General features: G+C 41.6%; 4 protein-coding genes and 1 long non-coding RNA gene across 15 annotated transcripts in view; 4 read left to right on the forward strand and 1 right to left on the reverse strand.

Annotated features, from left to right (window-relative positions):
- Positions 1-16,833: 16,833 nt before the first annotated feature.
- Positions 16,834-38,017, reverse strand: PSMD12 (proteasome 26S subunit, non-ATPase 12). The gene is made up of 11 exons (XM_077834429.1): positions 37,840-38,017; positions 34,738-34,797; positions 34,294-34,422; positions 28,203-28,310; positions 23,269-23,373; positions 21,998-22,147; positions 21,708-21,842; positions 20,931-21,043; positions 19,760-19,934; positions 19,001-19,078; positions 16,834-17,288 (listed from the first exon to the last, which is right to left on the reverse strand). Exons 1-11 carry the CDS (start codon positions 37,945-37,947, stop codon positions 17,079-17,081), a joined length of 1,371 nt encoding a protein of 456 aa, XP_077690555.1. The 5' UTR covers positions 37,948-38,017; the 3' UTR covers positions 16,834-17,078.
- PITPNC1 (phosphatidylinositol transfer protein cytoplasmic 1) lies at positions 37,910-235,647 on the forward strand. Its single transcript, XM_077834431.1, is given in 13 exon segments — positions 37,910-37,948; positions 37,951-38,125; positions 42,490-42,582; positions 45,959-46,056; positions 131,007-131,155; positions 139,756-139,844; positions 140,320-140,327; positions 166,004-166,075; positions 192,939-193,034; positions 216,999-217,154; positions 218,929-218,992; positions 231,771-231,889; positions 235,509-235,647. Coding segments are annotated over 13 exon segments (1,164 nt in total). The 3' UTR covers positions 235,515-235,647.
- On the forward strand, positions 168,027-169,734 carry LOC144275249 (uncharacterized). The gene is made up of 2 exons (XR_013348002.1): positions 168,027-168,420; positions 169,079-169,734. It is a non-coding gene; the product is annotated as an uncharacterized LOC144275249 (long non-coding RNA).
- A 10,037-nt stretch (positions 235,648-245,684) lies between the features above and the next one.
- NOL11 (nucleolar protein 11) lies at positions 245,685-266,539 on the forward strand. The gene is made up of 18 exons (XM_077833419.1): positions 245,685-245,841; positions 251,104-251,217; positions 252,266-252,322; positions 253,129-253,274; positions 253,687-253,744; positions 255,124-255,262; positions 255,665-255,856; positions 257,750-257,826; positions 258,356-258,479; positions 259,495-259,604; positions 260,567-260,644; positions 262,058-262,242; positions 262,740-262,865; positions 264,310-264,534; positions 265,135-265,213; positions 265,560-265,652; positions 265,949-266,056; positions 266,387-266,539. Exons 1-18 carry the CDS (start codon positions 245,692-245,694, stop codon positions 266,498-266,500), a joined length of 2,175 nt encoding a protein of 724 aa, XP_077689545.1. The 5' UTR covers positions 245,685-245,691; the 3' UTR covers positions 266,501-266,539.
- Positions 266,540-283,977: 17,438 nt separating this feature from the next.
- The window catches only part of BPTF (bromodomain PHD finger transcription factor), a 90,167-nt gene continuing 85,786 nt past the window's right edge, over positions 283,978-288,358 (forward strand). For all 11 annotated transcript variants that reach the window (XM_077832958.1, XM_077832954.1, XM_077832961.1 and 8 more), the window contains exon 1: positions 283,978-284,818. In XM_077832958.1, the coding sequence (XP_077689084.1) occupies positions 284,176-284,818 (643 nt within the window). In that variant the 5' untranslated portion in view covers positions 283,978-284,175. The remainder of the gene's footprint in view (positions 284,819-288,358) is intronic.

Raw genomic sequence — 288,358 nt, forward strand, 5'->3', positions numbered from 1 at the left:
AGTTTACACTGAAGATCATCTGAATTCCTTGAGGACTAACCACTAACACATTGAGCCTTTGCCACTGCAAGCACAAAGACTTGTGCCCATGAATAGGAGTTTCAATACTCCTATAACACACTCTTGATTATTGCGAAGAAGACCCTTTGCAGAAGTATAAATACATAAGGAAATAAATTGCAATGTGAAAACTTTTGCTGCCCGGATGTTAAATCAATGCACTTCTCTTCCTTATTCAACTTTAAAGACATGTTTGCCAGCATGATTAACTGTTTCAGTGCCATGGTGGAGGCCCTGTCAGGGGCTGCTGAGGAGGAGTGTGGTATTTCCACTCTGAGGGAGGGAGGACGCCATTTCAAATGACAAAAATATTCTTGTGCAGCCTGCTCTGGGCCATCACTGCTGACTGGGGAGGGGCTGCCTGCCTGCATGCCACAAGCACCCATCCCCCAAAGTAAACATGCTGCAAATGGGAATCAGTCACAAAAAGCTTCCACCAGCCCAAACGACCTTTCCTTTCTGTCATAAAATGGTGCACTGTGACTTTAAATGTCTTTAACTGCGTCTGTGGAAACCCTTGCAGCCACACTGAGCGAGGCCCCCTGAAGGACTTGTCCTCCTAGGTAACTTAGATTTGGAGGATATTAACAAGACCCCTAGGTGGGACAAGTCAACTGTCAGCTTATAGCCATATATCTTTTAAAAACACCAGACTCACAGGAAATAGTTAAAGGATATAATAGTTAAAGAATGGTTCACATCTAATTAACTTTTTACTATTGTTTTCTGTTCTATCCTTTTCATTTCATTCAGCCAGGACATTTGAAATAGACTAGAAATGTTACCTTTTGTTCCTTGTCAATTTCACTTTCGACTTTTCATACACTTTCACAATGTTGCAATGTTTGTGTTGAAAACTGCTGAGGAGTTTTGCCTTTTTTTTTTTTTAATCAAGTGGAAATTAGAAAGGAAGGGATTTAGAAAAATAACATGTCCACTGGAACTGGGGGGGGAAATGAAAACTTCTCTATTTGGCTTAGGTTTTACAAAAGCTTCTCTTTGCCAGTATTTGATCTTACTGTGTCTTTACACACTGTACAATGCTAAGAATTATTTTCTGTAGATAGTGATTAAACAAAGAGAAAAGGATGTGACACAATATGTCAGGATGTGAGTGCATTTTGCTATTCAGTCTATATTATATTATTTCACATTTACCAGGAGCTTTTCAAACTACAGCCCTGAAATGCAGTGACCTCTGGGAAATGATAGCAGCCAACAGCACACAACACTATCCAAAGATGAGGGTGGGGAAATTCTGGCCATGGTATTGACAGAAGCCTCCACTATTATGAGAAATGCCATGTGTAACATATAATACTGACATGTTTCAGAGTAGCAGCCATGTTAGTCTGTATTAGCAAAAAGAAAAGGAGTACTTGTTAGTCTCTAAGGTGCCACAAGTACTCCTTTTCTTTTTGCGAATACAATAGTGAGAATCTACACACATATTTCATCTGAAGATCTTGCTGCTTAAATTAAACCCCTCAACATCCATGTGAAGTAGCAAGAATTGTTGCATTTTGCAGAGTGGTTAATTGTGACACGGGAAGGTAAATGGATGTGCCCAAGGCTACAAATGGAATCAGCAGCAGAGAGATGGGATTCGCTTCTAAATCCCAGTTTTTTGCTCCTCTGTTCAAAACATTACTCTATAGATTCTGATCCTGCAAAATGTGAATGGTCAGAGATTTTTCTATATAATTCCCCTCTCCAACCTCCTTCACAATCCATATTTATTTGAGGGGAAGGTACAAACTGTAAAATTGGGCCAGAACAAAACCCTGGATCCAGACACCCTCAAAGTCTGGAACTATATTTAACTGATGAAAATGAACACCCTTAACTGCCATAATGCAAAAATAGGAAGGGCTTCCAAAGTGCAGATATCTATTTCTTCCTCCTCTATGGGCCTTATATGACAGCCACCATTTTGTCTGATACATTAGCTATTGAACCCAGCACCTCTAGAACTAAACATCTTGAGTAGCTACAGCTTGAGCGAAAGAGACAGACTTGCTGCCTTTGTGGATTGGGCACAGAAAGAGATATGTAACACACTGACCAGTGGATTGCATCTTCACAACCCCTTACCCAAAGTTTAAATTTTCCACTGCAGATTTTGGAATAACTGAATGAATGTCAACATTGAATCTGGCTAAATGTGATCCAGGAAGGGGGCATCGATTACTATATTTTCTGTCTGCTTTCCAGGTGTGGAGCTGGGCAGGGGCATCATGTCCTAAGCAGAGAGGATAGAAAAGACGGAATTTCTCTGGCCTCGTCTCTGATCTTCTCACACACATTGATCCCTGTTTTTTTCACCTTTCCTTTTGGCCTAATCCCTTTTGTCCTCTCGCTGTCCAATTATAACCCCTTTTCTTTCTACCTTCAAAATTGTAATGCTTTTATAATTCTCTTGCACTACCTTTCTCTCTCTTTTTGCTGAGCTAGCTTGGTTGGAGGCTGCATTTCACCTCCACAAGTGACAGGTGGTGGCCAGTCCTGAGTCAGCAGGTCAGGAAAACAGCAACATTGCAAATGACAGCATTAACAAATGAGCGTAGGACCAAGCCGGTGGACTCTGGCACTTTACACTGGAATTAGGTGCTCGTGCCTGGCTTGTATCAGACTGGTTCATATATGCCTTCTCACGACCATTCAACCTACATTTGACTGATCTTTAAAAGATTTTAAATTCTGTAGAGGAAATAGAATCTAATGATTCAAGCATGGGACTAGGAGGCAGGATTCCTGGGTTCTGCTGCCAACTTGCTATCTAAATTTGGTCAAATTATTTGCTTTACCTGTCTGTAAAATTCCATATAATATTTACCTATTTGGCAACAGCATTGTGAAACTTGTTTACAAAGCCCTAGGAAAAAAATCACTTCTGTAAGTGCAAAGTATTGTATGCCATGAAGTTAAATCTTACCTTGGCTAAAGATAAGGAACCTTTATATTGGCCTGTTTGTAAAATGGGAGACAGTAGCTATTAAATAAATTAATTACAGTAGTTAATCTCTCTCTTTATACAGCCCCCATCACTGTAATGTCTTAGTACCCCACAATCTTTCAATGTATTTATCCTCACCACCCCTTATCCCCATTTTAGAGATGGAGAACTGAGGTACACAGAGGCTAAGTGACTTGCCCAACGTCACAAAGGAAATCTGTGGTGGAGCAGGATATTGAACGTGGGTTTCCCACGTTGTGGGCTGGTGCCCTAACCCCTGGACCATCCTTCCTTTAAAATGGGGAATGTATTAATGCAAACTCATTAATAATAGTGTTAATTATTGCATGAAGTTTTTAACCAAGCTTTGCTTTAGTCAGGGATGAATCCCACCAATATTATCTACAACAATACTTTTTCTCAGGCTCCCTCCCATTTCTGGGTACCTGTTACATCAGCAAGTGTAAAAATCTGTATTTTTAACTCATCTCTCATCCACTTGATTTTGAATAGTGACTAGAACCTAATCTCCTTGGCATTTGTATTTCTAGAGAATAACTGCAATATTCAGGGCAAGTAAAGTTGCTACTGATAAACTGCTCTGAAAGATTCTATGCACCAGATTCTGCAGAGAATTTGCCACTGACTTAAACAGAAGCCAAACTCCTATAACAATGCAAAAGCGAAACAGGAGGGGGACTGTCAAACTGCATTTCATGGCTTTCATGCTGGCTGAAAACAACTTCCAGACATTAAAATCAAGGTTATCCTTGTTCAGCATGGACATTATTAGTGATAGTAGCATCACAGTAAGGCCTAGAAGCCAGCACCCCATTGTGTTAGACACTGTACAAACACAGTCAAAAGATAGTCCCAATCTAAATGAGCATACAATCTAAGTTAAAGACCCCATGCCAGTTTCTGTAAGAGTAAAAGTTTGCCCCAAGATCCTTTGTTAAAATCTCCCCTTCCTACTGGTGACTCTATGGATCTCAGCACAATAACACCATATGTGTGCGAGACACTGAAATCTGCTTCACTCAGACCTCCCTACCCCCAACCTCCCTGGCTGTAGTAACTGAGTAAGACAACGTGGGTAGCTGGCTTCCAGGAAAATGTTGCCAGGCCACTCTATAGCTCCATTATTGGTAGATATTCCCACTCACTGCCATGCAATGTGTTTTCCATTGTTTGTATCACCATAGAACCTTTCTCTCTCTGCGCCACACATCTATACACAATTCTGTACAGCAGTTGGTACAGAACTTCAGGATCCACAGCACTGTTTAAATACAAAAAAAAGCAGAATGTTAATAATTCATCCATTCCATGCCACTGAGAAGTTTGGTTTTCAAACAGCAATTAAATAGAATTTTAACTTAAACAGTAACAAAAAAACAAGTAACAAGACAATAAAACCGGCAGAGTCATGAACATCTTTTAATAAAATAAAAATGTTTAATTCAAACAGATTACATTTGATTAGCAACCTAAAAATAAATCTCAGTGGTTTTCCAGTACGCTTTTCTTTATTAGTGGCTTAAATTATGACAGGTGCCAACCTAAAGATAAGATCTTTTTAGAAATCATTTAAGTTAACTTAAGAGTCCTTCATATTAGCATTCTACCTCTACCTGTAAACATCTAGTAACAGAAAACAATTAAAAGTCTAAATTTAAAAATAATCACAAATTCCTGTATGGTATTGTTTGTACACCAAGGTGCAGATTTTTGCTAATAGCAAGTCACTTTCACTACTGGTCTGATCATCTCAAGCATGTGGCCAGCTGTATAAATTGAGCCAACAGCTTCCTGAGATAGGCCAGGATTTCCTGGCCACCCTGAGACTGTTTCAGAAGGTGTATTACCTACATGGACATTCAAATCAATAAACATCATCAGCTTAGTCAACTCCTGCCTCCTCATTGAGAAAGATCCAGTGGGGCTTGTCAGTGCAGTGGGTACAACTGAACCAGCCCCAGCTTGAGTCGTGCCCAGAACTTGCACACACATTATAGACAATCCTCCTCCGTGGTTCCAGCTGCTAAACTGCATTAAAAGAAGCTCTAAAACTACATTAGTATTTTCTTAATGTTACTTCTTCCCTATAAGCAACTGCTGTACTTTCTGCAGAGATGTTACATGGCTGAGTGGGGAACAGAGTTGGTCTATTCAATCACGTGATTGGAGGGAGTTGTTCCCAAGACAGTCTCTGGTAGATAAACTATGTTTAGTTCAGCTCCGGACAGAATATGCAAGGAAGAGGTTTAATGATTCATCGCTTCATACGGAGACCACAGCTGCCTACGTGCATCAGCAAAACAGACCTCATGACTTCCAGCTCCTGAAAGATAAGCCTCTAACAGGGAACTTATAGGAGCAACTCCACTGTGGTCAGGCACAGAAACTGGCTCTTGAGCAGGTCTGATATATTCCATCCAGCGCTGAGTAGCTGCCTGGGGGAGGAGCAGCAGGCCCAGCACCTCAGATCACATTTTGTGAATTCTTTCCCTGCTGAGAAATGGGGTGGGGGAAATCAGGCATCTCTCTTCCCTTCTCTCCATCAGTGGAACCTCCAAGCTGATTGTCTCTCCTGCAAGTTGGAGAGGTCTGGGCTGCCCTATGTCCTTTAGAATCTCTCTCACTACTCTTTCTGTATCCCAGCAGTGAACCTTTCAACGCTCCCTATCCACCTCTCAGTGTCAGCCTGTGTTCCTCCACCCCAAAAAATCTACCTGTGCCCCCTCCAAAAATTAATCTCCCCTTCTTCCCCCTGCCCCCCAAAAAACCCCAATCCCCTCTCTCTTTTCTCCCCCACTCACAATGTATTTGGTGCAGTAACTGGCCAGTTCCAGACAGGAATCCTGAGATGCAACACTCTCCCAGCAGCATGACAGGACTATGCCATTCCTGACCTTCTGCTGCTTGCACAGGAAGCCCACGGAGGGAATCAAACTCATGCTTTTATCCCAGATTTCTGGGGTGGTTTGTTAAAACACAAGTTGCCCCTGGCCAAACTGGGATAGGAAGGAACCAGGGGAAAGTGACAGACATTAGGCTCAGATCCATAAAGGATTTGATTTCAATGGAAGGTAAGAGCCTCAATATGTATCCAGGCCTGACTGACTTACCCAAGGCCATACAACCAGTCAGCGGCATAGGTAAGGTTAGAACCAATCAGTAGTACTTAGTCCTATTAAGCAATAAAGCAAACTGTTTCCAGACAGCCATTTATGGGCTGACTGCTACTCTTAAGAGTAATAACTATTTGACATTCCCCAGATAGTTCCTGTGATGTTCCATAAGGAGCAAAAGAGCATCTACCTCTCCTTAAAAAAAAAAAAATGAAAAAAACAAACAAAAAACAAGCCATGGGTCAAATTCCATGGACCTAGATATTTTGAAGGTGTGCAGTTTGTGGTGTAGGTGATTTTCAAACTGATCCACAGAATGAAATATTTTGAGAGCCAAGCAGTGTTGTGGGGAAGATGCAGGGGGGGGAGGTTGAGGTAACGGGAGAGGGTATAGGTCCATGAGAGGATTTCTTCCCCTTACAGGGCAGTCCTCAGAATGACAAGATTGGAGAATCCAATTCAGAGATCCAGTCCAGACTGCTTTCTTAGACAAACACATTCCTTTTCATTTTAATGAGGTCCTTACCTTATCTGGAGATATGCACTCTAGCCTGTAGGCCAGCGCTCTGCCCCACAACAGCATAACGCTCAGATAGCACCATGAGGACATTGTTCAGATTACAGATCTCAGATCTCTTTGCATCCATGCACACCCACGCAGGCCACAAGCCAGCACATCTTCATGTTGACCATAAACTGTTAATGAGGCAATCAGATGGGACACATGTCCTACCCTCTTTCAATGTAAAAGTTTGCAGACCCTCTGTCTAAAGTAATTTAGAAATGTAACAAGCGTAATTTGAGATTGCTAGGAAGAGCTGCCATCTGGTGGCATTACCATCTTCTGATTTTCTCCAGTTCAGAACTGTTTTCAAATAAGCATGCCCACAATTTCAGTAGTTCTATCAGTGATAGAATAGTTACCTGCCAGCAAAGAACTTGCTCATGGTTCTTCTCCACAGCTAAAGAACTGCCTGGTTTCTATTCTGCATAGATTACTGCACTGCCTGATCGCTCTGACTGTGCCAGTTTGGGATTCCACCCTTATCTTTGTTGAGTTTCATGGTCTATGATGTAGGTATTTGCACACTTCAGTCCCACATATTGACAATAACTTGCCCCACCCCCAAAGTAGCTCTTTTCTTGGATCTTCCAGCACTGAGTCATTTCTAAGAAAGATTTTTCTTGAGTAATTTCAATAATAAGTGATAAAAACTCATTTCTAGAGCAGGTTGTTTTACAGACATAGGCCCAGATTGGGCAATTGGATCTGATAACACAGCAGCCCTTTGGAGCCCCATTGCCCCAGCTGCAGGATCAGTTCCATGTGTGAGTCCTGTTCCCTGCTTACAGCCCCCAGAAAAAACATACTAGCAACCCACTTCTCTTTACTCCTTAGAGGCGCATTGAATCCTGTCATTTGTTCAGGAGCTGTGCTTTAAAAACTTCTGGATAACCATCCCACTGTGCTTCTGTCTTGAACACAGAGAGTTGACTGATGCACTCAGACTTTCAGTTCTTATTTAACTTGCTCCACCCACCACTGTTTTGAGTGCAAGTTAAAAACATCAGCTGAAGACAAAGGGTATGCAGTTAAAAAGGCAGGTTCACGCACCCAAACCTTCCTGATCTGCAAGCAGGTGCAGAGTAAACAGTCATTCAGGCCACCCAGACCTGGTTCTGTTTTCCTCACCTTTCCAGATAAAAATCAAGAAAACAGCAACAGCTTTTCATCTTCAAGAGGTTGCAAAATTAATGTCAGCTTGCAGCTTTCCAGGTAAACACAGCAAACCCACTGCACCATAAGCCTGAGCCCAGAGGAGACCCACTGAAGGGAAGTAGTCCCTGGCTTGCAGAATCAAGGCCTATATAGTCAACGCTGAATCCACGGCAAGAATTGCCACTACGTGTGCGGTGAATTGCAGGAACAGCAATGCCATAAAAGAGGAGAGGAAGTGAAGAATGACTTATCAGCTAAGAGCGCAAATTTAACAATACTGAATCACCTAATAATCTCTGCTAAGTAGTTTTAGGATATGTCTACGCTGCTGTGGCTGGCCGATGTCAGCTGACTTGGGATCGCAGAGCTATAAAATTGCAGTGTAGATGTTTGGGCTCAGCCCTGGGGTCCCAAAGCCCGGTCTCGAGCGTCAGCCCGAATGTCTACATGGCAATTTTATAGCCCAGCAACCTGAGCCCAAGTCAACTGACACAGGTCAGCCAGGGGTGTTTTATCGCAGTGCGGACATACCCTGAGAATGTACATTATGTAGAATAACTGACCCTAGGGTCACATCCACAAGGGGAAGAAAACGGGCTGTGTGGCAGTCAGTGTTCAAATTCCTGCTATGGCATAGACTTCCTATGTGACTTTGGGCAAGTACTTTAATCTCTGTGCCGCAGTTTCCCACCTGCAAAATGCTGCCTTTCTCTGTGTCGTCTAATGACACTGTAAGCTCTTGGGGGCAGAAGCTGTTTCTTACTATGTGTTTGTACAGCACCATGCACAATGGGCCCTGGTCACATTTAAGGCCTCTAGACACCACTATAATACAAATCATAACAATGCTATAAATTACCAATGTTTTTCATGCACAGGGATCTGACACTCTGGAACCCTTCCTGTGAAAATAGACGAATTTCACTTTTGTTTCTAGTCAATTTCACTTTAAGGTTTAGATGAACTAGCACCATGTTTGAGCTATAACCATTGTATTGGGAGGGTTTGAATTCAACTAATTTTTTCATTTCAAGTCTTTTTTAACACTTGTAAGTGTTGTTAAGGGATTTACAAGTGCTTTTTCATAAACTCGAATTTGGGCCTAAGCTACCTGACATTGTCCCTTTAACATGCTACCAAACAGCTATTAAAAGATCTACATACTGGGTATTACTATCAGTGACATCTGTGCTCTGATGTTTAGTTTTGTATGTAAAATTCAGTTTGTTATGGATATGATTCACTTTCATTAGCCAGCAAAATCTTTCTACTGTATTTCTAGTAGTCCCCTTTCCCAATGAAATTAAGACAAACAGCAATCTTACTGAATACTGCATATAGTATAGAAAAACCCGATCACTATCAAATGTTCGGAAAAGGTTGGAGAAATGTATAGCCTCTGAAGAGCATGTGGGACATGCTAAAATGTTGTAGAGAAAGTGTTTTTTATTTAAATGAGGCCAAGCAAGTTAGAGGAGAGTACTCTTAATTTCACATGGTGGACAAATAGCAAATGAGTTCTGTAAACACTGCTTTTCACAGATTTCCCATCAAGTGGTTACCAGAAAATGTATGCTCCCTTTTCATTCTACGATTCTATGATTCATTGATTCTCAATTCTGGTGCCAGTCCAGCACCTGTAGATTCGGATTGAGGTAATGGAAAATGAAGTAGTGCACACATCTTCTCCATTATCAGAGATCTAATACATTTGTTGCATTAACAACACTAAAGCTAAAAAAGCATATATTGGTTGAGTTGGAAAAGTGGAATGTTACAACAAGAAACCTATCGAACTTGGGCATTTTGCTTTAAAGGTGGGTGACATGTTGTGCATTTCCTACCCGCACTACATAGCTCTCTCCTCTGGAAAGAGAAATGGATGGTATTCTAGGTAAAGCCTACGCCATAGCTCTATCATTGGTCAGAACCCATGAGCTATTCAATCCACCCTTTTAGTAACAGACAGCAGAAGGAGCTGCATTCACTGTCTTTCAGTGCAATTTACAGTTTTGTTGCTGCTCTCCAACAAGCTGCTGTGAACTAAGCTCTTTCTCACTTCTGTTTCTCAAAGACAACCAGTATGGACTTACTTTCCGGTTTTGTTTTCAAATCTGTACATACCTATAGGTAAGAAAAACAAAGCTTTGCATATTAAAATTAATCTTTCCCCGGTTTTCAGATGATGACCATCATCAATGACCTTTACAGAGCAGGAACCACTCAACTTTGTATATGAAAAAGGTGGTAATCCCTTGTCCATTACTGCTTCAGTTAGCGAGCTTGATCCTGATGCATAATCTTCCACAGTAAAATTGTAGCACCTTTTCTCCCCACTAGTATTTAATTCATATGATTACTGCATCTTTTCAGTGGGACCCTTGACTGGCTGACTAATTTGTTCTTTGGATATAGAGTAGAATTAACATTAAGAATGAACTGTTTTATATAAAGCCTGTGCCTTTAAAAGCAGACTCCGGCTTGCTCTACATGAGAAACTTACGTCAGTATAACTACTGATGCAGTTATACTGACTTAACTCCTGGAGTAGACAGTGCTATCTCAACAGGAGGGCTTCCGCCTCTCAGGGAGGTGGAGTACCTACACCAACAGGAGAAGGAATGCTGCAGCCTTTTAAGCACAGCAGGCCCTGAGCTTGAGTGACTTAGAACACCTCTCAGAGTAGCAGCCGTGTTAAGCTGTAGCTCACAAAAGCTTATGCTCAAATAAATTTGTTAGTCTCTAAGGTGCCACACATCCTCCTTTTCTTTTTAGAACACCTCTGTTCAAGATAATTAACATGTGAAAGTGCAGTAGTTGAAAGACAGTAGGCAGCCATTGGGGTGGGGAAATGTGTATTTGAGGAAAGGAACAGAGGAAACGAAATGATTCAAAGCAATGAATTAAATGGATTTGCATTTTGGGGTGAGGACAATGGGCATAGCATGAGCAATACTGAGGAAGAGGAAGTGTTCTACGGGGTGGGGCGGTCAGACTAGGTGATCACAGAGGCCCCTTCTGGCCGTGGGATCTATGAATCTAAGACCACTTTAGGAGAGGGGAGAGCATGTCTTGCACCAATCAAGGGGTGGTAAGACACCTTTTTTAATGTGCCTGTGCCACGGTTCTCTATGCTGTCCTCTGAGAGGATCTCTCCACTGACTTGCCACGCTCAGGGAATGGGAGTGGATGGTGCAACTTTTGCAAGTAATGCCACTCTGTTGGCTCTTTCTGGAGCTCCGACCCTTAAGCTTGCACACTTAACTGTTCATCACGAACTTCTTTTTCAGCGCAAGTTCCGTACTCAAGGGGAGTGAAACCTCAAGACTGAGAGGGACGGATTTAAATAAAGACCAAACACCACAGGTGCCTTTATAAGCCTTTCAGATTCGGCTCCTCCCCTAATATTCTCTTTCTAGTCAGGGCTGGGCCCCTCAAACACCTCCTCCCCTTTGATCTAATTGCAAGATCTGGCAACCTGTGCTTTCTAGTTCAAATCCTTGTACTCACCTCAGTGCGTTCCCCTTTCAGGCTGCTAGAACTCACTCCCTCAGGCTAGAGTAGGAGGCCAGCCATGCTACTAGGGATGGGTTGGGATGACCCAGGAAATTACCTCAATGTTGGGCTTCTGTGAGAACTAATAATTACACACCCATGCCCGCCTCATCCTACCACTAATCTCTCTGCCAGCAGATGTGTACGGGATAAATAAAAGAGGGAGCAAAGGCTACAGGTCATGTCAAGCCCTTGCCTCTCTGCAATGAGAGGCCATGGCAAATCTTTATTGAATCTTGAGGTGAAAAGAAAATCCATGTACAAGTGCCTTTATTTCAGAATTTTTTGAAAATAGGATTTCTAAACTGGGGAAGAAGAAATTTTAAATCCAGGTGCAGATACAGCAAATCATCTCCATTCTAGAAAAAAGAATGGGCACTTCGAGGACCACAAACATTCTCTGACAGCGATACATTTTCTACCTCTTCTCGGTGGAATTGGTCCGGTCAGAATGTAGGCTACAATGGAAGGGTTATTTTTAAACCTCGTGTCGTGCACTTGTTACATTTTTTTGTGCCTGGGAGCACATTCCTTGCAAAACATACTCTGTTCTCGAATCACAGAACGGTGCCCACACACAAGTGCTAATGCAGCGACAGAATGGACACACAGCAGCACTTCAAGGACAAATGTGACCCAGGCTGACTTGCTAAAGAATACATTTGGCATACAAAACATTTTCACCTTCGCTATTAACTGGAAATCTTTACTGGCCAAATCTCTCCAACGGTCCCTGCACACCGCAACAATGAACCTGGAAATTAACTGGTTTTGGGATCAAGGTGAAGACCTCGCTGTACCTATAGCTGAGCAGGAAACTACAGGATGTGCAGGAATATGAGCATTCAAAAGGGTGAGGAGTGGTACCAACTTTCAGTAGCCTACAAGGAATCAAGAAGAGATCCACCTTTCTGTGCGGAACAGGTAGCTATTATGAATGTTAGGGTTGGAGGGTTCTTTTACTTTGCTAATACAAGACAAGCTGTTGTCAAAGCATAATCTACACAAACACCTGAGCCACAAGTTAATTTAGAAGGTGATACCATATTACTGCTGTTTCACCCACTTGATCTCTTATTAAGTATGCACGGGAGATGATTTGATGGCTCTGGGGACTGGTACAGTAACTCCTCACTTAAAGTCGCCCCGGTTAACATTGTTTCGTTCTTACGTTGCTGATCAATTAGAGAACATGCTCGTTTAAAGTTGCACAATGCTCCCTTATAACGTTGTTTGGCAGCCACCTTTGTCCACTGCTTGCAGGAAGAGCAGTCCGTAGGAGATAGCTGGTGGGGGCTTGGAAGCAGGGTGGGCTGGCAGCCCCCCTATCAGCTCCCTTAAGTTCCCTGTATGGCAGCTGCCCAGCAGGCTATCAATTGCTGGGCAGTTCAGGTGTCCCTCCCCCAACTGCCATGTGCTGTTCCTGCCCTCTGCCTTGGAGCCTCCTGCTTACAGTGCAGGGGCGGTGGGGAGAGAAAAGAAGAGGGATGCTAATGTCAGGGTGTCCCCCTGCTCCTTGCTTACCCTATCTCCACAGAGCGGGTGGGAGGGGGACAATAGGGCTCAGGACAGAGGGAGCTTGCTGGCACCAGCTGCTGTCTCAACTTGCTGATCTACTTAAAAGGGCAATGTACTTAGAATGGGCTAAGCATAATTAAAGGGGCAATGCACATCTCTCTCTCACACACAGGATGCGTGTCTGTCTGCTATAATGACAGGTTTCAGAGTAACAGCCGTGTTAGTCTGTATTCGCAAAAAGAAAAGGAGTACTTGTGGCACCTTAGAGACTAACCAATTTATTTGAGCATAAGCTTTCGTGAGCTACAGCTCACTTCATCGGATGCATACTGTGGAAACTGCAGAAGACATTATATACACAGAGACCATGAAACAATACCTCCTCCCACCCCACTCTCCTGCTGGTAATAGCAAGGTGATTTTCATTCACATTGTAAGGAGAGTGGTCACTTTGGATAAGCTATTACCAGCAGGAGAGTGAGTTTGTGTGTGTGGTTTTTGGAAAGGGGGTGTGTGAGAAAACCTGGATTTGCACTGGAAATGGCCCACCTTGATTATCACACACACTGTAAAGAGAGTGGTCACTTTGGATGGGCTATTACCAGCAGGAGAGTGAGTTTGGGGGGGTGGCGGAGGTGAGAAAACCTGGATTTGTGCTGGAAATGGCCCAACTTGATTATCATACACATTGTAAGGAGAGTGATCACTTTAGATAAGCTATTACCAGCAGGAGAGTGGGGTGGGAGGAGGCATTGTTTCATGGTCTCTGTGTATATAATGTCCTCTGCAGTTTCCACAGTATGCATCCGATGAAGTGAGCTGTAGCTGACGAAAGCTTATGCTCAAATAAATTGGTTAGTCTCTAAGGTGCCACAAGTCCTCCTTTTCTTTCTGTCTGCTATGTTGTCTCCCCTCCCTCCATTTGTGCTGCCTTGTAGGTGTGAGGCTACATTAACAACGTGTTAACCCTTGAGGGCTCAGCCGACTGCTAGTTCATCATTTAGCAGTAAGGCAATCCCTGGGAAATATCCCACCTTCTTACTTCACCATCTCAACCAAGCTTCACAATCATTGCTGTATACAGTATTAAATTGTTTAAAACTTATATATATTTTTTTATCTGGTGAAAAACATTTCCCTGGAACCTAACCCCTGCACTATTTACATTAATTCTTATAGGGAAATTGGATTCGCTAAACATGGTTTTGCTTAAAATTGCATTTTTCAGGAACATAACTACAACATTAAGCAAGGAGTTACTGTAATTGAGATTTGCACCTTTTACCTTCAGGTCACTTATTTAACTCTAGCACTTATCACAAGTTAGCCAAGGCTTTTACTATACCAAAATTGTGTGGTAGCCTATGAACAAAAGAGTTGGGAGGCCTTATGTGAAGTCATGCTGGACAAATATTCACCTTTCAGTTAGCAGCCTTGTTGGAAGTGTAAGGACAGAACAAGGCTTGAAGGGTCATGGCGTCTAAATTACATGAAATTTAATCTTTTGAGGTTATTCCCTATGGTCAATCTTCTGGCATATTAGTTGAATAGGGGTGTGCATATGTGCTTGCATTGCAGCACTGTTCACGCTACATGACTTGGTCTGTGATTTAAGCAGAGGACATCCACTGGCAGTCTGGTGCCTTTCACAAAGGCTCATATTTACTTTAAACAAAGATGTCTGAAATTGGACATATTTCTTAATCTTTCTTCCAAGTTGTGTAGGCAAATGGAGGGCACCTTAGCCAAACATCCATGCTGTCCTTGGTGGGAAAATAGCCAGATGCCTTTTTTGCTTCTTGTTGGCTCTCCATTGTTTATTTTAGAATCATGGTTGCCTACTTACCCAATTCATTTTTTTTTGCAGAAGCAAAATATTATCAGGAAATTATAAAAACAAAGTTCCTATTCACAAAGACACCAAAACTTGTAGGAATTGTTTCCATTCCTCTAAATTATCACTTTGAAAGATATCATACTTAATACTTCTCAGTCACTCCTCTCTTCAGTCTTCCTTTTAATTACCCTATCCTGCAGCATCTGCTAAGCACTGAATATTGGAAACTACAGCGACCAAAATCACTTGATTGGGTAGCTGAGTTTTTAAGAAGCTTCACATATCCTGTAATGCTGTATGTGAGAAAAAATGAAGTTCTATTTTGGCATAGCTAGCTCAGTTATCATCCAAACAGATCTACAGTTAACATTTACAGGGTAACGAGAAGAGAGACAACTTATGTAAAAGCCAGCTTTTTTTTTTTATATATATATAAAATGTGTGTATATATGCACAGACACACACAGACAGACAGACACACACACCTAAAATTCCAACATAGACACGAGAAGTTATATCTTTAGAAAATTTAAACCATCTTCTTTCTGGATAAATACCTTGATTAATTGTAGTGCAGCACAAAGTCTCTTACCAGCCACGTATATACACTAAAATATACGATGAAGAATGTGTGTGCACATTACAGAAAAAGATAAAGACCCGTGTAACCTATTTCACTTTTTTCCACTTAATACTAAAATATGGTATTAATGGAGTCTTTAAAAGAGCAATAAAAATAAATGCTGCTCCCTGTACACTTCGTATCTTGACATTGTGTTTTCCTTCATCCCAGGCGCTCTTTATTCCACCTCTCTAGCAATTCAACTTCGTGTGTGGCAGTTTACATACTTAGTTGGTTCAGAAATGATTTTCAGTTTTACTCATGATTTTCAAAAGCCTCCAACTCCCATTGATTTAAAGGCACTTTCACACACATGAATTTTAGTACTGAATTGGGCCTCAACTCAGGACAGCCATCTAGTTCAGGACAGCATTCAAATACATGCTTAACTTTAGGCATGTGCTTAAATCCCACTGACTTTCATTGTCCCAGCTGAATTAAATACAAAAGTAACAGCGTAAATGATGAAAAGGGAACTCAAATTTTAAGTAGTCAGTTTTAGCATCTATGATACTGTAACATTTATATTATTTAGAAAGCGTTTTTTAACCTGATAGTGTCCCTTTTAGCCTCTTCATTGCCATTAACTGTGAAATATCAAACATATCATGAGAAGTCCAGTACCAAGAAGTAGTTTCCAGTTCAAATTTTGCCCATCTTCATTTTATAATAGTAATACATACCTCCCAAGGGATAAAAATTGATTTAAAAAACAAAAAAACTACCTATTATGCGTAGTGTGTGACTCTCCAAATACCCTGTGTGGCCAATCTTGGAGTTGTTGCACAGACTTCTAGAAACCGACACTTAAATATCATCTTTGCTTTTTCAGATTACCAGAGGCTTCTCTTGGCATCTGGAAAGCCACTCCACCCCTCCTTGTCTCTCTTATGACCAGTTCAAGCAAGCAAGAAGTCTCTCTTGTCTGGAATATAATTAAGGCAAAATGAACAGAACAAGAGGGTGGATTTGAAGCATCAACCAAGTTAATTATGTGCTACTGGTGCCGTTACAAATTAAAATCCACAACACAGTTAAATTAAGGAGCTGGCCCATACCCATAAAAGCCAGGAAATTCAGAGCTGCGTCTGAGAAATCCAAGCTGCCTTTATAAGATGAAGTGCTGGGTCTAAAACCTCTGCAATACTGAAGCACAAAGAAAAATGAAGCATCAGTCTTAAACCTGAATTTCCTGGCCTTTATACAAGTTAGACCTTTGACATATTAAATATTTATCCTTGGACATTACTTTGGTGCATTTTATTTGTAAAATACTTGCCAAAAATGTCACAGCATACCCCACACATCTTCAAAAACAAAAGTAACCATGTAAAGTAGTAAGTGCAGACTTATTTCTTACGTGGATCAAGACAAACATCTACAAATTTAAAAAAAAAAAAGAACCACTACTGGGATAAATCACAAGACTAATTTTGATAACACAGGCAATACATTTTATTATGTTGTCACCAACTGTAGCAAAAAAATGTTTAACAATTAACTGAATAATCAAGGGAACTTAACTGTCAACAAGAATTCAAGAGTTTTTATTCATGTTCTAAGTTTTGGCCAAGGAGGGTTTGGTAGGGAGAAAATAAACCAAATATACACTGGGATAATAGTCTATTACCAAGTTTTAATGCCTTCTTCAAAAGCATTAAGTATACTGAAGCATCTTATTGCAGGTTATGTATCATCTCCTCTTTGGCAATAAGATGTGTGGTTTTGTTAACTAGGGCCATCAGTGAGTTGAGCTTGTGAGACCAGTCATTGAGTAGGTTATTTGGGTCCTTGGGCCTCTGGAAATTGATAATTCCTGCCAACCTGTCTACTTTTGCAAAGATGGTCTTATTTACTACTAGGTTGGACAGGAACTCCTCTGATTCCTGCAAAGGAGACAAACGGCATTGAATAAGGAGAACAGCATTTGTAATTAACAAAATACCCAATATTGTTTTCAAATTTCCAGTTAACACGACAGCAGTGTGACTGAGGTGTTACCAATACTAACAGTAATACAGTCTCTTAGAATTACGGCACTTATAGTGGCCATAATATTTAATATTAACGCCTCTGGCATTGGAATTATGTTGTAGATACTAAACTACTTAAGGTCAGCAAGTTCTTATGTTAGCCACACTAAACAGTTAACATCTATTTTCAGTTCAAGATACATCTAACAAACTGCACAAGTCAAATATATTACATCTGAAAGCCTCTTAACATACACTGGGAGCACTTGGCTAAACAGCTTCCAGAACATGATTTCTACTGCTAAATTCCACACCAATTACACTGTACAAACACTGGTCAGGTAAATGATGCTTCTGTGAGGTGGTGCTGTGCAGAGCAGGAGGTGCAATTAAAACATCTTAAAGCAAAATACTCTGAACTAAACAAGCTGTGAATTTGCCCTCCCAATGCCAATGGGGTGCAGGAGGGGGTGCGGAGTGCGGGAGGTGGCTCAGGTCACGGGGTTGGGGTGCCAGAGGGGTGTGGCAGGGAGCTCAAGGCAGGGGGCTAGGGGGCTCAGGGCAAGGGGTTGGGGGTGCTGGAGGAGTTTGGTGTGTGGGCTCCGGCGAGCTGCAGCTTACCTCAAGCGGCTCCGGCATGGCAGCGGCGTGCAGCGGGGATAAGGCAGGCTCCCTGCATGCCCTAGCCCCGCGCCTCTCCCGGAAGTGGCCAGCATGTTCAGCAGTGGCTCCTGGGGGGTGGGGTGGGGCAGGCATCTCAGCCACACGCTGCCCTCGCCTTCAGGTACCACCCCTGAAGCTCCCATTGGCTGCAGTTCCCCGTTCCCGGCCAATGGGAGCTGCGGGGGGCAGTGCCTGCAGGTGAGGGCAGCACCCGGAGCCCTCTGCCTCCCCTCCCCCAGGGGCTGCAAGGATGTTGCGCTGGCCGCTTCCGGGAGCAGTGCATAATCAGGACAGACAGGGAGCCTGCCTTAGCCCGCTGCGCCACGGGGCTGGCAATCCTGCGGGCTGGACTGAAAGCCCTGATGGGCCAGATCTGGCCCACGGGCCATAGTTTGCCCACCCCTGCTATAAACTCATTATCAGAGGCAAAACTGAAAAATATTCTATTTAACATCTGTATTATTGCTCCTGAGAGATTTTAAACAGTTTCTGAATTATAATAATTGAACCAAAATTCAATTAATGTTACCTGTATCTCTCTGAAAGTTAATATTGTTTTTTCCATTTAGTTTCTGATGGTAACAGCTGGAAAGCATTGGTTACACAAGGATGGGCATCAGAGACTAAAAGCAATATCATCAGGGCTGTTTTGAGGCTAGATACATTAATGATTGTGAGGCGCTCATATACTATAGTGATAAGCATAAGTATGAGAGAGGGCAAATTTTCTTCCTCCAGGTTCTTTACTAAGAGTGATATATTTCTACCTCCTCTTTCTGCACTGGATGCATGGCTGTTCCAAACACTATTTGTGATAGACTTGTAATATATTTTTCATCTTAAAAAACACCAAATGCAAATAAATGCAAATTAAGTCAAAAAGCTATTTTCTTGAATACTAAGTTCTCTACCATATGGACAAGTCTAAGAAGAATGCTGAGGATATCCTGAGCAACACTTACATCAACAGATAGATCCAGGAGCTGTGCCATCCTCTTCATTGTAATTCTGGTATAATATTTTGCCATTATTCTAATATTCTGGAATAAAAGTATTCACAGTAGAGGGTTATTTGCAAGAAATAACTGACAGGCTCCAAAAATATAAAAGTCAATGTTAAAAACTGATTAGGACTTGTGTTGCTATAATGGCTTATCCAGAGAAAGGTATGTAAACGAATAAGGGGTCTTTTCTTGGATACATACAATTCTCCTGCATATACAAAGGCAAGATACTAACTACAGATTTAATATTAAACTGCACTCTTTTCAAGTTTCTACCCTAAGCAGAATTTCACAGGGCCGAGTCTTATAACTCATGTAAGCCCTATTTAAATATTAAGTATTTGTTTGCACTTGTGCTGTTTTGTTTATAATTCCATTGTTTGCACAAACTGCTATATTCCAATTTGCTAAAGTGAATGCAAAAATTAGTTTATGATTTCTGAGCCCAAGTGGTGGAATGTGCATCACTCTCAGAGTGCTTGATCTACTTTTTTGACACAGCATCAGCGGCTAGCAGAGACACATACCTACAAAATTAACATTTCAGGAATGCAAAAGAAGTAGAACATTATGAAAAGAAGAAAAGACAACTTATCAGCTTCTCTCATATCTTCTCTCCTGTCCCTCTCTTTGTAAATAAAATAAGCAAAAAGCATTTTTAGCAATTCCATGCTTAATTTATATTGTAAGAATGGTTAAAAAACAGGCTGTACTTACGTGCTCCACAACTCTGTTCTTCAAGTCTTTCCATCTCTTTTCACCTTCCTCTGTATAACCAAAGACATCTGTGGCAGGACTGTCAAGACTTCCTTCTCTTAATTCCTTTCCATATTCCTCGACTAGGACGGTCCAGCGCATCAACTCCATAGTGGTAAATAGTTTTAAAAGATCTCTGTAAATGGTTTAATGAAATCAGTTCACAATTCTATACCAATAAAACTTGTATTTTGTATTAAAAATCCGGCCATAGCAAACAGCTTGATTTTATCACTACTAATTATAACTTTTAATTCTACTCAGCACTTTAAAATTTATAATTCACAAATGGGAAGTTTTTACATTAACACTTCCTATTGACTGACTGATTCTCTCTCTCTCACACACACTCTACGGCCTCAATTTCCACTTCTTTGTACCATATGTTATCTTAGTCACCTGTGCAAATTTGTGCCAAATTCTACCAAACCAAACCATTTCACACCCACTTTGCACAGCTGTACTTGACTATACAAGCTGCACAGTATAGTTTTGGGAGAGACAGATACTCGGAGCTAAATTTAAAAGGGGGTGTCATCAACCCAGTCTCTCCTGTCCATCTGCAATTCTCGTATGTACATCCATGGGTGCAAACAACAACATTTAAAGTAATTTATGCTTGATTTGTACTCCGTGTGCTTATGCAAAAAGGGTTTGCACATGTAAATTCTATCATATGCATGTAACGATTGTATATGGACCATATTTTGAAAATTAGACTCTCAGTATTATTTAGTGAAGTATTATGGAATAACAGCTGTTCAGACTATGTCCAGAATACAGAACTCTCCAACACAGACACACATTTATGTTACTATTTATAATTCTAATTTGCACACACACAAAAACATCTTTATAGATTTTTTTTTCACACCACATTAAATTGTATAGGAAATATTTACAGTAAACCAATGGTTCTCAACCTGGGGCCCAATCAGCACAGAGCTGCGGCCCATGTGACATTCTCAGGGCCATACAGGTAGCATTGGATCCGGCCCACCATGGTAAATAGGTTGAGAACCACTGCAGTAGACTAACAGTAGCTGAATCCCTTCTGCCTTCAAAACACTCCTTAAAGGGCTGTTTTTTTGTTTGGTTTTTTGTCAGAGTGGACTATTCAAAAGATACTTACTTATACTTAGGGATTTCTTCTAGCTTTTTGTCACTGCTTATTCTGTGTACCAAATCAGACTGTTCATTGTCGTAAGGTGAAAGGATAACATACAGAACAACATTCTTCAGTTCCTGTTCAAAGGAAAAAAATGATGTTTTTTTATTACAGAAAAACAGAACAAAACAATACTGATGTCAAAACAAAAGCAGTTCTCAAAGTATAAATAAAATGTATGTGGGGCTAATCTACTGTACATATAACAATATACATTCTGTAAGGCTCAATTTTTTTAAGAAACTAAGGTAATAAAACAAAATAAAAATAAATTTAATAATTAAATTTGTCATAACAAAACTTTTACATCTTGATCACAAGGCAAGATGATTCAGGTCAAGTTATTTGTAATAATAGCATTTAAGAGAAAAACAATCTTGAGTTTGCAGCATTTGCATTGTGTATGCTGTTTCAGAGCTAGCTCCATAAATTCAGAAAAATATTGTTCAGAATTTAATTTCACAAGTTGTTCTAGGCTTTCACTCATGAAATGGAGAAGTTAAGTCATCCTCAGAATTTAAGACAACATACACTATATGTCATTGATACAAATACTAATTACATAAGAACACGCATAATTGCTTTTATTATATTCCTCCTTATGTAGACAGTTTGTTAATGTTCATATACACGTAGATGGACTAAAGGATCCATGTTCATCTCTAACAAATACAGTAAATATACAGTAAAATGGGTATCTGCCACTATGAACTGCTGCAGTTCCATTTGCCACGTTTTTACCTGCTGCCATTTTTCACTTTCAGCCTGGATACAAGGAGTATCATAAATGGCTCTGTAGTGCTTACAGATTGAGAGGTAGGAACCTTCATGTTGATCCAGCTGAATCATTAAGTTGTAGTATTTCAGCTTTGATTTCTGAAACAATTTCAAACAAATGTCAAAATCTGAAACAGATCCACTAATCTCACAAATTACAGCCAACTGAATTCCAAGACTGACTATACAAAAACTCCTGTGCATAAAGAGAACTGACAGACTGACAGAAAAAAAAATCCCTCCATCAACTTTACCTCTGTGTTTTCTTCCTGGAAAAACTTGGTGTTAATTTTTTTGCTGATAATTTGGGTCCGAACATAGTCTTTTACAGCCAAACAGAGTCTCATCTGCTCCAAGATGAATTCCACCCGCTCTTTCTTTTCCATTGAACCATAGGTTTCCACCTAAAAAGGAAACTGAAGTGTTTAACTCCATGGATCTTTATTTAATAATGTTAAGGAGAGATGCATGCCCTTCTAGCAAAAGATTTTCATCATACTTCTTTCATGTGCTTATTATAAAATATTTAGCTTTCAACCAAAGCTGCTATATGTATAATTCTACTACATGGACTTACTGAGCATCATATATATGTTATAACAGAGGACAAATTCATACGGTCTGACCGCGTGCATTTAAATCACCCAAAGAGTACGCACATAAGCCAAAATCCCCCCCCAAAACTTGCCTTATGCACTTGTTTATGCATGCATAGTCCAACATACACAAACCCCCACTGACACGCTTCATTTATGCACACACACATTTAAACATTTGCCTCTTGTTTTCTGGAAAAGTTTCTTAAGAAAGGCATTGTAACCAAGAAGCTAATTTTACTCAGAAATCTCTACCTTTGAACAAAGCATCCACACACTAGATGACTAAACAACAACGTTCATTAGCTTTGAAGGAAGTGTATCCACCCCTTTCAGCAGAAAAAACGGTGGCTGTTATGTGGCAAACAGATGGGAATTCTCAAGCTCTGAAGAAATAGAAATGTGAAAAAAGTGTAGGGTTCTCTTTGGTTATACCCTCACATCCTTAACTCAGCCCAAAGGACCCACACACTACTCTTTTAGCAGAATAAAACATGGGAGGGAATTCCTTCCAGACACATCAAGAGCCAGTTCCCTGTGCCAAATTCATGTAAAAAAACCCAAACAAACAAAAAAACAACAAAGAACAAGTGGATCCAAGAACACTTCATTTTGAATGCTGGCGTGAGAGAGTTTGAGTTCTCTGTTCCAGAAGTCAAAAGATTAATTAGGACTAAATCTTCTGTACCAGCTAATGCATGGGAACCTCCTTTCCCAAAAGGAAAATATGCTGAGTAATTTTCAGCATCAGTCAAATTAGCAGAGCTAGAGCATCTTAAATCTAATTACACTTCCACTGAATACAGTTAATTGGTTCCTGGATAGCTATGCTTAATTAAGCCTCAGCTCTCTCTACAATCTTACTGTTAGTTGTTGAGAAAATATTGATTTTTGTAGGTGAAACACTTATGAACCATATGATGCATTACCTGTAGTTCTTGCAAAATTGAAGCAGCTTCTTTCACGTCACCATTCTGTTCTTTTATTGTTGCAAGTGTCTTTGTAAGACGAGCACGCTCAATTTCCACGTAGATCTGGAATTAAAATAAAATCCAACATTGAAACTTATTTTACTAAGTTAAAGCGTGTTACATCTAAGGCTGCAATACACACATCTGCGTAACTTTACACTCATGAATAGTCTCATTGAAATCTTTCTACTGTTCTTTAAATGAAGTGAACATAATGTGATGACTTTGTGAGTAGAGCATTAATTTATGTTACACCTGCTTTAAGAAATGTTTCCATAGAAGTTTTCTCTGTGCTACAATAAGAGTTTAATATTTGGAAACTCAAATTAAGTTTAAGGAGAGTGTATAGTCTGTATTTAAAAACCATTACAATAGGAAACACTTCTTTTTAATATTTCGTTAATCTATTGTTCACGACCAGTGCTGTAGCCCTGGCAATATTCAGATAAGAGATACAGCAGAGGCAGCAACACTGCAAAGCTCCCTTTGTTACTGAGTCTCAACCCTGATCTGGAAGGTCAGCATCTAGGAATAAGATAATTCATTCATCTCTCTACCAAGACTCTCAGTGAAGCAAACAATGATGGCTCATTTTGTGATGGGAACTGTTGTCTACCACAAACTCGGATGGAAACTATCTCCTTTTACAAGCACTTCTGACCAGCCATTAGTTAACAACTTTTGGTTACCAGCTACCTAGGCTTGATTTGAACTGGTAAAAGGTGTAAGAGTAAATAAACACAGACTTCTATGATACATTTCCTATTTTGTTAATTTTCTATCATACCTAATAAGACTAAGAGTAACACATGTGTAACAGGTTTCAGAGTAGCAGCCGTGTTAGTCTGTATTCGCAAAAAGAAAAGGAGTAATTGTGGCACCTTAGAGACTAACCAATTTATTTGAGCATAAGCTTTCGTGAGCTACAGCTCACTTCATCGGATGCATCCTTACTCCTTTACTTTTTACATGTGTAACATAACTTCATAAATATACAATTTGTAACATTAATCCTCAGCTGCTGAAAACTGGTGTGTTTTGTCATTGTAACTGCATATGCTCTTCCAGACCTTCTGACACACTAACACCATCCACAATGAGTTGAAGAAGGGTGTTATTTTGCCCTTCATCAAAAAGGGCAGCAAGGCCGAAGCGAGTAACTACCGAGGTATTACACTGTTGGCAGTCCCAAGAAAATCTTTGTTTCCATGTTAATGTCTTGAATCAGTGATGCATTTCACAGAAAAGGCTGTGCTGTTTTAGACCTGGTCATTCCACTAACGACCAGATCTTTACCTTGAGACAGCCTTTTGAGAAGATGTCTGAATTTAATAAGTCACGTGCAGCACCTTTTACAGATTTCTTTCAGCCCTTTTATTCAGCGTATTGAGCAACGCTTGGGAGAATCTAATAAGGCAACCTGATGTCCCTGGGAAGATAGTGTCATTGATAGAAGAGCTCTATAATGGAACAAAAAGCTCAGTTCAAGTTAATGGTAGACACACAGCATAGGTTCCTATTTCCATAAGAGTTCAGCAAGGCTGTGTCCTGTCACCATCATTGTTCAATACCAACATGGATAAGCTCGAAGAGGCAGCTGTTGGTAGTGTCTGGCTGACCACCATTTTGCTTCAAGACCTCAAATATGCCAATCACGTTGCCTTGTTGGCTCATTTTGGTGAATCACTGCAGCTGACGGCCAATCTGCCTGTGCAAGCAGCAGCACACACTGGTTTGGTTACAATATGGACAAAACTAAGTCCCCTCTCCAGTACCATCATGTAGCTTTGTGACAGATTTATGTTACCAATTTGCCTGGGGCATCAGGTGATTAGGCTGAGGCCGCAGGACTTTGAGGGGAGGAGATGAAGGAGCACATCAAGTGACTAAGTTTTAAAGCTTTATTTATAAAATAACAGCGGTGAATGCGGGGTGCTTCCCATGTCACTCAGAGGAAGGAAGAAAGCGTTAGTGCCCATGCCCTAACCCACTTTCATACTTACACATGCACAACCCAAGGCTGGCCAAGCCTGGGTGTAACATAAGAAGAAGAGGGGGAAAGGCGGACAAGAGTTTTGTTTTGTGCACAGGCCATCCAGGGTCTGCTGTTGATTTTTTATTTGCTTTAGCTTTTAGGAGGGTTTTAAGTCCTTGGGTTTTTTGGGGCGTTTTGTTTAGGGACTTTTGTCCCCCGTGCTTTTTGTACCAGTCCACACTGGCCTTTTGTGGCTTTTTTAAAACACCCCGGCTTTGGGGACGCAAAACTGTTGTTCCCCCCCCACTGGCCTTTACCGTTTTACTAGTTTTTGCAATTTTTGGCAGTTTAGTTTACTGCTTTGTTTTTACGGCTGGTCGGGGTTGGAATTCAGGCCCCCGTTTTTTCTGGCAGGCAGCTGAGAGTCAGTTGTGTGCCATGGCCTTGGGCTGGAGTCAGCGTCTTATCTTTGGACCTAGCTGGAGCGTCGAGCTAACCCATTCCTTTTTCCCTTCCTCCCCTAACGGCCTCTTGTAACCTGCAAAGGAACTTTTCACTCCACACTCTCACCTTCAACCCCTCCCAGAATCCATTTTTATGTATATGCCTATATAGGCATTAGTGATATACAATGCTGGTGCTTACCCAGGGGACCCCAAAGGGGGGCAATTTTACTGTGACATTCCCATGGGGCTATTTGACTGTGATTGTGACAGCTTCCAACTCTAGGTTACAACCACTTCAGCATTAACCGGGTGGTTGCATGAAGGGTCTGGGCAATCCTAGCAAAGACGTACAACTTTCATCCTCACCGTCATCCAAAAGCACCTATCTGAGGTACCCCAGCCTTGCAAATTGGGGGAGGGGGTGAAAAGAGGAAGGAGAAAACCTGTGATTTGGAAGAATTGGCTGAGCAAGAATATTATAGGGATTTCCCAATTAGTCAAGGATGAGAGCTTTGTTTCTTTTCTAACACTAATGCAACAACATGACCTGCCACCCTCAACGGAGTGGTAGTACTTACAACTAAAACATCTGTTGATGTATCAATTTGGTTCGGATGTCCTAGGACTGCCAGAAGTTCCAGAGCAACTGGGAACCTTGGAAAGGTTTCATAAACTCCTTAGGCCTATGTCTACTACATATGCTTTTACTAATGAATAGGCCCTCCACTGGTCTGGAGCTTTTTGTGAACCCATAGAAAGGGAAGTTATCACAGCCCAATGGCAGAGAATATTACAGAATGTTACAAATGCTTCTGTGATTATCAGCAAAATAGTCTACTCATAATGTACTGGACACCACAGAGGTTGGCAAGATGGGGTCCCTGTCCTCTGACGTTTGTTGGTGCTGTAAGAAAGAAAAAGGAACCCTGATGCATATACTATGGGACTGTCCAACAGTCAGACAGCTGTGAAAAGAGGTGGACATTAGTGAAAAATAGTGTCTGGCCTCAGCAACCAAACCTCAGCTGAAAGTTATATCTTAGGTTATGTACCTACTATGCTGTGTTTAACTCCACTGCAAAGATTTTGGTTCTTGAGGGGTGCAATGATTACCAAGTCCATGATGTTACATAAATGGAGGAGTAGGCTTATGCCTGGAATAAAGCAGTGATATTCGGACCAGTATGAGTTAGCAGCAAAAGAAAGAATCGCTTATCGATGTAGAGATCAATATGAATTCAAAGAAATATGGATTTTTTTTTATATATGTTTGGACAAAAAATGTTAAGATAGATCAAATAATGCCAGCCTTCCATTCCACCTGACATCTCTGCTTTTTCTGTCCTTGTCCACTGCCCTGTGGTCCCCTCCTTCACCTTTACACCTATTAGCGTATTTTTTTGTTTGTATAATTCCCTCCATCCTAACATGTTACACCTGAGTAAAACTGTCTGATTTTGTATTGTCCAGTCTTGCAGCATCGACAAGTTGCGTAATTGCATAATTTTATTGGAAATCCTGTGAACCGTGCAGTACTTGGGAACATATACAAGGTGCAAGTCATTTACCTTTTTGTATTTTTTGTTGTTTGATTATGAAAATTAATAGATGTGGTAATCACAAAAGAGGAATGCTGCTGCACTGTCAGCAGTCTCATGGTCACCAAAAGCTTCAGTGATGCAATAAGACTGCCATTGATGGAAAAAGACTGCACATCTAACTAAATTGTCTGAAGAACCAAGCCAGAGATCTATCCAGGAGGTACTTGATGTACAAGGAAGCTATGTCCCTTCTGAATTTGCCTTTGATGATGATGATGATGATGGATATGTACACAACTTTAAATCTTATAGTCAACAATAAGTACTGAAAATAAATCTTAAAAAGACATTGTAGGGTCCAGTTGAACTCAGTATTTGCATTTTTTAAAAGCAAATTGTACAAAAGCTAAGCCTAATAGAAATGTTCCCATGAATTATATTTTTTGTTTTGGTTTTTGTCCTTTGTTTTTTTAAAATTCCTACATCAAGATTTTTAAACAAAAAAATCACGTTCAGTGTTTGGAACATAAGCATTCGACACCATGCTAATTCACCAGAATAAGGAAGTAAAACTGACTAGTCTATTTTCATTGCACAAAAGGAGACATAAAAAGTAAACAAACACCATTAAATTGAATTTTTAGAATTCTCAGCTTTAATACTTGAAGGTGTCATTAAAATAGAGACTTTTTTTTTAAAGTATTCCAACAAGCTACTTAAATGAGCAATATAGGGAAATAATTTTCCAAGATATTTTGAATAGAAATATACAGATTTCCTTATCAGATTAATTTCAAAATGTGTTTTGTCTCTCTCTCTAACCAGAAAAAGGAAATAATGGTAACAAGACATGCTTTAAGAAAGGCAAATATCCTTTTTATTATGCCACTAGACATCAAAAGGTTCCAGTCTGAAAACAAAAAGTCTTACCTTTCCTTCTGTTACCATACGCAGTGTGTCTATTAATCGCAGTTTGATTGGTAGGTCTGTAATCTCCTCAACATAAGTACAGCACTGCTGGACCATTTTAGCAACTGCCTGGTGTAAACAATGCAAAACAAAATATTACTCTATTTTTAGATTTCTAGAAGTGTGCCAAAAATATAACCTTGGAGTATTTATAATAAAATATTAAGATACGAGGACTATTAATATCAACGTAAATGGACTCTCTCCCAAAATAAGCGCGTGGGTGTGTTGGAGGGGCTGTTTTCACTCCTACTAGGCATGAACTTAACAGGATAAAAGAGAAGAATAAAAGACCCATGGCATGGCCATGGCTGGCCTGGGGCAACTGACTTTGGCTCGTGGGGCTCCAGCTTCAGGGCCAAAAATTGCTGTGTAGATGTTTGAGCCCCCCCTCACAGAGCATTTCAGCCTGAGCCCCGGGAGTTTGGGTCAGCTGACCCAGGCCAGGCACGAGTTTTTTATCCCCAGGTAGACATAACCAAAGTGAGCAGATGACCTTCCACAGGAAGATGTTACTGAGATCAGAGGCTGGCTCAAGTCAAACGGGATGTGTCTATATCACTTCTTTCAAATTTGTTCTCAATTTACTTGTTTGGGGGATTCATTCTAGCTACGCTTTTCCCTTGAAGAACAGAATTGATATTTTCTTATGCCAAATCAAACTGACTACTTTGCAGGCTGGAAAGAGCTTATCTGTTTGCTACCAGATTTCCATAATATAAAAGGAAGTGTTCAGTATGCATTTTACCCTGGTCTAAATAAATAGTGGAGTATACTGTCCCTTCCTTTGTGGTATCTGTAAATTTCTAGAAAAATATGAAGTTATTTCTGGTTGATGTCAGCATACCAGTTTCAAATGTATGTGTTCTCACATAAAGTGTAGACCTGTATGACCATGATAAACAGATTTGTTGCAAAAAGAAAAGGAGGACTTGTGGCACCTTAGAGACTAAAATTTATTTGAGCATAAGCTTCCGTGAGCTACAGCTCACTTCATCAGATGCATTCAGTGGAAAATACAGTGGGGAGATTTATATACACAGAGAACATGAAACAATGGGTGTTACCATACACACTGTAAAGAGTGTGATCAGGTAAAGTGAGCTATTACCAGCAGGAGAGTGGAGGGGGGTGGGAGGGGCCCTTTTGTAGTGATAATCAAGGTGGGCCATTTCCAGCAGTTGACAAGAACGTCTGAGGAACAGCAGGGGGAATAAACATGGGGAAATAGTTTTACTTTGTGTAATGACCCATCCACTCCCAGTCTTTATTCAAGCCTAAGTTAATTGTATCCAGTTTGCAAATTAATTCCAATTCAGCAGTCTCTCGTTGGAGTCTGTTTTTAAACTTTTTGGTGAAGAATTGCCACTTTCAGGTCTGTAATCGAGTGACCAAAGAGATTGACCTGTTCTCCAACTGGTTTTTGAACGTTATAACTCTTGACGTCTGATTTGCGTCCATTTATTCTTTTACGTAGAGACTGTCCAGTTTGGCCAATGTACATGGCAGAGGGGCATTGCTGGCACATGATGGCATATATCACACTGGTAGATGTGCAGGTGAACGAGCCTCTGATAGTGTGGCTGATGTGATTAGGCCCTATGATGGTGTCCCCTGAATAGATATGTGGACACAGTTGGCAACGGGCTTTGTTGCAAGGATAGGTTCCTGGGTTAGTGGTTTGCGTAGAGGGCTTCTACATCCATAGTGGCTAGGATGGTGTTTTCAGGAAGATCACCAATGGATTGTAGTTTCCTCAGGAAGTCAGTGGTGTCTCAAAGATAGCTGGGAGTGCTGGTAGCGTAGGGCCTGAGTCTACATAGCCAGAGAATCCTGCTGTCAGGGTGCCAATGCCTGAGATGATGGGGTGTTCAGGATTTCCAGGTTTATGGATCTTGGGTAGCAGATAGACTACAAGCCATCAGGAACAGTATCCCCGATAACGTCACGGCTAACCTGGTGGCTGGACTTTGTCCTCACCCATAACTACTTCACATTTGGGGACAATGTGAACCTTCAAATCAGCGGCACTGCTATGGGTACCCGCATGGCCCCACAGTATGCCAACATTTTTATGGCTGACTTAGAACAACGCTTCCTCAGCTCTCGTCCCCTAATGCCCCTACTCTACTTGCGCTACATTGATGACATCATCATCATCTGGACCCATGGAAAAGAAGCCCTTGAGGAATTCCACCATCATTTCAACAATTTCCATCCTACCATCAACCTCAGCCTGGACCAGTCCACACAAGAGAGCCACTTCCTGGACACTACAGTGCTAATAGGAGATGGTCACATAAACACCACCCTATACCGGAAACCTACTGACCGCTTTGCCTACCTACATGCCTCCAGCTTTTACCCAGACCACACCACACGATCTATTGTTTACAGCCAACCTCTACGATACAACCGCATTTGCTCCAACCCCTCAGACAGAGACAAACACCTACAAGATCTCTATCAAGCATTCTTACAACTACGATACCCACCTGCTGAAGTGAAGAAACAGACTGACAGAGCCGGAAGAGTACCCAGAAGTTACATACGACAGGACAGGCCCAACAAAGAAAACAACAGAACGCCACTAGCCATCACCTTCAGCCCCCAACTAAAACCTCTCCAGCGCATCACCAAGGATCTACAACCTACCCTGAAGGACGACCCATCACTCTCACAGATCTTGGGAGACAGGCCAGTCCTTGCTTACAGACAGCCCCCAAACCTGAAGCGAATACTTACCAGCAACCACACACCACACAGCAAAACCACTAACCCAGGAACCTAACCTTGCAACAAAGCCTGTTGCCAACTGTGTCCACTTATCCATTCAGGAGACATCATCATAGGGCCTAATCACATCAGCCACACTATCGGAGGCTCGTTCACCTGCACATCTACCAGTGTGATACATGCCATCATGTGCCAGCAATACCCCCTGCCATGTACATTGGCCAAACTGGACAGTCTCTACGTAAAAGAATAAATGGACACAAATCAGACATCAAAAGAATTATAACATTCAAAAACCAGTCGGAGAACACGTCAATCTCTTTGGTCACTCAATTACAGACCTAAAAGTGGCAATTCTTCAACAAAAAAATTTAAAAACAGACTCCAACGAGAGACTGCTGAATTGGAATTAATTTGCAAACTGGATACAATTAACTTAGGCTTGAATAAAGACTGGGAGTGGATGGTCATTACACAAAGTAAAACTATTTCCCCATGTTTATTTCCTCCCCCCCCCCCCCCGCTGTTCCTCAGACATTCTTGTCAACTGCTGGAAATGGCCCACCTTGATTATCACTACAAAGGGGCCCTCCCCCCGCTCTCCTGCTGGTAACAGCTCACCTTACCTGATCACACTCTTTACAGTGTGTATAGTAACACCCATTGTTTCATGTTCTCTGTGTATATAAATCTCCCCACTGTATTTTCCATTGAATGCATCCGATGAAGTGAGCTGTAGCTCACGAAAGCTTATGCTCAAATAAATTTGTTAGTCTCTAAGGTGCCACGAGTCCTCCTTTTCTTTCTGCGGATACACACTAACACGACTGCTACTCTGAGATTTGTAGCAGTTTAACATCACACTTTACATGTAAACCAAAAACTGCAATATCAATTTCATAATTCATTTTCTTCTGGAAAAAGTCAGTTTTACCATTGTGAGCTAATTACTGCTCTGCTGTACTATTGTATTTGTATTCCAGTATGTGCTAAGTATCTTAGTCCTTTCCCCCCCACTTCTTCTCAACACAAAAGGGGGAAAAAACGTACAACTAAAGTTTTTGCAACCTAAAAATGTATCTCCTTCCACACAGCTCAGTTTGCTCTGCTATCAAGCATAAATAAAAATATCATCTACATTTACAATCACTAAAATAAAATTAAGACATATCAATCTTCATAGGTCTGAAGAGAAGAGCTGATCACCAGCTAGGGTCAAATAGAAATCCCCCTATGATATAACATTATTGAATACCTAGGTGCATTTAAAGAGGTGGAGGTTACAACTTCGTCTGAAATATCAGACTTTACAATCCTCATGTACCTTTCCTCACTAAATCCTGGGTGTCTCAACCAAAGTCAAGTTAGATATACATGTAAGCAAAAGTCACTAGTAATCCTGTTTCATATGAGCTAGGTCATGCTTGACTAGTGTGGATTAGCGTCTTTCATGAGGCTTGAATAAACTGGAATTGTAGGCAATCCCAAGCATCAGCACTTCAGAAACACTTGACATACAAGACTAGAATACTAGTTAAGAACAGCTTAATGACACACATTTTCTTGGATTAAGAACTGCAAAGGATGCAGACCTCAGTGATCAGGGCTAAGCATCTCTCTCAGAGAACACAGCAGAGAATAGGTAGGCAATACACCATGGCTTTTCCCCAACTTTGGACTGCTTAACGGAATTTTACATTTCAGGCTGTCCCTTGCTCTGCCTCACCCCACCCCTCCATTCCCAACACTGATGTATCATTTCCACAATATATCAGTTGGAGCATATGACAGAGTACTCTCTAATGCTGGGGCATGACAGTGGGGTCCTATTCCAGGGTGCACATTGGTAGAGATCCATCCCCACTAAATATAAATGAGGAAGTCTAAAAAAAGGAATTAATCAAGACCTGTATTGGGTCTAGACTTGTTTGTTCCGGATATCACCAACAGGTAACAGGAAGGTGCAGAAATCTCAACCATGAAATTATGTAAGAGTGAACAGATATAAATAAGACCAAAGTGGAATGGGCAAACAAGAAGTCTCTTTATCATGCATAGCTTTTTGGCATTTCATGAGGCTAGGGGAGAATATAATGTGACCAATGTATTAACACAAAACTAGGTACAGTACCATAGTATCAACAGGGTTAAAGATACCTAAATAGAGAAGCAAAAAAAGGAATTGGTGTTGCTAGTCATCAGAGACTTGAAACCTAGGTGTAGTGTGAGGTAGCGATCAAGAAAGTTTAACAGATGCTGGAAATGAGCAAGAAGATTGGAATTAATACAAAAAGCTGCAGAGGATGTTTAAATATTGTGTTTAAAGTGAAAGCTACTGAAGAGGCATAAAGGGAGGAGAATAGGAATCTAGGATTACAACTAAAAGGCTAGAAAAAAATATCAGAAATAAGATTCAAAGATAAGAACCATAAACAAAGGGGACAAAGTCAATGAAGTTTTTTGAGTTGATGTTAAGCTCCAGAACAAAGTGACCAAAATTTAACGGAATCCCACATTCACATTAAATTAAGGATGTGTTCACTCAGAGGAATTAGTGAACAGATTACTGTTGATACAGCAGCAGGGTGCTAGGAGCTTTAGAGAGATATGAAGACAAAAGGGAACATTTTCAAAAGCAACTCAGGCACCTAGGAGTCTAAGCCCCGTTGACTTTCAGTGGAATTTAGAAGCCTAAATCACTTTTGAAAATTTTACACCTAGGATGTCTGTAAATTCTTGGGACAGTGCCTAACAAACGAACAGAAGAGAAAAACAAACAAACAAAAAAAAAAAAAAAAAAAAAAGGGCAACATGAGCGAAGGCTGCAGTTAAGCATGCATGAGTGCGTGCATATTAGGGATGTAAATACCATTTTAAAAAGTATCCATTTTAACTATTAAAATTATATTGGTTAACCGTTTAACCGTTAACATGATGGGGGCCCCACCCGGCAGAGGTCCGTGGCTGCCGCCTGTCCCCATCCAGCAGAGATCCGGGGCTGCCGCCAATCTGTTTTAAAAATTAACTGCAATATATTAACGGTAAGACTAATACTTATCGTTTAACTGTTTAATATTTTACATCCCTAGTGCATTTTTCAGTAGGTTAATGTGGATGATAGCAAGGCGAATTTAGCACACAAGCCTCCTTGACTAAGCCTATCAGAAGCAGCAACAGAAGCTGGCATTAGTATATTCAGAAGGCTATTAAAACACAAAGAGCACAGGTACTACACAGAAGCTGAATTAGAAAGGTAACATGATATCTTTCCTTCCTAAACAGCTGCATTTCTTTGTTTAAAAAAATATAAGGTCACCTGTTTTAACTGACTTCTTCTCTTTGACAGAATAATAATATTTTCATTAAGAGCATCCCAATCTTTAGCTTCATAACACATTTTTACTACAGCAACCAAGATACGGGACGTGGAAACCATGTCAGAGGCCTGCAACAAACAAGAAGTGCATTAGTGACTACATACACAACTTAAAACTACCGAGCCACTACCACTGCAGAGCCTTGACAATACAAAAACAAGAGCAATAATCCATTATAACTCCAGACCCACTATCTTCAAAAGAATGGGGAAATATGGCACAGAGCCAGACTTCCCACCCCCTCCACCACCATCAAGGAAAGGGGGAACATGGCAGAGCCAACCACTCTAATTTCCCACTAGCACCACTATCTGCCAGGGAAAGAGGGAACACACGAGAGAACACCCCAGAAATAAATGTGTTGCACAGCATAGTCTACCTACCGTTCGTGTCTGTTTTTCCAAAGAGAGTAGGGTTTCAATGACCTCTTGAAGTCTTCCTTCCTAATATCATGGACAAACATTATTAGGATCAACATTGAAAAAAATACAGAACAGTTTAACCCAAGAATAGCTAAATGTGTTATAGAAGAAAAAGCATAAACAAAAAGCATAAGCAAAATCAGGGCGAAAGAGTAATTTCAATGTAGTTTATTTCTTTAACAAGGAAGATAGGAATAAACATTAATATAATACTTAGCATTTATATAGCACTTTTCATCTGTATATCTCAAAGTGTCTTACAAAGGTGGAAGTATCATTACCCCCATTTTTTTATGGATGGGGAAACATATACAGAAATTAAGGGAAACAATTATAGAGTGGCCTTTGGTTTTGAGTGCCTAACTTGGGACATCTTGAGTCTGATGTTCAGAGGTCATGACCATACTTTAACATCATTTGGACCGGTCACAGCTCAGCGTACTTAAAAAGCAGGACTTTGTGTGTCTGAAACTCAGCATCCAAAAACTGATGCCCAAAATCAAAAGCCACTTTTGAAAGTATCTGTTAAATAACCCATGCAAAACAACACAGCTAGTCAGTGACAGAGCCAGGAATACAACCAGATCACTTGAGTCACAAACCCATTCCCTCTTTCTCATGTAAAATGTGTCTATGCTTTAATTATTGATTTAAATTTAAAAAAATCCCACCTTCAGATACTTAAACTTCCCTCACTTTAAACAAATTAGTTGTTGTAGTATATCTCAGCTTTCCTTGAAATTCACAGACCCATACAGATAACTCCACACAGAAATGACACTCAGTTGCAACAGTACACATTTTCACATTAGGAATCTGGAGTTATGAATAATCTCAGGGCTGTCAAGCTATGACGACTTGAATTAGGGAGATTTTGAAAAGCTGCCGGTTTAAATGTATAGCTGACTGTAACACATAATTTAAAAAAGAGACAGAAAAACAGAACACGTTCCCTCAGCTAGAGAACTACCATAAGTAACAGTATGGTGAAGGCAGGAATGTAACCATCAATTTAAAAAGCATATAAGTATATTCCTCCTCTCCCAGTATACCCATAAGTCTCCATTCTCACATGACACACATTAAGGCTGTGTCTTTACAAGGAAATGTGGTCAAGCTTGAAAACATGCTCGATAAGCCAGATTTAAATTCCTAAACTTCATCCGAATGAAGATGAAAGGTAACACCTGTAATTTGATTTAGTCGGCCAAATTCTAGCCTAAACTAGAACATGACCACTTAAATTAAACTATCAGCATTACCCGGCATGTACACTAGGAAAAAAAGTTGAGTCTGGGTCTGCCTTGGGACTACTTAACCTATTCAAGACAAAGCCTAAGTAAATAAAAATGCAGTTAAATACTGTAACAAAAAACGTTGCTGTTACCCATCTCTCCCTTCCGATATTAAACAGAGCAAGCCAGGAGGTAGGTGACACATGCCTTTGCACTTCATATACATCCTAATCAAGGGAGTACAATGCCCGCAGTCATTTGATACTGTGGACTATATGTCCTATATTTGTCTATGGGATTTAAAGGCCATTGTAAGGAACTTTAAATCCAAAAACAGATTACATTTCCAAACAAGTATTTTAGCTACACTTAATAGAGGTGTTTGTAACAAACAATGCAGCACTGGGCTACTTAAGCATAAAAACTGGAAGAATTTTTAGAAGGCATTGAGGTATTAGTAATACAGATAAGGGAATTTTCTTCCAAAAGTTATTTTTATCCTGACCAAGTCCCTTCAAACTGTGTACCATAGCTTGTCTAGTATATGTCCACCTACAATCACAGAAATAAACTGCACAATGACATATATGGCCTGTGCCTGACTGACTATATTGCAGGGAAATATCCTTGGTTTCCTAATTCTTGTGCATCACCACTGTACACGTGTCATACATGGCATCAGTCCACCTCCTCCCTATGCAATTTTGCAGGCTACACCTATTTGGAAAGGGCAAGCTGCAGCATAAAGCCTAAGTCTGGCTGCTGGGGGGAATGATGCCTCCAGGATCCCAATGTATGCTGCAGTGGGCAGTCTGTGTCTGGCTACGCTGAAGTAGAGAGGTTAGGAGGGGGCACAGTTTTGTCACTACGCACAATCCATAGCTGCTCTCCTGGGATTCTACTGTAGCCCCCTTCCCTGCACACAAGGGCCTTAAAATACCAGGTGTCACAGGAACACACTTGTTTGCTAGAAGCTGAGAGTGGAGGACAGGGAATGGATCACTCTTTGACTGCCTGTTCTATTCATTCCCTTTGAACCACCTGGCACTGGCCACTGTAGGCAGACAGGATACTGGGCTAGGTGGATCATTAGTCTGACCCGGTACGGTCATCCTTGTATTCTTAGATGGTCTCCATCCTCCAGCCGGGAGGGATTCCTTCGTACAGCTTAGTCTGTGCTGGCCTATTGCTGCACGCTGGTGGTAGTCTCTCTCTCTCTCTCTGCAGATCCCTTGTGCACACCAGTCACCAGGCTGGTGGGCTTGGCTCGTCCTTTCCATCCCATAAGCGGCACACCCCCCACCACCACCCAGTGGGAGACTCTGCCGATCCCACCAGCACCCTACACACTACATGCCGCAGCAGGGCCCTCGGGCGGGCGATGGGGCGCAAGCTGGACGACTTGGGAGACCGCCCCGTGCCCGGTCCCGTGGCTGTGTGAAGCGGGGAGGGGCACGGCGCTGTCCATTGCAGGAGACTGGTCATGACACAGATACATCAAGCCCGGAGCGCTCCCGCTCCCCCTCCCCCCCACGCCGCGGCCCCCAGCGCATTCACCTCTCCCCTGTTTCCGAAGGGGGGCGGACCCAGGGCGTGATTGGGCCCCCCCCGGGGGAGTCGGGACTGACCCCCTCGCAGCAAACACCGGCCCTGCCCATCCCCCCCCGCCGGAGGGGGGGTTCTCCCCCACTGCGGGGGCGCTTGCTGCGGCGTACCTCCCTCAGCCCCCTTGCACCGCGAGCGTCCCCCGGCCCGGCTCCCCGGCGGGCGGCCTAGCCCGGGCCGCGCCATGACTCAGCCCCCGCCGCGGCCGCCGGCTGCCCTTTACCTGGGCCAGCCGCTCGCACTCGGGCAGGCGCTGATCCACCGTGGCGCTGTAATCCACCTCCATCTTCACGATGCGGCCGTCGGACCGCTCCGCGCCGTCGTCCGCCATCCCCCCCCTCCCGGCTCGGCTCCGCGCCGCGTCCCCGGCCCGGCCTCAAACACACACCGGAAACCAGCAGGGGCACCCACTCAGGCAGCAGCGCGGGCAGCTGGCTCGCGGCAGGACCCCGCAGGCACTGGCGGAGACACCCCACAGCCGCTGCAGGGCCCTGCCTGGCGGGGAGGAGGTAAGGGAGGAGGAGGAGGAGAAGAGGCAGACCTGGGGGAGGGGAAGTAGCAGAGCCCTGGCGGGCGGGGGCGGCTTGAGTAGGGCCCTTGCAGTGGAGGAAGGAACTGGCAAGGGGGAGGGGCTGTAGCCGGGCCTTGGCCGGAGTGGGGCTTGGGGGAGGGGCAGTACCAGGGCCTTGGCCTGGGGTGGGGGTGGGGGGAGCAGGGCTTTGGATGTTAGGGAGGGAACAGATGTGGGGAGGAGCAGGGCCCTGGGAGGGGGGTAGGGAGCAGGTGTGGGGGAGGGGCAAAAACAGGGCCCTGGCTGGGGTGGGACTCTGGAGGGGCAACGGTCAATAAGCTTGTGCTCAAATAAATTGGTGGGTCTGTAAGGTGCCAGAAGTACTCCTTTTCTTTTTGGTCAATAAGCTTTAGCTGAAGGAAGGGGAGAGGTGCTGTTGTGTTTAGGCTTCCCTCTCCCTCCCATCTCCGCCTTCCTCCCCCCTCCCCCGACGTTTTTTGAGTTAGGTAAGCGGTGCTGCCCTACAGCCCCCTCTTCCTCTCCAGCTGCCTTTGCTGGGTGGCTGGTATGAGCTCCCCTTCCTGTTTCAATCTGCTTTAATCACTGGTTACAATAATGTTCCAAAGAGACACACACTGAACCCACAAAACAGTATCATGCTGAATGGTACCTGAATGTAAAGGTACCGTTTTATTCTGTGGGATCACTCTGGTGTAACATCAGGTCCCAAGTGAAGGTACCATCTCACCATGGCACAATGATTCTTGAACACTGTGCTGTTATGATATAGCGGGATGCTGGTACTTGAGTGTGCTGTCAAGTTTGCCATGGTCTCATCACTAAGGTGGCATGTCCATGTAATGATGCTTTGACATTGCTGTATGGCAGCATGTTTCAACGTGATAATGCTTTCATGCAGTGATGCTCAAAATGAGGCTCATGAAGTGGCTCTTTTTGTTCCTCATGTAGCTCTTTGCAGCACGTGATATTAAAACGCTGTGTGATTTGATTATTAACCAATCAGGATGCTTTTACTATGTTATTAAGAAGTTGTAGATAATAAAATAATAATAGTTGGTCAGTCATTTTGCCGTGAAAATAATATAAATCAACTAAATATTTTCCCTGTCCTACTGTTTAAATATGAATACATTGTACTATAGTAAATGACACGATGAATTCACACTACTGTGGCTCTTTTGGGTAATATTGATCGCTAATTTCGCTCCTGAACCACTGAGGTCTGAGTGTCACTGCTTTCATACAACGTGACCACAAAAGGCAATATCTTTGATGAGATGTGATGATGTTTTAACAGGGCAAGTTGCATCCCAGCCTTTATTAATGCAACATAAATCATACTGTAAAGTGGCATGTTGATCTAACACAATGACTGTTTAATGCAAGACATTGTTGTGCAGTCTAGTGTCACTTAATCCAGTAACGTTGCATTATATGGTAATGAGATGATGTTTCAGAGCACTGGGATAAAGTTTTTATGAGGTGTGGTAGCATTGTAATGTTCTGGCATTTTGTAGTGGCATTGTACATTGTAATGGCATTTTGATGCAACACATTGCACTACATCATACTAACACTGGAACATTTTGATGCGGCATTTTCACATATGGTGATAGGATGCCATCACATTGTTTTGCAATGTTCCAAAACAAGTTTCCATTGTAAATGTTGTGTTGTCATACTCTGATCCAGTAGAGAAACTCTCAGAATGTGAAGTGTGGGGGCAAAAAACAGAGAAAGAGCCTGAGTTAGACAGTTCCTCATGATTTTGAGTCTTTATTAAGTAGTCCAGGAACAAATAACAATGAAAAAGTCGATGACTATGCAAAATAATTATCTTTATTATAAATCAAGGACAACATTTAGCTGAAAGATACTCTATGCCACATGTGTGATAAGCTGATAATAAAGGGAAACTTGTATTCTTTTCCAATCCTTTGTGACATAAAGCCAGATTTTTATCTCACTTACACTGATGTAAATCCAGAGTCACTCCATTGATTTAATGTGAGTTAATTCAGAATAACACCATTGTATCTTGAGATCAGAATCTGACCCATGCTGTCTTGATAGAAATGTAAATTCATATATTATAAAGCTAAAAGGGACACTGTGACCATCTAGTCTGACTCCCTGCATAACACAGGCCATAGGACTTCCCTGAATTAATTCCTGTTTGAACTAGAGTATTCATTTTATAAAACAAAACAAAAAAATCCAAGTTTGATTTAAAAATTTCCAGTAATGGAGAATCCACTACAATCCTTGATAAATTGTTCCAATGGTTACTTACCCTCACTCTTAAAAAGTTGTGCCTTATTTCTAGTGTCAATTTGTCAAGCTTAAATTTTCATCTATTGGATAATATTATACCTTTGTCTGCTAGATTAAAAATCCCTCTATTATAAAATTTCTGCTTCCCATATAGGAGGCTATAGCCTGTGATTAAGCTATGCCTTAACCTTTTCTTTGTTAAACTAAACAGATTTGAGCTTCTTGAGTCTTTCACTATAATGGCATGTTTTCCAATCCTTTAAGCTTTCTCATCTCTCTTCACTGAACCCTCTCCAATTTATCAACATCTGTCTTCAACTGTGGACACCTCTACTGAACACAGCCTCGTATGCTCTTAAATAAACAGCTATGTTAACTTCAACTCCATCAAAACAAAAGTAGTGATTGACAGTGATTTTAACTAATTCCACAATTTTTATTTATTTATTTATTTTTATTTGAACTGGTAACCCCAAGTATCTTGAAGCACCAGCACTCTCCATAGATTTCAGAGTAGCAGCCATGTTAGTTTATATTCGCAAAAAGAAAAGGAGTACTTGTGGCACCTTAGAGACTAACAAATTTATTTGAGCATAAGCTTTCGTGAGCTACAACTCACTTCATTGGATGCATTCAGTGGAAAATACAGTGGGGAGATTTATATACACAGAGAACATGAAACGATGGGTGTTACCATACACACTGTAACGAGAGTGATCACTTACGATGAGCTAATACCAGTGTGCGGGGGGGGGGAGGAACCTTTTGTAGTGGTAATCAAGGTGGGCCATTTCCAGCAGTTGAAGAGAACCTCTGAGGAACGGGGAGGGGGGAAATAAACATTGGTAAATAGTTTTACTTTGTGTAATGACCCATCCACCACCCCCCCCCGCCCCCGCTCTCCTGCTGGTATTAGCTCATCTTAAGTGATCACTCTCCTTACAGTGTGTATGGTAACACCCATCGTTTCATGTTCTCTGTGTATATAAATCTCCCCACTATATTTTCCACTGAATGCATCTGATGAAGTGAGCTGTAGCTCACGAAAGCTTATGCTCAAATAAATGTGTTAGTCTCTAAGGTGCCAAAAGTACTCCTTTTCTTTTTACTCCATAGAGATGCTTTCCACAGGAGAAAAAAACACAAATTTGGTGTTTGTAATGGTGTTCAATGCTTTAAACACAAGTTTTTAGGGATAATGTGACATCATGTTTCCCTTTTAATTATTCCATTCCCCTGCCTTCCTGTCAGACAGGTGCTTTAGCACATTCCCCCCCCCCGCCCAGATTTTACGGAAGGATAAGGATTAAAGGGGAACAGGAGTACCAAAAGTTGCAAATGTTTGAAAACACATTTTTAAATTTAATCATTATCTTAGGCTATGTCTACTAGAGAGTTTATAATGGCACAGGTGTACTGATGCAGCTGTGCCGCTATAAGATCTCTTGTGTAGCTGCTCTATGCTGACAGGAGAGAGCTCTCCCGTCGACATGATTAATCTGCCCTCAATGAGTGGTAGATGAGTAGCTATATTGGCTGGAGAAGCTCTCCCGCAGACATAGCGTTGTGCACTCAAGTGCATATGATAGCATAATTTATGTCACTCATCATGGGGGTGGAATATTCAAACCCCTGAGTGACATAGGTTTAGCCAATACAAGTGGTTGTGTGGACATTGCCTTAGACTCAATAAATAGTGAGAGAGAGCTTTCAGGGAACGAAGGGCCTCATCCAAAGCTAATTAAGTCAATGGAACAGCTCCTGTTGACTTCAGGGGCTTTGAATCAGGCCCTAAAGGGAAGAGGGGAGAAAATTAATTCCTACCGGCACTATCTTCCTCTAGCATTTGAGGAAGATATCCTACAACACCTGAAATCAGGAGATCAGAGGATGCAGCTTTTGTCTCCAAATTTGACTTCCTGCATGGATCCAGCAGGCTAGTCCCTTAATTCAGTAGTCATTAAACAATAAAATATGTGAAAAGATGGTTTGACTTTTATTGTTAGTTCCATAAGTCCCAGCTGTGTTTGTTGTTCAGCAGATTTAACCAATATATTTTTTTCCTAGAACAAAAATGGAAAATTAGTTATGAGGATAAGAAGTTCTTCATTTATCACCCACAGCATGCTGTATTTTGGGATGTGGTTGGTGAACTTAGAGGTAGGTCTAAGTGATATATTTTGACACCCTGCAAAAAATAAGGGACCAGATTCAGGCAGACGCTGCTTCCCAGAAATCCCTGCCCAGCTTCAGATGGAAGGTTTCTCTGCTATTCTGCCCCTACAACATGTTTGGAAAGGCCACTTTACAGGCCGGCAGAGACAGTAGCATTAGAGATGTGTTCTGGGGTGGGGCTAGTGGTCAGTAGGTGTGATCTTTGTGTTTATGTGTAAACATCACATGATCTGGAAATAGTCCTGGCAAAAAGATCTGTTGCTGGCACTGAGCTGAGCTTGAGGCCTCTGCTGTCCAGAATACAGGTGTACATTAATGCTACATTTGCTGTGTGCCTGTGTTGGGGACCGCTTCACATAGTTTTTGAATTTGGCCTACTAAATTGTGAGAATGTGTTTCGCTATGGTGTATTAAATGGGACTATAATGTTTGGTTGGTTTGTGGTGGAAGGTAGTAAATTAATTTAGGGCTTGATCCTAAGGTCATTGAAATCAATGATAAAACTCCCATTGACTGTAGTGGTGTAAGATCAGGGCTTTATGCAGGAAAGTTCAGCTGAGAAACAGCATGTGATTCTCCATGGGAAACCAATTTTAACCTAATTTTCCAGCTGGGTCTGAGACACAAAATGTTTAGGACTTAATTCTGCTCCAATTGACACCAAGAACAGAACGCCGATTAACTTCAAAAGGGGTAGGATGTAACCCTAGATTTAAGATTACGTAGTGAGTCTCTTCTAAATTAGAGGTGATGTCCCAGGTACTGTCTCCCTGATCACTGCTCTACATGCAGTCTTCCTTTGGTTGTTTTGTGTCACATTATGTTTTTCTTTCTGGCATTCTGCAACTTTATAATGCATTTATTTTTATATGATTGGATCCTTTAAACCTATCACTCCGACCCCTCATCCACTGGGCAATAGGGTTCAGAGTTTGCAGGACTGAGCTCTTACTTACTTACTTACTGAAACTTGAAATTGGATGATATGTCTTTGGAACAATCTTCCCTGGGTGTACAAAACCAAAGATATAAATCATGACTACAGCTTGATATTTGCAGATGGCTGTTACCAGGTTTGACAAAGCAGACTCATTTGATATGGAGGAAATGCAGTGCGTTGTTCATATGTTTAAGCTGAGAATCCAAAGTACTGAGAGACACAACTCTTATGTAAAATTCTTAGATCCTTGATTCTCCATTGCCTTATGTAGTTATTTACAACTGTGCAAAGGGAGGGCAAAGTGGATGTATAACTCTATCATCAATGCAAGCTAATAAAGAAGTGTTTTGTTTGCTCCAGTAGATGGCACTATGTTCCCCTTGGGCTAAGTTTACCTATAGGTTCAATGCCAAAAAGGAACTGAGATTTTTCACTCTCTCATATTATGGCATACCTATTTCATTTTAGATCAAAATTTATATCCATCCCTAAAAACCTGGTGTTGCAACACTTTTTTAAATAGTGTAAATTATTTACAGTAAAATGCAGAATTGCAGAAATATTACACTACTATTTACCACTTATGTGGCACTTTATATTTTCAAATTATTCTCACAGATCCTATTTTATGGGTGGGGAAACGGAGGTACAGAATTTAAGGCCACATAATAATTCAGCTTCACAGCCAGCATTAGAATTCAAGAGATTCTTGTGCACACTAACATTACTGTTAATATTAACATATTAATTACTATATTAACGTTAGCTTTACACCCTTAAATGTCACTGAAAAACATTTTAAAAAAACAGGCAAATTAAAGGCTTAACCAGCTGATTGCTGCTTCCCAAGCAATGGAAAAATTTGCCTATTAAAATGGGATCTGCTATTATGGCTAAAGTAGCAATGAGGCACGTGTTTTCACTGACGTTGCAGTGCCACTGTTTTAAGTTAGATGACTGACGTGAAAAACAGTTTTAGCCAAGTTGCAGAGCCTGCACACATACAATGAAGGAGTAACCAAAAGGGAAGTGGGTGAGGTTATTACATCCTGTGTTTATTATATCTCCTTTGTGCTCATTGCACCAATTCCTGAAGGCCATCTTGTAGTTTCTTTGATAATAATAGGTCTTGCAAACCATCGCTCAGCAAAGGCAAGGCTGGGCAGTCTCAGTGACGTCAGGATCTTATGTCTGAAAAGTGTTTTGAAGGGTTAAAAAGTGCTAAGAAAAGGAAAAATGGAATAATTCCATATTTCCGTAACAATACAATGTAAAGCATAGGAGTTAGAGATTGAACAGATCTTTTAGATAATCATGACTCTTTCCCTGCCAGTGCAGGACTCTACTTACAGGACATTTTTCCGTGTTTTGTACAGTCTTATTTTTAAATATGACAAGCAAAGGGATTTCCTTCACTCCCCTTGGGAGATAGCTCCACAGCCTAAATAACTTTTGCTGATGGGAAGTTCCTCCCAATTTCCCAAATTTCAGTTTCATCCCACTACTCCTAGTTACGCATTCTTATATGACCCAAAATGATTGTGCAATAAAATAAAACCAATTGTGCCTTTGGATTTCATTTCTCTCTGCTGTCCACTTGCAAGCTTCCTTCACTTTGCTTGCTGGCTGCTGGCACTCTCGGAGAGACATGCTGTTTTGTTTAAATCCTCCACATTCTTTGCTGTGCCATTTCCCCATTGGCCGGATGGGGCCATCCTTCCTGCTGTGGCTGCTGATGTCAGATATACACTCAGACCCAAGCTGAGGCTGCTGCTGCAGAGACTCCTCAGTTCTGCTAGCTACAACTCACACACACGGAGCTGTGGTGGGGGAAACCCAAGCCCCAGGAAGGATCAAAGGTGTGTGTGTGGGGAAATATCAGGCAGCAGATCCAGTCTCTCCCCCACAGTGCAGAACTAGTGCGTGCATAATAGCAGCTGTAATACGGAGAGGAAGAGGGAGCCGTGTTTATCAGCCTGGAAAGGAAACGTTGTAAAGCCTTTGTCCTGGAAGTAAGCATCTCATCCTTGCTGCTGCCACTGCTCCAATATACTGCTGCTGGTGACATTAATATTTGAGGCTTGTTGTTTTGGGGTTTGTTTGTTTTTGATTGCTCCAGGCATGTCTTGATATAGCTGAAAAGGAACTGTCATTTTAATACATTTCCAACGGATGTCTTTGACTTTAAAGATCTCATTTGATGTTTGAGACTTCTTTGTGTGTATGTATGTGTGGGAAATTCACATGATCTCAGTTTGAAGGAGGAAGAACTGGAAGAAAGGAGCAGTTGTATTGGTTTTTCTTCTTGCTGGGTCATCCCTCCTAGATGGTAGTGTTGGGGTCTTTTGAGCACATTGTCAAGTACACACTCAACCAGGGGTTTGATTCATTTTTCTGTGGTTTTGTTTTTGCCGTGATCAGAGTGCAGAAATAACCACTCTTCTCCAGCTTTGCTGGTTTGCAGCAGAAATATGCTCTTGAAGGAGTACCGGATCTGTATGCCTTTGACAGTTGAAGAGGTAGGTGCATTCACTAATAATGCTTATAGTGCATTAGGTTATTTGTCCTTTTCCCCCCTGAATGATGGCTCAAAGGGAGGTTAGAAAAAATTAGTTATTTTGTGTTTATTGTACTGTCATTTTTCTTTGTACAATGAACTCTTTCCTGTTGTGATTGGTGTAGAGAAGCATATTTCCATTGCAAAATAAGGAAATCTTATGTAAGTGAAAGTAAGTGTAATGAATTCACTGTCATCAAAGTATTAGTTGTAATAATTTAGAAATCAAATTTTTTGAAAGGGTTGATGTGTGTTGAGATCTAGAATCTGATAAAGCATTTGTCCAATAAACCCAACTTCTAAATACATGAAAACCTTCCTTCTTTAGACTTAAAGATCTCCCTTACATCATTGTTAATAAAAATGGCCTTAAACTTAATGATTGTAGTGTGTAGATCTCTGATAAAACGATTAATCAATACGCTTTTAGTATTGGAAAAAAGTATTTTAAAGTCATGTTGCTTTCTATCAATCAGACTAAATTCTCTGGGTTATGGACATTATATTTTTATGTGCCTGCAAAGTATCATGCACATTTATGGCCATCTATACATATCAAAATATGTATATGTAATAGATTACTTAGACATATATACATAGATGTATAGTGAGTGTGTGTTTGTAAGTGTAATAAATACCTAGACATCTAAAGGCCTGCTAATTCATACATATGTGAGTATGATGGTGATGGAGCTTTCTTGTTGCACAATGCCACACACAAATAAAAGGATTAGATGCTGCTTTATCAGTTCTTTATGTTGCTGTGGTGGACACTAAAAGAAGAGAGGAGTTACTGTTTTGAAAGTATGACAAACATCAATCCCTTGTCAAACAGCCCTAGACATTTGACGGTGCCTCTTCAGGTCAATCAAAAACTGAACGTGCATCACATATTTCTTTTGCAAACACCCACACTCAGAAAAGTTTCTTTTTTTTCTACTTTTGCTTTTGTCAATGTGGCAGATCATTTGGTTTCTAAGACCTTTCTGGGCCACCGGAGGGCGCTTTGAATACATTTCTTTTACTGCCGGCTTTCCTTCCCCCATCCCACTCTCTCCTTGGTGCAGAAATGTATATAAAGGCAGTGGGAATACTAATATTATAGTGATTTTATTGCAGTTAATTTGTATCACATAGTTTAAATATAGCACTGCATTGTCTTTACATATCTGGAAATCTGCTAGACTTCAGTGATGTGTAATGTTTGTGCTTTTGGTATTTATGTAGTAAAATGTACCGACAATAGCACAATTGTAGCTAGTCCTGCATTTCTTGCACTCTACAAACTCCCACTCCAGTCAATGGGAACTTGGGGTCGTCTAGGAATGTAGGATTTAGCCCGAAAAGATAATACCTCTTCGGTATCTGAATGCAGTAGTTGACTGTTAAATATTATTACATACAAAGGGTCCCCAAAAGGTATTGTAAGCATTCCAGGTTAAAATATAAAAGATGGTCACAAAATCCATTTACTTTACAGATCAAAGTATCCATTATGTTATTTGTTTAAATGACTACTTTCAGATTAATATTTTGCTACCCATTATGGATAATTTTTCCCCCCAGTGTATAGTGTGGAGTCCCTGTTGTCATGTCAGTAAGCACACTTGGGGATATTCCTATGGATCTACTTAATTGGAAAATTAAAGTAATATTTTTAAACTGCTGAATTTCAGATTTGGTTTTGTGATAGGGGTCCAGTCCTGCGCCCGTAGAAATTAGTGGCCAAACTGACTTCTGTGGGACCAGGATCATCAGAAAGCCATATGTATATGTTCCAAGGTAATAATTCTCCTGTTCTCACGTATGTGTGTTAGCTGCAACAATTGTTTCAAAGAAGAAATTGATAGAATAAGCTGTCATGTTGTACTGTAGCTCTTAACTTGTTCAATCTGTTATTTTATTGGAAGAAGCAGTTTGTCAAAGCCAAACTTCTTTGAACTCAAGCTGCCCTCAAACGATCACAGTGAATTAATAGCAGTTAGTTATGTGTTCAAAAAGGAAACAAGTTCCTTTTCCTTTTAAAAATTAATGTTACATAGCATTCTAGGGTGGAGAGAAAATCAAAACCCCTGATACAGCACGTAGCACAAAGGGGTCCTGGTCCATAAGTAAGGCTCCTTGGCACTATGGTAATACAAATAAATAATATAATAAATATAAGGATGCATCACATTCTGTACAGGGAGACTCAGGTGAGCAAGATTAGGTTGAAAATCTTTTGTCCTGTATGATATGCACAGAATTATTTAGGATGCCCACTCTTGCTGCAGATTGTTCTCTGGTGTTAAATCATCCATTATTCCAACTGAGAACCACAGCTGAGAGAGGTCAGTGACAGAGAAGGGAGATGGGTATGATCTATAGTATTTCACTTGTTAATTACACAATGAACTGGAGTAAAGTTGTGAAATTAACAATCGGTCATATTTTGGGGTTCTGTAATATCACTTATGTACTAAAAGAAAATACACAGTGATATATTCAAAATAATTATCTTACTTTAATTCACTGTTTACCATTTCCAACCATCTCTGAACAGTGTAAATACCTTACTTTATAAGAACATAAGAATGGCCATATTGCGTCAGTCCAATGGTCTAGCCCAATATCCTGTCTTCCATCAGTGGCCACTGACAGATGATTCAGAGGGAATGAACAGAACAGGGCAATGTATTGAGTGATCCATCCCCTGTCGTCCAGTCCCAGCTTCTAGCAGTCAGAGGTTTACGGACACTCAGAGCATGGGGTTACATCCCTGAGGATCTTGTCTAATAGCCATTGATGGATCTATCCACCATGAATTTATCTAATTCTTTTTTGAACCCAATTATAGTTTTGGCCTTCACAACATTTGTTGTGTGAAGAAGTACTTCCTTATGTTTGTTTTAAATCTACTGCCTATTAATTTCATTGGGTGACCCCTAGTTCTTGTGTTATGTGAAGAGGTAAATAACATTTCCTTACTCACTTTCTCCATATCATCATGACTTCTATCAAATCTCCCCCACTCCCTATCATCTCTTTTCCAAGCTGAACAGTCCCAGTCTTTTAAATCTTTCCTCATATGGTTGAAATAAGTTGAAATGAGAGTTTAGTTGTACGCACTAATGTAATATTACCATTGTCCATATACATTACTGACAGCGTGTCTACTTCCAAACTGATGCATTGTGGATAGCGGCGCTCATCTTCTGAAAGCTAAGAAACATTTTGGAGCTAGATACAGAGAGGTCTAACTGCCTCCTGCAACCTGTTTATTGACCTCAAATCCTGTGGGATTCAGTGGGAATTGAGGGTGTGCAAAACCTTGCAGGATTAGGATGTTAGTAACTAGTTGAAAAATGCAGCATTTCTTTCTTACACAAGAGCTTGGATTTCTTTCCTATTCTGTATAGGTTCTTATACCTCTCTCATTACCGAAATATCTGAGCACTATCCTGTAGCGTATTATGCAATGTGACTGACATCTTTCATGTATTCATTCTCATATCCTCTCCCTAGGAAGAGAAGTGTGTGCAGTGGAGTGTCTTGTTTTGTTAGCGCTTTGTTTTGTTTTGTGCCCCTTTCCTTATTAAGAATCCTATTGCACTGTTCCTTCCCCCATTTGAAAGTTCTGGCTATGAGCCTATGGACTTTATACATGAAATCATGAAATGCTCTGTCTCCAAAGAGACTTTTCCATGGCTGTTGTTTCGTTTTGAGTTGATTTTTTTTAGTACTGATCTACGAATTATTCATGCATAAAACTCTCACATAACATGAATGAAAAAGAAGAATCCTTCCTTACTCTTCAGTGTTGTGTTGGGGTTCCCCTGAGACCTTTTCCACTCAGTTCGACTCCAGTCTCGGTACTCAGTTGCCTTTATTTGTCATACGGCAAAGCTACACTGAGTAGATCAAACTCAAGCATAGGAGGTGGGTATAAGGCATACCGTACATCCAGATACACAGCAAACCTCTTCCTTTATATAGATTTACACATTGTATTGCATTGACTATACCATTGCATTACATGTTTTGAAATAGGCTTGGTTACTTTGTAGGAACCAATCCCTGTACAACATGCTTTGTCCAGGCACTGTCCATGCACAACTTACTTTTCACCTCGTCTTTACATTCCCAGTTTATCTTCTCCATTGTAAATGGTTCCCCCTGGCTGTAGCTAGTACAGACATTTTGTTTCCAGCCTGCTGATCCATTTACCTTCCTAATCCTGGCTCCCAAAAAATAAAGCCTTACCTATGGCAATTACTCGTGTCAAGCCAGGCCTACATGTTGTATTGTGGTGATCTCCAAAAAGTGAATAATTCCATAACCATATGTATGGAAATACCCAGGCACAATAGGTAAATTAAGGGCCGGGTTTTATCCATATTATGTAAGCAATTTAATCCAAATTGCTTAGGGTGAGATTTTAAAAAATGGCTTCTACATTTGTGTGCATAATTTTGTAAATAAATATAATTTGTGTGTAAAAATGGAATTCTGTGTTTAAATCAAGTAGTTAAATGTCTGCCTGATTTGTCCAGAAGTAAATCTGCACAGACAAATGCAGCAGCTATTTCAATGCTCCTTTGATCATTAGGTCCTGGATATTATTTCAAGGGAAAATGTCATTTACACTCAAAAATTGATACATCTCAAAATAACAGGGCAGTGCTAATTTCAGGTTTAGACCTTTTGTATCAGATGTGCTGGGGCCAACTGCTGTTGTCCTTTAAAAGGCAAATCTTCCATTGAAGCGACCAGCAGTTCCACCAAAGTATAGAATGTAAGAGAGAGCCCCTGAAATTTTATTTTGGAGTCTGAGCCACCAAGCAAGAATCCTGTCCCATATCTAGGTCCTTATGAAGACACGTATTCTAGAAGGGTTCTGCCATACATAGTAGCTTCTCCATAACTACTCCAGCTTGTCTACTTAGGACAGTCAATTGCGTATTGATGCCATTGAAGATTAATGCCCTGGTTCAAAGCAGGTAATGTCAGTGGGAGTTTTTTCTGTACATCTGTAGCATTAGTTCCTTAGTATTTCTTAGCAATTAAAACATGCCCAAGGATACAATTTAATATTGGTTAATATTGCCATTAACTGAAATATTACCAAGTATATATTTTGCCCTAAGGTCCAGATTATCCCTGGCTTTTGTGCAAGGATACAAGGTAAAGTCCAGGGAAGAGAAGTACATCTTTGCATATTTGCTCTGTATACCACAAAGCTCAGTCTTTCACTGAGCTCTTGCTAGGATATTGTGGCTCCATGCCATCCTCCTCCACCTTTAAGGCTGTCGCTAAATGTCACAGTCAAGTCATTACAGGGTATGTCCACACTGCAATTAAACACCTGTGGCTGACCTTTGTCAGCTGACACAGACTGGGGCTGTAAAATTGCAGTTTAGATGTTTGGGCTTGGGCTGAAGCCTGGGCTCTGGGACCCTCCCCCTTGTGGTGTCCCAGAATTTGGGCTCCTGCCTGAGCCCAAATGTCTAAACTGCAGTTTTACAGCCCCACAGCCCAAGCCTGAGTCAGCTGACAAGGGCCAACAACAGGTGTTTAATTGAAGACATAGCCACAGAGAGAACTGCGTGTCAGTTGCCATGAGTCTAGAATTGTTTTCAAATATTACATTGGAAACTGTCTAATTACCTAAGTAATAGTCTGGGAAATGTCCTGTTGACTGCTTTCCCAGGATAAACACAACTACAGGCAAGACTTTCCAAATTTAACCAAAATATAAATGATGTCTGACTAGCCCTCATAATGCAATTGCCCACCACATGCTAATTCTGTCATCCTGGTTCCTCATCTTGTTGTACTTGCATGAGGAATTCAAAACCAGTCCCTCTGTTGACAGTCTTAAACCGTGCAAATTACAAAAGTAGTTTCTTTTCAATAGTACATAAGGAATCTAAAGTCTCATGAAGTAATTGTTTTGAACATATTTCCAATCTTCAAACCAGGCTGCAATTAACAAATCATTCCAGCTCTCAGTTTTCTTTCCCATTACATTTTAATTTGTTCATTTTAACAAATAGGAATGTTTATATTACATCATATGAGAAAACACTACAAGATCCTACATAATTTTTTAAAGTACCAAAGTCACTCAGAAAACTGTTGCTAAACAGCTGAAGTGTTCTGCCTGAAGATATTAAAAAGATTCAGAAAGGTTTGTGCTCCATACCAGATCATAATTCCTGTCTTTTTTCTGTGTAGAAAATATCTTGTGACTTTAATACCTTCCAGTTAAATTATCTGAAAATGTTGAGCAAACTGTACAGTATGGTGTGTGTGTGTGTGTGTGTCAATGTGCATATTGTGACGAGCAAGGGCAACAGGTAAAGCCTTGGATCTCTGTAATAATTCTCTGAGCGATGTCTGGGGAGAGATTGCTCTGTAGGGAAATGGGAGCCAGCAACCATTTCCTTCCAGTTTGGAAGACTGAGTTATTAATTGTATAAAATTATATTAGAAAAATATGAAGTCATATCTCACCAACTTTTTGAAGCCAAATGCAAAACAAAGTGAGTCATCCTCAGTATTTTCCAGAGAATGGGCTGACTATCACCATTTCTCTTAGTTCTAGAGTTGGTATATGGGACCAGATCTTAAACTTCTTATTCTGAAGAAACTCCCAGTGAATAAAATAGCACAAATTCTTCTTTTATTTATTCTGGTGCCAATCAAGAGTATCTCCACTGAAGTCAGTGGACTTATTCCCAATTTACACTGGAATAAATAAGAGCTGAATTTGGCCCTTGTAAAGTATTTAGGAGCAGCCTCATAGTCACATATCAAACAAGCATAAACTGTCAAGACACTCTCAAATACAGACTGAATTATTTGTAAGTTTTAGTGAGTCAGGATTTTAGAGCTTCCAAATGGGAGTAATCATGAAAAGTGTCTGTCATGTTTCCAGACATCAAGTATTAGAGGTTTTCCCCCCAATATGGACTGTTTACATAAAAATATTTGAACAACCAGTTTTGTTTGGTGACAACCTATATTTGCATTCTAAGGAGCTTATGGACATCTAACCCTGAACAGCAGGCCCACCGATATGGGTGGCCAAAGGGGCAATTGCCCAGGGGCCCGGGCAATTTAAAAGTGCCCGGGGGCCGCCGCTGCCGGCAGTGCAGTGGGGCTAAGGCAGGCTTCCTGCCCAACCCTTGCTCCGCAACGCTCCTGGAAGTGGCCGGCACATCCCTGTGGCCCCTGGGGAGGGGGTCTCCATGCACTGCCCCCACTCTGAGTGCCAACTCCACAGTTCCTATTGGTTGGGAACTGCGGCCAAAGGGAGCTGTGGAGGCGGTGCCTGTGGGCAGCGGTGTGCAGAGACCCTGTGGGCTCCCCGCCTAGGAGCCGCTGCCAGAGCAGCTTTCTGGTTGCTTTTGGGAGCTACCCAAGGTAAGCGCTGACCCCATGACCCCCTCCTGCATCCTAACCCCCTGCCCCAATTTAGAACACACATCCCGCACCAAACTCCCTCCCAGAGCCCACACCCCCTCCTGCACCCAAACCACCTCCCGTACCCAAACTCCCTCCCAGAGCCCACACCTCACAACCCCTCCCGCACCCAAACTCCCTACTGGAGCCTGCACCCCATACCCCCTCCCATACCCCAACCTCCTGCCCCAGCCTGGTGAAAGTGAGTGAGGGTGGGGGAGAGTGAGCGATGGAGGGAGGGGGGATGGAGTGAGCAGGGGGTGGGGCCTTTGAGAAGGGGTGGGAGTGGGGCAGGGCAAGGGTCTTTGGGTTTGCGCGATTAAACAGTTGGCAACCCTACCAGACGGGCATGTGGAAGCTCTGGCCGTGCTGGAAGAGCGTGCCCAGCAGTGCAGCCAGCAGCTCGTTGGGCACCACCCAGTGCAGGCGCAGCACTGCCCAAATGTCAGGCGGACCGTGTCCGTGGCTTGTGCATGCTTGGGTGCCCATTGACTATTCTGCCCTGTGGCCTGGAATTGCTGTGAGTGGGCCTGCGGAAGAGATTTCCTAGCCTGCTGATTGCTCTATGCACAAAGAGCAGGTTTTTTTAGCATGTCAGATGGAGAGATTTAAGGCTGTCTGAAACTATTTGGGGATGTGTTTGTATGCACAGAGAAGTAGCTGACAGTACTTACGTATCTGCATAATTATTTGCTGGATTGGGAACTTTTGCTCCAGTGGCTTCTATTACATGATCTTTCTAAGGGAAAATCTCTGTTATGGTAGTGAAGTACTGTATAGAAGGACACTGTCTTTTTCTCTAAACTACAATCACCCACCAGGGGGCAATACTGTAATCATTACTAATGAATAAAATAATCAATAATTGTTTAGTCTTTTTTTCAAATATAACCCATGCATATGTTTTCAAAGAGATGTAATTAAATGGGACATTTGAATGGATAGCAACAAGTTGTTTGTAAGCAAGAGTAGGGCACATAGACATTAGATACATGTCAGATTAGGTTCATTTTTAATGACTTGTAACTCAAAAGCAGTCTGACCACATTCTTATCCTACACGGTGAGACTGGCAGTTTTCATACCAAGTTATAAGGGGTAGAAATCAAATATAATGAAGCCTGACTGAAGCCTTAGCTATGCAGAGACTATCATGTTTCCATTATCTTATTGTGATTTCCTCAAAGGATCTTGCAGCAGTTTTCAAATTGAAATGGGAAGAGATTTGTTCATCATCATTGCTCAACAGAACCTGGCTCACAATCTTTTATCTTCTTTCTGCAGATTAATCTGTTGAAGCACTGACGTGCTTGGCAGAAATGAATTAATGGCTAATTACTGATCTACACACTCTCCAGGCCTCCACTTTATACATCTTTTTTACTCTCCAAAAGAAAGCATTGTAAAAGACTCACGTGGACAAGCAGATCTGATCTGATATCTCATGGTCAGTCTTATCTGCTTACATCAAAAAGCCTTCATTAGAACATGACCTCAGATTGACCTTGAAGATGACAAGCTAGGGAGAACAGTTGTAACCATATAATAGCTAAAGCATGTGAAGCTATTACTATATAGGTCCTGCAAAGAGCCCGAAATAAATTGACTTCTAGTAATAACTATAGATGTTTTTGTTTTATTTTTATTTATAGTCTAGTAGTTTAGAAGAAATGGTTGGAAGCCAGGAGGGATGTGTTTTAAAGGGGGAAGAGAATGACTGGCCTGCTTTACACTTGAGCTTTCTATAGCCTCACTCAAGCCACCTGTGAACTGGAGAAAAGTGGAACAGATGTCAGATCTGAGTTGAACTCTTCTGCAAATAGATCAAAGATCAAAAATAATTCTTCTCTTCACTTCAGACCCATTTCATACTTCAACCCAATACTGTAAAAGAAAACAAAAGTGTTATTGGAAGATTCTGTGATGATTAATTGAAAAATGTATTGAGTTAATAAGAACTTGTCAGTGGAAAAGACTAGACGTTAGCTGAGCAGCTCTCCCTATAAACACACACATGTAAATTACAATAAAAATACACTTGGGGTCAATGGAGAACAATGTGTATTTCTTTCAGTGTTGAAGTCCTTTAGCTTTAAAAAGCAAAAAGGTTAACACTTACACTTTTGATTGGAAGGTTTCATCTGACATAATTTAGAGCCCGATCCTGCAGTCCCTACACAGGAAGAGCTGCCAATTAATACTTTGCACTTATAGTATCTTTTATCCAAAGAGCTCTAGAGCACTCAAGAAATTTTGGTTTTCTCAAGAGCTCTGTGAGATAAGTTAGTATTTATTAGACCTATATTACAGATGGGGAAACTAAGGCACAGAGAGGGTAAGGCCTATATTTTCAAAAGTAGCCTCTAACTTTGAGTGCCTTAACTTAAGGGTTTTATCCCCTTAGCCAGATTGTCAGAGGTGCTGAGCACACTCAGTTCCTATCTAAGTTAATGGGAACGGCCAATGACCAACAGCTCTGAAAATCAGGCCACTCTTATTTAGGTTCTAACTATGGATGGCTGTAGATGCCTAACTTTAAGCTCTGAAGTTTGAAAATTTTGGCTTTATAAGTACATTCTCCCTTGCTACAGTCTAACTTCCTTATCTGTTTTTGAGCTGTAATGCTGGAAATGCCCCATTTTTGGATGCATTTTGTCAGACTCTAGATGATAATCTTCTTAATTTAAAAATAAAATATTAGGCAATTATAGCCCTTAAAGTGGAGTAAGATCTTTAAGTTTTTGGAGGGAAAAGATTTCTGCAATAGCCATATGAATAGGTTTGCTCCTGGAGACCCTCCCTGGTAAGCACTCTGGGTGAAGTAACCGACACAGAGAGTCCACCAAAGTACCTTCACCAAGTGTCTTTATTATTGTTTATGCACCAGGTACATCACAATATAGCAGCAGAGCTGTGAAGCCCTTTCCTGCTCCCTGGGTCAGCCTTGTTTTCTTCCCTGGGTTCTCCAGCTGGTAAACTAAATACCTCATTAGCTCATCAGGTTCTGTAGAGCTGTAAGTGATCTCTTCTGTCCTTTCAAATACAATCATGCTTCCTAAATCCCTCCTAGTCTAACTACACCCAGTGCCTGGTCTGATATATAGTGACTAGGGTGCTGGCCTCCAAAGGGCTGAGATAGTTATGTTTGAAAATTAGCACCTCAGCCTGTGTGAGGGAATGTATCCAAGTTGGTCTGGCAGGTTTTAATACAGATAACATCTGTTAGGAATTGTCTTCTCCTTGACAAAATATTCTGCCTAGATGATCAGATAGCCCTATAATCAATGGTTTTGTCATTGACTGATTCATCCAGCATCCTCTGTGTGACTGGTGGACTGACAAACATGTTCCCCAAGCTGTCTTTTTATAGCTGAGTCAGTTGTGGTTGCTGGAATACATGCAGACATTGTAGTTAGCTATTCCATCCTGAATATCTGAACACCTGAAACAAAGATTTAGCTGTCATGCTCGACACTAATATACTGTTGGCATGGGAATTGTTCTGCATATGCATACTGGCTCTTTAGTTACATTCCATGATTTTGGATGAGCATGAACCTTGGCTTTACATCCTTGTGCGTGGAAAAGAAAAACTCGTTTTTTAACTATAAGGAAAAAAAAAAAGCAGTAAGCTATTGTTTGCAATTTCTCTAGCCCTTTGGGCTTCTACTTTCCTGGTTTACACACAACTCAGCAGCATTCACACTGACCAACAATACAGTTTGTAACATTTGCCACCTTGATCTTGACATTGAGCATCCTTCTTATATCAACATAAAAAGTCCTATAGAGCAGAATGTGTCCTCCATTGCAGCTTTTCTGTGATCCAATGGCCCCTTCAATGTAGACTTAAGAAGTCCATATTAGTTATTGCCCTAAAACTGTGAAACTGTTTCCCAGTGATGTACACACTGTTGAGACATATTTTCATCTAATTTACATCAGTGTAAAAATCCTGAGTAGCTTCACTTACTGAGAACAGAATACAGCCCCTTTCATTTGACCACAAATGCAAACCATGATGAACAATTGTCTTTAGCTGAAACTAACAATGCCTACTTAGAGCTAGCCCAGCAGATGGTAAAGGCTGACCATTGTATTGTTTGCTGTATAATGTATTATCGAATTGGTGACACTGGGCCACATCCTCAACCGGTTTAAATCAATGTAGCTTCACTGAACCCAGTGGAGCTATGCTGATTTATACCATGGAATATCTGACCCAGTGTTTTCCAGGATGACAGTGGATCTATTGTTACTGTCAGGATCAAATAAACTATACAGTGTGTGAACTGGCATGTAACTAGATTTAAATTAGGGATTAACTAGTTAGCAGCTGTTGTACCGGGAGGTTATTTTCAAAGGTATCATATTCTGTATGATTGCTGAAGCCCAGACATATCACGTGAGAGAATAATGTGGTCTAGGCTCAGAACTATGAGCTAGCAGCTCTTTGCTTCTGATCCTAGCTCTGATGCTGTCTCTCAATCTGGCCTTGGGAAAACCTCTCAATTTCTCTGTGCCTCACTTTTCCCAACTATAGAATGGGAAGAATAATACTTACAATGTCCCTGTGAAGTAGGTAACATTTACTTATCAAAATTTGCAATGGGCAGTTAAGGTGAAAGGTAGGATGCAGATGCTAATTATTATTGTGATTAGGACCATCATCTGATATGAAGTATGTTAAACCTGATTTTTATTTCTTAAATGCTCTTCAGTATTTCAGTATAGATGCAGCTAAGCACCAAAAGACACAAATTTAACTTGGAGCTAAAGTGTCCTCCAGAAAGTTACAAACTCTTACCGCATTTTTATAGATAACAGATTTCACAAATACTGTGTCAAATACTGTCATTTTACTTATCCCCAAATATCTTAAATGCTCAGTCACAGTTTGTTTGGGGGTGGTAGAAAAGCAAAATTCAGTCAGACATATCACCAAAACTTTGAAGAAATACAGCAAACGTTTAAGGCCTGATACAAATCCGATTGAGGCCTGATTCAAATCACTTAAAAGAATCACCATGTACCTTAGTGGGCTTTGGATCACATTTTTAGAGGCAAAGTACACCTAATTTCTACTAGAATAAGATTTTATAGACAGAACTCTTAATCTAACACTAGATTTTATTCCTTTGAGTTGCCTTCTTGTTTAATTTTTCTCCCTGGTTTCAGTTAACAGGTGACTGACCAATTCTGAATTCCCAGAAATGTACAAAAATGTAGTCTTTACCGTTAGAGCATATTCTGAATTTTGCAGGGTATAAAATTATAGGACTGTGGTTTCAATGATTTTCTTAGAAAATCTTTCTCATTTCCTGCAGATTTCTCCTGTGGGATTGTGGCTGAACTTTATTTATTTTATTTGCATTACAGCAGCCTCAAAGTCCTCAATCAGGAAAATTAAAATTCTGTTTCCTTCAAATGTTGGGGTTTTTTCTTTCTTTTCCTTATTCTTGCTAAGATTTTTCTTTCTCTCTGATCTGAAACCCTAACAATTTCCTATTTTGTTGTTGCAGTAGTTGAGCCTTTTGTGGGAATCCTATAGCATTTTACCTAACTTTTAGCACAAGTGGCCCATTTGAGGTAAATGGGACCATTCAAGTGCATAAATGTATGCAGGATTGGGGCCTTAATCTAGCAAGGGGTTCGTACATCTTATCTGCAGAACAATCAAAAGTCTCTAGATGTTTTCCTCTGTTTGTTTTAAGATTGATTTCTCCTCAGTACTGGAATTTGGGAACATTTAGGCCCTATGAAAGTATAGATTGTTTTCTGTACTTAGAAGCAATAATGTAGTAAAGCTGAATGTCTTTTGTTTCATTTCCATCATATTAGTTCTTGGTTTTGTTTCAGCATAGGTTTAATGATATTGCACAACTGATGACCTTGTGTTGTTGACTTTGAATAATTATTTTTCACAATGCATAACAAAATAATTATCTGATAATGCCAGTCCAGTTTAAACCATTTTTTTAGCCAACATTGTACTCAGTTGCCTGATTGACATTCATTTAGTGAAGACCAGTACATACAGGACTCAGCACTGTGTGTGGTTACACCTATTTTGTTTACATTTTTATATCACAATTATTTGGAAGCATAATACTAATCTGAGTTTGAATATGCCACCTTATTTGAAACACTATTACCATGACACAGCACCTGTGAAACAAAACAACATGTTTGCCAGAAATTTTAAAACAACGATAATTGTAGTGTTAAGAATGTTACCTGGTATCATTCTGGGTAACAAACACCTAATCAGATTTTTTTGTTGATAATTTGTGAATACAAATCACTATAAGAACCAGGTATACTTAAAATAATCTCTCTTGTAGTTAGGCACAGTGAATTGTGTGGTGTGGATATATGTAACCTGACTCTTTCTCAAAGACACCTCATCATTTATCTTTAATATTGTACTTGATATTTATACTTATTAAAATCAATGGAACTTTTTTGTCATTGACTTTAATTGGAGCAAGATAAGACCCGCTGTATTAATTTTTCAAGTTAGTTTATTTCCAAGACCTCATGGGCTATACATTGCTATTTATAATTTAACTTTCTCAAGCAGCTACACTGTTTATGTTACCATGGTGTTATATGTCATACTTGGAGATGGATATCAGTGCAAAGTCTATCACTGAAAATAGATACACTCTCCCCAAAATAACAGCTTAACAGGTGGTTACGTTTTTCTGAAGCATAAGACAAGTTCGATACAAGTGAATTACAGTCTGATACCTCTGACCCTGCCTTTTCACTAAGCAATATTAATGTATCCGTGTATTGCTATTTTATCTTTTAGTTTTAAGAAGTGCTGGTAATCTTTCAGTTACAGAAGGACAGAAAGTGCTTGAGCTCAGAATTATTGCAAAGTTGTTGGAGTTGGATTTAGTTCATTCACTGGTGGAATAAAGAACATCAGTGATTTGTGCTGATTTAGTCCAGGGGATGGCAATGGTAAGATTGCTGCCTGTTTTCCTCCACTTGGCGGCAGCTGCCCTAGAAATGCAAGGAAGTGCAAATTTCAACTCATTGCACCAGTAGGGAAGATTCCAAGAAATAACCCTTTCAACCAAGTCAAATCCACACTGGCATTTGTCTAACACTGTTTGAAATTTAGATGTAAAGTAAGTTCACTGCTGGAGAAGAGGCATAGGAAAGAGGAAGTGGCAGGTGGAACAGGACCCCAAAGCCTGGTTTCATCCTACCCCCATGGTATCTCTAACCCACCAAACTGGACAACAGGGCTGCAGAGGTTAATTCATTGTACCGCTCAGAAATAACTCAGAGAGTCATTCAAAACTGGGAGTTAGTTAATTGTAGCTGAGCCTGTTTAGTTTAAAAGGATTGTGCCAAAAGGGAGAGATATGAGAGTTGTGTTTACCAGGAGCTTGGGAAACTGGTGAAACATAGGTGTGTCTGTATGGTTTGTATTTTTTATTTTATTTTAATTTCTGAGTTTACTGCTTGTAAAATGATGTGAAAGAAATGTGCATCCAGAATTTTTTACCAGTTCTGTGTCAGTTTTGGTTAAACTGGAACCCAAGATTTCACAGTTCAGGGCAACTGCACGTGTATTTTCCTTCTGTGGCCCAGCAAGGTCACCTACTTTTAGGCTCCTGGCTCCTTAGTTGTTAACTCTTTTGGGCAGGGCTGGTCCAGACTGCCCAGTTCCCTGCCTTCACTGTGAGTTCCCCAGCAAATCAGACTACCTAAGGAGGCCTGCTTTGCTTTCCCCTCAGAGGCTATAAACAGCATAATTGCTTACAGTTATAAGGTACTGCCCAGCTTTCCTAAGCAAGCAAGTTTATTCTTAAGTTGAAAGCATTACAGAGAAACATATGAAAACAAAAAAAGAACCTATACTCATCTAATACGTTTACCAAAGATCACCCCAACTCCTGCAAGGGCTCTGGTAGGAGTCAGTCCTTCAAACCCCACACGGGTTCTTCTGTGGTTAAAAGTTCATAACATTTTTTTCTCAGAACAAGAACACTCATGAATTTGTGAGTCCCTCCTTTATACAGTTTGGGCCTTTTCATCTTATCCTAATATAACAGGTAATCATCAGCCAAAGGTCCCTTCCTCATGGTGAAGTTTTGAAAGGCTGAGTTCTTGCATAACTGGTGGGGCTGTATTTGCATACACCGTCCCCTAGAGATTTCCTGGAAAACGCACTTAACTTTAAAAGTTCATGCTTGTCTGGAACATTGTTTAAAATAGTCTTTTGACGCTCATAATACTTCCCAAGGTTTCCATTAGTCATGTCTTCCCCTAGAATTGTTACATACAATCCCACAATAATACAGGCCTGTGATAATTAAGCTTAATTCATTAAAGTTTTGTCAAGGATATTGAAGGAAATTGTGATATCTGTCACACAAGTAGCAAAGACCTACCTGGAGAGGGTTTCTGTTCAAACCTTAGCCTCTGCTGGTCTTACTCTTGTCTCCCCCACCCTAATATATGTGCGTGTATGCGCACAGACACACACACATTTCACTACAGAGGACAAAATATTTTTTGTAGATCCTTATCTTCTGCATCCTGACAGATCTCATTCGTTTAATCCCTCATAACAACCGTTCCCTCCTATCTTTTCTTCCTTTTTTTAATGTTTCCTCCTCCCTCCCTATCATTCTCTTCCCCTAACCCAAACACCTTCTCCTTCTGTTCTTCTGAAGTTCTTCCTCTAAGGCCCAACTTGGTCATGTCCTGCCCTGGGCTCCTGCTGAATTCAAGGATCAGGCATCCAGGGTGTATTCCTACAGGCTGCAGTTGCCCTTAGCTCCCATTAAAGTCAGTGAGAGTTTGTTGTGTACACAATAGCTGTGGAGTCAGCCCTTAACAGTGTTTCCACAAACAAATGAAAGGAAGGGTGTAGGCGAGAAGGAAGAAGTAGCTGACCTTTGCTGTGATATCTATAAAACACTTCTTTACTAAAATGAGAACACAAGTCTATTCTAGTGATGGCTGCTATGTTTAGTGGGTGGCGATGTAACATTTTTGCAGATTTCTGGAGCCAGCCCTCAATTCCATTTCATTTGGCACAGCAGTGAAATTTGCAGAAAGTAAGGGTGCCCTGGAGATATTTCTCATATGTTTGTTTTGAGCTACATAGAGTTGGCTTGATCAAAACTAGTAGGGAAAGTATTTGGTACAGCATATAATTATAATATTTGTGGTTTTAAAACATTGTACTGCTCACATCACTGGTTTGGAAACCAGTTTCTTAAATTCATTACTTTAAGAAATGTACAAACATTTAATTGTTGATGTGTGCCTCTACTCAGCCCCTCTTGTGCTGTGAGTTCTGATATTTGAGAAATTACTTTAATTTGATTTAGGAGTAGTTGGCTAGTACCATGAAAAACAGAGTGGGGTTTAACCATGTGGCTATAGGGATCATATGTTAAAATCCTGCATGGTGCTTCAAAAATCTAGGAGTAAAGGTTTTTTATTTCTCAATAGAAGTCTTGCCTGCACAATGACTGCAGAGCCTGGCCATCTATGTGGTGTTAGTGACATCCTCAAGTATGCTGTGTGTGGCAGGAGAACCTTGCAGGCTGTAGTTTGAAAACAGGTCCATATCTGGCTTCCTTCTAGTCATTTAGACAATGGGAGCTCTGCAAGGGCAAAGGGGGGGAATCCCACACTCTCACTCACACGCACACACATGTAGTGTCCCTGGTATCCTGGCTGTGGGCTGTGTAGGAAGGACTGGATAATCTGTGTAGTGACAGATCTTCCAGCCCCATCTTGTCCCCAAAGAGTGCTGAGCATGATAATGAGAGTAAGGATAATATAGTGTACAGGGTTTATGGAATCCCTGAATGTGTTCATGACATCCTGCCTCTTCTAGCATAGCATTGCCACAGCGGTTCAGCCATGGCAAGCAACTTCTATGTCTGCAAAGGAGGAACGGGAGTTTGTTTCAAGTGCCTTCTGTTTCTGGTGATTGGTGTAGCTGTTTTGGAAGTCCAAAGCTTTTGCACTAGTGCAGAGAATGATGAAAGAGAATGAATTTCTGTTGTCCGACCCCAAACATCACGCTTAGGGTGATGTGATTTGTTTGTTTATTTTTGAATCAAACCCCTTTTCCTATTTTTCTCTTTGTTTCATTACCAGTGATGTTCAGACCACAAGACTGCAAATTTAATTACAGATTTTTCAGGCACAGATTAGCTACTATGTGAGATATTAAATCATTCAAACTATCAGTGTTCTCTTTCTCTCCTTGCCAGCAGTGAAGAAACATATTCCAGAGTCTAAATTAGCTGTGTAGGGGCACTCAGAAAAGCCGCTCCACAGGTGAGAAGTCTGGTTGCAGGCTGGCTTGAAAGGCATTTGTAAAATACATTTAAATAAAATGAAACAAAACATAATTAATTGACAGGGTTGTGCATACAGTAAAAATGACACAGTGACTCTTGCACAAGTTCTATATATTATTTTCCTGTTTCAGATGTTTTTAGCTTATGTGCATCTCTCAGGCGTCAGTATATTCCTTCTGCTGGAGTTTTGCCTTAATCAGAGGCAAAGTCAGTCTTTTGGTTTTTGTTTTTTTTTCTTTCATGCAGCTCTAGGATGTAGAATATTGACAGATCTTTGCCACAAGGATAGGTTTGTGTGCATTTGTAGCTTTGCTCCTAAATTTACCTCCAGATTATTTCTCATTGCTCCTCCTCCCCATTCTGCCCCCGCCTTCCCCGAAAAGCAAATATATTGCTATCTTGACATGGACACTTATATTCAGGCATTATCTGTACACAGAAGTTCAACTGAAATTTGTTTTTTAAACTGGTTTTGTTAAACTGGTACAAAAGGCTGTATGGGCCCTTTTATTTTGGGACCAGCTTATTCCTGATTGGATTTAAGCTACAACGAAATTAGCACAGCATTGGTTTAACTAACTCCATTTGAAATATTATGTATTTCATGAAATATTATGTAATTATGAAATATTATGCATTATGTATTATTTGTACTAACACCTTGTGTTAAAGCAGTGTAACTTTATGATGTAGGCAAGACTGAGGGCCAAGCAAGTTGCTAGGGGGGGTTTAAATCTTCTCACAAGGCTGCAGCTACTGCCCTCCTTTTCTTGGGTTGCTGTAAATGGTATACATAGTACCCAGTTCCACAGCCCTTCTGCAGAGGTAACAGTGTCAGAGGCTGGGCTGGCCAGTGAGGTGGGATCCTTTATCTTTCTAAGGTTTCCCATCCTGCTGGTCATTATACATGTGATATTTGATCAACTTTACTGTTACAGCAAAGCTCACACTGTTCCATGGGGCTGCTAACAAACTGCCAAGTAAGGCTAAGTAAGGAGCTGAGCACTAGTTTTGAAATATTCATGCATATTTAATGATAGGAAAGGAAAGAAAATTCAGTATTTTAGCCCCTCCAGATAAGACAAGAATAAGAGTAATTCAGAAAAAGGTAAACAAGTCTGCAAGCCAGCTGGAGTAGGAACTGCAGGATTCTAGCTGACTAGTGTACAGTTGTGGGTCTTATATGTTATGTATCATGTTGTGCACACCTCTCCCTGCAGTGGTGCCTTTGTTTCACTAGTGCTCTGTTTTTAAACACTGGGGAATCCTTTGGTAAAAAGGTGCCATAGACCTGTAAAATATTGTTAGCTTAAGAGCTGCATTGGTGAATCTGAGTACAGCATGTCTAGTTTTTCTCCACTAGAAGAACATTGGCTCCCCTGGAGGTGTGGGATTGGAGAGGACAGTTGTGGTATATATAGAAATAGGGTAGTATCTGTCCTGTACACTGGTGTAAATTGGGGCAAAAATAGGTTTTTCTGAAGGTTCTGAATAGGTCATGGGAGATTCCTCAGAGCAAGATATGTTGAAATGATATTCAGTTCATTGCGAAGTGACTGATGAAATTCATGTATTCTGTTTGACAATAGTAAAGAGGTTTTCAGTACCTTTTAACTGGAAATATAAAGAGCTATGCAGTAGAAGATAAGACTGTGTTCCAAAGTGAATAGTTCTGCCAGTGCTTTTAAACGGTTTGGTTATGTAACCTGTGTCATAAAAATGTGCTGAATCATTTGGTCCAGGTAAGTTGGATTTATCATAAGGAAAAAATGTGGTTACCAGGACGATGTTATTACTTTTTCTGTTCCATGTATTGATTTTCCCAGATCTTATTTCCATGCCCATAGCAATCTCCCATATATTTCACTTTCCGTTCTTGCCTCAGAACTAGTCTTAAATGCATACAGTGCGACCTGATGATATCAGTAACTTGGAGGTAGTTATTTTTCTGGCCTTTATAATAGATGGCCATGTAATAATGTCTTGTGATTAGTATGGATGTACTCTCATGAGGACTGAGATAGTACTGGTCTTTAGAACAGGTGACTGTTTTCACGGTTCTCTCTGTGGGATTACAGCTAAGCAACTCCATTGAAGTCACTAGGATTTCACAGGTGTAAACAAGGATAGAATTTTTCCAGCCTATGTGGTAGAAGGCCAGTAAAATTATTCCCATAAATGGTTCTGGAGCTACTGGGTCACAATTTCAGCTATAGCTTCTTGTTTTATGTGCCCTTATTTTCTGGTTGCACTTCTATGGCATCTTTCATACAAGAGTTTCAAAGCTAAAGCAGATGTTCACCTGCTTTGCATTTGGGTATTGAACTGTTGGTTGTCCAGATGCCTGATTTGGATGTGCAGCTTGCTATTTGCACACACATATGCGTCATGTTGAATGCAAAAGTGAACATGCAACGGTAGCACCTTTAGCTGAAAATTTGGTCCATTGTGCTCTCCATAGACAATGAATGCACTATATGTCACTGTAGACTGATGGAAAGCTTCTGTGGTGACTTTACCAATTCTCACAGCTTCTTACTGATATGCAGTTAGAAACACTTTTCTCCTAGGCATGAAATAGCAAACTATCCCTTTTCTATAATTTTTATACTGGTAGAATGCAAGGATGTTCAATAATGATGAAGTGAGAAAGTTCTAATTGTGTTTGTTTAATGTTCAGCATTTATGATAAATGGGGAAAGATGTATTGATTCTTCCACAAGTGGGCTCTTGCTGAAAAGCAGTGACTCGGCTTGTCTGTCTAATTAAGTTGTTCAGAAGGTTCTGTGGCAGACTGATGAATAAACTAGAGGAGCTTACTTGATGGAGCTGTTGTCCTGAAAGTGCTAAGATTTTTGTTTGACTTTAAGGTCATTCTAACATATTTAATAAGGGCTCTTTTTCAGGCAGTTAGGGGGATCCAGAGTGGCTTTAAAAATTAATCATTTAAACCTAATTTAGATTTGTCAATGTGGCAAGCTAGTGCAATTTGCATTATCACTAAGCTGTGAACAGCTGGCTAGCCTGGAACCAAGAGCTTATGCAGTAAACTATTTCTTTTACTATTTCCAAGTCAGCTCCTAGGGTGCCATATATTGCTACTGTAATTAAGCATTGCTTCTCCATAATAATTCTAATTTTTGAGACAAAGAATAAATACAGGTGTTGCCACATAATATGGGATTGCGATGGTTAAATTGGGAGTAAATTGGTAATGAGATTGGTGATCATCTCTATCTGTAGAAGAATGTAGTGGACACTAAAATTTCAGAACCAAAAAATTCTGCTCTTTATCACACTCATGCAACCCCACTGAAGTCTGTGCACTTGCAGTGGGGTGTCTGAAGGGAGAATTTGGACTGCAGAGTTTTACTTTCATTCTCCCTTAGAAAAAGGTCCTGACAGTTCCTTTGTGTTTATCTGAGGATGAAGATATTTTCAGGGGGACCATTTCAGGTAGGTGAATAAAACTAGTTCTGTATGGAGAGTGCGATGAAAGAGGGGAAAGTCTCTCTTCATTTCATCCTGCACAATGTAAAACTGGGTAGCATCCCTCAGCTGTGATGGAAGGTCAGCATATGCAGTGCTATCAGGGGAGGAAATTTCATCTCTGTGCTAGTTGGTGCATATATCTGCCCAGCAAACATCACTTCATGCATGTAGGCAAAACAGTCATTATCTTTAATGCACTTTTTAAAAATAGCACACAAACTTCATTATACATACATTACTATAACTGCTGTCCTCCAAGGCTTAGACTGCATACTGATTATACTGGTCTTTGGCCTTAATATAGATTCCACCATTCTTAAGTGCTTAAAACGTACAGTTTTAACAGTCAATAATAGCTCATGGGGAATGGGATATGTAATATAGGTAGGTAGCATTTTGTGAAATGGTAGCATTTGGGTACTGCATATGAATTTAAAAATTTATGACTGACTTAAATGGCTTTCCTGGTAGATACAAGGTCAAACACAGATCCTATTTAATAGAGAACGTATGTTTATTTGTAATAACAGATACTTGTCCTCCTCTAGGTCTGTGAACCCATTTTCCAAACTTGAACACTTAAATGAGGCTGTCCAATTCTACCTTTCTCCAAAGTTTAATAAATAGGCACTTGTGTCACCTTCTCTGATAAACCTCCATTTTATTATTAATAATTAATAATAACATCAATACCTAGTGCGCTTCATTCGTAGATCTCTAAGTACAAAGGAGGTCAGTATCATTACACCCATTTTACAGATGGAGGAAACTAAAGCACAAAGGCCTCTCTTACCTGGAGTCAGGCCAATCCTTGGAGATAGGGAAGAAGCAGCAATTGAAGCTGTCAGTGTCCAGCACATACCAGAGTGGGGTTGGCAGCACTTCCAGGGGTCCGGCCCCCAGGACTCCCTGGAACCAGCTCCCCACTTCCTAGAACACCAGGCCACCATCTCTTCCCACTCCTTCCTCTCCCTCCTCCGCTGCCAGCCCTGCTCTGCAAGGAGAAGTGAGGAAATTGGCAGGTAATCTGAGCCCCCTCCTTAGGAAAATTTTAGTCGTACCCCAAAGCATTTGCTGGAGAGATGAGAATGGAATAATCAGAACTATTATACATGCAGTAGAGATCATTCGAAAACTTCCCGTTCATTTGATTTAAGGTGCAGCAATTCAGTTAAATCTGCAGTATAAGCATTTGAGTAGTTTATTTGCATATATATGAATGAAACTTTCTTGGGGGTATTTTCTAACTTGAATTATAATTTTAAATAATAAAGATTCTTTGGTACCAGCCTTACAGATTTAAATAACAAAAACAGCAATTTACAAAAAAGACTTTATGTCTCTCCACAACACAATGAGTCGTTTCAAATAGATGCATCTGCCATTTCCTGTTTTTGTAATGGAAGAGTTTGGTTAACATTAAAATTTTAGTAGATTTTTAAAGTAGAAAATTTGCTTTCACAGGATGTCACTTACATACATCACCTTTATATCTTAGCCTAAATTTTCAAAAGTACCTAGTGATTTGGGGATCTCAAATTTTGGTTCCCCAATTTGACATACATTAAAGGGACCTGATTTTCAGAGGGCGTGAGTTCAGCTCGTCTGTAAAATCCAATCTCTTTAAGGTGTCTCAAATTTGGCACGAAAACCACTACATGCTTAAAAAAAAATAGGCCCTTTTTATTTTGGTCAAGGAGCTGCGGTGAGTTAGAACACTAGCTGGGTTCAAAATCAAGTCACAAATGAAAATTAGTTTGGCCTAATCGCAAAGACCTTGCATACAGTTCTGCATGATTCAAAACCATAGTTTTCTCTCATTCTCTCTCTTTGTCTCTTTCTCTCTAGTACATGCCTCCCACTCCTTGTTTTAAATCATAGTTGTAGGAGGGTAATTACAGGAATGTAGCTTTCCACGCTTGTTGGGTTTAAGTCATTTCATGTTCTTTTGTAGTTTTATTTATTAGTTTTATATAGTTGTTAACTTTACAAAAATCTGTTGATTTTTTTATAAGCAGAGCTGGATTTAAGACAGTTGAATCCTAGAATAGATAAAAGGAATCTTAAAAATGTGGTGGTTTTTAAAATAGCTCTGTTAATTATATAATAATGTTGCGAAACAGACATTCCATCCTGCTTTGATAGATTGCTCCCTAAAACTAAGATGTTTTGCAGACATACAAGTACACAGCACACTAAGCAATAGAGTTCCTGCTCTGTGCTGTTTGGGAATTTTTTACCTCTTTTATTTGGGTAACATGAGTCACCCTAGAAACTGTTCTTTATTCTCATTCGTTTTCTGTTCAGTGTATCGAGTTAATGACAGTACATGAAAACTACCTTGTTAATACAAGTGCTGTCCTGCCTGGTAAAATTGTAGAATCTGCCTCTAATTTCAATATAAGATATTGAGATAAATTCACTGGTGGTGTAATTAGGCACAACTCCAACGACTCAAAACGTATAGCAATACAACATGGCTACCTGCCACTCCCGTGGACACAGCTCTTCTACAAGGATTTTAGACAGCTGGGTATTTATGCTTGTCCGCTGAAACCATTGGCTGGTTGGTGACCAGTTCTTAAGGAGAATCAGAGAGGGAGAATGTGCAACCCTTGCTGCTCTTGGAGATGATTGCAGTTTCCCTCCATTTCTGGCAAACAACGAGGGGTATGGAACAGCATTTCCATGTAAGCCCTGGTCTACGCTAGGACTTTAGGTCGAATTTAGCAGTGTTAAATTGATGTAAACCTGCACCCGTCCACACGATGAAGCCCTTTTTTTCGACTTAAAGGGCTCTTAAAATTGATTTCCTTACTTCACCCCTGACAAGTGGATTAACGCTTAAATCGGCCTTGCCGGGTCGAATTTGGGGTACTGTGGACATAATTCGACGGTATTGGCCTCCGGGAGCTATCCCAGAGTGCTCCATTGTGGCTGCTCTGGACAACACTCTCAACTCAGATGCACTGGCCAGGTAGACAGGAAAAGAACCGCGAACTTTTGAATCTCATTTCCGGAGACTGCAGGAACTGTGGGATAGCTACCCACAGTGCAACACTCCGGAAGTCGACGCTTGCCTCGGTACTGTGGAAGCGCTCCGCCGAGTTAATGCACTTAATGCACTTAGAGCATTTTCTGTGGGGACACACACACTCGAATATATAAAAATGATTTCTAAAAAACCGACTTCTATAAATTCGACCTAATTTCATAGTGTAGACATACCCTTAGATTATCAGCTGTTTTTGCCAAGAAGTGGTTAGCAACATATCATGTTCTTCAGCTTTTATTTGATGCTTTGCACATTTACTGATGTGTTTCAAATACTAGCCCTCTTAGGATGTGTATCATTTAAGCATAGGATATTATATCATGAGGAATAATTCTTTTGTGTAGACTTTGTCATTGTCAGTAGTAAACATTCTGCTGCCATTTCATCGTCACAGTGTTTCTTCATGCCCACTGCACGCAGAATTGACAGCTTTGAAAATAAAGGGCTCTCCATGTCCATATTTAAATTTAATTTCTTCCTTCAGCCTTGCCTACTCCCACTGATTATAAATCAGTAAATGCAAAATACAGTATGTACAGAGTCCATTGCCAAGCATTTGATTCTGATTTAATTAATTAACTGCATTCCTATAGCCTGCTGATAAGCAAGATTAGTGTTTTTCTCAGGCCTGATCCTGTTCTCGGTAAAGTCAGTGGGAGTTTTGCTTCTGCCAGGACTGCAGAATTGGAGCCTTAAGGGATAATTCATTCAACAAAAAGTAGTATATGAAATTCAAAATACATTCTGTGCTGACTTACACTCTGGGCATCCCCGTTGACGTCTAGTGAAATGGATGAAAATCTAGTAGTTTTGCTGTAAGGGGAAAAATCAAGAAATCTCTAGAGTTTTTTGAATTTTGTGAATTTTAACTTGAAGTGCTACCTCAGTTATGTTTCCATCTATTCATAATGGTGCATGCAGTCAGTCTAAAGTGTAATCAGTGAACCCATTTATATCAATGATATTAAGAAAACACTATAACCAAACTAGTTAATTTTGTAATAAGAAGACAGTAATCAGAAAAGAGATATTCTAAGGCAGTATCTATCACAAAAAGGAATTTATTGTTTCTGCGAGTGCCATATGGTTTAATAGATCATCACCCTTAATCAGTGAAACCTTCCACACTAATAGCTTTGTTAAACCAAATTTACCACCTACCCATGCTAAAGTTGCATCTAGGCTCATCGACATATATAGCATTCAAACCATTGCTCTGCACAGAATTTTCTATGATTTTTTTAAGTCACAGAGTGAAGAAAATGGTGTGATTAAAATAGAATTAGTAAAGACAAAATGGTATTAAGTCATCAGAGATCTTTCATCTAGCAATATGTGGCCAAATTCTTCCTTAGTGTAACTATGAAGTGAGCTGTAGCTCATGAAAGCTTATGCTCAAATAAATTGCTTAGTCTCTAAGGTGCCACAAGTACTCCTTTTCTTTTTATGTTAAAGACAGTAGACTTACATCGGAAATGAGTCTTGGCCACTAAGCCTTAATACTATTTTATTCTTACCATTACGTGTCATTTTATCACTGCATCTTCTTCACCAGGAAACTTCACCACCACAGACAGTCATGTGGTATTAACAAGTAGGCTTTCTGGTTGTGATTAGGCTCTGATTGCATTCCTGGGACCCCACAATCCCAACTGAACAGTGGCAGTACTAGAGAGAAAGAATGAAGCAATTTTCCCTGAGAGTGAGCCTCTAGTCTGGAACTTAGTAAGGCATTTCAGCATCTTCTGTAAGTCCAAAACTCTTACACCTTACTCTTCCTAAGAAAATTAAAACATTCCATGGCCACAAATCCAGAAAGTCCAGCTGCCTCATACTCCACATCTGCATAAGGATTGCAAGAATATGTGGTAGGATATTTCAGCTCCATTAGGGCAGGTGGAGGTCTACTCTAGACATTTGTCTTGGGAGCCTTCGCTAATCGTAGTGAGGAGGCATTATAAAATATAATTAAGCTTCAGTTTTTCAGGGTTTATTTTTAGCAATTTTTGAGTTTTATGTAGATGTCCAAAAATTGGAGGGTTGTGCTGTATTATATACATTACCCATTACATTATATAGTGTAATGAGTAATCTCTTTGTAACGTTCCGCGGTGCGTTTTAATGTAATACTGTTTCAGAAAAGCATCCATAGTGTGCTTTAACATAGTACTGTTTCAAACAGCACTATGTTAAAGCACACTAGAGAGCCTTTAGTGCGCACGATCGGAGTCTACATGGACCAATTAATGTGCAACATGTTGTTGTGCTTTAGAAATCACAGCCTTGTAATCTGCATTACTGTTCCATGTAGACAAGTCCTAGATACAAGTAACCATTTCTGGTGTTTTTCTGGTGTTTATTGGATAAACACCAGTTTCGTTTTTGTTTTTTTTTATTTGGGGTTGTTTTATCGGTATTTGGATAAAGCCTAAAATCAGAACCCCTAAATATAATATTCTCAACTGCTGTAACACATTATTGTATCCTTTGGTGGGATAGAGTTACAAAACCATGAAAGCACATTTGTGTGAGTGACCGATAGAGAGTGTATTTAAATAGGGCATTGCTCAAAATAGTACTATTCTGACTTTCCATGGGAAAGTACTTTCTGTTCAGAGTGAAATATTTTATTTCTCTACCTTCTCACTGAGAGAATCATTTCCAGCTAAGCAAATCTCTGTGGAACATGAAGCCTGCCTTTTTTTACCTTGTAGGAGTTATATACCTTGCTTTCTACTGTGTAACCCATTTTCCATGCTGAAATGTTTTGTGTTTGAAAAAGATCTAATTTTAGGACTGTTTAGCCAAAAAAGAATGTTTCTGTAGTTGGTTGCAGGAAAGGTAGACTTCCCAGGCCTATTCATTTTGGAGCAACATACTTCAGGGAAGAAAATAAAAAGAATTGAGTCTGTTTATTAGCCATGAAATAGAATTCATAATTACAAATAATTACAAATAATTCAAAGTTAACCACCTTCCAACCTCCTATATGTGTTCTTTGAAATTAATAGAGGATATTATGCAGTGTAATGTTATGATGCAAGTTCAGAAATGTATATACTACAATAAAAGCAACAATATGATCTTGTTAGCAAACTATGAAATAATAGTTATTGAAGTATTACCACTATATGCTTACAACCATACAAACCTATGAATTTCAGTGGGGTTAAATTAGTGTAATTGAGAGCAGAATTAAATCTCCATAGAATCTGCAGACTCATAATGTACTGATTAGTTTGCCACATAGTGGACCCAATTCTCCTCTCAGATCTGGACAGTGCATTTTCCCTTCTCTACATGCCCAGAATTTTCATGGATATTGAAAAATCTATGTAGGTAGGTAGAATCAACTGTTTAAGATGAGCCATTGTGTATAACTGAGTGGAAAACTTTGCCTTCAGAAGCATAATCATCACTTAAATATAGTGTTGCTGTAACACATGCAAAATATTACAACTGTGTTATATAAACCCAACATTTATAATTGTACAGAGTCCATTCCATACATAGGTTAACATGCACTTTTCTATCTTCTGTTTCTCCAGTTTTTTCTGTAAAATGAAATGTTTGTGTTCTTATCGCTTATTGTGGCTGTTTAGATTGCTACTTTTTTTATTTAAACCAGACTTTAATGCTGCCAAATCAGTATTGAAAATACATTCACTAGGATTCTTGGAATGTGTATGTCTTAGTGCATATGTCCTTCTGAACACCAAATTAGGAGTTTTGAGTCAGTGAGACTAAAATGAATTTTAACTGTTGCTCTTAATGAGAACAGACACTAGCATCTTCTGATGCCTCGTATCATATTTAAGTAGTGTCCCCATCTATTGTTGTGTTATCGCAGTGCTCGCTAGTGCCTCCGTAATTACCGGCCTGTCAGCATTTCTATTACAAAGCCCTATTTTACTGCTGGAAATTTCACTCCGGGATGAAGTTTGGTATAAAAGCTTTTCGCCTCAAAGCAAGAAGGTTTCAGAAGCTATTTTGTGCTCCTTTAATTTAAAAAATGAAGTTTTGAAGCTGCTCACCCAAGTTGTTATTTTCAAAGAATACTATCAAAGGGTCAAAATATTGATCAACTTTTCTTACACTGTGAAATGCATTTGACAGGTGCAGGATTGACAGCCCTGCAGGCTGAAGTCCTTATATTTATACACAGAACAGGTACAGCACAGGCAGAGAAAGTACCTACTTCTGCAAACTGCCATTCAGAGTCAATACCCATTAGATTCTTGATTTGTCTACAGAGACTCCCGACAATATAGTGAAGCTATTCAGTTCCCCATCACTCGAAAATACAGTAAAACCTGCCTTAGAGACCGTCTTTAAAGAAAGACCACCTGTCACAAGTGACTGCTTGCAGAAGTCACGGTACACTACCGCTCTCTGTTGTTCAAACTTTTGAAGAGAGACCACCTCTTACAAGACACTGCTTTCGCTAGCTCCCATGAGTGGTCGTGCTGGGTAGGTTTTAATGTATTGAGGTCTGAAATATGGTGTTGTGTGTGCAATATTCAATTCATCCTAGAGTTTTCATTTTGAAGCCAATATACTATGTTGTGTGAACAAAGATGAAGTATAGTATAATTGCTTATAATGATACCAAACCCATAAGCAACAAGAAGAAATACTTAGTTTCCTTACTGTATAAGTAACGGGGAATGACATGATTTTGCTTTGATAGCCCTGAACCATCACACCCACATGGTATAGGAACTACTTACGTCATGTGCTTTCATCATTGAGCTGAAAAAAAATAATAGTGCTCACTGATGTCAAACACTGTTATCCTTCTTTATCCATACGTCCAAATGATTGATTCTAAATGTCAGCATTATTTCTACTGTAAATTGTAAACATAATTCTAGGAACTTAAAAATGTTATTACTTATATACACAGTTGTGCTGCCTATGTCAATGCTAAAATAAATAGTTGATGGTAACATAAGCTTTGTTTTTGCATTGCTGGTAATGATCTGCTACAGTATCAACATAATTGCTAGCAATATAAACAGTACAGCTACTAAAATATACAAAACATTCACTAATGTAATTTCAGTGGGCTTCTTGCTAGAGGAGTAATGTTGTTTCTAAAAGTAATATGGTCACTAACTCAGTTGAATTGGCAGCAGCTTATGAGTTATTGGGCCTGATTCACCAAGGTGTTGAGCACCTTAAATTACAATGAAGTCAGTGGAAGTTCAGGGCATTCAGCATCTTTATGGATCAGGCCTGTTGTAAAGTGGGAAATCCATGGTAGGAAATCAGTTATGTCATTCCAGCTGTGAGCTGGCACTAGGGTGACCAGATGTCCCAATTCTATACGGACAGCCCCAATATTCGGTGCTTTTTCTTATATAGGTGCCTATTATCCCCCCCCCCATCCCCTGTCCTGATTTTTTTCACTCTTGCTGTCTGGTCACCTTAGCTGGCACAGGCTGCAGTTTCCTTAGTTCCTAAAAAACAAATGTAAGCAGGAATTCAGACAGACATAAAAGGGAAGAAAAGTCTTAGGAAAAATACTTTATATCTTCAAAGTGAGTTACAGACACTAGCTAATGAATCCATCCACATAGCAATGAGGTAGGGTAAGTGCCTATAATATAATAAAAGTGTTATTATCCCTACTTTACAGGTAAGGAAATTTGAGACAAGAGATTATTATTTGTCCTAGGCTGCAGAGGGGCAGGGTCAGTTTCAATTAAAGCTCAGAAGATCCTGATGTCCAGTTCCATGCTCAGACCACCTAGACCATGTCCCTTTCTTTATTTTTAAGATGATGGATGGTTATGGTCCTTAAATTACTGGGATACTTAGCACAGTTTTACTAGTATTCCTCTCCAGTTAATCATGTGGATCTTGTCACTTTCTCTGTATATGGGTTTAGATGTATTTAGATTGCAGTAGGACTCACAATATGCTAGGTGCTTTCAAACACATAGGAAGACTCAGTTATTATCTGCAACAACTTACAAGCTAAGGCCTCAATCCTGCAATCCGTTGCCCATAGGAAGACTGGTGCAACCACGCAGAGTTTCATTGAAGTCAGTCGGTGGGACTCTGTATAGGGGCAGCAGTCTTGTCCATATACGGCAAATTGCAGGACTGGGCCCTAGGTAGACAGGACACGTGAAGGGAGGACATACAACATATGAGCAAAGTAATCCAGGGTATTAATGTTCACATATCTTATCTCTGTTTTGTTTTTTAAAATATCAACTATCCTCTGGTGTCCTTCTAGTGAGATGTTATTAGTTTTTTACCAATCTTTGTCCACAAACCCAGCTGGCTTTAATTTTTATATTTCAAACCCATTAAAGTCCTAGGTAAACACTCTCCAGGCCCAGAACTCCCATCTCCACTCAGCGCTCTCTCTCTCTCTGTGTATATATATCCTTTTCTCTTCTAAATCTAACTTTTCATTTCAAGGAAATGTAAGGTTGTTCCACTTCTTTGAGCTTCTACTAGAATAGTTATTCATACAGATATTTGAACTGATCATGTCCTCTGAATATCCTCCCGTTTAAGATGGGCTTAATCTATATTTCAGTGACTTTCTGAAAAGGAAAAGTAGAACACAATTCCTTTGATTCGTTCATTGGTTTCCCATTCCTGAGAGGCTAATACGCAATTGGAAGCCTAAGAATTTTGCAGGCTAGAAAATGAGGGGACCTAATCTGAATAGTGGTAAAGTGAAACAAGAAAATAATCCATCTTTAAAGAGGCATGGGTGATTTGTATTTAGACGTGGGTGATGTCTGCAGGATTTTAGATGAATACTGTGTATTATTTATTATGTGGTAGAGCTCAAGAGAATGAAATGACTTTCCCTAGTCACTTCTACTTGGTACAATCACAGTTCACAAGAGGCATGACCAAGAACACCTTTTTCCTTCCCCCTCTTTATAGAGTGAGGCATCTATCATCCTCAGTTCAGTTGGCCAGATTCTCTCCACTGCTTCAGAAGCACAAAGGAGCCCCAAACTGGCTGGATCTCCATAATACTGCTCTAAAGTACTTTGGGACCAGTGTTGAACTGTCCCTAATATCAAGGAACCACAACTGGCTCCTTTGTGGCCTACTCCCCACACTGTGCACTGAGGTGCAACAAAGAATCAGTTCTGAAGCACTTGGAGCAGAGGAAAGTGATCAGGAACAGTCACCATGGATTCACCCCTCTTCCCAACCAACCCCCAAGTGAGGCCTATTATACTCACACTACATTGAATGCATCCGATGAAGTGAGCTGTAGCTCACAAAAGCTTATGCTCAAATAAATTGGTTAGTCTCTAAGGTGCCACAAGTCCTCCTTTTTTTCTTACTACATTTTCCTAGTGATTTTTGTCTAGTTTTAAACATTCCAAGCAATTATCCTCATGATCTCTTCTGTAGTGAGAAAGATACTCCCAAAGGGACACACGAGGGTTGCCATTTTATGTGACCATTTTAGGAATTTTCCCAACTTTCTTAGGGCAGTTCTGGAAGTCATCAATAACTTTTGAGACCACTGGATAGTTTTGACAGGTTGCAGTGTGCTGATGACGTCATGCAATGCGATCATATTTTTTCACATGTGTATAAAGTCTGCATCATAATGTGATCTTTTTACATAAAATGATGGTATTGCTTTGGAACATTGTACAGTATGTCATGATATGCTGACTCAGAAGGTATGTCTACACTTCCAAGTAAGGTTTAATTGTAGATCGGGTAGACATACCCACCCTAGCTTTATTCTAAGTAATATGGGTAGTATAAAAGTGGCATCAGAGTACAGGCTAGATACGCCAAGACAAGTTACCAGGGACCCAGCTTGATAGCCCACACTAAAATCTTTACCACCGTGTCTTCACTACTATTGTTAACACAACCGTGTTGCTGCAGTGCTCAAATTACTGGGGAGACGGGGGGGGGGGGAAGGGGGCAGGCCCCCATACTACCTCAATTCTAATTTCCCCCTTACCTCTCATTACTGTTGAAATTAAAGCAAGCCACTAGAGATTCACAGCCTTCCCTATTTTTTCCCCATAATTCGAGTCCTGAGTGCTGGCTAAATTAAAGCTAGCAAAGGAATGCCTACCTGTGCTACCATTACACGTTGTTTTGTGGTGTAGACATACCCAAAATCACAATGTTATGATAGCCACTGGGACATAAGCAACGAATGTACCTAGGTATATTCCTATATATATATATATACCCTAGATATATTCCCTCTGAAATTAAATTAGACATGCCATGCAAAATCTCGGTGGTAGGATAATCGGAATTCTTCCAGTGTTATATAGTAGGAGTGTTCTCCTCCCAAAGCAACTTTACAGACATGGGTAACAGTACAGCATCTCCATTTATTCCTTCAGTCTGGGTTGTTGCCTGGTCTATTGATTACTTAAGAACTCCAAATTAGCACACTGAGGTTTGGTAGGTTCTTATCCCAAGATCAGGCCCAGTATTATTAAAATTCCTGTTCAGTTGGGAACCCTGCTGTGCATGTTTGCAACACTCACAGCTAGGAAAACCTGCTATGTTTGTAATAGTTTTATTAACACAGTTAGCAAAGTTGCAAACACTCCAACCTAGCAAGGTAGATAGAGATAATAAAGAATGTGCGTCTGAACACCATCCCTTGCAAAAGGACCCAAATCGGAGTTCCCTCATCATCACCAGTAGTCATCATCCTGGCATGTCCCAAGGCACATAGGCTGGGATACTACTTTTATAATGTGTTACCCTGATGCCACTATGCCTAATGCTTATTCATCAGGCATTTCGTCCCCTTTTCCTCACTTGTATTTCCTCACCCTGCAATTTTGGGGATCTCCTTCTCCCATAGGTTACTAATCCTCTTAACCTCAAGTTCATGAGCATATACATCCATTAGTTACCATAGTATCTTTGTGGTTGGACATCTGCTGGTGTTCCTAATTTTAAAATATCTGAAACTGGTATAAACTAGAATCTTGTGGTTACTTATCAGCAGTTTAATAATACTTGTGTATTATAGCATTCTATCTTGCGATAGCTTGTGATCTAGGGTTACTCTTGGTTAGCTCCTTATACTAAGGCTTTTTGGGCCTTATGCCTTGAGTAGTTTAGCTAAGCAATAGGTTACAGACCTCGAGGCTTGTAGGATCATTGCATTACTACCTTAACTTATACCTGTGCCTTACATGTAGGCTACAGGTTTGCTGTACTGTTGCAATAACAAGTGAGTTTCAGATGTAATGGCTTGTTAAACCAGAAGTGGGGGTAGCTCTGTGGCTTAAATCTTTTCCAAAGGAATAAATTTAAAAAGGAACTACAATGTTCCGAAATCTGAAAGGTTTAAAAATAAATTTCAAAAATCACCGAGTTTCATATTTCTGTTCTATCTTGTTACTTTTAATAAAAAGTGAAAAATTAGCACTCTTGGACAATCTGCACAGTGCAATGAGTTACTGAATCAGCTTTTCACATCTACAGATCTGGGTTCAGATCTTAGCATAAGTGCACAATGAAAATGATTGGCATTGAGGACTGGTGGGAACGCATCCTGGTCCCTAGCAGGCACTTGTGCATATGACAAAATCCATAGACAATTGATGTTTTTCGCCAACCCTGTTGAAAGGAAACCCTTTCGTGGAATAGCTATGGGCACATTGCAGGACAGGACAGACGTGCGTCGGCAGGGCCATCTGGGAGACCCAGGGTATAAATACCAAAGGGTGTTGCAGGTCCAGAATTTGAAACCAGGTCTTCTGAGGTGCAACCAAAGGACAATAAGCCATTGTATCTCTTGAAGAACAACTTCTGTATTTGTTCAATCTTTCTGCATGTTAAGCCCTAGCTCTTGAAAAACAATAGGCCCTTTTAAGAAAAGAATGTGGCTACATTAAGACACTATACAGTGAGCCCAATTCTCTCTGTCTGGACTTTACTTGGAACAGGGGAGCAATGGGACCCTCACAGAGTCAGAGCTGTCTGATCCTGAACCAGCCCAATTCCAGTATCAGTTAAAGCAACCTAGAAGGTGCTCTAACTTGTGTTAGTGGAGGATCAGCATGGTAGAGCTCCAGGCCACCATGCCCCCACATCCTTTCCCATCTTAGCATGCACCCTATATTGGGTGCGGGGGGTGGGGGGGAAGCCTGATGCAGGAGCCACCTCCTCCAGGTTTATGGTAGCAGGGAGCTCTTCTCTGCCAGGGGAATTCTTCGCTGGTCATTTAGGGCTGGAACCTGGCCCAAGCTGTGCAAAGCAGATAGATGATATGGGAAAATCTGTCCCGTACCATCTAAAGCTGATACTCTGACTTCTCCTCCTCTCCTCCAACCCCGAGCCTAAAATGTTATGGTTCTAGATGCTCTAAGGTGAAATGTAAACAATGTTGTGAGTTCTTGTGTTCTCATCCGCTCAAAAGGAGGCTGGGCTGTGGAAACCCTCTGAGTTCTAGGAGAAAAGGTCTGACCCTGCACTATATTAAATTGAATTTGTTATGACAAAACTTTCTTTGAAAGCCTGGTTATTTGTCAGATCCAAGAATGTCTGTATTCTGGATTGATGGTTCCTGGTATGTGTGGGTTTTTAGAAATCAGTGAACAGAACTGAAAAATAAAACAAGTTGACTTCCCATTTGCTGTCGCTTTAATTCAGTAAGTGCCATGGGAAGATGACACGAAAGTACGATGTTAATGGACTGTCATTCAGTCGCCTTGAATGCAGAGGTTTTCATTTTTCCTCTACTAAATAAGCTTTGTTTTGCAACAATAAATACTCTTTCATAGCCAGTTTGTTTCAGACCTCACTCTAAATGTCTTAAATCTTTACAAATATGACTTACTTATTTTCAAGTTTAGTTAAAAATAAATGTATGAGAACAAAGGCGGTTTTGTCCCGTCTTTTATGTTGGCTTTAATATTTAAAAAAATGTTAAAGCTCAAAGAATTATCTACTGCTTTCATCATGCCCAATGGTAGCAGTATTGTGGGTATCTTATTGCAATATCTGGAATGTTGATTGCCTTATAATTAGTATATTCATATATCCTAGCTAGTCATGTGGTGTGGCTTGCCTAAACACCTACTTAAATCTTACAGCATCAGGTGACCAGTGAGAGCCTCAAAGGGCAAGTAGATGATTGGATTCAACTTTTTTTATTTTAAATCTGTTTTTACTTGATTTTTTCCCCTACCATTGCAACTTATTTGTTTCACAGCATGGTTGCCCACAGCAACGCCAACAGTTGGCTTCACGCATTGCAGGGATATCACTGCAGGCTTCTCCCAATGCCAAATTGATAACTATTAATCAGTGATGACTGTGATCACTCAAGGAAGCAAATTTCTCTGGAATATCTTTTTAACCAGAGAGAAGATTTTTTTTGTTTTAAGATCAGCTGAGTTATCTGGCCTGTACAGAACAGAAAGCTCTCAGAGCACTGCAGTGTTGGGGACAAGGGCAAGTCAGACTCTGGGTAACTGAGGTACAGCTGAAATGAAGTCCTGTAGCAGTAAATGGTACATTCTAGAATATTAACCTATCCCTACTTTAGTGTTATTAATGATTTTAGAAGCATTGTCGCTATAATTTGCCCGTCTCTTTCACCTTCCATCCAGGGATCTCAAAGAACTTCACCACAATCTTATGAGGCAGTTTAGAGTTATATTATACACACACACACACACACGCACACAGCCCCCAAACTAGCAAAATAAAAACTTGTTAAAACGTATTTAGGTTGCAAAGTCAAGTACTCAAAAGATAGGAAATGCATGTGCAACCATAAATCTGATAACCTTAATTCTGCCCGCTTGCACATTCACCCTGAATAGTGAGTGAGGCAGGGACCTTTGGAACAAACAGCATGTGATCATGTAATTAAAGATTGTATCATAATGTAATCTCCCTGCAACAGAGGCTTGAGAGCTTCTCAAAGGAAAGGTTGAAAGAATCCTTTAAAACAGAAAGTGTCAGGCCATTTAATATAGGGATCCATTGCCAACTCTCCCTATAATCTATTTTGCAAAGGAGACCTGAGACACAGATGTTAAAATGACTTGCCCAGGGACATGTGGAGGGTCAGGGGCAAGGCTGGAAATGGAACGCCATGGATCATGAGCCTACATGCTATCCACCAGATAACATTAGTTTATTATGTAGTAAATTCTTTAACCCGCTTCTTTCCTGTGTTTAAGTCTTAACAAAATAAGGCAGAAGACACACATTGGACATTCACATTAAGATGCAGCTCAGTGTGGTTAACAAAATGGATACCTAACACTTAGGATAAAGCAATTTATCTCATGTAAAAAAAAATGGGTTTAAATATATGTAGTTGGGGTTGGAGTAGACTTAAATAGGAACTAAAAATAATATAAAGACAGTATTAGAACTTTTATATAAAAACTGTAATGTGTGTGCTGTATTCTGAATGTTAAGAGTATTGCATCTGATCATTTAAGCATTGTCCCCTCAAAGATCTTGGCTATTCAACTACGAGTGCAGCTTTATTTGGGGCATTCTCTTTAATAAGGTTCATTAATATTTTAGTGATAGCTACAGTGCATTTCCTTAATTAAAACTGTTTATGCTAACTGATGAATAATTCACAGCCTCACAAACAACAGTTGTCAAAGGACTCTGCATGAACTTCCATTGAATTATTTATTTTTTAAAAAGTAACAGGTTTGTTGAACAGCACTTGGCAATATAGATGAAGATCAAGGTTTGTCAGCATGCAACAAGTTTGTGTTTTTAGTGCCTGCTCTTTGTGCATGCTAATAAAAGGCATGCTATGTATTGAACAGTGAGCTTTTATGTGGGTTGACATCGCCAAGGTAACCACTTGGGTATGGGCTGTGAACCAAATGACTTGTTTGAAGTTTGTCTTTGGGGTAGTAGAGACTCATGTGGTAGCACAAGGGAAATGTTGATACGCTTTAATTTCATTTTTATTGTTTTATCAAATTGTAATGTATTTTTAGAGTGAATCTGGTTTTCGCTTGCTCAATCACTCAGGCCTAGAGGAAAGTCTTCTGAATAAATTTCCTGTCTCTGGAGATCTGGCTTTTTCTAATATATGTCTATGTAAAGTACTCAAGTCACTTCCTGCCCATATTATACATGTATCTTTTGGCAGCAGAATACGGCCTAAAGTCCTTACACAAATGATAGTCAAATAATTATTCCAGAGCACTTTACTGTAGGACTGGATGAGTGTGGAGGACAAAACAAGGTTATCTCTAAAGGTATCGGACCAATTATTTGTATATTTGGTCGTTTTATTTTTCAGCTTTATTTTCCTGGTGCTGCCATATAACATGAACTGCTGTGCCCAAAGGATAACCTTAAAATGAGGCAACTGGTTGTCAGCCACTAATGAGGAAGCAGTTAGCCTGAGTAGAATATTGAACAGGTAGGGTGTGTGCTAAGAAGGGAATTCTTTGTGGCTGGAGGGAAAGAATCTTCCCTTAGAACATGGACCTGTACCTATTCCATTCCACTACCTGTGCTCTGGTCTTACCACTGGTTTAATTTACACACTGCCTGCTTTCCTTCCCCCCACTTGGACAGTGGCCTATGGAAGTTGTTGAGTCTCCTGCCTCAGCCAACCCCCAGCATGGAAAAATAACTGGGGGGTTCTGTAGCACAGGAAAATGGTGTGCAAGCTCCCCAAATCACTCCCCCTTTCACCTCAATCAGTATAATCGCACTGGTTCTGATGTGATTAGAAACCTTGTCACCCATCTAAAACGGGGATTTACCCCTCTTATGTATGTGTTCATAAGTATCCATTTTGGGGTATGAAAACTTTCTGGGTGCATATTTGGAAGGCATTATAAATTGTGTGTGTCATTTTGTTTTTTTTAAATGAACTAAACACAGACTGGTCTTGTCAACCACTGTTCCTCTAGATTTCTTTGGCGTAATTAAGCTTGTATAGTACATAAGTGAACCATGATGTACAATATGCCTTAGCCTGATGTCAGCCTTCAGAGTTTTCAGTGGACCCTGCAAAGAACATATGATATGTAAAAGGAGACTGGATTATTTTCTGAGGAGCAGGCTGCAGGATTTTTAATACACATTCTGATGCACTGTAAAGATAAAATGCTGTTTAAATGGTGGTTTATTCTTTTCATCTCCCCCTGTGGGGTGAATTAATGCTCCAGAAGTAACTATTAGAACGAGGCACCTGGATGAACGAAAGATCAGATTTTTTGCAACTGCCATCAGGATGTTTTAAATGACACAGGTCCATTTTACACTGTTGTGGTCTTCCAAAGTTACAGGATTCCCCTAGGGCCTGGTGCTGCACAGTGCAGGTGCAAAGTATTTCACGAGGAAGGTAAGAAGTGATGCGCATTAATGGAAGTGGTGCTATACAGTCTTTAACAAAAGGGGCCAAATTCCTTCCTTTAGACAACTCAAGAGATAGCTGACATTCATTTACTTCCTGAGATCCATTCCCCACCACACACACACACACAATCTTCTGCCATCATCTTTGGGCTTCTTGCCTGAAAGTTGACTTGGCTGCAGTTTTGATTTTCCAAGTCAACAGAAAGTAAATACATTTCCACCCACTCTATAGTTATCAGGTTTGTTAAAGACCTGATGCATGTCCAGAAGCCAGCAGTGTCCGGAGAGATTGATATGATCTTTGCACATTTGATGTGCCTCTATTTGAGCCACTTATTTCTTCTAGGCTTATGTTTCTCACATGCAGATTTATAGAATAGAATCTTCGTTCTCAGGGGTTTTTTCCTGAACTGAAATGACGACCTCTTCTGTCCCTTTACTTGTTCTTCATGATTTCAACATGTTCTTGTCTTGTTTCATCAGTAATTTATTTTTTGCACTTTTAGATAACACCTTTCATCAAATGATCTCAGAGCATCCTACCACACTGACTAACCTAGTCTGCCAGTTAGGTACTGAGACATCTACATGACCTGTACTGTACCCTTGAATATTTGCCAGCAATGTTCCCTCTAATTTTTGACAGGCCGTGTACTCAAAAAATTTCTTCTGTGCAAATTTTTGTGCACGCGGTGTTTCGCTGTGTGCGCGGGGTTTAGGATCTGTGTGCGGACGCACACGTGCACAGCTTAGAGGGAACAGTGCTTGCCAGCACAAAATTGCTCCTGTAGTTATTTTCACCTGCAGTTCTACAGGCAAAAAAAAAGAGCCCATTTAAAGGTGCATTTAAAACAAAACAGCCTTTTGTTTGTTTCATTTTATAAGATTACTTAGCAGCACAGGTTAAATGTCTAGACTTCACTAACTTGATTGTTGCAGAGCATGCAAATATTTAATTGTACTATGGATGTGTACTGCTGCAAAATCCTACCTCAACGCCTCAAAGTGGCGCAGCAGTGACCCTGGCTTGTCTGACAGCAAGGATAGCAGAGTGTATTCTTCAGTAGGTTCAACCATGCTATTAAGGTATCAAACTGCCAACCCAGGGAGAGGACAACTGTCCTCCTTCTTGAGGTTGGGTGCTAGCTAAATTGAGGAGGTAAACATGCCACTGACAGCATAGCCAGCGGGTGGGTGAAGAAATGGCTAAAACAACACGAATAAACTGGCCCCAACTCCTTGTGCACTCCTCAATCTGTTCTGCGACGATGGCTGGGAGTTCAGTCAACGAGACGCTGTTAAGAATCTCAGAGGCCAGAAAAAGGACTGCCCTCTCTGTGTGCACCTATAACTGCAGGACACTGATGAGAGACGATTTGATCAACCATCTAATGGAGGAGAAGGCAAGGACAGCCTTGCATCCTTAGTCTCTGCAAAACACGACGAAGAAAGGAGATGGAAATGAAGTGGAGAGATGAAAGTACCATCATTTTGGGAAAAGGAGAAGGTGTGAGAACCGTTGAAGGAATCAGCTTCATCATCAACAAGGAATGGTCTCCACAGATCATCTCCTGCAAGTTCAAGTCATCGTTCATCGGAGTGCTACACATCCAACTGAACAAGAACAGCACCCTCAAGACTGTTCAGATATATGTTCCTGTCAAGGTTCCTTCCCTACTCTGAACTCTAGGGTAGAGATGTGGGGACCTGCATGAAAGACCCACTAAGCTTATTCTTACCAGCTTAGGTTAAAAACTTCCTCAAGGTACAAACTTTGCCTTGTCCTTGAACCCTATGCTGCCACCACCAAGCATGTTAAACAAAGAACAGGGAAAGAACCCACTTGGAGACATCTTCCCCCCAAAATATCCCTCAAAGCCCTACACCCCCTTTCCTGGGGAAGGCTTGATAAAAATCCTCACCAATTTGCATAGGTGAACACAGACTCAAACCCTTGGATCTTAAGAACAATGAAAAATCAATCAGGTTCTTAAAAGAAGAATTTTAATAGAAGAAAAAGTAAAAGAATCACCTCTGTAAAATCAGGATGGTAAATACCTTACTGGGTAATCAGATTCAAAACATAGAGAATCCCTCTAGGCAAAACCTTAAGTTACAAAAAGACACAAAAACAGGAATATACATTCCATTCAGCACAGCTATTTTACCAGCCATTAAACAAAAGAAAATCTAACGCATTTCTAGGTAGATTGCTTACTAACTTTTTACAGGAGTTCTGAAGAGCATTCCTGATCTGTTCCTGGCAAAAGCATCACACAGACAGACAGACCCTTTGTTCCTCCCCTCCAGCTTTGAAAGTATCTTATCTCCTCATTGGTCATTTTGGTCAGGTGCCAGCGAGGTTATCTTAGCTTCTTAACCCTTTACAGGTGAAAGGGTTTTGCCTCTGGCCAGGAGGGATTTTATAGTTCTGTATACAGAAAGGTGGTTACCCTTCCCTTTATATTTATGACAGCTCCCATAAGCACAAGCGAAGATGACAATGTGGAAGAATTCTATCAGGAGCTCAAGAAAACCTTTGCTCAAAAATCCACATATACGATCGTGATGAGGGATTTCAATGCCAAAGTTGGAAGAGGGAAAGAAAGTGAAAAGTTCATTGGAAGGTATGGCATCAGTGAACGGAATCCACGAGGAGAGCGACTGGCAACTCTAGCGGAGACAAAAGAAATGTTCATTGGTAACACATTGGTTTAAGAAGAAGGCCAAGAGGAGATGGACAGGGATCTCACCTAATGCGAAGAACAAGATAGACTATATTCTGATCAATAAGCGGTGCACTGTACAAGACATCTCAGCAGTACCATCATTTAACACCAGTAGTGACCATCGCTTGCTCAGAGCACGGCTCAACTTCAGTGAAAAGGTGGAGAAGAAAGCACTATAGATGGCAAATCAGAGACAGCAGCCAAAAATATTTGATGAGACAATCTTGAAAGTGAACATTTCCAAGGAAGACTGGAGTCTTACAGATAACTGCGATGAGGATTATAAAAACTTCACTGATAAATTGAGGCAATGCGTGAAATTAGCTGAGAAACAAAGACTGAAAAGAGCAAAGGGAAGAATCTCGGAGGAAATGTGGAACTAGAGAAGTGGAGGAATATGAAGCGAAATGATGGTGACAAACTTGAGTACTCCCTCCTCTGCAAGTTGATAAGAAGACTAAAGGAGGACTTCTAGAAGTACCAAAATGAAAGGCTCTTAAAGACTGCTGATGATTGCAGAAGCCTCAAAAAATGCAAAAGGGAATTAATAATGTACAGGTTAACAAAAATGGTGCTACAGAACAGGGATGGAAGCAGTCTGCAAAGATTTTTATACCAAACTGTTTGCGTCTCAGATAAATATCCCAGTAGCAGCACTTCAACAGCCCAACAACATGTACTTCCAGTGAAGTTCAGCAGTTCACCAAATGAAAAGCCTCAGGTAAAGATGCACTGACAATCGAAATGGTAAGAGCTGGAGGCCAAGACCTCTGGGAAACGCTTGCTCAGAGGTTTAGCAATTACTTGGAAATGCAGATGATACTACCTAGCTGGAAGGAGTCCAACACCATTCTGCTGTACAAGAAGGGCAATCATGAAGATCTAAAGAAATATCGTCTAATATGCCTGCTCTCACATGTCTACAAGCTGTTCACCAAAATAATAACAAACCTACTCTCATGGAGTCTGGACGAGCAGCAGCCGAGAGAGCAGGCAGGCTTTTGGAGGAATTTCATAGAATCACAGAATATCAGGGTTGGAAGGGACCTCAGGAAGTCATCTAGTCCAACCCCCTGCTCAAAGCAGGGCCGATCCCCAATTTTTGCCCCAGATCCCTAAATGGCCCCCCTCAAGGATTGAACTCACAACCCTGGGTTTAGCAGGCCGATGCTCAAACCAGTGAACTATCTCTCCCCCATTTCAGACCAATGGACCATATTTTCACTATAAACCAGCTATTGGAATGCTCAAGGGAATACAAATCAATGCAGTGTTGAAAGGTCTTGCAGAGCAGGGCATTGACACAAACTATATCAAACTATTAAAGGAAGCAAATTCTGACCGCATTACAGATATAACATATTTGATACCCCCCTTCGCATTCCAGTTAAGAAAGATTTGAAACCAGGAGACATGGCTTCACCGAAACTCTTCACAGCCTGCCTCGAAATGGTAATGAGGTGGATGAATTGGAAGGGTGGAATCAACGTCAACGGAGAGCTGTTAAACCATCTCAGATTTGTGGATGATATTGCGTTGATGTCTGAAAATACTATCAAACTACAGAAAATGCTGCGAGAACTCAACACAAAAAGCAGCCAAGTCGGACTGAAAATTAACCACTCCAAAACAAAATTTATGTGGTCTAATACCATGCCAGAAGCCCAAATAACAATCAAGGGAGAACAAATAGAAGAAGCTGAGCAATATGTCTATTTGGGCCAAGAAATTAACATGCACTGTGATCAGGAAAATGAACTCTCGTGAAGAAACAAAGCAGGTTGGTGTGCATTCAATTCTGTCAAGGATGTCTGCAAAGGAAAAATCAGCAAGGCAACACACGCCAGCCTCTTCAACTCAACAGTGTTGCCAGGAATGTTGTACGGCAATGACACTTGGGCGCTGACGAAGACAGAGGAGCAGCAACTGTCTCATAGAGAGGGCGATGGAAAGAAGAATTTTGGGAATTTCAGTTCGCGATTTAGTGTTCAATGAAGTGATCAGACAGCAGACTGGAGTACAGGACATCGTTCTTGAGAACAGGCATAGTAAAATGCAGTGGGCCAGGCATATAGTGAGGCTGACAATCGATGGACTGCAGCTGTCGCCGAGTGGTACCCACGGGAACTGAAATGATTATTTGGCCAACCTTCAAAGAGATGGGAAGATTTTATTATGAAAAGACATGGAGAAGGAAGGACAGGATACGAGAAGAATGGAAGACATGTTGTGATTGGCGCAATCTATACGAGGGCTGAAGGACCAATTGATGGAGGTGATGAATGTGTAACAGATGCAATGCAGCTTGGAAACAATATAAAAATTACCCATTTTACACAGTCTTCTGAAATTATTAAATAAAACCTCAAAAGTCAAGTTGCATTAGTTTGAATTTCCAGCCTGTAAAATAGTTAAGTATTAAATCCTGACGGTAGTATTTTTTTCAGTTCGTTCTTTGGTGCCTTAAGAAAGTTCTCCTTTTTCATATTTATGAGAACTCTGTTGCTTCAGATATGTCCAAAGGCACTTATTTATTTGCCACAAAATGTTATAAATGTGTTATTGTTCTGTGTGATTCGACAATGCTGATGGAAACTCCTCTGAGCCAGCTTGGTGCTTGAGCTCAAATTCTTACATGGAGTGTTCTTTCTGAAAACATCAATTACTCTGCTCTGGGAAGGTGACATTTTTGATGAGAAATGGATTTTATAAATTGAAGAGAATTCATAATAGTTACTGGAAGTAACTTAAGAAAGGTAGTCTGAATGAAAAGAAGTGCTTCCTCATAAATTAGCAAAAAAGAAAAGGAGTACTTGTGGCACCTTAGCGACTAACAAATTTATTTGAGCATGAGCTTTCGTGAGCTACAGCTCACTTCATCGGAATGTGAAGTGGAGGGGGGGGGCAGAGGGTGAGAAAACCTGGATTTGTGCTGGAAATGGCCCAACTTGATGATCACTTTAGATAAGCTATTACCAGCAGGAGAGTGGGGTGGGAGGAGGTATTGTTTCATGGTCTCTGTGTATATAATGTCTTCTGCAGTTTCCACGGTATGCATCCGATGAAGTGAGCTGTAGCTCACGAAAGCTCATGCTCAAATAAATTACTAACACGGCTGTTACTCTGAAACCTATTAAAATATAGGTAGCTTACTTAGTGAGAGAATTTGTACTGCAGAATACTGCTCATGAACAGCAGCACTTCTTGAAATTTCATGAGATCGTGCACACTCAAGGTACCCTGCAAACACTTGTCAGCCGGCATAGATTTATAAATAGGTAGCATCAGAATAGGATGTAAGCTACAGCTGATAAAACATGTTTGCATGTCAGCTAAGAATTTGCAATCCAATTTTCATTTCAATGCAAATTAAAATGACCTGGGTTCTGAACCCATTAACCAAAGGCCCAACGCTGTTCCCATTGACTTCAGAGTAAAAGCAGGACTTCAGTATAAGCAGTACCAAGATCTTTAATCTGTAAGATGCTACTACAATATTTAGAAAAGATCATGTATCTGAAGTTGAAAACACTGAAGAAGGGTCCCATTCCTCCTCGATAACCTGGTTTCTGGTTGCCACTGACTGAATACACAGGAACCTTAGCAGAATTATGAAATGTAGTAATGCTTATTTTCTTCAAGAAAGGCAAAGCAAGCAACTTCACAGCATGTGAAAGCCAGCTACTCCTGCTGCAACTGTTTATTCATGATGCTAAAAAAACATATTCCCATGAATCTGGGCAATACTAAAGAATGCTGATGATGTAACTAAAAGCCACCAGATGTGTAATGCAGCACAAATTACAGAGGCATGCAAGAATTCACTGAAAAGAAACATTTTGAAAGTCAACTCAGAACTTAAACTTGTCAGATTCTTCGTTCATGGTCAGGGCAGGTGATATTTCTGCAGCTGTTGTAGCAGTAGCCAGAATCCCTGCATTTATGTCAGGATTTCCACTTTAAATCTCAGGATTCAGGTGTTTATAACTCTGAAATTTTAATATTCTTTGAGATAAAACTTCATGTAAAAATTGTTTATCCAATGCTTTTTTCCTCACAAAATGTTACGTTAAGCAGTTTGTTTTATGCGAGTTCAGAAAGAGACATTGCTACCTCAACTATTCATTCTAGATCTCCTACCAGTCATGTAAGTTAAAGCTTACACCACCTTCCCCCTCACTTAAAGCTTAACTTTACACCAGGGGCTAGGTGGTTGAAAATGGGAGCGCTATGATCAGCCCCCCCTTTCCAGGGTGCACAAATAAAAGTCAGCCTGTGACTGATTGCTCAATCATTTGCCAAGATTAAAGCATTATATTCTATACAGTCCAGTCTATGTGGGAGGGATTTATACAGCTAACTCTCATCAGCACGAACAGGAGCTACATCCTTATAAATCATCTGTGCTTCAAAAGAAAAACTAGATCCTCTGAAATCCTCTGCTCTCACTCACACAAATCTTCCACTCCCTGCAGCTCTCCTTCCCCCTCCCTGTAATTGACAGTGACCTCAATCCTGGTTTCCACATCATGCGTCACATCCACAAATCCTTTTGTCATCTCTGGGTTCTCCTGTGTCTCCCTCTCCTCCAGTCTGGACTCTGGCTACGTCCCCATTCTCAATTTCTCCCACACTTATCGCTCCTAACTTTTACAACTGCATCTCCTTGCCCCTTCTCACTGCCCCTTTTTCCTGGAGATTGGGACTTAGAAATCAATCTAGATCAGCGGTTCTCAAACTGGGGGTCGTGACCCCTGAGCGGGTCACAATGTTATTACAAAGGGGGTTGTGAGTTGTCAGCCTCCACCCCTAAACCCTGCTTTGCCTCCAGCATTTACAATAGTGTTAAATATTTTAAAAGTGTTTTTAATTTATAAAGGGGGTCGCATTCATAGGCTTGCTGTGTGAAAGGGGTCACCAATACAAAAGTTTGAGAACCACTGAAATAGATTCTGTTTCTGACCCTGCCTCTGATTTGTCTTGTGACCATAAGTAAATTACTGAGACATGAATTTTCAGAAGTGCTCTCTAACTTGGTTACTGCAAATGTTATGTGCCCTACTCTGAGAAACCATCCTGGCAGTTGAGATCTGTTGGGATGCTCTGGCACAAAGTTCCCAGGTTTGAACTTTGGTGACTGGAGTCAATGTTTTCTCATAGGAGTGCCCTCCAGCTGGTACTGAAAACCCTACATTTGTTTGACCAACAGGATATGTTGCAAGGCCTTTCCCAAGCTAGTGGGATGAGCACCTTTTGTAAGTTTTCATTTTAGAGTTGATTTTTGTCCTTTTTTGTATAATGCTTTAATATTGTCAATGCACCTTACAATTATTGATGGGCACATTGGACAAACAAATGTTAGCCTGCAAGGTGGGACTTATTCTACTTTAAATAATTGTATAATGATGTTTCTTTTTTGCACAAAAGTCTTTAAATTTTCAACCATTGGATCCTCTCTGCAATTGCTTTTGCAAACATGCATGGATTTTGTTCAGAGATTAGGATGTGATGATATCTTTGATAAGTGGACTTGATGTTTTAGCTTGTTTTTTTTCCCTTAAGACTGCTTCTCTAATAGGATTCAACCCAAAGATAACCATGCATGAGACTTAAATATGCTTAGAACTCATTAAAAAAGCAGCATAAGTGGGAATTGTGGTAGGGAAGGCTAGAAAAGATTTTACATATAATTAACTTCAGGGATTTAACCATGCCATGTCTCACTAATAATCTGTAATTAGAGAAAGTCAGACTTGTAGAAAATTTAGTGTTTCTACATCTTCCTTTTAATGAGTCAATCTCTTGTGCTGTTTTGGAAGATTGAGTTTTTTGTGTATGTAGAAACACCTTTTCTTTCGGAGGACAGTATTTTGGTAATGTGTTCTTTCTTCTGGAGTCCTCTCTTCCTACCTGTGCCATGAGGACAGCCATTCCAAAATAGTCCAACAGCTAATAAGGACTTCTCTGCACTTAGTCATCAGTCGTCTCTGTGCTCTATCCTCACTTTACGTTTTTCCAGCAGCACTCTTCTCATGTCACCCCAATCCACTATGTAGCTTTAGCAACCAACCATCTGTTTCAGGAGTATAACTGTTTCTTCCAGGCTGGTAGCTCCCATAATGTAAGATAGACTTCAGAGCTCCCACTTACGGTGAGAGGCATTGCATTCTGTTCCTGCAAACAGCTATCCAAACAAGGCCATATATTTCAGGGGTAGAAAATAGTCCAGTTGTGCAATGATTTTTGAATGTTTGAATCTGATTTCAGAATGTTGTTTTATTTGCTAGCTGTTCTTGCAAATAGAAGATAATCTAGTGCTGACTCGTATTCCCACTCGTAAACAGTGTCTGTCTTTTAATAAAACCTTGAGATGATGAGTAAAATACCTATTAAAACTACTGACAAGTTTGATTCTCAAAAAGAAAATGAGTGCTTGTGGCACCTTAGAGACTAACACAAGTGATCCTTTTCTTTTTGAGAATACAGACTAACACAGCTGCTACTCTGAAAGGTTTGATTCTGTTGCCTGTTGGGTTTCTGGGTTCAGAAGTTTTCCTTGGAAATAGATAGTTGAAAATGGTTCTGGCACAAAAAGTGGGTCAAGTAGTAGCCAGTGGAAATCTGCCTTTACACAATGCTCTAAATACTAATATATTGTACTTTCTTCTCTACTAGTTGAGTCCAATCGAGGAATGTTAATAACAAGGAAAACAAACAGCTCTGTCAGAAGCTGGAGGTCATGTGTCATTTTCTTAAGTTATTCTTAATTGCTATGAATCACCATCAACACAAACTGCCTGGATTAGAGTGCATAGCCTAGATGCTCTATCAGCCAATATTACCTTTGCTGACGTGTGAGGCTCTGTATTAACCTTCAGATGAGTATAGTGCATTTGGCATTGTCATTTCAGAAGACAGATGGAGGGAAGATGTCCATTAACAATAATAGTGCTGTTGGATTTAAAATAAGTGGGTAGAAATGAAAGGCCATTTCTTTTCAAGAGGTGAGCATAAGAAAATCCATCAGGTTGGCCTTGTGGTTAAAGCACTGAACTGAGACTTCAAGGCTCTGGGTTCAATTCTCAGCTATATCAGACATCTTGTCGGACCCTGAGCAAGTCACTTAATCTCTATGTGCCTTAGTTCCCTTTCCCTAAAATAGTCATAACTGTTCCTTTTATCTGTCTCCTATTTAGATTGCCTTTAGGGAAGGGACTGTCTTTCATTGTATATATCTACAGCACCTGTCATAATGAGGCCCTGATCTTGGCTGGGGCCTCTAAGTGCTATTATAATACAAATAACAGAAAACCTCCACATTTACCTGCAATAAAATATAACATTGAGTCATTATTAAGGTAGATACAGGGGGATATGACAGGATTTTTGTGGAATTACTCCAGACCTACAGCAGTATAACCAAGAGCAGACTCTGGGACCTAGAGAGCTGAATATGATATCGACTTGTCTGCTTTATTCATAAGAGTTTAACTAAGATTTAGAAATAGCTTTTACCATCATGATTCTGCCTGAATGAATATCCAGAAATTTATTAACCAGGAGATCTTCAATGATCTGAAACTCAAAAAAGAATCCTACAAAAAGTGAAAACTAGGTCAAATTACAAAGGATGGATATAAACAAATAACACAAGTATGTAGGGTCAAAATTAAAAAGGTCAAGGCACAAAACAAGATTAAACTAGCTAGAGACATAAAGGATAATAAGAAAACAAGATAACAAGAAAACAAACACATTAAACGCAATAGGAAGACTAGGTAGGCCCGTTATTCATTGCAGGGGGTCCGGAGACAATAACAGAAAATGTGGAAATGGCAGAAATGCTGAATGACTTTTTTGTTTGTTTTCACCAAAAAGTTTAGCAGCAATTGGACATCTAACTTAATGAATGCCAGTGAAAATGAGGTGGTAGGATCAAAGGCTAAAATAGGGAAAGAACAAATTAAAAATTACTTAGACAAGTTAGGACCTGATGACTTGAAAACATCTGAGGCAAAACTTCCTAGAATATGCAAGGAGCTGACTGAGGAGATATCTGAGCCATTAGCAACACGTGAGATTCCTGAGGATTGGGAAAGGGCAAATCTAGTGCCCATCTATAAAAAGTGGAATAAGGACAACCCGGAGAATTTCCGGCCAGTCATCTTAACTTCAGTACCTAGAAAGATAATGAAGCAAATAATTAAGCAATCAATTTGCAGACACCTAGAAGATAATAAGATGATAAGAAACAGTCAGCATGGATTTGTCAAGAACAAATTGTGTCAAACTATGTTTCATCTAACAGCTTTCTTTCACAGAGTAAAAAGCCTTGTGGATGGAGGGGTGGGGGTGGGGAGCGGTAGATGTGGTATATTTTGACTTTAGTAAGGTTTTTCATACTGTCTTGCATGAGCTCCTCATGAACTAGGAAACTCCAACCTAGATGGAGCTACTATAAGGTAGAGCCCTAACTGGTTGGAAAACCATTCCCAGAGAGTAGTTATCAGTAAGGCTGCGATTCTTTCTTGAAGGTCACAGAAGTCACAGATTCCTTGACTTTCTGTGACCTCCATGACTTCTGGTGTGGCTGACTTCAGGGCCAGCTGCTCGGGTGCCCCACGGCCAGCCACACCAGCCACTGCTGGAACGACCTGGGGTTAGCTGCTCCATTGGTCCCCGGGACTAGCCGTACCATCCGCAGCTCGGGAGGCCCGGGGCCAGCTGGTTCCAGGGACTGCTGGGACAGTGTCTGGTGTGGCTGGCTCCAGGGAGCGCCCGAGCAGCGGTCCTGGGGGTGCCTTGGAGACCGCCCGAGCAGCAGCTGTCCTGGGGCACCTGGAGCATTGGCCCAGGGCATGTCCATGACTTTTATCCAGAATACCGGTGACTAAATCTTAACCTTAGTTATCAGTGCTTCACAGTCAAGCTGGAAGAGCATGTCAAGTGGGGTCCCACAGGGATCAGTTCTGTGTCTGGTTCTGTTCAATATCTTCATCAATGATTTAGAAAATGGCATAGAAAGTACACTTAAAGTTTCCAAATGATACCAAGGTTGGAGGGGTTGCTAGTGCTTTGGAGGATAGGATTAAAATTCAAAACGATCTGGAGAAATGATCTGAAGTAAATAGGATGAAATTCAATAAGGACAAATGCAAAGTTCTCCACTTAGAAAGGAACAAGTAGTTGCATACATACATTGCCTAGGAAGAAGTACCGCAGAAAGGGATCTGGGGTCATAATGGATCACAAGCTAAATATGAGTCAACAGTGTAATGCTGTCTCAAAAAAAAAGTGAACATCATTCTGGGATGTATTAGCAGGAGTGTTGTAAGTAAGACATGAGAAGTAATTCTTCTGCTCTAGTCTGCGCCATTTAGGCCTCAACTGGAGTATTGTGTCCAGTTCTGGGCGCCACATTTCAGGAAGGATGTGGGCAAATTGGAGAGATTCCAGAGAACAGCAACAAAAATGATTAAATTTCTAGAAAACATGACTTATGAGGGAAGATTGAAAAAGTTGGAGAAGGGAAGGCTGAGGGGAGACCTAACATATTTCAAGTACTTCAAAGTTACAAGGAGGAGGGAGAAAAATTGTTCTCCCTAACTTCTGAGGATAGGACAAGAAGCAAAGGGCTTAAATTGCAGCAAGGGCAGTTTAGGTTGGACATGTTGAAAAACTTCCTAACTGTCAGGGTGATTAAGCACTGGAATGAATTTCCTCGGGAGGTTCTGGAATCTCCATCATTGGATATTTTTAAGAAAAGGTTAGACAAACACCTGTCAGGGATGGTCTACATAATACTTAGTCGTGCATTGAGTGCAAGGGACTGGACTAGAAGACCTCTCAAGGTCCCTTTCAGTCCTATGATTCTATGTTTATAGAAAGCTTTAGAAGATTGCTCTTTTAAAATAAGAGTCAGAACTGTTTGCTATTTGTAACCAAAAGTTTGTTTCAATCATGTGTCATGCCATAAATCTAAAACCTCTGGGGCAAATGCCTTCCATCAGTTCCATTGGGTGCCCACTGCATTGATGTCAGTGTAGTTGCATGGATGTAATTGAGGGGGGAGTAGGTCAATTGTTTTTTGTGACCTTGGATGAAATTCTGACCTTGCTGACATCAATGGCAAAACTCCCAGGGAGTTCCCTGGAGCCAGGATTTCACCCTTTGGTTCTAGTTCAGTCTGCAAATGAAATACGTGAGTGACTCATTTGCTCCGGTTTTGATGCTGCATTTGATTTTTGCTTCTACATCCACCAGTTGTCATTTCCTGAGAATAGGATTGGAAGCTATTGACTTGTTTCAGCATGAATTGTTGCACGAGAAACATTTGATCTAGTCAGAGTCTTAAACCTATGAGGTGCCAAGTACCTTCAACAACCATTAATTCTAATAGGCTAGAGCAGGGGTGGGCAAACTACGGTGCGGGGGCCATATCCGGCCCTCCAGCCAGTTTAAACTGGTCCTTGAACTCCTGCTGGGGAGTGAAGTCTGGGGCTTGCCCTGCTCCCACGCTCCAGCTGGGGAGCAGGGTCCGAGGCCACTCCGTGCACACATGCTAAGGCTCCTGGAAGCAGCAGCATGTCCCCCCTCTGGATCCTATGCTTAGGGGCAGCCAAGGGGCTGCGCGCACTGCTCCCACCCCAAACACCACCCCGCAGCTCCCATTGGCCCGGAACTATGGCTAATGGGAGCTGCAGGAGCGGTGCCTGCGGACGGGGCAGCGCGCGGAGCCACCTGGCTGCACCTCTGCATAGGAGCCAGAGCAGGGACATACCGCTGCTTCCAGGAGCTGCTTCAGGTAAGTGCTGCCTGGAGTCTGCACCCCTGCCCCCCTCCTGTGCCCCACCCCCTGCCCCAGTCCAGAGTCCCTTCCCACACCCTTAACTCCTCATTTCTGGCCCCACCCCAGAGCCCGCATCACCAGCCAGAACCCTCACTCCCTGGTGCCCCAACTCCCTATCCCAGCTCTGATCCCCCTCCCACCCTCTGAACCCCTTGGTCCCAGCCTGGAGCACCCTCCTACACCCTGAATCCCTCATCCCCAGCCTCATCCCAGAGCCCGCACCTCCAGCCGGAGCCTTCCCCCTGCCCCCGCACCTCAACCCCCTGCCCCAGCCCAGAGCCCCCTCCCACATCCTGAACTCCTCATTTGCATAGAGCCCAGAGCCCGCACCCCCAGCCAGAGCCTTCACCCCCTCCTGCACCCCAACCCCAATTTCATGTGCATTCATGGGCCACCATACAATTTTCATACTAAGATGTGGCGCTTGGGCCAAAAAGTTTTCCCACCCCTGGCCAAGAGGGTGCTCAGCACTTTCCAGGATCAGGATCTTACTTGCAGGGAGGGATCTAATTGCTTGGAGCCGTTAGTTGCATAGCATGAAATAATGGTGTGATGGCTTCTCTCTTCGCCAACACACTGGGGATTGAACCAAGGACCACTGGAGCTGCTAAAGCTTGAGCTAAAGAAGCCAAATAGCTGGGGGCCATGATCACTCTCATCCTCTGTGGCTCAGCACATGGGGGCAGGGCCTAAAACACTTGCTTACCAGTGGGTTATAATAGCATGGGATAAGTCCCAAGTACTTTGCTCTGGTTATATAAAAGCAAATATATACGTAAGGATTCACACTGCGTTTAATCTTTATTTGGATCATAAGAATTGCACTACCAGATGGAGCCAATGGTCCATCTAGTATCCTGTCTCTGCCAGTTTTCAAAAGCAGGTGCTTCATAGGAAGGTGCAAGAATCTAGAATTGGACAACATTGGAAAGGGAAAGTTCCTTCCCAACCCTCTCAATCAGTAGTTGGCTTATGCCCTGAAACATGAGGGTTTCTAGGCACTCCAAGCTATTTCATTGTTGCAAATGTGTCTTCTTTATACATTTGAACTGTGCTTTATAAAACAGCTAATATTTCTTTTTTTAGTTTAAATAAGTCCAATTTTATGGTACCTAAGGTGTAGTAGGCATTTCAAGCTTTGATTTGTTTTTGAAAAGTAGGTATTCATTTAAAATTCACAATTGAGAAATGAATGGTAGAAATTCAATCAGCTACCTCAATAACTCTGGTTCTGCCACCAGTAAAATGCAGTTGTTCCCCCAAGCCATTGTTCTTTTTTCCTCAAATAGAAATTACGTTGATTAATATAACTAACTACAATCACATTTAATTATATAGCAGGCATACAATGTGCAATCTTATTCTTGGTCAACACATCTGACTTAAATAAAGCCTTTTGAAATGCACAGCATAGCTCCAGAGTTCCCTGGCTTAGGAACCAAGGACTTAGTTGAAAGAGCATGTCCCTGATATTTTATTTTCGTATTAGACTGTTGTCTAGCTCCTGAATCTGAAAATTACCCGAAAGACTTGGGGCTCCATTCCATTATTTAATTTAAATAGGAGTGTTGTTAGAGTAGGGACTTCAGGATTGAACCCGTAGCAAGACTAAAGTCACTAAAGCAAAACCTTTCCTTATTTACACCCTGGGTAATCCCATAGACATCAGTAGGCTTCCACAGAGTATAGAGTCAGGGCAAAATGTGATCATTATTTATAGTGTTTGATGACAAGAGAAAATAAACCTGAACCTGGCTCATAAATCAGGAGGCTATCCCATACCAGCTGTACTCTGACCGTGAAGAAAGAACAAAACTTTGAAAGGTGAGAATATTATTGATGGGCTAGGAGACAGTATTGGAACTGATCCAAGCTGGTTTTTCAGCTGGAGTTTGAACTCAAAAACATATCTGGGCTACAGTTGAGACTCAGTGGCACCAAAATTTCACAAGCTGTCCTAGCAAGATTCATCTCCAAATAGCGCCTGTCTCACAAAATTGCTTGTGTTGGTGAAACTTCCAGCACCTAGTTTCAATATCTCAAGAGTGGCTATCTTGTGACATTTTGGCTGCTTCTCGGAAACAGGCCCAGATTGCTGCATGGACCTGAATCTCAGAATTCAGTTCTGGATCTGGATATTGAATCCTCTTTTCCTCCTCTTCCCCACCCCTCAAATGGGGTTCATCACATACAAAGATAGGCCAGTTGAGAAATGTGGCTGTTATTTCAGATTCAGGATAAGAGGAAAAGATACAGTTCTGAGGGAATTGGAAGCCCGTGTGTGGGTTTGGACCCTTCTCTACAGAGAACTCAAGCCATTTCGTCAAGTTTTGAATCTGTAACTTAACATTCCAATTCAAGTTGCTTGAAATTTGAACAGGTTCAGTTTTGTAGCTCTAATTTTACCCCATTTCTGTTCCTGACTAAATCAAGACTCGGGAAGAAATTCCAGTGTAGAAAACATTTTATGTCTTGTAGGTAACAAGTGCAATTCCTGTCATTATTCAGTTTATTAATGATGGGAATGTCATGGCCATGTTGCTATCTCCTGCTTTTAAATAGTGAACATGTAATACTGTCTAACAGAATTAACTCCTTAATGGTTTAGAATTCATATCTCTTGAGTGAAATAATGTGCACCAGGGAATTTAAAGCAAGTGACCAGACTGCTTGGCAAAAGAAAGTGAAATAATTTATAAATCTTTGTTTTCACAGAAAGAGATTTAGTTTTTGGCAGTGGAAGCTGCTTGTTTGTATTAAACTTCTATTACATTAGGTCAATTAATAACAGCCACTGTGCAAAATGTGTCCCTGTTGGGAATGGTAATGTGCACTACTTCAGATAGATTATTTTATGCTGAACCTCTGCATGTCATATCTTTGAACACCTTATGGGCTGGATCTGGAGAGGGGCTGAATAACTCTTAACTCCTGGTTAGCTTCACTGGCAGTGACAGTTGCTCAGCAACTCTCAGGATCAAGCTCTGTATTCTAACCCACATTTGCATATGAGTTCAATGATGCAAGGCTTCTAGTGCAGAAATGATGTAACACATTTTCTGTTGTAAGTAAATGAATGCCGTTGTGTACAATCTTGTCATCCTCATTACTACAAACACCCCAGCCTCTCAATGAAACCTTTGAAGAGGCATGCCCGTCCAGTGACACTGCTGTATCCAGTTCCTACAATACTACTACTAAGCTCATCCACTTCAGCAAACAGCATGTCAATAGCACAAGGATATGTCTGCTATTTCACCACTGCAATGAAACAGGATGGACTGGCAGGGGCTGGAAGTGGTGCTCGCAGGATAATGTATTTAGACTCCCACCCCTATCCCAGCTGTCACAGGTGCCACCCCAAGTCAATGAGTTGAATTTCCTGGATTTTTGAATGTTATTAAATCCAGCAGGAGATCTGGAGGGAGTCTGTCCTAGTGCTGGAATGGACTTGATCCTTCTGTCTGTTATTCTGCTCTGCCTCCCCACTTGGTCTTTACACCCCCCACCCACCACCGTTTGCCCAGGTAATCATAGAATCATAGAATATCAGGGTTGGAAGGGACCTCAGGAGGTCATCTAGTCCAACCCCCTGCTCAAAGCAGGACCAATCCCCAATTAAATCATCCCAGCCAGGGCTTTGTCAAGCCTGACCTTAAAAACTTCTAAGGAAGGAGATTCTACCACCTCCCTAGGTAACGCATTCCAGTGTTTCACCACCCTCCTAGTGAAAAAGTTTTTCCTAATATCCAACCTAAACCTCCCCCACTGCAACTTGAGACCATTACTCCTTGTCCTGTCCTCTTCTACCACTGAGAATAGTCTAGAACCATCCTCTCTGGAACCACCTCTCAGGTAGTTGAAAGCAGCTATCAAATCCCCCCCTCATTCTTCTCTTCTGCAGACTAAACAATCCCAGTTCCCTCAGCCTCTCCTCATAAGTCATGTGTTCCAGACCCCTAATAATTTTTGTTGCCCTTCGCTGGACTCTCTCCAATTTATCCACATCCTTCTTGTAGTGTGGGGCCCAAAACTGGACACAGTACTCCAGATGAGGCCTCACCAATGTCGAATAGAGGGGGACGATCACGTCCCTCGATCTGCTCACTATGCCCCTACTTATACATCCCAAAATGCCATTGGCCTTCTTGGCAACAAGGGCACACTGCTGACTCATATCCAGCTTTTCGTCCACTGTCACCCCTAGTTCCTTTTCCTCAGAACTGCTGCCTAGCCATTCGGTCCCTGGTCTGTTAGTCTCTAAGGTGCCACAAGTACTCCTTTTCTTTTTGCGAATACAGACTAACACGGCTGTTACTCTGAAAGTAGTCTGTAGCTGTGCATTGGGTTCTTCCGTCCTAAGTGCAGGACCCTGCACTTATCCTTATTGAACCTCATCAGATATCTTTTGGCTCAATCCTCCAATTTGTCTAGGTCCCTCTGTATCCTATCCCTGCCCTCCAGCGTATCTACCACTCCTCCTAGTTTAGTATCATCCGCAAATTTGCTGAGAGTGCAATCCACACCATCCTCCAGATCATTTATGAAGATATTGAACAAAACCGGCCCCAGGACCGACCCCTGGGGCACTCCACTTGACACCGGCTGCCAACTAGACATGGAGCCATTGATCACTACCTGTTGAGCCCGACAATCTAGCCAACTTTCTACCCACCTTATAGTGCATTCATCCAGCCCATACTTCTTTAACTTGCTGACAAGAATACTGTGGGAGACTGTGTCAAAAGCTTTGCTAAAGTCAAGAAACAATACATCCACTGCTTTCCCTTCGTCCACAGAACCAGTAATCTCATCATAGAAGGCGATTAGATTAGTCAGGCATGACCTTCCCTTGGTGAATCCATGCTGACTGTTCCTGATCACTTTCCTCTCATGTAAGTGCTTCAGGATTGATTCTTTGAGGACCTGCTCCATGATTTTTCCAGGGACTGAGGTGAGGCTGACTGGCCTGTAGTTCCCAGGATCCTCCTTCTTCCCTTTTTTAAAGATTGGCACTACATTAGCTTTTTTCCAGTCATCTGGGACTTCCCCCGTTCGCCACGAGTTTTCAAAAATAATGGCCAATGGCTCTGCAATCACAGCCACCAATTCCTTTAGCACTCTCGGATGCAACTCGTCCGGCCCCATGGACTTGTGCATGTCCAGCTTTGAAAATGAAAGGCTCCTATAGTTCCTGCCACTCGACTGTAACTGAGAAGTGCTGTTTCTGGTGGGAGGGCTTTCCCTTATCTGCCTCTACCTCTGTCTCTAGCTCTTCTGGTCAGATGTTTCATCCACCAGTTTTGCTTTTATTTCTCCTGAAAAAACCTACATCTGTACCCACAGTAGCTTCAAAATCGGTGTTTGCAGTTGCAAATGGGCAGTTATGCATGTGGCTACCCAGTATATTTGTGCAAATGCTCATTTGCGCTCACACAGTAGGTTCCACTGGTGTATGCATGCATGTTTGGGCAGAGGCGGTTTTTTGCCCTCTTTGTAAAATTCAGCCCTCAATTCCCACTTCTTATTGAGCATGCAGGGAAGAAGGGAACTTTTGCAGTTCCTTTCCAGGACATTTCAGTGTCTCTGATACCAGTCACCTCACCTCACTTTCCTTCCTCCCCTGACCGTCTTGTGGACTATTGCAGAAGTCCCCTGCCAGGCTCAGACCTGTCAACAGACTTCATAACAGCATCTCCTCTGAGTTATTGTAGAGATAGAAGGTGCTGTAATGAGAGTGATTTTCTGCACTTGATGCTATGAGGCTGATGATTGTCTTGTCTGAATGTTAGACTTGTCTGAAATCCTGTGCAATGCTGCTGCTGGAGACCTCCCAGTGGAGTCTGTCAGGACTGATGTAATTTTTTTTTTAAAAAGTATTTGTTACAAATGCTGGTTTACTCATGGAACAGGCAACTAACTGTACGAGAAAAGTACCTGGCTTTGTGGCAGCCCTAATCAGTAATCCACAAGGAGCTAGAGACAAGAGACTAGAACAAGATTCTGGTCTCTGGAGAGAACTTACACTCACTAACAAAGGGAAGACCTTGGAAGCATTTTCTGACAACACACCTATGTGGAGTCTGACATGCCATTTTTACTGTCCTCCGCTGATTTGCTTTAGCACTCTTCAGAACACTAATTTTGTTCTCAGAGTGAATTGTGTAATGACTGTAGATGAGACCAACATTAGGCAAAAAAAAAAAAAAAAAACAGGGCAACAATCAAGCAGTCAGGTGGCTTTCCTGGGCTGGCAAGGATGCTGGGTTTTATTAGTGTGGTTTGGATTCTAATGAAGCTTGTCTATGACTGCAATGTACTAGAATTCTTAAATGAATTTGTGAGGTATAACAAGTATTTTATCATGTTTATATATGGTACATGGAATTCTGTTATTTATAATAGTTAATGACTAAATCAGATATTGCTGTACAAAGATAAATTTGTTGTTTTAACCACAAATAATATTTAATTTAAATATTATTGTACAGCTTCTCCAACAGCCATTCACATAATCTAATAACTATACTTGGGATTCATCTAATGCCTTCCAACCAAGGATCTCAAAGAGCTTTACAGACGGTAATGAACCAATCTTCATAACAGCCCCCTGATAGTTATCCCAGTTTTTCAGGTGGAGAAACTGAGGCACACCTGTTGACTTCATTGACTCTACCATTTAGCAAGGAATCAAACCCAGATCTCCTGATTCTCAGCCCTTTGCTGAGTGTGTTCGTATATCTTTTTTTATTAAGAGATGCTGGCCTGTGCAGAAATGATAAATGACTTGGTACAGGTCATTGAGAGTATGTCTACAGTGCCATGTAAGCCCAGGATTAGTAGAACTTCAGTATGAAGACCCTGAGTTTGTTAACCTAGGGTTTGAATGTCTCCAATCATTTGTAACTCCAGAATGGGAATTGTTGAACCCTGGGCCTCAACCTGGAGATCCAGCACCAACACTGCATTACAAGGGCTTGAATACCCCCAGATTTCCTAGTAACCTCCCCAAATGTGGTTGCTCTAGCCCCTTGTTCAGGGTACAGTTTGGGAAAACCTGATTGTCCACCAAATGACTGCCCAGAGGACACAGAAAGTAGGCATGTGGGTTTGTGTAATACTTTTGAAGAACTCCCGGAGCATGAGTCCAGTGGGGCTGCATCTATGCTGTAAAGAAATAGAGCTTAAACCCTGGGTTCTGACTTCACTGAGGGACTCTGTCCCTTGGATCATTAATCCCCCAGGAAAAAATGCATGTTGGGGTTTTTTAAAGTACATTTTCTGCACAAAAGTTTCCAACTAGGTGCCTCTTTCCCAGCTGACAGGAGCTGGGATCTTTGCAGAAGCTGTGTTTGAACTTCTAGAAGAAAGGGAGGTATTGGTGTTAGAGTGACCAGGTGTCTGGTTTTCGAAAAGGGAACTTGGCAGCCCCGGTTGGCACCACCAACCAGGCCATTAAAAGTCTGGTCAGCCGTGCTGCGGCGCTAAGGCAAGCTAGTCCCTACCTGTCCTGGCTGGCACCATGCTGCGCCCAGAAGTGGCCAGGAGGTCTGGCTCCTCAGTGGGGTGACGATGGGGCTCCATGCACTGCCCCCACCCTGAGCACTGGCTCCTCACTCAACTGGGGGGCGTGGGCAGTGCCTGCGGGTGAGAGCAGTACATGGAGTCTCCTGGCCCCCCCGCCTAGGACCCAGACCTGCTGGCTGCTTTCAGGGCACGCGCAGCGTGGTGCCAGGACAGGCAGGCAGCCTGCCTTAGCCTTGCCGCAGATCGGGAGCTGCCCAAGGTAAGCCCATGCCCCAACCCCCTGCCCCAGCCCATAGCCCCCCCACCAAACCCAGAGCCCCCTCCTTCACCCCAAACCCCTCATCCCCGGCACCACCCCAGAACCTGCACCCCCAGCCCAGAGCCCTCACCCCCCCAGCACCCCAGCCCAGAGCCCCCTCAGACACCCTGAACCCCTTGTCCCTGGCCCCACCCCAGAACACTCGCCCCCTCCTGCACCCCAACTCCCTGCCTCAATCTACAGCCCCCTCCCACATGCCAAATCCCTCGGCCCCACCCACCCCCAGCCTGGAGCCCCCTCCTGCACTCCAAACCCCTCAACCCTGGCCCCAGCCCAGATCCAGCACCCCCAGTTAGAGCCCGCACCCCAACCCCCTGCCCCAGCCCAGTGAAAGTGAGTTAGGGTCGGGGAGAGCAAGCCACCAAGATAGGGGGAATGTAGTGAGTGGGGGGCGGGGCCTCAGGGAAGGGACGGGGCTAGGGTGTTCGGTTTTGTGTGACTAGAAAGTTGGCAACCCTAGTGTTACTGCATCATTGGTGGGGCCTTCTGACTGAGGATTAGAAGTGACTTGAGATCCCTCCTGGTGTCTTCTGAGCTAAAGATGTAGAGATGGAATGTTGCTTGGCCTGCAAGGAGACACATGCCCATTGAAGAACCAGTGTTGGACCTGGTCATGCAGGAAAGGCCCTCCATATGAGTGTGATGCAAATCAATTGCCTACCTTGTTATTTTCAGACAGGATTCATGTTCCTGACAGGGTCTGCATCTGCTATGGCCACATATCATGTAGGCAGGAAAGCCGAGGAAGTATATTGTAACTGTGTGAAATTACAGAGATTTTGTACCATAAATGGACATGGATCATCTCCTTATTTAAAAAAAAAACTCATTGTAGAGAGAATAAAATAGTACAAAATCAAAATAGTACAAAAGGGAGCTATGCCAATTTATGTCGGCTGAGCTTCTGGCTTACAGCATGTAACCAGTTCCGTGTCCTAAAGGAGCATGCCATTTGTGTGCTTGGTTACACTGGTACAGCCTTATTGACCTCAGAGAGGATTTGGCCCATAAAATTCCTGGGCAGTTACATAATTATTAACTTATTGCTAACATAACATTACCAGAAATGACAAATGAGCACATTTGTATTGTAAAGTTATCAGTTTACATGTCTTGTTTAATTACTTTTGTTCTGTCTACAATCCAGACACCAAAACCATCTGGCTGTTTTCCCTCAGTCAAGACCATCTTTTTTTAAGATTTTCAGCTTCAAAGGTAGTTCACAGTGGAGAATTTAATTACTTGATACTCTTATTTACCCTTTCCTACATTTTTGCAGATATGCAAGGTCAGGTTTTCAGTCCCAAATGGCCTTTTGCACAAGCAATTGGTTGTGCATCCAGTGTAAATCCCATACAGGGATAAAAGGGGTGGAGCTAAGAGGAAAGGAAATAGAAGGGAGACATAAATGTGAGCTGGGGGCCCAAGACTTTCTACTGGGCACAGAAATTATTTGCTATCCCTATTTTCAATAAAACGGGCTCTAATGTCTTGTTGAGTTAAGTCCAGAATGGTTGCTTCCTTTGCCTATGGAGTATTCACACTGCTAGCTTCTAATTGTTTATTTGATATGGGCAAATATTTCTCAGCCAATATCTGATTTGATTTAGCTGATGAATTTAGCTTTGTTTCCACTGGTGGGATATCTATGAGCAGATCATGGTTTCCTCAGATTTATTTAGGATTCAATTATTTTTATGAAAATATTTTAAAATTTGGATTGACTCCTAAAAGTCCTGAACATTTGCTATTCAGGTCATATTGGTTAGCTGTGATCAGTCAAATGACTCACAAGAACATTTGGTGCAAACACTCGCGTGTGCCAATCTACAGTTCAGTTTCCACACCTAAGACTTTGACTTTTCTGTTAACTGTGCCAGCAAAACACAGTAACAAATGGCCATGGAAAGTGAATACACAAATAAAAGAACCTCAGTGAAATGCACCTAATTCATGTATTTGCAGAAAACTGTTTACAGCATTTTCCCAGCTCTATTCTTCATTAGTATTAATTATTTATATTAAAGTGGCGTCTAGAGGCCACAACTAAAATCATGGCCCAATTGTGCTAGGTGCTATGTATATACATAGTGAGAAACAGTACCAATTCCAAAGCGCTTACAAGCTACAGCAAATAGGCAAAACAAAGGTTGGAAGTATCGTCACTACTTTAGAAATGAGGAGTTAAGGCACAGAGAGATTTAAGGCCTGATCCAAAGTCCATTGAAGCCAATGGAAAGAACCCCAATGACTTCAAAGGGGAATGAATCAGGCACTCAGGGTATGTTTACACTGCACTGTAAGCCCATGGTTCGAACTCAGGCTCAAACCTAACACCGCTCCCGTCTACACATAAAGTGTGCTAATCCAGAGCTCAGAACCCAGGGCCTGGGACCCCAGGTGGGTGGAAGGACTGAGCCTGAGTCAAGTCAGGACCCAGGGTTCAAGTCCTGTTGCTTTGTAATGTAGATGCAGCCCCACTGGACTTATGCTCTGGAAGTCCGCTAAAAATATTTCACAATCCCACAGGTCAACTTTCTTTGTCCTCTGGACAGTCAGGTTTTCCACACTGCACCACAAACAAAGGGCTAAAGCAGCCATGTTTTGGGAGGCCGCCAGGAAATCTGGGATATGGGATATGGGTTGTTGAACTTAGGCTTGCATAATGCAGTGTAGATGCTGGAACTCTGGGGTTCAACAATTCCTAATCTGGGATTACAAATGAGTGTAGACATTCAAGACCCTAGATTAACAAACCCAAGGTCTGCTAACTCAAGTTCTACTAACCTTAGGCTTACATTGCAGTGTAGACATAATCAGGGTGACTTGCCCAAGATCACACAAAATCTGTGGCAGAACTGGAAATTCACCTCATATCCCCAGAATCCCAGTCCGGTCTCTAACCACAAAACCATCCTTCCTCTGCGGATCATTATGGTAAAATACTTTGGGAAGGTCTTATGTTAAGACTAGTTTAGTTCTGTTCTCTGCTGTGGTGCTAAAGTGCCCAAATATGTTTTTAAAGATTTTATAGCACAAAGTAAAAGTTCTCACTTAGGGCCCATTTGTGCAAGTCTGCTCACCCAGAACACCTGCTGAAGACAGAAGACCTTTATTGTAAGCATGCACCTATACAAAGAATACTTTAAAAAAATTTGGTCTGACTTCTAATTTTAGACCAGAATCACACTGACCTTCATTATGCTGTTGCTAACAGAAGCCCTGTTACCTAGGTGACTAGATTTATGTCACTATGCAAATACCATCTGCCCATTTAGGGAAAAGAAAAGTCCTCACTGAGACAACATCTAACCCACTAGGAGTTAAGACACATCAGTGACTCCAGCCTAAAAGCTGCATTTTAACCTCTTTAAATAAAAAACAAGCCCTGGAATCAGTGAGGATTGGTCTTTGAAATAATAGTAGGAGAGCTCTTCTTTCCATGTAGTAGAAAATGTTTCGAAGCCTGCCCCACCTAGTGGATCTTTACAAGTTGAAAGTGTAGTCATAGGCAGATCTCTGTTGCTAAAGCCCAAACAACCCCATCGCATGAGCTTGAGAATGAAGTCCTAATATTACACTTATTTTTATTTCTTTGGCACTTCTAATTTTAGCTGGTGGTTTTATCAGATTCGTATTTGTATTCTGCTTTATACTGATTTCATTATATATTATGAATTAATGTACATCCTGTTGCTCTGTGATGCACTTTACTAATATTTCCTTCTCTTTTTTTGTATTATAGGCCTAGTAATGGATACAGGCCAACATTTTCAAACTTGAGTGCCTAAATATAGGTACCCAAGTTATTTAGGTTCCACTGACCTCAGTCAGAGCTATCTTTGCTTAGCACCTTTGAAAATCAGGCCACGTTTACTGGATTTTACTGGGCATTGGGGCAGGTTGATTGAGGGTGAAGCCTTAGCGCTATGCTATGTGGACAATGGGAAGACTGGCTATGAATAATTTCACAGAGCTCTGCAACCGGTTCAGGGTATAATGGTTCAAAGTAAGCAGGAAGAACATTGGAGTCACACTTTACTACTCCTTTAAACAAAGCAGCAACATGCACCCTCTAGCTAGGGTGACCACCTGTCCTGAATTGGGCGGGACAGTCCCAAAATGCAGAGTTCAAGTCCTGAATGACTCCAGGACAGCATTTGTCCTCGATTCCCTTTGGTGCCACCCCATACCTGCCCGAGGCTCAGGGGCGGCACCTGCCTCTTCCCAGCCTTAGCCCCCGCACCCTCACTGTGGGGCCCTGCCCCCTACTCCTCCTCTATCCCTTGAGGCCCCGCCCCCTCACCAGGCCAGAAGCCAGAGCCAGGCAGTACTAAGAGCCACCCAGGGAGCCTGGACCCTCCACCTGCCCTGGCTGGCGCGCCCCAGGGAGTGAGGACACGAGCTGGGGCAGGGGTGCTGGAACAAATTCTATAGTGGGGGTGCTGAGAGACACTGAACCAAACTGTAAACCCTGTACATGATGGAAACCACTTGAAACCACCCCTAGTTCTGGCACCTATAGGCCAAGGGGCTGCTCTGAGGTACCCTAGGCCCCTGCCCAGGGCAGGAGGAGGGTCAGGGACTCTCCACAGCAGCCTGGGCTCCCTGGGCAGCTCTTACCATGGCCTGCCCTGGCTTCTGGCCTGGCCAGGAGATGGGGCCTCACAGGGAAGAGGAGGAGCAGGGGACAGGGCCACAGGTTCGAGGCTCCTGCATGTGACCAGCTTTTGCCTTTTGAAAAACTGGTCACCCTACCTCTAGCACCTGCTTCGCACTGCTGCATCTGTTCTATATGCATGGAGCGGTAAGGTGTGAGCAGGCTCCCTGATCAACAGATTGTACCAAAGAGTGCAAGTTGGATCAGAGGGTCCCAAGGCACGGTGCTCTTGCATGCACATAGGCATCTAGCCACCTTGAGTGGCAGGTAGGAATCCCGCCGCTGTTGGGCTGGTGTACTAGGGAGGGAGGCATTGTGCATCACGACTCCTGGCCCAAGTCCTTTTCCCCCCTTAGTGTACCTGTACAGCAGATGGCAGCATTTTGCCCATCACATCAGGGCAAATAAATGCAAAGTTATTTTAATTCAGGCCATTTCATGCCTTTGACATATGCATGGACCAATGACAGCATGTGGCTCTTCACTGTGATATTATTGTCTTACAGTTGCCAGCTGCTAGCAGAGAAGGGAGTTGAGAATGTTTTACAGGCTTATAAATATGGCACAGTTTGGCATTGTTGCTGGCTGTTTTATTGATGTTGTGTCCACCTGAAATGTTAAAGCACCACAGAAAAACTCTGCTCCTAATTTAAAACCAAGTCACTGCATCAGTTTTGCTTAACTTGCTTGGACACACGGACTTTTGGCATTACTCTAGTGTTAATTAAATAACAAGCTCTAGAGTGTGGAAATTAAGGAGGTTGATCAAAACTATTAAACTGCTATCAGCTTGTAAAAGGCCTACTCCTGAAGGATTTTCAACTGAATTCTTTTTTCGTCGCAGCCCTTTATTAGAGCTATCAAAGCCCTTTAAGAAAAAAATAAAAGTCCACCTTCAAACCTTCGCAGAATTCTCACCTGACCTTATAAAATCTCAAGGCAAACTGTTTGTTACTCAGATTATTATGGCTTAGTCTATTAATGTATTGCAACTATATTTTTGTTTTTTGTTTGCTGAGCTTTAAAAAAGTGATATATTTTCACATTGTGTTCCATAATGCTATTTTGAGCATTTTTCCAAACAAAATGGATACACAGCACTTGCAAATTGTTTTGTGAATGTTTTATAGGAATACATTTGAAAAATTCAAATCAGAAAGAAATAAGGTCTTTTAAGGAATCTTCTCCTCAACTGATAGACATAGTAGCAGTCAGGCAAATATATATATATATATATTTTTTAATTAAGCTCTTACAGTTGATTTTTTTATTTTTATATCTTTACGGTTAGAGCAGGGGACTGGCAATCAACAATCCTGGATTCTGCTGGTGGCTCTGCCATTGTGGACCTTGGTTCAAGTTCCTTAAAACTATGCCCTCCTCCCTTTCCCCAGTGTACGACCACTTGACATATAAGCCTATGCTGTGGAAAGCACGTCTGTAAAAATGGCTTTATAAACTCCATGTCTATTGCCCCAGGATGACTTCCATAACAAACTTGCTAAGTTTGCTAGCTGGGCAAATCAGATTGGAAAAAGTCAAACTGTGTTCCATCTGGCTCCCAAATCATTAGTGATAAATGTTCTTCCTGTGGAACTTGGGGTTTGTCTACATGGGGGCACTCAGAAAAATTAAACCAAATTAACTGAAAGTGTGAATTAAAAGTGGATTATTTAAACTGCATTTAACCCTGTGTGGACACTCTCATTTAGCTGTAAAGTGGCCTTAATTAGGTCTATTTTAGTTAACAGTTATTACTCATGTGTGAGCTGGAATAGAATCCAACACTCTCCCATAGCTGTGCTGGCTCTGGAAAGCTGTCAAGAGTAAGAAGTAATAACTTATTTTACTCAGCAAATGTGATTCTGGCTACACACAAGGAGCAGACTTGTTGAGTAAAAAGATACTAGTTTTACACAATCACTTTTCTGACCATAACCACAAGTTAATCACGACACAGAAGTGTTGGGAGACTTACTGAATAGAGCTGGATGGAAAATGGTGGGGGGGTTTTCCTGCTGAAAATTTCAGTGACAACTTCTTGGTAAAAATCAAAAGTCAAAACATTTTGGCCAAAAAACATTTGGTTCAAAATCAATTTTTTTTTATTTGGAAATGCCTCTGTGGTGCCTTATGAGTGTTGTAGTTTGAGGGTCTCACATTCCCATTCTCCTCTATAGACAAAGCTTCTTGGCTGGAGTATATTTCCCATGATGCACCATGATCTTCCCTTTTGCTGAGCAATCGCATGCATCCTGGGTGTCCCTGACTGTGGTGCATCATGGGAGATGTTATCTGGCTTTTTATGCCACAGCCTGACACAATTTCACAGACTGACTGAACAACAATAATAATAGCACATCGTTGTACGCTGGCAACAATAATTTCTACTCATGGCCATAAAATTTTGCTTGAATTATATTTCTGTACAGTATTGATGGAAACTTTAAAAATCTGCAAAGTTGGATTTCAGATTCTTAAAGTTGTAAATAGAATAGGCTTTTAAAATGTGAATCTTTGGTTTGGAATGCTTTTGCCAATAAAAAGAGAGGGAGAATAACAAAGTGTTCTTTTCACAAAACAATATCGCAGGGAAAATCACCTTTAAGTGGCACCCTTTATCATTTGTGTCTTGATCAAAGTGTTAGAATTTTGGAAATTGAATCCTTTGGCATCTTGCCCTAAAATGAGACGTTCTGGTATTACAAAAGGATAAGGCTAAAAAGCTATATAAGACAAACAGGTGCTACTGAAAGCACACTACAGTCATCTTGTAAAGTAAAAGTACAGACAGAAGTATTTTCTGTTACAAACAATTATGATATTTCCCAAGGACTTTATGGCTCATGAAATAGCAATGAGATATGTAGATTTTCACCTCTTCTTGACTGGTATGGATTCAAACCAAGCCTATAGGCATAGAAAGTCGTTATCTGATTATATGTGAAATGAGTTACTGGTAGCAGTGTAGTTCCTAGTGAAAGATTGTCCAGAGAGAAAATAATAATGGCAGAGCATTCAAATAATTACCATGTTTCTCCTCTGCTGCTTTTGAAAAGCATGTGATTTTGCCATTTAACAAAGAACTAAATGCCCAATTTACTGACCAGTTACTGTAGATTAATGTGTTGTCAAGAACATCAGAAGTTACTTTAAGAGCACAAATAGACGAGATTGGGAAAATATAGACTAACTACTGCAGAGAAAGTAGTTTTTCAGAGAAAGCGCAGATCATATAGTACATATCAGGCAGTACAATGGCACAATCCCTACCTTAGAATTCTTTGATGTTGTTGATTCCAAGGTCAAACTAGTGGATGCAGTGGACTTTGAAAAAGCATTTGATACAGCTCCTCTTTGGAATCAAGGAGTAAAATTATGATATAGTAATACATTGTGTATATATTATATTTAATTAGAAGGAAATTAAGGAAAGTAATGAATAGCCATGACTTGTAATCTTTAAACTGTAGTCTTAAAATGAATGTTCCTGTATTTTTAAGTGACTTGTCTATTGGTACAAGACTGCAAGTTTTCACAGGACAAAAAATTGAGAGTTACAGTTGTATTAAATTGCAAATTGGGGAAAATTAAAAAGAGAGATTGAATTTTGGAGGAGAAAAGTAAAGAGTAGAGAGTCTACCATGTGGAATGCCATTGTCTATTCTAGTGGCAATTTGGAAAAAGAATTTTGTGAACATCTCCTAAAGGCTTTGGTTTAATATGTAGTTGGTAAGATCACCAGGATTTCTAAAATACATTATCAAAGTGCATAGTTCTGCTGTAGAAGACCCTGATCCATCAGAGCATTTAAACATGTGTTTAATTTTAATTTTTAATTTATGAGTAGTCCCCCACACTATTCACATACTCAAAGCATACTTTAAAATTAAGCATGTGTGTAAGTGCTTTGCTTGACCAGGGCCTATGACATGCATCTAGATTACTTCATCCTGTATCATCATCCTTCTCCTCTGCCCCCACCTCAGATTAGTCAACTCTTTTTCAGCAAATGCTGAATGTTCAGAATTTGTTATTTGCTTATGATATTTTTAATTCCCACCCCCTTACTTAGCAAAATGCCTTCTTCACAATAAGAAGTATTTGCATATAAAGAACTATTAACCATTCCCATGTTGTCTGAGTTATTGGTGAGGGAAAATATCTTAATGTTGAAGAAGTTTGGGTTTCTTTTTTTATTTCCCCACTGTCCAATCATTCAAAAATAGCTGAAGGAAGTTCTCCCAAACTTTCAAGAAAAAAAGAAAAGAAAGAAAAAAAAAACATGTGGGCTGAGAGCCAAAGTATAATTTATCAGAATAATCAGATGATAATTAGACTGTGAAAACAGAGGATTGTCGTGAAAATGAAGCCAAAAACTTATCTATGGTGCTCCATACAAGCCACTTCTATCCATCTATCTATCCATTCATCCAATGTATCAACTGTTTTCCTCTTCAAACTGTATCTAAATCACCAGGCTGTTTAAAAAGATTGTAACTTTAATAAAAAAGTAAACAGCAGAGAGATTTAGTAAATGAAAAACTACTTAGCCAGTTATCTTTCTCCAACAGTCCAAATGGCATATTAAATGAATATTATTGTAAACAAAATTGAAAGTCCAAACAGAAGGCTATTTTTAATAGCTGCGGTGATTCAATATCCAACTCCAAACCTTTTTGAAGACCCAACTTCATTATGTTCTAATCTCAAGAGAGAGGGGAAGAAAGCACATACCAGGCATTCTGCATATTCTCCCAGAGAGAAGACTTTGTGTAACTAATAGGCACATATAAAATTTAAAACACTGCATAATTAAGAACTCGTCCATGGGTGATGTTGTGGATATATTGTGCTGCAGGTGCATTCATTGTAAGGAATGATTAAATATGTGAGAGGGGAAGGGGGAATTGTAATAATTCCTCTGAGTGTACAGTATTCATTATATTTAGCTATGCTCATTGAAACACTGGGCCCAGCTCTGCCCTCAGTTATCCCAGTGCAATTCCATTGAATGCAATGGGATAGCACTGATGTATTGAAAGGGAGAGCATGAGTCAGCCCAGACCATTTACCGTCATTGCATTCATTTTTGTAAATTATGATTTGGGACTGGATGGCCCTTCGTGCATATCGAGGCAAAGGGCAGCCACAGTCTTGGTCTTTGCATTCCCAGTTCTCAAGGAGATGGAGGATGCCAAGATCCACTGTCAACACTGGATATCCCAAAGGAGGGTGAAATGGGGAAGGGCCCATCCTTCCTCAGCCCTGTCCAAGGGTGGCACAGCACAGACTGCACTCTTTCAAAATCCACCACAATAGTAAGTATTGCCAGAACAGAGAGACAGTCAGCCAGAATGCTTCCGGGGAATGCTGCTAGGACACAACACTTCAATTCTGTACTGCAGAACTCCTGCTGGATCGTTGTCTCCAATAACTAGACTGTTTTGAGCCACATAATTCAAAAAATATATTACTTCTCTACTGTTTTGTGTACTCTGTGTGGGGTGAGTCCTAGCTTCAGCATTCAGCCTCAGAAACCAGGTTGGGAGATGGGTAAATATACAGGGGGAAAAAACTCCTCTCCCCGCACAAGCTGCAGAGTTTGCACTCTTCACAATCCCCCAGACCCTGCTTACTTCTTGTGCAGGGGGAAGGACCAGTTGTGCTGTCTGAGGTGCATTCCATGGAGACTAGGGCAGAATTTGCCCTGTGTGATTGTGAGTTTCAAAGCAGATAGTATGCAACTGGATATATCAGACAGACCCCTTCTTCAGCACTCATAGTGCAACTTCTGTTTTGCGTTTATGGAGGAAGTTCTAAAGAGCTACCATTTTGTTCAGTGAGTATTCGCAGATTAGCAATTCACAAGATGTGTCTGGGTCTGATTGACGATCTCTGTGATTTGATGTTCTGCCAAGGGATTTCTACAGTATGAGAATCAATGAGAAAGTGATGATCAGTGTCAGCACAACACATGTGGTTTTATTACTGGCTAACATGCCTGATTCATCATATCATAACACACTATTGCCTGAGTCGAGTCCACTTGCTCATTGCCCGTGTGAATGTACATCCATCTCTGGATGTTTTGGAGCAGATGGATACAGAGGAGAACAGCCTATATTTCACTGGTGAAAATGAATAAAAATGTGAAGGACTAAATGGAAATAGCAGTTCCTGCAACACACTGTCAAGTGAAATCACTGTGACAGCTTATGAATTTACGATCATTCGTGAAGCTGAGGAGGCAGGTATGGACATAAGATTCAGATATGGAAGAAAGGAAAAGAATTGTGTAGTCTTGAAGATGAGGACAAGAAATGTAAATGTGATGAAGTGGAGATAGAAGATCCAATGGAGACTGGGATTTGAAGAGGCCTGTGATACAGCCAGATTAGCAAGGGAGATAATTTTAGTGACCACATCTGGAAGGGGGCGTGTTATGCATCTAGGGGATGTCAGATAGAGGGAGTGGAGAGGGGTCAACATATGTGCCTGTTGTTTCTTTGTTTGTTTTGTGTTTGAAGTGACATTGTGCTGGTAACTGTCTTAATGTTTCTTGTGTGTTTTAAGAATCTTTCCAAGTAGTGAGAGGGTGATGTCTCCAAGGGGATGTAGGATGTAAAAAAGGAAGAATGATGGGTCTAATAAAAGAGGAGGTTACAGCTATTATTCTCTGCAATTAAGGGGAAGAGGGATTAAAAACATTGTGTGCATAAATTAAACAAATCCCCAGGCAGCTTTAAGTTGTACAACCAGCACTTATGTAGAAGTCTCACTGACCTTGAAATGTTACAAATGTCTTATTTTCACACAGATGAACTTTGACCAATTTCTCTAGTATGTTACTGAGTTTAAGACAGCCATATCTTCTCTTCCAGTCTTTGCCCTCTCCGCCACCTCCATGAAGTTTAGGAACAGGCTATGCCCTGTAAATTTTGGGGAGAAAGTAATGGAAAACCTGCTAAAATGGTCCTAGTCTTTTGGAGGAAAAGCAGCTGACGCGCCTTCAATCCTCTGGCCCCTTTCATGAACTCTCTGCATTTCTAAATCATTCTGGGATCTTCAGATGATAGGCATGATATAAGTACAAAGTGTTGTTTGCTTCACTGGTTTAGGGCAGCGTGGCTGGCAAGGAAAGGGAACTACTCTATGCAACATTATTCCCTAGAAAACTTTCACGGAGAAACTGTGGGAATTAAGGCTGACTCTGATTCATGCTGGCTAACGTCCTTTGAGGGTAAGGACCATATATGGTTTGGTGAGACATTGGCTACAAAGTTCCAGTTTAACAGGGGGAGAAGACACAGGAAGCAGCATGGAGGTGCTGTATCTCTGTAGAAATGTCCTAAAGCTCTATTAATGCCTTGAGATTCACTAGATTTTAGGATATCAGAAGGACTGGAGGGCTTTTGACTGCATGGAGATAAAAACTGACCCCCAAGCAGATGATTCTTTGGAAGTTCTGCAAGTTACAGTATAACTGAGTTTTCCAAATGGGTGGGTGGGTGTGTGTGTGTGTGTGTGTGTGTGTGTGTGTGTGTGTGTGAAGCCATTGATTATTTGTTCTTCACTGTGCTAAGCCTAATTCCATTGCTCTAGGAACGGAATGGACCAGTGTGGGGATGACTAGATATGTTCAAACAGCTTTGTTTGAATGCCTGTGGTTAGCCTCATGAGTGTATAAAGTGCTTAAAACAAAGGCTGTGTCCCTGATAAGAAGGTTTATAGACCTAACCTTAGACTACATTTGAAACTTTCGCCACTATAGTAATGTTGGTTTGAGGGTGTTTCTTTCCCCTAACATTTCTATACAGGCAAAAGCCCTAGTATAGGTGGGTGACACCGGCAAAACTGACTTTTCTGGAGAACTGGTATAAGCTAGGTGTACTGACAAAAGAACTCCTGCTGGTGTAAGCTCTGTCTATATTAGGAAGGTTTGCTGATATGGCTATATTGGAGTACAACAAAACTTTATTAGTGCAAATAAGGCTTAAGTCCTGATCTTTCAAATATGTGAATATTCTTGCTGGTTTTGATGGAAGTACTCAGGTGAGTAATGGTACACACAGCATAAGTGTTTGTTTCATGAATCAGAACATAAATTGACATAAGAACAAGTAGGTAACAAAGGCAGGTAGGGAAACAACAACCAGCCTATAGAGTTGCTTAGGATACACACGTTGTTCACCTAGGAGGTACATAGGTACCTTCCCAAAAATCAGGATACCATTTGGGATGTACTAAAGTGAATGCCCTAGACAAATTGAGCTGTTCAGTATCCGTCCAGATCTGCTTTGTACCTTCAAGAAGTTAAGTACACTATTTGTGAATGAATGGACCAAATTAGTCTCTTAATTACATCTGATCAATGATACTGCACACATTTCAGTTGAGTTCAATGGGTCTGCACAGATATAAATGAGAAAATATGGTTCATCAGCTTGTACCTGAAGATGTGGTTTTGTGTTAAGTATTTATACAGTATATTAAACAATTTAATCTATTACTACTTGCAAACTCTCCAACATACACAGCAATCAGTTTATATTAACAGGAACCTGAAGGGGTTGTTGTGACAGATGGGTTTTAATCTGTCTTTAATTTATATTTGCTATAGAGCAGAATTTATCTTGAGAGAAGTCTAAGAACTATGAGACCTATCTCTTTAAACTCTGAGGAAAAGCAGACAATGGGCTGTCTGCTAGTTTAACACCCTTCCATCAGGGACAGTAAAAAGCAGATTAATTACCATCCTGAAAAGGACTTCTTCCAGCAATAGACAATCACCAGAAGAAAGTGGGATTATGGTGTAGGCAGCCAATTTTCAAAACGGAAAGGAGGCTACATTATTTGAATAAGTTATTCACTGTGAATTACTCAGTTTCAGTAAATATCTCTTCTCCCATCTTGACCCCCTCCCCTCAGGAGCGTTTTCTGAAATATTCCGTATTAGCACGTTTGTTTCTGCTCCCAGAAGAATGTAATTCATCTTCCAGAACTGTTACAACATGAATATTAAAATCAATTCTGTTTGCATAACAACTTAAATGAAGGTGGGCCTCAATTTTGGTTCAGTATTTCTGTTCATACATGGTGGTTAATAACTCTTTTGATGCTTCTGTCTGGGTAATGAAGTTGAAAAGGACACTGTCATTCTAGGTTAGAATGAGATTTATGACTGGTTGAAAATAGGATTTTACAAATTCTAAAATGAACAGAAATAGGACAACAACCAAACTCAGATATCTATCTATGGATTTTTTTTATTATTATTATTTATTATTTACTAGCACCCTTCACCATAATATCTTCCCCTGGTCATCTTCATCTATGATCTAGGCCAACAGGCTAGCATGTTACACCCCCTGGTCCCAACCGAAATTCTTGGTAATGGAAGCAGACAATATTATAAAACCTATTACAGATAAAGGAAGGAACTTGAAGAGCTGTGCAGACCCATAAATATGCATGCACCTGCAGGATCTAAGGCAAAAGCACACCAGAGGTTTGCATTGCTCAGACAACTCCTAAAAATGGCTTCTTGGTTTATATGGGGAGTGCCAGCCAAACAGAGAATCATGGAGAGCTGTCACCCATGCCTTTTAAGGCAGGACTTCCTGCAGGGCTTAGTCTCTTAGTTCCTCAGAGCAGGGCCATAACTGTGCCTTGTTCAGTGCTGGGCACATTGTCAGCAAGGGTGCAGCACAGCTTGTATAGTGGGGGTGCTGAGAGCCATTGAACCAAACTATATACCCTGTATATAATGGAATCCACTTCAAGCCAGGGGACGCGGTAATGTTCCTAGTTCCAGCACCTATGATTGTCGGCACTTAAAAATAAAGAAGAATGAATACTAATTGCAACACTGCCTCCCAGAGAGACCTGGGGAAGGTCTCCACTGGGGCCAGGACTCTCAGTCCGTGAACTTCATTTTGTCCCTTCGGTGATATGGCTGCCAAGAAATGTAATGCAAACAGTAGATACTATCTCTTTTGATATATTTGTTTTGGCCATGACTTAGCCTATTTTATAGGTGTCAGATGAAACAAGAGCCAGAGTAGATGCTCTAAAAGGCTTTATCTCTGCAGTTTGGTTTGGGAGTAAATAATTTCAACTAAGAGATGAACAATGAAAGACCTGAAGTAGCATTCTTTGATTTGTTTAGGGCTGTGACTGCTCATTGTGTTTTCTCTTTGTCTCAGAGGGAAATACAAGACTAACAAATGTAACCCTTACCCAGCAGGGGAGAAAACAACTGCATATATTGTTAAATGTCATAAAAGCATTGTAAATGCAGAGCACAGCCCATTTCTTTTTCTTAATTTGATTTTATTTCTAATACAAGAGATGCAGATAGGGCCAAATTCTGTTCTAAGTTACAAGGGAGGGGGAAATCAGTGGCCATTGCACCAAAAACTGAAAGCGGAATTTGTCCCAGAAAGAGCAATCCTCAATGTTAGTTATGTGAGGTCTAGTGATTTACGATTTGGCCAGACTCTTGTATTGATTAATTTGTATCAAATTTTGTAACACTTTTACGCTGATCTAGCACCTTTCATGAGAAGATCTCAAACTGCTATCTAAACATTGATCAAGCCTCAATACTCCTGTGAGATCTGTATTATTAGGCCCATTTTACAGAGGTGGAAACTGAAAACTAGAGAGGGAGACTTACCTAGCATTGTTCCACAGAGCCAAGAACAAAACTGTATTCCAGACCAAAGGTACCTGTCCTTTCCTCTAAACTATACTTACTCCCACTGTTAGCATTAAGCACTGGAATAAATTGCCCACGTAGGTTGTGGAATCTCCATCGCTGGAGATTTTTAATAGCAGGTTAGACAAACACCTGTCAGGGATGATCTAGATAATACTTAGTCCTGCTATGAGTACAGGGGACTGGACTAGATGACCTCTCGAGATCCCTTCCAATCCTACAATTCTATGATTCAGTGAATGAATACAGGCCAAACTTTAAAGAAACCAAACAGTAGAATTAGAAATGAAAACATCCAGCAAGTCAACAACAACATCAGTGCTTCCTACTTCATCTGAATTAAAGACGTTATCAGTACATTTTTCTAGTTTTAAATATTACAGTCTAGGTGAAAATCTCCCTTGTACACATGACTCTGAGTCTGACCAGAATGGCAGTTTTGCATGAACAAGGGCTGTTGGAGGAGGACCTTCTGCACAGAAGTAGCTTAAAATCAATTATTATGTACAGTGCTAGAGTGAGCCTACTGCAAAACAGATTTTACACCTAAATACTAATGGTGCGTGAGCTTTTGTGTGGCTTCAAACAATAGCAGCACCACAAGTCTTAGAACATAAAATGCACAAAGAAAATTGATAGAATTTGATAATAACATTTGCAAAAACATGTTTTAAGCCTAAAGGCTATATTAAAACAATGAAGATCTTTCTTTTTTTTGCTGTGTAATTTCTCTTCCACTAAAAATCATGCCATGCTTTTCTGAATTGCAACTGTCTGTAGACCTTTTAGGTTTAGATGCCTATTCACAAACGATTATATTGGATTGTTGTTCTGACAAAAACTAAAGTTCAGTACACATAGCTTTTAAATATAATTGCTTATAATGAGGATTACCTAAACACATTCAATTGTAACAACAGGTTTTACAAAACTGGCTGGCAATTGCTCTGATGTTGAAAATAGGAACATAGACAAAACTACATTGATTTTTTTCAAATTATGTAGGACCTTTGTTACCTCTCCACAAGCAGGTGGCATTCCCACTCCGCTCTGAACAGAATAAACATGCTTTGTTTCTAGTCCAAATTAACCTCCCTCCTGAGGATTGGCTTTTTGGCAATTTGAGATCTATGGTTGAAAAGGGTTATATAAAAGCTAAGCTTGTTGGCTGTTCAGGGCTGTCCATAAATTATATAATGCACTGGGGGACAGGGGGAGGATGGGTCCTTTATGTTGTACATTTTGTTTCAGTGTTATAAAGGGTGCGTGGGTCTTGAAAATCACCTAAAAATGTGTTATGTCATTTATGGATAGACCCTTCCTTGGGTTTCACGATAAGAGCTCAAATGCCCTCCTAATTAATGGCTGGAATCAACAAAGATGCATCTACTACTGTGACTCAGCAGTAATTACCCGGTATATTTATGGAGGGGTTAATCACTTGACATCGGGTTGATTCGAGAGGAGTCCTGCAATCCTATACAGAGTATGAGAGTATGATGCCACCTTATTTCGCTCTTGTGAACCAAGATTCAGAGGCACTGGCTTAAGTGCTTCTTGACCATTCAGTAACCTACAGCTTTACAAATACAGTCTATCTAAAAGGAATACAGTGAATCTGATTCTCCCCTTGCACCTTTTATTTACATTGGTGTCATTACATTTTCGCAGGGGAGCTACACTTGATTTACACTAATGTAATGGAGAGAAGAATCAGGCCAAATAAATCTAAATTAGGCTTGCGGTGTTTTGGTTGGTTGGGTTTGGGGGTTTTTTGTTAGTTTTTATACTTTAAAATTAATGTCACTTTCTCATCTTTTACTTTTTACTTTGCCGGTATCAAATGCCTTGAATAAGCTTTGACTTGGAAATCTTTCTTTCTTTCTTTCTTTCTTTGTGAGGCCTGTCTGGGTGGAAAAGTTGTGAGAGCTAAGGGAAGATTAGAATCTTTCCCAGAGTTTAGATTGCTGCCCTAGTGTTTCCCAGTGTTTTAGTAATTCTTCGGTTTTTAATTACATTCCATTAGTCCTATTGGCTACAATTGAGAGCCAATTGGCTACAATTGAGAGCCAATAGGATGGGAGATGGACTCAGTGATTCAGTGGGGCTCTCCTATTGCCTATCCTGTTCTTTTAAAACAAAGACATGCTCCTCTTAACTCATTTGTAAATTTTAATGGGTGGTGAGACCACTCTAAACAGTCCCCAGTATCCTGCACCTTTGGAGCTCTCTGTCTGCATCCCTTTCCAACATATGCCTTTGAACTCTCCTGTCCATTGGTTGGTCCCTTAACCCACAATAAAAGAGGCTCTTGGGGACCTAGCCTTGCAGTGCCACGTACGTGATCAAGCCTTCTTTTACCAGCTACCAACACAGTCTCCGGTTTCCTAGTGACAAAGCGACCTTGTTTCCCTTTCTGCTGATAAAATCAACTGCTCTGTGTTGCATTAATTTAGATGGAATAAATGGCCCCAAAGAGTCAAATGTGTTAACATAACCCAACCACTGCCCAATATTAAACAGTTTTAAAATGAGGTTTGGCGAAGAAAAGAGAAGTTAGTTGAGATGGGCTGGACATGTAAGAACAAAAACGATAGAAAATGCAACGTCTGTCTCTGGTGTTGACTCTCACTTGCAACCTTGCTGCTGGAAAAACACCACTGGCACAGCACATGATCTTATCAGCCACTCCAAGACCTGGCAAACTCGTACCAGCATCAGGCTTTTTATGGCATTGCTTTTGGTTTCTTCTTTCTGGTCACAGGCTTACATCAGTGTTGCAAAATATGCAGTCTTGGCCGGCTAGCTAGACTCTTATTAGATAGAAGGAAAAAGAGAGGAGTAGGAGAGAGAAGAAATAAGGTGGGGAAGGAAAAGAACAAACGGGGGGAGGTTTGTGACACCATCTCACATTCCAGGCAATGGTTGGGATTCAGCCAGAGTAGGTAGAGGTGGCAATGTCATCCAGGTCCCTCTCTCTGGTTCAGTCTCTTCAGGACATCTCTCAGGATCAGGATAACAAAGGTACAGGATCCCAGGAGTTGGTGGGGGTGGAAGCCATGATGGTGAAGCTTCGTCCAGAATCCAGTTTTTTCCCCAATGTTTCTTTCCTTAATGACCCCAAAATGGAGTGATGGGTGGAATAGCCCATCCCCTCATTTTTTTTGTTTTTGTTTTTTTTTTTTGTTTGTTTTTTTGTCATCCAGTTAGGCCTAATACCCAACACCCCAATTTTGGTTCAGTGATTTCCAGTTCCACACTTTTTTTGTTTACCAGCCATGAATTTAACAGTCCTTGACTTATGTCAGGAGGCCATTTTGTTTGGACTAATTCAGTCTTTCTGTTTCACTTTTGCATCTTTTCCCATCAACATTATTTGTTACAGTTTTTTGTGACACCTTATGAACTTACACTGATTTTTACAGTTGTGCTCACCGTTAGAGTAGATTTGTAGGCACAGTTATTACAACTCCTATCCAGTAGGACAAAGAACTCAGAACTCTGCCCTCCCCAATTCCTTTCCTTGTTCTCCACCCTGCAGTGAGACATGGAAAAGCCTGAAATCTGCTTCTCTGTTGCCCTCTCCCCCCATCAAAGTTGCTTTCTCTACAACTTTCTATAAAAGTCAAAACCATTCATATTTTTGTAGATAATTCAGCTGATCAGTCTCCTTCTTAACCGAAATGCAGACAGCCCTGGGACTCAGAACTGCTTTTTCTGCATCATGGGGAGACAGAGCTCCCCTCCCTCCTCTGCTTTGCTCAGGGTCAGCCACAACCACAGTGCCTGAAGCCATGTTACCTGTGGCACCCATGCACCATGCTGACAGTGCTGAGGGCTTTAGAGATCCCCCTGAAGCCTGAGACTGGGGCTAAAAGCCTTAAGTTAAACAGGTGTCTCCATCCGCACTGGTGCTAGAGCTATACTCAGAAGTCTGCCTGAGCCTTAGGCATGCCACGCCTCATTTTGTACAGCATCCCACAAATGTCTGAGCCAACCTACCCTGGCTGCTATGGTTCATGGAAAAATACAATATATTAGTGATCATAATGCTGATTAGACAGTTCATTGTTAGTAAATTATGGTCACTGGACACTGTGTTTCTCTTCCACTTGAAGAAGTAATGTTTGAAAACTTTCCAGCTGGTTTACTTAATGCCTTTCCATTGAAGCAATTCCAGCTGTGCATTATACCATCCCGACGTTCAGTGCAATATAGTTTGATTAGAAAGCTTCATCCCATGCCAGAACTGCATCTGTACGTGCTATTGAGACACTAACATGCTGTATTTAGAGGGCAGGGTAGCTCCTAAGAGTTAATAGTAACAAGATTGGCAGGTCAGATACTGATCTCATTGACATCAGTAAATGCAGAATGATTCCACTGAATTAAAAAGTTACACCTGAGACCAGGATCTGGCCCTCTGATATCAGTCTTGTTCAGATCAAATTCTGCTAAGGTTTGTTGAACTGCACTTTGGAAGATGAAAGAGTGAATGAGGACAGGTGCTATAAAAATCCAATTTTCTAGGTATGGTGTGTTTGAAACTGAACATACTGGATATTGTAACGCCCTGTACCAAGGAAAAGCCTTTCTTTACTTTCAGAAGCATCAAAATATGTAAAGTTAGTAGTACAGAGTACTGTATAAATGAAGAAAGTTTCTCAGGGTCAGATAGGATAGCTTGGAGAATCAATAATGGTTTATAGAAACTTTCACCTATGGATCACCGACTCAGGTGAGATATGACCAGAAATTACTACTCTCCGTGGCCAGCACTCGACCAAATGGCATACCAGGCAAGCAGCATCTTTGGAGCTCCCACCCCCTTCATTTGTTAAATTTTTGAGTACCTTATTTTAATTGCATTTGTAGTCCATTTCATGAATCAGATGCACAGTTTGCATGCATGATTTATCCCTGTCATATAAGATGATAAATTTGCATGCTAGGATTTATAAATCTGTATTTATTCAAGCAAATAAAAAAGTTGTTTCCTCTAAGCTTATGTAAACTTTTTAATTTTAAGAATAACTGAAATGTACTAACATCAAGAAATCGAGCTGTGCACCAACATTGGGTGGACCAGTATTAAATAGTGTTATGGTAGGTGACAGCCTTAGAATGTAAACCCTAGTCCTTTAGTTCAAAAGGTCTGTTGTTATTCTGTTTCAGATATTTTCTCATCAGATTAGCCCCTCGCTGCAAATTAGATTGCAGTTGAGCTTTTTGCTTTCTATACTGAGCTCCTGAAGGCTTCTGTTAGGGCATCTTTTATTTTCATAGAGGAAAACAGATAGGCTTTTGCTCTCCCTAATAGTATGTTTCGCAGTCTTAGAAAGTCATCAAATGTTACTTCTTTTGCCATGCTTAACATGTCACAGTGTTCCTTTTATATTGTTGCATAAATAGGAGTTCCATAGATATCTCTGGCATCTCATTAAATATGTCCTTTCTAAGTCGCTGCTTACACTCTTCAAGTCTTAAAACACAAGTACACTTTCACAATTACACAATAAAACAAGATTCACAATATTGCAGCTGGGCTTTCACTTCAGTTCAGTTCATTCTTATATCTCACTGACTGCCTGGTGATGCCCTGCCCATTATACAGGCTATGGTTGACAACATTTTAGGAGGGTTGAGGAAAATGTAGTTCTCAGAAAGTCTGGAATGTTCCATGAGATTCTACAGAGGTCCAGAACATTCTAGGAGGTTAGTGAAAAATGAATCCCCATATGGAATACCTGAAACATGTTACTTCAAACATTTTATTTTCCCTTTTTGTTGCTAGCAACAAAAAATAGCACCCCAGGTGGTTGCCTGGGTTGCCTGCCCCTAAATCTGGCCCTGCTGCTATCTGGTGGTTGGGTGGTGTTGAGTGGGAAATGTGTTTGGTGGGTGGCCACCCAGCTTCCAATGTAAGTGTCCACACCATCAAAATTAGCAACTTTCTTGCCAGTCTCAGTAGAGAAGCCAATGTCTGATTCACCCATGAATAGCCTCTGACTCATAGAAGTAGTCCTCACAGGTCAGGTTTAAGGTACAGTGCCAGGGTAGTGTGAAGAAGCTTGCACTGCTGCTGCCTCTGTCCAGGCTTGTTCTGGGGACAAACCAAAGATTTCAACAGCCAAGCCTGTAAATCTGGCTCCTTTCACCAGCACTAAACCCACCTGAAAATTTTCAAACACAAAATGCTTCTCGCATGGTGCCAAAGAAAGACACCTCTGCCATTCCAGCTGGGCACGTTTTCAGGGCTGGGGGCTTTGTAGGACAGAGGCTAAACCCTGGGACCACACACCTAGCTAGTGGGTTGGCTCCTCTTTACAAGGGGCACCTCAGTGAGATAATGGGGACTGGGACTGGCTGCCTGTGCACTTGAGCAGCCTATAAGAGGCCACACAGGCAAGAAACTGGTCGTCTTACTTCCTCTGCATCACTGCTAAGCGCCTTTATGACTTCTCTTCAAGAAGGCCTTAGACATAGGCTAAGTAGGCAGATGCTTAGTGTGCTACTTGTAAGGGGACACTGTATAGGAATAACAAGGTTATTCTGCAACGGGACAGTTCTAAATTGATAAAATATTATATAAAAGCTAGGTATTTTTATTATAATAAACTGTTCTCTCCTGGTGACAAACCCCGTCTCAGCCTTCCTAAAGGATCTCCCTGTTTCTGCTCAGTCATATACTCCAGAATCCTTTACTGTGATTGCCACAGCAGCTCCTTTAAAGCAGTGGTTCCCAATTTTTTTACTAATGTGACCTACCAACTGCATTTTGTCTTTTTTTGAGATTCCCCCGCATTACATATATTCACACTCTGCCCTGGCCTCCACCCTAATCCCAGCCCAGTGCAGAGGGGAGGCTCTGAGGTGAGGAGCAGGGTTGAAGAACAAGCCCACCCTGTACTTGTTCAGCAGTGGTTCCTGTCCCATGGGGCTGGGTCCAGCTCCCCGCCCCAGGCATTGCAACCTGGTACCCAGGGTTGCTTCACCACTCAGGTTTGGCCCATGCACCCCTCCATCAGGGTCCAATGATAGGTTAGTCCAGTCCCAGATGTGATGACCCATCTAAAACCTTCCTGCGACCCATTGGTGGGTTGGGACCCACCGTTAGGGAAACACAGTTTTAAAGCACTGCAGCATCAAGCGACACTGCGACCACGGAACAGAAACTGGGATTGTGTTTGGGAAGGAAGAAATTATATAGGTGGGTGGACGTTCCATCCTTTTCGAAAACAGGAAGATAGGAGGCATGCTGACCTGGCTTGACAGGTGCAAGAGAGGCAGCAGAGAGTGAAGGATACAGAGTAAAGGAGGCACTAAGTCCTATCTTCACCTAGGGAATATTGCACATACACATGACTCTGCCAGACATTTCTGAATCCATACATTTTAAATTTAGTACAGCTTGTACTTGGAAAGCCTCCATCAAGGCTTCCCCCAGAACTGCAGTGTTAGCATCTTCCTTCCTCCTCTCTCTTGGCTGCTGTTTGAAATTGTTCTCAGGACCCAGTTCTGCCCCTGTTGAAATAAAAGGCTGAAGTCCCGCTAATTCCTATAGGAGCAGGATCAGATCTTTAATTTGCAGTTCTCCATGACAGAAAGTAGTCCAGGGGAACAGAGTTAATACCTCCAATACTGCACAGTAATGTAATTTCTATTGTGCATAGTGTCTCAGAAACTGATATCTCGGTGGACCGTGGTAGGCACTGTTTGAAATAATAATAGAATAGTTTGTACACAAGTACTAAACATCAGCCCTGCTATTTAGCACTTGAGTATATGAGACACGTAATGTAGCACTTAACTGTTAGTAATGAAAGCACCTCAGTTCATGTATTAACAACCAGGCACAAAGATCATTTATAAATCTGTCTTTCAAAATACACTGGAATTCTTTGTCAGATGTCTGATGTGTTTCTTATTGGGGATTAGTCCTCCCATCACAGCTACCCTAGAAAAAGACCTTTTCAAGTTAAAAAAAAAAAAATCCATTAAACAATAAAGTCAAGAGGGAGCTGTTGGTTCTTAACTATTCTCTTATGCTCCAAAATGTACAAATACAGAGACAGAAAAAAATGAGGGAAACTAAATAAAAGAAAATTATAGAACTCAGTGAAATAAGAATGAATCTGTCAGTTATGCAAGACATTCTTTTAAAACTCAGAGCAGAATCATGAAACTTGCACAGAAAATACCGTTTAGAGGTTAATAGAAAAAAATACCTTTTCATTCAAGAAAATCAATGAGTTCTTAACCTACTTTAGTGAATTTCTGGTGCTGGTAGAAAGTGCTGGATTGACAAACTTGAATAATAAAGCCCTTGATGCAGTCATAGACCAGGGGCAGGGTGGCAGTGCAGCCTTCCCCAAACTGACTGTCCAGAGTGCCTGACGACTGACCTTCAAGAACCTCTAGCAGAAGAAGTGGAGGCCAGTCATCAGGACCCATTTAGTTCTTGGCTTTTCTGAGGAGTCTAATGAGGGTGTCAGCTGTGGTGGCGGTATTGTGATGTGGACATTTATCCACTAGAAATGGGGCAGAAACCACCAGCTTGCTTCACACAGACCATCATGAAGCTGTTGGATGTCTTATGGTCACAACTGATCGTGGCTAGGTCATTATTTCCTGCTGGGTACATGTATGTGTCCGTATAATTTTTTACCAGGCTGCCATTCCTGGCACCTCTACAGTCACAGTTGTCTAGTCCTGTTTAAAAGGGGTGCCTTGCATATCTCTCCATGTATAAGCAAAAAACTTGGGAGTCTCCTTGGGATACTGCTTGCCTTTTGGTATCTGGTATAGAAGAAGAAAATCAGTCCCCTTATGACAGTGAGGTGCCCTGATGGTTTGGACGCAAGTAGTAATTTAGGGGCCTGCTGCTGTGAATTGACATAACTCATTTAACTTCAGTGGAGCTACCTTGATTTGCACCAGCTGAGGACCTAGCTCTATAGCTACAAACCCTTAAAGAGGTATGCCAAGGGCTTTCAAAGAAGTCTCCTTCACCAACTTCTTCATGACTCCTTGCCAATCCAGAAATTTCCGTCTTTCCAGAACACTGAGGCTTTTATTCTGATCCATATCACCCCCACCGATGGTTTTTAAGTTTTTAAGGTTCCCATAATGTAATTTACCTATGTAACAATGATCATGTACCACGCGACTGATCTTGGTAAAGTACTTTGAGGTTCCCTGGGTAGAAGACACTATTGATGTACCACTATTATTTAGTAATTTATTTATTAGTAGTAGTGTTTATTATGATCATTCTGGCAGTTCTCAATGCAGTGATTCCCCCTCCCCTCACTACCTTTAAATTGCAAATTTTTCTGCATAACCCTTTGACATTTGGCTTGTGGATACTCATGCATTGTATATGGCTAATACATTTGCTCCTGTTTTTGTTTTGCAGTACAGAATTGGACAGCTGTACATGATCAGTAAGCATAGCCATGAGCAGAGTGACCGAGGGGAGGGTGTGGAAGTTGTGCAGAATGAACCCTATGAAGATCCAAATCATGGCAATGGTCAGCTAACAGAAAAACGGGTCTATCTCAACAGGCAAGTACTAAGCAGCTGTTTCCCTGAACAGCATGCCGCTGTAACCTCCAGTCATGCACAGTGTTGAAGATTTGTAGGGCATAACATCTCTCTCAGGAAATACCCTTTGTGTTTCAAATGTAATGTGTTCTATTGACTACAGGCCAGTTACTGGCAACTTCAAGGAAAGGGACAGTGGAAGAGCGCTGTCACTTGAAATAGAGACCTTTTTTATTTTAGAGCACATTTTCCACGGCAAAGAATTGTGGCCTGAAGGCAGGATTGTGTTGAAAATCAGCAAATTTCTCTATTTTCTTTCACACTTCCCCATTTTTCAAAATACATAAAACAGAAAGGGGATCTGTTTAAAAGAAAAGTAGTGTGCCGGATGGACTGGGAGTCACTAGATCTGGGTTCCGTTCCCCACTCTATCCCATGCTTGCTGTGTGATCTTGTGACAGTCCAGGAGAGTCTGATTTTTCCAAGGCGCGGAGCACCAGTAACTCCCATGGACTTTAATTAAGGTTGTGTATGCCCTTAATCGCTGTGTGCTTCCATTTCATCCCCAACAGCAAAATGGAAATGATGGTTCTTCTCTCCTGCACAGAGGTGTTTGAAGATTAATTCATTAATGTTTGTAATGTGCTGTGAGAGCCTCTGATGGCAAGTGCTATAGAAGTGCAAAAAATTTAACACACTGAAGTTCTTCTTTAAAGCAAAGTTATTTTATTTTCAAAATCTAGATCAAAGGTAGATTTTTTTTTTTCTAAAATCCCAAATCAGCATCTTCAAATAAAATCAAATAGGTGCATTAAAATTAATCCTGTCTGAAATGGCACAGAGGTTAATCATGTCTCCTCTGTTTAACATCAGTAGCATGCAGAAAGTCACTCTGGCCCCACACTTAGCGGAGAATTGCTTAGGGTAGCAGTGAGCCCTTGGGGTGCTGATGTAGCAAGATTGAGCACTACTTTGTAAGAACTGCACAAGGCCAGTGACCCATTTTGGTAACAAAAGATTTGTCTCAGCAAAGTGAGCTGACATTATGAATGACCACTAGAATTGTACATCAGTGACCTTCTGCAGCAAAGTGACAGGCTTAAAGACATGATGAGAAAAACTGCTTTTGTTTCCCAACAGCCCCGTCATTTCCTAAAGCAGAATATGTGTCTTTTCTGCAGCTGAAATTAAAGTGTTAGGGGTCAGTGCTTCCACACTGACTTAAAGCCCAGTATTAATTTGAAAACCTATATATATATTTCTGTTGTATGAAATATATTCCTTAATCTGCTGCAGTTTTTTATTACTACCGATCTAACTGAATGTTGCTGCTTTTCTAATTCTTCTCTGTTCCCTTAGGCCCATTTTCTTTATTAAGCTTTTCTGCACTGTGATCCTTAGAAGCAGATATAGCAATATTGTGGCAATTATACCATTGCATGTGTAATGACCTGACAGATCCGACCTTTCCCCAGCCTAACAAGAGAATTACCAGCAATATTCCACACCTACAAATAATTGTTCTTGTGCAGAAAGTCTGCTGAGGGCCTTATTCACCACTGAGAAGCTTAATATCTGTCACTGACTAGGAGATCAGTGCTAGTACAAATGTGCTTGGCATGTACATGTGTTCAAAAGGCTGTGCACAGACATAACGTGTTTTCAGAAACTGTCCTGAGGATTCATATCTAATACATTCATATGCCTTTGTGGTTAGTTTTATCTCCATTCCATTCAGAGAAAGAATGTGAGATGTTTACTTCCATCTGGGAAGGAGAAACAGCGAGGACAGATCACTGCACCTTCATGCAGACTCTAGAGATTTCAGGGTAGCTGTCCATTCTGTCTCCTTCACTTGTCCCCCATGAGATCCATATTTTTGTGGGAGGTGAAAGATCATTCTCTTTGAGATATCTTTTTCTGTCAAAAAAGTACCATATCTGATCCATTGCAACAAAACGATTCCAATATCTTTCTTGACTAAGGGAAAGTGCCCTGGAGAGAGTGTCAGTGTCTTAATAGAATGCTGCCTGATGGCCAGTGCAGATCTGTTGGTGTGACTATTCTACTTCTGCTGTCCATAAATACTTTAGTTTGTAGTTTCCATTATAATGGGGGGAAAAAGCCTTGCCATAAATACCAGTATATGAGTTACATTCATAAAAGATGGTGCTCTGTGGGCAAATCATCAATTCTGTGAGTCACAGATATAGGACTAGAGCAAATTCATATATTGCTCAGAAATATCATTTCTTAGATTTTATGGGTGAAATCCTGGCTCTCTGGGATAGAACGATGGCAAACGTGCCACTGACTTTAATGGGGTCAGGATTTTACCCTATATCTTCAAGCGTAAACGATTCCAAAGTCACATTGACTTGGCCTGGCTTTTTATCAAGTACCTGACATTAATCTAGATTAGAGGCTTTGGGTGAAAAACAGTTTACGTACGTTAGCAATAAAAGGATCTTTTTTCTTTTCCCGGTAGTTGTCTGTTCAGTAATTCAGCATTCAGTAATTTGTGACATTGTCAGAACACTGTTTTGTTTATAGGCCAAAAAACTTCTAAAATATATGGATCAGTGTCCAAGATGGCTAGTACATAGGAAAATGTGAGCAGATTCAACGAGTCTTAAACCCTTTCCTAACCATTGAACCCACTCACTGCTCCCTCTCCTTCTACTGACAAGCCCAGTCCCTCCCTTCCAGCCCTTAATATATCTCCTGGACCTCACTTTTAGGGTGAAATCATGGCTGCATTGAAGACAACAGAAAAATGCCCATTAACTTTAAGGGGGCAAGGATTTCACCCTCTGTTGGCATTCTAAATGTTTGAGCTGCTCATTCCTAGCCACCCACCACATCTGGTTTAGTTTACCATTCTAGATGCAGTGTTGTCATCATATCAATGGGATTGCAAAAGGTGTAAATCTGCTAAATGTGACCCATTGTTTTCCAGCTGGAGCTTTCTTGTATTCTTTGACAACTAAATCAACACATACTCAGCACTTTGCAACATTTCTGGGGTTTCATTGTACCTTCCAAGTTTTGCTTTTAAGTTTTTGGGTTCCGAACTCAGTAAAAACTGATGACTTTCACCTGTTTTCATAGTACTTCTGAGCACAAGTTACCAAGCACAACTGTGATTTTTGGGTGGTTTCAGCTTAAAATAGATCTGAGTGTTCTAAAGTAGATGCAGGTTTTCTCTAAATATTCGAGAACTATGGTGATTTTGCAATGGAACTAGTCTAAGACTCAAATTCGTTGCAACACTGGAAACTAGTCTAGTTTCACCTGGTTTCTCTGAGAATGTTTTACACAGCCATCATTCCTGTTTAACTCATTAGATAGCTGTGTTGTAAGTTATCCGCAACAGGAGAGGCAGTAATACATTTTAGGGCAACAGAAGCCTTCACTGAGTTCTGCTAATGCTGCGTTCTGATGCATTAGTACATGTCTGTCAATCTGCAAACTTCATTCTGGTTTGTGAACTCCATTTTGATTGTTAAACTGTGCTGGCTGCTGAGTCTTCACTTTGGCAACTTCAGCCTCCATTTTCAGCTGAAGCATCCAGGTGGTATCAGGGAAAATCCTTGTATCTAGCAGAGGGCTAACAATGGAGAGCAAAAAAGGGTCGTCTATCCGGATGGTCTTCCATTCAAATGGAAGCACCCTCAAACAATGCACGTACTGCAGTCCACAGGAACCAGTCTTACCCAGTCTGGACTTCAAGTAGGCTGTAACCAAGCAACCAATCGCCTGACAAGGAACTTGAAGCCACTCGGGGGATCACCTGATAGAGGGAACTAGAATTTTATAAAAGAACAAATTCTGCTCTCTCTCGCCAGCCATCCATTGGCTGACAAAAGGAGGGGGCAGGAGGGGATGCAGAAGAATCCCCACCTCCCTGGAAGACACTGATGAAGAGCCAAAGGGCCCTTAGGAGGGGTCAAGAACTGCGGAGGGGTGTTTGTTTGTTGGTTTTCTATTGATCTGTATATCTCTTATGCTCAGTCTGTGATTAACTTGTATGTGATGTAAAGTGCCTTGGCAAAGTCTGTGTCACCAACTCCCTGAAAGGTGGAGCAGTAATTCAGAGTCCTGACAAGGGTGGAGCTCTGGAGGGGATATGCAAGAGCTACTGCAGAGACTGGGAAAGTCCACAGTGGTCTTGGGGTGCAAGTCAGCGGGGCTATGGGGCCCCATGACTCAGGAGTGGGTACCAGCATTGGAGTCTGTACCCCAGGAGTGTGCCTGAAAAGCCAGACATAGGGGAGTGTCTGAACACTGGTCAGACTCAATAACCCTTAAACTCATGAGAGCCAAAGGTTTGGGTCCAGAAGAGCAGCCTGGTGAGCGTCCACAAAGGGGAGCTCAGCTAGGGCCGTAAGATAAGTGTTTTAAGTCAAACGTATTGAATTTAAATAGAACTACAACTATAAACAGCACTGTAACAAGGCAGCTTGCCCCTTATGGGCTGGAGGGCTTGGGGCTAGCCAATTCTGATTACTAAAGAGGCATGCCTGGGTTGGATCAGGTAATTCCCTATAAAGGGCAGCAGGGAAGGGGGAAATGCAGGAAACTTCAGGAATGTTCTCCAGGGAAGACCCCGATATCGCGGGGTTTGGAAGCCAGAACTGGAAGCCTGAGGCTCTAGCCAGGTCGGCCCTGGGTACAGGCCTGCCAAAGCAGGAAAGGTCCCAACCAGGAAGGTCTGGGAGCACGGTGAATTGGAGACTGCTGACAGGGAGCAGGTTCCAGCAGAAAGATTTGGGGCATGGAGTTTCCCTACTGAGACTACAGGCAGAAAAAGCCTGGCAGTGACCTGACAAGAGGTTAAAACCAATGGCCTGTGTTTTGGGACCTTGAGTTTTATTTATGTGAATAAACTCAGAGCCCTGAGAAAGGGTGGTGAATAGACAAGAAAAGCCAGAGTGGATTTATTTAAGAAGCCCTGTGAGGGAGAAACTGTTAGCAGGGCACTGCAGAGGCACCTCTGGCCATGAGGAGGTGCATGGGGAGCTGACCCCACTACAAGTACAGTGTATTTATTAAAATCTCACAACTTCAGATCAAGACTAATCAATCCGACTAAACAGGATTTTAAAGGTACAAGTGATCATAATCAAATAATTGCAAAATGCCAGACTTTTGGGAAATACAAGAAATAAAAGGTCAAAATATAGAGCTTAGGCTGATCGAATTGAAGATACAAAAGAATGCTATAGAAACATATAGTGTTCCTTTATCTCTGTTACCTAAAATGAGTCCAACTTATTTGAGCAGAATTTTTATGGAAAGTAAAGGGAGACCTTCTGCAAAATTAGTTCCCTGATAAGTACGCAAAAGGTTGTTACAAGGAGGAGGGGAAAAAATTGTTCTCCTTAACCTCTGAGGATAGGACAAGAAGCAATGGGCTCAAAGTGCAGCAAGGGAGGTTTAGGCTGGACACTAGGAAAAACTTCCTAACTGTCAGGGTGGTTAAGCACTGGACTAAATTGCTTAGGGAGGTTGTGGAATCTCCACCACTAGAGATTTTTAAGAGCAGGTTAGACAAACACCTGTCAGGAATGGTCTAGATAATACTTAGTCCTGTCATGAGTGCAGGGGACTGGACCAGATGACCTCTCAAGGTCCCTTCCAGTTCTATGATTCTATAACTGTCAAGTATCAAATTTAGCATTTGATGTAGCAGCTAATTTTTCAAAGAACAAATTAACTGGTTGTAGAAGTTTCAGGAAAAAAGAGCCCCGGTTTTCTGCTGAAGAACTAAGATTAAAATCTAAGCAGGATAAATTATAGCTGCACTCTAGGCAGCCAAATCCAAAGCACCCAATTCAACTTTCCATTGAAATCAATGGACATTTTGCCATTGACTTCAGTGGGAGTTGAGTCAGCAATCAAATGAGGCATTCATAATAGCAGTGATAATGTGTCACACTTAGTTTTCCATTGTATAAAGCAAACTGTGGAGAAGGCCAAGCCTTTGGCAAAGGAAGTAGCTTTTACCATACTGATGTATTCCAGAGATCAGAACAAATGGAAAGTACACTTACATTTAGAATCCCATAACCCAGTTCTCTGAGCCAACAACAAGGCCCATGTTTTCTTCCAAGTGGATTTCAGAGAGATGTCACTGGACTCGCACCACCACTTCTGAAATGAAATGGAGATGAAGTGGCACTTGGTTCAGGATTTGTTTATAAGATACTTCTGTGAAGGTCAAAATGAGGCAGAAAACCAGATAAAGGTCGTGTTCTTGTAGTCCTTTCTCCTACTGGGGGCAATGGGTGCTTTGCATGAGCAAGGAATGTAGGTTTCAAGCCATGACTGGACACTTTTAAACAACTCATTCTGATATATAAATACCCTAACTGCATCAGATTAAGGTTCACTCAAGACTGTACCTGTAGAGCTCCTTAAAAAAAAAAAAAATACAGACCTTCCCTTACTTTCATTCTCTGGAGAGCTCAGACTCTCCTCCGTGGCCTAGTGGCAAAGTCTAAACAAATACAGTGAAGATTTTGTGAGAAAGTTATAAAACCCAACCAAAGGACCTCTCCCTGGAGTTCCTTCCTCCCTGATATTCCTGCTGGGGTTCCAGACGCTGTCCAGAGATCTGGCAATCAAGTTCAAACAAACAGATTTCTTCCTGTTTCTGGGAGAGACTGATAGCATCCAGTGTTCCGTCTAATTTTTCCCACCCATGTGCAGAATGAATTTTGTTATGTAATTTGTTCTCCAAGAACCACCGCTTAGGGCTTTGTTCACAAGAAAAGCGTGGGTAAGCAAAAAACAAACCTTCAGACAATGTCATTGTGAAGGCGAAAAAGTCAATGCACTTAACTTCTGGTTTACATGAAAACTCGTGGGTTTAGATGTGGTAACTTCTGCATTTTGGCTTCCACACAAATGCAAAGATTTATATCGAGCAAAATCATGATCAAACAATCTTTAATTATCCAAAACCCTCTGTTATCCCTGACACACATTGGTGGTATTGAAAATTCCCTCAATTATCCAACTCACAAACAGTTGAACTTAATTGATTTCCCCCTTATGTTTGGATAATTGAGTTCAGAAGCTACTTGCTGTGGTTCAGTTCAGACTGCAATGCCCCTGGTCTGATCAAGACTATTTTAAATGGAGCCCTGAAGAGTATTTCTGTTTGTCACCTCCAAACTTCTGCCTCTCTCCTTGTGGCCAGTGCCCCATCATTGTCACCACCAGTTCTGGTGGCTAAAGCTGATGTCACAAGGCAACACTTGAGCAGCAAATGTATATAAACTGTGCTTCCCTTTAAAACCAAGGTTTGTCAACTCCACAATAACTCGGGGTTCTTTGAGCTTCATGAACTGGAGTCGCTAGTCCAAAAATTGACCTCAGCCTGCCAGGAATAGTGCCTAATCATGGTTGTTATCTTTCCATGTGAGTATTCAAAAGCAATTGTAAGCTTTTTGGGGCAGGGACTGTCTTTTTGTTCTGTGTTTGTACAGCACCTAGTGAGCTCTTAAGCATTGTCATAATACAGATAACAACTGAATGCTGCACTGGCTTTTGCCTGGTATAGCCCCATAGAAGTCATCACTCCAACTGGGTTGTCACTGTGTCAGAGGTATTTTCGCATGGTTACAGGGGTTTTTTCTTGACCACAAAAAAATCATGTCCCCTCTCTCTCTCTCGTTATCTAAGGGTTTTCTTAGTCTACTAGGATTGTAGCCAGTGTATTGGTAAATTGCCTGGCAGACTCTGGGCTAGAACTCAAAGGTCCTCGGTTCTAACTCCGGCTCTTTATCATTTTGGATCAGTTTCCCCATTTGCAAAATGGACATAATAATACATACCCACCAACTTCACAAGGGTGTTAGTGAGGGATAGTTAATTTGAATATAAAACTCTTTATAATTGCTACATAGTATTATTAGCACACAGAAAATCCTGTCTCGTAATCAGGATTTGGGGTTAATGGAATACAAGAGTTTATGCATCAATAGAGAATATGGAAGAAGAAACTCCTTAGGCAAAAGTAACAGAATCAGAATGACTAGGCCAGTTTACTATACTTGCTCACTACCCTTGATAAAGGCTGTCTTCTTATGCTAAGAACACTATAGTGTAAAGTACACACTGGATCTTCAAAAAGAAAACAAATGTATCTGAGCATAAGCTTTCGTGAGCAGCTCACGAAAGCTTATGCTCCAATAAATTGGTTCGTCTCTAAGGTGCCCCAAGTCCTCCTTTTCTTTTTGAAGATACAGACTAACACGGCTCTGAAGCACTGGATCTTATGACCTGTGCTGATTCCTCACATGACCAAGGCTGTGAATTCACAGACCCATACTTTGAATCTTCTCCTTAGCTAGAGAAGTGTAAAGGGAAGTTATTTTCCCCAAAAGAATGAATAAATGTGTGGCAGTGCAATGGCCAGTGGTCAGGAGCTGGCTAAAGTGAGATTTCAATGCAGAGTTAAAGGGACACATAACTTACAGACGTTACTGTGTGAGGACTTAGTGTTAGTAGCTCCTGCTTAGTACATGTCAAACTGTGAGCAGGATTAGAAAGTATCTTACAATTCTTGCAATTCAATCAATATTCTAATGAGCGATTTCCTTTCTTTGCAGCAAGCTACCTAGCTGGGCCAGAGCAGTTGTTCCCAAAATATTTTACATTACAGAGAAGGCTTGGAATTATTACCCATATACAATCACAGGTAAGTACTCAAAGCAAACTGAAAACATTGGAAGTTTATTGTGGATAGTCTTGCCTGTCCTTAAAGGCTGCATGCCACATACCTAGAGGCAGACGTTAAAATATTTGAACAATTCCTATTTAACCACCGGATGTTTTTATTTCTCATCAGTTGCTATTGCCAAAAAATATGGGTAATATGCAGAAACTATAGATGGGTAAAAACTGAAACATCCTATGCTACCTTCTCCCCTTTTAAATTTCTGCATTAGATCTTTAGATACTGTATATTAAATATCATGTTGACTTGTATCCCATGCTGTCCCATAGACTCCAGTGGGATTGCACTGTGAAGTGTAAGTCAGTACTTTATTCAACCCCATGATTTTGATTATTAATATACCTTTGCATTTAGTGAAAATAATTTGCATTATTTTATTCTGCTTTTTTTTTTTTCCTCTCTTGCCTTCTCTTACCAATGGACAAACTGGGACCAGAATACACAGTAAGTTTTCCATACTCTTTATTTCTTTAATTCTGAAAATAAGATCACTTTGTAAAATCCAGAGGTAGAAGCCAAAGCTGGCTCCTTTACTGCCACGCTAATGCTGAGCAGGTTTGATACTGGAACTTTATTTTATGTAATTGTTCAAGCACATTGAAGCTAATTTAAAGTGTTTTATGGAGCTCTTATAAATTATTTAACTTATTTTGATAACTTGGTAATGACTGTAGCTATCACAGAAAAGAAGTTTCTATAAAAGAAGGGTTTTTAAAGTCCTGGTTCTTACTTGGAGACAAGAGACAGATTTTATTTTATTTTTTAACACTTATAAAGTGCTTGTCTCTGGGTATAGGATCTGGGAAACTGTACCATCTGTAGTCAAAATGAAACAAAAACTGGGCCCAATGCCCAGAAAAACCAACCATTCCCTCAAACGGAGCTGGGCAAAAGAATAGGCACATAAAGAGAGACCAAATGGTTACAGAGGTACTAGCCTGCATAGAAGAACCTTTAGTTGAGCCTTGGAGAGAGAAACATGGGTGGATGTCCTCAAGGATGACACTCCAGACATAGAGTCCTGTAACTGAGAAGGTCCTACCCTAAGTTAGATTGACCCTCAAAGCAAAGATCAAGTATAACCCATCTGTCACAGGGTGACTGGCCCCTTTAAGAGGGAGTGAGGTCCAATGCACCTGGATGAACTACCTGGTGCCCAACAGGGCTTAAGGGGAAGTACCTGGGCCTTATAAAGGGGGAAACAGCTGCAGGTTGTAAGAAGATGCCTGCAGACAGTGCAGAGAGTAGGATGGCTCCTGCAGGCCCCTCAGTCAGTGAGGAGGCCTGTGGAGATGGCCAAACTCCAAGCAAGAGGCACTGGAGGGTGGGAAGACAGACCTTCAGGGAATAGGGGTTGTGCCCAGCTTGGGACTGGGGCAAAAGAAAGGAACTTTAAAAGAGAGGATGGACCCTCTGGGAAGAGTGGCAGGGTCCAGCTGAAACTGCGGTGAAGACTGTAGGTCTGAATCTATTTTGAAAGATTGTGTATAGGACTTAATAAATTGGACCCCAGAAGGGGGAATATTTTGAATATCTGGCCTGTGTGGACTCTTTAAGGAGTTAAGGGGAAACTGAGGCAGGCCTCAGCAGAGCCACCATACTAGCCATCAGCAGGCACTACAGAGCAAGCATGCCCTTGTACACCATTCCTTCTATATTGATAGTACAGCATTTAAAATGCTTATGCAACATTTTTCAAATGAGCAAGAGATTAATGTGATGAAAGTGGAAGAGAAGAAATCTAGGGACAGTTGGGAGGAGGTGCAGAGCTAAGAACATGCAGGAGGTAGGTAGAGTAGACAGAGGAAAGTGTTAGTTAAAACTTAAGTGCCAAACTCTACTCACCAGATTGCCTGGCAGATTTTTTATGTATGTTCTGCATTTGTGTCATGCACGATATTCCTATGGGCGTAAGCGGTAGTCCACACTTGGAACGAGTGCAGAATCAACAATAGTGATCTGAGGGCAGATCATTCATTGCTGTGTATTGTCACAGGTCCAGTAACTTCAATGGGCTTATGACAATTTACGCCAGCTGAGGATCATCTCCTCGCACTGCGGATTTGGGAGCAGAACTTTTCCCTAAATTGTGTAAGGAAGTTGACATACATCATGAAATGTGGCATTGGCATCCATTACCTATGCTCTGTTTTACACTCTGAAAACTTTTCATTAACTGTTTACCTGTTAAAAGTAGATAATTTTAATAGTGGAGAAAACTACCAAGAGAAGAGCTAGTGGGGATGTGCATGTAATTGCTAAGTTAAATGTGAACTTTTGGATCAGTCTTTCTTATAGAGAAAGAGAATTCCTTTTCCACGCAAAAATCTAAACCGTGTTCCTAATAGCAATTGACTAAAGAAGATGTTATGGAGCCAACTGGAGAAAACAACTGCAGTAAATCACCAAGACCTGTTTACACACGAGTGACTACATCTGGGGAAAGAAAACCCAAAGCAAAGATACTAATGGGTGGGAAACAGTTGGGAATGTTGAAAGAGCCTAGGGAGTGATAGCAGATGGCAAAATATATATTAATTTGAAATGCAATACTATAAGGCACCCCCAAAAAAGTAACACAGTATATAAAAGCTAGGTATTATTATTACCTAATAATTATTATTATTCAGACAGCAAATCTGAATCAGAGACGTTATTGTCCGTCCCTCTTTGCACAACTCTGGTAAGAACCACAGATAGGACGTGGATTTCAGTTCTGTAAACTTCCATACGAGAGATACTCACCAATTGGAGACTTCAAAGAAGAGCAATAAAAAGTGATCAAGGTGCTGGAGAGATTGACTTATGAAGAAAGATTAAAAGGGATTGTAAAAATGTAAAATTTGGTTAAATAATAACTATGAGTGGATACAACTGACTGTGGGGAGGAGGGAGTAATTCTTGTGGGTGATGCCAGGAGACACAGCTAGGAATATTGAGACAAAATTAAGCAAAGAACATTTCAGGCACATATCAACAAAACTTCTTAATGGAACTATTACAAAATGTCTTCCAAGAAAAGTGATGAAAGCCCCCTGTAGAAGCTTGGGTGCATAATACAGAAATGGAAAACACAGAAAGTATTATGAGGTTATGTTGAACAATAGTTACCCATCGCCTACATTATTGTGTCCAATATAGATGGTCCACTTACAGGTATTTGCCAAAATCTTCATAATTAGGTGTACTAATACAAGAGGTACTAAAGTCATTTTTACACACCTAGATGAAAAGTGTCTGAGCACCCACAACACTCAAGCTTGAAAATTTTATAAGGCAAAATATTAAATACTAAAAACTGTCCCAAGCTATGGGGGTAATTCTGTAAGCTTAATAGGCCTTTGTCTGCCAGAGTAAAAGATCCTGAGGAGATTTTTCTTTTCTGGATCTGTCCAGCTGGATCAAAGAGAATTAATAGAAAAGCAATCTCTCTCTCTCTCTGTCCCTCTCTCTCAGAAACCAAGTGAAGATGGCTTCTAGAGCAGGGATACTGTACCTGTTAACCAATAAGGAGCACAGAACAAATACTAATGTGACCTGTTCAAAGTGAAAGCTGAGATTGTGGAGAACAACCAGACAGAAGCTTCAAAATAAACAAATAAACAACCTCGTCACCAATACTGTCTGACTCAGTCCTGGTCCAAACAAATCAGTCTCATGTTCAAAATACACTGAAAATCAGTCTCAAAACGTTTGCAGATATCCACATAGAGGGAAGGGGGGGAAAACCTAACAAAAAGCTAATGTAAGCAGAATTCAAGCAGACCTTTTGCTGGTTCACATGTGCAGTCCCATCACACACTAAGGCTAATTTCAAATACTTCTGCAGTCAATTTTCACAGTACAAGCAATACTTAAATACTGGGTCTGCAATTTTAAAACCAGCTGGAACACTTTTTGACCACACCATGATCAAATTGGACCACTGATAAAATTTTTGACCATAGTTATAAGTATGGAAGCTAAGATAATATGGGACATTAAATAGGCATAAGTTGATCAACCTGCAGATACCAGAAAAGAATTGCCCTCCACCTGCCACTGGCCTCAATGAGAATAGAATCTAAATACAGAAGTGTTTATGAAAAACAGTTTTTGAAGAGAAAACAGGAGACAATAATCCTGTATTGATGATCTATCACATTGACACTATTTTTCCTATAGCAAGTGATTCATGGAGAATATAATACTTCAGTTGACAAGTATCAGGGCACCAGAGTGATAGTTGTTAAATGTCCCATTATTGACCTACTAGTTTTGAGAACAGACCAGTTACGTGTTTCACTTAATCAGCTGCTAATTTATCCATAAAATAAGTTATCAAGAAGTACAGTGATTACCTAGATTAACAGACAGTAGAGTTAAGCAAGGGAGCAGACTTTTGTTTCAGATAAAATTTCAAAGAATTTGGGGGGAGGGGAATCTCTTGTTTTTTCCCTTATCTGAATGCCACTGCTTGAATTTTGGATGCATCCTATTGATATGCTTTTAATGAACATGCTAATAGGCTCTATCAGTCATGCAAGCAGCAGCAGCTATCAATTGCAGTACTGGGGCCTAATACAAGTTAATGAGGAAACACTTTATTTCAGAATTCTCAAATACTTATCCCAACTGGCAACTGCAAGACTGCCTCTGAATTTATTAGGTGAAAATTCAGCTGTGCTTGGCTAGTTAGACCCCTAATGATCAAAGAGCTGAGCTTGTCCAACTAAAACTCACTGTGAAGTGAATGGCACTTGTAGTTGTACATGAGTTACAGGTACAAGACCCAGGTTAGCAAGTAACAATTCCAAAATCTTTGGGGAAGTCAGAATTCTCCTGCCAAGCAACATTTCCCTATATTTTTATAAAATGTTGCTGTGTTTGCTCATTTTTCTCTTTATCAGCCTGTCTGCCTTCGAATCATGTCAAATTCACATGCGTCTAAAGCTGTTTTCCATCTTTAAGAGCTTCTATTGAATCTTCCCCTAAAAGGATGCCTATGAGAATTCCTTTATTCTCCTACTTGGTTATTATGATTCAGTCAACATCAAATATTCTCCAATTTAGGAAACACTGCTGCTTTCTTTATCAACGCTGCATCTGCTTACTTCTGGCCCTCTTTTTTTCTCAGCAAGCTACTGTTCCAGTATGTCAGAGAACAAGAAGAGCCTGAATCAATGAATGAATAGAGTCATCAATGTCAGGTTCAGAGTGGTTAGAGGCAGCTTATTCCTTCACTGTTTCATCTCCTACGGTCTGCACCTGTGATGTAAACAGCCGTTTTCCTACTGAACTTGGCTGTTTGTGCTGAACTTCACTTTGTAGTTTCCTTGCTTCTTTTCATAGAATCATATGTCTCTGCTACTCTCTCCTCCCTACAGCACTGTTCCCATCTTTGCCACTCTCCTGCTCCTTATCTTGTCTTCCATACTCTACTCCTCATCTTTTTCTCTCCTTTGTCTCATCCTCCTAGTTGTGCCCTATTCTTCACATCATTGCCTTTCTCTGTTTGACTTCTCAGACTTTTAGACATGCGTCAGGGCTGGCCATGAAGTTTCCCTCTCTTCCAAGTTTGGGCGATCTAGCACGGAGAGCTGTTTGATGACTGGAGGTTATATGGATCATCCTCCTAACTGCAGGAAGAAAGAAGAACCTGGCACTGATCCCAATGCAGATTGCACCAAAGGACGCACACATAGCTTTTCTAGGATTGAGAAATAGCAGGAAAGTCACAGCATTCATGACATTACCAAGCCATCCATTTTCCAGTTATCATGATCATAACTTCTTATAAAATCACATACTTGTCATCCTGATTGACACCAGCTTGTGCCGTAAGCAGTTGGTAATGAATGGCACTACTGTGTGTTCACACTCCTGTGCTGTGCACAGTTTCCTACGGGTAGGCAGTAATATGGGGGCTATTTATGAAAAAAGACTCTGAAAATTCCATCTATCTAGCTGCTGTAAGAGGCAGAAGAAAATCAAGTCATGTGTACAACTTCCACCTGAGTTTGCATTTGCAAAACATTGCAGTCATCGAGTCAGAGACTCCTGTTTACTTCCATGAGGCCCATAATGAGGAGAGCCAGCTGCTTTAAGAAAAGTGGTTTCTTGATCTACCAGGCTCAGCAACTGCCACCCAGTGTTTGCACAGCAAAATTTTTTTCCAAAGTTAAACTTCCTCTTGCTTCATTTTTGGATGAATTGGGTTAAGTTTTATATATTGTTAAGATAAAATCTTGGCAATAATTTTTTTTAAAAAGCTACACCATTATAATTTGTATTTGGTATTAAAATTGTGTTAGGCACTTAACAGATATTCAGAAAGATAAAAAGGCCTGTTCCGTTTACAATCTAATGCCCCAATCCTGCAGTGTGATCTGCATGGGCAGACTGCTATAGCCATACGAAGCCTATAGAAATAAATAGTGCTCTATATAAACTAATCAATCCACCTGCATGGATCACAGTGCAGGATCAAGGGCCAAATAGTGTGTTGCCCTCGTGCTTAAAAATCTGTAATTGATTAATATTTTGCTAACGGGCCAAGATACATTTAATTTAAAGAGACTAGCTTTTGCTGAGCACAAACTGTACACCAGTGAAAATTAGAGGTTTAAAAGGATTTTAAAATCAGATCGTTATTGGCTGTTTACAGACTAAAAATCTCCTTATGACCCTAGTCCTTTTAGTGTCCAAGCTTACAACAATCTCATTGACGTCAATGGTGGAGGCTCAGGCCCAGAGTGCACTAACTTCTCTGCTCTTTTTAGAATTTAGTACACCAATAAAATAGTTGATTTCTTACATATTACAGCCCATTTAAAGCCACAGCCAGCAAAAATATAAAACACCATCAATAATACAGCACCCCCTGGTACAGAGTGTAAAATGTTGAGTGCACAGAATATAAATCAGTGAGTTCCAGCCAAAGGCTAAGAAGTAAAAAGGATCATGTAAGAGACTAGGAAAAACTGGTACATATTTGTCTAATACTACATCTGCCTTTTAACAACCAAAAATGTAGGAATATGCAATGGAAATTGTGTTTGCATATGCACGGAGAATTTGTGTCCCACACTCATTAGCTTCCAACATCCAGTAGCTTTTTAAATCTTTTTAATGAAATCTATTTTCTGCCCACCTAGACTGGAGTAAAAATAATGCAGTGTGATGCATGGGGATTTTAGCCCTTCAATTTTACCATGAGTGGGAGCTTTCCTCTCTGAATTAAACATAGCTGTAACCCAGGGAGTTTGGGGTGAAGTGACTGAGTTTGTTGATAGGTAGAGTTTCTCTGACTCTAATGCAGTGTCTATAATGGCTGTGGTGGTGTTTGCACCCTGATTGTGTCTCTAGCATTAGTAGCAGGTTCAGGATTTTGGATGCACAAGCATACAGAAAGTATTATGACAATAGAGAATGGGAATCCTCTGCATGAAATTTGCTTGTTGGTAAGAAAGCCACAGTTACAGCACCCCAGCAACATAGAAATGGTAAGAGGGAAACAGCAACTTGTGCAGGGGACACTTGTACCAGGGTGAAATCCTGGCCCCACTGAAATCGATGGCAAAATTCCCACTGACTTCTATGCAGCCAGGATTTCACCCTGTGCCACAAGGGAGCGAGCTCCAGGCTGGTTCTGAACATGTCAGGGTGGGCTGGGGAAGGGGACTGACTGTCTTCATTGGAAAAAAAGTCTATTTTTATCTGGGACGCTGTAACTATCTTTATTTGAAAAATAGATTTTAAACCCAAGTCGGGCAGGAATAGGCAGTGGTTAGGAAACCTCTCCTACCGAGCTTATTTTTTGTTTCTTTTCCCTTGAGATGATCACTTGAGATGAGTTTCACTGTTCATAAATTATTAGTACAACATTTCCAAAGATCTCAGTCTCTCTCATATTAAAAGTGGTTTCAGAGAATGTGAGGGTTGGCAGGAAGCTGGATAAACTTTTCATTCATTTTAAGCTTAATTAAAGTTAACGCAACTTCAAACATGTATTGGGGTGAAGTGGTGAATCCTGCAGCTCTAAATTGAAGTCATAAAGACCTACATATCTGGGCCAAATTCTTGTCTCCTTTACATTGGTGTAAATACAGTGAAACTGTTGAAGTCAGAGGAGTTACTCCAGAATGACACTGGTGTAAGTGAGAGCAAAATTAGGCTCATGACTGACCAAATATCACCTCCACGTTCCCGCACACTGTCTTTTTCACTCACTTTGGAAGACATCATCTCTCTTTAGGATCTGAACCGTTATCTTAAACTTGTGAAAATGAATAAGAACAGACTATATTTAGACAGTGCTTTTATATCCTGTAAGACCCCAGAGCACCTTACAGACTAATGGGCCCGGTTCTGCTCTTGCGTAAATCAAGAGTTGCTTCAATGAAGTCACCCCAGTGTAAATCCCCATGTCAGTGAGATCAGAATCAAGCCTTCCCTCTACAGGAATCACTCCAATGGGTGCAGCCATTCTGCACTGAAAACAAGAAGCAGGGTTTTAGACAATGAAGTGGAGAGTAAATTTTCCAGATGAAGCTACGGAAGTTTTTAGGCAGGTGGAAGGTGATTACCCCAGGCTAGTCCAGCTCTTCACAACACTCTCTCTCTCTGCATGCGTCTCTCTGGAGAGCATATGATGTAGTTAACCACACAAAGATCAAGGGACTATAATGAAGTGGCAACAAGAGCAAAGCCTGGGTGGTTTGTGATGTAATACGGGTTCTGCACTGTGGGCACAACCTTGTGCAGTTTTTCTTCATCATTGTTCTTAAACATCAGTTACATTGCAGCACAGATTTACAAACCTGTGGCTAAATCATCCTTTTTTTGGGCTCTTCCCATACAGAGACAAGAAACTCCCGATAAAAGCACTAATATATATGCTATAGGGAACAATCCTTCATTGGCCAGGGATGGACAAGTAACCCAACAGGTCTTTCCCTTGATTTACTTCTATAATCAAGGCTAGTTTAGGGCATAGGCTTGTGTCAGGGCTTCAGCCTTTGGAGTCATGTGACTACACCAGATTCTGAGCTTTTGTAATGGGGTAGGAAGATGCTGAGGGGATATTATGTACAGCTCTATTATGTTCTTTTTCTTCCTGCACCTCAGCTTAACTCTCTGTTGAAGCACAGGCCAGATTTCTCTCTTTTCAGGACTTTTCTGAAAGTATTACGCAGAGTTAAACCTCAGAGCTATTGCATGCAAAACCCTGGTAAATAAGTGTTAATCGTTCCCAGTATGAGACAGTACCATACAGTTTCTCAGTAAATAACCATTTAATGCACACACAAAACATTACAAATCATCCTGTACATTGCAAGTATTATTTGGAATACTTATGAATACCGTAAATACAAGCTATTAGGCAGCAAATCTGTTGGTATTCTTCATACAGATTTCCCCCTTTGCTGCTGTTACATATATATTTTAACATAACATATACACTTCAGTGCCTTGCTACATACATATAAACAGATTCTCCAATTTCTCAGTCTCAACAATGTGTATTGACTCTTCAGAGCTCATGAACAAAGACAGTTCCTTTCCAAACACTTCAGAACTGAGTCAGCAAACAGTCTGGGGCCTCCACAGTTGACTGGACCTCAGTTGCTTGTGAAACAGAAATCTGTAGCCTGTATCCGAAGTGGTACATGTATTGGGATCAGCATATAAAATGTCCATTCCCTGGACTTCTAGAAGGCACTAGCTTTTCCTTGTGAGCCCAGTTAAATCAGGTCTGAATGTACAAACCCTCTCTGACTGAGCTCTGCCCGGTCCTCTCTTTAACTGAGATAGAATCTCAATTTCAAGCCGTTAATTAATGGCTAAATATAAGTCCTGTAGCCTCCCTGCTCTCTGTCTAGATCCATGATACACACAGCAGTGGACCAAACATTATCCTAATGGAGAGCTTTTCTACTAAGGAAAGCTAGAATAGCACTTACCTATATCCAAAATGGGACAGGTATTGGGACGCAGCTCTCACAGCAGACACATCTGCATGCATCAGCCACTGAGTCCACAGGACTGTCTACAACTCCTATATTTATTACTTTCCTTACCTGCTGTGCTCTGATTGGCTGAGCTTTCAGAGGATGAATGGCTGTGACCTGCCAAGTGGCTAGCCTACAATGAAAACCTTCATAAACAGCATCCAGTAACTGCCATTCCCTACTTTTGGATGTTCTGATCCCTTCTAGCTGAGTTGCTCGGCCTGGTCTTCTACACATCTGCAGAGATACAAAGTATTCATATCTCCTCCCCATTGCTTCTCTGCCTTTCTTTGGACTTCAGAGCAAATGCTGCAGTATAAAGCATGTGGGTTACATTTCCATTTAAAAAAAAAAGTTTCTAGCCCTCATGGCAGTGAAGAAAAGCTTGAAAATGTGACCTGGAGGCGCAGAGTTTCCATCTGATCATTCCTTCAGAGGATAGGTTTTATCTCTCTGAGGGACAGGAAAAAAAATTCAAATTCTGCAAGAACCCCGAGAGGCTGAACGGAGGCCCTGTGCAGCTCTCTCAGACCCCCTGGTTCCCATAGTGACATAGTCAGCTGAGAGGAGCAATGAGTTCATAAAGACAGACACCTTCAGATGGGCCATTTGGGTTTGGTTCAGGTTCGCCCCAGTAAGCCCAGCTGCACATGAAGGGTTGTCGTGTGGCTTTTAGTCACAGCTTTGCATTGGAAGTAGTGCAGCTTTGTGCCTCACGGTGTTTCTAGGCCTCAAGGGGGAGCATGCCTGCTGCTACACCTGTTCAGGCCATGTAGCACACTCTTCCCTTTGTGGCTGGCCAGCTCCACTGCCTGGTGCAAGAGAGGGGGATTGGATCTATGGCCTTGATTCCGCCTTGCCCTTCCCCCTCTAGAGCCCTTAGTGGTGCTGGCAGGAAATGCTCCTTAAACTCCCTATTTCCCCTCCCCTACCACCATTCTTATTTATTTCTCTCTGGGAGATAAGTTGTCCAGGGTAGCAGCATCTTAACAGAGCAGAGATGAAGGTGGAAGGTGTTCATGGCTGTCATCAACTGGTTCTTTGATCTATCAGTGTAAATTTTTAATTGTGAGAGTAATTAACTATTGGAACAATTCAATGAGGGTTGTGGTGCATTCTCCATCACTGACAGTTTTCAATCAAGATTGAATGTTTTTCTAAAAGATCTGTCCTAGGAATTATTTTGGGAACGTTCTATGGCCCGTGTTTATACAGGAGGTCAGACTAGATGATCACAAGCTGGCTTTAGAATCTATGAATCTATAGACAATTACAGAGATGGTTGAAGCTGCTGGGTCCGCTAACCAGATGCCAGAGGCCCCCATTTCCCCCTTCTGGTTTTCTGATGTTCACCAAAATCAAGAGTTCTGTCCACTGATGCCCAGAACATTCCCTGACATTTTGGAATTGATTGGCTGTGGGGTTCGAAAGTTATTGCATTACAGACAGAGAAAAGTCATCAAGTTGAGCGTAAGACATTGCTTCACTTGGCCAACCTCACTTCACTCAGCCAAACACCTTGTCTATAAGGCCCAGTCCTAGGATATGCTCTTCAATGGGAGTCAAAGGCACTTTGCTCCTTGCAGAATTTGACTTCAGTGCCAAGAAAACATGTATGTGACCATATAAGAAAGCACAAAGCCTGAAAAGTGAGAGATGGCCAGACTGAGCATTGACATGAAATGACTGCTGCCCCTTAGCTTTTGTGCTAAGATTTAAGGGAATATGCCTCAGCCACTCTAGCAAAGAGCAGGATTAACTCTGACAATCCAAAAATAGTTTCCAAGGCTTCAGGATTAATGTTCATGAGGAGTATAGAGAGGTACAGTGCACTGATGAAGCCTCCAGCAGCTCATTGGATTTTCTGCAGAAGGTCCCGCAATGGGTAATGAAACTAACTAAAATACTGTTCCCTTTTGTTCCCCAGCTTCCTGAACAGGTTACAAAGGGCAAAGGAACCCTTTTCTCTAGCCTTCTGCCCAACAGTTTTATTGCAAACCACTGTAATCCCTTCATCCACCTCAGATGTACAGTAATCGCTATGAAAGGATTATTTTTACAGCCCTATCCATAGATTGACTGCAAAATGCCATATGTGTTTGACTCTGTCCCTTTAAGGCTTTGGCAGTGGTTTTGGCTTGCTTACATTTTATCCTGTTCCTGTAAGTGTTTCTTATTGCTATGACAACACTAATCAATCATCATGCTAAAAATAGCCTTTCATTTTCAAGAGAGTGTCTGTAGTGAATTGAAAATCCAACTGTGGTATGTATTTTCCATATACTGCTTTCACTTCCCCCTTCTTTAATCTGGGAATACTCACGTTTAAATCTGGTAATTACTCTTACAGATAGATGCATTTGTTTCACTACTTGCTCTCTTCTGCTGTGAAATCTCCCCATGGCCTCAGAAAGCAAAATCTTAATGTATTTCAACTTTTTGTGCATTGCATTCTCCCTACACATCTGATTGTAAATATCATGGGTTTGCAGGATGCTTGAGATATTCAAAGTGAGTTTATAATGCAATTTCCGTGGATTTGATAGCCATGATATATAAGTCAGCTATCAAGACAGTTGTACAGAAAAGAAACTTAGGACTAAGGGTCATAAAAGACAAGGGGAATCCTGCAAATTTAGAGATGTTCTGCAGAATTTAAGATTTAATGAAAAATTAATTAAAAATATGATAGCCTGGAATTGCTGCTTGTTTCTTCTCTGAGAGGCACTTTGCAAACCTTAGAGATGTTGAAATGGAAAATTTGGAAATGGAATTGCCCCATACGTTCCTGTGCATGCCCTGTGTATCAATCAGCAGCCAGGTTTGTGCTGGAATACATCCCCGAGGGAGGCAGGGCAGGAAGGAGTGGTGCCTTGAAGAGTAATTCACTAAAAAAACATTTCCGAGCTTTCACTTTTGTGTCTGATTTTAATTCTTGCCTGATTCTTGTTCTTTAAGGGAAAAAAATTCTTTGTGCGTGATGAATAAGAAAGCCTTTTGAGTGCTGCATAAACAGTTCCCTGGTTCTGCCAGAGCTCTGTGCCAATTACTCAGAGAGCATCTGATGAGTCACAAAATACATTCTGTGACTTGTACAAAAATTTGGACCTTGCCTAAGTGTTGCTGAAAGCCAGTGCTACTACAACAGCAGCTGCCAATAAATTAAATGATTTTAAGGTATATTTGCAATCCAGTAACTGTAGGTGGATTTTAGTATTTTGGGGGCTTTTTTAAGTTCCCATGACCATTTTTCGTTTCAGCCAGAGTTGTTACAGCCCCAGTGCTACACATGCATTTAGATTAGAACCTGGTGGCTGGGCAGGACCTATGGCTTCCTAGTTTCTTTCCCATTATACCATATGAGGCAAATGGCACTCAAATTCTCAGTCTGTAATCTTCCCTTAATGTTTCTTCGGGGGAAACAAGCTGACAGGTGACAAAGACATAGTTCTTGAAGCTCTCATCCCACACACGCAGTTGCTGAAGCTAATTTTTCAGGAGAATGCTGGGATTCCACGGGGATTTTCTTTTCTTTTAAGACTTGGTATTTCGCGAACGCATTATTTATCAAAGGGATGTCCTAGCTCATTGAGGCTTATGGGAGCAAAGGTTGTGAGGCTTTTTTTGTTTTGTTTTGTTTTGGGGGGGGGGAGAGAATGGTTTAATAAATGCCACCATTACACACAGGCCCCCCAGGAAGCTGGGGCTGCAGGGCACAGGCCTTCCCCTCTGGTGGGGTCCCCACCAGGCAGGTAGCTGGGGTGGGAAGGACATGGGGCAGGGCAGCAGGTGGGAGTGACAAGGCCAGGGGAAGGCGAGGGCCCCACGGGCAGGGCCTAGGCCAACACACCACACCACATTTTCCCACTTAAGATTGAAGGTTTATTTCTGCCCCCCCCCCCCCCCCCCCCCGACGGGCACATGCAGACAGCAGCCGCCCCCCTTCCCAGAGTCCTTTCCCAGGCCTATCAGGTGAGCGGCTGCGTCCAAGGGAGAGGACATTAAATAAGAGTAATGCATCATGAGGAGTGGGCTGTACCCATCTGTCTGTCCAGCTGTACATACATTCCTGTCCCGGGAGGGGCTGCGCGGCGGCTGGGTGGCCAAGGCCCGCAGGGCGGCAGGCTCCGGTCCAGTGCTTACTTGGGGGGCCGGTGCACGATTTTTCTGCTCTTTAGTACAGACCACTTGTGGCACTTCAGGTAGTAGACAAGGGGCACCAGGAGGCCAACCATGATCAGCATCTTCATTCCCAGGCGTTTGCGGTGATCGTGCTCCGGCTCTGCTGCCCACCTCAGGAAAGTGCACACGTCTTTTGCTGTATGGGACATGGTGACTGGGGTCCTTAGGCATCAACGAATGGCCTCCTTCCAGGCACCCCCTTGAGGCCTAAGAGCAGCCCTGCATGTGGCCCCTCAGGGCTTCCTCAATAACTCAAATAAGAGGCTTTAACAAGGCCTGCTGGGGGTCTGGTGTATTAACTTAAAATACAAAATTAAACACAAAAAATCTTCCCTCCAGCCTTAAACTGGGCACAGCCTCAAACTCCCTGGGTGTCTGAGGGCTTCTCTGTGTTAGCCAGCTACTCCCGGCCCTTCCTAGCTGGGGCGACTCCCTGGGTTTCAGGGTCAGTGGTGCTGGCTCAAAGTAGCAATAACAGCACCCCCACTATGTAAATTGTTCCAGCACCCCTACTGCAGCCTTTCTCACTCACTCCTGAGCCTCTTCCCTTTTCCTGCAGCTTCCTGCTGCTCTTTGGGGAATCACTTGATCCAGCTCAGGTGTGTCTCTTGAGTAATCAGGTTTAGCACCAGGCCCTCCAGCCTTCATAGGTATGTCTACACAGCATGTTGAAGTGATCAGGAGAAAGCCCCCCAGCCCAGGTCTGCCGTGCTGGTGCTCTAAAAATAATTGTATAACGTCAGAGCCCAAGCTGCAGCCCAAGCCGCATCTTCAAAGCACTGTCTACTCAGCCATTTTCAGAGTGCTAGCATGAGCCCCTCCAGCCCAAGTCTGCAGACCCGGGCTGGGAGGCTCACTCGCGCTGGGTCCAAAATGCTCTGTAGCCATACCCTAAGAGGCACGCCACCCTGCTACACTTGCTAAAACAGCTTTAGTGAAATATACCAGTCTTTCTATGCCAGCCTATTGCTTCTCAGGAAGGCAATCAAACAGGATAGCTAGTGGCAAAATACAGCATGATGAAGAGACATTAAATGTAGTCAGGGTTCGACCTAGAGGGAGAAAATAAGTGGTGCTGTTCTCCCTATCTTTTCTCAGTACTGATGCCAACATGAGATGGCACTTGTTCTAGATTGTGCAAATCGTTATAATGTTGTCACTCTCCTTTCTCGTGTGCTTTGATCCTCAATGCAGTAGTTTAAAACACTGAAATTTAGGGTGGTAATTCCAAATGCGTTCAGCGTTGACCTACCTCTGCGCCCACTGAAATCAAGAAGACCACCATTGACTTGGATGGGGGCAGAGTTAGGCCAACACTGAGCATTTTGAAAATACCACACTTAAATGACAATCAGTAGACTGGTTTCAGAGTAACAGCCGTGTTAGTCTGTATTCGCAAAAAGAAAAGGAGGACTTGTGGCACCTTAGAGACTAACCAATTTATTTGAGCATAAGCTTTCGTGAGCTACAGCTCACTTCATCGGATGCATACTGTGGAAACTGTAGAAGATCTTATTATATACACACAAAGCATGAAAAAATACCTCCTCCCACCCCACTCTCCTGCTGGCAATAGCTTATCTAAAGTGATCACTCTCCTTACAATGTGTATGATAATCAAGTTGGGCCATTTCCAGCACAAATCCAGGTTTTCTCACAACCCTCCCCCACACACACAAACCCACTCTCCTGCTGGTAATAACTTATCTAAAGTGACCACTCTCCTTACAATGTGTATGATAATCAAGGTGGGCCATTTCCAGCACAAATCCAGGGTTTAACAAGAACGTCTTGGGAGGGGGGTTAGGAAAAAACAAGGGGAAATAGGTTACCTTGCATAATGACTTAGCCACTCCCAGTCTCTATTCAAGCCTAAGTTAATTGTATCCAATTTGGAAATGAATTCCAATTCAACAGTTTCTCGCTGGAGTCTGGATTTGAAGTTTTTTTGTTGAAGAATTGCAACCTTCATGTCTGTAATCGCGTGACCAGAGAGATTGAAGTGTTCTCGGACTGGTTTATGAATGTTATAATTCTTGACATCTGATTTGTGTCCATTTATTCTTTTACGTAGAGACTGTTCAGTTTGACCAAGTACATGGCAGAGGGGCATTGCTGGCACATGATGGCATATATATAACATTGGTGGATGTGCAGGTGAACGAGCCTCTGATAGTGTGGCTGATGTTATTAGGCCCTATGATGGTGTCCCCTGAATAGGGCACAGTTGGCAACGGGCTTTGTTGCAAGGATAGGTTCCTGGGTTAGTGGTTCTGTTGTGTGGTATGTGGTTGCTGGTGAGTATTTGCTTCAGGTTGGGGGGCTGTCTGTAGGCAACGACTGGCCTGTCTCCCAGGATTTGTGAGAGTGTTGCGTCATCCTTCAGGATAGGTTGTAGATTCTTAATAATGCGTTGGAGGGGTTTTAGTTGGGGGCTGAAGGTGACGGCTAGTGGCGTTCTGTTATTTTCTTTGTTAGGCCTGTCCTGTAGTAGGTGACTTCTGGGAACTCATCTGGCTCTATCAATCTGTTTCTTCACTTCTGCAGGTGGGTATTGTAGTTGTAAGAATGCTTGAGATCTTGTAGGTGTTTGTCTCTGTCTGAGGGGTTGGAGCAAATGCGGTTGTATCGCAGAGCTTGGCTGTAGACGATGGATCATGTGGTGTGGTCAGGGTGAAAGCTGGAGGCATGTAGGTAGGAATAGCGGTCCCTAGGTTTCCGGTATAGGGTGGTGTTTATGTGACCATCGTTTATTAGCACTGTAGTGTCCAGGAAGTGGATCTCTTGTGTGGACTGGACCAGGCTGAGGTTGATGGTGGGATGGAAATTGTTGAAATGATGGTGGAATTCCTCAAGGGCTTCTTTTCCATGGGTCCAGATGATGAAGATGTCATCAATGTAGCGCAAGTAGAGTAGGGGCATTAGGAGACGAGAGCTGAGGAAGCGTTGTTCTAAGTCAGCCATAAAAATGTTGGCATACTGTGGGGCCATGCAGGTACCCATAGCAGTGCCGCTGATCTGAAGGTATACATTGTCCCCAAATGTAAAATAGTTATGGGTAAGGACAAAGTCACAAAGTTCAGCCACCAGGTTAGCCGTGACATTATCGGGGATAGTATTCTTGACGGCTTGTAGTCCATCTTTGTGTGGAATGTTGGTGTAGAGGGCTTCTACATCCATAGTGGCCAGGATGGTGTTATCAGGGAGATCACCGATGGATTGTAGTTTCCTCAGGAAGTCAGTGGTGTCTCGAAGGTAGCTGGGAGTGCTGGTAGCGTAGGGCCTGAGGAGGGAGTCTACATAGCCAGACAATCCTGCTGTCAGGGTGCCAATGCCTGAGATGATGGGGCGCCCAGGATTTCCAGGTTTATGGATCTTGGGTAGCAGATAGAATATCCCAGGTCAGGGTTCCAGGGGTGTGTCTGTGCGGATTTGATCTTGTGCTTTTTTAGGGAGTTTCTTGAGCAAATGGTGTAGTTTCTTTTGGTAACTCTCAGTGGGATCAGAGGGTAATGGCTTGTAGAAAGTGGTGTTGGAGAGCTGCCGAGCAGCCTCTTGTTCATATTCCGACCTATTCATGATGACAACAGCACCTCCTTTGTCAGCCTTTTTGATTATGATGTCAGAGTTGTTTCTGAGGCTGTGGATGGCATTGTGTTCCGCACGGCTGAGGTTATAGGGCAAGTGATGCTGCTTTTCCACAATTTCAGCCCGTGCACGTCGGCGGAAGCACTCTATGTAGAAGTCCAGTCTGCTGTTTCGACCTTCAGGAGGAGTCCACCTAGAATCCTTCTTTTTGTAGTGTTGGTAGGGAGGTCTCTGTGTTATTAGTATGTTATTAGTATGTTATTCAGAGGTATGTTGGAAATATTCCTTGAGTTGGAGACGTCGACAATAGGATTCTAGGTCACCACAGAACTGTATCATGTTCGTGGGGGTGGAGGGGCAGAAGGAGAGGCCCTGAGATAGGACAGCTGCTTCTGCTGGGCTGGGAGTATAGTTGGATAGGTTAACAATATTGCTGGGTGGGTTGAGGGAACCATTGCTGTGGCCCCTTGTGGCATGTAGTAGTTTAGAAAGTTTAGTGTCCCTTTTCTTTTGTAGAGAAGCAAAGTGTGTATTGTAAATGGCTTGTCTAGTTTTAGTAAAGTCCAGCCACGAGGAAGTTTGTGTGGAAGGTTCTTCAACAAAAAAACTTCAAATCCAGACTCCAGCGAGAAACTGTTGAATTGGAATTCATTTCCAAATTGGATACAATTAACTTAGGCTTGAATAGAGACTGGGAGTGGCTAAGTCATTATGCAAGGTAACCTATTTCCCCTTGTTTTTTCCTAACCCTCGCCCCTCCTCAGACGTTCTTGTTAAACCCTGGATTTGTGCTGGAAATGGCCCACCTTGATTATCATACACATTGTAAGGAGAGTGGTCACTTTAGATAAGCTATTACCAGCAGGAGAGTGGGTTTGTGTGTCTGTGTGGGGGGTGTGAGAAAACCTGGATTTGTGCTGGAAATGGCCCAACTTGATTATCATACACATTGTAAGGAGAGTGATCACTTTAGATAAGCTATTGCCAGCAGGAGAGTGGGGTGGCGGGAGGTATTTTTTCATGCTTTGTGTGTATAAAAGATCTTCTACACTTTCCACAGTATGCATCCGATGAAGTGAACTGTCCCTCACGAAAGCTTATGCTCAAATAAATTGGTTAGTCTCTAAGGTGCTACAAGTACTCCTTTTCTTTTTGCAAATCAGTAGACTGCAGAGTTACTGCCCCATTGAAATGAGCGGGAGGAGGGCACACCTTTCATAGCTAATGTTTCAGGCTGTCTGCAGACTCAGGCAGAGCATCTCTCCATTAGTTACATATGAATAGTATTTTGGAAAAATGTCTTTGTATCCTGGGGTTTGGACTTTAAGGAGAGTCTAGACTCGGGAGCACAGGAAACAACCACCTCATTAAAGTAATGGTTTGTCAAGCTGCTGCAAGCTGGTGCAATTCAATCTGGAGCATGTAAAATGGCTGGGCTCTGTGTTAAGAAGCATCCTGATCTGCCTCATTGCTGACAGACAGTTGCTTAGCTGATAATATCTGATATTTATGGGTAGAGAGGAAAAGTGAAAACTGATACGGACTTTTTTCCAAACTGCAATGATGTTGTGGAGATTATCATCTAAACAGACTTGTCAGAAGAAGAATCATAGAATATCAGGGTTGGAAAGGACCTCCGGAGGTTATCTAGTCCAACTCCCTGCTCAAAGCAGGACCAATCCCCAACTAAATCATCCCAGCCCGGGCTTTGTCAAGCCTGACCTTAAAAACCTCAAAGGAAGGAGATTCCACCACCTCCCTAGGTAACGCATTCCAGTGTTTCACCACCCTCCTCGTAAAAAAGTTTTTCCTAATATCCAACCTAAACCTCCCCCACTGCAACTTGAGACCATTACTCCTCGTTCTGTCATCTGCTACCACTGAGAACAGTCTAGATCCATCCTCTTTGGAACCCCCTTTCAGGTAGTTGAAAGCAGCGATCAAATCCCCCCTCATTCTTCTCTTCTGCAGACTAAACAATCCCAGTTCCCTCAGCCTCTCCTCATAAGTCATGTGTTCCAGTCCCCTAATCATTTTTGTTGCCCTCTGCTGGACGTTTTCCAATTTTTCCACATCCTTCTTGTAGTGTGGGGCCCAAAACTGGACACAGTACTCCAGATGAGGCTTCACCAATCTCGAATAGAGGGGAACGATCACATCCCTCGATCTGCTGGCAATGCCCCTACTTATAAATCCCAAAATGCCATTGGCCTTATTGGCAACAAGGGCACACTGTTGACTCATATCCAGCTTCTCATCCACTGTAACCCCTAGGTCCTTTTCTGCCGAACTGCTGCCTAGCCATTCGGTCCTTAGTCTGTAGTGGTGCATGGGATTCTTCCGTCCTAAGTGCAGAACTCTGCACTTGTCCTTGTTGAAACTCATCAGATTTCTTTTGGTCCAATCCTCTAATTTGTCTAGGTCCCTCTGTATCCTATCCCTACCCTCCAGCGTATCCACCTCTCCTCCCAGTTTAGTGTCATCTGCAAACTTGCTGAGGGTGCAATCCACACCATCCTCCAAATCATTAATGAAGATATTGAACAAAACTGGCCCCAGGACCGACCCTTGGGGCACTCCACTTGATACCAGCTGCCAACTAGACATGGAGCCATTGATCACTACCCGTTGAGCCCGATGATCTAGCCAACTTTCTATCCACCTTATAGTCCATTCATCCAGCCCATACTTCTTCAACTTGCTGGCAAGAATACTGTGGGAGACCGTATCAAAAGCTTTGCTAAAGTCAAGGAACAACACGTCCACTGCTTTCCCCTCATCCACAGAGCCAGTTATCTCGTCATAGAAGGCAACTAGATTAGTCAGGCATGACTTGCCCTTGGTGAATCCATGCTGACTGTTCCTAATCACTTTCCTCTCCTCTAAGTGCTTCAGAATTGATTCCTTGAGGACCTGCTCCATGATTTTTCCAGGGACTGAGGTGAGGCTGACTGGCCTGTAGTTCCCAGGATCATCCTCCTTCCCTTTTTAAAAGATGGACACTACATTCGCCTTTTTCCAGTCGTCCGGGACCTCCCCCGATCGCCATGAGTTTTCAAAGATAATGGCCAATGGCTCTGCAATCACATCCACCAACTCCTTTAGCACTCTCGGATGCAGCACATCCGGCCCCATGGACTTGTGCTCGTCCAGCTTTTCTAAATAGTCCCGAACCACTTCTTTCTCCACACAGGGCTGGTCACCTCCTCGCCATGCTGTGCTGCCAGGTGCAGCAGTCTGGGAGCTGACCTTGTTCGTGAAAACAGTTGCAAAAAAAGCACTGAGTACATTAGCTTTTTCCACATCCTGTGTCACTAGGTTTCCTCCCTCATTCAGTAAGAGGCCCACACTTTCCTTGACTTTCTTCTTGTTGCTAACATACCTGAAGAAACCCTTCTTGTTATTCTTAACATCTCTTGCTAGCTGCAACTCCAGGTATGATTTGGCCTTCCTGATTTCACTCCTGCATGCCCGAGCAATATTTTTATACTCTTCCGTGGTCATTTGTCCAATCTTCCACTTCTTGTAAGCTTCTTTTTTGTGTTTAAGATCAGCAAGGATTTCACTGTTAAGCCAAGCTGGTCGCCTGCCATATTTACTGTTCATAGAATCATAGAACACCAGGATTGGAAGGGACCTCAGGAGGTCATCTAGTCCAACCCCCTGCTCAAAACAGGACCAATCCCCAATTTTCTGCCCCAGATCCCTAAATGGCCCCCTCAAGGACTGAACTCACAACCCTGGGTTTAGCAGGCCAATGCTCAAACCTGTCTGTATACACAGCAGTGAGCATTTCCTAGGCCCCTATCACAGGTGACTTTTAAAATACTTGAAGTGAATTTTACCCTTGGGCAGAAGGACAAAGCATCACTTAAGCAGGACTTAAATTTGGGGTTTGCCATTTACTAAGAAGCTTGCTATAGTGTCACTTGATTTATCCAGTACTCTTGTTATATAAAATAGGGTCATGCCCCAGATGTCTATATATTTAAAAATCCTCTCAGTTATCCATGTTTATTCAGGAGTCATAATTGTACTGAATTATGAATTATAATTGAACTGCAGTTTTGCTTTACCCCACTAAGGCAGAGAGAATGATTTTGATTGCTATCCTCTATTAACTGTGAGGTTGCGGTGATTTCAGGGGCATGTCTACACTGATGTCATGGGGTGTGGTTGCAGCTCCAGTAGATATACCCAAGATAGCTTTAATCTCTACCTACATGTACACGAGCCGCAATCATAGGATGATTGCAGTGCAGATGTACCCAACAGCAACAGTTTCAATAAGTGAAGAAAAAAGGTATTTATATTGTGGAAAATGTGTTCCATCCAACACCTCCAGGGACTTGACAGTCAGATCATAGCACACGGATACTTTCGCTGGTTCAAGGGAAGAGGAATCAGTGGGTGGGTGGCTGGGGGGTGGGTGTTTGTCTGCATAGCAACCAGAAGCAGAAAACTGAATGTGAAAAACTACTTCTGCCAACAAGAGGGTTTTCAGTGACAACCTAGCAATGAAGGTTAAAATGGCAACACCACTTCCTGTGGCAAGCAGGGTAATTGGGGATATGGGAGCAGCACCAGTACGCCTGTGGGAGCAGCTGCACTGTCCGTGGCCATTAGAGCCAGAGTGATAAGAGTAATTTACATAACTGTTGAGGTTTTGGACAAAGCACCAGACTTGTACTGTGTAATTTAAGAAACCAGCTTTGTGGCTTCACAAATTGGCCAGACCTGGATCTTGTCTGCTCAGACAGTACATGCTTTGATTACTCTCCACCAACTGGCAGCTCATATATTTCATCTACAACTTCTGCTGTTTGCTAGATTTGATTTTTACTTGGTTTTGTTTTCTTAAAAGTTGTGTAAAAGAGAGAATTAAATCTGCATGCTCGGACCAGAAGAGCTGGGGTCTAAAACACATTAACAGACGATGACACAGAGCAATAGCCTGAAGACATGTGTGCAGAACACCAATCAACTGTGTTTTCCTATCAAATCCTCCAAACATTTAGGAACCATGAAGCAACCACTTTTTAAAAAAATTTGGTGACATTTTTGGTGAACCCAATAATTCAAAACTAAACACTGACCCCCAGTAAAGGCAGGCATAACCAGACTCCACCCACACAAAACCACACTTGCCAGGAGCCATCTCTAAAATGCAACAAGTTGCAACTGCTCTCATCTCTTACATGGTGCTTCCCAGCAGAAGTCTCAGCATGCAGAGTTCCAGCTTGAATCTAGCTGGAGCATTAGGTGCTCAGACCTGTAGTCTCTACAGGCTACACACCATCCTATTAAAAATCACAGCTGCCGTGGGCAGCAGCAGAACTCTATATGCCATGTTTTGGCCACCTTATTTTCTAGCTGTTCCAAAAATTCTGCACGGCAAGATGTATGTGATGAGTCTCTATTTCTTTTTTATTTAAAAAATCTGCAGCATATAACCTACTTTCTGTAGCAGTTTGCTTTATCCATCATCCACTTGCCCACACACACAAAACAGCCAGTGTAAAACAGAAAGCATACCCTCTATGTTGGGTTCTTTACTGTTTATAATCTGAATCCTTCTGGAACCATCAAATGTTGCTTAGGGCACAAACAGGACTCTGCTGTCCTTCCCTATCCTAGGCCACTCTTTGCATGTTCTCTCTGTTGTTAAGTCCCATATTTCCCCCCCCCCCCCCCAGCTTAGTACTATTTGACAGAGAGGTTCTTTCAGTCAGCCCCTTTTACACGTTCCTCTAGCTACCCAATAGCACACCTGCCACAACAGATGCTCTGGCTTCATTCTTAACATGTCCCAGATATTTCCATCTTCTTTTGTGGATAACTTCAGAGATAAGCTATTGAACTCGGTCATGAATCTCGGCATTTGTGATATATATTTGCTTCTGAAGGTATTTTAGACATCTGTCTGTACCTCTGATGGATTTCCAGCTTTCACATCCATATATGAAAGTGGAAAGAAAACTGTTTGTAATGGATTGAAAAAAATATTGAAATCTCTTTCATGCTCAGACCAGCTAGCAACTAATCAGCAAAGCATCCTGCGGGTCCTTGTGTTGTCCATCTGCTCTGTCTTTTCATCTTCCTGCTTTTACGTGTAATAGCCTTCCCAGTAGGCACTAGCAATCACACACAAACTTGTCATGGTAGTTCTCTCCCACAACCCTAACAAGCAATTTGATGCCTTCCCCCACATGAGAGCATGCGCTGTGCCGTGCTGTGGCGGGGTTTGTGTAGCCCAGCGAAAGTGGGCAGCCCAGTCATAACATGTTGAATAGATCTGTAATGCAGAAGATGGAAAAAACAACCCTTTTGCTTGACCCTCTTTCAGTTATGAGTTATGAGTTATAACTCTTTCAGGAGTTATGACTGAAGCTCTGCAGCTGCCTTGAGAACTTGGGGAAATAAAATAGGGATGTTTTTGGCAGATTGGAAGACCTGGGACAGGACGAAAACGTCCTGTATGTTGGAATCAGCTGAGACTCCGCTAGTCAAAGCTAAGTTGAAAGGCTGTCTGGGTTTCTGATCCGTTAGCCTGCGTTGCATTAGCTCCAGCTCTGTCTGGTTGCTTATGAATAATCAATACACTCACCTAGCCTTCTGAGGTGTGTGCCTACCAAGTAACACATGGCCCCAAAGATATGGGTAATTAGAACCGACTGGGCCATCTCTGAAGCTGTTCCATCCTCCATTGCACACACCGCTGATTTTTTTCTTGTACCACATTTATCACTGGTCTACTATTAATATCATAAATAAGGTGCGTAGTTCATGGCCTAGATATTTTCATAGCTGGTAAGTATTGTGTTAAATGTTTGGTAAAGATTGTTCTCTAAATCCATTGCAGGGCCCTGTTCTGGCACAAACATCTCACTCTTTTTCGCATAAAGGTTTGAGTGGTCCATGCTTATTGCTCAGCTGCTGCTAATGAATAGTAGGTGTTCTGTGGCCAAAATTAGAGGCTCAATCAATGGCTTCTTTTCATATAGTCCAGGGAATAGAAAACAGTAATTCTCTAGTCTCAGGAAGAACCTGCTTCCCCTTTCAGCTTTGCTCCACAGCAGCTGGCTCTCCAAGCTATCTCCCTTCCTGTTGCGGGAACCAAAATCAACTCTGATGAAATCCAAATTTGGCCCAGTAGCAATGTGAGCACTGAAGCATCAAACTTTCTTCATTGTGTAACCTCAGTACATAATGTTTGAAATAGTCACAAGCAGTTCAAAGACTCTTTGCCATCAGCATCAATTAAATGTCTTGCAAAGAACTGGCACGTCAGTGTCGCTGACAGTTAATGCAAGAAAAGACTTGATGCCTTTATAGTAAAGTGGCTGAACTAATATCATTCAAGGATTGCTGGCCATTGACTCTGGCTGCTTAAGTACAGTGGAAAAAAATTGATTTGGGAGCAAGAGTGTGAAACGCTAAAGAGAAAATGTTTGAAATAGTCTCTAAAGTGAAACTGTGATGTCTAGCACTGCAAATTGCACTCTTAGGAAACCAAATGAATGAAACAATCCACAGAGAAAGAAAGCCAGTCTTGTATAAAGTAACACTAGTGGATATGCACCAGTGTTAGAGCAAAATTTGATATGAAGAGTATGTGCCAACTCCCTCAAGTCAGTGGAGTTGTATGGGTCTAACTGAGAATTTGCCCATATGAGCATAGGGGCATCAGATTCTCTTCTTGATAAATAGGAAAAACATTTGAATGTTTGTAATTTTTCTTGCACTATATGGGTGGGTTGATGTGATGGTGTGTTTGGTTGGATGCCAAAATTAAGAAAATTTCCAGGGAAAATCAAAATGAGATAACTTAAAAACCTGCATCATACTGGAATTAGAAAATAACTGCATGATCAAGCATCCTCAGCATTTTGATCAGGGACTGCAGGCAGTGGAATTTCCATAGACTTTGTGCATAGAGCAGATAGGCATTGCTCTGGAAATGGTAGTCATCCAAGGAAAAGCTTTATAGAACAACGGCTCAAAAGTTCTGAAAAATATAGCGATACTTAAGACAGAGAGCAGTGGAGGAACATTCAGAATATAGCCACTGTTATGTATCAAATATACACTGATTGCTATAACTAGTAGTCCCACAATTCTATTAGTTTAGTTATAACTTTATTTTAGTCCTCAACTTTGGGATAGAATCAATATATCCTTTCAAAATCATTTAAAAAAAACCTTTGCAATTGTGGATTTTTAGTGATTTTGATTCAATTTCTTACAATAATCAAGAAAAAATAGGAAAGCTGCTAGAAAACAGGATTTATTGAGCAAGTGACCTGATGAAGCAATTGACATTTTAAATTGATCTGGCACATTTTGCTTTCTTTGCAGTGCTCATTTTTGCCTAAATTCTCCATTCACATAGAAACAAAATATGAGGACAACAAAGGAAGCAATGACAATGTAAGTATGATCTCTTTTGAAAAATAAATGTCTAAACCCATGCAAGGACATTTTTAATCATGAAATATTCCTGGGGCTTGCATAGCTTGCAAACTGGAAAAGAATGCTCAGCAGTCCTTAATCTTTGTACCTGGATAGCCATCTCATCAGCATGAAGGGATGGACTTAGCTGACCTCCTGAGGGCCCGGTCCAGCCCTATGTTTCTATGATTCCATGAAGACTGTGCAACTTGCAAAAGAATTATGTAAAGCACTATGGTATAAAGAGTTTATGCCTCTTATCTTACCTCCAGGCTCCTCCTCTAATCTCAACATAATTCATGGGTGTGAATTTAATGCTCATGAAGGATTGTGGAGAATGAGGGAGATATCTATATCATATGTATGTCAGTTTACCTGCTTGATATTATCTGTGACTATGTGGAGCTGAATTAAAAGGAGTTGGTAGGAAGAACAAACAAGAAACAAAACAAGGGTCAGAGATAAGGCAGCTCTGGGTAAACAACTTGAAGAGAACAATGGCTGGGCCATTAATTGGGAAGATGCTCTTCCCAGGCACCAGTCAAAAGTTACACAGCTCTTTCCTCAAGACCATAGCTGAGAAATCAAAAGGGCTGTAAACAGTTAAAAACTGTCTCTCCAAAGACAGAGCAGGTAAGTGGCCAGTAGCAACTGAAGGGGAGACACTGACATAGAGACCCTGCCAGAGGCAGAGAATGAAGGAGGTCACTCTGTCTATCCCAGCACTAAGGTGGGGGTTTCTGCGTTAAGTGCACATTCCTAGACTTGCAAGGAAAGGGTAAAGTTTAGATAAGATTAGATGCATGTAGATTTTTGTTATTTTAACCCAGTTCTCTGATTGCTGTGAATCTTTGGGTGAATAAACAATATGCTTATTTGGAAAAAGCTGTTTTGAGTCACTTTAATCAGCTGCTGGACACAGGCTGGGAAGTTTCTGGAGGAAGGTTTCTTGCAAGTGTCAAATACACTTGGGCTGGTTGTGTTAACAGTGTTGGAAAACAGGATGGCTGCAGCCCAATTATCCAGTCTGAGTTATTGAATTGTGGGGTTCCACCCTTGTTGAAGGAAGTAAATCCTGTCACATGAGGGGTGCATTTGAGAGAGACTGCAAAAGGTCTACGACACAGGTCACCCTATAACAATGAGTTGGGTGCTAGATGGCATCTCTGGAGACTGACGTTCTTTATTTACCCACACATTGCCCCAACCCTGACCCGGTGCAACCTCCTCCAGTGGTGAGAGAATAGGTCAGGCAACAAGTTCCTTGGCCTCTCTGCTAAATTGCTGAGTTGATGGGTGCATAATAATTGCAATTAGATAACTATAGTCTTGGTTTTAATCATGATTTTTGTGATGCAGACACTTTTCCATTGAAAACTGGACTGAGGCCACCAAGCAGCCATTGGATGATGATAACTTTCAGTCACTAGTTACCTGAGTCAGCCCTGGTCTACACTACGAGTTTAGGTCAAATTTAGCAGCATTAGATCGATTTAACCCTGCACCCATCCACACAAGGAAGCCATTTTTGTCGACTTAATGGGCTCTTAAAATCGATTTCTGTACTCCTCCCCGACGAGGGGATTAGCGCTGAAATCGACATCGCCGGGTCAAATTTGGGCTAGTGTGGATGCACTTTGACGGTATTGGCCTCCAGGAGCTATCCCACAGTGCTCCATTGTGACCGCTCTGGACAGCACTCTGAACTCGGATGCACTGGTCAGGTAGACAGGAAAAGCCCTACGAACTTCTGAATTTCATTTCCTGTTTGGCCAGTGTGGCGAGCTCATCAGCAGAGGTGACCATGGAGTTCCAGAATCGCAAATGAGCTCCAGCATGGACCGAACGGAAGGTACTGGATCTGATCGCTGTATGGGGAGACAAATCCATGCTATCAGAACTCTGTTCCAAAAGACGAAATGCCAAAATATTTGAAAAAATCTCCAAGGGCATGAAGGACAGAGGCTATCACAGGGACCCACGGCAGTGCCACGTGAAACTTAAGGAGCTTAGGCAAGCCTACCAAAAAACCCAAGAGGCAAACGCCCACTTGGGGTCAGAGCCCCAGGCATGCCGCTTCTATGATGGGCTGCATGCAATTCTAGGGGGTGCCCCTACCACTGCCCCACCCCTGTACATGGACTCCTGCAAAGGGGGAGTCTCATGCAACAGGCATGAGGATTTTGGGGACGAGGAAGATGATAGCACACACCAGGCAAGTGGAGAAACTGTTCTCCCTGACAGCCAGGAACTGTTTATCACCCTGGATCCAATACCCTCCCAACTCGGGCTCCCAGATCTTGAAGGCGGAGAAGGCAGAGCTGGTGAGTACACCTTTGTAAATATAATACACGGTTTAAAAGCAAGCGTGTTTAATGATTAATTTGCCCTGAAGACTTGGGATGCATTCGCAGCCAGTACAGCTATGGAAAAGTCTGTTAACATGTCTGGGGATGGGGTGGAAATCCTCCAGGGACATCTCAATGAAGCTGTCCTGGAGGTACTCCCAAAGCCTTTGCAAAAGGTTTCTGGGGAGGGCAGCCTTATTGCATCCTCCATGATAGGTCACTTTACCTCAGCAGGCCAGTAGCATGTAGTCTGGAATCATTGCAAAAGAAAGCATGGCAGCGTGTGGTCCTGGTGTTTGCTGGCATTCAAGCAAGATCCGTTCTTTATCTCTCTGTGTTATCCTCAGGAGAGTGATATCGTTCATGGTCACCTGGTTGAAATAGGGGAATTTTATTAAGGGGACATCAGAGGTGGCTGTTCCTGCTGGACTGTTTGTCTGTGGCTGAAAAGAAATCATCCCCGCTGTTAGCCACGCGGTCGGGGGAGGGGTGAAACGATCATCCCAGAGAATTGGGTGTGTGTGGGGGGGGTTAGTTGGGTTTGTGCTGCACCTTAACCTGAAAACATCAGCCCCTCCTTTTAAATGGCCAGTATGTCTTTTTCAATTTAAATCTCCCTTTTTTCTTCCCGCAGTTGCAAATGTTTCAACGCTTCAACTAGCATCTCCGTCCGAGGGGCTAGTGCAGATAAGAAGGTGAAAAAAACGCACTCGCGATGAAATGTTCTCTGAGTTCATGGAGTCCACCCAAACTGAAAGAGCCCAGAAGAATGTGTGGAGGCAGACAATGGCAGAGTCCAGGAAAGCACAAAATGAATGCGATGACAGGAGGGACGCATGAGAGGATAGATGGCTGGAGCAACAGGAGAGGTGGTGGCAGCATGATGAAAGGAGGCAGGATGCAATGCTGAGGCTACTGGAGAATCAAACTGATATGCTCCAGCATATGGTTGAGGTGCAGGAAAGGCACAGACCGCCACTGCAGCCCCTGTGTAACCAACTACCCTCCTCCCCAAGTTCCATAGCCTCCTCACCCAGATGCCCAAGAATGCGCGGGGGTGGGGGGGTGCTCCAGGCACCCAACCACTCCACCCCAGAGGACTGCCCAAGCAACAGAAAGCTGGCATTCAATAAGTTTTGAAGTGCAGTGTGGCCTTGTCCTTCCCTCCTCCCCTCATCCACCACCCCACCCGGTGCTTCCCTCCTTCCATACCCCTCCCAGGCTACCTTGGCAGTTATCCCCCTATTTGTGTGATGAATTAATAAAGAATGCATGAATTTGAAACAACAATGACTTTATTGGCTCTGCAAGTGATGATCGAAGTGGGGAGGGGAGGACGGTTGGCTTACAGGGAAGTAGAGTGAACCAAGGGTTTTCATCAAGGAGAAACAAACAGAACTGTCACCCCGTAGGCTGGTCAGCCATGAAACTGGTTTTCAAAGCTTCTCTGATGCGCAGCGTGCCCTGTTGTGCTCTTCTAACTGCCCTGGTGTCTGGCTGCTTGTAATCAGCGGCCAGGCAATATGCCTCAACTTCCCACCCCACCATAAACGTCTTCCCCTTACTCTCACAGATATCGTGGAGCACACAGCAAGCAGTAATAACAATGGAAATATTGGTTTTGCTGAGGTCTAACTGAGTCAGTAAACTGCACCAGCATGCTTTTAAACATCCAAATGCAAATTCTACCACCATTCTGCACTTGCCCAGCCTATAGTTGAACAGCTCCTGACTACTGTCCAGGCTCCCTGTGTACAGTTTCATGAGCCATGCAATTAAGGGGCAGGCTGGGTCCCCAAGGATAACTATAGGCATTTCAACATCCCCAACGGTTATTTTCTGGTCTGGAAGGTAAGTCCCTTGCTGCAGCTGTTCATACAGACCAGAGTTCCTGAAGATGAGCGTCATGTACCTTTCCCAGCCATCCCACGTTGATGTTGGTGAAACATCCCTTGTGATCCACCAGTGCTTGCAGCACCATTGAAAAGTACCCCTTTCAGTTTATGTACTGGCTGCCTTTGTGGTCTGGTCCAAAGATAGGGATATGCGTTCCGTCTATCGCCCCACCACAGTTAGGGAATCCCATTGCAGCAAAGCCTTCCACTATGACCTGCACATTTCCCAGAGTCACTACCCTTGATAGCAGCAGCTCAGTGATTGCGTTGGCTATTTGGATCACAGCAGCCCCCACAGTAGATTTGCCCACTCCAAACTGATTCCCGACTGACCAGTAGTTGTCTGGCATTGAAAGGTTCCAGAGGGCTAACGCCACTCGCTTGTGAACTGTGAGGGCTGCTCTCATCTTGGTATTCTTGCGCTTCAGGGGAGGGGAAAGCAAGTCACAAAGTTCCATGAAAGTGCCCTTACGCATGAGAAAGTTTTGCAGCCACTGGGAATCATCCCGGACCTGCAACACTATGCGGTCCCACCAGTCTGTGCTTGTTTCCCAGTCCCAGAATCAGCGTTCCATGGCATGAGCCTGCCCCATTGCCACCAGGATGGCCAAATTGCCGGGGCCCATGCTTTGAGAGAATTCTGTGTCCATGTCCTCATTACTCTCGTCACCGCGCTGCCATCACCTCCTCGCCTGCTTTTGCAGGTTCTGGTTCTGCATATACTGCATGGTAATGCGCGAGGTGTTTACAATGCTCATAACTGCTGCGGTGATCTGAGCCGGCTCCATGCTTCGGTGGTATGGCGTCTGCAGGAGAGCAGGGTTGCAGGGGAAGCAGTGGTTGGATGACCAGTTTTGCAGACCTGCTGCACCGTCTGTTGCCAGGACACAACAGCTGAGCGGGCTGCACGCTTGCCGTGGTATGGCGAGACAAGAGCAGCCGAGCAGAGTTGCAGTGGAATTAGCCCTGCGAGACCACCAGGAGAGCGGAGTGCCAGCGGAAGCGGTGGATGACGACAGTCATGTAGAGGACCTGCGAGGTGGATTCATAGCATCAGGAGAACAGAGTGGCAGTGGAAGTGGTGGACGATGACGACGACGGTTAGCAGTCCTACTGCACTGTCTGCTGAAAGCAGTATGGCGCCTGCACGGAAAAAAGGCATGAAACGATTGTCTGCCATTGCTTTCACGGAGGGAGGGGTGACTGATGATATGTACCCAAAACCACCCGTGACAATGTTTTTGCCCCATCGGGCATTGGGAGCTTAACCCAGAATTCCAATGGGCAGCGGAGACTGCGGGAACTGTGGGATAGCTACCCACAGTGCAACGCTCTGAAAGTCGATGCTAGCCTCGGTACTGTGGACACACACCACCGACTTAATGCGCTTAGTCCATTAGTGTGGGGACACACACAATCGACTGTATAAAATCACCTTCTAAAAAATTGCGGGGAGGGATAGCTCAGTGGTTTGAGCATTGGCCTGCTAAACGCAGGGTTGTGAGTTCAATCCTTGACGGGGCCATTTTGGGATCTGGGGCAAAAATTGGGGATTGGTCCTGCTTTGAGCAAGGGGGTTGGACTAGATGACCTCCTGAGGTCCTTTCCGATTCTGTGACTTCTATAAATTCAACCTAATTTCATAGTGTAGACATACCCTTAGATTCAAACCAGTGACTTAGAAGGAGAGAGGCTGTATATTCCATTGCCAATTGTCTTAGTCTTCCAGTATGCCCAGTTTCATACAATTATTAAATTTTCTCTCCCCCTTTCTGGCCTTAGTAACACTTAACTCAGAGAAGGCCCACAGTTTATGGTCAAGCATTTGTGACAGATGGGAGGGACACACAGTGTCCTAGCACAGTCAGACACAATGGCAGTTGGCAGGAAGAAAACGTGTTCTGCACTGATAGCATGGAATAAGGAGAGTTGGAAAGTCAGTTTTCCACTCAACTCATTAACCAAGCAATGGATGCTTAAAAATATTTTCAGGATGTCAGCTCTCTGGAGCAAAAATATTACTGTGTCAAGCCCTGAATAAGTATCAAATCAGTGAACTTAAGGCAAACTGGACATAGGTGGGATCCTCAGCTGTGTACCACCGTTGAAATCAAGCTCTTTATAAACATTAATTCTGACTCCCAGTGACTTAAAGGGCCTTGGACTTGGTCCCCAGCTCATTATTGCACTCAGAACTAGGTGAGTAGGTTTAAAATTCAGTCTACACTGGGGTCAAAGTATTCTTTTATGGCAAAATTTGCAGCCAGACTCAGGCTAAATATGAAAAATTTTGCTCAGTCAGGTAACAGCAGAAAGGCCAGTTTTTCCTTTTTTGCTAAACTTTTCATTTGACTGCATGTAAATATTCAACAAGTTAAAATCATTATATTTTTGTATTTTCTCCACCGCCCCTTCCCCCCGCCCTCTTTGGCAAAAGGCAAATATAGCTTTTAACTGAATTGTACCCATAACATTTTCACCTCTACTGCTCTGGTGAATTAGCAGCATCAGGTTGCATTCAAAGATACTGTATTCTATATTTCCCTTCACTTTAACTGCCAACCATGGATGTGGAAATAATTAACCGTAGGAGATGCTTTCATACATGTTGCAGTTTCAATACAGAATATGTTGAATCATCCCTACTAGTAGAGTAGAATGAGGAATAAATTTATTGTCCTAATAATGCATGAGTAACTTTAGCTTAGCTGTTTCTAGGCTTTCCTTGAGATTGTGCAGATCTTTTTTTTAAATTATTCTCTGAACTCTGATCCCTTCTTCAGTTGCATGTGATTTAATGAAATAGATATTGATTGTAAAAAGCAATAATTAAATTGAAGAAAGCTAAAGATAATTATATTGATTAGTGGATGAAAGCAACCTAAGTGCTTTCAGGCTCCTGTTATCGTTTAGTGAGCTAGTAAATTCATATTCTTACTTCACTTAACATGATGCATTATCTGGTAGCATTCTGTCTAATTCCAGTAACCCATCTAGCTATAAATGTCTTCCTGACTTTTCTTCTTAAAATAAAGCTAATAGTCTTGAAAGCAGAAACTAATGAAAGACAACATTAACTAGAGCTATCCCTCTCTTGTGAGGAGAGATAGCTCAGTGGTTTGAGCATTGGCCTGCTAAACCCAGGGTTGTGAATTCAATCCTTGAGGAGGCCATTTAGGGATCTGGGGCAAAAATTGGGGGTTGGCCCTGCTTTGAGCAGGGGGTTGGACTAGATGATCTCCAGAGGTCCCTTCCAACCCTGATATTCTATAATTAAATTGTACCCAGGACCCAGTTCTCCCCTGACCTTATACCTTGTGTCATCATTAGGACTAAAGGTTTGTCACAGTGGGAAAAATGTCATGGATACTGTGATTTTCCCATTTGTCTGAGACTTGTCTTTGTGTCTGTGACTTTAATAAACTCACCCAGCAGTGGCAGTCCTGGGGAGGGGGGCGGCTGCGGCTGCTGCCCTGCTCCAGATATTGCAGCCTAGCACATGGGGTCATGACAGAATGTGGGGTGGGGCAAATTTGAGTGTGTTGCACTGTGACCTACTGCGTGGGTGTCACAGCACTGCTTAGGTTTGGCTCAACTGCTCCTCTGTCGTCGTGACAGGGGGGCAGCCAAGCCAAACCTGAGCAGTACTGTAACCCCATGCTCCAAGTCACAACACCCAGAGTGGGGAGCAAAGCCCAGCCCTGCAAGGCAGGAGTTGCAGATGCCACTGCTGTGGGCCTCCTTCTGATTTGTCATGGTATCTTCTTATCAGAAATAGCAAAACCCGTGACTTACCATTATGCTCCATTATCTGTGACAAAAAATGCTGTGATAAATCTGCACCCCGAGTGATCATTTACGTTTGTGAAAAATGGGAGTAAAATGGTACCATTCTGTAGTTTTGCATTTTCTTTGCACAAGTTGTAAACGATGACACAAAGTGCAAAGCAGTGGAGACTGGAGCTCTTTATTGAGATAACGCACTAATGAGGCTTGCCTGCATGATAGTGGTGCAGCCACTTGTGATTTCTAGTGCTACAACACAGCTGAAGTAACTAGCTGTTCACATGGCAACTCTCCCTTTGGAAAAACAGAGCCAACGTTGGATGAACATGTTAGTACATCAAATAATGGTGTTTGAAACTGGGCTAATGAGGCAAGCCACTCAGCAATGCTGCTTAAGGGTCTTTTTAGAAAGTGGAGTTTTTATTTTAAATTAGAAGGTAATATTTTTTTTAAATGAGAATGTCTTATAAAATATGAATGGCCCCAAACTGGCATCTCTCAGCTAATCACGAATATTGCCTCCCTCATGTGTTTTTAAGTCAACTGCAAATCTGCTGCTTTTAGCTACTCTGAGGCAGGAACCAAAACAGAAAAGACCCTGTTGGGAAGAGAGGAACTATGTCTGTACAGCATGTAGCACAATGGGGTCCGTCTTCATGACTGGGACTCCTAATATTAATAATAATAATAATAACAATGCCTACAACAAGGGCTCCATACATTGACAGGTGATACAAATACAGGCCTGTCTCTCTCAGTTCCATCTTTTCTCACTGATTGCATGAAAAATAATGCATAATATGCATATTTCATTTTTATTTTGTCCATAAGGTAAAATCAGCAAGAGAAGAGATTGCTATGTGCATACATAAAAGCGCTGTTTTGAATGCCAGCTCCGCATTGATCAATAACATAGATATGATGGAAGGGAATTCTGAAAGTTTTCTAATTCCTTAAATGGTATAAATTCACAGACATGCGTGGTATGACTTGCTGCTCACTCCTGTGTGATTGGATTGTCCTGGCCTCCATGAAAAGGCATGTGTTCATTAATTGTTGACTTCACTTCTTGGTTCAGGCAGATATTCGTTTCTTCCTTTCGTCCTGTACCCATTCAGCATTTATTATCTCATATTAGATACATTTCACTCCAGAAAAGGTGAGGTAGAGAATAGCCTGGATTTTCCCAATTGGTACTCCCCAAATTCTGCTCTGTTCCCACCACAGATACTGAGACTTTGTTTATTTTGTCCTTTTCGGGGATTGTGGCCAGACACAGCTTAGCAGTCGGTCACAAATAGTATCCGCTGCAGTCCTCCAGCTGGTAATAGGATCCATCCAAGGAGGACCACATGTACTGTAAATTTGGTATTATAAAAGTCATCCAGACTTGCAACGATCATTGGTCCTTACAGTATAATGATATTTATAGGACAGCCAAACGATAAAGTATTTGCTAGGCTATTTCTAAAGTGCTGCACATAAGAATGTACGCTACATTTAATTTATGAACTGAGAGTGAGCTTGAATTTTAAAAAGCAGACACCCTAAAAATGAAGAAAACTATGTTTATTCAAACCCAATTGTCTAGTCCTTAAATAGTCTATAATGGAGGACTACAGGGAAAAAAAGAAAGCATTTATTTTATTGTTAGGCAGGAGTTCTATGGGCTTTGGTTTTTATGGTTTCGTTTTCAAATTCAGATTAGTAAAGCAGCTGCCTACAATAGCTGTGATTTACCTTAATAAATAGCAATCCCTGTAAGAAAGATGGCTTGAAACGTCTTCTTGTCGGTCCTCTCATTTAGATGTGAAAAGAGCTAGAGCCAGAGTTAGATATTGAAAAGACGATAATATACCAGGTCCGTGAACTGTAAAGTAGGTATAAATATTAAGTATTGTGACTAGATTTATGAGCTTTTGGCTGTAAAATGATAATTTTCTTCAGTCCTCATCTGATGTTTGTCACTTAATTTACAGTCATTAAGGCCAGCTATATTGTTCTGATATTTCAATCACTGCCTTAAGAGGGAGCCCAAGACAGTGTGGGGACTCCATCTCAGAGACTCTTAAGGTAAACACGCTGTTTTCTCCACCCTCCATTTCCCCATACCAAAATAAATATAAATAGGGAATTGCACAGCTTGCCTTTTATTATACAGAAGGAGGGCCCAGTGGTTTGAACACTAGCCTAGAACTTTGGGATCCTGGGTTCAAATCCTTGCTCTGCCACAGTCTTTCCACATGATCTTGGGTAGTCACTTAATATCTCTGTGTGCCTCAGTTGTCCATCTGTAAAATGGGGATGATACTTCTCTGCCTCACAGGGGTGTTGTGAGTATATATATGTGAAAGATTATGAGGCACAACAAAGATACTGTGGTAATGGGGGCCGTGACAGAGTTTGAGTAGCCTCAGGCTGACTCACTTTTCTGTGTACTTGATAAGCAAAAGTGATGAGATAATTAAGTACCAAGTGATGTGATAATTAAGTACAAGTCAACAAGGGGATTCAGCTGAGGACAGTTAAAAGAAAGAGGGTAAAGTAGGAAGGAAGGGCCAGAGTTGTCCAGGATCTCAGGGAGGTGAGATGTCTCCCTGCCCTGTGGCTAGGGAGAAGGTAAACGCCTTCTGTTGTGGGAGAACAAGGACTTGTGTAGCACACTGTAAATGAAGCATTTGGTGTTAAACTTGTGACTGATGTCTATGAGGACAGTATGCAGTAAGGAGTGCTGGATGAGGGAACCCTGCCCTGTGATAGGCCTAAACAGTAGATAGATAACATGCAAAACTTTAGTTTCTGAAGGTCTAGATGTCTTTCTGCTTTGGTAGAGGATTTCATCAAACCTAAATTGAAATGGATTCCTTGTCTTCCCCCAGCCCTTCATCTGATGTAGTATAAGAAATATTTTCCGTGCACATAAAAAATACCTTTGAGCCAAATTCTGCCCGTGGAGATAGAGTTCCCATTGACTCTGATGGTAACAATTAGTTCTTTCTAACAGATGATCATTTCCACTCCATTTTGTGCCTTTGGATAGCACATGATCTCTCCGAATGGGGCATGTGTTTGAAGATATTGATTGACCTCAAGCAATTTTAGCCTGAGGGGAATGACGGAGGTTGCTGTCCACCCCTGAATCCTGTAAATCCAATAAGTGGAGTGGATTCTCCAGGTCTGAATAGCTGATATGTCAGAACTTGGGACATTACCCCTAAGGGCTTTGGCTTCTTAGAAGAGTTGACATGAGTTGAACTCTTTGTGTAGGGCTGTAGCATTTGTTTAAGCATGCCGCTTGCTCCTGCTCTGCCAATAAAAAGTGATGTGGTAAGTGAACATTCAGGGAATGACACACATTGCCTCAGGCACTTAGCTCTGACGCAGATGTCCATAAGGTTTGCTTATGTTTTCAGAATTCATGTAATGATAGACTCTCTTTAAGGCCAGCCGGATGGGCCCTCATGGTAAACAAGTAGCAACACCATGACAGCCAAGGAAGAGAATAAAAAAAGTCCAGGGAAAATATATGACACTTGTTCTTCCATCAATCATCATCATCATAAGATTTTCTTATTTAAGACTGGTAGGATGAGGGTCAGTAAGATCCCTGAAGTATTTATATGTACAAAAGTGTATGGATCTCTGAGACAATATTTTAGTTAGCTCAGTCAAAATATTGCTGAATAAATTGAATAGGAGGTATATCTAAATTTTATTTATTTTCTTTTATTTAGGCAAATTGGAAATAGGATTTGGGGCCTAATTTATTCTAGGGTTATACCGGTTAATGTCAGTGTACACGTTATGGTGCAAACTCCACCGGCAGATAAGATTATGGTAGCACAAAGCAGCTGCAACCTCAGTTTGGTGGGGCTAGAGGTGTAAAGGCTCAGTACAGCCCCAAAAGTTGATGAGTTGGCTGGAAAGAGGGCATGGCCAAGGTTGCTGGGAAGTGCAGTGACGCAGCATCTCATTCAGCAGCTCCTGCCTCAGCTTCTCCCCCAGCACCTAGAGCCCCGTCTCTCACAGCAGTTTCGCCTGTAGAACTTTGACAGGAATTATAGCTACCCTACCAACCTGCAGAGGGAGTAAAAGGGTTAGAGAACAAATTGTGGCTGGGGCTACTCTGCCCTTGAAGCAGTGGTGAGCTGGAGCCGGTTCCCGCCAGTTCGCTAGAACCGGTTGTTAAATTTAGAAGCTCTTTTAGAACTGGTTGTTCCGCGAGGGAGAACCGGTTCTAAAAGGGCTTCTAAATTTAACCGGCCAAAAGTGGCGCCTTGGGCACCGACTCCATGGGTGCTCCAGCCCTGGAGCACCCAAGGGGAAAATATGGAGGGTGCAGAGCACCACCGGCAGCTCCCCGCCCCACCCCTGGCCCCAGCTCACCTCCGCTCTGCTGCCGGCTCCTTGAACGTGTCTCCCCGCCCTGCTTCTCTGCCCCCCCCAGCTTCCCACGAATCAGCTGTTCGTGCGGGAAGCCGGGGCAGGCTGAGAAGCAGGCCGTGGCTTCCCGCTCAGGCCCAGGGAGGCGGAGGTGAGCTGGGGTTGGGGGGTGTGAGGAGGGCCACCCGCATCGCAGTAGGTAACCCGGGGGGGCCCGTGCTCCCCGCCCCAGCTCACCTCCGCCACCCTCCTACCTGGTTCTGGGGGCAGTCAGGGGACAGGGGAGAGGGGTGGATGGGGCAGGGGTCCTGGGGGGGGGCATCAAAGAACGCTGGGGGTTGGACGGGGCAGGAGTCCCGGGGGGGGGCGGGGGGGAACCAGTTGTTAAGATTTTGGCAGCTCATCACTGCCTTGAAGTAACAGGGCCTGACTAGTATAAGTTACCCATCTGATTTCAAAATGGACGATATATTTGTCTTTACTGAAGTTTCCATTTTGAAGATAGTCTGAATGGAACGAGGTTGTCATTGCTGATGTGCTGTCTGGGGCATATAATCTATAGGAATTTTTTTGCGTATTAATAGTGATAAACAAAATATTTGCAAAAAAAATACAAAGGCAAAATTACTCAAAATCTGAGAAATCTTTTCACATTTCACTATGAATGAGAAAATAGGCCCATCTCAGCAAAAAATTCCACAGTCCAATTTGTCACTCAAAAATGAGCCAGGGAAGTTCAGATTTTCTGAATTTTTCAGTACAAAAATAACCAAAAATAACCATCTCAGCAAAAAATTCCACAGTCCAATTTGTCACTCAAAAATGAGCCAGGGAAGTTCAGATTTTCTGAACTTTTCAGTACAAAAATAACCTTTTTGTAAAATGTCACTGAGAAATTAAACCCGCACAAAGCCACTCAAAGTGAAATGGCAAAACATGTTACCTGTTTCACACATCTCTCGTTGTTGTGCACTACAGAAGCTACAGGGGAAGCCACCTCTATTTGCTCCCTGATTCGTAAATGAGCTTTGTGTTTTAGAAGCAATGGTATGACATCTGTTGATAGTGAATTCCTTGCTTTGCTGAGACCTGTATCAATTCTGCTGAAATAATATTAAACCATTAAATAATCTCCACCCCCATAATCCATTTATTAAAAGTCAATTTATATTGCATCCGTTTCTTACAGGTTGTCCAAGGAGTGTATATAAATTAATTAAATCTTGGTCTAGAACAACATTATAAGTTTTCAAGAACAAACTGTTTCACCCTTTTTTACACAGAGCTTCAGTGGCAGGTCTGCACACAGCTACATGTAATGGTTAGGCTGTTATAATCTAAAGTTAATACATTCTCTCCAGAATACAAGTCAAATTATAGCAAGTGGATGTTTCAAGTGTGAATCAGATGCCTTAACATTCTGACATGCACACACACACACATGCAAAGAAAACAGAATTATTGACCCTTTCAGATGTATACTTCTCATTGTTCTGTCTGCATGTTTTTGCTGTCTACCAAAGCTATGTCAGACAGCTACACATGAGTCCGTTTGTGGGTGAGTTCAAAGCTGGTATCAACCTCGTTATAAATATACACCAGCATTAAATGGTAATAAAAATATATGAAGGGAAGGAACAGAGTGTGACATGCATAGCTAGCAAAGAGCTGTTTTTAAGCTAGATCTGCATGCTACATGCTGTCTGGGCCGGGGAAAGTTACTCTAGGCTAGGGCAAACTTGTAGGGTGGGCAGATGCTATTAAAATAAACGAGTGAGTTGCAGAAAGATGTTTCACTTTCCTTGGGCTTTTCATATTGGTTGCAGAATTCTCATTATCTTTGACAGACTTCTCTTTTTATGCAAGAATACATTTCTCCTGATACTTGGTCAGTGAATTTTACTGCCTGGTTGGTGATAGTGGGGAGCAAAAGGTACAGTACTTAAAAATAATTGAACAGTTGTCACAATAGAAAAGAATTATTTATAAATTTCTTGCCACCCTGTGCTGCTTGTAGTATAAAACCTATGCCCTTAAGAAGGTGACTGGTTTGTTACACTGAAGAATACCATGAAAGTTTTTAATATGTGGAATAATAAAACAAGATACTCTTTCTTTTGTTAGAGGGGTGTGGAGCATTTATTAGCAAGAATACATATAGCCTCTTAAGGGCAATACAAGACGGTAGCAAAGATTTAGAGGCATACTCATCTTTAAAAATAACAGGATGTGGTATCTTCTCAATGGGCCACATTTTGTGTGTATAACTCTGAATAACGTTGTTGCAGTAGGAGCTACAAAAATAAATGTCTGTGGACCAAGAGAAGAATATACCTCCAATGTGCTCCTCGCTCTCCAACAGAATGCACTGTCACCAACGGAATTTTGGTCCTATAAAAGATATTACCTCACCCACCTTGTTTCAGAATTGAGCATTTGTCAAATTACAGCACAGAGGTAATGCTATTGTGCACATAACCCTTTATGCAGAGGAATAATAGCAGTATTTGATCAATTAACAGCAGTATTGTTCGACAAATTAATAGTCAGAACATGCTAAAAATATGTGGCTAATAGGTACATATTGCTCAATATTTAGCCTCAAAACAGTGGAGTGTCATCATTTATAGATAGGAAATCTTTTCTAACTTATGAGTTCTAATTCTGCAACCCTGGGAAGTGATTGAATGTGCAGTGTTACATCATGCTTCTAAAAATATGCTCCTTCCTTTTTAATGTGCAACTTTGCAGTATCTGTTGCCATATAAAGAAACATGCAGCTGGAGTAAAATTCAGTTGTAGGTTTTACCTAAAATACGAGGGTGACAAGCGAAGCTGTTTTTGGTTCTGCTTTTTTATTTTTAGTTTTTTGGTTGCTCTCTTACTTAATAAAGTGGAATCTAGTTATCGCAAACCCTGATATAGCGCAGTTCCACTAAATCCTGAAATGGAACTCTGGCTAGAGTGAACTTCTGTTCGTTTCTATTTGAAGGAAAGTTGTGCGGCAAAACATGATAACCTTAATAGCGGGCGTTCAGTTGTACTCTAATTTAGCCTTGATGAACATTTATAAAATAGAAATATGATAATTACGAGCACCTCTTATTATACATCATTGCAAAATGTGCCTGAATCTCAGAATAGGTTCTTTTTAGGGACAACTTTATCTGTCCTATATTGATAATGTTTGACAGTATTAATTGCACTGTTTACTTGGGTCCTGCAAGTTTTCAATTAAACCTCTTTATTGTGAAGAGAGCCCCACCTAATGGCTCTTCTAACAAACACAGGCAAACATGCAGGGAGATCAGGCTGAAAGTCACATGGTATGGAGGGCCCAAGCCTTGCTGAACTATAGGTGCTGGAACGAGGGGTGCTACCGCACCGCCTGGCTTGAAGTAGTTTTCATCATATACAGGATTTACAATTTGGTTCAATGGCTCTCAGCACCCCCACTATACAAATAGTTCCAGCACCCCTGTGCTGAACACCTTTACAAATAGTCAGTCCCAAGCGCACACACAGGCTTCATGGAAAACAGAATTGAGCCCATCGTGACAGGGCTATTAACCAGACAAAATCATCTTGCCTCTAACTTCTAAAACTTCAACAAATAGTAGAGAGGCCATGCACGGCAAGTCCAGTACCTGGTCCTGCATACAGATGTGATGGCATTCAAAAACCATTCACTGGTAAATAGTAGTGGGGGAGTGTGGTGCACTGGATAGCAGGATAAATCTAAATAAACTACACTTCATATGAGGTGAACTAATAGTGGGGGCTTGACAAAGAGATAAAAAGGGGAGAGGAAGGCTGTAAATATACAACTACCTTTTTGAAGTTCACTCCATGGCAGACAATGATGTCACTCATTCATGCTCAATGGGCCAGATTTACAGCTGGTATAAATAGGTGCGATTCCATGATCTCAAATGGGGTTGCCTCTACTTAAAGACATTGGTGGCTATGGTGCAATGTGTCCAGGTAGATAATTATCCTGGGTGAACAGGTATTGCAACATAAACCAAATCCTGCAATCCTTACTCAGGCAAAATTCCCATTCAAGCACATTAACAGGTTTTTTATTTTATTTTTAAATTTGGGCTTGGGTTAACTAACCTTTTTTCAAGCCAAATTACAAACCTCAGAAAACAGAGGTTCATAATGGAAATGCTGACACAAGCTGCTATCGGATGCTGTGGTATTAAATTGGAAATTAGCCAACAGTTCTGGCTTTATGCCAATCCAAGGAGATTGAAATCACAAGTTAGAGAGTGTAGGCTTTGTGCCAGATTTTTAATAGAAAAAATGAAATGCTCATATTTACAATCCTTTTTGCAAAGTTATACCACTATTTATACATACACATCTTTCCTCAAAGTACCAAAATAACCCCCCGTCTTGGGTTTTGTTTCATAAAATTTTTAATTCTCCAGTTAAACATTCTCTCTCCCCCTCCCCACCGCCCACCATTTTCCTTACAGGCTTACTTCTGAATTGCCTGGGGATGTTCAGGGACTTCTATAGATCGATAGATGTATTCTGGACATCTTGGTGAAACTTAGTTCTAATGAAAATAACCAGGATGTGGGAGTGGTGACCAGCAAATAGCTGGTTGTCAAGGTTTTAAAAAGGAAATTCACAGGCAAAAAATTAGAATACTATTTTAAAGTGGTGAGTTTTTTTAATTAAACCAAGTATTTTAATCACCTAATGGGCACCTGAAGAAACAAAAACCTGGTAGTCTATACAGAGAGGAATAGGATTGCTCTGACTATTGATACAATCAGGTATTAATATTTTGTGTGCGCTGCTGGAGTGGTAGGCTGTGATAAAGGATGCACTACAAACACAAATCAGCATAGCTCCAGTTACATATTCAGACTCATTCAAGGCTCACATATGGGTTGGCAATGCACTCCACTGGGGTATGAGAGATTCCCGGGGCCAAAACCAGCCTAGCAATCTTCATTCTCCTCATACAACCTTATAAAAGCATTTGTTGAGTGTTAACAAGCATTCATTTAGCTGGTATTATAAAAATCTGTATGGCCTCATTTTAGGTTTATGCTTTATGGGTCCAATCTCTCATTCAGATCAATGGGGGCTCTGTTTGCGTAGGGAATATATGAGTAGGACCAAGCCCAAGTGCAAAGAATCAGGATAGGTGTGTTGGTTTAGCTTCAGAGTGGCTAGGATGGATTTTCATTGCTTTAGAAAGAAGAGTACATAGTCGTCCAAGAGTGCTGTTGCTGTAGGAGGCATAAGGATAGTATGAGTCAATGAGGTTCTTCTTGGTGTAAGAAGTTACAAAATAGCGAGCCAGGGAATAGCCCAATATATTTGCTATTAGGAAGGGAATTTTTTATGTCTAGGGCATTCATTCAATTCTAGCTCAGCTCAGGAGTGGTCAACAGCCATTAGTCTGGCTGCTTTTAAATCTATGTGAAAGGAGTTTGTGGTCTCAGTTCACTTCCTAATGGACAGGAACCCACATCACAAAATCCACCACACCAACCAGTGCTAATTGATGTATGTTGGTGGTCTCAGGAAAGGGGTTAGGACAGAGCTGGCCATAGAAACTAAATATCCCTTAGAAGTGGTCCTTCTCCTACAGAGTTGGCAGGCAGTTGTGCTTGTTTTCTGAATGAATAGGAGACTTGAGGCTTCAGAACTCCCAGTCTGGCTCCTTCCTAAAGTACTAAATTCAGCTAAAAATGTTAAAATAAAAAAGAAAGAAAACAAAATGGCAAAATTTCAGCAAAAGATACAAAGGCACTGGAGAAGCTTCAGCAAAACAAACTACCTATTCAATCCCGTTATCAAAGCACTTGCTGTTCCTATTCCAAGGAACAGAAAAAACAATAACAAATGTTGAGCCATGAAAAGGATTCTGTAACGAGAATATTTGAATAAATAAAGACGAAAGTTTTCATTCTAGCAGTTGCTAAGGAATCACCGCCCTGTGAAGTGAAGGAAGAGTGCCAATTCCAGCTAAAATCCCCCCAAAATGTTGTATTTCAGGGAGGCAGGTTCTATGGCAGGGCTGGTTGCAGCAGACTGACAAATCTGCAGCTGCAGAGGGACCTTGGTGTGAGGGAAAATCTGCCCAGGCAGTGGGCTTACTTCTTTATAAACCTACAGAGATTAGGTCCCAACATCAGTGCCAGCAGTTCCGTTGCTCTCTGCACAGTTATCCAAATAGTGACCCCTTTGTAGCTTTAAAATATTGAACCTATTGTACGGGGCTGGAATCCCGTCTCCATTATTGGATCCTGGTCTTATCAATATGAGCATCAGGACGAGGGCAGTCAAGCCTAGTGGTCAGAGTTGGGAGTCAGAAACCAAAGCAGGGGATTGGGGACAGAGTCAGGAGTCAAATCCCAGGGCAAAATTGGGGTTCGGGCCTCATTCCATTTTGGTAAGTTCAGCTAATTCAATAATATTCATAAGGATTCAGAAGAGGTGTGGGGAGTGGTAATTGTGTAGAACATCTTGAAAATAAATATATGGAAGCCAGCTTGCTTGTTGGTACTTTAGCACACAGCTAGAGCAAGTGAGCCTGGTCAGGGTAGTTAGCACACATTGTTTTAGAATATATTAAAAAAACAGTACTCGCAGGGAGAGCAAAACCAACTGCTGCATAAGGATGGTACAACTTGTTCCCTTCTGTTTCAGTAGTAGACATGAGATCAGGGCTAGGCAAACTTTTTGGCCCGAGAGCCACATCGGGGTTTCAAAACTGTATGGAGGGCCGGGTAGGGAAGGCTGTGCCTCCCCAAACAGCCTGGCCCCACCCCCATCCGCCCCCTCTCACTTCCCGCCCCTGATTGCCCCCCCTCAGAACCTTCTACCCATCTAACCTCCCCTGCTCCTTGTCCCCTGATCGTCCCCCTAGAACCCCACCCCTAACCACCACCATTCCGCTCCCTGTCCCCTGACTGCCCCGCCCCATGACAGGTCCCTGGGACTCTCATGCCTATCCAACTCCCCCCCCCGCTCCGCCCCATCCAACCACCCTCTCCCTGTCCCCTGACTGCCCCCTGGGACCCCTTCCCCTTATCCAGCGCCCCCGCCCCACTCCCCGTCCCCTTACCATGCTGCTCAGCAGCAGGAGCTCGCAGCCCCCCCGCCTGGCCAGAGCCAGCCCTGCCACCGTGCTGCCCGGCAGGAGTGGCTGGCCAGAGCACTGTCAGCGCAGCGAGCTGAGGCTGCAGGGGAGGGGGGACAGCAGGGGAGGGGCTGGGGTCTCAAGGGCCGGGCAGGATGGTCCTGCAGACTGTAGTTTGCCCACCTCTGCACTAGATACAATCTTCTGCAATTCTTAAGTGGTTTGGGCCTGTGCCCATTTTTTTGTGTCTTGGGTAGGAAGCAGATCCAGTAATTGGCTGTAAGGAGACATGGCTGGTAATACAATTAGAGAGAGGCCTTGATACACTCATTCTCTGGGCCTGGGGAAATATTGGCTGCACCACAGTTATGACCCCATATTTGACACTTCACAGAGCAACATTTAACAACATTTATTAAACAACAACAATTATTCCTTTGAAAACACTTACATTTTTAAGAGAATGTTAAGGTTGCACAGTGAAGCACTCAAAAGCCAGTAACCTTAACACTGACCACTTATTTTATCCATCACAACACAGCCCATGATCATCTATTAATGCATCTGATGAAGTGAGCTGTAGCTCACGAAAACTTATGCTCAAATAAATTTGTTGGTCTCTAAGGTGCCACAAGTCCTCCTTTTCTTTTTATTATTCCTCATGTAATTCAGCATATCATACTTTTTTCCTGCTGCCTTAGAAATCCTGTCATCGTGTCTTGTAGTAATTTGTATTTCTTTGTGTATGCCTTAGAGTCCTCAGAAGTTATTTATATCAAGTAAACCATCTTACACAATGTACTACAGATAAAGCATAACACACAGTTGGTGGAAATTAGCTGACACATACAGGCCACCTACATTTTCAGCTCAATTAGCTTTGTAGTTAACTGGCTCATCCCTTGAAGTACACTAAAGGAAGGTGTTGCTGCTGGCTGAGAAGAAATTTCATGGCTGAGAATAAAATACATATCTTAGAAAGAGAACCTAGTTAGCACCAAAACAGTCCATCCCACATCTTATGAGATCCAGAGGCAGGAGCTTCTGTGTTGCAAAACTCATGAGCTGTTCAGCTCTTACATTTCTAGGTGCACAGATAATGAGGCCAGGGCACCTGCAGACATTCACCATCGCACCTCACAGCATTTTTACTGCACAGTATGGTCCAATGTGTAGACCACTAGACTAATAATCAGGCGTTCTATTCCTGGCTCTTTCACCAGCCTGCTGTGTGACCCTGGACAAGTCACTTCGTTTCTCTGTGCCTCTGTTTCCCTTCTCACCCTTTGCCATGTCTGTTTAGATGAGAAGATCTTCATGACATGGGGCTGTCTCTTACTATGTGTATGTATGACACCCAACACAATGGAAACTTTAAGCTCTGTTATAATACAAATAATTAATAATAAGCATAACTAAGTGAGCCATGCAGATAGATACAATGCATCCTTCCTTAGTGTACACTTTATGAGCAAGAAAACTCTGCATAAAATATACTGTGAATGCAAAGAGAGTCATTTTCAATGGGTTATTAATTGATCAAATCAAAAGCCAGTTTTCACTGGAGTGCTCACTCACACTCATCCTCTAGGCCCAATTTCTGTTTTCTTTCCTGAGCCATTTTGGTACTAGAACTTTTGTTCTGCAAGATTTCTTTTCCTAATGGGGAATATGTTTATTTTTTATGCTCCTCGTATTAAAAAATTGTTGAACTGCTTTTGCTCAAACTTAAAAAAAAACACAGTTCAGGCAGCTATCAGGTCTGGAGTATTTCAACCTGAACGAGGGAAGTTATAAATGAATGAAAACAGGAATGGAAAGACGTGCAAATGTAGCTGTCTTGGGGAGACTGATGTGCACGCAATCATGCTTATAGCATCTTCCCTTCAAAGGGCTCCGAGTTTTTCATAAACTTCAAGGCCAGATTTTTCAACTGTGGCCACTAATTTTGCGTGTCTTATTTTTTGAGTGCCCAACTTGAGATACTGTGGGCCTTATTTACGGAAGTGCTGAGCAGCCACAGCTCCCATTGACTCCATCTGACATTACAGCTGCTTAGCACATCTGAAAATAAGGCCCTAAGTGTTGCACGTTACGTGCCTCTGAATCTATGAAAGTGCACTCTACAATACTTACACGTTGTTCAATCGTTCTCGTATATCGTTTAGGCTTTAGTTATATAAGGTGAAATTCACTCTGTGCAGAGGTCTAGCACAAGGCCAGTGCACCACTTAAATCCCACTTAAATTTAATTTGAGGGTTTAAATGGGACTTAAGTGCTGTGTTGGCCTTGTACTGGCCTCCCTGCAAAGGTGTGAGTGTCAACCATACAGCATGGTAGAGCCTGGGTTCTTCCCTTTCTAAAAGAAACACTCACTTACAGTCTGAAAAAGAATTCACCATCAGTTTATTTTTAGGGGGAAACTAGAGTAATTTCCTTGCCTTTAAAATGATCTGGCTCCTACCCCTAATCCTTCAATAGTTTCCCAATCAGCAAGTGTATTTGCCCTTTTCCTCCTATGTTGGATTAGTTTGCATTATCACTTGCTGTAAATGAAATGGATGCTGTTTAATTCAATCTGCAGTTTCAGGGACTCTGTATGATTTCTCCCCACCCTTGACTCCCTCCCCGAAGGAGTATCACACACAGCTCATGGAACTGAGCCATCCTACTGGTAATCATGCCTGGCATATCACATCTCCAAACATTGGGCTCTAGCAAACTCCTGAGTGTCTGTGCAAGTTGCATGGGGAGATCTTGCAGGAGAATTGCCTTAGGACTGAGTTTTTAAGGGATAAATCCTGCTCACTCTACGCTATATCATTGATTTGAGTGGGATTACTCAAATGAATCAGGCAAGCGGGGCTTAAACCATAGACAGGAGCTTTCTGAGTTTATTTAACTTTCAGGGCAAAGCAGAGTATTCCAAAAGTACCATAATAGGGATGCCTATTCCTGCTTAAGCCTAGTAAAATTCTGTTCTCCAGCTTAGATTTGTAGGGGGTATTAAGGCCTTATAAAAGAGAACTCATCAATTTGGGTTTAGCTTGCACTAAAATATGCATGTTATTAAGATGAGAGTCTGATATACCTCTGAGGTTATTTGCTGGTGGAGGGAATTGTCATCAGGCACTGAGGCTGACAACATGATTGCTTCCTTCGTGGTAGAGGATCTGCTTGAAATGAAATGTAGGGAAATATTTAATCCCTTTCTCAGTTTGCCAATTATCACCATTCTGTCATAGCCCAGGCGATTACCATTATCTCTAGTTAATTTCTTTGCATGCGGCCTGATAATAAGATTCAGTTACTTTATTTATATTTAAACAGCAATTTTAAAGAAAGCCTACATAAAAGCTTGAGGACCTGAAGAGTTAACTAAAATCACAGTCGCTTAGGGAGAGGTTGTCTCCTGAGTTCCTAAGAGGCACAGCACAGAAAACACAGCTCAGAGGGAGAGGGGGCTAAGATGGTTTTAAGCCACCTTTGTGCCCTCCTGATCCTGAGCTGCTCTGGGGGCCTCAGTTACAGCAGCTTGTCTCCAGCTGCCTGTGGGGCATAGCGCTGTTCAGAATCTCCACAGTGCTGCATACTGCAGCTCCACACCCCAAACCCCTCTTTGTCAAAAGCCCTACCCTTGGCATGTCCCCTGTGTCAGGGCTTGCGAGGGGGCTCCCCAGAAGAGGGCCTGTCTGGATTCTGCCATTCCTGTGCTGGGGGAATCCTCCCTTGGCCAGATCACGGCTTATCGAGCCCCTTTATACTGCTCTGGCCCTTTCACCCAACGTAAAGGGGACGGATTGGAGATGAGGATTGTGCCCATAATCTTTTTTTATTTTTCTATTAATGCAATGTTATTAGGGAGAATTAAATGCCTAGTGGTTAGGAAATACTACCTTGTCCCCCTTGTGCATAGGTTGTACAGTATTATATATTACTGTGCATGGAGTTGGAGCTAGGACAGGCTTTGCTTATGAAGTAGTAGTAGCTATAGGAACATTCAGTTCCTGATTCAATTACACAGACTCAGTGCTGTTCATGGAAGGCTTGATTCTCACTTACACTAGGGCTCTTTTACGTGACACTGGCCATGTGAAAGGGCCTTAAAATGGGCATACAGATATACCCACTATAAAGGGGTCTCAGTGTTACTGAGAACCAAGCCCAGGATCTAATACCTTATCTGAGCACTGAAATCTTTCTTCTGTATATCACTGTTTAGCTAAATGCCAGAAATTTTTCAGCATGAAAGCTGGTATATGGTTAGTTATGCTGTGCTATCAAATTGTGATTTCTAAAGTGAACCCCATTGCTTAATTATGGGGACAGAATTTCTACCTTTGAGACAAGTACCTTTGAGACAAGCTTTTAATGTAGGCAGACAAGTACCCTCACAATTCAGTAAGAAAGAATCATATATCAGCTCTGTTTAAAGCAGCACAAAGAACCATGGGACGTGACCCCAGAAGTCCTACTTTCTCACCTGAGTGAGTGAAGAACCAGTGTGGATGCAATCAAGTGGGCAAACTTGAGTATGGCTTTGTACAATTGTATGGCTTTGTAGTCTAGCTGCTCACACCCAAATTGGGATAACCCAGGTGCTCCCACCCAAGTGTCAGGGTGGGAGGTTAACCCAGATTAACTCTGCAGTGAACACATACCCTAAGTATTCACTGTCAGATGGCAGAAACTGACAGTCACTACAACCTGGGCTAGATTTGAGCCAGAAGCCTGGGAGAGAAAAGGTGGTGGAGCTCGTAGAAAGAAAAGAAATGGGGGTAAATTGAAAAGCACTTGTTTTGGTTTCAGTGCCCTGTGTGATCTTTCTTTGGGCATCTTCTTCTAACGTTGTCCCAGGGTTTTGTTGGGTTTTTTTGGCATTTAAATTCGTTCTAAACAAACGACTTTATCTGGATACAAAATAGCCTGATTAAAATCTACTGTCTGTTCTTCTGTTATTTTGGGGGTGATTTAGTCTGACTGGGAAACTTCTCTTGAGCAGTTTTCATCCCTCTTGGAAAATGGAAGTGCACAGATGCTTGAATATTGCAGTAAAGTGTGCACTCTCTCTCTCTCTCTCAGAACGACCGTTCAGATTTAATAATATTTAACATTCAGCCTTTCTACAATTTCTTTTTTATTATGAAGGATACAAAGCATTCTTGTCAGTCACTCTCTGCACACTTGCAAATAGAGCTGCACAGATTGGGAGCCTTATGTTTCTTTTTGTGGGCTTTAATCTCTTTTTTTAAAACTTTTTAATTTCTCCAGCCTCTTAATTTTGATTACAAAAGCAATCAAACCATCCCCCCTGTGGGCTTTAAGAATATCCTGGAGTATTTGGCTAGACGGGGCAATAAGAGAATTAGACCTAAAAAAGAAATCAATCTTGTGCTCTAATGACTTCTTATTTTCCACTGCTGATAAAACTAAGAGATTAAATCTCTATCTGCAAATCTTCTGAGGACATTCTAAGAAAAGAACAGGGACCAATGATTAGATGACAACTTGGGCTAGTAATGGGGAGCCAGGACGTCATGCAGCCAACTTTTGGAACTAAGGAAACGGTCTGTGTTCTAGTGCCAAATTCTAGAGGTGGAGGACTAATGGAGATGGAGAGGGATGTAATCTCTTCCTCCTAAATTAACCCTCTGAAGACTGTACATTTTTAGGTCCATTTCTAACCATTCACTTGGCTGACAGTCTAGCAAAGGCCAGTGATTTAATTGAACAGCCTCCAGAAATCTGTCCACCTGACCTATTTCTAACTTTTTTAAAGCGAGAAAAAAATTGAATTGTGTGTAATTTATAGGTTCTACTCGAAGATTGAGCCTGCAACATCTCAAGTACACAGCTGAATGGACAATGTCGGATTAAAATACATATTTTTAAGAAAGTTTCTTACCTGTGTTACTAATAGCAACCTGTTAAGAATTTACAAACTGGCCTAGCTCAACCTCCTCCCATAAACTGGCCCATTTCCAGTCCCTCTTTCATTATGACTGCTGTATATTGAATAGTTATGTTTCTTGAAGAAATACCAAACTGGCAGTCTGGCTACTGAGTAGCGCTGCATTTTGTATCCTTATATCAAATTAATTGTCCCACTGGGCTGAAATGAAATGGAATTAACTTTTTTATATGTTCATTAAATTTATTTTTCAAGCAAGGGATATATATAGTTCCTGAAAATGTTAGCTGTAGAGCATGGTACTACTCAGGTAAAACACACTGTTGGCCAGTTCTTGTCCTTGAATGTGCATGCATGGCTCTCCTGGCTTTAGGACTGCCTTACCCTGGCCACCATTTTGTGCCAACAAAACAATGCAGACACAGCATATGTCATTGAGATGCCCATGTAGTTGATTTGTGGGCACAGTCAGGTAGTTAGAAATTGCCTAAATTGTACATGCAAATAATTGTGGTTCCAAAAGTGCACCCCTAGTATGTAGGTGCAGAAATAGAGTCTGGCCTTTCAAAACCTAGTCCTAAAGGATTTAAATCCATAGGAGCTTCATGCACACACCTGAGAGCAGAACTTTATCCTGTGACTTTACGGTTTCCTCAACCTTTTAATCTGTAGGATTCAGCCAGAATCCTGAGTCTCAGTATAACAGCAGAGTCGAAGCTTTGTCTCATTTCATACACATGCACAGATACATTTCATCGTTGTCCCGAAAGTAGAATAACTCTTCTAATAACTCTTTTGAAAGAACAAAAAAAACTTGAGTCTGGAAAGTCAGCTTTTCCCTCGATGGTGATATCTGGCCCAACAATTAGAGAAGGCAACATAAATAATAATCCCTTGACGAAATATCTGCTTTACCCAGAAGTCACTAGGGGCTGGATCCTGCAAAGATGTGCAGAGTGACATGGAAAGGAATGGACTGAGCAGAGCAGCAGCAAGAGGCGCTAAGCAGGGTGTACTGTTAAGTACAGTCCAATGCCTCCTGGCTTGAAGCAGGAGTGATTAAATACCCCAAAACGATGGCTGCTGCACACTCCTCTTAAGCAGCAGTTGGATCCTGCTTAGGAATGTATTGCTTGTTGTTTGCCTCCTTGGTCACACCCACTTTCTCCCCTGGGCCTCATTGCGTGCTCTGGCACGTGTACAGGGCCTCTGGATTCTGCAGATGACTTGGCATTATGTGGAACATGGAGTGCTGCTGCAAGCGTTCCAAGCATGAGGTCAGATCCCTCTGCACTATGCGCTCTGCTGTTCTACAAGCCATTGGCTCAGCCCCTCACAATGCCTAGTAAACACTATTGCAGCTGGAACTGTCCTGTTGTAAAGTTAAAGTTTCTTTAAATCTTGCAGATTTTTGACAATGAAGCCAAAGATCTTGAGCGAGAAGTCTGCTTTATCGATATTGCCTGTGACGAAATCCCTGAGCGCTATTACAAAGAATCGGAGGTAAGAGTATAAAACAGTGAAGAAGGAATGTAGCCTAGAGTTCATTTGTCACTGGTAGGATTTTTTTCCCACATATCTGACCCCTGTTGCAGAAGCCAGGTGCTGTCCACTGGGAGCTTCAGAGAATCCCCCACTGGAGTGCTAAAATGTTGTCCAGATTTCTCTTTGTACTTTCAAAAATATGTTATTTTTCTGAGAAGGCTTATAAACAATATATGCATTGCTCTGCAGTCTGCTTACAGGGAACAGACATACTTCAGGTTGATCTTTGTTTGACATGGTATCCATATGCAAAATGTGTGGATCTCTTTTAAGATCTTAAAAAGAAAAGCAGGACTTGTGGCACCTTAGAGACTAACAAATTTATTTGAGCATAAGCTTTTCGTGAGCTACAGCTCACTTCATCGGATGCATTTAATGGAAAATACAGTGGGGAGATTTATATACATAGAGAACATGAAACAATGGGTGTTACCATACACATTGTAAGGAGAGTGAACACTTAAGATGAGCTATTACCAGCAGGAGAGCGGGGCGGCGGGAGGGAGAGGGGGGACCCGGGGACCTTTTGTAGTGATAATCAAGGTGGGCCATTTCCAGCAGTAAACAAGAACGTCTGAGGAACGGTGGGGGTGGGGGGAGGAAATAAACATGGGGAAATAGTTTTACTTTGTGTAATGACCCATCCACTCCCAGTCTCTATTCAAGCCTAAGTTAATTGTATCCAGTTTGCAAATTAATTCCAATTCAGCAGTCTCTCGTTGGGGTCTGTTTTTGAAGTTTTTTTGTTGAAGAATTGCCACTTTTAGGTTTGTAATCAAGTGACCAGAGAGATTGAAGTGTTCTCGACTGATTTTTGAATGTTATAATTCTTGATGTCTGATTTGTGTCCATTTATTCTTTTACGTAGAGACTGACCAGTTTGACCAATGTACATGACAGAGGGGCATTGCTGGCACATGATGGCACATATCACATTGGTAGATGTGCTGGTGAACGAGCCTCTGATAGTGTGGCTGATGTGATTAGGCCCTATGATGATGTCCCCTGAATGGATAAGTGGACACAGTTGGCAACGGGCTTTGTTGCAAGGATAGGTTCCTGGGTTAGTGGTTCTGTTGTGTGGTGTGTGGTTGCTGGTGAGTATTTGCTTCAGGTTGGGGGGCTGTCTGTAAGCAAGGACTGGCCTGTCTCCCAAGATCTGTGAGAGTGATGGGTCATCCTTCAGGATAGGTTGTAGATCCTTGATGATGTGTTGGAGAGGTTTTAGTTGGGGGCCGAAGGTGTTGGCTAGTGGCATTCTGTTATTTTCTTTGTTGGGCCTGTCCTGTAGTAGGTGACTTCTGGGTGCTCTTCTGGCTCTGTCAGTCTGTTTCTTCACTTCAGCAGGTGGGTACTGTTGTTGTAAGAATGCTTGATAGAGATCTTGTAGGTGTTTGTCTCTGTCTGAGGGGTTGGAGCAAATGCAGTTGTATCATAGAGCTTGGCTGTAGACAATGGATCATGTGGTGTGGTCTGGGTAAAAGCTGGAGGCATGTAGGTAGGAATAGCGGTCCCTAGGTTTCCGGTATAGGGTGGTGTTTATGTGACCATCGCTTATTTGCACCATAATGTCCAGGAAGTGGATCTCTTGTGTGGACTGGTCCAGGCTGAGGTTGATGGTGGGATGGAAATTGTCGAAATGATGGTGGAATTCCTCAAGGGCTTCTTTTCCATGGGTCCAGATAATGAAGATGTCATCAATGTAGCGCAAGTAGAGTAGGGGCATTAGGGGACGAGAGCTGAGGAAGCGTTGTTCTAAGTCAGCCATAAAAATGTTGGCATACTATGGGGCCATGCGGGTACCCATAGCAGTGCCGCTGATTTGAAGGTATACATTGTCCCCAAATGTGAAGTAGTTATGGGTGAGGACAAAGTCACAAAGTTCAGCAACCACGTTTGCCGTGACATTATCGGGGATACTGTTCCTGACGGCTTGTAGCCCATCTTTGTGTGGAATGTTGGTGTAGAGGGCTTCTACATCCATAGTGGCCAGGATGGTGTTTTCAGGAAGATCACCGATGGATTGTAGTTTCCTCAGGAAGTCAGTGGTGTCTCGAAGGTAGCTGGGAGTGCTGGTAGCGTAGGGCCTGAGGAGGGAGTCTACATAGCCAGACAACCCTGCTGTCAGGGTGCCAATGCCTGAGATGATGGGGCGCCCAGGATTTCCAGGTTTATGGATCTTGGGTAGCAGATAGAATATCCCAGGTCAGGGTTCCAGGGGTGTGTCTGTGCGGATTTGATCTTGTGCTTTTTCAGGGAGTTTCTTGAGCAAATGGTGTAGTTTCTTTTGGTAACCCTCAGTGGGATCAGAGGGTAATGGCTTGTAGAAAGTGGTGTCGGAGAGCTGCCTAGCAGCCTCTTGTTCATATTCCGACCTATTCATGATGACGACAGCACCTCCTTTGTCAGCCTTTTTCATTATGATGTCAGAGTTGTTTCTGAGGCTGTGGATGGCATTGTGTTCTGCACGGCTGAGGTTATGGGGCAAGTGATGCTGCTTTTCCACAATTTCAGCCTGTGCATGTCGGCGGAAGCACTCTGTGTAGAAGTCCAGTCTGTTGTTTTGACCTTCAGGAGGAGTCCACCCAGAATCCTTCTTTTTGTAGTCTTGGTAGGAAGGTCTCTGTGGGTTAGTGTGTTGTTCAGAGGCGTGTTGGAAATATTCCTTGAGTTGGAGACGTCGAAAATAGGATTCTAGGTCACCACAGAACTGTATCATGTTCGTGGAGGGGCAGAAGGAGAGGCCCTGAGATAGGATAGATTCTTCTGATGGGCTAAGAGTATAGTTGGATAGATTAACAATATTGCTGCGTGGGTTAAGAGAACCACTGTTGTGGCCCCTTGTGGCATGTAGTAGTTTAGATAGTTCAGTGTCCTTTTTCTTTTGTAGAGAAGCAAAGTGTGTGTTGTAAATGGCTTGTCTAGTTTTTGTAAAGTCCAGCCGCAAGGAAGTTTGTATGGAAGGCTGTTTTTTAATGAGAGTATCCAGTTTTGAGAGCTCATTCTTAATCTTTCCCTGTTTGCTGTAGAGGATGTTGATCAGGTGGTTCCGCAGTTTCTTTGAGAGCGTGTGGCACAAGCTGTCAGCATAGTCTTTGTGGTATGTAGATTGTAATGGATTTTTTACCTTCAGTCCTTTTGGTATGATGTCCATCTGTTTGCATTTGGAAAGGAAGAGGATATCTGTCTGTATCTGTCTGTCTGTATCTGTACGAGTTTTTTCATGAAGTTGATAGATTGCCACTCCATACGGCTAAATTCAGTGCCTTGCATAATGACAGGTTTCAGAGTAGCAGCTGTGTTAGTCTGTATTCACAAAAAGAAAAGGAGTACTTGTGGCACCTGCATCCGATGAAGTGAGCTGTAGCTCACGAAAGCTTATGCTCAAATAAATTTGTTAGTCTCTAACGTGACACAAGTACTCCTTTTCTTAGAAACTAACGAATGTATTTGAGCGTAAGCTTTTGTGAGCTACAGCTCATTTCATCGGATGCATTTAGTGGAAAATACAGTGGGGAGATTTATATACATAGAGAACATGAAACAATGCGTGTTACCATACACATTGTAAGGAGAGTGATCACTTTAGATGAGCTATTACCAGCAGGAGAGTGGGGGGGGAGAAAACCTTTTGTAGTGATAATCAAGGTGGGCCATTTCCAGCAGTTGACAAGAACCTCTGAGGAACAGTGGGGGTGGGGGTGAGAATAAACATGGGGAAATAGCTTTACTTTGTGTAATGACCCATCCACTCCCAGTCTCTATTCAAGCCTAAGTTAATTGTATCCAGTTTGCAAATTAATTCCAATTCAGCAGTCTCTCGTTGGAGTCTGTTTTTGAAGTTTCTTAAGATGAAGATCTTAAGATGTTCATATAAATTATAAAAGGTACTCAGTGTGGCTGTTTCATGTATCTGGAAGAACAGGGATAGGAAAGGGTTCTTAGGACTGGGTTCTTAGGACTCAAACTAGTTTTGTATTTTCAAATAAAATTGTGCTGGTCATTAGTCTAAAAATGTGGGCTAGTGCTGTAGATTATAGAGGGATCTGGAAGTGACCCTGTATTTAGGTTGCCTAACAATTTCCATTATAAAATATACTTGATTCTTTTCTTTGAGAAGCTCTTAAATCTCCACTGTTTACAACAGGCCTTTGATATTCAACAGGGGAAATGTTCTCAGGGTGGAGAAGTGCCTTGTCTTTGTTCTGTGAAATTCCATTTGACTTGTGTTGTTATAAACTGTTAAAAATCACTATTTTCTTTCTCTTGCTTGCATTCCTTAGAAAGCATTGGCTGCCTGCCTAAATAATAACTAACACCAATATTCTAAGGCCAGGCTGCTGCAGCCCATGCTTTATTGCGAACACCTGGGAGCAGCGTTAGGGGTGAGGAAAAAGAGCTGAGCTGGGCTCCTCTCCACCCCTGGGCCCAGCATAAGACCCCAATGGACCAGGTCCCCCTCTGGAGGCACTACATTGGTTGGGAACCCCTACCCCCACCTACCAGGAGCAGCTTCCCCTCCATCTACCCCATAAATCTCCCCCAGACCCATCACCTGGTCCCACTATGGGGGACCTTAGGGGGCAGGAAGTTCCCCAATTCCCACCGTGGGGGGGGGGAAGGGGGAGAGAGAGAGATTCATGGGCCAGGCGCATCATCCCCTTGGCCATCCCCTAGATCCAGTGCTTCGGCCCACTGGTTCATCCACAGCTGCTGCTGCTGCTAGCTAGTCAGGTGGCAGCAGTGTGTGCTGGGGTACTGAAGGTTCAGGGTTCAGGCTGCTGCTGATTCATAGATGTTATTGTCAGAAGGGGCCATTATGACCATCTAGTCTGACCTCCTGCGTAACACAGGTCACAGAATTTTGCCAAGTGATGCCTTTGTCAAGCTCATGACTTTTGCTTAAGACGCATGCTGAGAAGTTGTTACAATGCACATAATATAATTACATATAAAATAACTATGCTAAAAGAATATTGTTAATGTTGCAAACTCAAGCACTTGAAAGTTGGGAAATGCCAGGTTTACAGTTGCCTGGGCAACTTTAATTCTGCCCTCTTGTGCACTGCATATGCATTATAGTAGAGTAATTATAGGGTAACATACTATTTTTCCATAGGATCCCTGCTTTGTTTGGGGCACAAATTCAAAGCACAAAGGGGCTGAATTAAGCTTGCATGAGCAACCATAAATCTGGCATTTCCTAACATTCAAATGTTCAATGTTATAACCGAAATGCTGGTTTTTTTTTAACATAGAAAAAACTATGTAATATATAGGGTGAGATTTTCAAAGAATCCTAGGGGAGTTAGGCACCCAAAACTCATTGGAGTTCAATGAAGACTGAGCACCTAACTGTCTTAAGCTTCTTCAAAAATTTCAACCATGTGTTTCAATAATCTAAAGTGTGCCTGAAAGGCTCCTCCTTTAGGAGGATGCAATTTACAGCTGCAGAATTAGCACCCACCCTTCAGTGGCAAGTGTGAGCACTTGAGTCTCACACCATCTAACTGCAGGCTCAAAACAGGTAGCTAGAGGAAGAACTACTCCAATTCATGCCTACTGTTCATTCTGGAGGCACAATTTGCTTTTGCAGAAGGGGAGGCTGGACCCAGTAACATCCTCATAGCAGGGGCGGAGCACAGTGGCTGTTTAACAGTGCACAACAAGACTGCACAACCATTTTTAGGATAGAAAATGAAGAACTGTCAGTGGAAATATTTGTATAAGATAGGAAAAACTGTATTTCATACTCTGAAAGCCATATGTTACGATCTCCTATTTATACTTCCTATTGAAATTTTTATAATACATTACTGATCATAATACAGGAGGTGAAAAACTGTATTTCTATCAGAGTGAAAAATAAATATATTGTAGAGTAAAAGCCATCTGTTGTATACTGAAATCCATGCTATATGTCACCTTGTGAAATGACTCACCAGCCTCACATTATCTTAACTCTATCCCATGGTCTTCCAGTACCATTTAGGAATAACAGCTGCAGAGAACAGAAATGCAGTTAAACTGGCCAGTATTTGGCTGTGTTTTATAGAAATCAAGTTATATTTTTTCATCTCAATATGCATTTCAAGATACTATAAACATAAAGATAACAAATAGCTTTTAAACTTTTCTTATGGTTCCTTAATACCCAACTATTAAATTTCATTTTGAAAAGGGTTTATTTTACAATGCAGAAAAACAACTTCATATTAACTCAGTGAAGTTTCAAAGACCATGTGTTATATTTCAAGGACAAATCTATGACTCCGATTCCAAGCATATTGAGATTTTTTTGCATGTTGTTAAACAAAAATAGCCCAACAACTGTTATGTTTCTCCCAGTGCTTGAACATAATTTATGCAGAGACCACATAAGTTTCTTCAACAATTAATAAAATACTAAGAGCTAAGATGCCCATCATTCCTATTTAAGGGGGGAGGGTGTCCTGTACTCATTTAAAAAAAAATACAGTGTGCATTTGGTAGTTGGTAATGAATTTGTAATAACTGATTCAGTACACTCAAAGGTTTCCAAGCTATGTTTTCACACTTCCATATGAAGAATATGGACCAGATTCTCATTTACACTACGGCTCTTTAGTCTACTCTGGCAGTGTAAAAGGGCCTAAAGAAGGTGTATATATAATTTCTGCCCATTTTAAGGCTCCGTTAGCATAAAGGGACCTTTCAGTATAAATGAGAATCTGGCCCTTTGTATTTTTCATAGCACAATTAACAATGTTTCTACTAAAAACAGATTGATGTAAAATTTTCACAGTGATTCAAAGGGATTTTTCTACACAATTTTTCTGCATTGTTTTTCTGCATTGCATCTACAGACCAGATTCTCCTCTCACTTGATGCAGCATTCAATCTTCTTGTAATATGTCAGTGTTTATTAGACTGTTTGTATAGGTGGATCATTATTCCGGTGCTATGTGATCAGAGAAAATTGCACTAACAACATACTTTTTCTTATTAGGCTAATATTTGTGACTCAAACTGTTTATTTTTAGCTTTGAGGCATTCAGCTTTCCTTTCTCCCCTTCCCCGCATCTTTGTAAATATCATAAATATTGCAGGGGCCTCTGCATGAAAAGCCCCTTTCTGCAATTTGATTGTGACCTTTCTTTGAGTTTCTGTTTACGAACCAACCCATGGATTATGGACCAAATCTTCTCCTGGTGTAAAGCACACAGCTGCACTAACTTTAGCAAAGTTCAGAAAAGCTGGACCTATTTGTGTTACACATAAAGATTATATTCTTATTAATAATATTAATACCAACATTGCAGTTGTACCTAGAGGCCCCAGTGAGAAATCAGGAGTGCTGTTGTGCTAATTGCTGTACAAACAAAACAGACATTCCCTGCTCCACAGAGCCCACAATCTAAAAGAGGTATCAGTCAAGTTAAAGAGATTGTATTTTCCCTTCCATTGCACATCACATAGCAGTGATTTTCACATAAACAACAGGGCCAAAGCTACAGAAGACAGGTCTTTCATGTACATAATCTCCCATTGGAATTATGCGGTACACTTTGACTTCAGCTGTAACTAAACAGGGGAGATGTGTTTTGTGAAAACGGGACAAAAATTGAAGTGCGGGGGGGGAGGGGAAGTGTAATTCGTGTAACATACATCTGCTGCCCTCCTCTTCCAAGGCAACAAACATAAGCTACAAACTGAAGTGTCAAAGATATAGTTACCCAGGGGCCACATGTGCTGAAGAGCTGTTATCATTTCACGCAGAAACATCCTAGAGGATGTCTACCAATGATCGTTCAGGATAATCTTGAGTGATCTCTTGGCCAGAGCCATCTAAATGATCCTAATCCATTTAAGAATAACGGTCTTATCCCTCAATGTTTGCAAAAAAGCACTTAAACAACTACTGAATCGCAAAAGGATTTCATTAACGATGGCAAGCACAAACATAGCCAGATCCTCAGCAGGTGTAAATTGACTTCAAAGAGGTACAGTGATTGGCACCAGATGAGGATCTGGCCCTTTCAAAAGGAAGATTTATTTTTATTGCTGTGAAGCACCCATGTATTTTGGGGATAGGTGCAAAAAGAATTTTATAAATAAATAAAATGTCTATAGTATTAATGGATTCTGTATATTAGATAACCACTGGATCAGCCAAACCCCACAATCTTCCCTTCCTGCCTTTTCTGCACTCATATACTGAGCATTGTAAATATCCAAGGCATCTGAAAAAGGTCAATCTAAACTCACATGAACCTGCATAATCACAAGGGCTGGATATGCTCACAATTCTGTGTATGCAAACATGCTAGGAAAACCACTAAACTTTGCAATGAGAACTTGCGTGATCTCATAGATCCAGCATAAGAAAATGGGTTGATATCATTCCATATATAACTCTTAATGAGACCCAAAGGGCCAAATTCAGACTGGGTGCAAATAAGTACAACTCTGTCTGAATTTGGCCCATACATTTGTTCAGGAACTAATTCAGTTTGGACTGGGGGAGGGGGGGTCCTAGCTGTTACATTCAGGTCTCTTCACTTGCACCTCTCTGTCTTCCCTAGAGTTCTTCCTATCTACAATTATTGGTGATGACACTCTGTGCATTTCTCATCATCAAACCTTTTGCTGCCACCTTCCTGAGAGGCTATGACTTCACATTTCACATTTCGATTTAGAGCAGGGGTTCCCAAACTTGGTTTATGGCTTGTTCAGGGTAAGCCCCTGGCGGGTCGTGAGATGCTGACAGGTTTCAGAGTAGCAGCAGTGTTAGTCTGTATCTGCAAAAAGAAAAGGAGGACTTGTGGCACCTTTGTTAGTCTCTAAGGTGCCACAAGTCCTCCTTTTCTTTTTGTTTACCTGAGCGTCCGCAGATACAGCTGCTCGCAGCTCCCAGTGGCTGCGGTTCACCCTTCCCGGCCAATGGGAGCTCCGGAAAGCAGTGGCCTGGGGTGTTTAGATGTGAGATTCATTTGTGAGGAAGTTTGGCTCCAAATCCAAATTTAGTGGCTCGTCTTTATCTCTGTAATGTGCCATGTATGTGTGTGTGTGCGTGTCCAAATCTATATCTAAATGTTACATAGAATATAGGATGAAGAGTTGTGCATAAAGGTTTTATTAGCACTAGCATTGGATGATCTTCATAATTCACTTGTGAGTTCACATGACCAGTCCAAACTCATGCCAACTATACCACAGTATCATGTATTCCCTGTATGTGTTTGTGTATTAGACATAAATGATGCATTTACCCGAATTTTTGAACAGAGGAGCTGAGCTACTGCTTAAGAATGAGAGCCTCAAGTGAGCCATTCACATAAACAAAACATTTACCGTAGCTATGAACTGTTATGCAAAATGTTCTTTTCCACCTTATTTAAATTCTCAGATTAACTATGTTTCATTTCCTGTTTATAGCAAAGTGGCTGAGGTTGGGGGACAGAGAGTAAGCTTTTCAAATTACCTCCAAATAGAAAGATTTCATGCAGCTGCCACAGTTCTCCTTCAGTTTCTGTTTAGTGTAAAACAGCTGTGTTTTAATGGGTCCAACTTGCCCCTGTTGGGGTGTTTTTAGAAAAACTAAACCTGCATTATACCTCAGGCACAGAGAATGATGACATTTGAAATAATACAGCTGCTTCAGCTCCCATACTGAAAGTGTGTTCAATTGTCAGTATAGTAATTCAGCTTGGGTTAAGCAGAACCAAGTGAAAATCTCCCTGTAGTTACTAACGCCAGTTGAGTAGCTTGTGGAATGTCTGGCTGGATTACCATGTGTCCTCCATGTCTGCCACAGCTCTGTTGTTTTCTGATGGTGACTGCTGGGTCTGAGTTTAGAGCGATTCCCATTTTTATCAATCATTTTTTGTCATCTCAGCTTTTTAAAGTGTCAGAGTAAAAGAAAGAAAACAACATGTTCTCTCTATTCAGTTAAGAGTTTCTAATACAGAGAAGTTTCATGAAGCATAGCAAAGCAGAGCAACAAGGGACCAAATGTCTTTGTTCTGTTCCCAGTTACACCTATGTCCAGAGCAACTGCGTTAACTCAAATGGAATTACTCCAGATTTACTATGAAGTATCTTGGAGCAGATGTTGATCTAATGTCCTTGAATCCCTTTTCACTTTGCGTATCAATCACTGTGCTTGTCTACTGGAATAAGTATATTGCAATAGCTATTCTGGAATAGTCCCCCTGTGGATAATCTATTCCTGAATACAAGTGACTTTGCTTTGTGAGTGGAGTAATTATTCCAGAATAGAGTAATAATTCTGGAATAAAGTCACTTTTATTCCAGAATAGTGTCTACACAGAGGCGTTATTCTGGAGTAGCTAAACTATACCAGAATAGCTGTTCTGGTATAGTCAATTTCCACTGTGTAGACAAGACCATATTACTAGAGATGGTCTGTAGGCTACACTCCTATGCCACAGAACCATGTGTTATTTAATACATTTTTAAAAATAAAATAAAATAAATGTGTATTTGCTTATAGCAGAATTGTCTTGACATTTGGGGTAATGCAGTATTTATCTAGCAGCCTCAAAGAAATTATTTTTATAAACTTCAAATAAAAAATGAAATATTTTAAAAATGAAATACAAAATTTACAATTAAAATATACTAGTAGGAGATTATGTTGACATAGCCTTCTGGAGCACCGTATGTACAGTCTGAAATCCAAAGCCTACCCATCACAGCTGGTGATGAAATGCCATAGTTCAAAATATATAGTTCAAAATACAATTACGAAGAATTAGTTCTGAAATGCTAGATCAAACAAACTGATCTTTAGTTTAGGACTAAAAAAAAATTAACTTCATGTTAAATATCTATTGGTAGAATATTCCCTGGTAGGAGTTTAAGAAAAATAATCCACATACCAGAAAGAATCTTTGTCTTGAGGCATCCAAAAAGCCACCTGTAGGAGGATAAAAAGATGCAGTGTGAGCCCACTGCCCTTTCACTTCTGGAGACTAAATCCTAGTTCATCACAGGGGATATTAGTTGAATGTGCCCATCCTAGCTGCCTGGGAATATTTTTCCACATTACAAAACAACCAAACAAACAGCAATTAATGTTCAAGAGAGCCCCAAGAGTAGACTAGGAGGAGTGTTTCTAGTACAGAGCTGAGAGAGCCATATAGGCCCAGCACTGGCTGCTGCAGGTCAGGATTGGTGCATTGGCAAGGGCCAGGGACAAGCTTGCACATAAAGACTTGTAGGTAAATAGCAAAACCTAAACTTGATCTGATGTCTTCCTGACAGCAAGTGCCAGAACTTAGTTTCAGAGAAGTGTCTTGATTAGATTTAACTGAATTAACCTGTAATCCCTCCCCTGAGCTGTTGCTAATAAATCAGTTTACTCTTGCCTTGGGACCTATGGGTTAAGAATGTAAGAGGACAGACAACATTTTAAGGCCTGCTCTATTACACCAGCGCTACTCAACTGTCTTCAATGGGATTGGAATGTTGGCCTTAAAATGTTGTCTGCCCTTCATATTCCTAACCCTACCGTTTAATGTCTTAAGATCAGAACGTAGCCTTGTGCATTTTATTGGGTTGATCTGGCCATGACAACTTTGCGAGTTAATGATGAGTGTAAGCTTTGTAACGATATGTCTTTTGAGGAGAACTCACACAGAAATCTGGGATTTATTTTTTACGACTAGCAAAGTATTCTTTCGTCCAAAAATTGCACGGTGTACACTTCAGCACAATGAAAAGAAAAGGAGGACTAGTGGCACCTGAGAGACTAACCAGTTTATTTGAGCAGAAGCTTTCATGAGCTACAGCTCACTTCATCGGATGCATCTGATGAAGTGAGCTGTAGCTCACGAAAGCTTCTGCTCAAATAAATTGGTTAGTCTCTAAGGTGCCACTAGTCCTCCTTTTCTTTTTGCGAATACAGACTAACACGGCTGTTACTCTGAAACTTCAGCACAGCAAAGCCTTTGTATGAGCCTTGTTCCCTTAAACACTGAAGTCATCTAATCATTTAACCTTAGGTCAAACATAGCATTCAGTGCCTCAGTGTGTTCCTTTCTAGAATATTCATCAACCAAAGTGTACGGATGGTTTAGAAAATCCTTCCCCACCTCTCTCAATGCTTGTCAGATATAATTTACGAGGCATGCTCATCTGACAAAGTCGTTTTGCTAGGGAAAGGCACAAATTGCTCTGTGTTTGCCAGACATTGTATTGCCAGGTACAAAGTGCTCTAAAAACAGCACTTTAGGGGTATCGAGTGCTAACAAAGCAAAACTATTGCTGCCTCTGTGCTTGATTTGCACTAGGGTACAAAACACATGGATCCAAGAGCGTAATGATTGTCCTTTCAAGGAGTGTTTTAAATCAATTTCTAATGACATTGGGAAAAGAGATTCTCTGTCGTGCCCAAAGAAATATTCAGATGAATTCCTGATTTTTCTGAAAGAGATGAGCACTTATTTTGGAAAATGGAAAGGTAAGTTAGGGGTTCTCAGGACAAATTTTTGTGGCCTCAGAGTGCGATCCCCAACTCTTGCTGGAGGCCACTCTCACGCTTTTTCCTAAAATACTTAATTAGCTTTAGGAAAAGCAAATAAATATGCACATATACACATCCAAATCATTGTAATTTATTTATTGCTAGTTGGCAAGTCTGTTGTGAAAAGTGATATTAACAAACATACAGGTATCACTTTTCACAGCAGACTTACTCAGCCCAGGCAAGACTGGGGACAAATTAAGCTCTGGATGGGGGGCTGGGGGAGGCAGCGAGGACCAGGGGTGATGGGTGGAATGGCGGGTTAGGGGAGGCAGCAGGGGGCTGGAGCCCACAGCCCGAAGCCTCATGGCCGGGGGACAGAGCCCGGGGATGGAGCCCGAAGCTGTGTGGCTGGAGCCTGGGGCCTGCTGCCGCACAGCCAGAGCCCCGGGCTGGAGCCCGAAGCCCTACGGCCAGAGCCTGCCGCCCCACCACCTCAGGGCTAAAGCCCAAAGCCTGAGCCCCATTGCACCTGGGAAGGTGGGGAACTCATTGGCTGCCTGCTCCGACAGCGGTGTGCCCCAGGTATCTCCAGATGGGGGTCAGGCCCAACTCCTGCTGGTGGCCCCAGCAACCAACACCAAGGCAGTGCATCCAGGAGCAACAGGGAGTGGGAGGGGCTGCTACTTTGCCACACCCCACAATCAGAGCCCAGGAGGCTGTGGCTGCAAGAAAAGTCCCTGGTGGCCTCATTTGAGAAATGCGAATATTGAGAACACTTAGTGTAGAAGCACGTGAAGCACAGGTGCAAAAGATCTGTAGTTCATCACAACATTCCCTGCATTTAGTCACTGGGAGTATAGTTTTCAAAAGTACCAAACTCCCAGTTTCTAAAGTGCCTTAGTCACTTAGGAGCCTAAGTCCTTTTGAAAATCAATGAGACTTTTGAAAATCAATTTTGGTGCTTCTGAAAATGGGATTAGGCTCCTAAGTCACTTAAGCACTTTTGAAAATATTACCCATTGTCTATATTTTAGGATGGTGCATTATGAAAATGTCATACAGGCAGGAATGGTTACCTGAAGAACTGAAAAGAACTCCATTAATTTGTATCTGCTTAATTTAATATTTATTAAAAACTGCACATTCTAATAGCAAGACATTTTCCTGGTCAACTATTATCTTTTGTAATCCAAACTGACAGTGTAAGTAATCTGGTTGAATTTACTTTGCTCAGCTAGCTCTCTGGATGTCCTGGGTAATGAAGACTAGTAAGGTTGCTATTATTAATTATTATTATTATTTATTATTAGACCAAAGAGCCAGGGCCCCACCTTGACCAGAGTGGGGTGGCGTAACGGCAGAGCCCCTTCCCATCTGGTATGATAGTGGGGTGGTTGAGCCAAATTTGAGTGAATGACATTGTGACCTAACACTCAGGACAACAATGTCACTCGCATTTGGACCTATCACCCTCCATCAGAATAAGTGGCATTGTAATCTGGCACATGCAGTTGCAATGTCATTCAAATTTGAGGAGGCCAGGCAGGTAACCTGGGCCCTCCCTCTGAGGCAAAATTCTGATCAGAGGCCTCTTTTTATACAAAGAGGTATATTTTTCAAAAGGGCCAAACCTGGCCACCTTTCTGCAGGTGCAATTTGTGATTGCAAAATGGATTGTGAATGCAAATCAGAATACTTGGCTCTTCTGCTACCTGATTTCTGCTCTCCATCACGTAGCTGGAGGAGCTGGTCCTCAGATTTACAAGAGCAACCCAATTGCAGGAACAAACTGCACCCCCAGAATGGAAGCTGCTTTTTTGAAAATTTGATTCAAAGCATGTGGAATGGTACTCAGTACTTGTGGCCTGATTCAAAGCCCACTGAATTTAATAGAAAGATTTCTAATGACTTCAAAGAACTTTGGATCAGGCCCTGAGACACTACAGTGATGGGAGCAACAGAACTACAACCGAAGACAGATAGTTACTTTCCTCTGTAAAACACTTGCACCCTTCCCAGGTGTGAGACCAAAGTTAGCAAACCCTGGGATAAATTTTCAGGGGTATGGACAAAAAATTAGACTCACAATTCTTCCTCTTCTTACTGGAGCTGTGCTCCTTTGGCCACATCACTCAGTTTTTTACTCAGTCCTCAAACAGGCAAAGCTCCCACTGAATTGAGTACCAGCCTTGCCTGAGCAAGGACTGAGTAATTGCTGAATAATGTCTTTCGGATTTGACCTTTTAATTTCCCAGCACTCATTCATAAAGGTGCATCATGCGAAATCTGTACATTAATGTTTTCTTAAAGGAAGGATTTCCTGTAAAAGATTTGGCACTTCTTGAGCTGTGCAGATTGCCTGTCCAGGTCTATCACCACCTGGCACCTGTGCTTTAAGCATTCCAGCCAATTTATGACTAGTCCTTCAAACAGATGGGAGTGATTAAAGACAGCCAAGAGACGATCTGTGAGCATCCATTGTGGTCATTGTTAAAAGGATTCTGAGCCAGGAGCAATGCAGTAGATATCCGTGGCCTGTTTGTGGACCAACAGCTAAAAAGAGTCTTCATCACTAATCTAGTTATGTGCTGAGTTAACTTTCCAAAAGAATAAAATGCCTTTTGTGACCTCCTGATAACTGTTATGGTTTGAGCAAAACACAAATCCCATCTGCAATTAGATATTCAAGCAATTTAGATGGTCATTGTTTAGTTTGCTTTGATAAACTATGGAAACTTTGATATTGAGCCAAATTCATCACTGGGGTCATTCTGTTGACTTTAATGGAGTTAATGGATTTGAAACTTTTTATCTAGAGGTTTGCTGGGGGTGGAGGAAATTAATTATTATTTATATAGTACTATAGGTAGAAACTATATTATTTTTCATTTATTTTTAATGTGGTAATGCCTAAAAATCCCAATCAGAACCACTGGTCCATTATAGGAGGCACTGTATACACACAAAATGAAAATACAGTCCCTGCCTTAAGTATATAAAAATAGAATTCTTTAAGGTAACTTCCGGACTCAGTAACCCAATATGGCAGATAAAATTCTAGTTTATCAGCCTGAGATATTTTGGACCAGAAGTATTACAGGAAATAAGATGTTATCCAGGTCAGAAAGACCCTACCTGAACATTTCATTTAAGAGCAATCAGCAATGGTCCACTTTTAGTTCAGTAAGAGCAGGAAGTTACTCACTGATGTCAAAGAAACATCCATGTTGCTAATAAGAACCACAGAATACCTAAATTGAAAAAATGTTTAATCAAAGAAAATTGATCAACGATCTAGGCATCCTGCAGCTGGAAAATAATATTTGACATAGTACAAAGTATATCGTTAAAAACATGAAATAGTAACTGAGAAATCTTCATTTGCTTTATCTTCCTCATGAACCAAAGTGATCATTGGGGCTTAAAACTATGGATTGCATGTATGTGACAACGTGACTCTCAGCACTAGCTGATATTAGCAGTTATCATCAACTTATTATAACATTACTCTTCTCCACTAACATAGAACTAGAGATCATTTGAAACCACATGAAAATTCCTTAAAGAAATAAAGGGCAAAAATTTCAAAAGTACATAAGCAATTTAGGCTCCTAAATCCCATTTTCAAAAATTACGTAGGCACTTAGAAATCTAAGTCTCATTGAAAGTTCACAGGATTTAGGCTCGTAAGAGCCTATGCCACTTTTGAAAATGGGATTTAGGCTCCTAAGTCACACAGGTACTTTTGAATATTTTATCCAAAGTGTTTAACAATGTGTGTTGACACTGTGCATAAACAGTGTAAATTTGCTGAAAGATGTAGATTACGGATGGCAAAGGACAATCAAAGTGAATGAAGTCAGTGAATGGCAGGATAAGCTCCTATCAATCTAAATAACAGAGTCACCAAGTACCAACACTAAGGTGTCTATATTAGATGAGCCATTGTACTGTTATTACTAAATCTGCTTCTCAAGTAACCAATAGAGTCTGGTGTGACTAAGTGGTTGAAGAATGATTTTAGGCCAAGATCTTCAAAAATAACTAGTGATTTTGGGCACCTAACTTAAGACTCCTTGAAGGAGTCTGATTTCCACAGGGCAGGTGCTCCATATTTTCAAAATATCAGATCCCTTTAAGGTCTTCCAAGTTGGGCTCCCAAAAAACTCAGGTATGCAAAATCCCTAGTAACTTTTGAAAATCTTGATTTTAATAAATTATTATTTGCCATCTCATCTCCTAGATCATCCTTGTATCTGTTATATCTTAGCATGCAAATATGTAATTATGTGTGAGAATGTGAATAATGCAAAACCTTCTTTCCTACGTCTGCCATAATACCAAAAACATCCTATGAACCATAGCACAGTAACTAACTCAGTGCAACTAGAATTTTCATGTGAATTTTGCTTGACCTCTTTAGAAAAAAACAGTTACTCACCTTCTCGTAACTGTTGTTCTTCGAGATGTGTTGTTCATCTCCACTCCAATCAGGTGTGCACGCGCTGCATGCATGACAACTGGAAGATTTTTCCTCTAATAGTATCCATAGGGTCAGCCTGGGCAACCCCTGGAGTTGCGCCTTCATGGCGCCCAGTATAGGGCCCTGCCGACCCAACCCCCCATCAGTTCCTTCTTGCCGGCTACTCCGACAGTGGCGTAGGAGGGTGGGTATTGGAATGGACATGAACAATACATCTCGAAGAATAACAGTTAAGAGAAGGTGAGTAACCGTTTTTTCTTCTTCGAGTGCTTGTTCATGTCAATTCCAGTCAGGTGACTCCGAAGCCCAAGTTCCAGGGTCGGAGTTGTCTACTGATTGGAGCACTGCTCTACCAAAGGCCACGTCGTCTCTGGCCTGCTGGGTAATTGTGTAGTGCGCAGTGAAAGTATGTATGGAGGACCACGTCACCACTCTGCATATTTCCTGGGTGGGAACCTGCACCAGGAATGCCATTGAAGAGGCCTGAGCCCTGGTGGAGTGCGCAGTAATTGGAGGAGCGGGCACCCCTGCCAGGCTGTAGCACTCATGGATGCAGGACATGATCCATGAAGAAATTCATTGAGAAGAGATGGGAAGATCTTTCATTCTGTCCGCCACTGCCATGAATATCTGGACAGACTTTCGGAACGGCTTCATTCTCTCGATGTAAGAGGCCAGGGCTCTGCAGACATCCAATGAGTGAAGCCTCTGCTCTCTGCCACTTGAGTGCAACTTAGGATAGGCTACTGGGAGGATGATGTCCTGATTAATGTGAAATTGGGAGACAACCTTCAGGAGGAAAGCTGGGTGTGGCTTGTGCTGCGCCCTGTCCTTATAGAACATGGTGTAAGGAGGCTCTGATGTTAATGCCTTGAGCTCAGACACCCTCCTGGCTGAGGTTATCGCTACCAGAAATGCCATCATGTATGAGAGATAGAGCAGGGAGCACGTCGCCAGTGGTTCAAAGGGCAGACCCATCAGTTTAGAAAGGACGAGGTTGAGGTCCCAAGCTGGGATCAGTTGCCTGACCTGTGGATATAGCCTGTTGAGACCTTTCAGAAAACGACTGACCATAGGGTTGGTGAAGACCGATCGGCTGGCTGTACCTGGATGGAAGGCTGAAATGGTGGCCAGGTGAACCCTTATTGACGACATGGACAGACCTTGCTGCTTGAGATGGAGGAGGTAGTCCAATATAAGCAGGATAGTGGCGAGAGTCAGAGATGAATGATGCTGTGCCACCCAGATTGAAAATCTCTTCCACTTGGCAAGGTAGGTAGCCCTGGTCAGGGCCAGCTCCAGGCACCAGCTTTCCAAGCAGGTGCTTGGGGTGGCATTTAGAATGGGGCGGCAGTCCGTGTCCTGTGGTGGCAATTTGGCGGCAGCTCCACCGTTCTTCCCACCGCCATGGCTTTTGGCGGCAGCTCTGCCACTGTTGCGGCGGCGGCAATTCGGCAGTGACTGCTTGGGGCAGCAAAATTCGTATAGCCGCCCCTGGCCTTGGTGGAGGGTTTCCTACCGTCCAGGTGGACTTGTCTAACCCAGTCCAAGCAGGCAAGCTCCATCGGGTTCAGCCATGGAGCTTCCACACCGTGAGGTGCAATGACTTGAGGTTTGGGTGCTGAAGGCATCCATGGTCCTGAGTTATTAAGTCCAGGAAGAGCGGCAAGGTGACTGGGGCTTCCATGGACATTTCCAGGAGTGATGTGTACCAGTATTGGCAGGGCCAGGCTGGAGCTACCAGTATCACCAAAGCCTGTTCCCTCCGTATTTTCAGGAGTACCTTGTGAACGAGCGGGGTGGGCAGGAACACATAAAGGCTGATATATAAAGGCCAACATCATCGCTAGTTTGCCCACAGAATGTACCAGGCCCGGAACCGGTGCTGGCGATCTCTCGCCTAGGAGGTGAGCGTGGTGCTGTAAGCGCCAAAAGGTCCACTGCTGCCTCGGAGTGTCTCTGGTGTAGAGAGGAGCTGGAGGTCTTTGTGGCGGCGCGTCAGTGAGCAGTGCCGGTCCGGACTCAACTGGACCCATCTCGGGGCAGGAGTCAATGGAATCCCCACCGAATGGGTACCCGATAGGGGCTTGTTGGCCAACTGGTCTTTATACCTGGCTGGGGAGCGCCCTCTGTCAGCCTTTTTCCTTTTGTGGGGCACTGGGGAGCACCACCGGTGCCTCACCGATGTCTGGGGCCTGTGGGCGGAGCCATGGCAGTGCCAAGGGTCTCTAGCAGAGTCCTTCTTCGGCACCGGTTCGCACATGGACAGTACTGGAGCACTGTGCACCAAGAATGCGGCACTCGAAGTTGGATCTGCCACACCCGGCTCTGACTGAGGACGAAATGCTGCCTCCATAAACAACAGTCGGATGTGCTCCTCCATGTCTTTAAGAGTCCCGGGGCAAAAATTTCTACAGATTTTGCACTGATCTCTAAGACGCCCCTCGCTTAGACACTTCAAGCACGAAGTGTGTGGGTCATTTTTTGCATAAACCTGCCACAGTCCGAGCATGGTTTAAAGCCCAGAGACCAAGGCATAACCCAGTGCCGGGGAAAAACATCAGTGGGGGGACCCCCCCGAAGGAAAAAGCTACTACACTAACACTAACTAACTATATACACAAACACTGCTAACACGTGCTTGCTGAGGCAAGAGCAACGGGGAGTTCCAGCTAGCCATCACAGGCAGTAAGAAGGAACTGAGTGGGGGTCGGGTCGACAGAGCCCTATGTTGGGCGCCATGAAGGCGTGACTCCAGGGGGCATCCAGGCTGACCCTACGGATACTGCTAGGGGAAAAATCTTCCAGCTGTCGTGCATGTGGTGTGCGCACACCTGTTTGGAATTGACATGAACAAGCACTCAAAGAAGAATATTTATTTACTGCATGCATATTGTGTCAGAATATTTGAAATCATTCTACATTGTTGCTGTAAACTGTTTCTAAATTCAAGGATCCATCTATTAGAATTCCACATCCACATCTTACTTTTTTTATTGAACTGTGTGCTTCAGGCAATTATCAGTTATATAACAATTCTTTTCAAATATTTAGACCAAGCTGAGGACAAGCTTTATTGAATGAGAAGACGGGCAAACAATATGTGACAGTTATTCGTGATATGAAGTGGTATGTTACTCAGCTATGTACTGGAGCTGATTTGTTTTTTATGGTGCTCTAGGGTTGAAAGCAGAGAATATTGCAGTCACATTTAGAGAAGGATGTGAAAGTAATGATTTTCAGAAAGATGGCAAGAACATCTCTTCATTTGAGCCTGATTAACAAGAAAGGTTCATGGTAGAGCTTCAGTTTATGAATCAAATCACAAGCCAAGTCATTGGGGCTAACTATAAACATTAGAAAAAGAATAGCACCAAGTGAGAGAGAAGCTCACAGTGAGTGGCAGGAAATACAAACAGAGTAGTCTCACCAGTTTGCCACTTCCCTAGCTCATCCTCATTTAGCCTCTTATTCAGGATATCACTGAAGCTTCTGCTTAAAGTGAAGTGCATATTTAAGTCAAGTATCAGAGGGGTAGCCGTGTTAGTCTGGATCTGTAAAAGCGGCAAAGAGTCCTGTGGCACCTTATAGACTAACAGACATAGGTCACAGAGGTCTGTGAAAGTGGGAGATGGTTGTCCAGGATGGGTTGTACAACCCACACTTTCACAGACCTTGGGAGGCAGGCCAGTCCTCGCCCACAGACAACCCGCCAACCTGAAGCATATTCTCACCAGCAACTACACACCGCACCATAGTAATTCTAACTCAGGAACCAATCCATGCAATAAACCTCGATGCCAACTCTGCCCACATATCTACACCAGCGACACCATCACGGGACCTAACCAGATCAGCCACACCATCACCGGTTCATTCACCTGCATGTCCACCAATCTAATATACACCATCATGTGCCAGCAATGCCCCTCTGCTATGTACATCGGCCAAACTCGACAGTCCATACGTAAAAGGATAAATGGACACAGATCAGATATTAGGAATGGCAATATACAAAAACCTGTAGGAGAACACTTCAACCTCCCTGGACACACAATAGCAGATTTAAAGGTAGCCATCCTGCAGCAAAAATACTTCAGGACCAGACTTCAAAGAGAAACTGCTGAGCTTCAGTTCATTTGCAAATTTGACCCCATCAGCTCAGGATGAAACAGACTGTGACTGGCTCGCCAACTACAAAAGCAGTTTCTCCTCCCTTGGTGTTCACACCTCAACTGCTAGAAGAGGGCCTCATCCTCCCTGATTGAACTAACCTCGTTATCCCTAGCCTGATTCTTGCTTGCATATTTATATCTGCCTCTGGAAGTTTCCACTACATGCATCTGGGTATTCACCCACAAAAGCTTATGCTCCAACACGTCTGTTAGTCTATAAGGTGCCACAGGACTCTTTGCCACATATTTAAGTGTTTTTCTAAATAGTATGGACTTAAGCACAAGCTTTCCTGGATCAAGGCCTCAGGGAGTAGGGCACAGCTGAACTTGATTTTCAGTGTAGATTAAAGGAGTTGTATCATAAATTCATTATTACTTCCCTGTCCTTGTTCATTTGAAAATGAACATTGAACTGTGAATCCTGTCCAAGATTGCCAAGGTGCAATTAGCAGGTATAGACATAAGGCCAGATACATAAAAATTAACAAACGAATGCAAATAAACAGCAACTAATCTCTAAGTGTTTCTTGTCTATCCTACCTAAACCAAGGGCATCTTTTTGTGTTGTTTAAAATAAACCCTGAAGACAAGTTGGCTGTCTTCTCATGACCACATCTCCAAAACATCCATATTTTTAAAATACAGTTTATTACATGGGCAATGAGTTTGGAGAACCTGGAAAGTGATTTCATTTTAAGAATCAATACTGGATGTAATGTCTTTGCTTTCAATAGCAATTGGTGTCTTGGCTTCACTGCCCCCTCAAACAATATATTTAGTATCATACTTCTTGGCTTTCCTTGACGTACTGGAAAATCAAATAGCTGATGTTGAAATTACAGTCCCTTCAGGGTTTTGTCCATGTTACTGGAGGTTCCAATTTGGTAAAGTTTCATGCTCAACCAGTAATATACAAGTTAGTTTAGAATTTACAATGGCATTGTCAAGCCCTTCAAACAGATGATGTACACTTTACCATCTGCTGATTATACCCATAATGTGGTTCTCTCATAGGCTTGAAACTTGCTTCCTCAACCTCAGAAACAGAGTTCTTTATGATTTTCCAGTGCTCCCAGTTGGTTTGAACATTAGAACCCTGGTTCTTCACTGCCCTCATGACTTGTGTTGTCATTGACACCTCCACAGTGTGCATGTAATATGCTACCAAATTGGGATTGTAGCATTTTATGGCTTCTTTGCATTCACTTTGCACACTTATAAATGAATACACAAGGTCTAAGGCAGTAGATGATAAGGCCTTTGATAAATTCATAAAGGAGCACACAGGTGAGTAACTCTGCTTCCAACACATAGATAATGAAGCTTGGCAGTGTTGGGTTTTTTGGTTTTTTTCACCCTTGACTTGTTTCTGTTTATTTTCCATCCAAACGATGTGCAGAGTCCAGAATAAAATGCAGGCAGGATTTACGTAGACAGTATCTTCAAAGTGGAGGGTGTACTTCCCAAATCGAGGAGATCTACCCATGCAAACTGATTGAGCTAGCGTGCTAAAAATAGAGCATAGCCACAGTGATGTGAGTGGCAGAAGGCACTAGCCAACCGGAGTATGTGCCTAATGTCTCAGACAGGTACACATTTGGGACAGCTAGTCCCTCCTGCCACTTGCATTGTCACAACTACACATTTTATTTTTATATGCTGGCTCTAAAGTGCAGACACACAGTACAATGGAATCTCTGCTTTCCCTTCTCTAGTTTCTTTACACATGGTGTGTACAAGAGTTTTTGTAATTTAAAAAAAAACACATTGGATATTTCCCCCTGCCATTACATTTACTTTAAACTTCCAATAGTTAGTTGGTTTATAGCTGAGGATGAGATTCAACAGGCGTCATCCCATCTGGCTCCCTTGCTGCTCCAGGTTGAGCAACTCCCTACATTTTCACATTAGTGCATTACATTGAGCTAACTCCTGCAGTGGGTATGGAAGAAGAAGAGTGCAATCAGCCACAGATCTTCACACAAGTAGTGATGCATGCAAAAGGGCTTTCCAGCTGACACCCTTTGATGGCCCACAAGAGTCTGCTGGCAGATCTGCCATGTTGTGTGGGTGTGATATGCCAAAAGAGATATGGTTTTCAGGAATAGGGATGTGGCTGGACCACAGTCAGGTGTATATGTATGCCGCCAACTATAGAATACGCTAGCAGGTCTCACTGGAAATAGACCTGTTGCTCCTTGAGCAATAAACAGTGCCTCATAGTGCATTGTACTAAAATGACCTGTAGCATCATGCCCTGCTATGGCCCAATGTCTTTTGTGCCCAATGAGCTTCACAGCATCGCCAAGTATCTACTGCTGCCATCAATGCACTGGCTTTTGGGTAACAGACCAGGATTTGGCCTTATGTATCTTATTATATCCTGCCATTCATTTAAGCAAATTGTGTTATTTTTGGTCTACACTGGGGAGGGGAAGGGGGGGAATCGATCTAAGTTACGCAACTTCAGCTACGTGAATAACATAACTGAAGTCAACTTACTTAGATAGACTTACTGTGGTGACTTTGCCGCGGTGAGTCGACTGCTGCCGCTCCCCCATCGACTCTGCCTGCGCCTCTCGCAGCAGTGGAGTACAGGAGTCGACGGGAGACCGCTCGGGGGTCGATTTATCACATCTAGACAAGACACGATAAATCGATCCCCGCCGGTCTGGCGGGTAGTGTAGACATACCCTTAGTGTTTATTAGCCTTAAAACAGACACATTAACAAGCTAGCAAATGGGGACTTTTCAGCCAAGGTTTTTCAGTCGTGGTTCTCCTTGCTTTGCAGGATCCTAAACATTTCAAGTCAGAGAAGACGGGGAGAGGCCTATTAAAAGAAGGCTGGAGGGAGACACACCAGCCGATCATGTGCTCCTACAAACTGGTGACTGTGAAATTTGAAGTCTGGGGACTTCAAACTAGAGTAGAACAATTTGTACATAAGGTCAGTGAATGCCTATATGCTGTTATCTTGCACAGGAGTAGGGCTAGAGCACAAGTGGAACTAGAGCATTATCCTGACCTGCACATGAATAGGACTAGAGATGGGCTGAGCCAGGAAGTTCAGGTTTAGATCTGGTTCCAAACCTCCTTAACATTCAAGGGTGATTCGATCTGGGGTTTTCATGTGTCAATTAAAGAGAAGAGGCCCAGCTGCAAAATTAATCTCTGGATACAAACTTCCCCAAAGGCTCAAGTTACTCAGATCCAAGGCTTAGTTTTTCTCCCATCTCTGAGTACAGCCAGCAATAACGTTTCCAGTGCTGTGATCCTTATGTGGGCAGAATTAACAACATCCTTGCCCAAGAGACCTCCACTGCTGGTAAAATAATATTTGTGCCAATGACAACAGCTTTATTGTGACAATTGTGAGCTGTTAGATTAATATAATACAATGTTTCTAGACTGAAATATTTTTTCCCCTGTGATTTCATTACTTGAAGCTTTTAAAGTCTGTATTGCACTTTATCAGCAGTTCATTTAATTTTACCACAATTAAACAAACACTGTGGGTCTGACTCTGACCTCACTCACTCTGATTTTACACCACTGACATCAGTGTAGTTACTCCCAGTGTACTGAAAGTGAGAGCAGAATGTGAAGCCAAACAGTTACTTCAGTTTGATAGCTCTATTGGCTTTAATGGCTATCTATCTGGATGCAGTAAAAGCTTATTAATTCTCATTATGCTAATCTGCCAATCTCAAAATACTAAAAACAAAAACCGTGGCAGTCTCAACCCACTCCTTTGATTTAGAGTCTGATTCTAACCTCAGTCTTACTGATGTAAATCAAGAATGTCTCCTCTGAAGTCACAAGAGCTACACCAGTAAGAAACCAGTGTAAATGAGATCAGAATTGGACCATTAGCGTAATATTAAGCTATCACTGAACGAGAGTTTCTAGACAACTAAGTTGGACTTACTGCAATAGTTCTGATGCCTTTTGCACATTCATCTGATTTCCTGAAGTTTAGCATGCTTGGCTCTCAAGTGTATATTATTGTTCATTTTCACTGGATGTGTGGTTCCTTCTTCTAAAACCAGATATCTCAGGGCATGTACAGAGCTCCAAGATGATAAAGTCACAGTTGCAAACACTTCTCCTATTCTGCAAAGCCCTCAGAATTCAATCCCTTTTTTATTAAAAAATGCCTGAATTTTTCATAAAGGTTTTGACTCATGCTTTTTGGATAGGATTTTCTATATATTCTCCTGCCAAAGTTTTGTATATTATATTTTTCTTCAAAGATTTTTTTAAAATATGTAATTAGAAATGAGTAACCTTCACAGAATAACAACATCCAGGTTATCCTGCAGCTTTCACAAGTGGTGGGAAAGTTATCCATTCTACTTGTCCAAATATTAATTCATTAATGATACAATTATCAAATGGTCTTCTCCAAGTATTTTAATGTCCAGACATTGGTAGAATTTTGGAAGGTTATTGACCTCTTGTATGTGAAAAGAACTAACAGGTTCCATTTTAAGATAGAAGGGAAAGGAGTTCCAGTCTGCTTGCCCAAATATTAATATATTTGTTGTTCAGCTCCCAAATGTCCCCTTCTTGTGTATGTCACCATAGATCAGTGTAGAGTCTCAAAGTTCAGAGTGTTTATGTCCTTCCACCCTGTAGAGAGACCATGATGTTCCTATAGTTTATTTTCTATAATGTTTTACTACACAAGATACTTTTAACCTTTTTTTCTTATTTAACAGGTGGTCAGAGATATATTAATGATTGGACACCGACAGGCTTTTGCATGGGTTGATGAGTGGTATGGTAAGTCATCTTCACAAAATTAACTTACAAAATAGCCTTAGAAAGGACCTGATGGAAAACCCACTGAAATAAATGAAAGACTCCTATTGGCTTTAATGGACTTTATATGAGGCCCAAAATACATAGGGCCTTATTTCACCCCTCACTCTACATGTAAGTTTATGCCACAATAGCCACTGGTGGGGAAGGTGCATCCAGAAGGTGGGACCAGGGTGTATGGTCCATGTATTTTAGAGCATATGCCCCAGATCCAGACACTCCACATCTTCAACAGTTTAGTGCTGCCCCTGTCAAGAATAATCTACATGAAAGACAGTGCATAGGTTTGAATACAAGCCAATATTAATGCTGCTTTCATAGCACTAATGTGCAGTCATCTGCAACCTCCAAGCTTTTGGCCCATGTTATTTCTAACACAATTTCAACTTTTCAGGACGGGTTTTAAACTGTTAATATAAAATGTAATAAAAACCAGAACTAAAAGTTCCTGTTTGAAAAACAAATAAATATAATAGCTCCAATTGAAAACCCACGGGCTCTGATTCAACAGTGGCTGCATACACAACTCCCACGGAATCCATGCTTCAGCTATAGGAATAGGCACTTTGAATTTTACAGAGTAATTTCAACATCAAAATAGTTTATGACATTTTATTGCACAATAAACACACAGGTATTGTGCCATATACATACTATTTCAATAAAGGGTATGCATTATCCCAGATATTATAGATCAATTTCTAAAACATTCCTGTAATATAGAATTGCAATTTAGAAATGTATTTAAAAGAGACAAAGATAGATAGAACCACCTTGAGGTTCAAGGGAATACTGCCTTAAACTTTTCATGAACAATCTTTAGCGATTCTAAGGCCTGGTCCACACTGAAAAGCTATATCAGCACAGCTACGTCAGTCAGGCATGTGAAAAAAACCACACCCCGATCAGCACAGATGTGCCCCGTTGTAGACGCAGCTATGTCAATGGAAAAGGACCTCTGTCAACATAGCTAAGACCTGGGCTTGGTCTACACTACATACTTACTTCAATGTAAGTGTGTCGCTCAGGGGTGTTGAAAAAATTATAGTGACCTTAACCCCCCACGTAGACAGCACTATGTCAGCAAGAGAGCTTCTCCTGCCAACGTACCTACGACCACTCATAGAAGTGGAGTTATTAAGCCAACAGGAGAGCTCTCTCCCGTTAGCTGAGAGCATCTGTATCAGACGTGCTATAGTGACACTGGTGCAGCTGTGCCAATGAAAGTTTGTAGTGTAGACCTGCCTCTGGTCTACACTAGAAAATTAAGTTAGCGTAATTACTTTCCTCAGGAGTGCGAAAAATTCATACCTCTGAACAGTGCAATTAAGCCGACCTAACCCCCAGTGTAGACAGCACTAGGTTGATGGAAGAATTCAACCTAGCTACAGCCTCTTGGGGAGGTGGATTATTTACACCGATGGGAGTACCCTTCCCATCAGCATAGCTGGTGTCTACATTGAAGCACTACAGCTGTGTAGCTGCAGCAGTTCAGCTGTGGTACTGTAGCATTTCAAGTGTAAACAAGCCCTAACTTCATTTGGGGAGGTGGTGTTCCTAACTTTCTGTCAGCGCAGGCTGCATGTAAACCATGGGGCTATGCAGGCATAGCTATGCCAGTATAATCTCAATAGTGTAGACATGATGTTTATCTCTCTTCAGTGCTCAGAAATATTCTGTTACCTAGAAGTCCAAACAAAAATCTTCAGTTTGTGTGAAGTGGGATAGCTATTTTGACTTCAGAGAAAGTATACCAATTTACACCAGATAAAGATCTGGCCATAATCTGGGCTACTGATTATTAGAAATTAGAGAAGAATTTCCTTTTAAAATCACAATTTATTTTATTGTACAGATTTGATAAAGCACGAGGAAATATGTGCTGTGGTATAGAGGCCATAAAAATACTGGCAGACTGGAAATGGATCTTTTATTTTTTCCTTTGTGTTTTTTAATTTAGGGACACTCATAAACTAGTAAGAGGATTCTGCATCTTTAATTCAAATGAGAACAAGCTTTATTTCTTCATATGGTATATGTCCCACACCTCCACAAATCCTTATGCCATCATCAGTGTCCATAAGTTTTGTAAAAGACACAGTGTCTGTGTTCAGACAGTGTCCCCTCGCTACAAATGAAAATAACCCAATATTAGTTTAGCTTATCTCTAACTTTCAGGTTTCTTTTCTAATGAAATTCATACTCCTTCATTTCCTTAAGCTATGTTTTATAGTGATCCCATGTGATGCTTTTATCCTATCTCCTGTTTTATCTTGTTTCCTGTTTAGATAGGTAGATATAGATAGATAGATTTGATTGCTAGTAACAAGCAACTTAATGCATATTTTGTTGTTCCTTCGGTAGCTTGGACTCTTGCTTAAAATGTGTAGCGCTGTTTATGCAGTAGGCCCTAATCACAAATACTTGATTTACACAAGCAGATCAGGGAAGACACTGCTGAAACACTTGTGTTGTATTTTTATATGTTTGGCTCAATGTAGACAATTAAACAAAAATTACATCATTATTTTCAGTTCCTTGTTTTTCATTTTTGTTCATACACTATGAGGGCATTTCTATGGAAATTTTTTGTGCAATCAGACAGGGTTGCTCAAGAAGAATATCCAAGATGCATGACCACATAGTTATATCTGTCAGTGTTTTGGATGGTGATGATCTTCAGCACAAATTGCAAATAGAGACTGAGGAGTTCCTCTGCTCTCACTTACATAAGAGAATGTGAATGGATTCATTTATAGGGGAATCAGCTTCAGAGAAACACTTTAGCCAGTGTGTAATGCACCGTTTCTGGGTGATTTACTTTATGCCAGGAGAACTACTTCAGAAGAGTCCACCTAAGCTTTGGATAGTCCTTGTTTCCACATTATGTGTTGTTAGCTCCACTGTACAGTCTTACACCAGGGCAAAAGGGGCATAGTCTGGCTGTTCAGTTGCCAAGGAGAAGAATATAAATTTTTACATCAAAAAGATATCTCTAGTGAGGCAGAAGATTGCAAAATATGATCAGTGTCTTGATCTTCAAAAAATGACAACAGTGTGAAATGGGCTTTGGTAGACTATCAATCTGAAGTACTGTACAAGGGAATCAATAGAACCTATTCATGAAAAGGAGTAAGATTTCCCTCCCTGAAGCCACAGAACATGCCTGCTTGAGAAATAAGATTTACTTGACAGATCATGAGTCTATGCATTGGAGGATGAGTCCAGAAGAGTACATGCTAATGAAGATCTTATCCCTGCAATGCTTCCAAGGTCATAGTTTGCCTGGGTTACCGGCTGCTGTAGGTGTTGAGGTCCTTCACTTTTAGATCTTCCCTAATCATCTTTGGCCAGGGAGGCCTGTGTGTCCCTTTCCTCTACTCCCACCCTCCACAGCACATGCGCCCACAGGGTCCCCACTGCACAACAAGAAATCCAAGCTAACAAATACCAGTTAAATGTAAATTACACAAGAGAGTCCTGTTTAGCTGAAAAGTAGAGGAGTGAAAAACTGGTAAAACCATAATTTTAAAAAGTTGGACCAAATTAATCCTTGGTGTAAATTTGCTGGATTCAGCTGTGTCACACTATGGATTAATTTAGCTAATTACATTTACAAAGCAGAATAAAATGAACAAAATCAAATTTTCTAGTATGAATTCACAATGGGACACAGAATTTGCTTCTTATTACTTTTGTTCCAAATGAGGATTCAGAGCTAACTAAAATCTCGAGTCTTGCCATCCTCTGAATTTTCATGCCTGCACCTTTACATTTCTTTTCAGATCTCATTTTATAGTTTTCTGGCAAAGCGTGTATGGAAATAAAGAACCATGCATCTCAATTAAAAGTGCTGGCTAAATCCATATTTATAACTATGATGGTATTCTATAGCACTGAGTCTAAATTTTCAAGTTAATAGTTTTTCAGTCAATAAATTCACGTTCTTGTACATTGTTAAGAAGAGAGAACGGACTCAAAATTAATCAACCATTGCAGCTGTGCTGAAAACAAGACAATGTACCAATTTGCTTATTGTACTGTAGATCTGACAATAACATACACATCTGCTTTTTCTCATTTCTTACCTATACTGTGGTGCTCTGATGCTTACTCTTTATCTCCCACTATGTCAATGGGAAGTACTAGTATGCATCCATCAGAACAAAGACCTTTTATATATACTAGTTCTTTTTGCCTTGCCGAGAACATACCTATGCTACTTGTTTCTGAGGAGGAGAAGAACAGCTTAGAACATAGGTGGGCAAACTGCGGCCCACGGGCAGGGCCGGCTCTACAGTTTTTGCCACCCCAAGCAGTGAAAAAAGCTGCCATCATGGACGGCAAAAGGGAGGAGCTGCCGCCGAATTGCCCCCGCTGCGGAAACTCTGCCGCCCCTTTCTAACTGCCTCCCCAAGCTCCTGCTTGGAACACTGGTGCCTGGAGCCGGCCCTGCCCACGGGATCATCCTACTCGGCCCTTAAGTTCCCAGCCAGGGTGGCTAGCCCCGGCCCCTCCCTTGCTGTCCCCGCACCCCCGCAGCCTCAGCTCACCATGCCACCCGCGCTCTGGGCGGCGGGGCTGCGAGCTCCTGCCAGGTAGCGTGGTGGCGGGGCTGGCTCCGGCCGGGCGGCGGGGCTGCCAGTCCTGCTGCTCTGAGCAGCATGGTAAGGGGGCGGGGACTGGGGGGTTTGAATAAGTTGGCAGGGGGTCCCAGGGGGCGGACAGGGAGCAGGGGGCAGTTGGATGGGGTGAAGGTTCGGGGGGGGGTCAGGGGATGGGGAACGGGGGGAGTTGGATAGGCATGGGAGTCCCGGGGGGCCTGTCAGGGGGCAGGGATGTGGATAGGGGTCAGGGCAGTCAGGGGACAGGGAGCAGAGGGGTTTGGATAGCAGGTGGGGTCCCAGGAGGGTGGTTAGGGGCGGGGGGTCCCGGGAGGGGGCGGTCAGGGGCAAGGAGCAGGGGTGTTGGATGGGTCAGGGGTTCTGAGGGGGGCAGTCAGGGGGCAGGAAGTGGGAGGGGATGGATAGGGGGCAGGGACCAGGCTGTTTGGGGGGGCACAGCCTTCCCTACCCAGCCCTCCATACAGTTTCAGAACCCCATTGTAGCCCTCAGGCCAAAAAGTTTGCCCACCCCGACTTAGAAAGTGAGATATTTTCCACTGGGTTCACTTTAGGTGTTTTCCAAATTCTAGTCTTTCATTTATTTCTTTGAACTAGTCCATTTGTGTTCATATTTCTTATAAGATTTAACAATTTCCATAACACTGGAGTTCAGTTTGCCTTTCATAAGCCCTAATTGATCTTTCTGCATGACTTGATGCACTAACCAAAGAAGGAGCAGAAGAAAACTTGAAGCAATAGAGTTTGAATAAAAATAGAGCAGACTGAATTCACACAAAGGTCAGGCCTAACAAATTGGATGGTATTCACTGAAGAGTGACACAAAGAAATATCAGTGGGAGGCTGTGATTTACTTGGACATCAAGAAAATGCTTGATAAAATACCACACACAAGAGTAATATATGAAGTCAAATGTATGGAATAAGCAGGGAGATATCTGAGTCACAATATCTTGGGGGCCTAATAAAGAGGACAAGAGAAGACAATTCAGGAGGAGAGGAAGGAGACAAGCAGATTGCCACGAAGATCATAATTAAGATAAATTGTGCTCACTTATATATTAGAGACACAAAAGAAGAAAGTACCCCAAAATAAAGGAGGGAATCAGTAAATACAACAGAAGAGAGCAACAAGTTTCAGAAGGACTTGGATAATACTGCTTAGGGTTTATAATCTTCAAAGCAAACATTAATCCTCCTAACAGACTATGAAATAAGTACTATTATCTGCATTTTGCAGATCAGACAACAAAGAGAGAGAGGTTAAGTGAGCTGACCACAGGGAGAGTCAGCGTCTGAGCCAGAATTAGCACCCATCATTTCCAGGTGCTACAGGGATACTGAGGTGATGGGCCATTAAAAATGCAGTGATAGCTAGCCAGATTCTGACTCATCATTCTTTGTACAGAACACACCTGTCTCTGGAATATAGAATCAAAGAATATCAGGGTTGGAAGGGACCTCAGGAGGTCATCTAGTCCAACCCCCTGCTCAAAGCAGGACCAATTCCCAACTAAATCATCCCCAACTTTCTCAAGCCTGACCTTAAAAACCTCAAAGGAAGGAGATTCCACCACCTCCCTAGGTAACGCATTTCAGTGCTTCATCACTCTCCTAGTGAAAAAGTTTTTCCTAATATCCAACCTAAACCTCCCCTACTGCAACTTGAGACCATTACTCCTTGTTCTGTCATCTGCCACCACCGAGAACAGTCTAGCTCCATCCTCTTTAGAACCCTCTTTCCGGTAGTTGAAAGCAGCTATCAAATCCCCCCCTCATTCTTCTCTTCTGCAGACTAAACAATCCCAGTTCCCTCAGCCTCTTCTCAGTCATGTGTTCCAGTCCCCTAATCATTTTTGTTGCCCTCCGCTGGACACTTTCCAATTTTTCCACATCCTTCTTGTAGTGTGGGGCCCAAAACTGGACACAGTACTCCAGATGAGGCCTCACCAATGTCGATAAGAGGGGAATGATCACATCCCTCGATCTGCTGGCAATGCTCCTACTTATACATCCCAAAATGCCATTGGCCTTCTTGGCAACAAGGGCACACTGTTGACTCATATCCAGCTTCTCATCCACAGTAACCCCTAGGTCCTTTTCTGCAGAGCTGCTGCCTAGCCATTTGAGCCCTAGTCTGTAGCAATGCATGGTATTCTTCTCTCCTAAGTGCAGGATTCTGCACTTGTCCTTGTTGAAACTCATCAGATTTCTTTTGGTCCAATCCTCTAATTTGTCTAGGTCCCTCTGTATCCTATCCCTACCCTCCAGCGTATCTACCACTCCTCCCAGTTTAGTGTCATCTGCAAACTTGCTGAGGGTACACTCAATGCCATCCTCCAGGTCATTAATGAAGATATTGAACAAAACCGGCCCCAGGACCGACCCTTGGGGCACTCCGCTTGATACCGGCTGCCAACTAGACATGGAGCCATTGATCACTACCCATCGAGCCCGACATCTAGCCAGCTTTCTATCCACCTTATAGTCCATTCATCCAGCCCATACTTTTTTAACTTGCTGGCAAGAATACTGTGGGAGACCGTATCAAAAGCTTTGCTAAAGTCAAGGAATAACACATCCACTGCTTTCTCCTCATCCACAGAGCCAGTTATCTCATCACAGAAGTCAATTAAATTAGTCAGGCATGACTTGCCCTTGGTGAATCCATGCTGACTGTTCCTGATCACTTTCCTCTCCTCTAAGTGCTTCAGAATTGATTCCTTGAGGACCTGCTCCATGATTTTTCCAGGAACTGAGGTTTTCATAGATATTAAGTCAGAAGGGACCATTATGATCATCTAGTCCGACCTTCTGCACAACGCAGGCCACAAAATCTCACACCCCTCGGCCCCACTCCTGAAAAAAAACCTCTCACCTATGTCTGAGCTATTGAAGTCCTCAAACTGTGGTTTAAAGACTTCAAGGAGCAGAGAATCCTCCAGCAAGTGACCCGTGCCCCATGCTACAGAGGAAGGCGAAAAACCTCCAGGGCCTCTTCCAATCTGCCCTGGAGGAAAATTCCTTCCCGACCCCAAATATGGCGATCAGCTAAACCCTGAGCATATGGGCAAGATTCACCAGCCAGATACCCAGGAAAGAATTTTCAGTAGTAACTCAGATCCCACCCCATCTAACATCCCATCACAGGCCACTGGGCCTATTTACCATGAATATTTAAAGATCAATTAATCACCAAAATCATGTTATCCCATCATACCATCTCCTCCATAAACTTATCGAGTCTAATCTTAAAGCCAGATAGGTCTTTTGCCCCCACTGCTTCCCTTGGAAGGCTATTCCAAAACTTCACTCCTCTGATGGTTAGAAACCTTTGTCAAATTTCAAGTCTAAACTTCCCAATGACCAGTTTATATCCATTTGTTCTTGTGTCCACACTGGTACTGAGCTTAAATAATTCCTCTCCCTCTCTTGTATTTATCCCTCTGATATATTTATAGAGAGCAATCATATCTCCCCTCAACCTTCTTTTAGTTAGGCTAAACAAGCCAAGCTCCTTGGTGAGGTGAGGCTGACTGGCCCGTAGTTCCCCAGATCCTCCTTCTTCCCTTTTTTAAAGATGGACACTATATTAGCCTTTTTCCAGTCGTCCGGGACCTCCCCCAATCGCCATGAGTTTTCAAAGATAATGGCCAATGGCTCTGCAATCACACCTGCCAACTCCTTTAGCACTCTCGGATGCAGCGCATCCGGCCCCATGGACTTGTGCTCGTCCAGCTTTTCTAAATAGTCCCAAACCACTTCTTTCTCCACACAGGGCTGGTCACCTCCTCGCCATGCTGTGCTGCCCAGTGCAGTAGTCTGGGAGCTGACCTTGTTCGTGAAGACAGAAGCAAAAAAAGCATTGAGTACATTAGCTTTTTCCACATCCTCTGTCACTAGGTTGCCTCCCTCCTTCAGTAAGGGGCCCACACTTTCCTTGACTTTCTTCTTGTTGCTAACATACCTGAAGAAACCCTTCTTGTTATTCTTAACATCTCTTGCTAGCTGCAACTCCAGGTATGATTTGGCCTTCCTGATTTCACTCCTGCATGCCTGAGCAATATTTTTATACTCCTCCCTGGTCATTTGTCCAATCTTCCACTTCTCGTAAGTTTCTTTTTTGTGTTTAAGATCAGCAAGAATTTCACTGTTAAGCCAAGCTGGTCGCCTGCCTTATTTACTATTCTTTTTACAAATCAGGATGGTTTGTTCCTGTAACCTCAATAAAGATTCTTTAAAATACAGCCAGCTCTCCTGGACTCCTTTCCCCCTCATGTTATTCTCCCAGGGGATCCTGCCCATCAGTTCCCTGAGGGAGTCAAAGTCTGCTTTTCTGAAGTCCAGGGTCCATATTCTGCTCCTCTCCTTTCTTCCTTGTGTCAGGATCCTGAACTTGACCATCTCATGGTCACTGCCTCCCAGGTTCCCATCCACTTTTGCTTCCCCTACTAATTCTTCCTGGTTTGTGAGCAGTAGGTCAAGAAGCTCTGCCCCTAGTTGGTTCCTCCAGCACTCGCACCAGGAAATTGTCCCCTACACTTTCCAAAAACTTCTTGGATTGTCTGTGCACCGCTGTATTGCTCTTCCAGCAGATATCAGGGTGATTGAAGTCTCCCATGAGAACCAGGGCCTGTGATCTAGTAACTTCACGCTGGAAGAAAGCCTGTCCACCTCATCCCCCTGGTCCAGTGGTCTAGAGCAGACTCCCACCACAACATCACCCTTGTTGCTCACACTTCTAAACTTAATCCAGAGACTCTCAGGTTTTTCTGCAGTTTCATACCGGACACTCTTAACTGTCAAATTAAATCTGCAGCTTGTGGATTCATTTTTAACTCTCTTCATTGTTCCTGAATCACATGTGGATTATTAGTTACTAGGTAAACCCAATTCCCATTGGCAAAACTATAGTTATCTAATGCATGGGATGGTGTACTTTTTCAGCTCACTGCACTCAGATTCCATCTCCTGTCTAATCTCAGCTACTGCTGAGATGTGGAAGATGGAGCTACACCATATGATGAAAGGAAACATCTAGCTTTAAACTCTTATTCCAGTACTTTTACCTTTGCAGATCTACATATCTCCATCCCCTCCCCCTGTCACCCCACATATATGGGATCAGTCCAGTAATTTTTTTGAATGACTTCTCTAGCCCTGATACAGCAAAACAAATAAATGCTTAGCTTTACACATATGAGTAATCCCATTGACTTCAGTGGGATTACTCATATGCTTAAGGGCTTTTCAGGATCATAGAAGGTTAAGGTTGGAAGGGACCTCAGGAGGTCATCTAGTCTAACCCCCTGCTTGAAGCAGGACCAATCCCCAATTTTTGCCCCAGATCCCTAAATGGCTCCCTCAAGGATTGAACTCACAACCCTGGGTTTAGCAGGCCAATGCTCAAACCACGGAGCTATCCCTCCCCCAAGATCAGGGCTGGTATGCACAGGATCAAATCCATATAGTGATTAGGTCCCTACTAAGGCCAGCCCATCTGTTTCTGTGCTCTCTGAAATTTATCCTCTTGAAAGGAAGAAAGAAAGAAAGAAAGAAAGAAAGAAAGAAAAAGAATCTGGTTAGCGTTGTTTTAACTACAGCATGCCATTCTAGCACAAGCTCAAAGACTGGTGCACGACAGAAAACAATCTTGCAGTTTTTACACTGCCAGAACTTTCCTGGGCCAGGTCCTCAAGTTGGAGTAAATCAGCATAAGTCCATTAATTTTAATGGCAAAACATCAGTATACACCCACTGAGGATGTGGGCTTTTTGACTTCAAAAGGAGCTTTAAGCCTAAATTAGGACCCCAGAATCAGGCTTAGTACAGGATCCATATCAGAAACCATACTTGAAGAACAGAAGTTACAAGTGGAAAATTTGTATTTATGTTGGTTCAGCTGCACCCACAGTTGTGGGTGAATGGGGGTGAGATTGTCGCTGAGAGTTTCTATCAATAGGAATCGGAACACACCAGCTTAGGTGCCCTAGTTCAGGTAAATGTGTAAGTGTGTGCATTAAGTATGTGACTAATCCCTTCCTGTTCAGCAAAGCATTTAGGCACATACTCAAAAGTTAAAAAAGAAAAACCAAGGGGAAAAAATGTAACCACATATTTCCGTACTCTACCCCCAAAACCACCCTGTCAAAAAAAGACTGTTTGCACAAATAAGCGAATTATTAATGTACATGGTTATCATTTAGGTTTTCACTTTTGGTACCAGTTTTTATGATACCATGTGGGTATGTTTTTAAAGGGACTCTGTCAGGCAGGTTAGGCCCAAAATCTAGGATATTAGTAGGAAAGTTTTATTTTAAAAAAATTAAATAAGCCTGGAGGAGAATTTAAATATTCCCCTGCACTATTTGCAATCCAAGTATTGCAGAATTGTACTAAAGCATGAGAATCGGAAAGTGAAATTGACTGGACAGTGACTGGTTCACTGACCAACTTGAGTGAAATGCACAAGTAAACAATCATATAATATGGTAAAAAGTACATTTAAATTTTTAAAGTTCTTTCACTATTACTAGTAACATAAGGAAGGAAAAGTTTTTCAAAAATATAAATTTTAAACTGACAGTGTCCCTTCAATGCGCGTATTAATTTTAAAGCTAAAACCTTTGGGCTACATCCTAAAATGGTATAAATTAGTTCAAAAGAGACAAATGAGTTTGGTGGAGCTACACCAATTTATACCAGCTGAGGATTTGGCCCACTGTTTATAAGACTCAACGACTAAAAAGGAAAATAGCAGATTTTACCGACTCTAGTATTAATGTGTGTTATCACTGATTTTACTGAAATGTATTTAGCTTTATCATGAATTAAAACTAATTTCTTCACTGTATTGTTAACTCAAAACTTTACTAATAAAGAGCATATCCTTTGCTTGGCAAAAATGCTTTTTAGCATGCTATTTACATTGTTTATTAATTTCTTTTTCATTTCTGGTAATAGGAAAAAGAGTAGGTTAAATGAATGGGTCATTTAATGTTATTCCATATGTTTCATTTTGATCAGTGCTAAGCAGTCCTTCATTCTCACTGAGAAAGGATCCACTAGTAATAAAGTATTGTACTCTATCGCTGATATAACAGCATAAGTGATGCATCTCCTTAAAAGCATGCTCTTGTTAAATGAAGGAAGAGTCTCTCGTACAATATAACAAATGGCAAGTCATAAATCCAAATGACACACAAAACACGTGAGAAAAATTTGAGCAGCAAGAGCCCAAACCCAATTTCTACTCAAGTTAATTACTGACCGGGTGGTAAATTGCTACATTCTCTGTAACTCCTGTCTAAACTTCAGTGATCATCTCTTTATTGGAAATGGTACATATGGAAATATGAAAGTATAGTGCTCTAATAAAGTAGAATTTAAATCATACAAGTTGGGCAGAAAACGTTTAACAGACTTTCCATGTATTGCAATTCCATCCCATACCATTTTATTTCATAGCTATATACTAACAATGTCAGACATACCCACACAATTATATCTTTTCCTGATGTTCAGGACTAGCCTGAATCGTCAGACTTATATAATCTTTCCAAGGGTCTGAGGCTACAAAATTATTACTGGTATTGACTGGTAAACCGTTCAGCATGGTGATTGTATGTTAGCTTCTGAAACTGCAGCTGTATGCTTCAGCAATGAAGGTTTCTTTTTATTTTGAAACATACCATGCAATATTAAAGATAATGCTATAGAATTATCTTAGAAAGTTCCTAGAAAGGTAAGTAAATCCTTATATTTCTTAATACCTGTCAGTTAGTTTGGAGGATCCTCTAAAGTCATTTTAGAAGATCTTTCCTGTAGAAAAGCCTGCACTCCAACACTTTTTGCCTAGCTCACTTCACATAGATACTCCTAAACATTTTCCACTCCTCCCTGTTCTATGACTCCCTTTGACGTAACCTTCCTACATCTTCCTTGGCTGATTTAACTACCTTTATGAGTCACCTTTCATAAAGGTAGCTGGCTCCCTGCTTTTTTTTTTTTAACCTTCTTTGGCTTCTGCTGAAAGACGATCTATCCCTCGCACCTTCCTTTTTATTAAAGTTTGCAGTGAATTAATGGAAAATGCCAACATTTTGAACTTTTTGCAGATATGACTATGGATGATGTTCGAGAATTCGAGAAAAATATGCATGAAAAAACCAACATTAAAGTTTGCAATCAACATTCATCTACTGTGGATGAAATAGAGAGCCATGCAAAATCAAGTGTATGTAGTTTTTTAAAACATATTGCCCACCCTCGCCTAACTCACAACTCAAAGAAGAATGGCCCTTTTTAAGCATGATCCTGCTGCTCCTGAAGTTAACGGGAGGTTTGACATTCAGTGGAATCAGAATCACTCCCAGTAAAGTGTAATCCTGCATTTTTTGCATCCCAAACTCCCACTGAGCTAGTAGAGGATAGGGTCAGGTTCATAACTCCCCGTCTTCCAGGAGAACAAAATCCTCAAACTTCTGTTGGGTACACAAAGAGGAATTTTAGTAGAAGCAAGATCAAGCAATGTCAGGTTTGGCATCCAGTTATTCTGATTGTTTCAAAGCCATGTCAGTGTTCAAGTGTCATTTGTCAAACAGCCAGAAACCTGGGGAGTGGAAAAGTTCTGTGGGGCTGCTGAAATTGTACCACTGAGAAAAAGGCTAACTGGGTTTTTCACTTGTCTTCAAGATCATTTGCAGTGTTGCCCTTGATAAGCTACAAACTAGGAGCCTGAAAGGAGATACAGTGACATTTCAGTTTTAAAATGTTGGTATTTCTGGCATCTCTAGTCAGGCCAAAATCCCATGGGAGTGAATGACGGCTTTGCCCAAATAACGATGTCGGGGCTAGTCCTTAAGGGCTATATCCTGAAGTCCTAACTCAGTCATTATTCAATCAAAGCTTCCAATGACTTCAGAAGGACTTTCTCTCAGTAAACAGTGAGGGCCTGATTCTTACACCAAATTTGCGCAGGTGCAACTCTAGATTTAAGCTGGTGAATTCCCATTGACTTTTTCAGAGTTATTCCTGATGCCTACACCAGTAAGCGAGATTAGAATCAGGCTCAGACTAAAGACCTCAGGATTTGGCCCTATGGGCTTTTGGTAAAAAGCCTGTGGTCCTTATTCAGCCCTTACTTAGGCAAAACTGCCACTATCATCAGGGCAGGATTTGGCCTTTATTAATAAAAAGAAAATGACAGAATGGAGTCACGTATTTCTGAGTCCTTTGCAGTTCTGGGTCAGGATTAGTTTTACTTGAGTGCACATCAGCATGGGGTGGGGCAACCAGATGTCCTGATTTTATAGGGACAGTACCAATATTCAGGGCTTTGTCTTATATAGGTGCCTATTACCCCCACTCCCGTCCCAATTTTTCACACTTGCTATCTGGTCACCCTAGCATGGGCATGAATTTGAGGCAAGCACAGACTAAAAACCAAATATTAAGTTCAGGCAGGGTGAGTGCTCCCTTTCTGCTTCTGAAATTGCCAATATTGGGAGGGGCGCATGGTAGGACTTTCATTGGTCTGCCTTCCACTCTGATGGCATGTTATTGAGGAATCTTCTTCTCTATATCTCTCCCCATACAGAAGCCATGTTTTATTTTATTTTTCATTATTAAAGGCCTGATCCAGAGCACACTGAAGTCAATGAAAGGACGCCTATTAACTTCAGTGGGCTTTGGATCAGGCCCTAAGTGCAGAAACACTACTTGCAATGTAACATAAGTTAAGCAAAATGTAAATCAGCAAAACAGGGCCAAATTCATCCCTGGTGTAAATGGGTGGGCTCCCTTGAGCTCATCCGCTTACCTCACCCACTTACCTCAGGGGTGAATATGGCTAAAATATCCTCCACTCCCAGTAATAGGAGCTGCCTGTAGACTGAAAAAGCCCCTGGACCAGTAAAGTCGGTTCAGAGGGGAGCAGGCAAATTCGCACTGAATGGGGACTTTGATTATCTTATAGGATTCTACAGTACAGCATAAAGCCTGTTTCACACAACAGCATCAGGAAACATTCTACAGTCAAGGCCACATACACACAACTATGTTACATTAAAATAAGGGGGTCACAGTGTATAGCTCGTATGTTGTTTTTTTCATTTTAACCAGATGGCATCCAACCATAAGGAGAAAATGAAGTAGCGTAGCTTATATTCCCTCCACTGCAGAAATACAATAAACTTTATTACAACATCCCTGGGTATACCAGAGCGTGTATTTAGCCCCATAGCTCCATCCTCACATGGCTATGAGGACAGTTGTCCTCTCTCCTCCTCCACAGTGTGGGTTTTGAGTATCACATGGCATGTCGTGAATGTGCGGTTGAGCGTATGTCTGCACAGCAGCTGGGAGGTATAGTTCCCAGCTTGGGTAGCTGTACAGGCGCTAGCTCTGCTTGAGCTAGGACGCTAAAGAAAAGTGTGGCCACAACGGCATGGGCAGTGGCTTTGGCCAGCTGCCTGAATACACACCCTGTGGGGTCAGGCGGGATCGTATTATGCACCTAGCCCAAGCCACCGCCCGCGCTGTCACAGCCACCAACTTGCTGTTTTTAGCGCAAGAGCTCAGGCAAAGCTAGCACATGTACTTCTACGTGAGCTAAGAATTACACCGCGCAGCTGCTGTGTGGGCATACCCTTCGCGTGGAGCAGCATAGGAGGCCAGTAGCAGTCAGATAGACATAAGTCTTAGCAATGCAAACAAACCCCTCTCCTGAGCTTTCTTTAAATATGCATCCCATGGATCTATCATCACTTATAATATAACCTCCTGCAGAATGTTTATAAGGAAGTTTTACAGTACTTGAAAAATATTTCTTACTGACTACATATGTTATAGTGCTGGGGACTGGAGCTGTGCAAAACTCCGCCAGTTTACAGGAGCTCTGTGTGAGCCTGTTTTCTGTGCTGGTTCTGGTGGGTTTACATCCACTGAGTTTCTTGCTGAGATTCCTTCAAATGAACTCAAAAAAACTCAAAGTGAAACTCATCTGAATTTTGCTTTGAGTTGTAGCAATAAACCCCTGTATGACACTCCAAATGCAATGCAAGGTTTGAAAAAAGATTTGCTTAACTTTTGCTGAACCTGTCCTGAATTCTGAGTTTGTACAGAAAAATTAGATGGGTTACACCTGGCTTAGGAGTTTATTAGAAAATGTTTGTATTGCTGTTTGGAACACGTTATTCTGGGCTTACTCTGCCCTCTTGTGGATTTGTACAGTAGTGTCTATGTGACCAATACATTTGCTCACCTCCACATAAGAAGGCTTTCTCTAGTAACAGGGAAGCATTCTTTGGGCCTGATTCTTCATTGCGTTGCACCTTGTGCAATCATTTACACTTGTGCAAAGGAGGTGTGTAATGCTACCAATTCTGATCTCATAATTCCACAGGTGTAAACAACTTCACAGAATTCAAAGCAGTGGAGAATGAGGCCTTTTGTGTGGGGAAGACCCTTCTCCACAAGCCCACATTTTCAAAAGTGGCCCTTCATTCTGGGTGCTTTCATTTTTGGATACCCAATTTGAGACACCTAGCTCCTGTTGAAAGACATGAAGCACTCTCTTCTGCCTGGGAACTCAATATGCTCTGCGTGCTCAGCACCTCTAAAAATCAGGCCTAATGGTGTGTCAAGCCAGGCACCTAAAATCAGTGACCTCTTATGAAAACTTTGGCCAGAGCTCCTATTAACTCTAGTAGAATTGCAATACATGAATCCCCACCCTGGGGTGAGAATACACCCTTCGGTTTAGATTTTGATGGCAATCACTGCAATGGAGCTATTGAAATCATCTTTGAAATGGTTCTAACTTTCCATTTGTCTTTCTTTTCTTCTCATTAAAGACATGACGATGGATGAAGTCCGAGAATTTGAACGTGCAACTCAGGAAGCCACCAACGAGAAAATTGGGACTTTCCCACCTGCAATATCTATCTCTAATATTTCCCTGCCTTCGTCAACCCGTAGTGCTCCTTCTAGTGCTCCATCCACTCCTCTATCCTCAGATGCTCCTGAATTCCTATCAGTTCCCAAAGACCGACCTCGGAAAAAATCTGCTCCAGAAACCCTCACGCTTCCAGACCCAGAGAAAAAAGCACTTTAAATTTAACCTAGCATGTTTCCTTCTGACAAGCCATGTCTGCCAGAACAAGAATAACTTAACATTTACAAAGCTCAGTGTGGTTGGTTGTTTGGATTTTTTTTAACAATTGTACCGATCTAGAAAGATGATTTCTTTACTCAGACTTGTTCCCTAAAACCCTTAAATAAGTGCATGTGAGAGAACATAGTTCATATACTCTGATTCCCAAAGTAAAGCTCAAAGCCATATGGCACATGCTATTAATGTGAAATTAAATAGTCTGAGAATAGCCTGCAATTGTGATTGGAAATGCTGAAGGTATTTAATAAAGCTGGCAAGGATTTCTGAAGGGAACTAGTGTCAATTTAGGTGCAGGGTTACGTTAAAAAGGTAAAAATCCAATTTTCTCCTATTATATCGGAATTTCTAAAAATTTTCTACTCAGGCTTATCATGTCTAATCATAAACCTTTGAACTGCTACTTATCGATACTTGAACACCAACAGCAATTATTCAAATTCAGGTGTTGCTTAATATGACTCAGGATTTGGGGCCTAGCTAACACAAACTTTAAACTTTTTAAAACTAAATAACCAATGCACCAAGGCTCCATTTGTAATTAATAATACTGACTTTAAGGCCACTGAACTATTTATACCTTGCACAGAATTTATAAAAGATTCCACCCATTTCTTGTTTATATTGTATTTTACTAGTTCTCCCCAGTCCTCTTGTGATCTCTCAAGTATGTGCTGGTGTTTGTAACCCCTGCTCCAGGTATAAAAAAGACGGAAACACAAGCCGCTAAATAGTTTAAAGAGTCCAAATAATGCAAGGGTCTTCTCCCAATGAAGCTGTCATCATAGCATTCCTGTCATTCATTTAAGTCCTCTGAACTCCTGGCTAATTACAATGAAACCAGCTTTCAGGGTCTGATACAAATCCCATTGAAGCCAGTGGGAAGACTCCCATTGCCTTCAGTGGGCTTTGGCTCAGGCCCTAAATAACCACTCGAGGGATTGTAAAAAAATCTGGAGCTCAATGAGGGAGGTCTTCTACTAAAGGTGGGGAAGAATGGTACTTAGTACATTTGTGGATACTTTAGGACAGTCTCTTAAGACAGGTGGGTGCCTAATAAGGGTAGCCTCCTGTACAGATTTCACTGTACGAATTAGTGCTGAATGTATATTATGCTATGGTGTTTTACCAGATGCAGAATAGTTGTTGTTTGAGCATGGACACTGAATAACTAGGCCATGATGCTTTGGAACAGCACCTGGGAGTAAAGATTCTGAAAATAAACATTTTTTATATGTCCACCATTGGAAAGTTCTTTAAAGATCTTCAGCCACAACCTTTGCTCTGCCCTGATGTGTTACATATTTAGATTCAATTTCAGATCCCAGTCTAGGTTTCTTGCTTCATGGGCTAATGGGATAATAATGTTGTAGAGGCAGCATATTCAGCCCTCAAACAAAAAGAAGTCATTCAACAGTGGCCACTTTAGCCAATTAAGGAGCAGATTTGATGAATTCCATCCTGTCCTCACTGGACAGAAAAATTGTGATTGTGATAGGAGACCTCATAGGTGATGAGGGGGGAAATATGGGGATCTTCTGGGCTTCCTGAGGGAGAAAGAGGACTTACCCTTACTTTATCCCTGTCCTTTCATGCTAATGCGGTCTCCAGTAGCAGGAAACAGATCTCAGACTTTGCCACTGATCTCTAAAAGGGGAGAGGAATGAAAGACATGACTTACCAAAAATAAAGGGGTCATCTGACAACTCAGTAACATGTAATGTAACATGTGGGAAAGGGGAGCAACATCCCTGGCCTGTTAGTGAAATCACCCTTCAGTCTCAGGAATAAAAATCAGAAAAGGGATTTTCTCCCCAAGCCAAGAGTAAAAAATATAGGGAAATAAGGAGCCAGTTCCTTTCTAAAATTCAGCCTTATGGAGAAACCTTTCCTATTGACGTCCAGTCACAGGGTTCGTTGTTGACTTTCATATAATGGGTTTAGTCCTCTGCAATGCTACCATTGTGTTTAGTCCCCTGTGATGCTATTTAACTAATGTCAGCATCTACCACCCTTGTTGTTGTAGTAGACTTTAAATAAGTCATTGTGAATGCCCAGTGAAAGGTGGATATTATCTGAATCACATATTCATATTGAGATGGTATCTTGTACTGTCAGTTATAACAAGCATGGTGAAGCAGAGAGACGGACCTCAAGGAGTTAAAGTATCACTGAATGATGAAGAATCAGTTTGTGGATAGAATTCCCCGGTGGCGGGATATGTTTGTACCATCTTCCCAGCATGGTAGCATGATTTTTGCTTGTGGAAAAGTTTAATTGACTTAAACCTTTTGACCTTTCGAATAGCTCCATGTCCAGTAGTAGATGCTAAGTTGAATGTCTGATTTTTATGGGCTAGTTTTAGTAACGGGAGAGGGAGGGGAAGAATTCCACTGTCAGATGACATTGAAAATGTGTGTGTATTTGAAATTTAAAAGCCCATGGCTAAATAAAATCCAGTAGCTCTTTGTAGGTTAGCCTATGGTATGACTTCATCCATTATCTCATATATTGTCCATGTTCTGCTTTCCTTTCCTCTCAAGGCCAGCAATTCCATGTGCTTAGTAAATTAACTGGTGATTGATATTTGTGATTTTTTTTTAGCCAGTGAAATGCCACAGGTATCAAATGCTAAAGTACCCTACATCAACTCATGACTTTAATTAACAGATGTGTGTACTAATTAAGTATTCATAATTTCTGCATGTATACAAATAAATGTTGATATCCTTTAATTTGTTTCTGAATGTTTAACACAGATCATTAGGACAAAGCATACATAGCTTTACTCATTTGTTTATTTTTTTTAAGTATCAAACTTCCTATCCTGTGTGATAAGATTATTATCGTATGTAGGTATGGGGATCAGACATGTATGAACATTATTAACATATCTTAAGAGGATTCAAATTAATTAGCTGTATGGTGGATATTTAGGAAAGAGAAAAGAATTGACTGAGCATGCAGTGGAAAAATAATGAATCCTTAATGCTATGCCTCTGCATGCAATTCTATAACTCTGAGCTCCATTCACGAGTACTGTATTACAGAAGTATAACGTTTACTGAATAGACAACTAAAATTTTTCTAATTCACTGCTAGCCAACATGGGGATCAGTACAATCCATATCTGCCTTCATTGTGGGTGCTAATGGTGGCAAATAAAAAGATCCATAGAATGTCACTGCTTTGGATAAGAAAGAACTATAGGTTACATCATGCTTTCCACAGGTTACACAAGCATCCTATGCTGTGTTCTGCTCTGTTTTACCCCAGTGTTTCTACCATTAAATATGCTCTCAAAAATAATTTTTCAATGCCATTTCATTTTCTTTTTGTCGTGGCAGGATATCTGTTTTCTACAATGTTCCTTACACACATAAAATAAAATAAAATAAAATTAAAATAAAAAAAAGCAATCTAGAATATTTTTCTGACAACATGTTTTGAGAAAATGTTTTGTTTATTTTCATTGCTGACTTGTGAATGGATTTTGTAAAAACACCTGCTGTATAATTTTCAGACATGTTTGTGGGAGGGGAAGGAAGTAGAGTATTTTGCACATGTTGATTTCTTTTGTGAAAAAAAATTGTACGAGGCACATCTTTAAAGTACGATGCAGCACAGCAAAACTAAAGTTACTTAATAATTCGGTAGCCTCCTTATTCCCTGCTGCCATGATTGGAGAATTAAATAATACAACCATAGTGAGGCTCCACAAAAAAATTATCACCAAGAAGAGCACAATGAAGCTGATAAAGCAATTGGCTTATGATTTATTTTTAAATCCTTCTCCCCACCCTGCTCCTACTTTTATATGTATTTCCTCCAGAATAATCAGACCTCGCAGAATGATGCTGGCAATTGAGGGCCCAATCCTGCAATCCTGACACAGGTAAAACACCAACTGAATTAAAAAGAGAGATTTCTCTGAATAAGAATTTGCAAGGGCCCGGTCCAGCCACTCTTATTTGTGTGAATAGTCTTTAGTAATAGACTTCAATGGGATTATTCACTACAGTAATGATTGGTCACATAGGTAAGAGTTACAAAATAATCCAACAGAAAGGCATAGTTTGATCTTATTCTGTTGCTTTTTGATCATACCAAGATTTTGGGAGATGATTTTTGCTCCATTGAGGGCACAATTCAAGTTCATTAGTAGTAGTATACAAATACATTAGAAAACAGAAGGCATTCAAATAGATATTTTGAAACTGGACTATTTGTCCAGTGACTTTAATTTGGTAATAAGACAGCAACAATCTTTAATAATGCATTGGGATTTGCTGCCTATAACTTAACATTCTCTTACTTAAAAAAGGCTGAACATACATGCTTTTTATGAGTTAGTAAGTGCAATAAGAGAGAACACATGAATTTGTCAATAGGAACTTTTCAACTGCCATTATTCAGACTTAATTTAGTTGTCTAAGTTCCAAAATGCTTGAGGCTAACTGAGTCTGACAATGTTTTTGCTTTAACAGCAGTGACAGCATGGTCACTGAATTACAGTCTCCTCTAGTTTTTGGGTGTCACTAATACAGATTAATTGTTTTTATTTCATTTCTGTGAAAGTTCCGTGTGACTTTGAATGTCCCTGTAATCCTTAGTGTCTAGCTTTAGGTTTAGAGTTATGACATTTAACTTAGAGAATGTACCACTGCCATCAGAGAAGGACCAAGCTTTGAAATGTGCCGTATGTTAAACAATGCAAGGCTAAGCAGAAGAATTTTATTCTCATATTTGTCATCCATATCACTTAGTTGCTGTTTTTTGAGTTATTTATTATTGTTAATAACTTACTTTTCCTTACATTCTGTTGTAAATAAACTACCAAGCAATCTTCTTTACAAGTGTGGCTATTTTCTTTTGGTCAATATCATGTGATGAGGTTCAGATTTATATAATCTCTATGGTATCTGTTCACTGATCAAAGCAATTTCCCCATATCATTTGCACATAAGCCTGAAATACATAGGATAACCCAAGGAAATAAAATTTTACCTGGACACTCAGCGCTCATGATACCCAATAAAGATGCTCACCAGTGCTTTGGTGCCACACAGTATCGCTATTATTATGGCTGAGGTAATTAAGCACACATCACTCTCAGGTTCACCTTTTCATCTGTAAATTGTTGACCATTTAAGTCACAATGCAGACCTTCAGCAGAGATTCTGCATTTCCTAATTCTCAATTTAAAGCTTGGCAACCTAGTAGTTTTAATATTGTGCATATATTGTCACAACAGGAGATAGAAAACATTTACATGGCGTTTATTGGAACTGGTTTCCCCTAGGATGCTGCAGTTACTTTTTTGTTCTACCCAGGCAAGACCTAGTCAGGTGGTGATAGTCCTTAAGGATTGTCACATTGTTCATGGTTTGGGAGGAACGTGCTTAAAAGCTTGTCAGCAATGGTGTATATGCTGACCTAAACACATTTCCTGATACAGCGATTTTTATAGTAACAATTTCATAATATCAACCAGATATAGTAAGTTGTATAGACAACTACTCCAAATTGTCATAATACTAATTGCCCATCTAGTTTCAAGGATAATTCTTCAGTGTTCACATTATTGAAATTATACACCATATACTCTGCTTTTCCTCTGCTTATCCTGAGCCCATGTCTCTCCAACACATCTCTCCACCTTACCACATCTCTCCCCTTTTCTAGACTATCTTTCTCCTCACTACATAGAATATCAGCTGCAAACAATGTACACCAAGGTGCTTCCTTTTGAATGTTCCTTTTGTGGGTATCTAGGATGAGGATAAATAAGAAAGGGCTCAGTGTTGATCCCTGATGCACACCCCCCTTTCCTCATAGTTCATCTGTTGCACCACTAAAAGTTCTAACTGTTGATGTTGAACACACATACATGGCTTGAACAAGCCACACACAAAGTTCCGGTACCATTTTTCTCCCTCATACACACCAGATGATTTCTCTTGGAACTTGTTCAAAGGCCTTTTCCAGATCCAATAAATACCATGTGAATATTTTTCATCTCCAGTTGTGACTATATATGTACAGTATTAAAACCACTAGATTGCCAAGCTTTTACATTGAGAATTAGGAAATGCAGAGTCTCTGTTTTTCATTCAACTACCTTATGAATTGATTGCCAGTCTAGGTCCTGTTCCTGCTCCCATTAAAGTCAATGGGACTGGGCTGCACTTTTGCAAAAGGAAACAAATTTACTGCCGCTTTATTAAAATCCTATATAACAAGAATTACCTGGTAGGGAAGCAGATTTAAGTCAAGCATTCTTACAAGTAGCAACCTATTATTGCATGGATGCAAAATTTCAAGAGCCTTTTCTTTTATCTGATGTGCAAGTGCTAATCTGCATATAAATTAAACCTCTTTAGCATAATCAACCATCCATAAGACCACATGAATGGCTGTAGAAATGGTCTGATAGATAATACGCGTAAGTTGTAATGGAAACAAGACTAGGAATAGAGTCTTAAATGTTGTTAATTACACCTGCCTTTAAATTTCCAAATAGGAAATTCTTAAAGATTCTTTTTAAAACTATAATATTGAGAACTTGCATAGTGCTCCACATTTTCAATGCACTTTGCAAACATTAATTAGTTAAGCCTTATTTCAATCTCTATGAAGTAAATAGGCAAGAATTATTATCACCACTTTACAGATGGGGACACTGCCGTTCAGTAAGTAGTGTTGTGATTGATACATGGTTTTAGGTATTAGTTCTGAAATCTATTATGGTTCCTCAGCACAGCTCCAATGCTGCACATAAAAATACCTTTAAAAGGCAAAGGATTGTCTTGTGATTTACAGCATAAGATTAGGAGACAAACCAAGGGGTTTTGTTAAAATCTGAATTTGGGTGAGATTTTTAGGGCTTGATTCACAAAGGGGATCTAGGTCCAACATTTAGGGCCCACTGATATTCACAAAACCTCTGTTCAGATGTCCCCAATGCTGTAGGTGCCTAAATTCCTCCAGTGCCTATATTTCAACTGGCACAGTCCCTTAGGTGCCTACATGTGCACAGCTGCCTTTGTGTTCACACCACCCAACAGTTCCACTTATAATTCACCTTTGAGGTGGAAAAGTTCACGCCCTTGCTCCACATCAGGCAGAGTGGGGATTTGAACCTGGATCTCATGCATACTGGCCTAGTGCTCTAGCCATTGGACTATTGAGTAAAAAAGGCATGGTAGCAGCACCTCCTCCTCTGTTTTTCTTGAGAAAGGGTCAGTCTGGCTTAGGCCCTTAACTCCAGGAGAAAGGTTCACAGCTGTAAATCCCCAGTGGAGGGAGGCACCTATCTCTCTCTGACCTGGATTTAGGTGCCCAACACCCTATGAAGTGTGAGGCTTAGGCCACAACCCTCTCCTTGGTAATTCCTACTAGCTATTTTAGGCAGCTCAGTATGCTTGCTGTCTTTTGTGAATCCCTTTTCTGGCATGTGACCCTCACCAAGCATTGTATAGAGAGCCTGGATGCCTACCTAATGGCTGTGAATTCCATTTAACAACAGGACACATAAACTGTAATACTCAGCATGGATTTCCTTTTTGAATCTAGCCCTTAGAACCTCTAAATCTTTTGAAATGCACTTCAGGGACAATAGTAAACTTTTACAGATTTTTATTCCTGTGTAGAATCAACCTAGCTCTAGGAGAGTGAACTGAATCATGTCTGGCTTGCACATCCACAATATAGTTGTCATCTAATTTCTGGTAACTGGGCCACCTGTGTAAATGCATTGTATTCAAATGATGCCTCAGGTACACTTATATATTCCCACAATAGAACAATTGGATTGCACAGGTGTCAGGGCATAATTTGAGCAAAATGGGGTCGCTCAGGTGTATCTGAGTGCAGTATGTAGCCTGCAAAGTCTTTACTGTTTGTGTTGATGCATGAGCTAAAAAAACTCTGCTTGGCTTTCAGATCCCAAAATGTTTGCAGAGCTGATGGTTACCTGAAAAAATCTGATACAGCATCAGAAGGACACAATAAATGTAAGCTATTTTTACAAATACATTTTTCAGAGCAGAGCTGCATTTTCCCTCAAAGTGGGAATATTCTAGTGGGAATATAAGAAAACCTCCAGATCCCCTGTTCTCTCCAGAAATCATTTTTTTCTGCTGCTAGCTTTGTGTCCTGGTATTATTTCCATATACTAGCAATAATAAAGAGAATCTTTTCTGGGACTGAATAGCTCAAGGTATTTGTACTAGACAATACAGACTTTCTCTTCCAGCACCTTGGTTTGCATCCAGCCTCGATCACTATTGACTGCAACTCATCATTCAATAAGTGATATGAGCTTTGTACTCTCAATCCATTTCCCCACAGGCAAATTTACACATTGTAAACACTACCATCAAAACAAGCACCCTTCTTGGCATCCTCACCAGAAATACCAACAATTAAATGCTCTCTTTTTTTCCCATGTAGAGATTGGTCATCCTCCATGGGGAAAGGAAAAGGTCTTTTCACTATCATATTTACTTGTATCGAAAGCAAGAAAAAACATGTGGCACTTTGCTTTGACTGACAAATATTCAAACTCTATACTCTTCAGAAGTGTGCCTGGTTCCAACACATTTGTGCTACCAAACTAGAAATATATTGCTTGATGACCAAGAGCGTTCTTCTGCCCTTTCTTAATGAATTGCTCATTCTCGTTTGATTATTTCTGAGGATAATATGTTCATCTAATTATTATATTTGATTTAATATGATAGTCAGTATGTCAAATGCATTTGTAGCTCCCCAGAGATATGAAATACTTTAGATGGGGGATATTTTTCAGTGACAAAGAAACAGAAAGAAAAAAAATCTATGAAAGGAAGAAAAGTAAGGCAATAGATATATAAAAAAGACCATTCTTCAGATACTATCCTGGGTAGGCTGAAACCATAAAGCATAGTGATCTGCTTGAAACAGTTGCATGAGTGAGCAGAACAAGAGGAAAAACTTGTTAATTCACAAAGGAACGGTCCCTAATGAAAGGCAATGCAATCTATAGTGATACTGAAAGTTTGGGTTTCAGTCCCAACTATGACTTTAAACAAACTTTCAGATGAGCCCTTTAACTCCAAGTGCCTCAGTTTTTGAGTGCCCAAATCAGTATCGCCAACTCCAAACATTACAGAATGATGAGCCAGGCTCCCCCAAAATCATGAGATTGGTGTAGTAATCATGAGGTTTACAAAATAAATAAATGTGGGGTCCTTTTTCTGAGCTGCCCTCTGAGCTTTGAGGCTGCTCTTGGGCTGGATTTTTCAAGCTTTTTCTCTGCAACCGGGAGGGCTGGACACTCTTATTTTTAAACAGCAGCTGAGACTCTTCTCTCTGGGAGCTGGGGCTTTAAGTCAAACATCAAATGTTGAGAAACTTGTGATACAATCAAGAGAGCTGCCAACCTGAGACCTTGAGGACCCAGCACACAGAGGCAGCCAGCACCCTCTCTCCTCCTGGAATGGGGGTGAGGGGATGCTCAGCTCTCTGACCAGGATTTGAACCTGCACCTCCCACCAGTCAGAGACAGTACAACCTCCCGCTCCAGCGCAGGGCTCTGACTTGCCCAAGGTCTCACAGTACATCGGAAGGGGAGCCTGTGCCCAGCACCCGCAGGAAAGGACCACGCAGACCTGCCTCCTAGCACCAAACACCTTCCTCCCTCATAAGTAGGTCGGCCACGCCCCAACACTCATAAAGATAAATGCGCATGCGCCTCCCCTCCTAGGGGTTGATTCTCGCGCGCGTGCGCCTGCTTCCTCTCATTGGCCGTTTGCTCCGGCTCTCTCGCGGAATGTGGTCTCGCGTCCTTCCCTAGCTCTCGCGAGAGGCGGCGGCTCTGTAAGATGGCGGCGCTGTGTGAGGAGTTCACGCTGTGCGGCCTGATTGCCAGCGCGGGAGCAGGGGCTGGCCAGGGTATCCTGGGGCTGGAGCCCGGCCCGGATTCCGACCGGGTGCTGCTTACCGACCGCGGCCGGACGGCCACCCTCTACAAGGTGATCGCCCCGCCCGGCGGCGGACGTGGCCGCTCTCTCGGGGAAGCCTCGCTCCTCCGTGGGACGGGACCGCGTGAGATCCGCCTGCTTCTTTCCCCTGCACCGCATGCTCGTCGGCAGGGACCCTGTGCGGAGCCCCGCTTTCCCCGGGACGGGGATTCAGTCCCCCGGGCTGGCCTGTCTCGCTGCAGCCCCGTCCTGTATATGCTGGGTAGGGACAGCATGGCAGAGCTCGCCCAGGCTGCTGCCTCCCTGCTCCCGGGCTACCCCAACCCCCGCTGCCGGACACCGAGCGCGGGGTGGGGAAGGGCCATGCAGCCTGCGGGGATGTATCCCTTGCCCTTGTGTCCCTGCTCGGCACTTCTGTTGCTTCAGCTGCTGCAGGAGGCTCTTCTCTCTTCTCTTCTCCCCCCACCCGGGTGCGTGTGCTTTAGCAAAAGTTTCTGTACCCTCTCTTGTCTTCAGGCGCCTGCGGGGCGCTGTGTGTCAGATCTGCGCCCACCCCAAGGCTCGCCTTGCACTCCTGGGACTCGCTATTCTGCATCAGGGCATGGGCTTTTCTAGTCTGATTACCCACCCTCTGATAATAGCCGGTACCTGATGTTTCTGAGGGTAGGGGGGAAAAAACATGTATTTCCTTCAGCCATGCTGCCCTGCAGTATACCTAGCCTCTTGCGCAGCCTTGTAGTTAGCAATGTGGTCAGTTTCTTTGCTAACCCATAGGGAAACAGTCTATCATGAAACCTGATAGTTTGTAACTTTCTATTTTAGAAGGCAGTGCTACAACTGTTTTATCTGACAGTTTTTGATCCTACAGCCTCCATTGCCTGCTGGTCTGAGGAGCAACAAATTGGAAATGAAACCCCACCGTTAAATGACTTTTTACTCTTCAAATAGCTTTCATTTTTAAAAAAAAAGTTGTTGAAGTTAAAGGGTAAAATGTCATAAAAAAATCTTCATTTTATGTTAGAGAGAGATGGTGGTGTGAGGCAATATATTTTATTGGGCCAAACTTCTGTCAGTGGCAAGCTTTCAAGACAAGTTTTTGAGCTTACAGAGAGCTCTTCTTCAGGTCCTGGGACCAACATGGCTACAACACTGCATACAATCATTTCATGTTGACAGAGCAAAATAGAAAAGTTCATCATCATGTTCCTGTTACGCAACTGTCGTTTAGGACAGCAACGAAGCACCTCCATTCCTGTTTGTTTCTGGCAAGTCTTTCAGTGGTTCCCCAGCTGTGCCCCAGATTTTTCAGCTTGGCTTCCACAGCTCTTCCCATGTTGTTTTTGGATGGCCTCGTTTTCACTTGCCTTCAGGTGTCCATCTTATTGCTACTCTGGTGATGGAATCAGTTTCCATCCGAAGCACATGACGAATCCATCTCCAGTGCCTCTTGGCAATGATGGTGCTCAGGTCCTCTGGGCTGCACTGTGCCAGTTGATCTTGGTTTGTGATTGTTTTGGGCCAAAAGATATGGAGAATTTTTCTGAGGCAGGTTGTATGGAATGAAGACAGTTTGGACATTCTCATTCCCAGCATTCTGAACTATAAAGTAGTGTTGAAAGTATACAGCTCTGATAAATCTTGAGTTTGGTTTTGGTGTTGTATTTTGATGATATCCAGACTGTATTTAAGCTCCTGAAGGTGTTCCCATCTTTATTGATTTTGTTCCGGATGTCCTGGCTTGTTCCATCATCCTGGCTGATGGTGCTGCCCAAGTATGTGAATGTTTCTACGTTGGTGAGAACATAATCCTCTATCCGTACTGGTGATGGTGAGGCAATATTAAAGGTCATGAGAGCTGTCTTCTTGCGGTTAATTTTCAGTCCAATTTGCTGGCTGTATGTGTTGACTCAAGTTGTTTGTTCTTGTATATGGTGTTGGCTATGTGATAGGAGAGCAACGTCATCTGCGAAGTCCAGGTCTTCAAGGGATGAAAAGTGTCCATTTAACGCCTCTTGGCATGTCTTCTGTTGTACGCCGCATTACTCAGTCAATGGCAATGTTGAAGAGGATTGCAGACATGACACACCCCTGACGTACTCCTGTTTTGACTTAAAAACTGAGCTCACTGTGATCAGCACTGTATGTAAAGTTGAAACAGAAGCTTTTGATGACGTTGATTATACGGAAAGGAATTCCATATGCCTGCAGAATGCGCCATAGGCTGGTTCTGTGAATGTTATCAAAAGCCTTCTCAAAGTCTATGAAATGTATGTAAAGTTGCCATTGCAGACTCTGCAACTAGACAAGCCTTGAAGAAAAAAGTTTTAGACGCAAAATCCCAGAAGCTAAAGGACAAATACCACAAGCAGTATAGCCAGGCACACCAGGAGGTCAAATGCCTTGTGAGGGCAGACAAATGGAATTATATTGATGATCTGGCAACACAAGCAGAGGATGCAGCTGCTCATGGTGAACAAGGAACCATCTACAAAATGACGCAGCTTATCCATGGTAAACGGCAGACAGCAACAAACACTCTCATCAGGAACAAACAAGGCCACCTACTAACAACCAAAAAAGAACAAGAAATGCACTGGACCGAGCATTTTGAAGAATTGCTGAACAGGAAGCCACCTAAAGAAGAAGCAAACATTCAGGAGGCAGAAGATGATCTTGATATCAACACAGACACCCCAACTCAGGAAGAGATCATTCAAGCCATCAAATCCTGAAAAAATGGGAAAGCTCCTGGCAAGGATAACTTGAATGTAGAATTGTTCAAGGTAAATCCTAAATTAGCAGCATCTATCCTGGCCCCTCTATTTACATCAGTCTAGGAAAAGGAAAAAGTGCCAGATGAGTGGATCAATGGGGTTATAGTGAAGACAGGAGCTGTCAGTGATCGTAATAACTGGCATGGTATCACACTTTTATATGTGGCAAGCAAAGTATTGTATAAGATCATAGTCCAGCATATATCCGAGGCAGTTGATAGCGTTCTCAGAAAAGAGGAAGCTGGTTTTCAGAAAGGGCGTGGATGCATATACCAGATCTTCACTCTACAAAAGCAACGGCAACTCTACATAATTAAGAAAAGTTCAGTGGTACAATAATTCCATTCTCCCATCAATTGTCTCCGTTGTCTGCTTGCTGTAAACTCTTTGGTAGCGGGACTGCCTTTTGCTGTGTGTACAGCCCTGATCTCAGTTGGGATCTTTAGGTGAGGCTGTAATGCTGCTATGATTAACATATGAGTGCAAATCCCAACGTGTGCGAATGTACACAGTACAGAGAGAATCAAAAAGGAAGACAAATTTAACAGTAATGAAAATGGTGGACAACAGCCACATAAACTGGTCAAATGGCATCATAGAACAGAGTTTAAAGCAGGGGTTCTCAAACTGGGGGTCAGGACCCCTCAGGGGGTCACGAGGTTATTATGGGGAGGGAGGGTCACGAGCTGTCAGCCTCCATCATAAGCCCCGCTTAGCATCCTGCATTTATAATAGTGTTTAAATATATAAAAAAAGTTTTTTAATTTATAAGGGGGAGGGTCGCACTCAGAGGCTTGCTGTGTGAAAGGGGTAACCAGTACAAAAGTTTGAGAACCACTGGTTTAAAGAGACAATTTCTCCAATGTTTAAATGATTGTTTCTTGGAACAACTAGTTCTAGAATATTCAAAAAGAGGCAATTCTTCGCTCAGGCTTAGGTAATACTGTCACTTCTTGAATTAGCTTGTGTAGCGGAAACAAAAGAGTAATAGTGAATACAATATAGTTATGGTCAACGTGCTTGGGGCAAACAAGATACCAAAAAGTAACATAGTAACACTAAACTTTAGGAAAAGGAGAAATGAGGTTAGGCAAAAAGACCTTAAACTTAAAAATAACGAAGTTAAATTCTTAGAGGTGACATAAATACTACTTTAATTTTTTTTAAAAAGGCATTGGAAGATATGTGGACTGCTGAACAAAAAGAAAACAAGGAATGCAAGGAATAAACAAGGGTGGCTCACTGCCATGGTTAGTGCAGTTGTTTGAACCAAATGAAAATCCCTCAAAATTTGGAAATCAGACCCTAGGGAAGCTAATAAATAGAAACATAAATAATACATCAGGCAGTGAAAGGGAAATTGCTAAAAATGTAAAAGCAAATGAGATTCTTTAAATATATCAAACAGGAAGTCTGTGAAGTAATTGGTTGGTCTGCAGAATCAGTGAGGCTTAAAAAGGAGGAGGATGTTATTAATGTGAAGTCAGTTAGCTTCTTGGTTTTTGCTCCTGAGGATATTGGGGAGATACCTAACCTGTAGCTGTGCTTTGCTGGTAACTTGCATGAAGTACTATCAGATCAACATACCTGAAGAAAAAAATACTGGAGAAAACTGATAAATTAAAAAGCAATAAGTCAACACCCAGATGGCTTATGTCCAAGACTTCTGAAGACGCTTGAGTATGAAGTGGCTGAGCTTCTAACAAAAATCTGCCATATCTTCTTTTAAAAAGCCACTGTTCCAGAGGGTTGAAGGATAGAAAATGTTATACCTGTATTTTAAAAAGGCTCTAGGAGTGACTTGGGGAACTCATTTCCATTGGAAATTGTTGAGGCCAAGAATTTAACAAGATTCAAAAAGGGACTGGACACTTACATGGTAAACTCTGGATATACTTGATCTCCTAATTAATGATTACAAATTTTGGAAGGGATATCAAGCCTCAGGGTTTAAATCAATTTTTAACTAACAGTGTATATCTATGCTTCAAGCTGAAGGTGTAATTTCCAGCTCAGGTATATGTACATGCACTAGCTTTGATTAAACTAGCATGCTAACTGTAGACACAGGCAACAGAACAGGCTAGCTTCCCAAGTAAGTACCTACGCTCCTAGACAGGATTGTACTCAGGGCGGCTGGCCCGTCCTGCTGCCTGTGCCAGTGCAGTTACGCTTATATTTTTAGCATGCTAGCTCAATCAAAGCTAGCATGTGTATGTTTATGCAAGCTGGAAACTACGTGTTCAGCTCGAAGTGTGGAGACCAGGATGAAACCTAATATGGAAGGAAGACTACCACACATCTGCCTATTATGAGGTTTTTGCATCTTCCTCAGAAGCATCTGGTACTGGTAACATCTGAGCCAGGGCTACATGGACTTTAGGTCTAATCCAGAATGGTAGTTCCTGTGTTCTTTATATAAACTCCATATTCAAGTGGAACTTGATTAGTTTGTGTTTTTGTTTTGACTCATTACCCTCTTTGGAACTATGCTTGCGTCATCTGTGGAAATCTAAATTACTTATTCTCACTTGTCTAGGTTTCGGACCAAAAGCCACTGGGTTGTTGGTCAGTCAAACAAGATCAAACTATCACATGCCCGGCTGTATGTAACTTTGAAACTGGCGAATACATTGCTGTCCATGACAATAAGGTGAGAGCTATTTTCCAGTGTTTGAGAATATAAAGTCTTCTGAGTGAATTACAAGTAATTGATTGTGATTTAGCTATTTGAAGTACTGGAGAAGTGTGGAATTTTTCGGAATAAATGCAGCTATCCTTCTCTTAGGGCTTTTCAAATCCTGGAATGTTCCAGGTTGCACACCATCAGAATTTGGATCAGTCATTGCATTTTTGCGCAGTGGAGTGGATGACATCCAGCACTGGGATTGGACACACATTTGGGGGGGAAAGAGGAGATGCCTTATGTTGAGAACCACATATTCAGTTACTTGCCTTTTGAAAACTTGCAAGTTCTTTCCTATAAAGTCTTTTCATATGATAGACATAAGCATAAGAATAGTTCGGTTAAAATAAATTCTGAAGTAATAATTATTTACGTTGTGAGACTTGCATTAACACCCTGTTGAGATGATTGGGGTAGTTCACATCTTCACATCTCCTGTTCTGCTACCTTATCTCTCTCTGTTCTCGTCTTTTAAATAGGTAACTGAAAATAACCACCGGTTCTGTTTTTCTTTACGCTTCATACACTTTCTCATGCCAATGAATTATATTTAATAACTAATGAACCCTACTATATCTTTCCGGCCTGGGCCCTGACCTGGTAGAGGGTGGCTTTGATCATATCCCCTTCCAACTCCTTTATCGGAATTTTCCTTTTTTTCCTCCCTTTTAGTCTATCCTCATCTGGTTTCTTTTTGTTTTCCTTCAGTCACGCTTCTGTATCTTCTGTTCTCAAAAATCTATCCATCCTCCCTTTCAAATGCAAACTTCTTGCGGTTGTGCTGAATTTCTGCTGTCTTAACTCCTTCAGCTCTTGCCTGGGTCCTCTGGCTGTCCCTCCCACACAAACCGCTTCCTCAAGACTGCTCTCACTAAGGTCACTCCTTGTGAATTCAGAATTCATTCAAAATTTCCTGATATGTTTGCTTTCACTAACAAATATTTCATATGCGAGTCTATGATATACAGTAAATGGACAGTTTCATCATATTTATAAAACCATTTATTTTTTAAAGGTTTTAAGAATATGGAAGGATGAAGATGTTAATTTCGATAAAGTATTTAAAGCAACAGTAAGTTTGTTTTTTGTTTTTTTAATAATAATGTATATTCACTTTAAAATTAGAATTAAGAATTTTTGGAGGGGAGGATGTTAGCTTTGCAGTGAAATGTTGAACATATATTCATTTTTTTTTTCTTCAATTACTTGTCTCCTTAATTTACACTTCCAGTAGTATGGAATATTACGAGTAATTCACCTGTGTGCTTAGGTTTAAAGATCTTCCTGACAAACATTAGACTGAAAGTGGTTAGTAGGACCAGTGATAACTCTTTTTGAAACATAATAGAATTTATAGGTTGTGGAATTTTCTGAATGGGGCCACTGGGATAATTAAATTTCAATACATAAGGTTTCTTCTAGCCTATTGCTGTGAGTAAAAGGTAAATTATTCAACTGAATGGGAGTTTCGGTCAGAAAATTTTATTTGTGTTTTGTATTTCTTTATAGTGAGGTCTGGTTGGTGGATGTGTTGTGCTTTAGCAGTTATATTTAAATTCCTGGTGTCACTTAACTGTTCCGGATTGTAACCTGCCTAATGCGACCCAGAAATGTGATGCTAATTAAGTTGGAACAGATGTTTTACTAGCGATTGCCTCTTTCGGCAGTGAAATGATGATGCATCACAATGTTTCACAAAAGTGGAACTTGCTGGGACTCCATTATGAGGAATTCTGCACTGGCAGCATTCTGTTGCTAGTCAGTTTTTATAAGAAATCTGTAGAAATAAAAAACAAAAAAATCAAATGTACAACAGTTTGGGGGCAATAAATTGTGAATTTAAAATAAACTTTTAAAGAGAACACTTTTTTTTTTCAGTTAACAGCTGAGGTATATCGGATACATTCACTACCCTATACAGAGCCACTTGTGCTTTTCAAAGGAGGTGCTGTGCGAACCTTAGATGCTCTGCTGGCAGCACCACAACAAGAAATTGAAAATGTTATCTCAGATGAAGTCATCAGGTGAGTGATACCATTTTAGGGAACTACCTTCATAATCCAAGGAATTGATGGTCATATGTGAATCAAGGTCTAAGTCTGCTATTGTCTATCTTGTGTGCCCTGAAGTGTGTGTTGCAGAGGTGAGAGCTGCAATCGTATTTAAAAATGTCTTGTGCACTACTATTTTATGGCTATAAGGCTGTATCCTATTAAAATGAGAATATATGTATAAAGGTCTAAATACATAATTTAATGTATTTAGATGACTGAAGTGATGTTGAAGATCACAGTGATAGTCATCCGTTCTATTGGCAGTGCCTCCAGATGTACCTAGAGTTTTGAGTTAAATGTATTTTTAGTTCATTGCCCACTTAAAAATGTTCAATTGTTTTTACTTGTAGCAAGAAATAATCCTACAACTTTCAACTTTTAGGTGGAGTGAAGCTTTCATGGAAACACAACAACCTGTTTTAATTTTTACTACTGAGAAAGTGAGTGGCTTTTTAAAAATTTGTTATAGCAAAATAAATAAATTATAATAGGGTTTAAATCAATTTAGTCTTTCTTTGTATCTCTTGCTTAATTTCATAAATATAAATTTTCATGATGTAAAGTATTTGTTACCTATTTAATTTATATTACAATTGAGTTGTCCTGTAGTGATGAGTGTGACTTAGTTGAAAAATCTACAAAATGTCATCTAGCTTTTCAGTAATAGTGAACTTGTTCTCATTACCCCAGGGATGGGGCAAAATTCAGGACATTTAATTATGGTGGAAAATGTATTGACAACTTAAAAAATAAGTCTTACAGAGGCCTACAACTTTAAAGCCATATTTTTACATACAGTAGAACCTCAGTTATGAGCACCACCTCAGAAATGGGGGTGGTTCGTAATTCTGAACAGAGCATTATGGTTCTTTCAAAAGTTTACAGCTGAATATTGACTTAAAACTTTACTATGCACAAGAAAAATACTGCTTTCCCTTTATTTTTTTTAGTAGTTTAACACAGTTGTCTGTCTGTCTTTGCTGCTGCCCAATTATGTACTTCCGGTTCTAAATAAGTGTTTGGCTGACTGGTCAGTTTGTAACTGAGGTTCTGTTGTAAAAAAAATTATTTACAAAGGTGACCCACTACAAAAATCTCATTTTGGTGGGGAGGGAGGAATTCCTGTGTATTTATCTGAAATACCGTACATGTCTCTACAAAGTGACAATCTCATTGAACTCTACCATTATTTTGCCTCCAAGAAGGGAAACTAGTTTGGGTATTAATCTAGAGAGCAATTAAGATTAAAATCAGAACAGTAGTAGTAGTCTGTATTCCTGAGTCCCTAGGAGCACCACTCATGCTTTGTTTTGAAATCTTAAAATTAAAAACTGGGAAATACTAAGTAAAAGAGAACCCTCATAACTAATTCTTGGTGCTTGGGATGGTGAGGACTCCCCCTGCAAGTTCCTCAGAAATCTTGTTTAGCCAATGAAATGGCTTCTTGAGCGTCACATTTGGTTTATTAACCAGAAAACCTGTATTGGCTCATGTTAATAGCCTCTTCTGACTCCTTCATATGCACTGTTGATTAGTGCCTGAAAGTGATTCTCTGATATTTTGGCTTTTTCATTAACTTGTTTTTATCTTCCCTGTAAATCCATTTGTATTGCATTAGTTCATAATGTCACTTAAACCTGCATGAATTTTACAAACTGTTTCATGTGAGTTGTTTGTGCAACATGTCCAGTTAAGAGTTTAGGTTCATAACTCTAAATGGCTTGTATGGCAGTTCACTACTGCTAGTCTGTAACAATAATATCTGTAGCATGTCCCTGTTTTGTAAATGAAATAGCAGTAAACTAATTTTTTTTTTTAGAATGGGAATTATTTTGTGTATGTGCAGAAGGTTAACCCAGATATCCTACACAAATACAAGCTTGAACAAGAAGAATCATCCCATCCACTGAGTTTTACAGCATATACAAAAAACAAGATTCTCACACTCCTGTGTTTGTGTAAGTCTTATTTTATGATGGATGTAACTGGTTGAAACTTGTAAACTAACAACTACAGCTGTTTGTGAATTGCTGTTGTCTAATATAACTTTTTTTGGTATTAAATTTTGTGTAGTAGTAATTAAAACTTTTTTTTAAGCATTTTCTTGTTCTGATGGCTGGAAAGTCTTATACCTGATCATGCTATGCGTTGCACAATGAGATGTCTTTAAGAAAGTTCTGCATTTGAACTCTCTTCTGAACTTACTGCATTGTGATTAAAGTTGGTCCATTTAGGTTAGCTTTTCATGTGCAGATTTTATAATGGTCTTAGATGTACATATGAAGCTTTAGAAAAATGCAGAGGCATGGTTTGACACAATCATTAACTTAAAATGTAGTGTCACTTTTCTCTTCTGATAGATTCTAATGGATGTGTGTATAAGATGTCACTGCAACAAAGTGTCCCAGAGGAAGAGCAAATTCTGTCCAAGTCACTACTGCTCAAAATTGTAGTGTCTGACACTGTTCTAAAAAGAGCTTCATTAGCCATCCTTGATATAGATCATGTTGCAGTATTGGGATGTTTGGATTCTCCACCTAATATTGCCAAAGGTAACTTTGAAGTGACTTGTTTTGTTTAACTTCTAAGACAAAATTTAAGTTGGCCACATAGACCAGTTGGTGGATTATTTTTATGGTCTCTTCACAGGAAAGAATGATCTTGGGTTGGAATTTCTAATCGGGGAATTTACAACTTTTTTCAGAGACCCAATTATTTAGTGGGGATGGTAAAGAAACTAAATTTCAGACAGAATGCTAGTTTACTGTTGGAAACTATTGTAGTACAGTTAATTATACAACTGAGTGGTTTGCAATCTACATTTACTGAAATAATGCCTCTAATGGATTGTAATTGTAAATAGTAGTGACAAACCCAAGACTAGAAACTACTTTTGCTATTGAATTTCACTCTCTAAACTGCAGTATTTCTACACTGTTTTTGAAAATTGTATGAAAATATAGTGGGAGATAACCCTCAAATATTTTACAACTTGTTCGTAATTTCAGCATACAAAAAGAGAATTATCTACTTCTTCTGCAAATAAACTGGCCGGGAAATGAAGTTTGCCCCAGGACTGAAATTCTAAGTTTCCAAAACATTTTCTGTCCTGAATCAGGATGAAAAGTCAAATTTTACTCCTGGGGGAATTGTGTCACTGCACGTGTGCAGAATTTATGTCCCCCACAGATTTCTTTGCTTCCCTGCAGAAAAATTACTTCTAATGGGGAAGCAAAGGGAAGCGCAAGAGTGGTCACACACCCCTCCCCAGCAGCACAGATGGGTTGGTTCAGGCACACAAACCAGCTACTAGAGATGTAAATCACTGCCAGGGCCGCAGGGGCAGGCTGGGCAGTCGTGCATGAGAGAGAGAGAGAGAGGGATACTCTGTCCCTATTGCTCACTATTGCGGCACACTCAGCGTGGAGGGGCAGGGCTTCGGTGTGTTCCTTAGGAGGTAGGTGTGGGGCAGGCTTTGTTCCCTTAGGTAGAGCAGAATGTAACAGCCTGCCTGCACAGTGAATTGTTCCCATTGTCTTTGTTAATTCCTCCAGGAGTATAAAACAGGTGTAAAAGTTTTAAGGCTCCTCTACATTGCCAGAGTGGTGTAAAGGACAGTATAGCCTTATAAATGCTTACGGTGCTTTAGTCATTAGGAAACTTTTTCAGTCCAAAAATTTGGACCAGTTCTATCAAAATGTGCTTCATGAACTGTTTGCTGCTGACTTTTCTGGAGATGGTCAGTAGCCAATATAAATCGTGAGTTTGATTCCCCAGCCCTCACTTGCTCTTCAGTTGCCTATGATGTAACACTGAGCATATGGCTGCATATATTTGTTGACTAATAACTAGAAATAAAGCGTCAAACCTGGCCACATTACTATTGGGTAATGAGGTTTGGGGATTTTCTCCAATGCTCCCCACTCCCATGCGCCAGCCATTGTATTGTAGTTTAAATAAATTACCGAATTAATTGAAACCAGAGTGATTATATTGCATTATTCTGACAAATAAAATGAGGAATTTTTTAAAATATTGTGCGCAGAATCTTTAATTTTTTGGCACAGAATTCCCCTAGGAATAAAATATGAAGCTTTTCGCAAGACTGAATTTCCAAAATATTTTTGTTTTTGGCTGTGCTGAAATGCAAGGCAGCCAGGAACAAGTCTATGGTTCTGAAATCAAATATATTCCCTGCGATCGTCAGGTGCTGGCCTGGCTGGTTTGGCCAGACTGGAAAGCAGGACATTCTAGCAGGAAAACTGCCCCATTTGACTTGCCAAAATCACTTTTGCTGTTCCTTAGTGCTGGGTGCATTATATGCATCCTGAAATGCAATTTCATTTTATTTTGGGAAGTGCCTCTCTGTAACTGAAGACTACAGAGAAATGTTATGTCTGTCGCTTTGAACGCTCAATATATCCAGTTTTTTCCTTTTTCTGTAGAGTGCCTATCTATATGGAATACAAAATTTCAAACATTGCAAACTTCAAAAGAACTACCACAGGGAACCTCAGGACAAGTAAGCTGTAATTCAGTGTTTGATATCTATGGTACTGTAGGCTTCAATCTAACAAACTTGGCATTTCTATTTCACTGTAGAAATGAGTACATACAACTGGGGAGGGGCAGAATGTTTCGTTTAAGCCATGGTAAGAGAAACAGTAGAAGTTTTTGAGCAGCGTAAAATAATAAACACTTTAAAATGCTCAACTCTTGAGGCAAACTTCAGGCAAGATGGGCTTATGCAATAAAACTGTGACAGGGCTATCTAAAAGGTAGGTTTTTTAAATCCTAAATTGATTGTTTTGAAAGTCCACTAGGAGGCACTTAGTCTGCCCAAAAATAAAGCTTTTGTCTCATTCACACTGCTTGATCAATGATGCTAAGACTCAGTTGGAGTTTTAGTCGAGGGTAAGGGTAGATGGAAAGAAACAACTTACTGAGATGTTTTAAAAAAAATATATTGATTTGAATGGATTTTTGTGCAGAAGTCCAAATTAGCTTCTGTACTTCATCTGTTAATTAACAATGTACTTAATATTTTGTAGTTGTGGTGTTATGGAGAGAAATTTTTTTTAACACATGGGAAGGTGCTAACTGTAATCGTATACAAGTGTGAAACTTCATCCTTGGCAGCTGCTGTTGGAAAACTCAAGGATACTCAAACCTCAGGTAAGAGTTCAATTATAAATATTATTCAGTGAATACTTGCAATTTCAGCATACAACCTACCACTAAAATTCTGTTGAAAAACTTCATAGAAAAAACAGGATCAGTCTTACAGTAAAATAGCTGAACAGTAGCTTAACTTTGCTTTCTGTTCCTTTGCAAAAAACTTTATTGAAATGTGCATAATACATTACCTGTAGTATCGATGCACTGAAACAGAGCATCCTAACATGCCTGGGTGATGGGGGGGAGATGGTGTTTATGAACTGTGAATTTCCTTACAATATATTTAACAACATTAAGCATTCACTTACTGCATATTTTTTGTAGAGGAATAACATGACTGTCCCCCATGCTGCTAAACTGTTGTATGTTGTGCTAGTTAAACCTTTACTACTACTACTACTACTACTACTATTAATAAACCTGTACTTACGCAGTTTTTTAGGTGGAAGCTTTTTTAAAGCATCTTTACATACAGTGCTGGTTGTTTGGGTGTTTTTTGTTTTTTTCTTCCCCTTAATACAAATTCCATTATTTTCAGACTTCATATGATAGTCTTTTGCCTAGGGGTAGTTCTTGGCACAGCCTTTTCTGAAAATAGGGTATTGTGGAGTCAGCTTAACACCAGTCATACTGTTGCACCTGTAAAATACTGTTGAAAGTACTTATCTAATTCATCCTAGACTTTAGAATAAAGTCCAAGATAGATTTCAGAGCAGCTGGTGTATTTGTATCTTGACTGATACAGCAGTTGCGTTAACCTTATTTTCTAGGAAAACATTTTTATTTTAATGCTGATCTTAAACTTTATTTTAGTTTTATTCACAAGATGCATGGAATTGGAAACAAATTTTATATTGACAGGGAATGACTCAATATTTTAAATTGCTTTAGAGTTAGAAGATTCCCTACTGCTATTAGAGAGATGATAGAATTAACTTGCTTCCATTCTTTGCGTGAATGCACTCTTGTAACTTTTTGTATAGGTTTAATATAACTTTTTGTGATTGCACAGGCATGAGAACGGTGTCTTCATATGTGAATTGGAATATGCTTCAAGAAGAAGATCTGGCATCTCCACGTGCACAGCAATCTGTAACTGCTAAAACTGAATCCAAGAGAACTGTAAGTTTCAGGGTTGTCTTTTCCTTGGTTGTCTTTGCATTATAAGTAAAGCTACGATTATGTCACGGAATCCGTGACTTCCATTGACCTCCATGACCTTTTCTGCCCTGGGGCTGGAGCTCCCAGCCAGCCCTGCCCTCGCAACTCCCAGCCCTCAAGCTGGTGGGGAGACCCTGTGGCACTGCTCAGCCGCAAGCAGCGGATCCCTGTGGCACCCACACACTGAAGCAGTGGGGTACCCAGGAGCCTCAGCAGCAGTGGGTGCTGAATCCACCTACCCCTTTTGTCAGGGATATATTTAGTGAAAGTCAAGGACAGGTCACAGGCTGCCGTGAATTTCTGTTTGTTGCCCGTGATCTGTCTGTGACTTTTAATAAAAGTATGCATGACACAAACTTTAGTCTTAATTATGAGTGCATGTATTTTCAAAACTTCAGGGTTGGCTCTGGCAGATAACTGTTTGTTTCTAAAACTGTGATCGGACGTCTCAACATTGTTCGGCTGGTGACCTCAAGCCAGTGGTGTCCAAACGTTTCCTGTTGTCGTCTTTCCCACCGCCCCCCTCCCTCCAGTAATGGAATCTGTCTATGCCCCTCCTCTATCCTTTTAAAGTTGGCTCGGCCGAGGAGCTTTGGCTGAAGCAGTGCTGGGGGGTGGAGAGGGAATGAGGGGAGAGTGGTGGCCAGGGGCGAAGTTGGAGCAGGGGCGGCATGGTGCTTTCCGCCTCGGGTGCGGGCTGGCATGGGCTCTGCCATGCACCCCCCCCTTTGAGCTTTCCTCCACACATCCCTATGGGGGTGTGCCCCACAGTTTGGGTAACACTGCCTTAAACCCTACATACTACTTCTACAACACACAAATAGCACATTCATGCTGTTCCTAGTTATTTTGATTGAAAATTTATCATTTTTGTCCAGGCTTTGAGGGTAACTTCGATTTATTTTTTTTTCCTTAAATTACAGTTAAGGTCGAGAAGGAACAATGTTGCAAAAGTGCAGCGAGACACCCTTACAGTTGAACAGCTTTTATCAGATATAAAGGTAAGTAACTAAAATATCCTTAGCTCATATTTTACTAACCTATTAGAATATCTCAAAATAAGTCAACCCAAATGGCCGATCGAGTTCTGTCATTCCCCCTCTTCCTTTCCTGTCCTCGTAGCTTGATACATGTATACTTGTAAGAATTAGCCATATTGGAGATCAAACCATCAGTGTATATAACTATTCTGCAAAAAGAATTGCTCACGCATAATACTAATGATATTAAAGCTAGCTCTTTCAACAAAGCTTCAGGAACGTAGTGTACAGCGTCTGAATAATTTAAATATTATAAATGTAGCCTTGCACAAAGATGGAGGTCTTAAATTTAAAGGCAATAGACATTCTGAAGTAAATGGTGAGACTTAGAAAAAAGATTCTGACTGAACTCTAGACTTGTAACTTTTTGGAACTTTTTTTGTCTGGAATATTTACATTTGTTTTGATTTAAATAAGACATCTATATGGAGGCATGAGGCACCCTGACAATTAATATTCCAACATAAAACCCTTCTTCCCAAATCTTCATACCTGAGTTTCTTGATACAATGTGAAACAAGCTACTTAATTTTAAAAAGTAGTCTGAAGGTGAAGTCTGTCCTATAATCACTTCCAAAATAAGATAATTAAACTTAATACCTGTATCAACAATAATGATTTTTCACTATAGCACATCAATTTAGAAACAAGTTAAGCAACATCCTGGTGCAGTTTTGAGAATTGCTGAACTAAATTTAATTGTATTTAAACTTATAAAAGTAAACCTGAGCTGACTAGTCAGCAACATCGCTGCATAGTCTGATTAATTCCTGGAAATTGTTGCAAATGGTGTGTGATCAAAAGTGCTTCCCCGCTTGTTTGAAAGTTCATGGCTGCTTTGGTATATGCAACACATTAATTGAAAAAATATTGTTGTTCAAGCAATCCTAGTGCTGTAACTCAAGTTATTTGATTGGAAATTGAGTAAAGATCTCTGCAAATATTATAGTAACTAATGAGAAAAGTTACTGAGTAAGGATTGAAATGAGACCACTCTCATCTGATTATTAAGGGTATAATTTTCAGTTCTAGATTAGATCTTTTGGTCATTATGACAAGGCTGTCAAAAGGGGTAATCTTAAAATCTTAGCTTTACCACCACCATATCAGAAGGGAAAGTCATCTTAGTTTGCAGGGAAGAAGAGCCCTGTGTCACTTGTAAGCTTTTGTCTTTCACCAACAGAAGTTGGTCCAATAAAAGATATATCACCCACCTTGTCTCTCTAATATCCTGGGGCCAACACGTCTACATCTACATTGCATGTTATTATCTGCAGTCTGAAGTTTTCTTTTTCTCCATTTTAGTCTAATCAGTAACAATATGCTAATCTTGTATTTCTAACACTTTTTTGAATTGGATAATGTTACTTTTAGGATTCTTCTCAGAATGATATTGAAGAGGAATTGAGGCAGTTCTTGTCAAATGCACAGATGTCAGATTTCCAAGCTACAGTTGGATACGTTATAACAGGTCTCATGAACAGGTGTAAAACAGAGCCAACATTTTACCCTCGAAATTGCCTGGTGCAGTTAATCCAGACACAAGGACTCTCTTACAGGTGAATATTAAGTGTTTAAGTCCAGTTTTTGAAAGTGACTAAGCTGTTTATGTGAAGTTTTGAAAGTGTTACTTATGGTCGAAATGTGGAGACCTTTACCAGAAAAAGTGATTATTTTATGATTTGCTGTTCTCACAGGAAGACCTGTAGGATTTCTGTCGCAAATATCAATTTTGGTACCTCTTATAGCACTTTTCATCAGTAGATCTCAAAGCACTTCATTTTTTAAAAATATTTATCATTCTCATCCCTATGAAGTAGGGCAGTACTGTGATCCCATTTTTTACAGATGTAGGAACTGAGGCACAGAGAGGCTAAGTGACTTGCCCAGTGTGGGTCTGTGGCAGAGCAGGGAGTTGAACGTGGGTCTCCCAAGTTCTAAACTAGTGCCCTAACCACTGGACAATACTGCTGCACCTTCATCTAAAAGAAGGTTAACGCTTCAGTAGTTCACATGTGGTCGAAATGTGGGGACTAACTTCTTTATTCTGCCTTAGTTTGTGCCCAGACTTAATGGCAGTTGCCTTGGAGAAGACAGATGTGCATTTGTTGCAACTCTGTCTACAGCAATTTCCTGATGTTCCTGAAGCAGTTACCTGTGCTTGCTTGAAGGCTTTCTTAAGGTAAGCGGGAAGCTGGTAATATATTTCCCTTCTGTTAGTCTAGTTTTTACCTGAAGACTTGGTTTCAATACATTCCTAAGAATCATTTTAGCATTCTAAGCATTTTTTTTACAGATGAAGAGTTAAACAATATTTTAAGAACCTTCAGGAACCTGAAATTGTATTTATTCTTGAATTTTTACTCACCATCTTGTTGGTCAGCAAATTACTTCATTAGCCTAAATTGATGCCAGGCTTGTGTGTCTCCTCTCCTAGGACACACTATTGGCATTAGCTTTGTTTCCACTAAAACTGGACGCCCCTCTTGCTTTGATAGCTTCTTAAGATGGAAAGCTTAGTCAGTTTTGCCTATACACCATGCTTTTTATGTAACTCACCATGGTTTTTCACCATTACAAAAAATGCTGAACTATTGTCTTTCTTTTAATATTCTCTCAGATGGTATATTGCTAAGACAAACCAAAGCATAAAGCCAGGCCAAAAAAAAAGATTGAATAGCAGCCCTGAAAATCCCCAGAATACTTGGAGCCATCCATCTGCAGATTCATTTAAATGCAATAAGTCTTTTGTCTCAGTATCTTCTCCACACTAGCTAGTTACAAGTGTAACAGAAAATTGTAAATGCACTTGTTTCTTAAGTGTGGCATAAGTTATGTATGTTCTGCAGTCCCCAGACACAGATGAGAGGTTAAAGGGAACACTTTGCTGCTCTTGGTTTTGAGTGGCCTGTGATGTATTTTACCAGGGCCTGTCTTATGTTGGTTTAGCTTGTTCCTGTAAACTTAAATGGTAAGCTAAATCAATATAGAACAGTGATAAATTAATTTTAATGTCCACACACAATTTAACTAAATGTTTAGTTTTAACTAAACATAACCTTTTGTTAAACTGGCTTCTTTACACACAAAGTTGTGCCCTTAATACTAAAATTCTACCTTCTATCTGTGCAAGATGCCTATTGACTATAACAATTCTATAAACTATTTGGATTGCCAAAAGTTACTATCCATGGAGACTAACTCGTTCTTTAAAAATTTCAAAATGGCAAACTGTGGTGTTCATATTAGCAGCTAATTGCCTGTCAACTGCCTGCATGCTAAATGTTGGAATAATTATAAACATTTTAAGGAACAAAACACATAGCTTTATATAATGCCATATGATCAAAACAAACTTAGATTATAACCTTCTTTAAACTAGTCCATAATAGAATGGCTGGTGACACGGTAACTTAAACTTGTGGTGCTAGAATCAGTACACGTTTTATAAATATTAAGTCAAATAATTTAACTGGATTTTCTCTTGTTCTTTCATCTGTATTGTATGCTTCAAAGTGCTAATAGACTATTTTGGTATAAAAAGATTGATAGTGTTGCCTGTGCAGAGAATATACAAACATAAACATTTAATAGTCTGTCCATGGAATGACCCTTCCTTCTTATAGCATCAATGATGACAGCCTTCAAGGAATAAATGTGAATTTAGATTCAGTAATCAGTTACATCGATATTACGCCCAATGATCAAGTAGAAAAAAAAAGTGAAACTGTACAGAATGGCTTCAGTTCTGAACTGATGGAGGACAGCTGTGATGTTCAGTTAACACACAAGTCCCATGTGATGTACACTGAAGAATTATGCCCTGTTGGACCACAAAAGGCAGCACTGTTGTATCCTTTGATGCATATATGCCCTCTTAATTTTGTTACCTCATGAATTATCTCTAGTTTGATTAAAATACAGGCTGTAAAATAAGTGGTGCTTACTATTATCATTGTTCCAAAGTCTGTCTTAACCTCTTGTTAATCATAAAAAGCTTGTCAGTTGTGATAAATTGGTCATAACTACACAAAAAGTAATAAGGCAGTCTTCATATTCATCCTGTAAAATAAGTGATACTTAATTTTGATTTACATTTACTTTTTGTATACAATTTCATGTTGCAATAATAAGTTTTGGTATAAAATGTTAGCTTCACAGAAAGAAAACTTGGTATTAAGTGTTTGGCTGGCAAAGGCACCCTTAACTATGTAACTACAGTACTTCTAAGAAAATTGAATCCATTTAAAAAATAAATAAAAAAAATGCTAGTCTCAGTGACCTGAGACTAACTTATATCACGGTAGAAGCCCAAAGACTAGGAAGAAGAATATTCAGAAACCAAAACAGCACTTCTCCCTAAAAGTGTAGAATAACAAAATTTAAGATCCACTGAATCTTCATAGAAATGACAATTCTTGAAACTGTATTTCCTGAATAATCCTACACAGAAATGCCATTCTCCATTCAGCATACAGTGAAACGTTTCTCTTGCCTCATCTGAAAGACCTTTCAGCTCAGCAAGTTGTTGTAAGCATGCTATACTACTTAGAACTAAATATCAGTTTAGCTCTAACTATAAATCAGAAAACTACTTTTTTTTTAATGATGGATTCTAAGTTGCATAAACTTATTTTTCATGTATTGGTTTAAGATATCAAATAAGAATTAAAAATGGTATTAAGTGTTCTGAAGCTAAATTCTCAGTCTCTCTAAAAATGAGATCAATACTTTACAATTAACAAATAATGAAGTCTTTTTCCTTTCCCTTATATTGTGTGCTGATACAGTATATTAAAATTTACAAATAGGGGCATGTTTGGGGGGGAAATAGCTAAGAATCTGGTATAGCAGTCTGACTCTATTTTTCTTCTAGCTGTTTCTCCGGTATTTGCAGTACCTGTATATAAAGTGCAGTGAAAAAGTTAGTATGAATTTTCCTGGCATGCGCTCTCCAACCATAAACCAGGTGAGAAGATAGCAGCATTAAATATTACCCTAAATTTGGTAATGGCATAATCTTGTAGTTTAGATCAGTGTATTGTATTGCATTTATTCATTACATGCTAACAGATTAATATCTCTAAAGTGGCTTGGAAAAAGACACATTCCCCAAGATAAGGGGTTTCATTTTACATCACTAGAAATTTAAACTTTCAATACAAATGTCCTGTTCAACCTTTGAACTTGTAATCTGTTAAGCAGATGATGTTAGATATCCATAAACTATAATTATGGTAATGCTGATTTGTCTTGTTTGTTCAGATTATGGACTGGATGTGCCTGTTACTAGATGCTCATTTTACAGTTGTGGTGATGCTACCAGAAGCAAAAGGATTACTTTTTAGCTTGCATAAGTTTGTGAGAGCACAAGTAAGTTACACTTCCTATAATACTGCACTAATTTGAGTATGGATTTAGTATCCGAGTGGCACGTGAGATATAAAAATACAGTCAACTCAATCATACACATTTGTTCTTCTCTACTCATGCTTTGTCCTTTGTGTCAAATTTCTACAGTCTTCCATCTACTACAGGCCCAGAAATGACAGTATTGCAGTGGTTCTGTGTTTGTAGTTTGAACAGCTTTGAGATCCTTCAGGATGAGTGTGTCATATAAATGTGCCTTTTTTTTCACTGTTTTCACATATGAAAAGCATTCCATAAGCTTTGTATTATAAACATCTTAATTTTTCTTCTTAGGTACGATTTCACTCAGAACTCAACAAGATAGAAGGAAGTTTGCAAGAGCTGCAAAGAATAAAACACCAAAAAGACTTTGGCTTATATTCTATTGAAATGTTGGAACTGGTTTGAATTTGATATGTATTCTTCATAAACTTATTTTTTATTTAATCCCTTCTCTGACGAGGATTTATTTCCTCTTCATAATGGGTTGTGAGCTTTCTGTGCAGGGTAACTGGTTCCCTCTGTAGCTATATTGAGGGATACAAGTTTGAGGCTAATGTATAAAGCTCTCCCATTTTCACTGGATGACCTATTGAAGACCCCACATGACATCAGAATAATCATACTAGGAAAATATACTCCCAGTAACACTCTAAAATGTGACTTGATTTTATGCAAACTTGATTATATATTGGTAAAATATCTTCATAAATAGGGTCTTGACAGGCACTTTCTTCGACAAGATGACAGTATTATACTGTGCAAGAATTGTTCATCAGTATGAGCGAAATTATAGTATGGAATCTTTGTTCTAAACATTTAGGTTTGTGTAGAAGGTCATTTTAACACTATCTGCCTGGTTCCCCTATATGTATTATACTGGAAGTAAGATTTATCACAAAGTGCGCAAAACAGATTATATTTAGGGAGTAAGAATAACTACTTTCAGTTGGTCCTTAACATTGGGCAAATTTACTTTTCCAAAAGATGAAGAATAAGGAGTTTGTCAATTAGCACTTCCCTATCAGAGTGTAAACCTGAAGAGAAACTCTGTTCTCTCCTCTATTATCAGTAGGTGAAATGGCATTGTCCTGCTGAACAAATATTCTTTTGCTTGTGGCTTTTTCATTTTATTACCTTTTTAGCATCTAATTTGAGGTTTTAGGAGATAAACCAACAAAGCTTTGGAAGGGACCTCCTAGCTATAGCAGATCTGAAAAGTATTAAATGACAACTTGCCCTTCAGAGGCACTCATTTTATGGCTTGTTGTTCCCCTGGTCTTTTTATGACAGCTGAAATCTCAGATTTGGTATTTCACAAAGCTCCTGTTTTCGCCACTTCGTTCATGAATTGCAGATAAATTCAGCTCATAGCTAATTACAGTGTGCATCATTGGCCTCCCATTTTTAAATTGTTTTCATATTTTACTAATATACTTTTGGCGCAACCAAGCCTAGCTTTATTCACTGAGGCAGCATTGTCCAGTGAATGGAGCATTGGATTTGGACTTATGGACTTCGTTTCTATTCCCTACTCTGTCACTTATGCCCAACATCATACAGTACGTCACTTCACCTTTCTGTGCCTCTTTCTCCTCCCGTCCTGTCTGTCATGCCTACTTAGATTATAAATTCTTGGGGCAAGGAATGTTTTGTCCCGAGCCTGACCTAGCAGGTCCCCAGTCTGTTGGGTCTTCCAGGTTCTGCTGTAACCTGAAATTTCTTGATTTGCCCCCACAGGACTACTGGAGACCCTAGAGTTGGGGAGGAGGAGAGCTGCTTTCTGGACAGGAAGAACTGTATTATTTTTCTCAGATTAAGAGGTAGAATCTAATACTAGTTTAATAGTGAGAACTTGTTCATGAAGCATATTATAGTTTCTCTGAGATAGTAAAACACTCTTGAGCTGAAGGAGAGACCTTTTTTCTTAGCCAGAGGCAACTGACAAGAACACTCTCTCTCCCTTTCATCAATCCATGCAAGATTTACTGAATTAACACACACTTAACTGTTCTTCTGAAGCTTTCTTAAATCTAGAAGGATTGTGATGCCATGCTTATCCCATCATAGGTGCATTCCCAGCCAATGGTCATGGTTAAGAAAATCTTTAAAATAGAGGGAGAAACAAGTTTGTAAGCCCTGGGGAAAGACAAGTGGAAATTGCCCTCAAAGTTTGCTTAGAAACTGTAGACTTGGAACTCTAGTCATTTGATTTGAAGTAAAATGGAGAACCTGACTTTGAACAAATGGCTTCCTAGTACCTCTTACATTTAGATGTATAACGAGATTGACAATGGTGTATCTGACTCTAAGCATAAAGGTTCACATAGGTTCCCAACCACTCTTTAGCCACAGCTACACCCTGGAAGGCACTCTGGTTCAGTGATCTTGAAGTAGTTGCTCAGATTCTGGCATAAGAATTGCCATACTGCAATAAACCAGTAGTCCATCCAGTCCAATGTGTGTTATAATTGTGGTTAAAGGGATAGATTAGAAATTTTGCGTGGGTTTGGTCATACAGTTTCAAATGTATTTTGGGTTAAATCCTTCTAACTATATGCAACTTTTCTCTAGGCCCCATTGTGATAGGGGAGGGGGTATGTGTTAGAGATAAGAGAATGTTAATAGAACAACATCTTCTCTTAACGGAAGTCGGTACGAGATCTTCAGAGATGTGCAAGATCTTCAGAGATCTTCAGAGATGTGCAAGAATCCCTGCAATTTCAATTAGGGAGTAACCTTCCCATAAACAGTTTCTGCTCAACCTCAACCAGTGGTGGTATTTATGCCTTAAGCAGGAGGGTCTATATCTGTTACATTAGCTAGGATAAAATGTTCTCATCCATACAAATGTCTCCTTTTCTTAATCCTAAGATCTTGGATTCAAGGGAGCTTGTGGCATTAAGTTCCACAAGTTGATTATGGACTAACTGCAGTATTTCTTCTTATCTTTAAAATGCAGTGCTTGTTAGCTTCATTGGATGTTTGCTTTTGTATTATGAAAAGGTAAGTAAGAGCACCTCGTCTGTACCATTTTCTAATACAGACAAACATTTTGCCCCATTGGTAGCTTCAGCCCTTCTGATTCTATTTTTTTTTTAATCCACCACTCACCTATACGTGACAAACTCGCATTCTGCATTAAAAACCTTGATTGCCCTAAATGTTGTTGAAAGCCTTTTGAATGTGAAGACCAAACCTTAATGTAATATTTTCCTGAAACAAGTCTGAACTAGCCTACTCCCAAAACCAGAGTCCCATTTTAGGGGCTCTCCCCGTAAAAGATGAGTTGTTTACATCCATTTGAACTCCTGGTGCCTGTGATGGGAGAATAGACCATCTTTCTGGGGGATGGTCTTGAGGGCTCAAATTACTAAAATTCATTATCCTGGAGACTACCATTACCATTTGCATAAATTTCAGAATGTCAAGATCTCATCTTACACTCTCTGTAGCATCAGAATTTTATCTCTGCTTGCGGGGGGGGGGTTGCTGCTGTTTTGTAGCAGTCACTTCACAATATCCAATTCTATGATTCAGGCTGCCATCCTAGAATCATGCTTTCCTTATTAGATTTGATAGAATTTGGTGGGAGGGATAATTTCATCAGAATATTTTTAAGCTTCTTTTTATTTGTATTTTCATAGTTGTGGGAAATCATGGGGGGAAGGCGTCAGACAATAATTTAATGACAATAGACCTTGAGATTCAAAAAGTTAGTTTTATAAATATTGCATAATTATCTGCAGCTCCAGTTTTGCTAACATTGGAGCCAACTGTTTAGACAAAGTTGTAAATATATGCTTCATGCAGCATTCATTACAACATGTTTTATATACAATAAGGAGGACTCTAAATTCTCAAGCAGCATTTTTCTTATTTTGCCTATCTGTAAATTTGATAGTCAAATGGAAATGTTTTCATCAGTTTGTGTATGTATCAGAAAATTTGTTTAATGACACTTACTGATAAAAATCTAATCCTTCCAAGCCTGCTTATAATGCAGAATTGCCCAGCTACCATCAAGACACAAGCAAATTATAAAGCTGTAAATGATTACAGCATGATTAATAGCTCTTATAAGAATGTGACAGACACTTATAGTCATGTACCCAACAAACACAAGATGAACAAACAAGTATCTGTACCCAGCTGGATTCTACAGTCACTCACCTGGTGGAAAAATCTCTTCGTGCTGGAGTCCTATTCAACCACAATCCCCCTATGGTCATGCTATCATCAGACTCTTCCCTCTTGGGATTGGGAGCACAATTGGGTCCTCACACAGTCCAAGGCAAATGGTCACAACCGGAAGAATGCTTGCACAGCGATCTGTTGGAGTTAAGAGTGGTCAGAAATGCTTGCCTACACTTTCTTCCCCTAGTCAAAAACAAGTCCATCAAGATCATGAGAGATGACAAAGCTTGTATGCGTTTATATCAATTGTCAGGGCAGAGCGCGTTCCTGCTTGCTCTGTACTAAAGAAATAAACTTGGAACTGATGCTTGGAAAACCAGATAGTCATCTCACCTTCTTACCTCCCAGGTATACAAAATACCATGGCAGACCACCTCAGCGGACATTTCTCCCTAAATTACAAATGGGATTTGGACTCTTCAATCTTCAACAAAATATTCCTAGCTGGAAGATTTCCAGAGATTGACCTTTTGTCATGGCAGCCAACATGACGTGCAGAAAACTCCTGTTCCAGGACTCAATCTCTAGGAGACGCTTTCCACATTACATGGACAAAAGTCTTTTCTTATGCATATCCTCCAACTCCATTGCTTTTAAAGGTCCTCATCAGGACCAAGCCACGGTCATTTTGATTGCACCAATTTGGCTAACAAAGTTTAGTTTCCTTACCTTGTTAAACTTACTCCTCTCCCTCCAGGGTGGCTCTCAACCAAACCTCAGCTGTTTTGTCTCAGGATGCAAGTCAGATGCTTCACCCTAATACGAATGTTCTGCAGCTACAAGCCTGGTTCTCAATCAATAGCTCTCAAGATTAGAGGCAGCCTGTTCTTGGGAGTACCAAATGTACTTTTAAATAGCAGACGCTTCCCTTTGGAAATGGAGAAGAGATTGGCACAGGTATAACCACATCTTTCACCTATCTAGTCATCTTTCCATAATATTGGATTACCCGCTGGAATAGAAAATGCGAGGTCTTTTCCTGGGTTCATTTAGTGGTAGTAACAGCCTTGCACATGCCAGTAGAAGGCTTCTCAATATTCGCTCATCTGACCGCAACAAGATTTCTGAAAGGTTTTACAAATCTTTTTCTGCAGATTAGAGCCCCTGCACTGCTTTGGGATCTCATTTCTTAACCGGCTCATGAAACAGCTGTTGTAGAAGCAACCCCATGACTAGTGGCTCAGTCCCTCTATGAAAAGGGCCTTATTGGTGGTCATCACTTCTACTCAAGGGGTTGGGGAGATAGGAGTTCTGATGGCAGGCCCTCCAATGTAAAGTGATCTCCAGGGAGAAGGTATCCTTACAACCTCATTCAAAATTTTTTACCTAAAGTTTCTTGAGTTTCATATTAACTAAACTATTCACCTTCCTTTTCCCTGCCCTGCCCTCCCCACCCCCGAAACTGCATCAGTCTACACTGTAATCTGACTTCCACACACTAAATGTTCTGAGGGCCTTAGCCTGTTCCTTGGACAGAAGTAGGCCATTCAGGGAGGTGCCTAGACTGTTTCTCTCGCAGGTTAGGTCTAGGGGAGCCTCTGTCTCCACTCAAACTTTCAAAATGGATCTCTGGGTGCATTATTGCCTGTTATGGTTCCACTGACGTTCCACTTCCCCCATAAGTGACTGCACGTTCTAGTAGATTGCAATGCTGAAATCTGCAAGGCTGCAACCTGGTCGTCTTGCAGTGTGAACCAAAGCATATGCACAGATCAGACACTACAGTAGGCAATGCAGTTCTTCTCTCAGGGACTCTGTTCCAAAAATCCCACTGCCTTAAGGGATTACTTCTAGGGAGTCATCTGAAGCCGAGCACCCCCAGGGATGCTACTTGGAGGAGGAGAGGTGTGATCCTGTGGATATTCCACTACCTCCCCTCCTCCGCTCTAGAATTTCCTCTGTGTAATTCACAATAGAGAAGGAACTGAGGACAGTTCACCCGCACAGCCCTATAGAACTTCAATACGAGGAATGAGGATATGTAGGATTCATGTGCAGGCTAATCAGGCATTGCTACCAAAAATCTCCAATCAAAGGCACAGGGCCCATGCATGCTATAGTGGGGCACCCACAGAGGGACACATCTTAAAGAACTCTCAGTTACTGCTCCAGTTACCTCTCCTTTCCAATTCTTGCAGCTCTTCTCTGACCCCCTGCAATTAATTCATCAACATTCTTTTTGTCTTCAGTTCTGGTGCCCACAATTCAATCTTAAGATTCCCTTCTTCTGCATGATCAAACCTGTAGTAACAGTTGATAATAGAACTTAGCCAAACTGTTGGTGTGGTTTTTGTTTTGTTTTTAAGTTTAGCCTCTCAATAGAAAACTCTGGGGGGAGGGAGGGAATTAGTGCAGTTTGAATCCACAATAGATTTTTTTTTCCAGTTTTTCTCACCAGAATTAAACTGAACTTGATTACTATTTGCAAAATAAAAATGCATGTAACTAGTATGGGCCAGGACTCTGATACAAAAGGGTTCTGAACCTCTGCAGAGGTATAATATTACTGGAATAGATAATTTATATAATTTTAAACTTTTATAGCAAGGGATAAATATTTCAGTCAAGAATCCAACTGGCTGGTTATCCTGTTGAGAGGGTTGTATTGTCTCCTGAGAGTAACTCACATAAATTTTGTATATTTACACTTTTGTTCCTAATCATATTCTGCTCATTTTTGACTGGCCTTTATTCAAATAAGACATTAAAATATATTGGCTTAGTTCAAACCTAATCACATTTATTTTAAGAACATGTCTTGGCCCGTGCCTACATCTGTACTCTGCATAATTAGTGCAACATCTTTTTCAGAGGTTTTTTTTTTTTCTGAAGACACCTAGCAACTTTTCCTTGTTAGATGGTAGCCGCAGAGTGGTTTTGAGTAATAAATCCTCCCCCGAGCAGTCTGTATTAATCAAAGCAGAAGTCTGTCTAAATAGCAGCTTAGCTCATGTTCTAGATAACTAACATTTGTATTATTGAATGCAGTCTGTCAGCAAAGGTCAGATGGAAGTGGGTTGCTTAATTTCTCAGGCAGAGCTTACTGCTCTATGTAGTAAAAAACGTGGATATCACACCATATTTTTAGCATGGTCATGTAAAAGTATATGTAAGCTCAAAGGCCTGGCCCATATGCAAGTCATAAAATAATTTGAAAAGAAGCACAGCTTACAAAAAAGAGTACATGATTTAAGCAGGTCCCTACTGTAGTAAAGGCCAAGATTATAACAGGATTCAAAAAAGAACTAGATAAATTCATAGAGGATAGGTCTATCAATGGCTATTAGCCAAGATGATTAGAGAGAGTGTCTCTCACCTGTGTTTGCCAGAAGCTGGGAATAGGCGACAAGCGACGGATCACTTGATTACCTGTTCTGTTCATTCCCTCTGAAGCATCTGGCATTGACCACTGTCAATAGACAGGATACTGGGCTAGATGGACTTTTGGTCTGACCCAGTATGGCCATTCTTATGGACTGCTATACCTAATTCTACCAAGCGTTCCTATGGAGTTGGGTACGGCACCTGGCTGTCTCCAGATTGTCCTAGGGTTAGAGTGGTAGAGCCAGCAACATAAGTGGAACAAGAAATTCAGTCTTGGGCAAGGTCTACGCTACAAAGTTAAATCAGTATAGATTACCTTACGTTGACCTATTAGTGCATGTCTCCACTCAAATTTTGTCTCCCACCAACATAAGCAACACAGTAAAACCACACCATGGAGCCATGGTCAACCTATGGCGGTCAACCTATGGCAGTCAACATAGCGTGAGAGTTGACAAGGGTTTGGCAATGTCTACATTAACAGTCTTCCACCGTCTGTCCCACAATGCCCCATTGCCTGCAGCAGTGATGTACTGCTCTGGTCACAACTGTGAACTCCACTACTATGGGGTCATGGAGACCAGAAGCCATAATGAGTTTAGCTGGCATCATTGCAATAAATGGGCTAAGGGCATACTGACAGGTGGCTTTGGGACCCCAGTAGTAGCTGTTTTCTGTGCTTTCTGTTACTCTCAACTGTGAGATATCAACTAAAGCCACCACCACCTGTGGAAAATAGCGGCAGTTTTCAGTGCCATTGCCCTATGCTTATACCCATGGAATAGAGAACAGAATTTGATTGCTTTGTGCAACTGAAATTCTTTTCCCTTGCTGGGTCATACTCGCCATATCTGAGGTTGGGGAGCAGTGCTGTGCAGAGATGCTCCACAGCTAAAGTGTCAATAGGCATATCTTCTTAAAAGCTTTTATAGCAATAAGAGAAGGGAGTTTTGAAATTTCTTTCCTTTTCTGTTGTTACTGCCAATCCAATGCTACACCTGTCTGTTTTTATCAGCAACTGCTGCAGTTGCGGCCTTGAAGGCTGCCTCTCTCACATGTTGGTGCCTGACTGATGAGAAGGGAAAAGAAGAGGACTAGGGAGGACATGTTCACTGAGATCCTGCAAGCTAGTGCTTCATTGACTGTGAACACAGGGCCTGGAGGGCTGATGTGGCAGATGGCGTAGAGAGCAGAGCATACAGGAGACAGGCCCAGGAGAGGAATGCACCAGGACCTGATGGATCTTCTTAGGCAGTAACTACCAATGCTGCAGACCCTGGTTGGCCTACAGGTCCAAAAATCCCAGACTCCCCACTCTTTTGAAGTCCTTAGAGCACTCCATAGTAGCATCTCCCTTCTTCCCCAACCCTGCCATGTGGCCTGACAGGCTGTGTTCTTCCTTACTCCTACCACTCCACACCATGAGACACCAATGAATATCACAGCTTCATGTAAACTGAGTCGAGAGAACCACGGTATGGGGGTGCAATGGACTACATTTGTGCACTGAAAGGGGCAGAAACACTTGTTGCCTTTCCAATTGCAAAGTCCCATGCCGTTCATTTGTTTAAACTGTGTATTGCATTGCCTCCTATTCTTTGCGCATTGTTTTTCTGAGCCTGAATTAGGTGGTGCTCTGTGCTTTGACACTGCAAAATGCATAGCAGTACTATGTTTGGAGTGGGCAGAAACAGTGCAGAAAAAGTCATATCAGTAAATGTACACACATACCACATGATTCATAGCAGCAGCCAAAGCTCCAGGTCCAGAGAACAATCCAGTACAGAACACTATTGGCTGACTGTTAAAATGGTCTTTCAAAGCCTCTCTCAACTGCATGGCTCCAGGTTGAGCTCTTGTAATGGTTTGTGTCTGGTTGTTTGAAGTCAGCCAATGGCTCCTTCACCTCCACCGTCTCATAGCTTTTCCCCCTTTGCCTCACAGATACTGTGCAGGACACAACAGGCAACTATAACCAGTGGGATATTTTTCTTATTGAGATCCAATCTCATGAGTAAATACTGCCAGCATCCCTTCAATTTATCAAAAGTGCATTCAGTTGTCATTCCACGCCTGTTGAGCTGGTAGTTTAATCTTTATTTGAGCTGTCAAGTGGGCCACTGTATGGCTTAATGACCACGGGGAGCATTGTGTAGGTTGGGGTCCCAAAAATCGGTACTGATATTTCAATGTTGCTTGTGGTAATCCACCAGTCAGGAAAGAATATTCCTGTTTACAGCTTTCTGAACAGTCCTACGTTCTTAAAGATGCAAGCACCATGCACCTTCCCTTACTAGCCCACACTGATAACAGTGTAGTGTCTCTGGTGAGCCATCAGTGTTTGCATAACTGTATAAAAGTAGTTGTTTCTATTGATGCGCTCTGTGGCAAAGTGTGGGGGATGCGTGCCATCTGTCGCCTCCACCCGCCACCCCGCAGTTCAGGAACTTCATTGCTGCAAATCCATCCACTATGTCCCGCCCAAAGCTGAGAGTCTCAGTCCTGTGTAGTGGAAAACGATTAATGGCCCTACACACTTGACAATAGCCCCCACTACGGATTTTCTGCCTCCAAAATGAATTCCTACTGACCGGTGGCCATCCAACTTTGCAAGAGTCAACGATGCAATTGCTACTCGCTTCTCCGCTGTCGACGCAACTCTAATTCTGGTTTCCCTATGCTGGAGGCGGGGGTGAGCTTGGCGCAAAGATCCAGGAATGTGACCTTTTTGCATCCAAAAGTTCTGCAGCCTCTGCTTGTCAACCCAATCCTACATTATGATGTGATGCTACCAGTCAGTGCTCATTTCTTGGGCCCAGAAGTAAGCTTCACCATCTGCAGCTGCTCTATGGATGCCACCAACATCCCTTGAGTTGTCTCTCACCAAACTGCTTGGAGAAATCATCATGTCCACTGTTGTTGCAGTACTTCCTGCAGGTTTGTGAATACATAAGGATCACACATCTTGTATTTGCAACATTCGTGAGAATAGTGCAGAGCTCTGCAGGCTCCATGCTTTTGTCAGAGAGGACAGACCCCGAAAAGTGCCATGCGGGTTTGTAGGATTTTTAAAAAAAGGCATGCAAATTATGGAATTAGGGATGGCATAAAGGGATGGAAAAAATTGCATGCTGCAAACTTGAGACTTGGCTCTTAGAGATCCTTGGCTGAATAGTTTTGTTTCTACAACATCTGAAAATTTCCCAAAAGGCATTATGCTAGACAGCGGTGCATGTCATATAGGGACACCTACTGGTGGTCCACAACACTTTGCATCAACACAAGCAGTCCTGGGTTAGTACGTATAACATTGACGCAAGCAGCTACATATGCATGTGCATGAGTGATATGTTAATTGGTGGCTGTCAGCTCATATGACTACAAAATTTGGTCAACAGAAGTTTAGACATGGCCTTGGTCTGTACTTGAAAGTAATAACACCATAGATATGTCAGTCAGCTGAGGAAAAGAACACACCCCTAGCTGATGTAGCTAAGCCAATGTAACTCCCAGTTTAGATGCAGCTGTGTCAACAAAAGAGAGCTTTACATTAACATATAGTGTGTCTACACTGGGAATTTTGTTATAGCTATAGCTAGCAGAAATGTGTGGTTTTTTTCATCGCCCGGACAGACATATACCTATGCTGATATAACTTTTAAGTAGGCCTGTCAAGTGATTAAAAATATAAAACAAGAATAGAATACTATTTATATAAATATTTTTGGATGTTTTCTACATTTTCAAATATATTGATTTCAATTACAACACAGAATACAAAGTGTACAGTGCTCACTTTATATTTATTATAAATATTTGCACTGTAAAAATAAAAGAAATAGTATTTTTCAATTCACTTAATACAACTACTCAAGTGCAATCTCTTTATTATTAAAGTTGAACTTACAAATGTAGAATTATGTACAAAAAAAAGTGCATTCAAAAATAAAACAATGTAAAACTTTAGAGCCTACAAATCCACTTACTCCTACTTTGTGTTCAGCCAGTCGCTCAAACAAGTTTACATTTGCAGGAGATAATAATGCCCACTTCTTGTTTACATTGTCACCTGAAAGTGAGAACAGGTGTTCGCATGGCACTTTTATAGCCAGCGTTGCAAGATATTTACATGCCAGATGCGCTGAAGATTCATATGGCCCTTCATGCTTCAACCAGCATTCCAGAGTACATACGTCCATGCTGATGATGGGTTCTGCTTGATAATGATCCAAAGCAGAGCGGCCCGACGCGTGTTCATTTTCATCATCTGAGTCAGATGCCACCAGCAGAAGGTTGATTTTCTTCTTTGGCGGTTCAGGTTCTGTAGTTTCTGCATCAGTGTTTCACTTTTAAGTCTCCTGAAAGCATGCTCCACGCCCTGTCCCAATCAGATATTGGAAGGCAGTTCAGATTATTAAATCTTGGGTAGAGTGCTGTAGCTATCTTTAGAAATCTCACATTGGTACCTTCTTTGAGTTTTGTTAAATCTGCAGTGAAAGTGTTCTTGAACAACATGCTGAGTCATCATCTGAGACTGCTATAATATGAAATATAGGGCAGAATGCGCGTAAAACACAGAGCAGGAGACATACAATTCTCCCCCAAGGAGTTTGGTCACAAATTTAATTAACGCATTATTTTTTTAACCAGTGTCATCAGCATGGAAGCATGTCCTGTGGAATGCTGGCCAAAGCATGAAGGGGCATATGAATGTTTAGCATATCTGGCACGTAAATACTTTGCAATGCCGGCTACAAAAGTCCCATGCAAACGTCTGTTCTCACTTTCAGGTGACATTGTAAATAAGAAGTGGGCAGGATTATCTCCCATAACGTAAACAAACTTGTTTCTCTTAGCAATTGGCTGAACAAGAAGTAGGACTGAGTGGACCTGTAGGCGCTAAAGTTTTTTAAATTGTTTTGTTTTTGAGTGCAGTTATGTAACAAAAACAATCTACATTTGTAAGTTGCACTTTCCTGATAAAGAGATTGTATGAAGTGAATTGCAAAATACTGTTTCTTTTGTTTATCATTTTTGCAGTGCAAATACGTGTAATAAAAATAATATAAAGTGAGTACTGTACACTTTGTATTCTGTGTTGTAATTGAAATCAATATATTTGAAAATGAAGAACTTCCAAAATATTTAATAAATTTCATTTGGTATTCTATTTAACAGTGCGATTAACTCAAAAAAATTAATCACGATTAGTCACAGTTTTAATCGCGTGAGTTAACTGCGATTAATCGACAGCCCTACTTTTAAGTGTAGACCAAGGTACTGTAGAGTCTAGTAATCATGTGGCCATACTATAGCTGGGATCCTAGCATAGGCCTGTGGCATTCATGCCTTAATATCCAGCCCTAGGTATGAGCCAACTGGCTGTATGTAGGAGTTTTCTCTCAAAGAAAGATGTTTCTATCCCCTGTACTGTTCAGCTTCATTTACTCTCACAAACCAAAGAAGAGAATGAATGTCAATATCAACAAAAATGTTTTACTTTGCTGTACCACCTTTCATCCTGAAGGAACTCAAAGTAATTCACAAATTCTGGACATGTATATATTGCTAATCATAGCAGAGAAAATGTATCCATGAACTCACTTCCCAATGCTCAGAGAGGAGTCCTATATACATTTTAGTGCACTATACTTGTTGCATGAAAATAGGTATCAGGACGAGTGCTGTTTATTATACTGTTTCTTACAGCAGCCAGAAATAAAGTACTATTTATTTTGTTTCATATCCTGTGATAATTACTTGTGGCTGCATATTAATAAAGTACAAGTAAGACATTAAATATGCTAGTCATAGCATGAAAGCTAGCACCTTTGTGCTATAATGTGTATTTCTCCTTTTCTGGCTCTAGGTAACAGTTGAGACAAAAGTTTAAAACCTGAGCTGCGTGAGTTGCAACAGTTTTGGTATACAGGGGATTCATTAATGCCAGCCTCTTCTGATTCTAATTCACATGGGTTTTTGTATTTATTCCTTTGAGTTTAAAGTTTGACTTCAAAGCAAATTAAAACAAACCAGTTATGTTTCACCTGGTTTAGCATCAAAACTATAAACTGGCTCAGTTTCATGCTAAATGTTTAGTTTGGGGTTTATAATTAAACAGAACCAGATGCACTTTGTGGTTTTGGGCTCCATAATGAAAGTTTGGTTCAGATCTTAAAACTTGTGGGCCAAATGCTGTAAAATCATTGGGCTTACAGAGGCATTCTCCTTTTGGAAGGCTTTTTTCTGCTTTGCTTTTAATAATAATAGTATTTTTATAAAGCACCATTCCCATCCTTCTCCAACCCAACAAGCAGGTTTGTGAGCCTAACAGGGTTCGCAGATGGAGCAGCAAGTTAATTTAAAAATAGGCACCTTTTAAAAGAGATGAAATGTTGAGCATAGAAGAGTGCAAATTAAGTACAGGACTGTGGATATAATTGACAACTTTGGGGTGAGCAGGGTTGTCAGGCTGCGCAATACTTGCATATAGTGGACATGCACCCAAAAGGTAAAAGAACACAGGAGCATAAGCTGGGTTTGCTTGGTGCTGTAGCTGAACCTTGGAGTCTAGCAAGGTTCTAAAGCACTGTGCAACAGTACATTTTAAAAAGTAGAACTGAATATAAATGACGAGGCAGCTTTAAACATGACTAAGTCAGGTTTTGTCAACAAAACAGTGGAGGTGTACACACAACAATGCTCCTCCTGCCGATGTAACTTTCCTGCTATGCTGACATCATAAACCCACCTCGAGCTTTTTGTGATGAAGTTAGAGCAACTCCGTGTCAGAGTACCCATTGCACTTGCTAGGTGGTCCACAATAGCAATGCCCATCATGACCACTCTGGTAAGCAGTTTCTGCTCTGCTGCCCTGCAGCCAGAAATACAAGTATGTGCCCCATCCCTTCTAAAGCCTCAGGAATTTTTTTAATTCCACTTCATTTTTGCTCCTTGTGGACAGCTCACATTGCATCTTCCCAGCTGACTCCATGCCGGCTTTCCACAGGAAACACACTCCTGCCTGGAGTATACCGGAGTTACTGGGTCGACAGGGAAAGGAGGCTGTGCAGTGGCAGCTCCGATCCAGCCATAGGAACTTGAACACCTGTGAGCAGATTGCTCGTGGCATGGATGAGAAATTACATGAAAGGGACACGCAGCAATGCTGTGCTAAGACCCAGGAGCTGAGGCTGGTGTACTGGGAAGCCAACCATCACTCTGGTGCAGTGCTGAAAACATGCTTTTTCTACAAGGAGCTGCACACCATCCTTGGCTGTGACCTCACCTCTACCGCCAAGAGCTCCGTGGATTCTTTGGTGTGACAGGAGGCAGCGGACAGCGAAGTCAACCCTTAGGATGAAATGGATGAGAAGGTTGAGTTGAGGGGGACGTGGGACAGATGAAAGGCTCGTCTAGTGCCATGGTGAGCCAGTACCTCTTTTTGACTTCAGAGGGGTCTAGCCAGTCCCAGCAGTCCGGCTCTGGCATGCCTGAAACAGGAGAGGGGTGCTCCGGTAACTACTCATTTTGCTTTGATACTGCACAGTTACAGGAGATAGAGGTATCCTTTATTTTCTTACACGGTGCACATGGGAGAAGGGATTGAAATTAACAACACAGGGTACTGTTTGCAAATGCTTCTCATTTCCCTGTGCATCTACACAGAGGGGGCCCTGCAGAAAAGTTTGGTAATGCAAATTGCACACCTAGATCTCCTAGAAATCCTCCATGGAGATCTCTAAGAAACTTGCCTGCAGGTACTCTGCAATCCTCGGCCAAAGATTCCTTGGCAGAGCTGCTTTGTTTCTTTCCCTATTGTAGGAAACTTTTCCATGTTAATAGGCAATTACTTCTGCAGGAACCAAAGCAGCACACAGGCAAGCAGCATATGGACCCAATTTGAAGCCGCACACGTGCAGGAGATGCACCCTTGCATCTTCAGTTACCCTCAGGAGTGTGATTTCAGCTTGATCACCCCCCGTTTGTGGAAAACGATGCCAGTATTCAGAATAGTGTCCCTAGCCACTTGTGCTGATTCCCTTCTGAAGCCACCCAGACCCCTTTGTCTCATCTTGCACTTGTTCACCCCCAGCCCCCAGGGTGAACTCACTATGTTTAATGTTTTGGCCATGCTGTGTGCTTGCCAAGGGAAAGTGAGAAAAAGGTGTGTAACTTTTATGATTCAAGACTGTGAGTGCACACACAATACTGACTCTGTGTATTGCTTTTTCTTGTTTCTGCAGATATGTTCTTGAGGGACAGCTCCTAGACATTGGTGGAGTACCTCCATCAGATAAGGAGGTGAATGAGGAGGAGTAAGAAGGACATGTTTTGAGAAGTGCTGCAATCATCTGTTCAAGCCAATAGCAAGCACAGAGTCTGGAGAGAGACTGTAAATGAAAAACTAGACATGGATAGCAAGAGAGGAGAGGGGGCAGGAGCGGATAATAGAGAGTCAGGAGCAGATGAGAAAACTCATGAAAGACCAAACAGAGATGCTCAGGTCCCTGATTCTGCTGCAGGCAGAACACATGTGTGCTTGATGCCCCCTGCAGCCCATACAGAACTGCATTCCATGCCCTCCCCATGCATGTTCCTGGGCTGTGTTAGTACCTCTTGCATTCCACCCCAAGGACATTTTCCATAACAGCAGCTGGACTTACACACAGCTGTGAAATCCTCATTTCAGAGAGTGCTGCTCAGTGTCATGTCCTTTTTAAGAAATGTTAATCTGTGTATTGCTGTTTAAGAAAAATTTAGTCTTAAAAAGACACTGATTCTTTATTTGTGACCTACACAAGGTGGTTGCAATAGAAATGTATACACAGTGGCAATTGGCACATTGGCAGACTACAATTAATGTTCAGGCAGGAATCATTACAAGGGTCATGCGAGGTGGCAAGTAAACAGTGTCTGGCTGAATGCATTACAGAAAGACCTATTGTGGGTCTCATTGTCAAAATGCTGCTTCAAAGCCTCCCTGATTCAAAGGGCCCCCCATTGAGCCCTCTAATAACCCTGGCATCTGGCTGCTCAAAATCATCCTCCAGACAATCCACCTCAATGCTCCAAACTTTTCCCCTTTGGCTTCACAAATGTTATGCAGAGCACAGCAGGCTGCTATGACCATGGGAAGATTTTCCTCATTGATGTCCTGACAAAAAGGCAGCATCAGCAACCCTTTAATCTGCCAAGCACACATTCTACTGTCCTTCTGCACCTGCTGAGCCTGTTGTTGAAGCACGCTTTGCTGCTGTCAAGGTTTCCAATGTATGGCTGCATGAGCCACAGGACTAAGGGATAGGCTGGGTCTCCTAGGATTACTATGGGCATTTCAGGTCTGAAATGAAAGTCCCTGCATGCAGCTTTCTGTACAGGCCAGTTTTCTTGAAGATTTATTTGGGGCTTTGTCTTATATAGGCACCTATTACCCCCACCCCCGTCCTGATTTTTCACACTTGCTGTCTGGTCACTAGTGGTCTGGCACTGTTGCTTGCTTGGTGTTGGCTGTGGTTAGACATTGGGGTCTAGGAGGGTTCTTAGCTACGCACACAACAGGGATGAAGACTGAAGATAGAATAGAGCAAGCCCGGTTACCTGCCTGGTACTGGGCTGTGTTGGATGCAAGTGGGGTGCAGTAGAGCTGCCAGCAGCTATAGGAGGATAACACTGAGGACAGCCCTGCCCTCTGCCTGGTGAAGCTGGGAGAGTCCCTACTGAGGGTGTGTGGTTTGGGTGGGAGTGCTATGGCTGGCCTGTACAGCACTAGAGAGGGGGAAGAGCCCTGTGCCTAGACTCTGGAGCAGGGGGGAAATAGCAGACAGAGGGAATTGAAGCTGGCAAGGGGTAGAGGGATGCCGTGTTTTGGACACAGGTATAGAGTGGAGGGAGCCCTGGGGTTGGACTGTGTGAAGAGCTGAAGCTGTGAGGAGGGTGAGGCGAGCCCTGCGGCAGGTGCAGAGGCTAGAAAAGCCACAGGGAGCAGAGAGCCCTGTGGCAGGTGTTAGCCACAGGGAGCAGAGAGCCCTGGGCGGGGGCTGTGGTGTGAGGAGAGCCCTGGGGTGGCCGCAGCCGTAGGGCCCAGGGAATCTGTCGGGGGTCGAGGGGAGCCTCGCGCCCTACTCTGCGCTGAGGGATGCGGCGCAGGGGGGCGTGAGAGCCCCGCAGCGGGGCTCGGGGGCTGGGAGCGCTGCCCGCCGCTGGGGCTCTAACATGGCTCTCCAGCCGAAGAGCGGCCGGCGCCGCAGCGCCACCTGGCGGAGCTCGGCGGTCTGGCAGGTCACGTGAGGCGCTCAGGGCCTGCTGCTGCCGCCGCTTCCCCCAGTCAGAGCGGAGCGAGCCGAGGCAGAGACGAAGAAACAAGATGGCGGCCGGTAGCGATCCGGAGCGGGACGCCGGCAATTCGGATTGATCCCCCGGCCCTCGCAGTTCGGCGGCCCCCCTCCCCGGCCCGGAACCCTCGCAGGGGGGGGAGCTTCCCCGCAGCTGCCTGTCCGGACTCCGAGCGCCCTCCCCAGCCTTCCCCGCCCCTCCCTTCCCCCCTCGGCCAGCGCCCAGAGATGCGGGGCCGGCGAGGCAGGCCGCCCAAGCAGCAGCAGCCTGCGGCGGCCACCGCTCAGGCGAGCTCCCCGGCTCCGCCCGCCCCACCGGGCCCCATTGGGGGGCTGAGGTCCCGGCAGCGGGGCAGCAGTCGGGGCAGGTGGGCGGCCTCGGCCCAGGTGGAGGCGGTGGGGCCCAGGCCGAGGGGGGTCGGGGCTGTCCAGGCCTCTTCCTCCTCCACCGCCTCCCCCAGAGCGGGCAGCAAGAGGAAGGGCGGCAGCGGCAGCAGCAGCACCCCTGGTGGGGGAGGCAGCAGCAGTAGGGGCAGGGGCAGGGCTGGGGCTGGAGGAGCAGGAGCAGGGGGAGGAGGCGCAGGAGGCAGCTGCAGCAGCCAAGGCAGGGCTGCCTCGTCCAGGAGGAGCATCAGCAAAGTGGTGTACGATGATCATGAGAGTGAAGAGGAGGAGGAGAGCGTGGTGTCCGAAGAGGAAGAGGAGGGGGACCCCGAGGATAACCAGGACTCCGAGGAGCAGGAGGAAGAGGAGATCATGGAGGAGGAGGACGACGACTCCGATTACCCCGAGGAGATGGAGGATGAAGATGATGCCAGCTATTGCACTGAGAGCAGCTTCAGGAGCCACAGCACCTACAGCAGCACCCCAGGTATACAGTCAGTGGGATGTACTGTAAAAGAAGGAGAGGGCACCCCACATGCTCCCTCTAGGTTTGCAAACACACATTCACAGGGGAGGGGGAAGGCAAGCAATAGTAAGGAATGCCTGTAAGTAGACACGGGGGGAGAGAGGCATGCAAATCAAGTGGTGCTGGTAACCACACAGATGCGTTGAGAATGAGAAGGTGGTCATAAACTCTCACATGGAAGGAGAAATAATATGTGCACCATAGGGATGCTATCAGACAGAGAGAGAGAGGACTTGCAATTACATAGATGCATGCTACACCAGAAAGTGTTCACAAACAGTGGCGAAGGAATTGTATAGAGCATCCAGTGGTACTTTTATAAAGGAAAAATATGCATTCATACGAAAAGGGTCCTTGCAAATACATATAGACAAGGATGCCTGTAACATCAAGTTCTTCTTGTAGGCACAAGGAAAGGAAGTGCATGCAACATGAGGTGTCCTCCAGAAATTAAACTCTGTGTGCCTTGCAGACATGCATACAGTGTCTAGTGGCCACAGAACACAACTAGCTTTACTAGAAGGAAAAGGAGGTGCATTGTTCAAAATGGAGATTGCATTGTTGCAGTTTGGGGGAAAATTCACAGGGTTTCATTGCACTGGTTTAAACCCAGTTTTAGTTACTGGAATGTTTTAAAAAAACCCACATCCAAACATTGAACTGAAAGTGGTAAAAATGGAAATCAAAGGTGAAGTAGGTTTAAGTCTTCAGAACGCTTGCCTTTAAACACTCATTTATTTTAAAATGTGGCAAACTTTAAAACTTGGTTTATTAATTAGGGGTTTGAGGCTCATTTTGATTATTTGGATTTACAGTTTATTTTAATTATAAAATGTATTCATTCTACATCAGTAACAAATCTGGGCTTCTTTCAAGTTTTTAAACTCTGCTCTCCTTTTTTCCCATAATTTGCTTTATTATAGGAGTTTTTGAAGCTTAACTCAAAAATTATGGTTTGTCTAGATTTGCACCACTTTTTTAAAATTTAGGGGTTACTTTCATTCCAGTAGAGTTTAGGCTTCCTTTTTTTTTTTTTTTTTTTTAAGGTCCTGATTCAGGGAGGCATTTAAGCCCAGGCATAAATTTAAATTAACTTGTTGAATTGGGCCATAGATTGCAAGAGTGTTTGCCTAAGTTTTTGGTATGGGGAGAAAAACAGATAGCTTGTGTGAATTTATTGTACTTAATAAAATAGCTCTGTGGTCTTGTACAACTTATAGACAACTTCTGAGAAGGAGAAAAAGAAGTTCAGGTTACTAGAACATGTCACTTGTTTTAATTATTTGCCTACTTAATGGACACATGCAATGGGGATGCCATTATGTGGCTTTCAAAACTTCTAAAGGAGTAGAATTATTTTTAAAAGGCACCTCTTTCATATCCTAAGGATTCTAAATGCGGTAGTTTTTAAAAAGAAATTGCAAGGCAATTTCAATGTAACTGCCAAAGAGAGATCATCTTTTGGAAAATGGATTTTAGTTCACCTGTAAGGATAGTACTTTGATCAGTTTGATGACTTTCAAATAGTTCTTGTTTAAAGATGAACTCTTGTACTAAGTTAGACCCAAGCACTGAAAGTTACTATTCTGCATTTTCTTAACTGTTACGTTTCTATTTAGTTATGTGGGAGCTTTTCGTAGTTACCCACCTTCTCCTGTTTGGTCAAGGGAAGAATTTGTTTGCTGACTTCATAGGCTTATGGTGAGAAATATTTTGATGCCAAAAATCCAGATGTAAGATCCATTTTACAGAATACAATATAGAAATACTCAAGTCTTGAGAAAAAGTACCTAAATTAAAGAGAGAGCTTTGGGCACGTGTGTGTATTGTCACTGTATGCATACACACGTATGTGGTATTTAAGTGCCTACTACTAAAATAATAGTACACTTTATAAGAACTGGTAGAATTATAAATGTATGTGCTTATTTGAGTTTAAATCTCAAATTTAAAAATGTGTACATTTAATGTTGTCTTTTGAGGTATCACATATATAGACCCCATACTTGTTGCTGAGTTGCCAGTTATATTGTAGCATGGCTGGTATTTTAGCGGTATGCTGAAAGGCTTACTTTTTAAGTTACTTAAATAATTTTGTGTCTTAAGTTGCTTCTCAAATTCTTATCTTCAGAAAAGAAGCAAGTGATGACTAATGTTGCTTATTGCAGTTGATGAATGATAAAATACCAACTTTTAGTTTGGCCAGCTGTAAGTCTGTGTCCAGTTCCTGCTGAACAAATACATCTATCACAAAGACTGCCACTTACAGGTAGCAGTAACTGACATCTTAATCTCATCAGATCCTAGAAGTGATTTGGGAATGGAACCTGAACTCCCCTTTCATTGGAGGTGTGGTCCTATTCACAGTTGCAGCATTTTTGCAGAGATGTGTGAGAGGAAATTATGATGCTGCTGCCTGTGCTGTGCAGACAATTTAAGTACAAGTGTCAGTCAAACACTTCTCACCAGCCTTATGTGGACACTTCAAGCAGAAATCACATTCAGTTTACCTGAATGAGAGAGATTTTTAAACTTTTAAGAATTGTATTCTTATATTGAAAGATAACATCATGGTGAATGTCCCTAGAACATAAGAACGACTATACTGGGTCAGACCAAAGGTCCATCTAGCTCAGTATCCTGTCTTCTGACAGTGGCCAATGCCAGGTGCCCCAGGGGGAATGAACAGAGCAGGTTATATCAAGTGATCCATCCCCTGTTGCCCATTTCCCAGCTTCTAACAAAGAGAGGCTAGGGACTCCATCCCCGCCCATCCTGGGTAATAGCCATTAATGGACCTGTCCTTCATGAATGTATCTAGTTCATTTTTATACCCTGTTATAGTCTTGGCCTTCACAACATCCTCGGGCAAGGAGTTCCACAGGTTGTCTGTGCATTGTATGGAGAAAAAAGGGCTTCAGTTTTTTTGCTCTACTGGAAAGTTAGTGATAGCTCTTGAATGTGCATATTGGAGTATCTACTACTTTTGATGTTACTTGAATTTTAAGTTTAGGAAATAAAAAAAAGTCTTTGATATAAAGCTTGACCATTACTGCAGTCAGATTCAGTTGTAAGCACAACCATTATGGCTGCTTGTTGCTTCCAAGGGATGTGATGTTTTTCTTTTGCTGGGGGAGCAAGCATCAGTCGTGGGACTTTGATTAGTTCAGCTAACTTACTGTAGTTTGACACACCCCTGAACCAGGTATCCCTACTCTGTTATGCCTTTGACTTCCATTATTTTGGCAAGCAAATTTTGAAATAGTTATCCTTTGTGTTCTGTATTTCAAAACATTGTTGCCACCACCTGTCCACTGTAACCTTTTACTTTAAGCTTGTTATGATGTAATTATGCATATCCAATACTTCAGGTACATTGCTTAATTTAAAACCACATGTTTAAGCACGCCGAATGGCTAGGCAGCAGTTCTGCAGAAAAGGACCCGGGGGTTACAGTGGACGAGAAGCTGGATATGAGTCAACAGTTTGCCCTTGTTGCCA

The sequence above is a fragment of the Eretmochelys imbricata genome, chromosome 14 (genome assembly GCF_965152235.1).
Source record: "Eretmochelys imbricata isolate rEreImb1 chromosome 14, rEreImb1.hap1, whole genome shotgun sequence".
NCBI classification, from domain to species: domain Eukaryota; kingdom Metazoa; phylum Chordata; order Testudines; family Cheloniidae; genus Eretmochelys; species Eretmochelys imbricata.

Coding starts and splice junctions, on each gene's coding strand:
- PSMD12 (XM_077834429.1), bottom strand. CDS start 37,947: ATGGCGGACGACGGCGCGGAGCGGTCCGACGGCCGCATCGTGAAGATG. Junction 22,148..23,268: donor CAATTTTGCAAGAACTACAG/GTAATGCATCAT, acceptor TTTCCTTTTTAG/GTGGAAACCTATGGTTCAAT. Junction 21,044..21,707: donor AAAGTGAAAAATGGCAGCAG/GTAAAAACGTGG, acceptor TCCTTTGAACAG/GAACTGAAGAATGTTGTTCT.
- NOL11 (XM_077833419.1), top strand. CDS start 245,692: ATGGCGGCGCTGTGTGAGGAGTTCACGCTGTGCGGCCTGATTGCCAGC. Junction 262,866..264,309: donor TGCTTGAAGGCTTTCTTAAG/GTAAGCGGGAAG, acceptor TCCTTCTTATAG/CATCAATGATGACAGCCTTC. Junction 266,057..266,386: donor ATAAGTTTGTGAGAGCACAA/GTAAGTTACACT, acceptor TTTTCTTCTTAG/GTACGATTTCACTCAGAACT.